A 267306-nucleotide genomic window follows, 5' to 3' on the forward strand; every position below is an offset into this window, starting at 1 on the left:
TTACCAGGGAATAGGATTGGAATGTTGTATTTTGTGTTTGGTTGGTTGCAGAAAATATATTACCGTATTTGGTTAAAAGAATAAAAGATTATTGGAATGTATATTGACCAAATTGTCCTTATTATATATTTAGTTTTTTAACAGTTAAAAATTTTATTATTTTATTTAAAAAATTTAAATTCATAAAATTTATATAATTGTTTTACAAATTAAAAATATAATAAGGTTTAATGAAAGGGTAAAATTTATTTTACCCCTGAACTTCATATAAATTTTAATTATAGATTTTTTTTGTAAATCTAAATAGTTTTAAAGATAAATTTGTAATTTAACCTTCGTAGAATTTTATTATTTAATGACAGAATAATGATTTTTTGTAAGAAAAAAATTAAGGCATTTAGTCCAAAACGCCGGTAATCCAATATACCTAAGAAAATGGAGGAAATGACATTCCCGGTAATATACCCAAAAAATATACTATGATAATGTAAGATTAACGGGAATGACATTCCGACCAACCAAACGGGAAATGTGGATTCCATTCCCATAAGAATCTCACATTCCCCCAACCAAACACACCCTTAGAGGATGTTGGTTCAAGAATTGTGGGATTCCCATGGGATGGGAATCCCAATTCCCATGTTTGGTTGGCGGGAATCTCATTCCCGGTAATTTTTTTATTACAAATAGTAGATTTTTTGGAGTATATTACCGGAAATGTTATTACCTCCCTTCACTTAGGTATTGTAACATTACCTGCGTTTTGGACTAAATGCCCTTAAATTTTTATTTTTTTTTCAAAAATATCATTCTTCTGTCATTGAATAATAAAAATTATACGAAGGTAAATTACAAATTTATCCTTATTAAATTATTATAGATTTACAAAAAAAAAGTCTATAATTAAAATTTTATATGAAGTTCAGGAGTTAAAAAAATTACCCTTTCATTAAACTTTTTTTATATTTTTAATTTTGTAAAAAAATTATATAATATTATGAATTTAATTTTTTAAAGAAAATATATAAATTTTATAATTTTTAATATTATACAAATATAATAAGGACAATTTGGTCAAATACATTCTAATAATCTTTTATTCCTTTAACCAAATACGGTAATCTTACATTCCTGCTAAACCAATCAAACACAAAATACAACATTCCTAGTAATCCATTCCCTGGTAATCTTTTATTCCCACTGATAATCTTACATTCGTGAACCAAACACACCCTTAAGGTATATTTCTATTATCGTTTAGTGCGTTTCCTTTGGCGTTGGATAATAATTTTATTAAATTTAAAATTAAAATTTATAAATAAAGGGAACTTCTTATCTATATATTTTTATCAATAATATTCAAATTCAAATATTTATTATTCCGTCTAAAAGATATTGAACTGAAATGAGTAGGGATATTCCTTTTATAATTTTTAATATTATACAAATATATAAGGACAATTTGGTCAAATATACATTCTAATAATCTTTTATTCCTTTAACCAAATACGGTAATCTTACTTCCTGCTAAACCAATCAAACACAAAATACAACATTCCAGTAATCCTATTCTCTGGTAATCTTTTATTCTCACTGATAATCTTACATTCCGTGAACCAAACGCACTCTTAAGTGATTTTTTTGTTTATAACTGATTTAATTTATTGCCAATTGTATTATAAATATTAAAAAATAATTAAAAACACATAATAGTGGATTACATAATGAATCGAATAATAATACATGAAAACTGTGGAATCATAGGATTACTGTCTGCAATGACTGCGACATGTCGGACATAGGAGACCATGTGACATCAATTTTTACACAAGTAATGTAATTCTCAAGCAACTATAAAACTATACTTAAATGGGATTACTCCATTTATAGTACCTTCCAAACTTTGAAGTTCAATTTAGTCCTTTAATCTTTTGACTAAACTATATAATTGCATTTTAGCCCTTCTAGATTTTACTAATTCAATTTAAATCATTTTAATATAACTGTTTTAGTTTTGATCCCAAAATTTCATAATATTATCTCAAACCTTAAAATTTCCGACTTCACCCTGTGAAGCTTTCTTTTACAAATTAGCCCTGATTTGAGGTATCTTGTTGGTTTTGTAATAAATTCTAAAATTGCAGATGAAAGGACAAAATTAACATCGAACATCGACCACATCTAACGAAAAATATAGTCCCCTACCTCTCATACTTTACTTTAGTGGTTTAAATATCATTTTTGTTATTCATTTTAGTCTAATTTTATGAGGGTTAATGTACCTTTTGACCATTGCCTTTGTCGTTGAATGGAAATTTAGCCCCCTCGCCCTTTTTAGATGAAATTTAGCCCGTAACCAATTTGACAAAAGTGTAAACTTTGAGGGCTTCTTCCAACTTGAATTCTGCTCGACTCGATTACAACCAATGGTCACAAATCCAGCTCGACTTTTATAACGGAAAAGACTTAAACTCTTGTCGGATCCAACACATGGAAATTGATAATCACAAATGATTCATAGTAAACATCAATTAAACTTTCTTAATCTCAAGTTTGAGTTTCAGTAATAACAACAAAGGTATGGACAGGTAAGGTTGAAATGATGATTCAACTATAAAAGTGTGATTATTAGTTAAAATATTGAATGCTGGAGTGATATTTCCACTGTTCAAACCAAAACCAAGTATGAAACAAAGAGGCATTCAGTCGATTCACTCAGATCGGTTCGGACTCGTATGTCGAAAATGACTGAACCCTCATCATCTGAAACTTTGAAGATCAAAGCAAGGTCCTATTTGGGTGCAAATAGAGTAGCCAAACCTTGATCCACAGTTATTGTAACTTATTGTAGGTCATAAGAGTTTTTTGATCACCCATGTATGTTCCATTTCCCCTCGCGATGACTTCACCGTCTGAGTCTATGATCCCTTCCTTCGTTGGATCATCGACTCGAGCACCAGGCTCCAACAAGAATGCCTTCACCTGTAGTTGTAGTCATAGAAAGGAACGTGGATGGACTTGTTACTATAGCGATGAAATACAACCATTATCTCTGCTACCTTCTGTAGAAGAAAGTTGTATGACCAAACCAGTTTAATTGTTATCGTTGGGAACTCACCTTAATGTAAGTAATGTGTGGCGATTTGATGTAATTCCCATCGTTCATATTTGACATTAATGACAGCAAGGCTAATTTTGGCACATCCTTAAGCATAATCAAGTCCAAATATCCATCCGAAAACTGCAGGTTGTAACCAAAAAAAGGAACAGAAAGGGAAAAATGAGAAACACAAATCAATCTGAAATGTTGGAACTTATATTGTAATTAAACATAACAGAAATAAATTGCATAAAACTTGGCATGGCTGCAATAGCTTTATACAAATCAAAAAGTGGTAGAGGAGAGAAGGTTCCGACGGATCTGGCTCTGCACATTCTATATAATAGATATTCCTGAATTTGAAACCTTAGAGCTTTCTAAAACCAGGAAAGAAACAAGAAAATAAGGTTTCTCCGGATCAGAGGGCTTCTACATGTAATCGGGCAGCTAGAAGTTTCATATGCTGTACATTATAGAAAACTGAAAATTCAATAGCTTTGTGTTGCGTAGTATGCTAATGTATACTCCGTAAAGAAGGTTCGCATAAGGCAGAGCAAAAGAAACTCAGCTGTATCTTTTCTTTAGATTTTCTTATCAATCCAGAGGCATTTGGAGAAACTGAAATGAACTATTAGAATATCTACAGATAATCTAATAAATTACTACATTAAGTGGTGAGTGCAAAATAAACCTTTGCATCGGGTGCAGCCATGATATCTTCGCCACCCCACGGAACATTATGGAGCCAGATTGAAACAAATGGTCCCTAATAGTCCTCCAACGCATGTTCTCCAACTTAACACCAGACCCAAGGTAGCCGTGCTGTTCAGTTTTCAAAGACAACTCTTGAGTTTGGCTTTCTTCTGGTAGATTCACCATGATAACTCGTGGGCTCCCCATAGTCTTCAAAGCCAGGAGCAGGCACAAAACTAATACGTCCATTGTAGTGCCTCAAACAGAATACACGTTGAACAGCCTATACAGAAACACAGACTAATCCCATTACGAAATCTCAATCATATAAGGATCCATACAAATTATGCCCTAATTGTGGTGCAAAAGCTATGGCGTAGGTGCAGAACAATAAACCAGATAACATGAAGGGGACATACATAGAAATCAATACGGGCACTCCCCATCCACCTATATTTTTCAGATTCAATATCTATATCTGCTATCAGACCTGAAATAAAAGAAAATCCATGTAAAAAACTGCAATATTTTTAAAGAAAATCCATACATCATCAAACTTATTGCGAAGAAAACAGATCCACATGGAAGGTAGAGAATAAATACACTCCAAACATACAATCTAAAGTGGACGAATTTACATACCCCATGCAAGCATCAAGACACTAAAAAATCTTGTCTTCCCTTGTGAAATAGTAGCTACATCAAGCGAGCGTTTATAACCTGCAAGGAGTAAAATGTTAAGCCAAGAACTTCTTTACTCAAATACTGTTGAGCTAATCTCAATGAAATCATAGACATCCTTGTTAACCTCGAATAACAGTGAGAATGGCGTTAGAAGCACTGCACGGTTCGCCAGCTGCATGCAGCAAAGACTTAACCATGCCATTTCCAGTTCCTACAGCCACAACATTTACTATCAGATCAACACTGCGAAAAAAGTCATTGCCTCAAGTGTAATTAAGCAGGGAAAGAAAATCAAAACAATCTGCAATCCTAATGAGGAGCCAACGAATACTTAAAGCAACAAATTGAGTATTAGTATCCCGATACAAGACAATCAAAATATACAGACAAGCAAATATCTTATATGTGCCAATACATTAAACCTGCAAATCATTGGAAGAAGGGCCTACAAATTGTAAATTCCATAGGTCTTGGTTCAACCAGCATCATAAATATTAAGGGTTCCAAAAATCAAGAAATTCAAAACTCAACCAAAAGATGAATTTACATTCACAAATAATATGTTTAAGAAATCTTAATTTATACTAACATGATGATACAGAGAAAACGAACCTGCAGGGATCAATCCAATAGGCATCTTTATTGCAGCACTCCAATCTTCTCTTTCAAGAAGTCCATTCACCACCTACTAAAAAGTTGCAATAAATGCTGAGATAAATAAAATCAAAGCCACAAAAGTTCACAATAATGCAAATATTCAAACATGATAATTCAAAACTAACCTCAACAAGAATTCCATCTCCACTAACACACACAATACCATCATATTTTGATAAATCCATGGTTTTGGCAACTTCTTTTGCATGTAGTTGATGCTTAGTTTCTGAGAAATTCATGTGGTTGTCAAAATCAATATACAGCGAACCTATATTGCTCGCACTCGAGTCCAATAACATAACAGTGAACTACAATTTGCTAGATTCAATAATGAAGTTGAAAGGGGGGGAAATACATGGAACCCGAACCTATGAGAGTGATATGGATGTCAGCATCTTCAAGGTACGGTTTTACATCTTCTGAGAAAATTTTAGTGGCGGATTTCTTCCCTCCAAATGGGTTAACAAATATTAATAGTCTCTTTGGCCGTCCTGTATTGAAATTTTTAAATAAAAATTTATGAACAACGATTACAATTAACAAATTTGAAGGAAAAACAAAAAAGCTTTGTTTTCTATACCTAGAGAATCAATGTAATCACGAAGTTTCTGAGACCAGAGTGTGAGGGAATCTTGTGATTGAGGCTCAAACACGAAGCTCTGTCTAACCAAATCTCCGCTGCTCCCGAAACAGCAGATTCTGTCTCTCTTCTCCACGACGGTCTTCAGCCGGATCCTCGAACCTTCCAAAGCGAATCCGATAACCTCCTTCTCCACCGTCAAGCACTGTTGACGTTGACCTTTGAACAGGAGCTTGCCATCGCCGGTGAACGTGAGCGGAACTGAGGCTCCGTCGAACAGGACTAGGTCCGATAGTATAGGGTGGAGGTTATCGGGCTGACCGCTTTGATCCATAGAATTGACCGGTTTGAAAAAAGTTTGGCGTTATTGCAGGACTGGTTGCTGCCTGCTATTTGTAAGAAGGGAGGATGGTGGCGGCGGCTTTTTGGCTCCGGTTTGAAATGGTGAACCGGTTTAATACGCCGTCCTTTGTTTGCCTCGCTTTTTACGTCAAAGTTTGTTTTGGTCGTTTCTTTTCCTTCTGATTTGTAGTTGTATTAAACCCGCTCTCACGCGCTACTCAATTCTTTGCGATATAATATTTCATCTCTCTATTTGAATCAATAATTCAAATTAGATTACAACCGAGTTTAAAGTCATGTTTTTATATTAATACCTTAAAACTGTTTTTATCTATTTAAAATGTAAAATTCCGTTATCAACCCTCCTTATCTGTCTAAATTGTTAAATTAAATCATTTTTAAGTCTATATGTTATTTTTAAAAATTCTGTTCGAGTCAAACATTTAAACATTGTATTAGGTTGAAATTTTGTTAAATATTTAACAGAGTTTATATTTAAGTCATTATGTAATTTCAAAACAATTAATAGGTAAACTACCTTAAAATTACTTACAAAATATATCGAATCTGGAAAAAGAGTAAACACTTAGCCACAACCCACAAGTTGGACTAAGAATTTATTAAAATTATACCAAAACTTTTTTTAAAAGGGGGAAAAGTTTTGTATAAATAGTATGGTTCAAATACAAAACGAGAAAAAAAAGTATCGTTAAAAAATCTCTCTAATCTTAGATAGAGAAAAAAGAGTGTGTCATGTTATGTCGAAATAATAATATAAACAATTACAATCACAAATCTGTATAAATCCCGAGAACGTCTCACGTGCGGCAGCCTTAATATACAGCTAAGGAAATGCGTTACTGATTTTGTTATTACTTTTTTTTAACAAAACTGGTAAAAAGTTACTAACATTATTATTTCTAACGATTTTGTTATTATTGGACGTTTTACCGATTTTATTAACATATCCGGTAAAGTACCTAAAATATTATTTTTTTTCTACCGGTTTTGTTATTATTGGACATTTTACCGGAAATGTTAAAAAATATTAATGTTTTAGACAGAAATAATAATGTTTTATATAATTTTTTATTGAAAAACAATAATAAAACTTGTAACGTTTTTTCTTAGTTGTATGTACAAATTCCCTATAAAACCCAATGATCAGAGTGAAATTTCCACTAACCCGCCCACTACAATGAGTAAAACAAGACAGCTCAAGAAAATCACTGCAGCAAGTCCACCCACCTCAACTTCCAACCCCGCTGCCATAAACAGACCAAGCAGCTCACGAGAGCTGCTGCACCATGGACGAAAAGGAATGCATCTAGACTAAAACTCACCATAGCTGCAACAAGCGGTGCCCAGAACAACTCCAAGACAGCAGCCCCGTTAACCACACGGACCAAAACAGAGAGCCAGTAACACCCTGCGCCTACTGCAAAGCTTGGCAGCAACGAAACACCCCAAGCAGCTCACTAAAAGCCCCAAAATGTAAACAATCTACAGCAAAGCACACGTGCTATCCAGAGCAAGGAAACCATACATCTAACAGAACCATCCACCAAAACAACTACCTGGATCAGTAAGCAAGCCAAAACGAATAACCCAAACATTCAAGCATCAACAGACAGCCACAACCGAGCAACAGCTACAATATTATACCCAGAATAAAACTCAACTGAATAGAGGCCCAGGGAACTGGATTCCCCGCAAAACCATCCACACCACAACGAGCCAGGACACACGCTGCAAATACAAAACTAACACACTAACAAACAAACCAGTAAAGGCGGACAGCGCAAGAAAAACAAAACCTGCAGCTACATATTGCCAATAGCATTCCGAACCCTGCAAAAATCAAGCACCAAGGGGGTGGAGAGGGGCCATTTGCATTTACACCAAAAACCTATACTTAATAAGGCCATATCAAATAACTGTGCATCATTGTAACATTTATTGTTGAAGACCATCTCATTTCTACCGAGCCAAATAGACCACAACAGACCAAAGAGAGCCATGAGCCAAATGGGTTTAGCAGCAGCCTTGATTTTCATGTCGTACCAACTCAATACCAAGCCTAAGGCCGCTTAATTCGTGTTGAATTTTGAGTTTAAATACATAATAAATCTTTATATTTTTTTAAATATTCTAATAGTTTGACCCCTGTCAATATTTAGTTCTGGATTCGTCCCTGACTATGACTACATAATTAATATTTTTGTAACAGTCTCAAGTTTAAATAACTGCATCCGTAAGTATGTAAAAATCTTGAGTTTAAATAATTGTATTTGTATAATATATTGTTAATGATTTAAAAAAATTAAAACTCAAAAGTTATATAAACTAAATTAACAAAATTAGAATACAATTACAAATCTTCAACTTATACATAGTAAAAAAACCTAATATGAAAATAACATGATTTAACTGTTTTAAAAAGGGATAAATCAACTTTTTTATCTTTAAAATTTACAATTTCTCTCAATTTAGTACATAAACTTTGCTTTGGTCTATATTAATATATGAACTTGATATTTTTCCATTTTAATATTTTTTTATGGCGTAGTACTCTCAAATTATAGTACACTCATAATGTCACATCATTAAAATGACTGAAAATAAATTTAAAATCTAATTTCAATGATCAATATGGACCAAAATATTCAGGGATTAAAATTGAAAAAGTTGTCAAAGTTTAGGGACTATTTTTTTATCCTTTTTAAAAAGTATGAACAAATAGACGAAATGTATATATAAAAAGAAAAAGAAAAGGAGCGTGGAGCGTGGCAGAGATGATGAGAGGACTACGAAACTATTGCACGGCCCTAAGATGCGCGGAGTGTTGAGCTGTGCGAATCTCCTTGCGTTAAACCTAACTTTACTTGGATCTTTGTTAATGACATTTGTAGGGTTCCCACGCTCCATTAAAGCACGTGTTCACGACAGTCTTTGAAAATTGGTCAACCCTCAATTCTATTTTTTTTGGAAAATATCCAATATTTTATTGAGTAGTTCATGGTTTGGAACTGAAAATTATGCCACAATAATTGATTTAAGGTTACGGTCCAATAATATAAAATAGCGTAAATTACACCGGTAGTCCCTGATGTACTCTTTTTTTAGTTTAACCAACGAAAAATATCTAAATATTTTTATTAATCCTTAATTTAAAGACACTGACTTGATTTTTCTTTGTCCTTCAATAGTTACGTACATTCCTTCCACATAAAAGTCGAGACATCCAAAATACCAACAAAAACCCCTATACAAGAAGAAGAAGAATTTTTAGGTAAATTACCTATTTAGTTATCAAATACCGAATAAAATATTTTATGAGTTTCATCATTAATATTTTATTTTACTGTCAATCAAGTTATTTGTAGTTAATGGGTTAACATAATTATAAAATGATTGTTTTCAAATTTGTAGATTTAGAGGGTCAAATTTATTTATTTAGAATTATGATCAAATTGATAAAAATATATAAATAATAAGGATTGAATATAATTATATAAATTTAAAAACTACCATATCAATAATTATTAATCAATTAACGGCTGACGATTTGATTAACACCAAAATAAAGTATTAGTAACCTAATTGAAATTTTTTTTATTTGATGGTCAGAATAAAATCAACTTTACAATTCAATGACTAAATATGCAGTTTACCCTACATTTTCATGGGTTAAAACGCTCTGTCCTTTCTCGTTAATGTCATCGAATTGTGTAATAGACTCATCATCTTTAAACATAAAACAAACTTTCGTTTAATCTCTATACTATAATTATGTATATATTTTTTTATTGTTTTATTTTGAAATTTGGTCATGATCCAAATAATAATAGTTAAATTTTATTATTAGTCATTTTATATAGTTAATTCTTATTATCTAATTTTATCACTTTTAGTCCTTATAATTTAATCACATTGTCCTTATATTGTTTGGTTTTATGATATACATTTTAAAATTTTAAAAGTATAAAGATTAAAATGAATCAAATTAAAGTAGAAGACTAAATCCATAGCTTATCATATTATAACTAATGATAAAATTTGACCAACAATTATCCATGGAAAAGCCAGTTAACCCTACTACTAAGAGGTGTACGTTAAAGATAATGCATGAATAATTGTGTAGTCGCCCATTGAAAATTTAAAGTTATCATATTTTACATTTTTTCTACATACTTTCTATTGAAAATTTGTTTATGACTCTCTTTGAAATTTATAAATTTGTCCCTTTTTAAAATTTTAAAAATTTACCTCTTAACATCAAATTCTACGTCCGTCTAAATAATAATATTGGAATTAATTCATTAATTAAAAAGTCAAACTAAGGTTTGGATTACTTTAATAGATTTAATGCGTATATTAATTCTATATAATTTGATTCTCTTATTTTAATAATCTTATTAAATAATTTAAATTATTAACTATTTTTATTCAAGTATTGTGGAAATACTTAATAGTATCAATTTTCATTAGAGTGTTTTTGTGTACGTGATATTCAAATCAAATTTTGTCTAAAACGAAGAAATATATATATAACATGTGTCGAGGACACATGTTGACATAAATACGATATTTTTTAAACTAATTTGGAGTAATTATAATGTAATATATGTTTAAAATAAGTATCAATAATTTGATAATTAACGTTAAAAAACTTTTGTAAACAACGTGTTCGAATCTCCTTGCCTCTAAAAATAACAATTATTCTCTTAACTACTGAAATCATTTAATTGGTATAAATTCTTCGTCTTTAAACATATATTTGATTTAAAATAATTAATATACACATATAATTATTTATTGTAATTTGTGTTAACATATGTTTTGGACCGTATACGGTCACCAGGATCTATCAGCCGCAAATTCAATGAATCGACCTTTACTGTAAAAAAGACGAGGAATTGATTAAACACGAGCACACAAACAAACCAATCCAAAGAAGGAAAATTCTCACCCATTTCCACGAAGCTTCTTTCTTCACAAAAATCCAAACTTTCTTTTCAAATATCTTTAACCTTTTGCTTTTGTTTCATTTCATCTTCCTTATACGAAACAAAGGGAAGAAAACAGATACACAGAGAGGAAATTTGATTCCTTTTTTAGTTGGATAAATAAAATGGAGTGTGCTTCTTGGAAGTGACAGAGATAAAAAAAATTGTTTTTTGGGGGAATGAAAAGTTCTATGTACGAGTTTTGATTTCAGGGTTTTGATTTTTTTTTTTTTGCTTTTCTCGGCAACCAAACAGGTTGAGTTTGGAAATAATGCAAACGAGGTACGTGGAAGGGTCGAAAAGTATGGCGTCGAGAGAGAAGAGATGTTTGGATTCCCCGAGTTCTGGAGATGAAGGACCTGATAGGAAACGTCCAGCTCTTGCTAGGTGTATTTTTCTCTCTTTATTCTACTCTCTACATCATATATATACGTACAATATGTGTATACATTATATGTTTGTGTATATGTCTCTGTGTGTATACATATCACTTCAACAATATTATGCCAACAAGATGAACTGTGGCATGGATGTTGGTGCAGTTGGACTCGTACTGATGACCCCAGCACGAGTCTGCACGACAGGACTCAGGAAGATGATGAGTCAGCTGACGGGTCATGACTCAGAAGACTGAAAAAAGAAAAACCCTTTTTTACTGGCTCTTCAGTAGTCTTATATGTACAGATCCCATGATATCGACTACTGATAGACATGCATGATGAATACTTTTTGACCCGAGAAGTTTGTTTTTCTCGTGTTAACGTTAAAGCTTTGAATGTTGGTGTGTGCAGTGTGATTGTTGAAGCTTTAAAGGTGGATAGTCTGCAGAAACTGTGTTCATCATTGGAGCCAATTCTTCGTAGAGTTGTAAGATTCTGATTTTTTTTTATTTGAAGCTCTTTACTTAGTTCATTTTCTCATTTCAAGGGTATTATCGTTACCTGTACTGTTTAGACTCTTTATTATCGTAATATTTATATTTGAAACTTGAATTTGAATTCAATAACATAAGTTATTATGGTCTATATAAACTCATAAACGCTCTTCTGGTCTCTGCAATATGACACACAGGTCAGTGAAGAAGTGGAACGTGCTCTAGCAAAACTAAGCCCTGCCAAGCTTAATCCTAAGTATGAACTTCACTTTTACCATTGCTTTAAAATATTGTTTCTTTAACGTAATAATATGATCTATCATGACAAAATCTTAAATTTAAGCAAACTGAAAGGATCAAAACTGTAATTTGACCTTTGGATTTTTTTTTCTAAATTTTTTTCATTGTTGTTATTATAACACTAACGCCAGCATGCAGGCCTTCTTCTTCCCCTAAACGGATAAAAGGCCATGATGGGAGAAATCTGCAGCTGCAATTTAAATCAAGGTTGTCCCTCCCTCTATTTACAGGAGGGAAAGTGGAAGGAGAACAAGGTGGTGCTATCCACGTTGTCTTGATTGATGCAAACACCGGCCATGTTGTCACTTGTGGACCAGAGTCCTCGGCCAAACTCGATGTCGTCGTCCTCGAGGGCGATTTCAACAACGAAGACGACGATAACTGGACTCAAGAAGAATTCGACAGCCATGTCGTGAAGGAGCGTGAAGGGAAAAGGCCGCTACTAACCGGTGATCTGCAGGTATGATATTAGACTATCGAGTCTTTCTTGTGTATGATTTATTCTATGTCGATCTTGTATTAATTATATTTTTCCGATTACAAATTCTAACAGGTGATTCTGAAGGATGGTATGGGAACACTGGGAGAGTTTACTTTCACCGATAACTCGAGCTGGATAAGGAGCAGGAAATTCAGACTCGGGCTAAAGGTTGCTTCGGATTCTTGCGAAGGCATCCGTGTTCGCGAAGCGAAAACGGACGCCTTCACAGTCAAGGACCACCGAGGAGAATGTAAGTTCTTTGAAGTTATTTGATGATGATAATAGGCTTAACTTTTGGTTACTTGAGAGCCACTGAATCATTTGCCCTTTTTAGTATACAAGAAACATTATCCACCAGCACTACATGATGAAGTGTGGAGATTGGAGAAGATCGGCAAAGATGGGTCATTTCACAAGAGGCTTAACAAAGCTGGGATTTTCACAGTTGAAGATTTTCTAAGACTTGTGGTTAGGGATTCACAGAGACTGAGAAATGTAAGAATTTCGATTCTACCTCTAGTCCTTACAGTATACGTAAATTGTAAATTTAGTCATTGTACTCTAACCCGAAGGGTCAAATGTTACTATTTGGATTAGGATCGAATCGAAATTATGTTTTGTTCTTTCTATGGCATGTATATGTGTTTTTTTTACACATTTCTTGTAGATTCTTGGGAGTGGAATGTCTAACAAGATGTGGGATGTTTTGTTGGAGCATGCAAGGACTTGTGTTCTAAGTGGGAAACTCTTTGTTTATTACCCTGATTGTGTGAGGAATGTTGGCATAGTGTTCAACAATATCCATGAGTTGAGTGGCCTAATTGCAAATGGACAATACTATGCAGCCGATTCGCTTTCGGACAATCAGAAGGTAAAAAGAACTTTAACTCGATCCGCTTAACCCGAACACGAATTCAATCCATCCCCAATTCAGTTATAAAAAGTCGACAACCGAAACTCAGATTGACCCAAACTTCCAATGGTTATGCTTCTGCAGGTTTATGTGGATGCCTTGGTAAAGAAGGCTTATGAAAATTGGATGCATGTTATTGAGTATGATGGTAAATCTCTACAAGGCAGTAACGAAGACGATAATGGAGGTGCTTCACAAGATAATGTTCCGATGGATCTGCAAGGTTATCCGAGTTCAATTGAACAGCACCAGGTTCCCCCGAGCCTGTCGGTTCCAGTTCCTTCGGAGTATCCTCCCATAGATTCCGGTCTAAATGTCGGAGGTATGATTATGTCCAAATTGATAACATCGTTCATTAAAGTGATAATGTGCATTTCTTTTACTGTGTTTATCTCTTTAGATTATGAAGCTCCCATGGTACATCTCAATGCCCAGACTCAGTTAAATGATAATGAGCTAGCTCATGGTCCATCTCAGTCATCCATGCCGAGTTTCCACGGAGTCGCCACGTCTAACATTCCGACATACAAGCCACCGGCTCTAGATGATTTCTTGTCGGAGGAGGAGATCGGAATGAGAAGTAACGAGATGGTCGAAAATGAGGAAATGCAGCATCTGCTACGTATCTTTAACTTGGGAAACCCTGGCCATGCTACATTCAATCCGTCTGAAGATGGTTATCCTTATGCATCGACACACATGCCGAACTCATATGTGAATTACGGTTTCAACAGCGATGCTTCGAGTTCGTCGGGGAAAGCCGTGGTGGGGTGGCTGAAGCTCAAAGCAGCCCTTAGATGGGGCATTTTCACTCGGCAAAAGGTGGCCGAAAGGCGGGCGCACCTCGTCGAGTTGGATGATCCGTAGGCAAAGCTGGTTGGATATGATGTTAGAATCATGCTTCAGTTCCTCGCATCTCAGGTCCGAGAATGCACGAAAACTCGTTCGTTCAAGCTCGATTCATTTTTATGGTTAGGAGTCATCGTAACAAAACTGCCACAACATTTCTCGGTACAGTAATCACCACCATAGCTAGTGTTTTTAGGTGGCGTCTTAGCAGAGGAGACGTGAAATGTAGTAATAGATGTATTTCTATTCCGTTTAAATGTAACATAAAAAAGTGCCGTATTCTGGAGAAGGTCCTTGTACTATATATTTTTATGGATTTAGTCCCTTTATTGAAGCATTTATTTTCCATCTTAAGACCAATTTTCTGACACATCATCGTGGTGTTATCAAATTATTTGATAAAATTAATCCAAAAAGTTAAAAGATTAAATAATAATAGAGGTACCAAATCCTGTGAAAACACATAATATAGGGACGTTCATTACAATTTGCCCTTAAAAAGTAAACGATAAAGTAATTATTAGTCCTTAAATTTAGTAACTTTTTTCAATTTAGTCCTTAAACTTAAAACTTTTATCATTTTGATGATGTGGTCTTTTGAATTGTCATGTGTCACAATGTTAGATTGACACCACTGAAATGACAAAAAATGAGAAGCGCTACCGAGTTTAGGGACTAAAATGGACATACAATAATTCATTGCCCAAATTACAAAGTATGGCATAAACATATTGGAGATGTGTTTTAATTTTAGGGTAGAACGTTTTCTCGGTGTTATAATAATGGCACATGGGAGGAATCTGATTGAATTGTCAGTTTCAGGGGCTTGCAAAAGAAATAATGTATTTTATGTATGTGCAATGCATTATTATCATATATGCTGGATATCATATCAGATCGTATGGTCCCTGCACGAATATATTAGGATCTGCCAGTTTCTCTGTTCCATTCCTCGCTCTCTGCTTTTTCCATTAAATAACACTGGAGGAGAGAACGACTCTCCTTGTCCTGTGGGTTGAACCCTGCCAAATCCAACATGTGGATTACATAACTTCACGTTCTTCCTAAAATATCCTCCGTCTTCCTTTACATTAGAGGAGGATAATGACTTGTCTAAATATCCTCTATTTTTTCTTAAAAATCATCCTTAATGTTACATTTTATTTCTATCCTATGTTTTGATTATTAAATTATTTTTTTCTTAAAATCATACTTAATATTATATTTTATTTCTATTTTAATATCTTATCATTAAATTTGACCATTTACTTAACAAAAATGATAATGTAATATTATATAATAATAATTTTAGTCCCAAAACTTGCACATTCTATTAAATTTATCACAATTCTAAACAATTCAATAAATCCTCGATATTTAAAAAAATATTATTAAATCATATCAAATTAAAATGAGAACCGAACTAATAAGATTTTTAAATATTAAAGATTTATTAAATTATATCCAATTAAGATCAATTCGATAGAATATATAAATTTTGAGACTAAAACTATTATTACACCGTGTCACATCACAATTTCTATTTAGTCAATAATCAAACTTAACAACATGATAACAAAATAAAACAAAACGTAACATTAAGAATGATTTTGGAAAAAAAAACAATTAGGTGATCAAAACAAAAATATAAATTTTAATCTTTAAATATATTAATAAATACATTACTCCGACTCGACATCATAGAGAGATTAAATTGATTAAAAAAATTACATGCATAATACATATAATGATATTGATAAAATCTACAGTTAAACTATTAAAATATCCTTTTACACTGCTATAAATACATCCCTCCCTTAAATGAGTTTTACACCCTAATCTGAAAATCAACATAATATAGTTTAACAAACAATACAACAGTTAGAGAGGGACCGGTCATTCAGTATCTGAAACATCATCTTCATCTTCATCCAGTATGTAGACCAAGGCACGCTTCCTTGCAGCAAAAACACAAGCTACACCTCTCGATGCTGTTACAGTAAATTCGAATATAAAAGACGAGAAGATACGAGCAGGATATATATATATGATATAGTACAATCCAACCGGGTTGAGATATAGGACGGTAGTAGGATGTGTTAATTCGAAAACTTACCACTAACTGCCAGAGGAGCAACTACGGAGTGTGAGATATTTCGAACCTTTTCATTCTCCAGTTGTAGGTGCATAATCGAGTCCTATACATGCACATAGATATAGTTTCCGACAAGTACTTCAGCATCGGAACTTAAACTAAAATCGATATGCTCTAGCATAAATGACAAGAACAACGGTTGTTATCGATGAAAGAGACGGTGATGAATACGAGATAATGAAGAAGGTAAGTAGGGTAAAGTTTTTTAGTTCATAAAGTTAAGACTGAGGTTATCAAAACATGTAAAGGCTACAAATCTATCTGAGTTCGCAATGTTATTGAATTCATTTGAATAGTCGGGTAACTAATAACCGAGTTCGCATGCATGTAAAAATATGTAGTAATTTCATAGTGATATCGAGCAGCAGAAACAATCGAATTGCAGGTCGTACAAAGTGTGGTACAATCTGCCAAAATAAACAATTTACCTTTAGCTGATCTAGGTTCCAGGTGTTTACACAACTGGATCTTGGAATGGACACAAATGGGAGTTCATTAGCTTGGACGATCATCATACAAGATTCTCCAGAGCTTTCGGAAGCATCAGCAGTTTCATTCAATAGCAAAACGATTTGACCATCCTGTAATTGGAAATTTAATTAAAAAAGGGGAATCAAGTTAGAAACATCCCAAAAAGACTCGTGATAAAAACGCGAAGGTTGAATAATTGAAAAAGATAGTTTAACAGGAAAAACGAATTTCAGTGACAGAGAGAGGTTCTAAACTAAAAGGTAATTTTCACCTTATATAACGCTAGATCCACACAGTGATAACCATCAGGAACCGACAACAAAATAGCTTCCAAAGACGCAGATTCCTCAATACGATTGCTCAAACTATGCATGAATCCTCTTGATATACCTATACAATTAATGATATTTGAGGAAGAGTCACCATGGATTTGGAAAGAAATATAATCGATAAACCCGTGTTCAGGAGTCTGATAAGATGAGATAGCAGTGGAGGCACCCTACAGAGAAAAAGAGAAAACGTCACAATGCGGACGAATAAGTATTCCAAAAGATATGAAAACCAGACTGGTACCGACATTAAGGATAACAATATGAAATGTATAGCATTTGCAACATATATAGAAAACAATAAATGTACGACCACAATTAGAGATTCTAAGAGGACAAAAGGGCGGGCAGAGAATACCTTGTAGTACGTTACAGACATGGGGATCATGAAAGATACAGATGCAGGTGAAGATGGTAGAGCAAACAGTGGTAGCACATCCTTACAAACCATCTTCCTTGAAATTGTAGTAAAAGGCATCAGGAAAGCCTCCTTGAAACTGAAATTGCACAACCATTGATAATGCAAATTACAGTTTGAAGTATAATCAAAACTCAAAAGGCAATACATATGGAATGAAGATGGAAGGATAAATTAATGCATGCCTCTAACAATGATAAAATCTCTGAACAATTGAAGACATCGACCATGGAAAGCAAAAGGAAAGGATACCTAGACTCCATCTGTTTAAATTCTTCAGCTAATGTCCTCCTTAGATATTCACAATCAGAAAATCCTCCAAAATGAACCAATTCTCTAACTCTTTGCACTGCTTCCCTGGAGGATAGAAAGCAGCAAAATCTTTTATGGATAAACAATGACACTGATGCATAAAAAAAATCTATCAGATAAATAGTAATTTAACAGAGGTGCATGCCAGATGTAGATACAGTTAAATTCACACTAACACTCGTTGAAGGAGAATTATTCTCTGTAGGCAGCTTGAAAAGTACAAAATTAAAGTTATTTTTTGATAAGAAAATTAAAGTTATTTTTTTTCATGTTAAAGCCTAAATCAGCGGATTCGGCATCATTACAATTGTATCTATAAAAGGAGTCTTTTTTCCCTGTAGGTAAAGGTGTGTGTTCTGACACTATAGTTTGTGAACAGATAGATGCATGATATATGAATAGTCACGCTCTGTGACACATTATGTGTATGCTTAATCAACAAGCAATATGCATTAATCTTGTTTGATGACAGACCAAAGTAACATAAATTGAAATGCACCATTAGACCCTATGATGGTTGACAAGATAACTTACATTTCAGTTTCGATATCAACTTCAGACAGCTCCAGAAAGGGCTTGACAGGATCTTGATCATATAAGAACTTCAAGAATATAACAAGAAGTTCGCTGTCAAAAGCAAAATGTGAGGCTACAAAATTAAAGATAACCAAGAGTGGCAAATAGAAAGATATTGGAGAAACAAACCTGTTATAGGGTAGAAGCTGATCACTTGGCTCTTGCATAAGTAGCTTTATGCACTTTAGCAACCAATTAAAGAAGTTTGAAAACTGAAACAAAGACTGATATAAGAACTCAAACAGAGGAGACGAAAGAAAATAGACCATTTTCATTCCGTTCAGTGTGTGGCAGGTGAGGGGATTGAGAATGAAGGAAGAAAGACCAAAAGAACTTCAAATATTAAGGTTTACCACCTGCTGTACCACAGAGGAAAGCACCCTCATAAATCTCTCAACTTGTGCTAGTAATATTCCAGATTTTTCTGTTGCATTATTGATAAGAGTCTCGTCGAGGCCAATACCCTGAAAACGAGTGCGCCATCTAGAAAGACCTCTAAGTTCTCCCATCCTGAAACAAATAATTTCTGCAGCAGGCTGGAAAATGTATATTTATTTTCAGCTGGATCACATCAGGATAAGCACTCAGAGTAGAACATTTTTTTTTTGAAAAGTAAATGGGGCCTCATTGTAAAATAGATCATCACAGTGAAACATAGTATATACACAGTACAACAAAATGCTACACTCATGGTTTAGTAAAGGTACATGTACAACAAGGGGACATTATGTTTAGCGAAATATTTTTTAACAAATCCGTGCCCTAAAGAGTGACCATCTAAACTAATAGTAATTCAACAAAATCACTAATATTCATTAAATTAGGAATGTAGACAGCAAAACCCCTGAATTAAGCATTTAATCAGAGGGGCTATAAACAAATAGTTTGGGCAAAAAAATGGTAGCTAGAAATAAGAATTCATATGCAAATAACAATGCCACACTCTTAGTTGAAAGCTTGACTTTCATTTATGCACCTCATGAAATCCACCTAATAACAATAATATGTTCCATGTTATGATTTAAAATTAGCAAGTAAAAGATTCTTCTGCAAAGTAAATATTGTGTGAACTGCAGAGAAAAGTTCAACCAAGCACCTGAAGATGATCAAGGACAACATGCTGTAGCTCTTTTCCAGCACCACAAACGACCTTTGACACACGCTTAACTCCCTATTAGTAAGAAATCCATTGTATAAATTTTGCAAGCTAATTTCCTTAGGAGAAGGAGAGAAATGATCAGATAATGCATAGTTACCAATTCACCCAGAGAGTTAACTAGAAACTGATGAACTGGCGGACTAGTCCGGGCACCACCTAGGAGGCTCAGAAACTCCTCTTGGGGTGATGAGTCCAGCCCTACATGCATGTGATAGAAAAAAAACATATGGATATGCGGCAGAAATGGAAAATTAAAATTTTTAGTACTCCAATCAGAAAGTTACCATGGTCAATTATTAACCTAGACAGAGAATCAAACTTCTCATGAAAAGTGTGCATGGCATCTTTCCACTGCTTAGACATTACTGATAATGATGTGCGAATAACTTCAATTAAATCCTCAATGTTAGAAGCTTGTTGGGCAACTTGATGGAGTTCATTTTTCCTTCAATAAGAAAGCAGGTCATGAAAAGGATCAAGGAATAAAGAATGTTCATGATTTATCAAATTCAGATAAAAGACTGGTGACTGTTAAAACTGTGAGCAAATACTACTAAATTCCATTGAAAATAGCTTAACTGAAGATAATCTATCTCTGCAAAACGTGATACCTACAAATATACAAATATACAAACAAACTGCAGGTATTCCCAGGTTCTCCAGAAGTTACCTCTTCCAAAAGATAGAAGTATCAAGCAGTAAGCAATGAAAACCATGCATATCCAGCTGTCTCTCAGCTGATTCAACCTCATCATGATTAAGTTCTCCAGAACACATTACTATCAGATGACAAAGGTCTTTTGACAATGCAACCTAATAAAAAAATAGGAATGCCAGATAAGTCTACTACATCTTGACCTGTAAACAAAGCACCAAGCACTGAAATAAACTGAATAGGTTTTACTTTCGTATGGGAAATATTCTTTTACTATAAGTTAGAATGAATTACCCAGTTGCATGATCTTTCAACCAGAAAACCACTTCCTTACAAGTTGTCCAGTTTATAGGCATAAAAGAATAGTAAAAAAAGAGAGTAAAGTCTAAGATGTGCATACCTTGGAAATTGAAGCATTTGAAAGTCTGTATGTAGTTGGCTCAGTTGCAAAGGGAATAGGAATAGACAAATTGTGTATGTTCTGGTAAATAATTTCAAGTACAAAATAGTTCAGATTAGAAGAAACAAATAGAGGTGATTATGTTCTGCGTTAAATGTAAAGATAAGCAAAATATAATTTGTGCATGAAAAAATATGTCTATCTCTGAACCATGAATAATAATCCAGGATGCCTAGTATTTTAGGAGAGAAATACAAGTGATTTTGCAATGTCCATGAAAATATAAGTAAAATGACAGAAGGGTATCAATTTGATGTATCAAAGCCATAAAATAAACTCCTGTCAATAATGTAAATCAGCTAATCAATACAATCCAGAAAGTAATTTTCAAGATCGAAAAGTAGCTTACTATTTTCCCTATCGGAAATATTCCAAATATACTAAAGCATATGCTTCCATCTTTGTCACCGCTACATAAAATGTTAAACCGTTGGTATGAGGAATTTGAAAGCTCACGGAATGAATCTTCACTATCATCCATGAAGCCGGTATCCCCGGGTACCAATCCAGGCATCCGAGGAACTCTTGGAGCAGGAGGGAAGAAACGAGAAGTTCGGTCCTCATATGTTGAATTGTTAACAGAATCATCCTATCACAAAAGCCGTTTGAGACTTATCAGGAAGTTAAAATGTCAAATATTTCTATGAACCCAAAGAAAGATAAAAAACTTGACAGATGAAGAAAAGTTTATCTTGTGCAAGATATTTAAAAGTCGTGATTTTAAAATATAATTAGATATTTCAACCCAGAAGACAAAGACATACTTTAATCACTTGTCCATCCTCCTCCCAGTTAAGGGACACGACAGCAACAATATGAGACTTTAAGCTTCTCAACAGCTTTCCATTCTGCAAGAGATACAAAATATCAGTTAGATGAACAGATTTTGTTGTATAACCATGTGTAACAACAATCTAACCTCAAGAAGATGCCAAACATAGATGAGAATTAAGAACAAATTTGATGATTATGATTATCCCCAATGAAGAGGGAGAAACCAAAACAAGCAAGAGAACCTAAAATTTGACTAAATAATTTAAAGACAAACTCACTTCAACATCATGCAATGAAATTGTGCCATCCTCGAGCCCGACTGCTATTGCTTTACCATCCGGACACCAACATAAGGATGTAATGCACCTTCCTGTAAAGCAACAAATCAATAAATATAATTATAGAAACAAACGAAGCACTTGAGTCAAATACAAAAGATTATAAAAAATAAAACAAATATTGATTTTAAAAAATAATTTCCATGAATTACCAGGAAAAATTGTCCAGAGTCTTTGCCAGTTGAAGCGATGCAGCAAAATCTTGGAGTCCTCAGTAACCATAGCCAGCAAATCTTTCTCCGGATTCCATTCCGCAAATTTAATCTAATCAACAAAAAGTAATTGGAAAAGAAAAATAAGGACACGCGTAATCATGGATATTTAGATAAGATCGAATTAAAAAATTTAAAAAAGAGAGACGAAAATGAAATAGTAAAAAGTGATGGAAATAAACCTGAGAGGCAACTGGTTTGTCGAATTGAAGTTGAAAGGGAAGCACGCGTGGCGGTTCATCGGTTTCCATTGCTTAAAAAACAATCTTAAGGCAGCTTTTCCGATTAAATTTTCTCCAGTGGGTTTAGGATCACTACGAAGAAGACACTAACAATGAGAAAAAAGCGGCTTGGGGTTTAAGGGTTTTTAGTTGATTTTGTTTAGGGAGGGAAAAAAGAGAAAATAAAGAAGAAATAGCTTAAAAAGTTCAAAAATAAAATAGCGACGTTGCGGGGAATCGAACCCGGGTTCAAAATTGATTTCTAATCCTTGGTCTATAACTAATGTTGACAGTGTGTTGGTTGGGCCTGTTTTTCAGCTGATCTAACCTGACCCAATTAATATATCTTTTTTATCTCGATTTTATTCAATTTAAATTTAGAAAAATTTTATCCCATTTAAAATTTGACTTAAGTTTTAAGATTAAAAACTTAAAAAAATAAAACAATAAAATTTAAAAATATTATAAGTGAATTTGTTTTTGAAGAATGCATGTACTGAAAAATATTTTAGAATCTATATCATTTATGACAGTACGTGTAAAATTTGTTATGAGAAAATGACAAATATTAAAAAAAGTATAACTTATTATATAAATTGGAGGAAAATTATATGGAATTCGTTTATACTCATGATAAATTTCAATTATTTATTATTTATTATAATGAGTTTCACGTATATGATAACAAATTGTATAGATTTCAAATTAATACTCAAACATTTACATTTCTTCATTTTTTCTCCCCTGGATTATTTGACCAATGAAGTTTATAAAGAGGAGTATTTTATAAATTATCTTTTTCTATTGTTCTTCTAGTTCTCTAGAGTTTTGTTTTGATTAATTCAAATTGATTCATATCTCTCACTCGATTTTAGTGGATGAGTCTTTCTGCAAGAATTTTTTACAAAAAAAAAATATTACTATACTATATAAGGTTTGACCGAAAATTTTTATCTTAAACTCGAATCTAAAATCGACCCAATCTTTTACAAAATTCGACCCACCTCAATCTGAAATCAACTTTTTAGGGTAAATTACACAAATGATCACTAATGTTTGAGTAAGTTTTCATTCACCCCAATGAAGTTTCAAAAGTAACAAATTGGCCACTGACATTATTGATTTATAACAAATCGATCATTGACATTATTGATTTTTAACAAATCGATCACTCGTTGTTAACGATTGTTGCTACAGTAACATAATGCGGGCGTAGTACGTTAAACAAACTGACTTAGCATGTTTGACCATGTGGGACACCCTTTGACTCTTATCTTCTTCTTCTTTGCTGATGTATCTCTTGGTTCTTTCATTGTTGAAATGATGATTGTTTTTTATTTATTTTGTACTGATTTTTTATGCTCCTACCGCATCGATGGCTCTCGTAACAGCATGTTTCACTTGCATGGACTCCAACGTCTCAACCTCGCTCCCAATAATTTCTACGGTGCTATCCCATCAGAGTTATTTACTCAATTGGTGAGTTTAACTCATCTTAATCTCTCTTTTTCTAACTTCTTTGGTCAAATCCCAAGTCAAATCAGTCTCCTGTCGAGTTCGGTTTCACTTGATCTTTCCTCTTATTCTTTTTCCAACTTAACATTTATGGCTGAGGTTTTGACATGCTTGCAACAAATTTAACCAAATTAAGATACCTTATGCTTGATTGTGTAGATATTTTGACGTTGCAATCACTTCCATTCTGAACTCAACTTCATCACTACAACATTTGAGCTTCACCATATGTGAATTACATGGGGAATTTCCATCTCAAGCTTTTCAGCTTCCAAACCTCAAACTTATTAGGTTTCAGTCTCAAAGGTTATCTCCCTAAGACAAACTGGAGTCGTTCGACCTTTCTTATTGTGGTGGTTTTAGAGGGTTGATTCCATCACCATTCATAAATCTCACTCGAATTGCTTCCATACATTTATCTGAAAATTTGTTTGAAGGAAAGATTCCAGATGTTTTTGGAAACCTTATCAAATTAACTTCCTTGAGAATTTTTCGCTGCAATTTGAGTGGTCCACTTCCAATAACCATGTTCAACCTCCCAAAAATTATCACTATGGATTTGTCACATAATCACTTGGAAGTTCCCTTTCCAAATCATGTTAGTGGTTGGCTGTTTACTCTGCCATCTCTGCTAGATTTAGACCTCGGTCATAACAAACTAGCCGGTCCCATAAACCAAATTCAGATACCTAGTTCTGTCCAACATGTTCATATGAGTTCTAATGACTTTCATGGTCCACTACCCCATTCTATTTTTTATTTTGTCAATCTTACTTCACTTCGTTTGTCACTTGAATGGTGTCATCGAGTCAGATATGCTTTCGAAACTCACTACTCTTCAGTTTCTTAATCTTTCCAAAAATAGTTTGCTATCATTAAGCACAAGCGGTAATGATGTGAACCATTCCTTCCCCCGTCTTGCAACTGTGTTGTTATCCTCTTGTAGCGCAAGTCGGTACCCGAATTTCTTTAGAACCTCGAAGTTAGAGGTTTTAGATCTTTCCAAGAACATGATTTCTGGTGGAATTTCTAAATGGGGGGCTCAAGGGTGGGAAGCACTGCAAGTGTTGAACCTTTCTCATAACTCTCTCACCACTTTGGAGCAATTTCCATGAAAAAAAAAGGGAACTTCTCGACCTTCGTTCCAATTTGCTTGAAGGGTCAATTCTATCAACTTGCTCGAATCTTCAAATTCCAGATATACGACAGTTGAGTGGGTTGTTAATTTCATATAATAAATTGACAGGAATTATCTCTTCTTCTGTTTGCAATTTGACTGTACTTCTAATTTTGGACCTGTCCAAAAGTAGTTTGAGTGGAACTATTCTGGAATGCCTTGGGAATTTCAGTTATAATCTCCGGTTGATAGATTTACATATGAGCAATTTGAATGCAAAGAAAAAAAGAAGAAGAAGAACGGTCGGTCAAAGAGTGTCCTGCATGGTCAAACATGCTAAGTCAGGTGGTTTAATGTGCCACCCAATTTGTTGTTTTTGAAATTTATGTAGGAAAAACGAAAAATTACACAAACATTAATGACCATTTGTATACTTTACCCTTTTTTACTGGCCCGGGTTTAGTTTCTGTTTTGTGCGTGTTTCTCTAAAAGAATTTTCTTTGGGTTTTGAGATCTAAGGAGTGTAAGAAGCTGTTTTTAGATTTTATTCCCTTTATGGATTCAGTTTCCGAGTGAAAACTACAGTCTGAGTCACTTTACCCTGAGTTCAATTCAGATTATTAAAAGAGTTTCGGAGTTTTCTAGTTATGGAATTCAGTTCGTACAGGTTATGCCGTCGTTCGTCACTGAAGTTGGACCACGTTACTATGGACGAAGAAGAAGATTTAGGGTTTGGGTTCGTTAGATACTCACACGGATTGGGGAGGAAAAGGGTTGGATCTTTTCCTCTCGATACTTCGACCGCATTAAAAAGGCAATGCAGTGAAAGAACGATGATGATTGATGATTATAATCGAAAAGCAGCCATTGAATCGCTTCCACAAGATGTTCTCGTAAGCACTGAAACCCCCCCCCCCCCCAAAGTTTCTATTTATGGAATCTGGTTGGTGATTGGGATAAATTTTTTACCCCTTTTTGTTTCTGTTTTTTTTTTCAGATTAGGGTTATTTGTGGTGTGGATTATGATGATTTGAAGCAACTGTTTAATGTGTCTAAATCAATCAGAGAAGCTGTGAGTACATTAATGCATGGTTTAATTCTGATTATACACAAAATTCTTGCTTGATTTTGATTTTTGACAATGTTTTGCAGACTGTGATTGCAAAGAAGTTGCATTTTGCCTATAGCACACCAACAAAGGTGAAGGCTTTTAGAACATTGCTCGATTCGGAATTCGACGGCGTCGAAGCTCCAAATGCACCAATGCAATGGCGGACTCACAGGTCAATTGACAAGAAGAAACTGGCTGATATATCAATATCATTGTTTGCTTGACACATACACATACAAAAGGGTAAATAGCATGTCTGGTGTATGTACACGTTAGATTCCTCAGATTCATATGATAGAAAGTGTTTGGAAGATGAGAATAAAACAAGCAAAGGGGTGACCTTTGATCAGCTCTTTCTGTATAGTGAAGTTACAAAAGAAGATGCAGATTCCATTGATTGATGCGTGTTTTTCCAGGCATGGTTTTGTGGAATCTATTTGATCTTTAAGCGTAAGATAATTTGTCTTCTCCTAAATTTTGGGTCGTAACTCCAAAAACCTGTCTTCCTGTTTTACCTTCCAATTCAGTCTGATCCCCATGGACCAATTTAAATCATGTCAGAACCCACTGAATCAACGAAGAACCTAAGCCTAGTCTAAACGAAGCAATATGAGCCCAAGCCTACTTGTATGTTGGTTTCAAAGAACAGAATAGAACATAGATGATACAATATAGGTTAATACAAGCATTGATCAAGCAAGCAACAATGAAAGCACACATGTATGAACATCACAAATATGTAAGTGTGTCTTGTATGGAAGCTTGCATTGGTCACATAAAGTAATTATCAAAAATCCCTTTGTGATCAACGATATTTTGATTTTTGACCTTATCAATAACGGAATATTTCACTAAAAAGGGTGAGAAGAGAAAGTAACTCAAGGCTGCAAATTCATATTTTGTTTTCCACTTTCAATCATAACCCTGCATTATTTTTTCTTTCAAGTCAAGCCAGGTAGACCCTAAACTTTAGTAGGAGATAGAGTTAGGTTCCTGAGATTTGATACTAAAAAGAAAGCAGATATGAATAATAAATTAATAATATTCAATCCGAAGGGCCATTATGCATTTAAATGAACTTGTAATCTCTAAGAATATATAAGAGTAACGATATCAATCGAACTAACACTCAATCAGTTCAAGATCAAAATTTTAGAAATAACAACACGAAGAGAAAGTTGATCAAAATAAAAAGGTGGGTTTGATAAGTATTTTCCACCAAGTGTGGTTTTCTCCAAGGCAATGCTTTTGGGAATACCTTACTTTTTAACACATACCACGTGCATGGTAAGCAAAAGAAATGGATGGGGTATTTATCAGGAGAGACACCCACGCCTACTGGTGGTGCTGCTGGTCCAGGTCCAGTTAACTAATGCTTAAAGGCTCTTTTTCAATTTATAGATGTGCAAGGCAAGGGAACAGATGCTAAAGGCAACAGCTTGGACCATCCCACTCCTTTGTGGTTGCCCAGTCTCATTCTCAATATTTGGTAAAAGCATTATAGTGCAAAGTGTATTCTTATTTTCCGCATAAATTTATGTATTTTTATTGTTTTGCAATTATTTTCTTACCATTATCCGTAATATAATTTAATTTCCCTTTCAGATAAAGGAAAAAAGATTAAGAAAAACAAACCATGACGGGAAATGAAAAGCAAAGATGACCAAGAAGGTGAATGAATGAGGGAGAAAAGGAAGAAATAATTGTGGGAATGTATCACAGTCCCCACAAAACCAATATGTTCAACAATTGTTTTGATATATTGCTTCAACTTCTATTAATTTATTAATTTTCTTTTGTTATTGATGTTTTTCATTTTATAATTTATGTTAAAATTTTATGTTTTATTAATAATATTATTTATAGAGTTTGAATTTATATTTAAAAAAATGTATTGTATATTATCATTGCAACAAAAAATTATTAATAATTCATCGATGAATCAAACCATATTTTGATTTTTTTTTATGAATATAGGTTACAATTATAATTACAACTAATGCATCCATATTGATATAGTCTGAATTAATTAATACATTGCATAAATGATTTACAATTGTAGTTAATGTATTTATATTAATCAACATCAATCATTAAAAACAATTTGATAGTTGAAATATATCTAATTTTACTAAAATTATTATTTTAATGTATTCACAAATGTCAGGGTTTGAACTTTAAACCCATAATTTTATTTAAGAAATCTAATACTTCATCCAATTATAACAACTGATTATTGATTAACATAATTTTTAAATAGATTCACATATATAATGAGACTTAAATTAAAATAAACTTATATAATAATTTTATGATATTTATGCATGATAAACCTCACTTTAACACTAAAGATCCAAAGGCCTCGACTAAATCATTGAACACCAATAAATAATCAACCAAATCTTTCAAATTTAATGCGTGTTTATACAAGACAAAGAGGACATGGTATTAAACTCATGTTTAATATCTTAAATCATATCATTAATCATCTTTTTAATAATGATATTAAAAGATCTTTTGTCCGATTACTACAAAATAATGATTGTAATCTTATTATAAAATTTAATGATCAAAATGATCATTTAAATATGATTCAATGACTTTTGGTGAATTTTACCCAATATATAATGGGTTAATGGAACAATGGTCATCTCGGTAATTGCACATTCCCACCAATACTTTCCTTATATTCCCATCCCATGCCTTATTTTCACGCGCACTCTTCACAAAGAATTTACACTTTTAAACCTCCTCCCCCATTGAATTTTCTATAATTTTTCATTTTTATGGAAGAATTTGAGAATGTTAATCCTTGGGGTTGTATGAAATCGATTGAAATCGTCACTACAATGGTTTCTCCATCAAAAACAATCACCAACAATCCACTTTTCTCTTGCATCATCACTCTTTCCATTTTGATTCTTCTTTATTTTCCCCATAGATTTTCCCTCCTTTTCTCTCCGGTCCTCGTTTTGACAGTTTCCCTCTTGCTTTCCCTCCTTCGTCTCGGCGCATCACAGAGAATCCAAACGGGAAAAATAGAAAAAGGAAGCGTGGCGAGAGTCGAAGAGCTTGAAGAAGAAGAAGAAGAAGAAGAAGAAGCACCGGTGGAGCTCAAATGGGCAACATGTAAAAACGACCCAGACCTTATAATGCAGAGCTTCGAAGAAACGTTCGTCGAATGGGACGTGAGAGCTCCTTTAGAAGTTATATACGAAGAAGGAGAAGAAGAGGGGAAGGATCCGAATTTGAATTTGGATCAGACCCGTGGCATCGAGAGGTACCCGTCGTTGTCGCTTTACGACCCGGAATCGGATTCGGATAGCTCATCGGAGGAGGAAATGGATTTTCCGGCGATCGGAAAATGGAATTCGTCGGAGAAGATGGGTTATCGATGGGAAGAGGAAGATAAAGAAGGGTTGATTGAGATAGAACTCAATAAGAGAGATGTTGATTTTCATGGAGAAGATGATAATTTGATAGAAATTGATATTTATTGAAGAGTTTAACTATTGCTAATGTTGCATTAATCAAAAGGATTAAGCTTCTTTATTGGATTTTGGTGTACGATAATCACATAAAGTTTGAAGATATGTGAAATCGAACCAGTTTTGAAAGATGTGGGATTTTTTTCCGATGATTACCGTTTTGTGTAATATCGTTGTTAAAGTACAATTAGTCCCTAAACCCCAGAGTTTTGATTGGGTAATGAGACGACATCAACAGACTATTTATGTGCTTTTCTTTTTCCTGCCTTTCTTGTATACGTCTTCAAAGTCTATCTAAGGAAACGATCAAAATTCTAAAATACAACTTATTAAAAATAGTAAAGATTAAAGGTTGAACGAAATCGAAAATATTATTAAAAACACAATATTTTAGGTTGGATATAACTTGAAATATTACCTCTTTATAATATTTTTAGTTGCAATATAAAATGTTATATTCTTTCTAATATTTTCGATTGACAACTGAAAATGTTATATTTTTCATTATAACATTTTCGGTTGTAAGCTCTAAACTCCTTACAATGTAAAATTTCGGTTACAAGAGAAAATGTTATAAATTTATACAAGTTTTTTAGGTTGGACATGATTGTTTCAGATTGAAAATCATCTTAAATTAATCTTAATTTTAGGTTATATCACATAACTATTGAAGAAATCATGAACATTGAGATGATAAAAGAAGTGACATGAATTATATAATGTAAAATTTGAACATCAATGTTTGTTTGAATAATTAATTTATTTTTATTTTCTAAGAATTTTGTTTCTTAACATTTTATTTTAAAATAAATTAATTTATATTTAAATAAAATTCGTTAATTAACTAACTATCGATATTTTTTTTGATCATGTGGATACGATTAGATTGCAATATTAAGGTGTCATATTTATGTGTGAAAAAATGATAATATTATACGTAACGCAAATAAAAAGAAAATATATGTTTTTTAAAATAATGATGTGGTATGTCACGTTAATTTAATCTGTTGATTTGATGTTATATGAAAAAAATATAATATTTATGTTAAGATATAGATATTGATTGTGAGTTTTAAATTTTATGCTATCATTTTTCAAACCTCGTCTTTAAAATTTATTATCTTAAACCTTAAATATAGGTAAACTTTTATTATTGTGGACTACCATTTATTATCAGTGTCGCCCATGTAACCATGCTGCTCCCTTTTTCCTCTCCCTCAGACCTTTAGCCGGTGTCACGGGCACTGATGGAGGCGTGAGGAGGCATGATTTTACAGACGAAGGTGAAGGGGCAATCAAGGCGAGGCTCAACAAAGGGTGGTGAAGAACACTGCTCAGATTTCAGTTGGTATCAAAGGTATCGACGAGGGCATGCGAAGACCTAATTTTACAGATAACGTTGAAGGTGTTGTTAAAACGAGGCTCGATATATGTCAGTGAGGTTATTAGGGTTTTTGAATCAGTTGTTAGACATTCAACGACACACAAAAGACGATTCAAAATTTTGTAGGCAACATCAAAAAATTGACGAAGTTTAAGGTTTAGAGTAATAAATTTAAAAGAATGAATTTGAAATTTGATTTAGAGTTTTAGAACCCTCAATATACATATATTTGTTGTTCCGATTTTTAAGATTTTGTCATGATTAATCTAGATCGACTCGTGTTGTACATCTAATTTTAGTGGGTGAATCTACTAATGAATGATTACTAAGCTCGAGTTCAATTCTACCTATTCTGCTTAATTTGTATTATTCACAATATAAAAATTTAAATTTATAATTTTTAAAAAAAATTAATGTCTAATTTCTCTAAATCAATTTATTGTTGATATATTTTTTGAAAACTAAAATATTCATTGTGAATAATAACAACTAATCTCAGTACCACAACTGCTCTTCGAATATACAAACGACTGACCCATAATACAATATGTGGCCCAATTGAAATTTCATCAACGGGCCTAATAAAAGTACGGCCGAGTTTTGACTAGCTCTCTGAACCAAGCCGTGGTAATATACAAAAATCTTGTCACACGTGTGGCCTTTAGCCTGCTTCCCAATTTTTTGCATGACGTACGACGAATACTAACTGCCAAACAGAAACGATTCCCATTTTCTCTCCTTCGCCAACTCTTTGTTTCCATTACTGCTGCTGATCTAAGGAGCTAAGAAAATGAGAAGCTTCAATTTCTTCGGTAGATTTTATAGCTCTTTCCATGACTACCCTTCTCTTTCCAAAATCATCGCCGTCTGTACAGTCAGGTGCTATGCTGTGCTCAAATCATTTCTACTAATCTGTTGTTTTTTTTATTTAAATTAATTTATTCATTTCTATTAGGTGAGACGAGACAGATCTTGAGCTACATAAGATCAACTTAGTGAAAGCTCGATAAATACTCAATTCGAGCTTAACTCGAGTTCTTAACAAATCGAAACGAATTACTTGATATTTGACTCGAAAAGTTCACGAGCAACTCGAAAAAATAATATATTATTTTTAAAAAAAATATATATATTATTAATAATAATAACATTTATGTGTTGATTTTAAAAAATTGTAGTATAATATTTTCATATACTTAAGGTTCAGGTTCGAGTTTGAGTTTCATCCGAGTTAAGTTTAAGATTTTTTTTATTTTGAGTTTTTTCGAGCTTCAATTCATGATTTCGAATTTAAAAATTTTAGGTTCACGAATTTTAAAATTTTCGAATCAAATTGAACTCAATAATACTCTAACTCGACTGAACTCGTTTACACCCCTATTGATGTGTTTATTATTTTGTTCCTTTCTTTCAATTTACTATTTCTCGTCATTGTCTCGTATAAAATATCTAAGACCACACAACGAAACGTTGGTGATGGTGGATGCATCATGCACTTCTTCGCTGTCTTGCTTGTAAAACATATATCATCCCATGCTTTGTATGCCTTCATGATATAGCTGTCTTTTCTTCTTCTTTCGTTTTGGGTTTTGTTTTAAATCATTATCTTCTTCTTCTTCTTCTTCTCTCATTAATCATGTATCCTACTTCCATGGAATCTTTACAGCTTACTGGTTTGCTTACTTTGTCAGAGAATAACTCGAAAACTGAAACTTTGCAACTGCAAAATGGATAGAATAACAACTTGATCATCTAGGGACCAAAACTTACATCTATTTTATTTACTCTCCGTGTGCTGTAAACATTCGTGGTCAAACACAAAGCACAAGGACTCCATTTGAAGCTTTTAACCCCATTTTTAATATTGAACCGGGTCGAATCAAGCTAGGTTGTTTCTATGAGAAAAGGTTAACGTACATCATAAGTTACTTAGCTATATCAAAATGATCTTTTCAGCCATCTAATTTTTAATTTTTATAAATGATCATTATACTTTTTAAATCATTACAAAATGATCCATGAAACATTATATGTGTGTGTCAGATCGAATCGAACCGAAAGGAATGTAGATTTTTATCTTACAACCATATTGAATTATGGGTCAAGTTAAACCATTCAAAATTCAAATCAAATTGTATTATAAATGAAGGGATAAACCTATATTCATCCCTTATACGGACACCGAAGGTTTCATTGGCAACTTGCCATTAAATATGAAATAGGTATCCTTTGTTGGCCTGTTGTTTTTGTTTGTCACCTTAAAAACAGGTGGACTAGCACAGAGAATCATATAAATTAATAGCATTGACGAGGACATGCACATTAATAATTAAATTAATTATTATAGTAATTATGTTAATAATTAATAAACCAGCAAAGCATTATCATGGTGGAAGAATGAGTTGCGTGGAAGAATGAGTTGCGGCGCAAATGGATGTCGTTTGTAAATTGCAGAATCTGGACGTTATCATTAACGTATTTTAATTTATGTAGTAATACTAATAATAATAACTTATTTTTTTAATATTGAAAAAAACAAAGAAAAGATTAATTTTATCATACATCCTAAAATTATGATTTAAATTTTAAATTGATTATTAAATTTTCAAAATACTATAACTAAATTCTTAAAACATCAATATCATATCAATTAAATCATTCTGTCAAATTAACTCGATCCAGCAGGAGTATATATAAAGCACTTAGATAAAATTTCAAACACATATACCCGTGTAATAGCTAGTCACGTATGTAAAATTTGATCAACATTTTTAAATATGCTTCAAGTCATATTCTAACTGGTATTTAACATCCAAACAAATGATCATGTTGATGGAAACCCTTGATTAATATGATATCAATACTTTAATAACTCAATTAAATACTCATCAAGTGAGCTTAATAGTAAAGGAAATGTTGTTTTTCCTATACATACTGACTTTGAGTAGCTGTATCTGCAAGACGTGTGTTATTAATATATTAAGAAAGTTCTGAACAAATAATACTTTATAATCCTATCATATTGTTAAAAAAATAAACTCAATTAAATATTTCAAAATATAAGAATTATTTTAAAACCTAATAACATGATTTAGGAACATAAAATGAAATAAACTTAAAAATAATAAAAAGTTGCAAAGAAATCCAGAAGGGATGGCAACGAATATATCATAATCTTATTTGTCTATTGTATGGAATCGGCCGTTGGTTGCTCTTTAGACTTTTATTACAAAAGAAACAATTTTTTCTTATTTTCACACTGTTAAATGAATAAATAAAAATTAATAATGATAATGAAAGCTGAGTAGCAAGAAAGACTTGAAGACTTAAAAAATAAAAGATAAAGTAATAATTGAAAATAAAAATAAATGAAGGTATGGTGTTGACAATTGAAAAAGACATATGAAAAAGGCTAAGGTTTGTGTTATCTGTCTGGCTCCTGCGTTCAGCCCATATTTTATTGGGAGACAATTCAATTAAACCCCATTTCCAATTTAGCCCTTTATTTATTATTATTGTTTACGAATGCTTTGGTTGACTTTATTTTTATTTTGGTCCAATTGAATTATGAGATGGTATTAAATTATGGTATAGTTGTTGACTTTGGAAGTAGATATTTTGCATTTGGAGCTCTCTTTTTTCTATCGTTCTTGTCCATGTGCTTTGAATGGATTAAGAAATACTTCATGTATTTTTTTAAAAATTTTATATGTTTTAATGTTTATTAAATCTTATTTTATATATTTTATATTTTATAAAATTTTTAAAAATTAATATTATTAAGATAAAATTATGCGTCTCTCTCACAAATATATTCTTATGATAAACCTGTTTGACAATTTTAGTATCTTTTTACAGCGAGATATTGGGAATGCGGTTCGCAGTTTCTGCGTTGTGGGCCAAAATCCCTGCACTGCATACCATCGTCACCACCACTATGCAATCTTTATCCCATGAGAAACGGAGATTGCATTCACCCTTCCCTATTTTGTTCACCTTGGAATTCAACGCATTTAGTGAAGTTGCGATTTGTTTTTATTACATTAAATTTATATATTAAATGTAATTTTCTAATTATATCTAAAAACTACATATATCTTTGATTTAAATTATCCATCAATTAAAATTTTATATAAAAAATGATAATCAAACGAATCTTTAATTAAAAAGACATGATCAAAAGAGCCCTTATTTGATGTTTCAAGTAACTCCGTGATTTATTTAATCACAAATTATTAATAAAATTCAGTTTGGTTAATGATTTAAATTAAATGTTTATTTAATTTTTTGGTACAATTAAAAGGACTGTTTTATATAAAAACCTTTAAACTGGAATCCCACGTATAAAATACGTGTGAATGGAAAGCAAGTAGGAATAGTATCCGAAATCCAAACTATGCATGTGTGAAACGGAGTAGTATATGGTCACTCGGGTCCCAGGCAGCCTCCTAAGGTCCCCCCCCCCCCAATTCGCACGAGTTGACTCACCATTTTTACTAAAAACAAAATCCATCATATTCGTATACAACTAATATGCATTTGAGTCAAACATGTTGGGAAGCAATTTGAGGTATGAAATGGCAATAATCTAATAGTATTATAAAAATTTATGTGTATTTTAAGAAAATAATTTGCATAGTACTATTATATTAGTAATATATTAATTTATCATAGATGTTAAGAAATTAAGAAGATATGAAAAAGAATCAAAATATTTCTTAAATCATAATATTTTGCCTACTCGTATTCGATAATAACACCATACGTGTTGGATTTCATCTTTTATTTTTATTTTAATAATTTTATTTGTTAATCTAAATAATCTCGATTAAATGCTAAATACATTTCATATTTTTCATGTATAAGTGGTATTTAATTTATTATATAAAGAATAAATTTGAGGATAAATATTAATGATAATATAAAGAAATTGAAGAATTGACGAGAATAAAGTATTTGTAAAGAGTTACATTCAAAAGATCAAATTGAATAAAACATAAAGTTTAGGGATTAAATTACAAAAAGAGAAAATTTATTTTTTAAAAAAAATTAAGTTACAAAAAGAGAAAATTATTAATTAAAGATCAAACTATATCGTTTTAATTTTTAGTTGTTTTGGTTATTCAAACTCAAAATTCGAACTAAAAATTTAAATTTACTTAAATAACTTAAAATTAAAAATAAAATAACATTTTAATCGAATTGCATTTTGTTCTCCCTTTATACGTTAAAATCTGGGGCGATACTACATCCAAGTAGCGATCCTCCCCCCCCCCCTCCTCCAAAATAAAATTTTAGTTTGATCCCCTAAAAGTTGTCAGTTTGTAAACTAGTATAGTGACTGCAAAAATTATAATTCAGTTCTAGCTCATTCTAAAGAAGTTGTTGGCTTTCCCCTAGTTGGAAGAGTATTTTCATTTTAACTAACTAATGATATTATAAGAGTAGAAGATTAAATTATGCCAATTAAAATAAAGTACGATGATAAAACTCCAAATTTTGAACATAGTAAAAGGACTAAAACCAGAATTTGACCTCTAAATTAAAACCTTGATTTAGAAACCTTTTCGGATTCACATGAAGCTCAAATGAAACTATTAGTAATTCATGGGAATTGTTTACTATGTTTACAAATATAATATAAATTAGACCGTTGGGGAAATATTTTCTTTTTATTTGTTTAAATCCTACGTATTAAGAAAATTAACTAATTTAAACTTACTGATTAATAATGAAGAAATATATATTTTATGACAGCTCAAGTCTACCCCTTAAGAAAAAAAATGAAACAATATGAATCTTTATTTTTTCTCTCTATATAAACAACTAACATTCTGTTCCAATACCTCCATCTTCTTCCTCTTTTGTTCGTTTCTCAGCAATTGAAGTAGACAGTAAGATCGAAAATGCCGGCCGTGGGAGGAATCGGTCCGGGTACCGGCAAGGAGTACCCGGGTAACCTCACCCCATACGTCATGGTAACGTGTATAGTAGCGGCCATGGGAGGTTTGATTTTCGGTTATGATATCGGTATCTCAGGTAACATAATCAATAAATCAGACGACGATGCATAGAATTATACACTGTCAGTTCGATATTAACTTTTTATATATATATATATAGGCGGTGTGACGACAATGACTCCGTTTTTAAAAAGGTTTTTCCGAAGTGTTTGGGAGAAGAAGGAAGCCGATAAATCGAAGAATCAGTATTGCCAATACGACAGCCAAACGCTGACGATGTTCACGTCGTCGCTGTATTTGGCTGCTCTGTTGTCTTCCATTGTAGCCTCCACTGTCACCCGTAAGCTGGGGAGGAAACTGTCGATGCTCTTCGGCGGTTTGCTCTTCTTCGCCGGAGCTCTCATTAACGGCTTTGCTAAAGCCGTTTGGATGTTGATCGTCGGCCGGATATTGCTCGGTTTCGGTATAGGATTCGCCAATCAGGTAAATCATTTCATATGCTGACAAGCAAGTTTGCTCCAAACTCTCTGCTGGTTTTTTGTGTCTAATTATGCTTTGACTTCCTATGCTCTTTAGATATTTGAATTTTAGTCCTTCTGCTTGTAACTATGGGAATTTAGTGTCTTTATTTGTCTGATTTAAAAATTAGAGTTCGATTGATAACATTGTTAACCGGATTTTGTTAAATTTGAATGAGTTATCAAATATTTGACTATTAAAATATCATATTTAAATTTAATAGTAGTGGTCTGCTCACCCATATGAGTTGTTTCAGTTGATCAACTACTCATTAGCACCTTGATAAAAATCAAGATTCGTATCTCTTTAGCAACCCTCAAATGGCATAAACAAACAGCGTAATCAATCGGGCTTTAGGTATCAAACTAGACAAATGGATGGATTAAATTCTTGAAATTAGAAAGTAAAGAGACTAAATTTTAAAAGGTCAAAAGTACAATGACTGAAAGTAGAATTAAACCATGTTTACTAATTTTCTTTAAGCTTGCATTACTTTAGATCTCTATAACTTAGAAGTCAGCAACAAGTCATCGTGTCTGTAGAAGTATAATAAATCATTCAATGTTTATGTTTTAATAACTCTTTAGTTAATTTAGCGAGTTAAAACGTTGAATTTTGTAATCTACGTCTTATATTTTAATATTACAAATGAAAAAATTGAATTGAAAGTTCATCTCACAATAATTTTATATAATATTCCATATAAATTAATCAAATAATAAATTAAATTCTAATATTTATAAAAAAATAATTATATTTTCACTATCATTACTACAGCATACTTTTCTTGGTCAGACATGGGTTGTTTTTCTTTGCGTGACAGTTCTTTCGGCTAAAGTTTACGCCTTGATGATACGGGCGTTGAATAAAAAAACAATAATTGGAATAAAATTGTCGTTGTTTTCTACAGACTACAAGCATGACATTGATGTGTTTTACAATGAAACCTATTTCTGTTTTATTTAATGCAATTTGCACATTAGCAACTTGACAAAGCCAAGTGGTCCCTGAGAAGGACTTTCTTTTAGCTTTGCTTCCCTCCTCAATTATTAATTCTTATTAATATATTTTTTAATAAGTAATTACCTCACACATTTTAAAATATATTTCAAATTGAATATTGAAAATATCAAATTATATCAATTAGTTTTTTTTCGTCTGCTTGTCTACTCCCTTGATGGTAAAACGTCAGCTCAAATGTGGAGTATATTGTTAACATGTATACATGATGAGTTAAACAAATGGTTGTTCTAAATTTTATTAATAAACAAGGAAGGAATTAGAAAATCTTATTAAGAACGAATGAAAGTAATATTCAAATTTTAAAGGTTTTAAATTGAAATTTAAACATTTATTAAATATAGATTGTTCATGCATTATGTATTTTTAATTTGATTCACATGATTTCAAATCGGTTGCATTTCTTATTTAAATTGACATTTAGCGTCTAGTTTGACGTTTAGGCTAAGGGAAAGATTTAAATTCTGGGACTAATTTAGAATTAGAGAAATAGTTCAGTGACAAATGATACATTAACCCTTTGTTTATTTCAAAATTTGACATTTTTCTTGGGTTAATTATTACAGTCTGTGCCACTCTACCTCTCGGAAATGGCCCCATACAGATTCAGAGGAGCATTGAACATAGGCTTCCAATTGTCAATCACAGTCGGTATTCTCATCGCCAACGTGCTGAATTACTTCTTCGCCAAGATCAAAGGCGGCTGGGGGTGGCGCCTGAGCTTGGGCGGCGCAATGGTTCCCGCCTTAATCATCACCGTCGGCTCTTTAGTCCTCCCCGACACCCCGAACTCGATGATCGAACGTGGCCAAACCGAGGAAGCCAAAGCCAAGCTCAAGAGAATCCGTGGTGTCGACGACGTCGAAGAGGAATTTAGGGACCTCGTCGCTGCCAGCGAAACATCGAAGCTCATCGAGCATCCATGGAGGAACTTGTTGCAGAGGAAGTACAGGCCACATATAACGATGGCGATCCTCATTCCCTTCTTTCAACAACTGACTGGCATCAATGTGATTATGTTTTACGCTCCTGTTTTATTCAGCACCATCGGTTTCAAAGACGATTCCGCCCTCATGTCCGCCGTGATTACCGGTGTTGTTAACGTTGGTGCCACGGTTGTTTCAATCTATGGGGTTGATAAGTGGGGAAGGAGATTCCTTTTCCTTGAGGGTGGTGTTCAAATGTTGATCTGCCAGGTACTTGAAAGATTTCGTTTAACAATTCATTGGTCAGGTTCAATTCAGGTTTAGATTATTTTAAATTTAAAACGTAGACATATTTTATCATATAACTAGATTGAATTTGAATTTCTGATAGATCGAGGGGTCAGAGTTAAAACCTCACTATTGATGCTAAAATGCTCTTTGTTGTTTTTTCAGGCTGTTGTGGCAGCATGCATTGGTGCTAAGTTTGGAATCAACGGGAACCCTGGTGAGTTACCCAAATGGTATGCCATTGTTGTGGTGCTTTTCATCTGCATTTACGTGGCTGGATTCGCCTGGTCATGGGGACCGCTAGGATGGTTAGTCCCTAGTGAAATCTTCCCATTGGAAATCCGATCAGCCGCACAAAGCATCAACGTCTCTGTCAACATGCTCTTCACATTCGCGGTGGCTCAAGTGTTCTTAACCATGCTCTGCCACTTGAAATTTGGACTCTTCCTTTTCTTCGCTTTCTTCGTGCTAATAATGTCTGTATTTGTGTACTACTTCTTGCCGGAGACAAAGGGCATCCCGATCGAAGAGATGAGTCGAGTATGGAAGTCGCATTGGTATTGGTCCCGATTCGTTGAGGACCTCGATTACCCTAATGGAGGTATGGAGATGGGCAAAGGAGGGCAGGGTGTAAAGGATGTGTAAATCCCCTTGGATTTAAATTATCTTTTGTTGTAGCACATACTATTGATTTTCAATGTTGTTTCAGCCTTTTATTGAAGTATAAACAGATCAAAGATGAAACTGAAAATGAAGTGTTCATTTACCTTCACAAAAATAAAAGAAGCAAATATTGTTTTTGTTGGTTCTATTTTTCTCGGATCAATCCAATTTTACTCACTCTTAACTGAGAGTCTATAAAGCACTTCACCTTACATGACAAGATTCGAGGGGTAGAGGCAAAGAGACAATTACATAAAATTTCAATGACATGATAAACCAGTTTTCGGTCTAAACCGAGTCTAATTTTTCAACCTGTTGTCGAGCAAGGTATCTTTCTCGTCGCTCTTTCTACAGAACAGAAATCGACAGTCATGAGCATTGCGTGTGCCACAGAGGTAAAACATCAGCAAGCAAAATTTTCATCAGATGCTTACGAGAAACAGAAACTTACCCATTCATCTATGACAAGTCCTTCCCCAATAATCCTTGGACCTGCATCCTCTCGAGGCTTTCTGCCGGCCTCGAGAGCAACATCAGCTTCTGCTAACTGGTGGTTCAGTTTTTCTAGAGCCTTCATAAAAGCAAAGCAAAGTGTAAGCAAAGGCACATATAGCTGGATAAGATAGGATGGTGCTAACAGTACTTACCGGACCTGGGCGCAGAGGATCGAGAAAAACGACTTGTAATATTTGCTCTATTACCACTTGATCCTTCAGATCATGGAACTGAAAAAACCCGGAACCTAAGCACAATATAATATGAAGAATAATGTATATGGAAAAGCTAGTTCTATATTGACATTATAATATGAAGCACAACATGTCATTATGAAATTAGCTCAGTTAAACATCTAAATGCATCAATGGAATATGATGCACCAGCTCAGATACAAGAGAGAAGATGGAAATCACGAGTCATGTAATAAACACATAGTTTTATAGGAGATGGTCGACGCACCAGCTCGGATATGTAGTCCATTGGACCCTTCACCTTGAGACTCAAGATTTTGAACTTAACCTTGTTCTTCTCATCCATTGGTTTTTCATTGTTCTCCGGAGGCTCCACAAACTTGAAGACTAGTAGATAAATTCAGAACACGAAACAGATTTCATAAGAATCTTTACGAAAATATGAAGAACGTTCAAGAAACAAACCAGAAAGCATAAGACTGCGAAGAAACGATTACCTGTTGCTACGATGCTCTCACCAGGGGCAAGAAAGGCGCCCGGTGGGTGTAACACCCCCAACCCGTATCCGACCCGGATCCGATGTGTCACATTGACTTTTCAAAACTCTGTTCTTTACAAATCCGTAAAATCTTAAATTCGTCATTTAAGAAAATAAGTACTTTACATTAATAAATACAATCAAATTGTTTTACAAAACCGATCAGAGCATATTCAATTTAAATCTTGTAACTACATGCCAACTAAATTCTATATAACAAAATACATATATTCAATATGTTTCTGATCTGATCATTGTAAGGGAGATGCTAACTTGTCTTGTTCCTCTTTACTTCTATTCTCGCTTTCTAAACCTACGTGTAAAACATTCACACGCTAAGTCGATGACTTAGTAAGACATGTAAATACATATATAAACGAACAAATGTATGCACGTATCATGCAAACTAACATCATACCTAAACCATCATTAACCTGCTTATCCTTACTTATTTTATCATCACTAATTCCTTTCTATCAAATGAGCATATACTTGACATAAACATATTTATATAACTTCTTAATCACCACCATGCATGAATAATTATTATTACCATATCATGCTCAAACATAACATCTCATATCACCAATCTTATTCATATTATCATATGATCCTGAAATTATCATTTGCACATATCATATAACACATATATCATTTCACAAGGAATACACATATTATCATAGCAAATTATTTATATTTAAAGCCCATGTACACATCTGAGAACTTAATGTATGTGAGTACATAGAGGTTGTGCACATATGCTGTCACCACAGCTCGTATAATTATCACTAGGGGCGCGTAGAATTTGTCCTAAAGGACCACTATGTCCCGAAGGACCACATAGAACACATATGTCCCGAAGGACCACATAGAACACATATGTCCCGAAGGACCTCGTAGAACACATATGTCCCGAAGGACCACGTAGAACACATATGTCCCGAAGGACCGCGTAGAACCATCGACTCTTGGCATGCCAACTATACCCGTATCTCTTATAACACATAACATGAGCATTATTATTTATTTTATCACACTTTCACATTTTCATATCATATACACATATAAGCTCATGGTTTCTTATCACATATATCATGTAAAACTCACTTGGAGTCTCATAACTTCTTATCACCTATCTAATATCACATGTCACATTGCTTATATCTTGTTCTCATATCTTCTCATGAACATATGAACACATAGATACTCATCACATAACTCATACCTCCTTTTTCACATATTTCATTAGTTTAGTATCTCATAAATTATATCATATTATCACGCAGTCACATATATCACCTAACATATATAGTTCATATCTTTTCATTTATCTTATATTTTATCCATTTATATTCATATAAATCACATACATGTAATACATACAAGGCATATTCACTCAGATATGTATTCACACATATCACATATAGAAATACACTTACCTTTATCACATGACTCATGTAACTTTTCATGCATATTCATTTAAAACATGTCACATAATGCATATGTTATAATACTCTGATCATGTTTCATAATATAAAATGAATCATGTATCAAGGTATTAAATCTAGACTTATCACAAGTCTAGAACTGAATATACTACTCTAATCATGCTATGCATATTCACTCACCTAGATTTCTTTGTCTTTCACTCGATCGATCTTACTTCCCAAATGTTCCGGAACTTGTTTAGGCTCAGTATCTACATAAATATGATTTCCAAGACGATTATCAGAAGCCTAAACCTTATAATTCAATGCTAATAAATTAAACTAATTTAATGAACCATAATTCATTTTTGAATTAAGTTTTTATTTTGAATTTTAAGCACCCATCATTTTTATTTTCTTATTTATTTATAAAAATTAATATAATTTCACTTCTTGTGAATTCCATCTTGTTAATTAATATTATAAAATTTATTTTTGGAGGTATCGAGACTTTTCGGTTAGAAATCTAAAAAGCTTTAGGTTCTAAAATAAAAAGGTTACTTATTTGTTAATTAAGCCATATATATACAAGATTAGGACATTATACGAGGCCGATGATTTTAAATCAGGAGAAGCTCCAAACGGGAGAAAATCCAGCAGCCCAGTCCAATATCACAATGTCCATTTCAAGCCCACGCCGCCCAATGCCCCACACGTGTGCCATGTCTTTGTGTACACCTCAGCAACAGCCACTGAAATCTCCCTTCCACTCAATACTCACCACCTAATCACAATTTCCCCGCCATTAATTCTCACTTCAATAACCACCACGATTCCCTCCATGGATCTTCATCTCCTCCGATCTTCTCCCGCCGTCCGATTCTTCCCCCGCCGCCCTTCCCCGCCGCCTCTCCGCAGACGGTTCTTCGCAGTTAGGTCTCTCGCTTTCTCTTGGAAGTTTTAATTTTTTTACTTCTTTAGTTGACTGATAGTATTTATTTATTTTATCCATTTCGCAAAATATGTCAGCTCGAGTCTTTCTTTTCGATACCTAGCGAGAAAGCTAAGTATCGCAAAGAAATTGAAGCGGCGGTGGAGGTCGTGGAGAGAGCTTGTAGTCTTTGCATCGATGTGAGTTTAAAATTTGAATATCTCGATTCCTATTCTTTTTCCATTGTTTGATTCAATCGTTTGCAGCGTGTTCTAATTCATTTCTTTAATCGTTTTTATTTATTTATTATATTTGAGTTATATATTTTTGTGATTGCAGGTGCAAAGGTCTCTGTTCTCTGATAAAGGAGGGATTCTGGAAAAGAATGACCAAACTCCAGTCACAGTGGCAGATTTTGGAGTTCAAGCTCTTGTTAGTTTAGGTTCTTTTTCCCCCGTTAATTTTGCTTTATTGAACATATTTCACTTTACTTTTGGAATTGAATTTGGCATATTGTGATCAGCTTTCTCTATTGTGGCATTCACCTTTAGAGTTAGCCTTTCCGTTTTCATTCTAATTTTCAGAAAAATATATATGATTTAGCAAGACATCCAAGACAATTGAAAAATAAAATGGTGTTTATTGTTGGATTAACAATGTAAGAAAGTTCATCTGATTAGATAATTGAAAGTATGCCTGTGTTGATTCTTTCCTTTTCACCTTAGAGTTGGGCAGATTGTTCCCTTCAATTCCATTGGTGGCAGAAGAGGACTCGGGTTATATACGTTCCAAAAATCTGGTGGATCCTATAGTAAGTGCAGTATGTGATAAAACGAGCTTCAAGGAGAAATCATTTCACATGCTGATGTGCTGGAAGCGATTGATAGAGGGGTAAAGAATGCCTTTGGAACAAAACCCGCCACTTATTGGGTAATGCCTTGGCTATCTACATAAGCTTGTCCGTAAACTACAGTTTTGACTTTTGTTGTTTAAAAATAAGATTTTCCAGGTACTGGATATGCACTTTTTGACATGGTTATGTCCCCAAACCTTATGCAGATACTGGATCCAATTGATGGCACAAGAGGGTTTGTAAAAGGAAGCAAGGCATTATATGTGGTATGTATGTTTCTGTTCAATAAAAATTTTCTTTTGAAATATTCTCTTAATGCCATGGAACACATTGTAAACTTATTCCGTCTAGCTCTGGGGAAAATACTGTCGTATTGTTATTGACTTCTTGGCCTGAATTTACTTGACAAATTTTACTGAGATTGGACAGGATTCAAGATAATTAACAATATTCTGTTACGCATGAATGATGCATTACATTCAGATGAAACATATGGTAGTGTATGCTTAAAAATTCTAAAAGATATAGTTCTATACATACAAGTTGAATCTTAAGTCAAATTTTACATTTCTGGTTTTGTCTCTCCCACCCACCCAAGCAATAGAAACGACTTTTAATAGTTTTTTTTTTTTGTGATTGCAAATGTGTAAGTAGGGATTGGCATGGGTCGGGTTTTTGGTCCACCCGACCCGAGAACAAGGAGTCATCCACCCGAGACCCGACCCGACCAAAACAAGTTCTCACCCGACTCAAACCCGACCCGATATATAATTTAAAAACACGACCCGACCCGAAATAATAATAATAATTATTTTTATTCAATAAAAACAGTGACTTAATAGAAAAAAATAATATATATAGAGGGGTATTATTGTAATTATTCCTAAATATATAAGGTAAAATTATATATATTTTCGGGTCAGGTTGGGTCGGATATTTTTCACCATAAATCCGAACCCGATTTTTTTAAAAAAATCCGACCCGATCAGGTCGGGTCGGGTCGGAACCCGTCGGGTTTGGGTCCCATGCCCATCCATATGTGTAAGCCTTGTTCTTGTTGTTAAGTGAATGAGTTGAGCTTTTTAGTGGTTTTTGCTGCCATTTAACACAATCTGGCTGTCACCTGTTGGGCTGAGGGCATATTCTGAATTTTCAGGTAGGTTTATCTCTTGTAGTTGAAGGAAAGATCTTGTTAGGTGTCATGGGCTTCCCTAACTGGGTCGTAGATACTTCCTACAGGTCCACCAATAATGTCCAAGGTTACCCAAATAGTTCTGGATTGGGGATCATTATGGGGATCATTATGGCTGCTCATGTTGGCTGTGGAACTTGGACAAAGAGGTTAAGGTGTATGCTTGATAGCTCAAAAATTTCGTCTGATTGGACCAGATGCTTTGTTGATGGTTGTGGCTTGGTACAGAAAGCCCACTTCTGCACTCCAGAAAGTCAACCATGGGAGTCATTGCCACTATCAGTTTTCTACAAAGCAACAATCGACAACGATGATGATATTGGGGATAAGGGAATTTGTCTTATACCTAGATGTTGCGGAAGGTTTGTTGGCTTTCTATCTTAATGTTTTTCTACTCGTATGTTTTCTCCATGGAGCTTTCACTGAATTGCATGGTATCTAAAGCACAATGCTCTTTTTGTTTTTTTTTCAATTTGTTCTTTTCATGAGTGAGACTTTTAACATTTATGATTTATATGTTGACGATGTGTGCATGATGTACATCTCTGCTTGTATGCAGTTTATGCAAGTACTTAATGGTGGCTTCAGGTTGGACATCTGTTTTCATTCTTCGATATGAAACAGTGGCCAAGGTATAATCTTTGTTTATATTAAATTGAACACAGAAATTCAGTAGCAATAGTTAACTTACCTTTTCTTTTACATTATAGGCTTGGGATCATGCTTCTGGTATGATATGTGTACATGAAGCTGGAGGAAAGGTACATTTGATACACCCATAGGGTATAATCTTTATAGGACAGAAAAAACGGCATCGTTTACTGATAAAAAGGCTTTGAGTTTGATATCCTTGTTTTGTTTACAGACCATGTCTTTCATTTGTCCTAGCCTACCTTATTCTTGGTTAAATCTTGTTTTTGTCCAGTTCCCTGTATCTTGCATCACCGTCTTCTGAATTTGCTAACATAGTGCCATGAATTGACATTGTTAATTCAGGTGACAGATTGGGAAGGAAGTGAACTTGATCTTGCAGCCGATTGAGATAAACGGAGAATCATATACCCTGCAGGTGGGGTTCTTGTGACTAATGGCAACATTCATCATAAGATAGTGGAGATGATATTTTACAGTTCAACAGTTGTTTAACAGTGAATTACGGTGCAGTATGGGACTATGTGCATTCATATTCATTTATTGAATTCGTTGATATGTTCGTTTTTATTTTATTAGAAAATAATAATGAAATTACATGAAAATTAAAAGTTAAAAGTAAATGTTGAATCTGTCAAACCAATGGCTCTTCTAGTAAATTTAGGTTCTCATTCGGACTTTAATTGGAAAAGAATAGTCTGGCTTGGTATTGCTCCGATTAAAGTCGAGGCATTCGTATGGATGGTTCTTCATCGGCAGGTACCGGTCAAAACCGAGTTAGTGAGAAGAGGGGTTATTCTGAATTCAGATAATTCTTGCCGTTTTTGCCTTCTGGTTCCAGAAACGGTGGAACACCTTTTTCTCTTGTTATGAGTTGTGGAAGATCTAGAATTATTATGCATTTCGAGATGGTTCAACAGTGTTTAATCAGGATCCCCTTGTAGTGTTGACTTCATGGCATACTTCTTGGGATGGCTCTTCACGATTCGGGATATGATACGGGATCTCATACCTTTTGCTATAATTTTGACGATTTAGATTTTTAGAAATGAGATAATATTCAGGGAGAAAACGTTTGACTCCATCCAAATTATTTTTCTGGTAAAACACCTAATCGGTTGGTGGTTCAAAGCAAAAGTCCTGGATTCCTCTGCTTCGTTGGATGATATCATTTGTAATCCTATGGTGGAGGGTGGTTGTGTACTAAGAAAAAGGGCGTCTGATAAATCTTCCTTGGTGCCTTCTCCCTGCCGGTTGTCTTATATTCAACGTTGATGGGGCTTTGAACAGCAATGTGAAATCTGGTGGCATTGGGGGACTGCTATGAGAAGACGTAGGTAGGCATCTTCGGTCCTTTCCGATTCCATTTGGTGCTGGATCCCCAACTTTGGCTGTGACTCTTGCTATTGATCATGTGATTGAGGTCTTTGTAAAGTCTCCTTTGGCTAAAAGGTATAAATTAATTCTTGAATGTGATTGCCATCATGCTGTGGGTCGGGTCCTTAACCCCTCTACATCACCCATTATTTCCAGAAATTTGGTATAGGAAATATCGTCAAAATCTTTTCGCGCTTGTATTTCGATAAGGCTCATTCTTAGGGTGTGTAATATAGAAGCAGATGCCCTTGCTAAGGAGCCTACTTCAACGACCCTTTTTTGGTTGGTTAAAACCAGGTTCTCATTCCGGTTACACATAAGATGTGTCTTGAATAGCCTATACCTCTTCCGGTTTGATTGTGCTGCTGGGATTTCTTGGTCAAGAGTTTCAGATGGTTGTTACTGCTAGCGTTTTCCTGTACAATGTTTGGGTTGACAAATTAACAAATTATTAGGTGAGATTTGTTATAAAAATTAACCATTAGAGACAATTAAATCTGTAAAAATAAAAAAGTTAAACTTACTAAAAGATAAAATAAAATATATAGAAATATTTTTTTTAAGTGATCTATATATCGGAAACAAGTTGAGGCATGTCGCTACACAATTTCCTTAAGATAGATTTTATATCACTCTTTAGTAATTGAGATCTTTGGTCTTCTATTTTTCAATATACAACTAGTTAATTAGCTACAATAGCACAACTATAAAATTCACGAACTATCCATTGTCTTTGCCTATCACCAGAAAAATAGAGAAAGTGAAAAAAAGAATATTCAATTAATTTGAAGTTCTTCAATTCTAAGATGTGTTTGAATTTTTAAGGTGTTTGAAGTTTTTTATTTTTTATTTTGAGATGTGTTTAACCTTAAATAGAGGGCTCAAAAGTGATTTCTCAAAATATATATATATTAATATTAAAATTTAAATAGATAGATATCTTTTAATATTCAAATTTAAATAAATAATAGTATCTTTTAACCTGAGATATTCAAAAGATATAGATACCTTTTAATATTCAAACTTGAAGAGAAAATAATATCTTTTAATTTAAATATTTAAAAGAATATAATTATATTTCAATATTCAAAATTAAATAGATAACAAATATAATTTTAATTTTAAATATTCAAAAAAAAAAATTTCCTGCTAATATTCAAATCGAAAGAATAAATATATTTTAATTTAGAATATGATGAATTTAACATAATTATTAAATTCATCAGTTAATTCACTCATTTATCCAACAGGATTCACTGTTTAGGTGTTATTAGAGGTAGCGTGTGGTGATTGTACTATTTGATTAGGCTAAGGTTTTTGCTACCATGTAGGAAGAATGTTTCGAGCCTTGAATTAAATAAAATGTTTGGGTATTCTTTTCCTTCATTCACGATCTGATATCGATTCTCGATTTGTGTTGATAAAAATACCAACGAAGGTTTTTAATGAGATCCTTTATTTCCTTATAAAAAGAAAAGAAAAGTGATCCACAATGACCCTTTATGATCCCATAGATTTTGACTTTCCAAAGTTTATCCAACTGAAATTTGAAAAGCAACATTCTCCTTGATTTTAGCATTTGTTATCCTTTCCTTGTTCACGCTAACGACTTCAGCAAGAGTTCTGGTTTCACCTGTTAAGTAGTCAAGTGAATCATTCACAGATAAAAGCATTGATCAGAGACGAGAAGAAAAGGAAAAGGGCAGAAAGATGCAGGGGCGGACCAAAAGCAGATTCCAAGTACCAGAAGCTTTGGCAATGGAAGTCCTCTTGAAGCTCCCGGTAAAATCCCTCGCTCGCTTCAACTGCGTCTGTAAGTCTTGGTGGTCTTCTTTTCGAACCCTTCATTTCACTTCCAAACATTATCATAACAGCCTTGAAAGCAGCAACTTAATCTCCTCTTCCAACGCTGTAATAGTGTCATCCCTTATTTCACTCACCTCTCGACCGGAAAAGATGAGAAGTCTTTAGTAAAACATGACATTCGATTACCCTTTTTTGAGAACGGTGTCGATTGTCCTCAGGTTTATGGTCCTTGTAATGGATTGTTGTGTTTATATGATCATGGTGATGGTAAGGCTGCCCTTTGGAACCCATCAACCAGGGAGTTTAAATCCTTCCCCAATCTTCAGCCCGACGCCCTCCTTTTCCAGGTTACACTGGCTTTAAGTGTGTTGGTTTCGGGTATGATTCTGAAACCGATGACTACAAGATCATTCAGTTTGTTACTCTTGTTTATATTGATGAAGAATCCGATTCTTCACCTGTGTATCGGTCCCAAGTGGAGTTGTATTCACTCAAAACCGATTCCTGGAAGGAAGTTGCATCGGTTCCTAATGCTTGTCCATTCAGTAATTACTTGGGCAATAACTGCGTAGATGGAGTTTGTTCTTGGGAAGCAATGATGGAGTATCATAGAGATAACCTTATTCTTTCATTCGACATGGTGAGTGAGAAGTTTTCGACTTCACCTTTACCAGAACTTGATGGGGCTTTAACAAATTACAAGCTTGAACTACTGGAGTTGAATGGATCACTGGGTGTTGTTGTATACCCGAGGTTTGGAACTGAGAAATCATTTGATTTATGGGCTATGGATGGAGGTTGGACAAAGCAGTTGAGTGTTGAATCTATCCCTGGAGTGGAAGAGCCTATGGGGTTCTGGAAAAATGGTGAAATGTTCATTGGAGGATCGGATCATGAGCTGCTCCTGTTTGAACCATACACTCGAGAGGTTAAGAAACTTGGGGTTAAAGCTTATCCGGATGCAATGTGCCATTGCCTTATTGCTTATGTTGAGAGTTTGGTTCCGATCAATGGAAAATCGGAGCACGCGGAACATATAATACGTCGCCCATCTCTAGATACATGAATATGAAGAGGGATTGCGAAATAGAACAAAAGGGGAAAGATTTTATGAGATTTTGGTTTTTTCCATTGCTATCATATAATTGGGATTGTAGTTTACAACGCAGTTTCGTTTGCATTTAGATGTTGCTGGTACTTCCACCTGCTCTTACATTTCAATCTGGTTGCTGATTGGCATTTGGTTGCATGGCATTCAATTGCCACACCTAAACTGATGTTGAAGATCACAATAATTCTCAATCTTCTTTGTTGCCTTCCTGATTATATCTTTATAGGTCACTGAGACATAATAGTAACAATAATAATGATAATAATGAAGTATAGTATCTTTGAGAAATGCAACATTTTCTTGTCATTCAATTGTTTAATCACAAATAATGTGATTACATGCAGTTTGTACAACAAATATCATTTTAGATTTTTATAAAAAAAAATAAATTCACTCCAAAATTGGATCATTAAGATTTTTTTTTTTTGTTTCGTCCTTTTAAATGTTTAATGTTGAGTGCTTTAAATTTTTACTATTCGATTTTTTTCTTCTATTTTTAAATGAAACTCAAAGAAAGAGATGTTGTTCCTAGTCTCCGGGTACACCTTCCCAATATTGAAATATTCAAATGGAAGCTTCGATTGTTGATGACCCACCAAAGTAAAAAATGGATTTTTTTCTGGATTGTTTTTATTGTTCTTTTGTTGTTATGGATGGTTATTGTCGTCACCGTTTTTCGTCCGAAACGTAAAAAATAGATGTATGACACGAATTTCGAGGAATATTGATTTTTAAAATTAAATTAATGTAGAAAAGACTGGAGTTGTCATCGACATTTTGATTAGGTAGGTCAAATACCCAGAAAACGGTTTTTAAACGAATTTTAGAAAAATCATTTAAAGACGAAATTTGGTCTGCGTTTAACCAGAAATTTATTTTTAAAGATTCGGGAGTCGGTTAAGCGTGGGGAAGGGTAAACACCCCAGAGCAACCAACATTGGTACCTCTCGATTATATGTAGTCGGAAATGATGAAATTTTACAAATTTGAACTCGAAATTTAAATTACGATCCTTTTCATTTCTATGATTTTTTAGACCGAGTGAATTCATTTTTAAAATATTTGACTCGATGAAAGATTTAATTCACTCGATTTTATTTAAAAAAATATATCCTCTTGCTACGTGAATTAACAAAAATTAAAAATCCAATTATGTTGGACGTAATTTCGCTAACTCATTATGCAATACAATATTGCCTTGTAATATTGTGGGAAACAAGTAATCAAATGCATGATCATGAATGCAACTATAATAAATGTAATGTGCAAAACAAATGAAAGAACCATGTAACATGAAAAATAAATAATAAATGATAAAATATAATTTTTATTCGAATAACCCTTAGAATGACACTCCAGATTTTTAGAGGTTTTTCATAGGTTAGTCGAATAATTAACGAAAATCTCACGTCATTTTAAAACATAAAAATGGAAATAACGAAATGAGGACATTAATTTTAAAATAGAATAAATTAAATTGAAATTGTTGACCAAGCGATGATATCAGAAGCCCTAACCCTTGAAACGACGTAGTTTTGATCGAGCTATATAACCCTCCTTTCCTCATTTTTTTACTTTTTCTTTTCTTTCTTCTTTCCTTTCTTTCTCTCCCTCTCCTTACTCTATCTTCTCTCTGTAGAACCCGACGAAGGGTATCACCGGCCGTCACATCGCCATCATCTCTGGTGGCCGTTCGGGCCCAAAATTTTCAACTTGACTCCCCTCTTTGCGGTGGTCACAGATCTACCCTCGGTTTCACGAGAATCGGCCCCCAGCTCTATGAAATAAGTCGAGAACCTCTCAGCTTCCAATGCTCCAATCTCCTCCGTCCACCGTTAGATCGGACCGATTTCAACATATGTTGCTCCTCTTCACCTCACGCTTCTCCTCACCGTTGGGATCTGCCATCTAAAGACTATATATGTTACCGTCGACGGTAAAATTTTTTATTCTCTATTTTTATTTTTTTGTTCGAACTCTCCCCTTTTTTCCCATCTCTTTTTTTTTTGGTTATTGCATGTGGTTTTAAATCCATGGTGGCTGGTTTGTTGAGGCAAAAGTGGCAGATGCATTGCCGGCTAGTGAGAGTTGTTGGAAAAGGTATGGTCAGTTGGTGGGAGTTGGTTTAGGTTGATTGGATTGTTTGAAATTTTTTATTATTATGATTGATTTTTTTTTGTTTGGTGAAATAGGAGATTGGTGATCGATGGCGACATGAAAGGGGCTTAGGCTTAGGGTTAGCTAGTTTAGAGTTTGGGTTGAGTTTGTAATTTGATTTGGGCTCGAGTTGTTGGATTGTTTGTAAATAAGTTTTGGTTGTATAATAATAATAATAATAATATATCCCGAAAAAATGGTGATTACATTTATTGTTTTTGGTTTGTGGAATGAGGGGTCAAAAGTATTAGAGGTGATGGTATTGATGGATAATTATCCAGGTTTAACGGTGAAGGAATGAAGGTGAGTGTAGATTTGAGAATGAAGCAATGGTGGGTGAACTCGATTGATCGATGATTGGTTATGATGATAGACAACAAAACATGGAAGGAATATAACATACAATAGAGGAGATGATTAGTTAAAAGCGGTAATAAAAAAACCTAATCAAATGAAAAATATAAAAAAAATTAATAAGATATAAGTGGGTTTCTACATGACTTAAATATTGATAAAATAAATTATGTCATCGCGTGATTACAAAATTATAAGGCAGAGTAACAAAAAATATCATCTTTAAAGTTAAGTGATAAAATTTAAAAAAAAATAAAGTTGAATAATCAAAACAAAAATTAACTTAAAATTAAATTGTGACAAAGCATAATTTACCTAGGAATCGACTTATGATTCGTCCCAAGGGGCTACTGGCCCCTTACTTTTTTTTCTATTATTAAAAATTTATATAAGCAAATATTAAATTATAGTTCGTAATTTTAATTTATTTTGATTTTGTTTTGGTTTGTGTCCCTCATTTTTTATGATTAATTATACTTTATTCCTCTTGAATTAGATTTCTGATTTTGTTCATGAATTTACCCGTAAGAAATTTTGAGCAGAATGTGAAAATTTTATAGTACTCGTTTGGGTGACAATTGTAGAGTTATATCATCTTCTTTGTTTCTGAGATTGTGGAACGATCCAAATGAGTGGAGAAAATGAGAAAGGGAAGGGATACACTGTGCAATATTTCTTCTCATAACACATGCTTAGTTTTAAATATTCTTGACAAATGTAGGTGATGTATGCTTTGTAGTACACACACCGGAAGTAGATGCAATTAGGCCGGCAGCCGGGGTAATTGGCGGAGGCAACCGCGAAAGTGCAACGAGTTCCCAAGAACAACGAGTTCTCGCCTAACGAAAAGATCTTGTCCCACCTCCTTGTGTGCATATCTAGTTTGAAAATATCGAATTCGACCGTTATGTTGTCACTTGCCAAGCAAAGATTCCCGCCCAAATCGAATAGATTTTTCTTCCGGTGGCGATGAGCCGGAGATAGTGGTGGGAATATGACGGCTTTTGAAAGAGTCCCACGTAAATCTTCGTACGATAGTATCTCACCGGTGCTTTGACAAGCGTAGATACTACCCTTGAAGTAAATGGCGTCGTCTACTCCGCTAATATCCTCGATCGGTGTCCATTCTTGATCACCGGGCTTCGCAAAAGCTAACGAGCAAAGTTCCGAATAAATCGCGAGAACTATACAATCGGAGTCGGAATCTTCGGGGGTTGAAGATAATATTAGTTTCTCCAACAAGTACGGGTTCAACGGACGTAATGAAGGAAGGGGACGGATGGCTTTCGACAAAGGATTAAACAGTTGAATTTCGAGGTCAGGGCCACATGTTACCAGCCAACCAAAAGGACTACCCCAACATCTTCTTCCCTGTATCTCCGGTAAATCAAGCTCCACCAATATTTCTTCTCTCGAGATGTCGTAAAAGCAACATTTGTCACCCGTCTTTGTTAGCAATAAACAGGGAGGGAAGTTGAGTTTTTGATCCATTAGAGAAGTTTGCCATGACCGGCAGACTGCGGTCATACGAATACGATCCCGAACCGAGTGAACCATGTCTGCAACGCATGTTAAAAGATCACCTGGAAGATTAGCCCAATCTGGGGCATTAGCCTCTAATTCCTTTCCCAACATCATGATAAAAATGAAATTTACATTTTGGTAACCCAATATAACATGTTCATATAAAAAGAGTTAACAGAAACAAGAAACCAGAAAATGGTTTCAAATTAGCCAATAAAAGAACCATACCTGGAACATCCTTAACCGATCCTAACCAGATTAGGCCATTCAGTCATCCAAACCGTGACTTCCCATAACGTGTGCAACCATGTCGTCATGGGGAAAGGGGTCGGAATGACTGTAGATTACGATGAACAGTTGTAATCTCGCAACCACGGCGAAGGTAATTTATAGAATTTAATTTTAAAATTAACAAAAAAAATTGAAATGTATTTAATCTAAATTTTGATGAGGAAAAAGTTTAATTTGATCAATATTTAAAGTGGCTAAAAACTAATATTAATATAATTTAAAATATTAGGAAGCAAGAGCCTCTTCCATGTCCTTAATACATCCGACCCTGCAAATATACTTAGCATTACCATTTATTAAATGTTTGCTGGCAAATTATTTATATGGTCTAATATCATTTCTATTTAATAATCAAATAAGTTTCTGTACAAAAGATCTAATCGGGTTGAATCAAATATCATTAGTTTCTCTGTTCACAAAATTTGTACTCAAAAAGTTATTTAAAGGACGTCTAGGGACTAATTAAAATAGAGACTGGGGCTCTAGTTCCTTTCAAAATTTATTATCTAATGATATTTTACGTTTTTATTAATTCAAATTTAAATAAAATTAAGTTTTATTCATTAAAATTTTAAAATTAAATATGTTATTGATCTCTATTATTTTAAATTTAAATGATAAATATCTTTTATATTTGATCTTAATTTCAATCATAAAACATCAAAAAAAATTTGTATATGATCTATTAACCAATTAGTTTAGATTGGATTTTACAGAAGTTCATTGGGGGAGTTACTCTTCCAACTTAATTTATTCCATTCACAAACGTCAGAGTTTAAATATCTTATCTTACTTAAAAGATTTAACGTGTAATCGTAATAGACTAAGTGATTGTGGGTTAAAACATCAAACTCTTTAATGAAGGTGATAGACGTTGGTAGCATATAATATATGTTATGAGAGTGTAAATAAGCATCCCCTTTTATTGGCCGCCGAGTATTTGCCGTGGCGTGGGGTTTAGTGGTTGTTCATAAATGAAGTCCGTGAAACGGATGCAAAACGGCAGACCATGAATTCATTTAAGAAGCCCTAAGATATATTGTCATTTGCCAACCACAAGCACAAGCACCCAACATAAATATGATAATTTAAAATTTTTTGGAAGATGACCGTCCTTACCGATCTCACTTTTGATCCATATAGAATTTATAGAATTTAATTTTTTATATTTTTTTACTTTTAATATAATTTTTAAAAATTATTATCTTATTATAAAATGTGTGTGTACTTACTTATAAATCTATACTAACAAATGTATGTCCAGTAGAAAAATCTAACCAAATTAAAACTGATATGATTCAAACGAATCCACTCTCAGAACGTCTTCAGCTCGTGAATCTGAGTGCACTCGTGTATGATATATCACGCATTAATGCCGCAAAGAAGACAAAACAATTGATTGCATGTGATATATTTAAATCTTAAAAACATTTTCATCGAATATTAAAAGAAATAGTATTGTATAAATCAAACATTTTAGTTTATTTTTAACATATGCATCAAATTTTGAAAATGTTAGTATCTATTATACGAACGTATATATTAAACAATTTTCAATTTTAATATTATATATATTATTAGTTTTATTTAACTTGTCAAATCAAAACTATTTGTGTATTAAAACGTCCACATATACTTAGAATTGATCAACGTATTCTAATTTCATCATTGTTCTTGAGAAAGTTCTCGACCTCTTACCAATGACTTGCTTAATTATTCTTCAAATGCGTCATTAAATTAATTGTAAATAATTAACAAATGTTTATTTAAATAATGAAAACCTTGATGTTATTTAAATAACAATATGACTTGATTTTAAATTTAATTAGAATTTTGTTACCCACGAATCCTAGAAAATTATAAAATAAAAAAATGATAAGAGAAAATTGGATAGGAGGTAACTAAACAATACTACTCATTTTAAATCAATCCCTAAACTTTAAACATTGTTTATCAATCCCCAAACTATGACATTAATTCTAAATCGGTCTCCAAACTTTAAAACTTCCTATATCGGTCCTCAAACTACTGGTATCATTCAATTTTGATACTTCTATTAAAATGTTGTCAACTCTACTAGCTGAAAAGGATTAATCTATTTGACTATTTTGAAGGTCCCAAGAATTGAACCGTGACTTAAAAAAAATTCAAGACCCACAAAAGATAGATTTTTTTTAAATATCACGGGTTTAATTTCCATGACCTTTTGAAAGTATAATAATTTTTAGGTCACATATTCAAATCGGACCTTTAAAAACTAATAAAATTAATGACACGTTAACAAGATGATCAAAATAGAATGATACTTATAGTTTGAGTGTAACACCCCAATTTAGGGGCTAAAATTAATAAATTATAAAGTGGTGGATTTAATTGGTATTTGGAAGAAATTTGGGGATTAAATTGTCAGATTTCAAAGATGACAGACCATTTTAAGAAATGCATGAAGTTTAGTGGCTAAAGTCATGATTTAACCAATTTTTATATATGTTGAATTATAAGTTCCCCCGTGCGCAGGTTCAGCGGAAAATTTTTCAGTTTTCCTCTCCCGTTCTCCCTACTTCGAACTCCGATCTACTCGCCGTCCGACCTCCGATCGACGAGCCGAAACCACCATCGTGTTCGTTGTCAACCGAGGAACAAAACCCCTCAAACCTTTCGTCGTGAATCATCTCCGTTCGTCGTTAATTTCAGTCGGAAGTATCGTCGGTAATAACTCGGTTTTAGTTGGTTTTTCATCGATTCACAACGATCGGGTCATCCGTTTACGACACCTCCCGCACCATCGTGTTCCTTGTGCCGTTCCGAGTCCACCGGTGTCCTCCCTTTTCTCCGGCGGCAGCGGCGCGTGTGGAGGTGAAGCGGTTAAAGTTTCCGATTTGTTGAAATCGAGCTCTCCGCCGTTCAAAATTGTGAACCGAGTTTTGTAAGTATCTCGAAATCGCTCAAAATAATTTTTAGAAATTTTTCCGGGATTTTATCACTGTTCACGCGCCCCCACGCGCCGCCACTGCGCGTGGGGAAGGGAAAAGTGACCGGTTTGACCGGTTTTGAAACTGTTTTGACCGGTTTGACCGGTCACAACCCGACCCGACCCGTTGACCCGACCCGACCCGTTTACCCAACCCGTTTACCCGACCCGACCCATTGACCCGACCCGTTGACCCGTTGACCGTTGACCCGTTGACCGTTGACCGGAGTTGACCACTGTTGACCAAAACTTTGACCGGCTTTGATCGGGCATTAAACGACCTTTGACTTCGACCGAGTATACCTATCCTGACATTTTTCGACGTTCCAAATCCGATTCCGCTGTCCGTTTTTCGAAATTCGAACCCGAAGGTCTCGAAATTTCCGGTCAAACCCGTTGACTTTGATTTTGACCGAAAATTCCAAATTTCCGAAAAGTCATATTTTATGCTTTCGACGTCTTGAATCCGAATCCGAAGTCCGTTTCGCCAAATTCGAACCCGGTAAGCCGTCTTTCACTGATTTATCACACGATTCGATCCGTTTATTGTAATTAAGCTCCGTTTCTGATATAATTTATGTTGATATGTATCTGAGGAATTATTGGAAGTTGAATTGAAGATCAAAGGCATTCGAATGGAATTTTTATGGTCGATCGATATTGCACGAAAATCGAGGTAATACTTTACTACCTCTTTATGCTTTATAGAACATGTTGGTATTGGTAAATGCATGAATGAAAATGTTTGGTCTCATATGTGTAATTAATGAAGTTCTACACTCGATCTGAATACGGTAAAAAGGTTCAGTAATTGATTATGGTTCAGATGACTTTTATAAGAAATTAAGGGATTGCTAGAATTAAATTACAAGTTATGTGCTTAGTGGTAAAGAAATCAACCTGGATCTGTAACTTGTAATTTATTTCATCAAAGGTTAAATGTTAAAGGCATTTGGATGTGAATTTATAAAAATACTCCGGTAGGGTAAAATTACGAAAATACCCTTGTGTTATAAAAAGACAAGATTGGAATATGGAAGTTAGATAAGAGGATTTTACAGACATATTGATCTGATAAAAATATTGATGTGCATAAGAAATGATAGTTATACGTAGACATTATGGATAACCGGTTTTTAACCCCAAGAGGGTTTATGCAAGATACTAGAAGTGTGTTAAGGGAATTATTTCAAGATCAGAGATTGTTCAAGAAAGCAATTAATCATAGGATCTTTAAATTATATTATTTTCGTTAAGAGCTAATATCGAACTTATCTGGTTAAGAAATTACGGAAATGCCCTTAAGAGGTAGAATAGTCTGAGATGACTCTGAATGAGAAAATACTTAGAGGATTCGTACTTAACTCGATTAAGTACGGATTTAATTGTTAAGATCCCGACTTAGTGCAGGAAAATTTATGATATTCCGTTTGTAAAATCTGAGAAGGCACTTGACCCGAAAATATCTGAGAAATGAGTAAATACCTGAAGAATAATTTATCGGGGGTATTCTGCTGTCAGAATTATTCGAAAGGACTGAAACAAATAATGATATTGAATTAATAATAAGACCGAATGGAGGAAAAATATTGAAATACCGTGGATCTGTAAAATGACAAAAATACCCCTGTAATGGAAATGACTCAAGAATGTCACCAAGCTCAGGAATGATTGAATATCCTCGAGCTCTGAAATGAATGGAATAAAACTGAACATCAAAATTACCAAAATACCCTTATGGCCTAAATTTAGTAAATGTCTTGGATTAATTAAGGAATCCAAGTAAGCATAGGTATTGGACTACCTTTAAAGGTAATGGGAAATAATTTAAGTGAGTAGATCAACCCTAAAGCTATGTTAATACCTGAATGGCATAGATATTACTGGAATATGTGTTCGTCTTCTCAAGTTTGGCTCGATGACAAATTTTGGAAGTATTCAGTTCAGCTAAGATCTAGATCGTATTCAGTACTAAGAATTGGACGTTTGTTCGACAAATCAACCACAAAGACCAAATTGAATGGAATGGAAGTACAACATGTATCTGAAATTCAGGAACGTTTAAATTATTCGGGAAAATCCCGAAGTAACTGGATTGGACTTGAATGTTAATGAACTAAGTAACCTCAATGACTGAGGATTAAGTAAGAGATTGGAATAAGTTTGGAAACTCGGATGAACTTATATGATATATCATCCCTATGGATTTTGAACCACAAATCAAGTACGTCAGCATTTCATGGTATAGTTGAAACATGGAAATAAAATAAAGACCATTAGAATATTTGCTTGTCTCCTTAAGATCTATTCAGTGATGACTCAGATGATGATTTATGGATAAGAATATTTGGTATTAAAGAGTAAATACCCTGAAAGGTTAATGAATTGACAAGTTGGTAAGTATTGGTTCTAGAAGCTATTCATCTGGAGTTATTCGATATTCGGATTAATCATCATAGATTATAAAGATTCTGAATACCTTCAAATTTCGTAGAGCTTCAGAAAAGTGTTCGAATAAGATGATCCCGATGAATCATATCCTGAATAACCGATGATTTTGTCAGTTAACAAATTCTTCTAATAGTGATTCTAATTTCCGGCATTCTATTGGTAAACTGAAGATTTGCGTTTCTCTGCCCGATAAGATTATCCTGTATCTCTAAATAATATCTGGAAACTCTAGTGTGTTCCCTACTTATATGAATATTTATCTGATTTCTGATTTGAATTCTGTTTAAACATCTGATCTGAAATCTGTTCTGATTCCTAACCTGGATTCTGTTATGATATCTGATCTGAATTATGTTTTGATTTTTGATATCTCCGTTTACCAACGGAGAAATGTTTTAAATGGGGGGTATTGTTGAAGGAAGAAGTTCCGCAGGTTCCTCGGCTTTGTGCTCAGGGCCTTACATGTTGTGTTGGGTTGGGTGTATGGTTCTGGGGAACCTACACATTATGTTGTGTTGGGATGGAGGTATATATATATGTTTTAAAAAGATCTGAAAAGTTACATGGTTTTTGGGAATACACTAGAAAACCTATTCTGATATCCTGAACCTAGACATCCGAAATATTTCCATCTGGAATGAATACTATTTGTTACTACCTGAAATATCCGTAGAATCTCTGCTCAGTATAAAGATCTGTAAATGTCTGAATCGATAAGGAAAAATATGTTTATTTGTATCTGCACGTTCTTCAGCATCATCTGGTAGTTCTGTATTACTGAGCTTTCCAAAGCTCACTCTATTACTCACATTTTCAGGTTAAAAGAATTGTACCAGAGCATCTATCGACTTCAGTAAGGGAGTTCTTCCGGCGTTGTTGCAGAGTATGGTACATGTGATTAGGGAGCATGTAATTGTATTTTGATTTATATACGAGTCTGAAAATCTGTTTTATTTTTAAATAGCGACAAATGATTTTATAAGTTTGCATGTTCTGATAAAAAAAAGTTTTAAATTTTCCGCTATTTTTACAGTGGGTCGCTCCGGTGGCCCTAATGTGACACCCCGGATCGGATAGGGCTACCCTTATCGGTCTGTGGGGGTTACATTTAGTGGTATCAGAGCTATGGTTTGAGTCAAAATTTTCAAGTTAGACCGGCCGGTCGAATGTCAAAATATGTCTGATCAATACATGCCCCTAGACTGCAATCGTACCTCTCTGAGCTGGAACTCCAGGGCTGAGCCCCTATCTGTAATGAACAAACTGAAGTTTCTATCTGTTAAGGCTATACTTGTACAAAAAGGAATACCAGTAACATCTGTCTTAACGCAGTAAAGTACCTTAGCCATGTGAGAGTTATTCATCTGAGAAATTCTGACTCGACTCCAGAAATAAAATTGAGATATGTTGCTGCTCTACGAACCTATTCACGTAACCAAGGCTGAATTGATTTCACAAGGATAAAGTTGTTTTAATTATTTACTTGGACTGAGGGAGAATTCTGAAGAGATTGATTACTCGAGAAAATTTTCGTTCAGATTCTTTTATTGAAATGAGGAAAAGTTCTGATAAGAATGTATACTCAACTGATTAAGGATTAGTGAAGGATCTGTGTTTCTATAAAAGCTACATGAAAGATATGAAAGAACTGATGGAAGTTTCATTTCTACAATTATGTGACATTAATGAATTTCGAGGACGAAATTCTTTTAAGGAGGGGAGAATTGTAACACCCCAATTTAGGGGCTAAAATTAATAAATTATAAAGTGGTGGATTTAATTGGTATTGGAAGAAATTTGGGGATTAAATTGTCAGATTTCAAAGATGACAGACCATTTTAAGAAATGCATGAAGTTTAGTGGCTAAAGTCATGATTTAACCAATTTTTATATATGTTGAATTATAAGTTCCCCGTGCGCAGGTTCAGCGGAAAATTTTTCAGTTTTCCTCTCCCGTTCTCCCTACTTCGAACTCCGATCTACTCGCCGTCCGACCTCCGATCGACGAGCCGAAACCACCATCGTGTTCGTTGTCAACCGAGGAACAAAACCCCTCAAACCTTTCGTCGTGAATCATCTCCGTTCGTCGTTAATTTCAGTCGGAAGTATCGTCGGTAATAACTCGGTTTTAGTTGGTTTTTCATCGATTCACAACGATCGGGTCATCCGTTTACGACACCTCCCGCACCATCGTGTTCCTTGTGCCGTTCCGAGTCCACCGGTGTCCTCCCTTTTCTCCGGCGGCAGCGGCGCGTGTGGAGGTGAAGCGGTTAAAGTTTCCGATTTGTTGAAATCGAGCTCTCCGCCGTTCAAAATTGTGAACCGAGCTTTGTAAGTATCTCGAAATCGCTCAAAATAATTTTTAGAAATTTTTCCGGGATTTTATCACTGTTCACGCGCCCCCACGCGCCGCCACTGCGCGTGGGGAAGGGAAAAGTGACCGGTTTGACCGGTTTTGAAACTGTTTGACCGGTTTGACCGGTCACAACCCGACCCGACCCGTTGACCCGACCCGACCCGTTTACCCAACCCGTTTACCCGACCCGACCCATTGACCCGACCCGTTGACCCGTTGACCGTTGACCCGTTGACCGTTGACCGGAGTTGACCACTGTTGACCAAAACTTTGACCGGCTTTGATCGGGCATTAAACGACCTTTGACTTCGACCGAGTATACCTATCCTGACATTTTTCGACGTTCCAAATCCGATTCCGCTGTCCGTTTTTCGAAATTCGAACCCGAAGGTCTCGAAATTTCCGGTCAAACCCGTTGACTTTGATTTTGACCGAAAATTCCAAATTTCCGAAAAGTCATATTTATGCTTTCGACGTCTTGAATCCGAATCCGAAGTCCGTTTCGCCAAATTCGAACCCGGTAAGCCGTCTTTCACTGATTTATCACACGATTCGATCCGTTTATTGTAATTAAGCTCCGTTTCTGATATAATTTATGTTGATATGTATCTGAGGAATTATTGGAAGTTGAATTGAAGATCAAAGGCATTCGAATGGAATTTTTATGGTCGATCGATATTGCACGAAAATCGAGGTAATACTTTACTACCTCTTTATGCTTTATAGAACATGTTGGTATTGGTAAATGCATGAATGAAAATGTTTGGTCTCATATGTGTAATTAATGAAGTTCTACACTCGATCTGAATACGGTAAAAAGGTTCAGTAATTGATTATGGTTCAGATGACTTTTATAAGAAATTAAGGGATTGCTAGAATTAAATTACAAGTTATGTGCTTAGTGGTAAAGAAATCAACCTGGATCTGTAACTTGTAATTTATTTCATCAAAGGTTAAATGTTAAAGGCATTTGGATGTGAATTTATAAAAATACTCCGGTAGGGTAAAATTACGAAAATACCCTTGTGTTATAAAAGACAAGATTGGAATATGGAAGTTAGATAAGAGGATTTTACAGACATATTGATCTGATAAAAATATTGATGTGCATAAGAAATGATAGTTATACGTAGACATTATGGATAACCGGTTTTTAACCCCAAGAGGGTTTATGCAAGATACTAGAAGTGTGTTAAGGGAATTATTTCAAGATCAGAGATTGTTCAAGAAAGCAATTAATCATAGGATCTTTAAATTATATTATTTTCGTTAAGAGCTAATATCGAACTTATCTGGTTAAGAAATTACGGAAATGCCCTTAAGAGGTAGAATAGTCTGAGATGACTCTGAATGAGAAAATACTTAGAGGATTCGTACTTAACTCGATTAAGTACGGATTTAATTGTTAAGATCCCGACTTAGTGCAGGAAAATTTATGATATTCCGTTTGTAAAATCTGAGAAGGCACTTGACCCGAAAATATCTGAGAAATGAGTAAATACCTGAAGAATAATTTATCGGGGGTATTCTGCTGTCAGAATTATTCGAAAGGACTGAAACAAATAATGATATTGAATTAATAATAAGACCGAATGGAGGAAAAATATTGAAATACCGTGGATCTGTAAAATGACAAAAATACCCCTGTAATGGAAATGACTCAAGAATGTCACCAAGCTCAGGAATGATTGAATATCCTCGAGCTCTGAAATGAATGGAATAAAACTGAACATCAAAATTACCAAAATACCCTTATGGCCTAAATTTAGTAAATGTCTTGGATTAATTAAGGAATCCAAGTAAGCATAGGTATTGGACTACCTTTAAAGGTAATGGGAAATAATTTAAGTGAGTAGATCAACCCTAAAGCTATGTTAATACCTGAATGGCATAGATATTACTGGAATATGTGTTCGTCTTCTCAAGTTTGGCTCGATGACAAATTTTGGAAGTATTCAGTTCAGCTAAGATCTAGATCGTATTCAGTACTAAGAATTGGACGTTTGTTCGACAAATCAACCACAAAGACCAAATTGAATGGAATGGAAGTACAACATGTATCTGAAATTCAGGAACGTTTAAATTATTCGGGAAAATCCCGAAGTAACTGGATTGGACTTGAATGTTAAATGAACTAAGTAACCTCAATGACTGAGGATTAAGTAAGAGATTGGAATAAGTTTGGAAACTCGGATGAACTTATATGATATATCATCCCTATGGATTTTGAACCACAAATCAAGTACGTCAGCATTTCATGGTATAGTTGAAACATGGAAATAAAATAAAGACCATTAGAATATTTGCTTGTCTCCTTAAGATCTATTCAGTGATGACTCAGATGATGATTTATGGATAAGAATATTTGGTATTAAAGAGTAAATACCCTGAAAGGTTAATGAATGACAAGTTGGTAAGTATTGGTTCTAGAAGCTATTCATCTGGAGTTATTCGATATTCGGATTAATCATCATAGATTATAAAGATTCTGAATACCTTCAAATTTCGTAGAGCTTCAGAAAAGTGTTCGAATAAGATGATCCCGATGAATCATATCCTGAATAACCGATGATTTTGTCAGTTAACAAATTCTTCTAATAGTGATTCTAATTTCCGGCATTCTATTGGTAAACTGAAGATTTGCGTTTCTCTGCCCGATAAGATTATCCTGTATCTCTAAATAATATCTGGAAACTCTAGTGTGTTCCCTACTTATATGAATATTTTATCTGATTTCTGATTTGAATTCTGTTTAAACATCTGATCTGAAATCTGTTCTGATTCCTAACCTGGATTCTGTTATGATATCTGATCTGAATTATGTTTGATTTTTGATATCTCCGTTTACCAACGGAGAAATGTTTTAAATGGGGGGTATTGTTGAAGGAAGAAGTTCCGCAGGTTCCTCGGCTTTGTGCTCAGGGCCTTACATGTTGTGTTGGGTTGGGTGTATGGTTCTGGGGAACCTACACATTATGTTGTGTTGGGATGGAGGTATATATATATATGTTTTAAAAAGATCTGAAAAGTTACATGGTTTTTGGGAATACACTAGAAAACCTATTCTGATATCCTGAACCTAGACATCCGAAATATTTCCATCTGGAATGAATACTATTTGTTACTACCTGAAATATCCGTAGAATCTCTGCTCAGTATAAAGATCTGTAAATGTCTGAATCGATAAGGAAAAATATGTTTATTTGTATCTGCACGTTCTTCAGCATCATCTGGTAGTTCTGTATTACTGAGCTTTCCAAAGCTCACTCTATTACTCACATTTTCAGGTTAAAAGAATTGTACCAGAGCATCTATCGACTTCAGTAAGGGAGTTCTTCCGGCGTTGTTGCAGAGTATGGTACATGTGATTAGGGAGCATGTAATTGTATTTTGATTTATATACGAGTCTGAAAATCTATTTTATTTTTAAATAGCGACAAATGATTTTATAAGTTTGCATGTTCTGATAAAAAAAAGTTTTAAATTTTCCGCTATTTTTACAGTGGGTCGCTCCGGTGGCCCTAATGTGACACCCCGGATCGGATAGGGCTACCCTTATCGGTCTGTGGGGGTTACATTGAGGATTGGTATGAAAAGTTTTAAATTATATGGACCAACTTAAAATGGGTATCATAGTTGAGGACCTCCAATACATTTAACTCTAATAATAATTATAAATAATAACCATTAAAATTGCATGCATGCCACATGCACAGAAAATATAATATCCAGAAATGCAAATACTGCAATTGCATTGGATCACGTATCTAAAAATAGTAATTTTTGAAGCAAATGAACAGCTCACACGACAAAAGAACTAAATTAACATTAATTAAAGGATTAGCATATAATCCACCATAGTCAAAGCATGGAGAAGAACACGTACGCACTCCTTTTAGAAAACCCATGCACAAGCAAACCCTATATTTCGGACAAGTAATTACCCTATTAAGCATATTATATTACAAGTTATGTAAGCATATAATAATAATATCTTTTAAATTGAACTCGTGTAAATCTCCATGAATGGTAATATATCCATAAATAATTCGTTATATTGACATTAGTGTCTCCATGGCCGAAAGCATGGAGACATAAACCCGTGATTATGACTGTATTTTATGTTAATATTCACTTCGGATTAGGGTTTAAAATTATCTTCATTTGGTCGTACGAGTTTCTTTGTTTAAAAAAATATAAAATAAAGTGAGAAAGTCTAGCAAGGAAGTAATTTATAATTAAATTATGATAATTAAAGTTATATTTCTATTAAGCGAAATTATCATGTTTACGTGTAAAGTCATGACGTGGCGGCCTTATGATGGGTAGATACCAGCTGATTTCACTTACAAATCAATCGTCTATGATTTCAACACGAATAAACTCGAGATCATTAGGGTTCATACACGAGATATAGTCATTCATGTAAATGCAATTATAAATTTATTTTAATTGGTTTTTTAACACCCGTAAGTTATTTTTAAAAAAAAAAAGAAAAAAAGAAAATCAAACAATGACGTCAAAATTCTTCATTAAAAAAGTTGTATTTTTCTTTAATATCTTTCTCTTGAACGTACTTTGACATATTCAAATGCTAAAAATAACACCACTATACAAAATAGGTTAATATATGATTTTGCCATAAGAATCCACAAAGTCTCTGCTCATAGGCTATTTCAGAAGCAAAACCACCCTTTTCAAACTAATAATTGCTTCCGTCGATTTTTTTTCCAAGCCAATGAAGTTCTTGACATTTGATTTGATGCAGTAAAAAGCATCAAAATTCAAACGTGAAAAAGGTCAAGGATGGACCCAAAAAAATATTGAGGCAGTTGTGTTATTAAAACATTTAAATTCTTATATAATTTCGACATTTTTATATTTTCTATGAATGATTTGATTTTGTATTTTTTTAATTATTAATATAACCTTTTAAAAATTCATATCATTGACATGAAACCTTAAATCAATCTCTAATGATGATTTTAACTGTATATTATGTAAAAAATTCGATCGCATAGGATAAAGGTAACGTGCTTCAGAGTTATTTTTCAATTTCTTACAAAAGTGAACAATTCTAATGATGAGAAAGGTTCCATGACCATTAATACCAGAGTATGTGTAGAAAGAAAACTTGGGGCATATTCACACAAAAATCAAACTTGCTTCTATGCATATAATAAATGTTACATATATGTTTCGGCAAACACCTCCATTATTGACGTCCTCAAATTGACAGCTTCCACAAGCATTTATTATTTTAGTAATAATAAAATTAAGTAATACAAATATTTTAAAAGGAAATTGATTGGATTGCCCTCATGTGGTGGGAAGAGAATTGGTCTAGTAAGCCAGTTTCAATGGGCAAAACAGTCATGTCGAGTCGCAACTCAAATGATCCTTAGCTTTCACTTGAATCAAATCCTGTGAAGCCAAAATCTATGTGAAAAATGCACAACAAATGAAGAAAAGTGGACACGTGGATGTTGTAGGTTGGTGACAGCTAATATAGTTCCAGAAAGTAAGGAGTGAGACACTCTCCCTACACCAGGGAAAACGATGGGCAAAGATAATCACAATGGATTATCTTCCCTTAATTGAGATTTATTAAGGGAATAATAATTATAAATGGAGGATATTGGGTCAATTTTTTATAACAAGTAGGGGCAAATTCAAGAATTTTACTTGTGGGTCGAGATGAAATGATAAAATTTAATTTGAGAGTCAAAGTTAAAAACGTTACCCAAAGATTAAGGGACTGAAATTTAGTAGGGCCAAACATGTAAAGTTTAACAGAGACTAAAAGTTATCCAATGATAGAGAATTTTGATTAGGGGTTGAGATGAAATAATAAATTTTAGAAGGGTCAAATATGAAAATTTTCATTAAACCCGGTCATATAAAAGTAAAAGAACAAAGTTATGTTAATACCAAACTAAAATATATGGACCAAATATAAAATTTAAGTATAGTAAAAGAAGCAAATTCAAAATTTAACCTTTTTATTCCAAAGGAGGACACTTGCCATATTAATAAACAGAGGACGGTACCCAATATTTTTGACTTGAATTTTGGCCTCTTCCCACTTGGCTTATTTATACAAGTACGTCCCCATACGGACCCTACATCCCTTTGCTGCGCTTCATTTCCTCTTTCAATCATCTCTCAGAGCTAATCAAGCTGTGTTTATACCATGGGAAGAGCACCTTGCTGTGAGAAAAATGGGCTCAAAAAAGGGCCATGGACACCTGAAGAAGATCAGAAACTGATCGATTACATTCAGAAACACGGCTATGGAAATTGGAGAACATTGCCAAAGAACGCTGGTAAGCTCTCTCTCTCTCTATACATTCGATGTTGGTTAAAGGAGTTAAGGACCTTTTGATTAATTGTTAAAATTATAGGGCTTCAAAGGTGTGGAAAGAGTTGTCGTCTTCGATGGACTAATTACTTGAGACCTGATATCAAGAGAGGCAGATTCTCTTTCAAGGAGGAAGAGACAATAATTCAGCTCCACAGTGTATTGGGAAATAAGTAAGTTTCAGTTTCAGTCGTCCATCGTCCAGATTTTATCTAAAATATATCTGTATTAATGTTTTTGTATATATATATGTAGGTGGTCAGTCATAGCTGCTCGGTTACCCGGAAGAACAGACAACGAGATAAAGAACTACTGGAACACACACATTCGGAAGAGGCTCCTCCGAATGGGGATTGATCCGGTGACGCATAGTCCCCGGCTCGATCTTCTAGACCTTTCCTCGATCTTAAGTTCATCTCGGATGAACATGTCGAGGTTGATCGGAGCTCAATCCCTTATTAACCCTGAGATTCTAAGGCTTGCAAGATCTCTCATGTCATCTCAACGTGAAACCCAAAACCAAAATCCAGATTTTGTTTATCAAGATATTGAAGAAAATCAAATCCAAAACCAATATAATCCGCCATTGATGCAAGTCCAAGGGATCCCAGCAGCTTGCACCTCGTTGAATACTCCTCCTTGTGGTAGCATTCCATTTTCTAACAACGAAGCACCATTGATGATGAACCCTTACCTGGACCAGTTCCCACCAAACGTTTCCGATTTCAGTGACTGGCAGCAAGGCAATGCCATGGCTCAATATTTGACTGAAGATTACGTGCCTTTTCCTGCAAATTATAACTATTACGGCTCCGACCCGAGCTTCAGCTTTGCGTCAGTTCTATCAACGCCTTCTTCGAGTCCAACGTACATCAACAGTAGCAGCACCGAAGACGAAAGAGAAAGCTATAGCAGTAACATTTACAAGTTCAGTCAAATTCCAGATATTTTAGATGTTAACGAATTCATGTAATTTAGCAACAAAAAAAATGAACAATCAGAACTCACAAAAGAAGGGTTTTTTGGATTCAGTGCTGGGTTGTTGTTGATAATTAATTTGTTACACTGTTCTTCAATATTTCTGTTTTAGGAAGCAATTTCCTCTCACTTCTTTTAATATGAAATTAATCTTTTTATCACATTGAAAAGTTTCCATTATTGATATGTCCCTACATTTTTTTGCCATCGTCACTTTTCACCTATATCCTATCATATCTCACTTAGATTAGTCATCTTATCATATATATATATATATAATATTCAAATCATGTCAAGTATAATGACAAGAAACTAAAATGAACAATAATGAAGCAAATCATACATAAGGATGAAGGTGCTGGCTTTGTTCACAAGAGTTTGGCACTTATAATAAATGAAACCTAACATCTTTTCGCTCCCTCCTTAATGTGGTGCCATCTTTGCCTATAACAATAAATGTTTTAATTATTTTCAAAAAAAAAAGAAATGTTTTAATTCGGACTTGTTATATCAGTTAATTTAATTGAATAAGATATTAAATATTTTAAGATTTTAATGTTATGAATAAAAGAAATAAGCTTAAGAGATCACTTTTATAATAAATTTTCATAGCATTCAATCTGAATTAATAGTCAACTAATTATATAAAAAAACATTACTATATTCTATATATGATGAGAGTCAAAGCTTTTGGTTTCAAAGATACCGACAGATTTCCGGCCATGAGGAAGTTCGGAGGTTGTGAATCTGACACGTGTGTTCTCCACCTGTCAGGGTTTTTGTCTTTTCAGGTAATGTAATAAGAGTAGGTAATCTTGCATGGGGGATTATGGTAATGGGCGGGGTTTGACCTAAATAATAAACTATAAAAAAGAAGAAGGGCACGTGTCGACCAATCGCGTAAGGACTCGAGTGGCGGATCACCCATTAAAAAACATGGCGGGCTCTTGTTGTGTCCTTTATTATATGCCTTTGAGGGACACGTGGACTCAATCAAGCATGGGGTTTTGACTTTTTTGAGCCCTTTAAAACTTTACCGGTTGACCGGGTAAAAACATTAACGTGTCTTCCTGCAGATTTTGAGAGCAACCCTAGCTTTGACTTTTCTAATCATTAACATATAATTCCTTACTACTTTGTCTTCATGCAAAAAAAGAAAAAAACATTTAATCATTCTTAATCAATAATATTTTATGCTAATCTATTATTAACACATTTTGCAAAAGAAATGCAAACTTGTTAGCTTATTTATTGGGACGGTTAGGGTTACATATGTAAGCAGTTATATTATTATTTTAAAATAAAATTTCAATAGTATAAAATTAGATACCATCAATAAAAAATATGGTAAAAATATATAAATTATGCGGGGATTTAAAATTTTCAAGTGATACACCTATAATTTAATTAATTTTTAATTATTGTTCATCTTAAAGTTAAACAACTTAACATCTCTATATATGTCCATGACATGACCCATGTCTCGTGACCTGGATCAAGCTGTGACACTAATAACAAAAGATCAATGTGTGGATTTCAAGTTTTAGTCGACATTAAATTAAAACTCTAACATCATATGTGATTAAGAAATTTACCTAGTATCTTATACTTACATCAGATTAATAAAAAAAAATTACCTAGTATATGTCGTTCTTCATCTATATACGGCTCTTAGGTAAGATGAGAACCTAGCACTTAAATTTTGAACATTTGTTCTTGTTTCTTGTTCTGTTTTTGCCGCATGAAACTCGTGTACGGATCAACATCTCATCGTATATTTGCATGAAACGAGTTCCTTTACTTCGCCTTTGTAATTACATTGATTCTTACATGTGTAGAAACAAGATACTATTGATATTGGCGGATGCAATAAGCTTCTACTGAATAAGTGTATTCTTATTATTTTGAAAAAATAATTAAAGTTAATTTATTAAAAAATAAAAAAAGTACAAATTCATTAATTTTAAAAAAAATAATATTAAAATTTTATACATTTATTTTTAAATTTTCGAATCCGTGTAACACACCCTTTCACTTTCGTCTCTTCATATTTTGGCAATAATGGATCAAGCTGTGCTTGGACCATGGATAGACGACAAGCTTTGTTTAGACTTTATAATTTGAAAATTTTGAAAAAAAAACATTGCTGACCAAGAAAAATTTGAAAAACATTTCGTTCTCTTTTTATAAAGATAAAGACGTGAAAAAGGTATAGAAAACTATTTTAGTAAATACTTTATAATAAATAAATAGATAAATTACAAAGTCGCTGGACGATATATTTGTACAAACCCAAATTTTAATCATCTAATTGATATGATTCTACTGGCTTAAAATTATGGAAGAAATTTGTTTTTTTTTAATTTTATTTGGGAATAACTATTTTTAATCATACAAATATACTATGTTTTTACATGTTTTTAATTATTATATGAATTAAAATCATTGAATGGAATCAACAATAAAAAATATAAAAATAAATTATTTTTAATTTAAAAGTTTTAATTTCAATTATTAAATTTAATTAAAAGTTGTACGAGATGCTAACTTTTATATATTTATAATCGCCGTTTATAAGCAGAGCAACTTCCCAATATTAGAAGTTTCTTTAACCATTTACCGATTCTCTATGTCAAACTCCATGTAAGATATACGTAATTTACACGTCAAAATTTGGTATATTATTTATAGGTCAAATTTTATCATTAGTCCCTATCCTATGAACAAGTAGTGGATTTAGTCACTTTATCTCTTGTCGTTGCATTCCTGTGATGCATATGTAATCCATTGTGGATAACATTAAAGGAGATCAGTGGCGTATCCACCGTTAGTCTAGAGTAGGCACGTGTTCACTTTAAATTTTGAATTTTCTTCGATTAATTATTTATTTTATTGATTGCGCCCACACTGAAATTCTATTTATGTTCATTCATACAAAAAATTTATGTTATTAATGCATTTGTGCTCATCCTCAAAATTATTTATGAATTCGCTGTTGAATGAGATCATTAGAGCCTAAAGGTGTCAAGTAATGTAGAAAATTTTTGAGTTGATAAAGGCAAGGTTAAGGCTCGCTGTTGACAATGAGCCGACCAGTGCCTGAGAAAATGACACCCCTCTCCCATTTATCGACCGTCCAAAGAAATTATGTTCCTTCAAACATTTTGAAAAAAATAACTTCTACACTCGAAAGTAGGTTCCTGTATTATATGCCTTTGGGGTCTCATTCATGTGTTTTTTTTAATAATTGCAAGGAAAATGTGCAGAAATTTGGGTTTTGAGAACCAAAAGTCTTGCTGACAATGATTTATTCCAATTTGGAACATGAAAGGAAAAAAAATACCGATAATTGCTAATTTCAAAAGGAAAAAAATCTATTTCTACTTAAGTTTAAACCGATGGAAACTTAAGATGTTATTAGAAGAAAAATTTTAGGAGTCTCTCTTATTCTTCATGTACCTTTTTCCCTATTTACAATATGTATCTGAATATAAAATTAGACTTTAATTTTTAAAACCGGAGTTCGGTTTGATTCGATTAATTTTACGAGTCCATTTAAAAATCTAGTTGTTCTTCTGTCTCTATCGTCGCTAAGGTCACGAGTAGAAAGGGAATGAAGTTGAGCTCAAAAAAGTACTTCAAAATTTGATGATAATCAGCAGAGAATCATCCATGAAAAGATACATTCAACAACGTCTACTTCAGCTGCCTGCACACGTTAGCCTCTTCAAAAGTACACTCCTTTTCTCTATATCCTATGTCCAGGTTCATCCCTCTACTCTTTTCAGCTTTTTTTTTTTCTCTTTTATTTAAAGTTTTTCTATTCTGGGTCTGTGTTTATTGGGGGTTTTGTTTCTATAGGAGATTGTGTTTTTCTTTTCAAGTGAAATGAGATGTTGAGTTGAATGAAATATAGTAAGAAACCTTCTTACCTTCATGTTGAATGAAATTGACAATCGGGGTTCTGAATACTTCACCTTTTTGTGTTAAGATTAGAATTGGTTCAAAGGTTTTGAGAATTTTCATGGTAATGGATGAGTGAGTGCACACATAGACTATCGCACCGACAGAACTGCCCGAGCCCAAATGCTTTTATCGAGGTGATTTAGGAATGTTAGGAGTTATGAAAAATGCTTTGTTATCTTCTTCTACTTATTTTCCCATTTAGTCTACCTGATGCTCTCTTTATCTATCGGTTTGTCATTTTAGATAAATGCATTAATGATCAGTCATCAATATTTCCAAGTTAGAAAATGTTTATCGTCTAAAACCATGTTTCAGCAGGAAGTAGAAGAAGCATTCACTTTCTGGGTGGGGTACTCCAGAGGGTGATTTAGTCCATCCAGCTGAATGCATGCAAGAACTGTGATGGTCCACAACTTTGGTTCTTGAGGTATCATCTTCTTTCTTTGTTTTGCCTGAATCCAAATTTCATGATGAACCGTTTACCAACCATTTGAGATTTCTAATATGACTTTTGTCCCGCTTATGCTTATTTACCTGCCAGAAGTAACTAAGCTTGTCTTTATGTTCACTCGTGTTTTATGCATTGTGCTTTCTGGAATGAAACAGCTTAAATGGATGTTTTCGTAGTCATCAGATTGAATCTGACGGACTACTTTACAAGTTAAGAATGGGGATTTATTCCCATCTCAGGATTGTTACTCAGCCGACTGGGCAAAGGAAACTTGATCCAGGATATAATCTAATGCACACGCTACAAATCTCTTTCCTACACAATCGATGGGCTGATGGCTTCATAGCGTTTTCTCAAGTACGGTTAGCAAAACGCATCCTCGCAAGGGTCTTTAGGATCATGTATTTCTGTTTCTAGAAAAAGGGAAAAAAACATTTTTGATCAAGCTGAGACCCTAGAATATACCGGTCAGGCAACGTAAGAGAGTAATAAAACATAAAAAACTATTCTTTAAATTCATTGTAGTATAATATCAAGTCTCTCTATAGGTACAATGCAAGAAAACAAAGGAAGTCTTACATGGTAGATCAGTTAATTGTGTAAAGACACTGAATTCCATGGTTTGCCACTTATATTTACATCACATGAACGACAGATTTGTGAGCAAATGGAGAAATTAACTGTGGTTATATATATTCAATAAAAAACCTAAACCAGTATGAATGATTTTTTCCATCCTACACATTTACAAAGCTCAATTGCAGAAAACTGGCCTAGTTTCATATAATTCAACTTCCATGGACAATAGGGGTAGAAAGAGAGAATGGACAATTGCATTAAAACCCCTGCATAAACATGTTGCCAGCAGCAATAGCAATAGACTGAGAATCCCTTGCATAAACATGTCATTGTTCTTAAATCCTCAACTACTCACTGAGCTCACAACTGGACCTAAACACGAGAAGGAGACATTATGTTTATAAGCTGAAATTTTTGTGGAAGATTGATGAATATCATGCTATCTGCAGATAAAAGACTATTAATCCGAAAGCAACTTACTCTGCACATATAACCTCGCGGATTTCTTTTATTGCTGCACTAATTCTATGCAGGGCCATCTTCTCAACCTAAGTTTATAGAAAAGGAGAATTGTATTCACATCAATACAGAAAATGAACACTGTTAACTGGAGTTGTATTTTAAAATTTTACCTTGAACTTCTTTACTTTGGCTCTGTGATTGTCCGGAAGCAGACGAAGTTCATTGATCAACTGGATGCACTTGGTCATATTTTCCGGTGAAACAAAGTCCAAACCACATTAACGCACGACTACATGTTATCAGGGGAAAAAAAGAACCTTAATAGCCATAAAATCGAAACCAAGTGAAGAAACATATGAAAATTTGCGCATAACATAATCCGGTAAGTTCTGCAACGATTATTCAAGACCAAAGATATAGTCGTATAGATTACCTTCACGTTCCTAATCTGGTATGGACAGCCAGCTGGAATTATAACGGCTTCTCCAACATGTTGTTCAAAAGTCCAGGGTTCAATTTCTAGAAGCAGTATCAGGTGGGAAGAAACTTCAGTATGTTCATCTTTAATTATAAAAAGAGTTAATAAAACCAAGTAAACTCACCATACTCAGCCTTCAGCCTTCTTTTGTGACCTGCGTCGAGAAAGAAATTCTGATCGAGGATTGGATGAACCACCTGCAGCAGGAGTGTTAAAACAATCAGCGTTGTGTCCTTTCTGTTAGCACATTTTCAAGTCTCGTGTCTGGTCTTACATGCTTTCGAAAGCCACATGTGTGACCAAACTCATTCGAGTACTTTTAAGGTATTCCATAAGCTTTGGAACATCCTGCCTGCGGAAGACATCCCATTCTGCACCACACGATTTGATTTCCTGATTTTCTAATGCTTCTGATCTGCGGATGGTGTTGGATGGAAGTAGTGCAGCTTCAGAATTTGAATTACAGTCCGAATCAGAATCAGCGTCAGAGCTGTCTTCCTTATCACGTGCTTCATGCACGGCGAAGGTGATCGAGAAACTTTTGGTATTGTGTTATGAGAATACATTTCTTTACTGATTGTACCATTCAATTCTACCTCTTCCATGTTTTCATCATGAGACAGACATTTCCCTTAACTTCAGTAGCCATCTTTTGATCAAGATTAGTCTTAGCAAACTTCTTTTGGTCTTGAAGCTGTTTCCTTTTCATCAACTTTCTTATTTTATTAAGTTGCTTCATGGAAACAGGAGCATCTGTAGCATGTGCTAAAACATTAACCTGTAATGGAACGAGGGATAAAAGAAATATAAAGAAACCGTTCATTAGCGGATATCAAAGAGCAAGGGATAAAATACGCGTAATACCAAGTTTACAGGATGAAATGACCAAGATTGACATACCGTATCACATAAACTGTAACATAATTTTGTCACAGAATTGGCCTGTACAAGTTCCTCGCCACTGCAATATGAGATAGAGACAGATGGGCCTAGGTCAGGCTTTGTGAATTGTTGTGGCAACCTTGCAGCAATGTTCAAAACACCACTTGCAGGATCCATGTAATCTGGAAGTGGTAAAGAACGAATGAGTTCAGTATAATGATCTGGAAGTTGTTCTTGAAATGTACGAGAAGAAAGCCAGCCCTGCAGTTTCAGCTTCTCATCAAACATGCTAGATTGTGCCAGCTTCCTTAATGATCCCAAAAACGACTGCTCAATACCAATTTCAACCTGCCATATATGAGGAAAAATGTTTATAACCTACATAATGAAAACAGCTCAAATAAAAACACTCGTGATTAAAAAACAGTTTATCACAGGATCAAGCAGATGGACATGGAAGTTTAAATGCACTTTCATGAACTAAAGGGGACAAATACTCCAAAAATTGCAATTTGATATGAAAATGTAATTTTTAGAAAGCTAACCTCGAACCAGTCCAAGTGAGCTGTATCTTTACTTAATTCTTCGTTCTCAGCTTTGGCTAGACTATTCTTAAGATATGAGCAAAACAAGAATAATGGATCCCAACTTAAAGCAGTAGTCTGAAGAACATTCCGAACTATTACGGGATGGCCTTTACCCCAATGCTTCTGGAAGTGCTCCATGTTATCACCATGAATGTGCAAGTTGGTGGGGTAAAATAGGAAGTTATCGTTTGAATTCTCTCTCTTGGAAGCCTCCTGCAACTGTTTCACCCCTTTGGCTTCATAATCAATTGCAGGACATTGGGAGCAGCATGAAAAAGTATCGACTGCTTCTGGCAATTCATAGCTACCAACTATTTCTTCAGCGCTTACTTCCAGCTCTTTGAACCAACATAATGGCAAAATACATCTCAGATCAAGAAGGCCGTCACCACAACCACCAAACTCTCTGGGTGGGCATGATATAGGAACACTGCCATCAGGAGCTTTCCGACTAGGCAATGATACAGAAGAATCAGTATGCCTACCCTCAGAAGTCTGCCTGGTTGTTCTTACAGATTTCCGATCCGAAAGGCAAACACCAGGCAAACAAGTTTTCCTTCTCTTTGGGCATTTGCAGTTAAGTTCTTTAATACTTCCAACTAAATTCCCTTGAAAGATGTCCCGACAACAACTTAAGCAGAGGCTATATGAACACTTTGGGCAGCTTCTATGGAAATCCAGTATGAAAGTCGTGCAATTATCGCTGCTCCAGAAGTAATATCATCACCAAAGTGCAACCAAGAACAAACTACATATTTTTTATTTAACACATTTAAACAGCAAAGAGCATACCAACAATATTCCTTATTGCCACAAAATTCAGCTTGCTGTACCTGAATATCGCACAGTTTTTTACCTGACACACAAGAAGACATCACAACCTCTTCCTCTGATTATATAAAATGCTTTAATAAGAAAAATTCAAGAAGCATCATTGTAACTACCTTGTATTTTGCCTCCACATCGATCTCGACACTCTGGTCTTGGTTTATTCTCTTAAAAACAGGAAGAAGCATGCAATAATGAAAATCTAGCACCTTGTCCACTATGTTTTTGTCCCTAAGAAACTCCTGAAACATGTTTTTGTTTGTAATTAGGCAAAACATCAGATATTGGTGTGGATAAATGCAAGCACTGCATAAAAAATGAGGTGTTTCAGATGATATCAGACCTTACATTCAGTCTCTCTATGCTGATTCACTGAACAAACCTTGCAGCGACAAGTTCCACAACACACTGGACAAGCTATATGAACTTCATCTCGCTTAGAAAAATATCTGCATGCAATTTAACAACATAATAGTTAATCAACATCCATGTTTTAACTCCAACTCCAAGCAAATGGTTCAAGTCCAACAATAAAAGCTACATTCAAACTATATAGATGATACAAGGACTAAATACACAAGCTAGAATGGGAATGTATTCTCCAAAAACACTAGTTCAAACAGAACTCAAAAAGGGTAAAGATCACGCACTGTTTGTCAATAAACAAACATATATGATATATCTACTTTACAATCACAATTCAAACAGAACTAAAAAGCGTAAAAGATCACTCACTGTTCTTTATGCAATCCAAGCAAAAGAACTGCTCTTTACAACTGGAACACTTTATCAAATTAGAAGCACCGCCCTTTCTACACAAATGGCACCTTATTCTTTTCCCTTTCCTCAAATTTGCCCCAATCTTCTTACATGGAAGACCTCATTAGGGGAGGGGATACCCCACAATTAAAAAGAACCAGAAGAAATTAACTTAAAAAAAGCAAACTGAAACCAAATATGTATACCTGCAATGTACCAACAGGTAATGGCTGAATGTTCTTAGACCTAAACCGCCTTCCAGTCAATGCAACAGTACTAGTTTCAGTTTCTCCTACTTTAACATTAATACAAGAACCCGAACCCAAACATGAACCTGCATTATCAAAATGTGGACTTGAAGAAGAAATAGCCATTAACCCATTAGGCAATTCTCTCATCAAGTCAGCTATTTCTTCTTCTTCATCATCACCATCAAAATCACTACATTCACTTTCTTTTCGTTTCTTCTTATTCTTTTCAGCTACTCTTTTCAAAACCATTCTTAAAAGCTCCAATGGCAAATTCCCTCTTTTCAGCTTCATCTTACGAACAGCTTCGTCCAACGACTCAGGTTCCCCTCCAATCACACGCTTTCGCTTCATTGGCCTCGCTAATTTCAGCAACTTTGCCCTAATTTCGAGCTTGTTCTTCTCAAAGGCCTTCTTTATCCTCTTTTTCCGTTGCATCTTCATGGATTCGGGCACTTTCTGTTTCTTCTGCCGGATAGAGCCTTGGACATAGTGAAGCTCGCAAAGCTTTTTCCCTTCCATTACTCGTCGCTTGCACCGCCATTGTCTCCCGTCGGTTCTATTGCACCGGAGATGGTCCGGTGTAACACCTTCTTCCTCCATTCCCTCTGTTGGCTGATTTTCCAGTAAAAATCGAATCTTTTCCCGGAAAATAATGGGATTCTCGAGAAGAAAAAAACAGGGAAACGATCTGGGTTAAGAGTAGAAAGAGGAGAAAGCTGGTTTTTGGAAGGGTTAAGGGTTTATTGGGAGTAGTGGAGTGAAAGAGTGAAAAGGAAAGCGGCAGATACTGTAATTTTGAGGAAATATAAAGTCCTGTTTGGTCCGGGAAGCTTTCCAAATGGTGCAAGGAGAGGAAGCTTTGATCGGGAAGCTTGACAGTTTGAGACAATTAAGGGGGAGACTATTTTCGGGTTTTTCTCAAAAATTGCAACTTTTTTTTCAATTTTTATTTTTAGTAATAAGCATTAAGTGAGATATTTATTGCAGATACTGAAACGTTTCTTTTAGGTTTTGTTTGAACATTTCTGGTATTTTTTTGTGTGATATCATATTAAGAAATCATATGAATGTTGCAGAATTTGAGTATGCACCAGTTGATTATGGCCATTGCCAACTGCAGTAAGCAGTTTGAATCTGCAACATTGTAGTAAGCATTTTGTGCAATGCAGTATGCCGAGTGTCTATCTAATATCGATAAATATCGAACATTTTTCCACTCGACTTGACAAAAGTAGTTAATGCTGCTGCAAAATCTACATCATATTGTATCATAGATGTCCTTATCTGAGAGAGCATTGCAATCAGATAATTGTTTCGTACAATTCTTTTTCAATCTCATTCTACATCAGATCATGAAGCAGGAAGCAACCATTCGTTTCGTAAAGCCGAGAAATCAGAATTTTCGTGGTCGGATTTGAAAATAACTTGTGGTCAATCCGATCAGCTTTGTGTTCTTATTTAAACATAGCAGCATTATGACTCCCATCCTATAGACTTGGCCCCTGTATCATGGTTTTTTGTACCAAGTAGTGATCAACAGCATGAAAACATAGCAGGATTTGGTCGAGTGCAGTGCTGGCATATTCGTCTAAAAAATAACCGACGCTGCACTATACGATGTTTCTTTCATCTGGAATCTCTAAATGGTTGCTTCAGCTGCAGTAGATCAAGGCAATTTGGATGGACTATCCACTCAACAATATAGGCACATGAACAGAAGAGGAGCCTAAGTTACATACAAGTTGCAGGACACTTAAACTTCAAATTTGATTACCTGCAAAACTGCTGGACACTGCAGCGTCTCCGTTTGACATGTTGGTTCAGTCGAGAAGCTTCAGGTTGTAGGAGAATCTTATTGCATTAAATCCCAGCAAGACGAGGATACAAGGAAATTCAAAGGGCAAACGATTTACTGCAAAAGACCATGATTACGGTGACCAAGTAGTAGTAGTAACCATTTGAATACGAATTGAGCAGCATACATGCAAATTGAAAGCCCAACGGGCACCTTTCTCTTGCTTTCAAAATACTATGGCTTAAAGACCACGTGCATAAGGCTAAAAGCCCAAAGGACCAAATAGGTTACCAGGCTCATAAATAAGGAACACCATAATTCTCTATTCGTTTTGAAAAATAAATTTAATTTTAAATTTTAATTTAAATAAGTTAATTTTTTGAATTATTTGAAACAAGTTTGAATTTATACAGTTTGATGAAAAATTAAAGCGAAGTCATTTAAAATCATATATATATAAAGACATGAAACTAAAAAGAATTAGTATTGTATTTAAATAAAATTCTAAATAATTTAAAGAAGGATTTCAAGAGAATTTATTCTTATAATTATTGATTTATGACTGATTAATTTAAATCAAATATCATAAACATCTATTATGAGATTTTTGCTATTAAAGATGGAACTAAAATCAAATATTAAGAGGGATTAACTTTTTAATTTTAAAAGAATAGACTCATTAAGTATTAATTAAAAAATCTAATTTTATTTAAAATTAAATTATTATAATATAAAAAAATAAAATTACCGGGGAGGATAATAACACAAATCTCATCCACGTAAAGTTTCCATGAGGATAATAACATAAATGTACGTAACATCTGACATCGTAATTTAATCATACTTGTGCGTATACGAATCATTTATGTCTTATTCCACCATGGATTTTCCTCTTTTTTTCCTTGGCGGCAACAAGAATGCCCCCACCTCCATGTTTTGTTCAAATTCCAGGCACCTGTGAGTAAAAACTTGATTTTGTTTTGGGGATGGGAAATTTCCAAGAATCTGAGACTGCTGTGTTGCAGTAGTGGTGGGGTCTGTATATCGCTTTTGCTTCACAGGATTCTCAACGTTGTGGTGAATTCTTGATGACGATGACGAGGTGGATCGACGTCGTTTCCTTGTCAAACTTTAAATTCTTTTGGCGACGAAAGAGCTCTAGTGGCGTCTCTATCATATATATCAGACATGGGAGCCTCTGCACTTGTACGCAAACATTGTCATTTATCACAAACACGTGAGTCCCGTGTAGGGTATATATATATATATATATATATTGCTTATTCCCTTCCCGGCTTGCCCATCTCAAACGGGTGGCTCAGTCGTCGGAACTGCTACCGAAGTTAACCACAATTGACCATTTGATCTATTCTCTCACGTATGACTCAGATTGGGCGTATATAATTCGTTTGAGGACATGCATTGTATCACTCATTGAAAGGGTTAGGGACGTTAATCACATATCGAGATGTGTAAAAAGGATGAAGTTTATAAACGGTTGCATTATACATCCTATTTAATATATTTTCTAAGAAATGAGCGATAGCGATATTAATCCACATCAGAAAGAAAAATGTCACACCTTGGAGAGATCTTGAAGTTTATAAGCAACAATGTTACACGTTCTATTAGATATATCTTTTGGGAAGAGGATAATCGCTCCCAATAATTGTAAAAATTATAAAATTATCATTAAATTTATTATATTGTTATAAAATCATCATTGTGATGTTATAAGAAATTGTAAAAGTTTGGTACATTTAATGACAATTTTGTAATACTTCAATAAATTTAATGGCCATTTTATAACTTTTGAAAGTTTAGTGACTAAAATAATAATTAAAGCATAGTTTAACGATCTCTAATGTACTTTACCCATTATTCAACAAAGACGAAATCCTTTTACAGTCCCTGTTAAAAAGCAACTGGAAAAGCAAATGTAACCCACAACTTTGCTGGCTGTTTTTTATTATTTTTCTTTCCCAAGGGCAATGGGCAACGGCAGCAGGGACCAACCAACACACATATAAGTTAAACAGGCTTGCAGCTGCTAAATACTCAGAACAAAAGATTCAGACTTGAAGACTCCCTCAACTTCTTCTTTTTCAGCACAGAAAGCGAAGTTTCTCTTTGTTTCCCATCATTATCAATTTCACTCTTCTTCCTCAACATTTTTGAAAAGAAAAAAAACTTTGACCAAAGCAAGAGTTTTTTTTATCATGGAGTGCTTTGATCTTGAAGACCCTTTCACTAGCTTGAAACACCACCACCAATCTGATACAATCTCAGCTGTTTTCTCTTCAGAATCTGATCACATGCCTTACTTCAACTACTTACAGTGTTTGAAAACCAGTGATTTCCATGCTTCTTTCAGACAGGAAGCCGTTTCTCTTATTCTCCAGGTACCCTTTGTCTGATCATCCATGGAGTAAGTTCCGTTCTTGTTTTTGTTGTTTGAGCTTTGTTTTGTTTTTGGTCAGGCTCGGTATTCTTGCAACCTTGACCCTTACACTCCATATTTAGCTGTTACTTACATGGATCGGTTCGTTTCGAGACAAGATATCCCTGTAAGTACTTCATAGTTAATGGATTTTACTGTCCTGTTTTGGAACATTTTAATTGATTGGATTTGAACTTTTGCAGCAAAGTAATCCATGGGTTTTGAGGCTAATTGCGATTGCTTGCGTTTCTTTGGCTGCAAAGATGAAAGACATTCATTTTTGTTACTCTAATTTCCAGGTAAAAGAACATATCTTTATTCTTTTATGGCGTTGGCATTGTTTTGTTTACCCTTCACTCAATGAACACGCAGAGGGAAGAAGGGTTCGCCTTCGATGCCTCAGTGATACAACGAATGGAGCTTTTGATTCTCGATGCGTTGGATTGGCGAATGAGATCGATAACGCCCTTCTCATTTATCGGTTTCTTTGTATCTTCGTTCGAACTGAAAGATCCACCATTGACACAAGCATTGAAAGGCAGAGCTGTAGATATAATCCTCCAAGCTCATAATGGTAACATATGAATAATTTCTTTCATGTAATTTTACGATAAATCTGCATAAACCGATGTTGAAAACTCTGTTTTTCGGGTACAGAAATCAAAATGTTGGAGTTCAAACCATCAACCATTGCAGCATCAGCTCTTCTTGTGGCAACTCACGAGCTATTCCCATTGCAGTTTCCATCGTTTGAAACATCGGTTTTGTCCTGTGAATATTTGAATAAAGTAGGCGATTTCTAACTCAATACCTTACTTAAAGCATAGCTTTTTACTTACTCGACATAGTGGATGAATGTGCTGTAATTTTGCAGGAGAATGTGTTAAAATGCTTTAATGCGATGCTAGAGTGCGAATGGATTGTCCATACGGTGTCGAGCTCGAGTACGAGAACCCCTGTAAGTGTTTTGGACCGCTACTGCACCAAATCGGAAACCGGGAGTACCACAAGCACCATGGCTGCTGCCATTGCAACAGTGCCTGAAAAGAAAGACAGCAAGCGTGGTGGTAAATTGATTGGTTTTTGCAGTGAAAGTAAAAGGGTGAAGATTTCCCAGATTCAACCATGTGGATAAAAAGTTTTCACCATGATTCCACAACCTACGAAATCACCAAGACCCTCTTTTTTCACCGTTTTCTTTGACAGTTTGACTAAAAACTGAAAAATTAAAAATTTTGAGGACGAGAGAAAATTAGATAATCCATTTTGTTTGATGGGTTTTCTTTCTTTTTAAATGTAAACAAGGGGGCAGCTGTTGAACAACGATCATGAACAACAAACATGGCTTCAAATGTTTAAAACAGTGTTACTTGCTGTGTTTATGTCGTGTTGTTTTGTTCAGATAGGGAATAGAGCAATGCTTCATTCAATAAGATATTAAAACATCTTTATTTAGAATCCCAGACATTACATAAAGACATCAAATTTATTATCACTCTAGACATATAAATCGAGACGGGAAAGAAGGTACTCTCTGTATGAGAAATTACAAAGAACTAGTGGGGGATATGAGAGAGAAGTGTCAGACTGAGGCAACGTTTAAGGCACGTTGATGTCTTAAAAGATTTTGGCATCTTTGTCGAGAAACCAACACAATTTTATATGCTTGGAAGCACCCAAATGGGGAAAGAAATAGCTATGTCTTTATATTTTGGGGTTATTTAGGAATTGAGAAGCTCAAGACAGTTAAAGGTTCTTAGAAATTTTGTTCTCTTTGAATGCCCATCCACCTCTAAAGACTTTGATTGATGAGCTCGTGACACCAGTTGTAAAATGTCAGAACTTTGATCCAAAGATCCAACCCCAAATCTCATGAGCAGCTTTTTAGTCTCTGTATAAAGTTGTTTCTGCCATTTCTGTACCTATGAGTTCTCTTTCACAGAGTTTTGGATTTGTATTTTTCTATGAAGATTACATTTTTCATCACCTATTTCGATTTCATGACTAATGATTAAGTTGAATGAAATCATTCACTCATGATCTATCAACAACTTAGCATAAATTCAATATCAAACTTTGCCTATATGGGTTGGTTTAGTTGGTTGAGACTCATTAATACAATGACAAATGACAAGCACTAGGACCCCAGTCTCACCGGTAACCACATTTTGCGGACGATATGGGGCTGGTGGAATGCCCCTGACCCTGAATTGGGATAGCCTCCCCTTACCTAAACTTTCACAAATAGGGAAAGAAGAATAATGGAGCTTCAGTTTTTATTGCTATAAAGGCGTGCACGAGCATACACACATGGAAATTAAGAGCTAACATCCATTCAATGTCAATGCCAAAGTCTACAACAATGCACAATATCATCTATCAACATTCAATCAAATGTGTGTGGAAGGCAATAACCTAGAAATTAGAGATTGAAAAGAGATTAGTTGAGCCAAACATCATTGTAGGAATTACCCTCATATATGCTGGAATGGAACCATACCTGGCTACTGAAAACAATGAACCAATGGCCTATTATTATGCTTTGAAGTTGTCCAATGAACCAATGGATCCCTTAATGTTTGGCTTTTCTTCAATTTCAACCAGAGGATTCGAGCTCGATGAAGGTAAACTGTCGGTAGAAATCGCACTATAGCTTTCCAGAATTGATGGTCTTGGAATATTGTCAGTAGGATTCGATCTGGATGAACTATTTTGGTTTGTTTCATCACTGGATGGCTCTGAAGGTTCGCTCTCTGGCAATGCATTCAGGTCGTACTTAAAACGTTTTCTCAAGTGAGCATGCCAATGGTTTTTAATCTCATTATCAGTTCTTCCGGGCAACCTTGATGCGATCGCTGACCATCTGCAAAATTTGCCATATATCTTCTTTCAATGGAGGAAAATCCAACAATATCTGTCTCAGAAAAACAAGTATGTTTACCATTGCTTTTGACTGTCCAAAAACAATGCTAAAACAAAGACCCTTGGCCCTCCAAAATGCTTCTAGAAACTACTTACGGAATCAAGAAACTGGCTGCCTAATGCTTACAAAACACTTTTTCAACCGCACTTTTCAAAAACACTTTCCGACTCCAAGAGCAATCCAGATTCAAAGGGTGTATTTAGCATTGCTTTTAGCTTTTCAAAACACTTTTTGATGGCAAAAGCAATGCTAAAAAGGGCTTTTGCCCTCCGAAATTTATCTTCCATCATAAGTAACTACTCAAACTCTTTTACAATCATATAATTTCTCGAAGTCTCGAACTTTCAAATTCCAGGTGTGTTTAGCATTGTTTTTCAGCGTCCAAAAGCAATTTCTGAAAGCAACAGCAATGTTAAATAAATGGCTTTTGCCCTGCAAAATACTTTTAGAAATTGCCTTCGGAACCAAGAAATTTGGAACCGGTTGCCAGATACTTCACAATAACATTTTCCAATATCTAGCACTGCTTTTGGCTTTTCAAAAACACTTTTCGATCTCAAAACACAAAATACTTTTAGGAAGTGCTTTTGGAGTCAAACCGAGAAACTAGCTGCCATGTGCTTTAGAAAAACAATTTTTAACCGCACTTTTCAATCACAACACCGATATGTATCTCTAAAACTACCAATTATGAACAATCATAACTATTTCCACACGAAACATTTGATCAAGAGCAATCCAGAGTATATTTAGCATTGCTTTTGGCTTTTCAAAATAACTTTTCGACCGCAAAACAATGCTAAACAAAGGTTTTACCCGACAAAGTGCGTTCAAAGTGCGTTCGGAGTCGAAAAGAGAAACTAGCCGCTATGTGCTCTAGAAAAAAAAAACACTTTTCAATCGCAAACTGATACTACAGAATTCCCTATAACTCTAAAACTACTTATTATGAACAATTGTAACTATTTCCACAAGGAACATTTGATTTGTAGGTTCATGTATCAATCCCTCTCTCTCAAAATCCTAAAATCCCCACATCTTCCTTTCAAATTCCAAAGATCTTAATACAAATTTTAGCTCCAAAAACCATTCATAAGTTGCAGAAACTTACCTGTTCCCAAGCTTTTCATGTAAATCAATTATTGTTTGCTCTTCTTCCTTTGTGAAATTCCCATGCTTAATTCCAGGTCTTAAGTAATTCACCCAACGAAGCCTGCAACTCTTCCCTGACCTTTGCAATCCTACAGAGTAAACAAAATACATAATTTTTTTTTTTGTAAAATCACAAATAAATAAATAAATCCAAAGGGTGTTGCTTCTTAGCTTAATCCACCTGCTGGTTTAGCCATCTCTGCCCAGTTCCAAATCCCATATCTCTTAATATAAGCAGTCAATTTCCGGTCTTCTTCAGGACTCCATGCCCCTTTTCTCAAAGCTCTAGTCTTTTCAACAGGCTTAGCCATATCTCTGCAAACAAAAGTTAAAAAAGAAACCCAGATTTTGGCTGCTGGAGTTGCCTACATGAAAGAGAAAAATAAAGAGTCAAATCAAGCAGAAAGTACAAAATTAGGATCAGCAGCGTAAGGTTTTAAACTTTATCTTGCCTTTTTTGTTTCAATACGATAATGAATTCGGTAATGGTGTGTTTGTTGAAGAAAACCTCATTGAAAGCATCGATTTTTTTGGTTAAAAAAACGGAGTATTTTTTTTAAAGGGTAATGACAAAAGACACATTCTGGTCCATTATTTTGCATGTCAAAGGGGGGTCTGACATAGGGGTTAGGTAAGTGAGGTTGATGGCGTTACCAATTCATACTTGAAAACTGGTTGCATAAATAAATAAATAAATTCGTGGCATATTCAGTAACGTTTTCTTGTGAAGGAATAGTTTTCATGGAGTTTCTTGACAGTTAAGTTGACGGTTCCTGTTAACTGGATGGTTCTGGGAAGATGCACGGTGTCTTGGTGCGTCAGAAACAGAAACACATGTTTTTCTATTTTCTTTTTCTTTTTAGAATTTTTGGGAATAGGAAAATAAATAATTTTCTAAATTAAAGAAAATATACTGTCTTAGCTAGGAATGACGTCATTAATAACAATGTTCAAAGTTATCATAAATAAAATATGGGTAAACTGCAAGTTTAGTATCTAAACTATTACTTTTGTTTCGTTTTGGTCATCTAACTATATTATTTCAAATTCATACATAACATTACGTTTTAGTTTCATTTTGATCATCTACTGTTAAAAAATTAATAGAACTACTGATATGATATTTTTTTCAATAATGATGTCTCATTACCTTACGGTAACAAGTCAACATCGACATTATTTTTTAACGACAGGTGGCCAAAATGAAATCAAATCTAAACATTAGGTATGATTTTGAGAAAAATAATAGTTGAGTGACCAAAACGAAATAAAAGTGATAGTTGAGGGTACTAAACGTATAGTTTACCCAAAATATTAATATTGAGATTTAAATTTTAAATCAGATAAATTATCTATTTAGTCATCCACTTTTTGTTGTATTTTTGTTTTGGTCATTTAATTATTTTTTACAACATACTCAAAGTTTGTGTCATTTTTATTTTGATCATACAATATTGGGTTTATCGTTAATTTAACAAAGATGATGATGTGATATAATAAAATAATATTTTTAATCCCACAATCTATACATTCTATTAAATTGAACCTAATTTAAATAATATTAAATTTGTGGCGCCTAATTCTTATTATTCGATCAATATATCAAATACCAAAAGAGAATGAAATCTATGAAATAGTAGGTGATAGAACCCAACTCCCATCAGCCCAAATCAAAAGTTCAAGCTTCCAACCTAACTGTTAATGTTGTGATATTTTGATAAAATGTCATTAAAAAATAACAAAAATCTACGCTAAAGGCTGACGTGGACCAATAAAAAAATTCAAAGACTAAGTTGAACAAAAAAAACATCAAGTTGAAGGATTAAAAAGTAGTTTTATCCCTTTAGAACAGCTTTAGAACATTCAAAGAGTACCCATATTAGGCCATCAAGGAATTTAGATAGTCGGCACAAGCTTATACATTATTTCAAAGAAATAATAAAAATGAAGTCTTGAATAGAACAGCTCTGTTTCCAACCTGGTTCTTTCATTACAAAAGAATACAATTTTAGAAACATCAAATGCATTCTTGGTGTTTACGGATTTCCCGAATCATACAAGTTTTACCTGGGGAAATTAAGAACTAGATGGGAAGTTTTCCTTTCATGCACATGGAAGCACCATCCCTGCAGGTTTCTATGGTCCGAGCTGAAAGTCCTTTGTTCTTCAACCTGCTTGTTTCACGTGTCTCCGTCAAAGAATGAACTTTCAGGGATGTTTCTAATCCTCTGATGTAGCCGATAACCAACGAGATCGTCGAATCCGCAACAGCTTCTCTCGTGTTCAAACTTTGTTGCAGCGCTCCGGCATCTTGATTGATATAGGAGGAAAACGGTGCAGCTCAAAGAATGCTTTGCTCCCTTCACCATTGCTTCCTATACATATATCACCATGACCGTGCCATGTACCGTCTTTGACATTATTCATCTCTAATGTTCTGGACTCCTGCTCCATGTCCGAAACAAGTGAAGCTAGTCAGATTTGAATTCGTTTAGTTGATAGTATCAACAGTCAAAACGAAAAAACAAAAGTTTCCCACAAAGTTCGGCAAGGATGAGAACCTGGGATAATGTACAGCAAGGGCAGATAAGATGGTAGATGCAATCATCCAATAAGTTCTCATTACCCTGCAAACAAACAATTCCCAACAATGTAAGATTTTAGTAAAATTACAACAAGAGTGTAAGATGCTGTGCTGGGAATGAGAGGTTAAAAATGCAGATAACGATCCGAATTCGCATCGGGAAATCTCAACGATGAATCGTGTAGTTGAAACTCGGGATAGGAAGTCTTGTTCATAACAAGAAAAGATCAATCAAACACAACCTTTTACCTACGAGTACATGAGATGATATCGATGAATAAAAGTTCAGTTCTCACCATAATATTGAATTTCTTTTGATTTGCATACGGAAGAACCCTGAATACGCTCCGAGAGATACGGCGAATGCAACCGCCGAATACAGGAAGCAGTTCCGGTCGGTGACGATGAAGGCAAGGAAGTTGAGGAGCACACACCAGCAGCAAGAATAAAATGAACAGTTCCCTGCAACAGCACATTAAGATTTCAGAATATATTGAAGTACAACACCATTGGAAATGTTGCAAAATCCTCGAACTTGTGGGTTATTTGATGATTATGTCTGAGAACTACCCATTTCCAGGCATGGTGTTTTGAATAAGAAAGTGGAAAAATAAGAACCTTTTACCTGGAGAAAACAATCACCCAGACTAGCCCTCCTCATGTTCTTCCCAAATCTGTAGCAGGGGCAACTGCAACATTGGAACACACATTTTCACAAACATGATACGATCAATAAAACTAAGAATCAATCGAGAGAGAGAGCTGACCAGACAGATTGAAGAGCGACACGGTGATCCTCCAAGACATCGAAAACAACTTCACCTTCCCACATCCTGAAAAGGCCACCAAAGTCGCCGTTTTCTTGATCTAAACAATCCAGGGGGCCTTCAAGTTCCCTCCATTTGCCTTGGGTTTGCGAAGCCACCGTGGAACATAGCGTGTCGACTGTCGAAATCCAACGCCATTCTCTCTAACAGCCTCTCTTCTTCTTCTTCTTCTTTGTTTCCAGTTACAACTATCTTCTCTTGCTTGTCTAATCCCGCCATTAAAACCCAAACCACGAAATTTCACAAAGCTTACCCTCACCCTTTCTTACTTAATTCTGCTTTATCTTAACGGTAAGGACAACCGCCTTCTTAACTTGCGTTCGCTTTCATTATTTATAGTAATTGTTTGGTCTAATTTGAATTCCATCTCTCCAGTTTATGAAAACTGAGAAACTAGTCCCTTTATTTTAATTACTAAGAATTTAGTTCTAAAGCGAAATTGAGAAGTCAATCCATATAACTGTAGAATGATCAGATGACATCGGTTCGATTCCATCGAATTTTCTAAATTTTTCGAAGCATTCATTTTTTTTGGATAAATACATAATTTTATATCCAAAAGAAAACAAATATCCCTTTACAGAAGTTTAATTATCCCTGTACAAATAAACATCCCTAATAAAGTAAGAGAGTAATTCATAATTAGACCATACGGAGGCCGATAATATATGTCATAAACAAGACAGCTATTGCCAGTTGGGATCCAGATTGTTTGGGGTTTAAGATTGTAATATGCTAATAATTGCTATAAGATACCTCCCCCCCTAATAATTTCACACATTGTTGATTAGGACAGATATTATAAGTCACGCGGCGGCGGAGATGTGAAACTGAAGCAAGCGGCGGCGGCCGCGACATACTGGCAAGACAATGTTAATGGAGTTACCCCACATGCGTTAAACGTTGTTATCATTCTGCTGTAATTTGAGTTTGCCAAATGAAAATTATAGGTAACTGTTAAGCAACTTCCTCTTAAATTGAAAAACAAATGGCTGCCACTTATTAGTGTCGAGGTGACTAAAATTAAATCCGATTCATAAAAATATAATAAAATTTTAAATTATAAATTAAATTGTTCGAGTTATTAGAGCTTCAAACCAATTCGAATAGCATATTTTTCATCCGGCATAAATCAATGGGCAACGAGGATTACGGCTTATAGGGTTGTTAAATTCCGGTAATAGCACGAGACTAGCTTGCTTAATAATAATCCATGAAAAATCGGCTAAGCTTCTTACTCACCATAGCTAGGTTGCTTTCGGATTGTTTGTTATGCCCTCCAGCAGCGACGGGAAGAGTTCAAACACTGTCTGATCGTATACGTTATTCCCCTTGATGATGTTCATGAAAGCAAAATAAAATGTCACCTCATTGCCGGCTTTAATGTGGAGACGTTCGAATCCTAGAAGATTGTGAAACAATGTCTCGGAGTCGTGATCGATAATAATGCGGGGTAGCTTCAGACTACCGAAAATCACACTCCTTATGAATGGAGCATCTTTGAGGCTTCTGGTTTCGCTCAACTCAAACCGGATTCCCAACTCTTTAAGAACCGTTCATGAATGTAGAGTTTCGTTATTTTGAATTTCTTCGATTGCTATAGTAACCGGTCGACGATGACCATCGTTTCCATCTGGTCCCTTGAAAACGAGGATCTTCCGACAAACATCCAATACATGCACGCATTTTTCTAGGTTCGAGACTGATCTAGTTGGAGAGGGAAAGAAAAAAGGGTATACGAGACTCATGATCACGAAGTCTTCACCCTGCATCAACAGTTAAACATTTCGTAAAGGATTGAAATTAAAATGCATATGAGAGCAACAAAACATAAGAATTAACCTCGGAATTATTGCTCTGAACTGCAACCAGCTTACCAAGTACAGCCATTGGCAATTGGTTTTCTAGCATCAGCAAATCACGCCTGATTATAGATTATAATGATCGCTTTCGGTTGTGGCTGAAGATCGGATCATCATCGGGTAGTTCAGTTCTAACAGTACTTCGGAACACTTCCAGCATGAAGACCCCATGGACGATCATCAGCTGCAAAAACTTGCTACTGTCATTTTTCCATGATGAATCAAGATCCTCATAGGAATCTATTAAATCTTCCAGCACTCGAGCCACGGGGTACACGAATGCTTCAAGTGGCTTGTTTGATCTGTTCAGGAAATGAACGAGTGCTCGTTGCTTGTGCTCCTCCATTGGTTTCAGATGATCTTCCCCATGATGATATGGTCCGATGGATACTATCTGAGGCGTCTAGGGTCGTTGCTTCTCGTTTCCGCCTATGATGCAACAAGGCACCTTATAGATAGACACTTTCTTCCTGGAAAAGCTGAATCAATACCAACCATTTCAGGCCTCTGATTGACATCTGCAATCCAATTCTGAATTTCCATAGCCAAGGGAAAAAGGGAAGGGAAATAATAAAATGAAAAAAAAAAACTCAGAATTTGCAGAAATAGATTTGGTATCTTCCTAACATGTAGAGTAACCCTTAAAAATGTCACCCTTAACACTTTATTCTTTGCTTGTGCTTTGCATCCAGAGCAGGGCTTTAAATATTCGCCACTGATGAATTAAGTAATGAATAAGTTGGGCAACGAGGATTACGGCTTGACTGCATTGGGTTTCGACTCTGAACTTGTTCTTGTCTTTCATTTATTTTTTCTTTTTCTAGTTAGCAATTAATTAATGAGTGAATATGATTGTTGTAGTCTTTTAATAACCATTCTCAGGTTCAACAAACACCATTTTCTGGGGGAAGAATTATAAAGAAATGACAAGAACTCGATGGGAACAAGTTGAGCAAGCAAATAAAAATGACATGGCAAATACTATTTTAGAAAATTACAATAAAATTGAACACTTTCATACCAGAAAAACAGAACAATATGTTGTTAAAGATAATGAATTCAACATGCATAAAGCAAGATGAAGCTTGTTTCACTTTTCTTTGGCACAAGCCAAACCAGTAGGGGGAAAAAAAGGAACTTATGTCTTAGCTGCAGGTCTCACAAGCCCCAAGCCACTACCACTTCCCAAATGCTTGAAATCAGTGGCTTCAAGATGATCCCCATGGCCAGCAAAGCCAGTCCCACCTTTTGCTAAGGTAATCAAATTCCTCTCTTTGCATGGCTTGTCACAGACCAAACAAACTTTGTCGATGGCCACGAACCTGTCAGCGCATTTCTTGCAAAAGACATGCCCACAGGAGCTAAGGGCTACCAGTGATAATGTGTTAGTCAGAGTGACCTTGCAGCTTGGACAAATATAAGTTTTATCAAGATCAGATTTCTTTTTTTCACTTTCATCTTCAGTGAAGTGGATAGGGAAAAGGGTCTTCAGCTTGAGTTTTTCTTTTCCCTCTGGACAGATTGTACTGGTGGAAGGAGCATCGACTTTAGGTGGTGCTTCTGGAGTGGCAGAGGGAAGCCAAAAAGCTTTCATCGTACGGAGTGCTTCCTCTTCAAAAGAAGTGGCCTTCACACTGTTCGCCCCATGGAACCCATTCTTGTCTCTGCTATGGTTTTTGTCATTGTATTGGGGTAAGGCGCCATGGTTTTGCTGATCAAATGCATCAAGCTCTCGTGCTTTCTCCAACATTAACCTCTCCTCCTCCTCTTCCTTCTCTTGTTTCTGCTGAGCAGCATGGGCAGCAAGTTTCCTGGAAAAGGGAAGGAAAAGATGCTTTCTGTTATCGACCCCTTAAAAGGCATTTTTATGCTGATTCTGAGCACAGCAGTTTAGATTTTTATCATCAAAAGAAAATTAGCATAGAACCTTATTGCTTAAAAATTTCCTGCATCACTTGAAAGAATTTTTTTTTCACATTGGAGACTACCGATTTATATTGCTAAATAGACAAATAAAAACATGTTACTGACCGTTAAAATTCACAAAAGATGACACATTTAAATCACACTTCAATAGAAAAGGGGAAAAGTAGCAAGGATGATCTACAACTAGTTATCCCTATGATACTAACTATCTTCTATGTTGTTTTGTTTCTTACAATATCAATTCTACCAAAGAAACACAGAAATGGGGGTCATCAAACTAGTTATCGGGCTCAATTAAATTAAACAGGACACTTACTGAAGCAACATCCTAAAATTTCTAGCCACCACTCATCAGCCATCTTCGTAAATGCAAGTCCACCTATATGATCCACTATAATACCGAGAAAATCACGTTCTTAGGCTTTGTTGAGAAATAACCCCTCAACAAAGAAAAAATCAAAATACCGTAAGGCATCTCTTTTTATTAAGTTGAATCAAGTCATTAACAAGCATTCTGGACAAAAAATAGAGTAAAATAAAAAATCAATGAATCATTTAGACAAACAAACAAGGGTTCTGGGCTAAAAAGGGATACCTTTGGATGTCCTTTTTCTGGGCTAAAAGGCATTCAAGAATGCATTCTTTGCAAAATACATGACCTTTTTGGCAAGACATGGGATCGATGAAAGGCTTCAAGCAAAGACAGCAAGCATCGAAAGGCTTGATCGAGTCTTTCCCCAATCTCTCCTTTTGAGTCCCGTACCCTAGCTTCCTCTTCTCATCGTACGTGAAGAAGGCTAAATCGTTGTTGTTCTTCGAGTGTCTTTGTGGCATTTTGGGTTAATCTGAATTGGATGGGCAAAACCCTAACCCTAATTGAATTCAACTGTAATTTGGTAGAGAAAAATAAGTAGAAATTACGAGAGCTGAGAAATTCAGAAATCAGATCGGATTTAAAAGAGGAACTAAACCTACACTTTGTTATTGAATTCTTTTATTGAAACCAAAACGGTGAGCATTGACGCATAAATTGAATTAGGATAAACTACGCTTAATGTCACCTAACTTTATGTTGTCTATCGATTTTATCACATAACTTTTATGTTTTAATTTAATACTGAGAGTTTGTTTAACATTCCATGCAAATATTGTTGTCATTAAATCAACAACAGCGTGATGATGTGACAGCTTCTTTTTTTGTAAATTTATAGTTTGTATATTGATTTTGTTATTAAATTTTAGTTTGCATATTAATTTGGCCATTATCAATTAAATTAGTATTGTTACTGATCAACTATCACTCGTTATCGATCATCATTTACGACAGTATTTGTATCAAAATATTTACATTTCACTTCTCTTTCTTTTTTTCATTGCATTGATTTGCACGAAAGTCACTCGAAACCAATAAAAATATATCTAAAGGTTTGGCAATTTAATGCTCTGATCTCATGTAATGATCATCCGATAAGACTAATTTCAAGGTATGTTGTTTGTTTTCTCAAAAGAATACTTCTTAATATTTAAATTTTCGAACAAACACCTTCAAAACATCTATTTTATAAAGTGATATTGTGTTCGAATTTAAAGAGTAAAATTTCATGTTAATAAATTTGTGAAGTAGATGAATATCTAAAAAATATATTAATTATTGTTCATAATTTTAGTGTGACGCGACTCAAGAAAATAATATTGTATCTCGTCTCGATGGTTTTGAATGGAAATGATGAAAGGATTACATTTCAGTAACTAAAGCTTCTTTCAACAATGTTGTTGGGTTCTTCATCAAAGCAGGGCTCAACCTAAACATCAAAGTGCAAAATTCCATCTCATGCAACCCACCATCTCCATTCAAATCCACTTCGCGCACCATGCAAACCAGTTCATCATCTCCCATACCTTGCAACCCAAGCAATGCCAAGTTCTTCTTCAACCTCTCGCTAGTGATCATCCCTTTCTTCCCATCCATCAGCTAACGAAACCCATAGCAAAGCTCCTTCATGAACCCTTCTGCGCCTGGCTTCTCCGCCATTGCAGGGGGGGGGGAAACCCTCGAACACAATCTCATCTCGAATAACAAAGGCAAAAGAAGGAAAATAACCCTAGAAAATGCTTCCAGTGGCATGCAGTATAAATTTCTAGTCAGGCTTCGTTTTGAAAATGTTCTCTTTCCTCGAAGTTGCATGGGCGAGGTACCAATTGGTGACGTACTAAACAGAATCCGAGGTTACAAGAAAGATGTGTTCTAAATGATGCCCGAAGAATATGGAAAACAATCAAAGATGTCTCATATGTGACTTGTCTGTTCATTCTTTGTCCATTTTGTTGTTTGTTCTTTCCTCTCTGTCTTTTTCCTAAATTTGCATTTTTCCATTAAAACATACAAACAACTGAAATTCTAAAACAAGTCATCCCAATATTAGCACTTTAAAAAAAATCTAAAAACCAATAGAATAATTTAGTTTTTTCTATGTATTTTCTATTAAAAATATGTCTTTACCATCATGAAATTTTATAATTTCATTCCCTATTAGAATTTTATAAATTCGTTTTCCTAGCATAAAATTTTATGTTCGTCCCCGAAAACACGTAACAAATAATATTTATCGTGGTTCGATTTTGTCTATATTTAGAAATGAGAAACAATAATTTATTATAAATGTGCATATAATGAAGAATACAAATACATGGAAGTCTCTGTATCTCACAATTAATCTGGTATATATTTCTTAATATCCCCTACAAAACTCATCTATGTAACATACACCCTAATAGTTGCAAAGATCACAAAATTACTATATTTCTCCAAAATAATTCATATTACATTTCTCCAAAATAATTCTCTCTTATAATTCGAAAGGTTAAGACATTTTAAATTTAAATGGTTAAATACTTGGTCTTTGAAAAACCTAAATTCATAAGAATTCTTACATAAATAATCTTAATTATCAAGTAATCTTCAACCAATAAAACTAAAATAGAATTTAATTTAATTATAAATTTAACAATCTCTACTGACATAAATTTCATTCGGACATTAATTTTGAATAAAATCCAACTTTATTATTATTAGTTACAATTTAGATGACAGAGACATCACCACCAAAATTTGAATTGTTCCACAATAAATTATTTTATTATATTAGGGAAAAGATAATAAAGAGATTTTTTATTCCAGCATTTCATCACCGGCAAATTAGGTGGCAAAACATGCCCTAAACCAAGAACAACACAACACTCTCTTCTTTTGAATGCAAACGATTAATTAAAAAATTACATTTCACTAACTAAAGCTTCTTCCAACAATGTTCTTGAGCTCTTCATCAGAGCAGGACTCAATCTAAACATCAAGGTGCAAAACTCCATCTCATCCAACCCACCATCTCCATTCAAATCACCTTCGCTCACCATGCAAACCAGTTCATCATCGCTCATACCTTGCAACCCAAGCAATGCCAAGTTTTTCTTCAAGCTCTCGACGGTGATCATCCCTTTCTGCCCATCCATCAAAAAACGAAACCCATTGCACAGCTCCTTCATGAACCCTTCTGCGCCTAGTTTATCCACCATTGCAGGGAAAAAATCCTCGAACACAATCTCATCTCCCGCTGCCATTTGAAAAAATACCCTAAAAGTATTTCAAATGGCATGCAAATTGCAATGTGAGAGTAGAGAAAGGGTCGCGTAGATATTGGGGTTTTATAACTTTACGTAAGCAGAAATATGGGAGGAACAAAGGAAGGATTGTCGACGACAACGAATGTAAAGTTAAGATGAAGTTGTTCGGGAAGATGAAGGCCGGCTTTGTGTTCTCTTTCCTCGAAGTTGCATGGGGGCGGTACCATTTGGGGACGCAGTTTTTATTCTTTCGACATAAGAGACGATGTTTTGGATTTATACGTGTAATTGCGTGCTTGGAACACGAAACCTAGTTTGTCTAGTTTTGAGCCACCAGCAGTTTAGTTATAGAATCGCAGTTTGCACTTCAGGGTCACGAGATTGTGCCTTTCCATTGATGTTGCTAGGTATAAAGCTTGGTCCAATTTTTATTCTGGTCCTTGTACTATGTTAAAATTTAATCTTCATACTTTAATTTGATGTAACTTGAGCAGTTACTGTAGAGTATGCATACGTTGTCAATTGATTTAAAAAGTTCTGAATAAATATTACCTTGTAATCATATTATACTATTAGAAAAACTTGAGCATCATACTTTTACAAGTTAGTTGCTACTTTCTAATGATACCATAACTTAATGACAAAGTTGAGGTCATTATAACTTTGAGATCCTAAGTTTAAGTATCAGTACTATACGTAAATAGTAAATATGGGTTCTCAATTCAGATTTTATTTTGATTTAAGATCATCATATATATAATAATGTAGAGATTTATTCTGGTCACATTTCAATTCTATTCATGACTATATAGATATATTGATTGCAATTATAATTTCGTTTTTCAATTATATTGATTAATTCTGATTATAGTTATATAAGTGTATTGATTATAATTATATCATGAAAGAAAATATTATTAGTTGGACTATGTTGTTTCATTAGAATTTAAAAAAAACCCTTAAATATTCAGTTAACATTTAAGGTTTTTAGAAAGAAAAAAAATGATGTTAACGCTTTAATAAGAATAGGTAACGACGATAACAATTTCTCTTATAAATAGGAGGACCAAGTTACGTATCAAATTAAAGCGTGAGGATTAAATTTTAATATAATAGAAGGACTGGAATCAGAATTTGACCTATAACGTTTTTGTTTTTCTGAAAATATGCAACTTCGAATGAGTTAGATGTGTCGCTTTCCTTCCGGCTCTTCCAAATTGATATACACACTACATGCAAAGCACTATTGCCGAAGTATGCACCATGGGAGTAGAATACTCGAAAATATCTTTTCAAATAATGTTGGACCACACACCTTCCTAATTGTGTTTATTTTTATACGCTTTAGAGATAATTAATTGTTTTTTTACTAACATATTTTTTTTTCAATATTTTTGTCCCGTCTTCCTATTTCGCTTACATTTTTATTTAATCGACGATGACACCAATATTAATATTGATTGCTGACCATCGGTGATTATGTTTTTTTTCTTCATACTGTCGTTTATTTTTCCTTTTCTATTTTGAGTTTTTTTCAATTTTAAATAGGAATCTATTTTATTATGACATCATTTTCTCAGCTCTTGTGCCACGTTCTTTATGGCTTTTGGTACGTTTTTTGTATACCTCTGCGGTCGTGTTGGTGCTCGCAAAAAAAATATCATAATATTTGTTTTCTGATTGGTTTTTCAGTGGTCATGTATTCTTAGATCTCCTCTTGGTAAAAGATTATTTACCGATATAATTAGAATTGTGTAGTAAAATAGTCTGCCAAATTAATTATTTCGCTCACCACTCCTTTATTACTTCGTAAAACTTATCGTTCAATTGGCGGATCCAAAAATTTAAGAATGAGAGTTCAAAATTTTAAATTTTTTTCTTAAAAATAACGAGTACGCAAAAATTGTAATTTTTTCTTAACACATTAAGCTAAATTTAACCAATTTTCCAAAATAATAGGGATGCACTTGGCCCCTATGCGGGCTTAGTGCATCCGCCACTGGTTCAATAGAGACTATAAATTTTATGAAGGTTACTGAATTCTTTTGTTGTTAGACATAATCTTGGAAGGTTTTTATTTTTATTCGTATCTTTGGGTTTAAATTTTTTGTTTCATGTATGAGTTTTTTTTACTATTACCCCTGTTTTTCTCAATGTTTTGGGTGCAAAATAATTTTAATTTATTTTATTACTTTTATTAATGAAATCCAGTTGTGGTTGTTTAAAAAAATTATTGGGTTGGTCAACATATTATTATCCTCCTCCACGTTATTATATATTATTATTATTCGAACTGATAATATGCAGTTTTCAAATTAATTTTATCATGATTAGTTTTAATTTAAATTTATTTTGATAAATCGGTTTAAGCTTGATTAATGAGTTAATTTATTTATTTTGATATGTTTTGACTATGGTTTTTAAAATGAGAAAATAACCTCAGTGACAAAAAATCCCATATAATATACGATTTTAACCAACTTTTTCCGGATTTGCCAAAATGACCAACAAAATCGCAATGCGATCGCTAATTCGCAACGCGATCTCCATTATCGCAAATACGCGTTGCATTTTCGCAATGCGATAGTTGAAAATCGCGTTGCGATGGTCTACAGTATCGTTGCGATTTTCCCAATTCGCAATGCGAATAAGTAAATCGCAACGCGAATTGGGAAATTCGCAATGCGAATAAGTAAATCGCAACGCGAATTGAGAAAATCGCAATGCGATACTGACTATCGCAATGCGATAATAAAAAATCGCAACGAGATACTTACTTTCGCAACGCGATACTGACTTTCGCAACGCGATAATACATAATCGCAATGCGATTTTCAAAGCGCCATTAGTATCCTGGCCAAGTATTTTATTTTTAAATTCCAAACATGAATATAAATATATTGGAACACTGAACTGTCCACAGTATATCCCGTAATCGCAACTCATAACCTAAAACCTAAAATCACAACTCAGTCCCATCTCCATCTCTCACTCTCTCACCCATCTCCGACGAAATCCGTCCCCATCTCCGGCGAAATCCGTCTATCTAAATCTCTCAGAGCCACCCTAACAATCAGAAATGGAAAATCAACCAAATCAACCAACGAGGGTTAGTTTTTTTAATTATTTTCTTTTTGAAATTTTTGCATTATTATTAGGTTTTTCATATTGAAATTGATGATAGGTTTACTGGTAATTTCAATAATAGATTAACCATTTCACTTAGATTGCTTATTAAATCAACCAAGAATCGCAACGCGAAATGCAAATCGCAACGCGATTTTAGTTTCGCGTTGCGATTCTCTCGTTGCGATAGTCATTTTCGTGTTGCGATTTTCATTTTCAGAAACTATTCTTCTTCTGCAAATTGAAACTTGAATGAATTGCATTACTTCAACCAAAAAACAAAGACAAATACGAAATTCACAGTGTTGCATATTTAAGTTTGAAGAATAAACTACTACTATTTATGTTTATTATTGTTTTTGGTATATCTTCACAGTGTAGTTTTTGGTATATCTAATTTAGTATGTTTATTGTTTTTGTAGAACTTTTATTCGGCTCAATTGACCTTGAGAAATAAAGTCAGCCTGGCCAAAACAATTGCGTCGAAGCTTTCACCTGCACAAAGAAAAATGTTTGAGGATACATGCTTCGGGCCATGGCTGAAAGTACAACATCCCGGTGGAGATGCGATGTTGACACACCTGTTTCTTCAAACCATGACTAGAGATTTACCATAGACTATACAACGTCGTGATGAAGAGATATGGTTTGATTTTCCACCGACGTATACGTGTTTTGGGCGGGAGGAGTTTTGCTTAATCACCGGTCTACGCTTCGGACACGATGATGTAGGTCGGTACACTAGACACATTACCCGCCCATCATGGCTATCCCGGGTTTTTCCTGAGCTGGAGAGGCCGAGTCTACACGTAGAAGACCTGACAGATTTTTGAATAATAAAGATGGTTTTACTCGGATGGATGACGTCGACGTTGTCGAGTATGCCTTCTAATTCTTTGCATGCCGGTTTTTTAGGCAGAGAGGCCAGGCAACCTATTCCAAATGATCTAATCAAATTGGTAGAAGACCTAAATGCGTGGAACCTGTTTCCGTGGGGCTCGTATTTATGGAAAGCTACATGGAATAAGTTATCGTCTGCCTTGGATGATCGAAAAAGTTTGCATGGCGATGGTTCCAAATACACTTTGACAGGCTTTATTTGGGCCTTTAAGGTAAGAATTTTTATATAATGTTTCCAAAATTATAAGTAATATTTAACAATTACTAATGTTTGTTATTATATTGTTTGTAGATTTGGATATTTGAGGCCTTTCCCGCCATGAAGACATATGCAATAAAAACTTCAAATAATATTCCCAGGGCTATTTCCTGGAAGAGGAAACGAACCTTGCAATGGGAAGATTTACTACGGTATACGACAATAAATAATGTAAGTTAACATAAATACTACCATATGTTTATAAACAAGTTATTACTAGTACACATTTAACTTTGTTTAAGCTTTTATATTGTTAGGAGGCCAACACTCCTCTACAGAGGCTGACACCCACGGAAGCTGAGCTTGCCACTGATTGGTGGCAAGCTAGTAAGCGTTTTTTTGATGGAACGGTTGATGAGCAGCCTCCACTTCGGGAGCCATCACCTCGCCCAGAGCTATCACCTCACCTAGAGCCATCATCTGATCGACCCGGCTATACACCTCCACAACGACAGCCATCACCTATTCTTTCACATCATCGAGCCTCTTCTCCACCATCACCGCAAGATAGGCGACCGGCAAAGATGTCACGACGTTTATCTCCCTGTTCTCCACCTCCACCTCAACGGGATGAGTTAGGGGAGTTACGTGATGAGGTCAATGCCTTGCGTGAGGAGGTCGGTACTTTACGCAAAGACGATGGTGCATGGCGTGTTGAGGTGTCTACATTACGCGGTGAGGTAGCCGCTCTACGTGAGATGGTAGCATCGTTGCAGAATGAGGTTCATACTCTACGCAACAAGGTAAGTTTAAGATTTTTCATACTCGTAATTCATTCGGTTGCTGCCAATCTATTTTTGTTAGTATTTGTTTTTGGTTTTGTTTTTGTCTTTTGGTTGAAGTAATGCAATCCATTCAAGTTTCAATTTGCAGAAGAATAATAGTTTACTTTCGCAACACGAAAATGACTATCGCAACGCGGAAATGGCTATCGCAATGCGAAATGAAAATCGCAACGACAAAATCGCAACGCGAAATGAAATCGCAACGACAAAATCGCAACGCGAAATGAAAATCGCAATGCGATTTGTGTTTCGCGTTGCGATTTTGTCGTTGCGATTTCATTTCGCGTTGCGATTTTGTCGTTGCGATTTCATTTCGCGTTGCGATTTTGTCGTTGCGATTTTCATTTCGCATTGCGATAGCCATTTCCGCGTTGCGATAGTCATTTCGCGTTGCGATTTTAAGTTTCGTGTTGCGAAAGTAAACTATTCTTCTTCTGGAATGTTTATATATGTTGTCCTTTTAAATGTTTATAAGTGCTTACTTCTGGAATGTTATCTGAGCATTTTGTGAACTATGATAGAATAATGATTTAGGTGAATACAATGCTAGTTTGAAACATATTTGTCTTTGTTTAATATCATGTCTGTTTATTTACTGATTTATGTATTAATTTTTTTTAGCGGCCCGATAAGGTGGATGCTTTACGTCGGGTTTTCCTTGCACGACGGAGTTCACGCATCAGACGGCGTGGACGTGCTATTACGTCTCCGTTCACCCCAATGGTGTGAAGACTCCGCAAGAAGAAGCCCGACTCACCGGTCATCCCTCAAGAGTCCCCTCCAATCGTTCAAGAGGCCCCTATTCTCCCTCAAGATTCCCCCCCCACCGTTCAAGAGGCCACTGTCATCGTTGAAGAGGTCCCTCCCACCATTCCAGAGCCCGATTCACATGGGGTAATATATCGAAGTATTGAGAAACCCCCACCAGTTCCGGACATGATGGATGAGAGTTGGCTCTCGTATGAGTTACCGGCTAGTACCCTTCCGGTATCTGAAGTGGAGAGGAGACAACTACCGGAAACAATTGTGGATAATACCCTTTGGGCTAAGACCGCAGTTGATTTTTATCTACATGAGCGGAGCCAAGGGTGTTACACTGACATCAACAAACTCAACGATGAAATGTTTTGTTGCTTGATCGGTCTTGGTGGGGTGTGCTATTAGGGGTTGAAGACAGTGGCTATTTGGATGGGGAGGTAAGACTATATTTGTCTTATATATGATTTTGATTAATTGTTTTTAAAAATTAATGTAATTCACTAATATATGTATTTTTTTGTAAAACAGCATATCGATGCATGGGTGTTACGTCTACTAATAATAAGGAAGCTTAGGAAAAATAAAAAATTCGCTATATACAATAATGCCGACGGCTTTTCACGCAGTTCACTTGAAGAATCAACGAGATGAATCATTTTTGTTGGGCAATGGACAAGCTAAACTTTATCCTGCATGGTGGGAGGTCGATACGGTTAGTGTTTATTTTTTAAATTTTTTAAAGGTGTTAATAAATAATAAGTGCGCAAATAAATGAATTATTACTTATGATCGCAGGTGTTTATCCCTGTTTTGGAACGTCGTCACTGGCTTCTCGTCCAACTTCAGCTCCCATCCCTGAAGATAATAGTGTATGACAGCATGATCAATTACATATCACTGTCTGATTTGAGAGATATTTTCAAGGGATGGAGCTCTCATTTGGCTAAATTCTTGGATGGGATTAAGTATTGGAGTCATTCTGGACACAAGAAGCCAAAGAAGTTCAATGTCACAGTTGTCAGAGACGAGACCGCGCCACAGCAATCACCGGGAGCCAGAGGGGATTGTGGTCCTCTCGTATGCCTTTGCTTGGCGCGTTTGACGACGGGAAACACATAGTTTTTACCTCCCACCGATAGAGATAGAGCTGCAGTAGGCTTGTGGTTTCGGCATTATATGGCTAGAGCAATATATTCGAGACGTTGCCTACCTGCATCCGCGTTATGAAAGTGTCCACTGTTAATTGGTAAGTCAAATGCAAGTTTTGTTAACATATATACTCCTTTTGGTTTTAAAATGTTTGGTTAAGTACCTAGAATTCAATAATTTGCTGTTTGTAGGTTTTAGATGTATAGGAAGTCTTGTTTGAGCAAATGTTTGGTTTCTGCAGGTTAATCCTTAAGTGAGCTGCGTGAAATGGATGTACGGGGTCACAAAGTTGTTGATTCTTGATTCAATAATTGATGAAGAAATAAGAATTATTATTATTTTTTGATTGTTTAATTGATTTGTAAAAGATGATTTGTAAATGTTGATTTGTTTAATTGATGTGTACATAATTTGTGTTGAAATGTAATAGTTGATTTGTTGATTTTCAATCTGCTTTATGTTGAAGGCAAAACAGACTATCGCAACGCGAAATGGCTATCGCAACGAGAAAATCGCAATGCGATTTTCATTTCGCATTGCGATTTTCTCGTTGCGATAACCATTTTCGCATTGCGATAGTCAAATGAATGTCTAATAAGTGATGACAACTGAACATCATAGCAATGTTCAAACTCAAGTTACTAATATATGCCTAACTGAAAATGTTAAAAGTGCACATAAAATACACATAATGCAAGTTTGTTAACATATATACTCCTTTTGGTTTGAAAATGTTTGGTTAAGTACCTAGAATTCAATAATTTGTTGTTTGTAGGTTTTAGATGTGTAGGAAGTCTTGTTTGAGCAAATGTTTGGTTTCTGCAGGTTAATCCTTAAGTGAGCTGTGTGAAATAGATGTACGGGGTCACAAAGTTGTTGATTCATTGATTCAATAATTGATGAAGAAATAAGAATTATTATTATTTTTGATTGTTTAATTGATTTGTAAAAGATGATTTGTAAATGTTGATTTGTTTAATTGATGTGTACATAATTTGTGTGTAATAGTTGATTTGTTGATTTTCAATCTGCTTTATGTTGAAGGCAAAACAGACTATCGCAACGCGAAATGGCTATCGCAACGAGAAAATCGCAATGCGATTTTCGTTTCGCATTGCGATTTTCTCGTTGCGATAACCATTTTCGCATTGCGATAGTCAAATGAATGTCTAATAAGTGATGACAACTGAACAGATCATAGCAATGTTCAAACTCAAGTTACTAATACATGCCTAACTGAAAATGTTAAAAGTGCACACATAAAATACACATAATGCAAGTTTTGTTAACATATATACTCCTTTTGGTTTGAAAATATTTGGTTAAGTACCTAGAATTCAATAATAATTGTTAAAAGTTTATGCATGTTAATCCTCGTTGCCTTTTTCATTTCGCATTGCGATTCTATCGTTGCGATTTGCAGTTCGCATTGCGATGGTCAAATGATGGCCTTTCGCAACGAGATAATACAGAATCGCAATGCGAGTTTCAAAGTTCGCAACATGTTTTAGTTTCGCAAGCCAAATTTTTGTGTATGTATATATCGCAGCAGCAACAACTCAACCTAAATCCCTAAATCGCAACTCATTCCATCTCCATCTATCACTCTCTCCGGCGACATCCGTTCCAATATCCAACGACATCCTTCCCCATCCGGCAACAGGTCTTAGTTTCGCATCTCGTTTGTTTAGTTACAACCATGAAATCATCTAATATTGATCATGTTTGGATAGATTTGTGTTTTGGAGGGTCATGGGAGAATGTTCATGGTGTTTTACAATATATGCCTTTACCCATGAATCTTCAACTAAAACTGTCATTAAAGAAGTTAACTTATGAAACCCTAATGTTACGTGTTTCAAAAAAATTGAATTTAGAGCCCCTAAGTGTATTTAGGCTATCTTATCAGAGAAATGGTAAAGTTTATTTGTTAACCGACAATGAAGATGTTGAACGATTCATTGCTTACATTAATGTTTCAAGTGATGATGTTACATTGTATGTTGTTGAACCTAGAAGTAGTATTGTTGGGTCAGTAGCGGGTAGTAATCAACTAAGTGGGTCTCAAAACCCACAGCCTTTCTCTAATCCAAATCCAAATCAACTTTCAGCACCAAATTCCGGTTTTCGTATTGACCAATTAGACGATGATGAGCCAAGAGAAAAAATTGTGAGTACTAGTCAGTATTCGAAATTTGATCTTGGTCAATACCCGGACTTTGATATTGGTCAATACACGAATTTTGATGATGTTTCAGAAGAAGAAACAGACCCTGCGTGTAATGATTTTGATATTGGTCAATACCCGAATTTTGATGATGAAACACCCGTTGTCGAGGAAGATGTTGTTGATGATAATGAGGAGGAAGTTACGACTGTGAATGAACATGTTTAACATCCATTCTGTAATTCATATAATCCCGAAGAAGAAAAAGAAGAAGAAAAAGTCCCCGAAGAAAAGAAAATGCCACGGGAGTATAACTGGAATATGCCAGAATTACTTCAGTTACCGGAAGAAGAGTTGGCAAAGAAAGCAGTTGATTGTTACACAAAAGTTATTCGTAACAAGAAAGATGATTGTTTTGATACAAAGGAAGACTTGAAGATAGCTTTGTATACGAAATGTGTGGAAGATGGCTATCAACTAAAAGTTAACAAATCAAGCAAAGATCGTTTCGAAACAAGGTGTATGGTTGAAAAAAACTGTACGTGGCGTATGATTGCAAAGAGGATAAAAGATTGCGCAATGTTTCAAGTTAGGACCTTTATGATAAACAACATGTTCAAGAACCCAAGTTTTTCCTCACCATAGACAGGCAAACAAAAAAGTGTTGGGTGGGTTTTCTGGCTGAGTTAATGTTTTTGAATGGCAGGGTATATCGGGGACATGAAATTATGACTGACATGAATGCTCGGTTCAAGATTAGTATATCATATTCTCAAGCTTAGAGAGCCAAATGTTATGCCTTGGAATTGTTGAGGGGGTCGCCAGAAGCATCGTTTGCCCAACTGCCGGCTTATTGTCATAATTTAAAGCTGAAAAATACTGGGTCGGTAACTCATATCAAACAGATAGAGATGGACGCTTTGAGTTGTTGTTTATCGCCATTGGTGCTGCGGTTAGTAAATCAATATATTCTGTTGACTCATTTCTGTTAGTTACATGCATTTAAAATTTAAATGATTATATTTCTTGTGTATATTATTTTGTAGATTCGTTCGTTTATTACTTGCATGCGCCCAGTTATTATAGTTGACGGAGCACATTTGAAAGGTCGATACCTTGGAGTAAACTTATTAGCAGTAGCCATGGATGCTAACAATGGGATATTGCCAATAGCTTACGGGGTTGGCAAATCTGAAACCTCCGATTCATGGACATGGTTTATGGGGCATCTTAGGGATTACATAGGTCCTATTAGCAATCTGACAATCATATCCGATAGGGCAAACTCAATTGACAATGCTGTTAGAAGGTGTTTCCCAGATGCTTTTCATGGACTTTGTGGTGTTCATTTGTATAGAAATCTAAAATCAAGGTCTGCTGGTATAAAAAAGCACAAATGGACATACTGGAAGGCTGTAAAGGCTTATCGGGAAGTGGATTTCAATAAGCATATAAACTGTTTAAGACGTGTTTTGCCTCAGTGTGCTCAAACAATAGAAGATGTCGGGTTTGAAAGATTGTCAAGAGTACATCAACTTGGAGCAAGATATGGTTTCATGACGTCTAATAGTGCAGAATCAATTAACGCTCTAAGTCGTCATTCCCGGAAATTACCCATTACTATGTTAATGGAGTTTTTTCGAGCCTCTATTCAACAGTGGTACTACAAGAAAAGAAACCATGCAGGTATTATTTCTTTGAATTTACAGGAACATTGGGATATATTTTACTAAGTATTATTTATTTAAATTTACAGGAACATTGGAACATCGTGTTACACCATGGACTGAAAAAAAGATAACGAAACGTGTTGTGAAGTCAACGTCATGGAGAGTTGAACCATGTTCAAACACTTTGTTTGAAGTACTGGATAATAACTTAAATGGGCTTGTCGATCTAAATGCAAGGACGTGTAGTTGTAGAAATGGCAAACATCTGGTTATCCATGCGGCCATGTATAAAAGTTGCTCTTCATCTAAACCAAGATGATTCAAGCACATACGCTATGGATTGCTACACTACAGAAGTATATCGACAGACTTATGCCGAGATTGTCTACCCTATTTCACATCCTTCTGAGTGGGACATACCAGATGACTTACAAACAGTTTTGCCACCAACCATGGACAGAAGGCTACCTGGCCGACCAAAAAGTCACGATCGTATACCGTCTAAGGGTGAAGAGAAGAAGAGATCGACATGTAGTCGGTGCAAGGAAAGTGGTCATACAAGGTTGACATGTGGATCACCAGTGCCATCACAATCATCTTTTCCTCTACCAAAATATGGATCATCATCAAAATCCAAAGCTCATATGGTGTCAAGAAAAAGGCAATCAAAATCGCAATCATCTTTAAAATCCCAATCACAACTGGCTTCACCTTTTGGGTCTGTTAACTTAGGTGATTTTAAATGCAAACGTTGTATTATGTAGATTTTGTGTGAATTGTTAACATTTTCAGTTAGGCATGTATTAGTAACTTGAGTTTGAAAATTGCTATGATCTGTTCCAGTTGTTATCACTTAATAGGCAATCATCTTAATGTCCATCGCAACGCGGAAATTACTATCGCAATGCGAAATGAAAATCGCAACGAGAGAATCGCAATGCGAAATGAAAATCGCAACGAGGGAATCGCAATGCGAAATGAAAATCGCAACGCGAATTTAATTTCGCGTTGCGATTTTCATTTTCGCGTTGCGATTCTCTCGTTGCGATTTTCATTTCGCATTGCGATAGTACTTTTTGCCTTCAACATAATGCATATTGAAATCAACAAAATCAACCATTACATTTCAATCAATTAAACAAGCACAATAAGAATTATGTTAACATCAATTAAACAAATCAACTTTTACAAATCACCTTTTACAAATCAATTAAACAATAAAAAATAAGCAATAATTATTAGAGAAAATAACACTTCTACTATTGAATCAACTTTTGCAGCCATACATCATTTTCACGCAGCTCACTTCTGAGATAACCTGCATAAACCAAACATTTGCTCAAACAACACTTTCTACACATCTAAAACCTACAAACAACAAATTATTGAATTCTAGGTACTTAACCAAACATTTTCAAACCACAAGCCTATAAACATACCAATTGTTTATGGACATTTTTATAACGCGGATGCAGGTAGGCAGCGTCTCGTATATATCGATCTAGCCATATAATGTCGAAACCACAAGCCTACTGCAGCTCTATCTATATCGGTGGGAGGTAGATACTTTATACTTCCTGTGATCAAACGGTCCAACGCCAAGCATACGAGAGGACCACAATCCCCTCTGGGTCCTTTCGTTTGTTGTGGTGCGGTCTCGTCTCTGCTAACTGTAATATTGAGCTTCTTTGGCTTCTTGTTTCCAGAACGAGTCCAATAATTTATCGCATCCAAGTATTTAGCCAAATAAGAGCTCCATCCCTTAATAATATCTCTTAAATCAGCCAATGATATGTAATTTATCATGCTGTTATATACTATTGCCTTAAGGGATGGGATCTGAAGCTCGACGAGAAGCCAATGGTTACGTTCCAAAACAGGGATAAACACCTACAATCATAAGTAATAATTCATTCATTTGCGCACTTATTTATGAATACCTTTAAACTCAATCTAAAATAAACACTAACCTTATCGACCTCCCACCATGCAGGATAAAGTTTAGCTTGTCCATTGCCCAACGCAAATGATTCATCTCGTTGATTCTTCAAGTGAACTGCGTTAAAAGCCGTCGGCATTATTGTATACCGTGTATTTCTTTTATTTTCCTTAAGTTTCCTAATTATTAGTAGACGTGACACCCACGCATCGATATGCTGTTTACAAAAAAATACATATATTAGTGAATTACATTAATTTTTAAACAAATTAATCAAATGAAAATATAAGAAAATATAAGACTTACCCCTCCATCGAAATAGCCATTGTCTTCGACCCCTAATAATACGCCCCACCAAGACCGATCAAGCAACAAATAGATATCATCATTGAGCTTGCATATGTCAGTGAAACACCCCTGGCTTCGCTCGTGTAGATAAAAATCAACTGCGGTCTTAGCCCAAAGGGTGTTATCCAGAATTGTGTCCGGTAGTTGTTTCCTCTCCTCTTCAGATACCGGTATGGTACTGGCCGGTAACTCATACGAGAGCCAACTTGAATCCATCATGTCCGGCACGTCAGAGGGTTTCTCAAGAATCCTACATATGACGCCATGTGAATCGGGCTCTTGAATGGTGGGAGGGACCTCTTCAACGATGACAGTGGCCTCTTGAACGGTGGGAGGGGACTCTCGAGGAATGATAGGGGCCTCTCAACGATAGGAGTGGACTCTTGATGGATGATAGGCGAGTCGGGCTTCTTCTTGCGGTGTCTTCGCACTATTGGGGTATACGGAGACTTAATAGCACGTGCACGCCGTCTGATGCGTGAACTCTGTCGTGCAAGAAAAACCCGACGTAAAGCATCCACCTTATCGGTCCGCTAAATAAAAATACAAATATCAGTAAATAAACAGACATGATATTTAAACAGTGAAAACAAAGATAAATATATTTCAAACTTTCAACCACAAGACAAAACAAAGACAAATACTAACTTCACAGTGTTAAAGTAAAAAGTTTAGTAGTTTTGGCAGCAACCGAATAAATTTACCAAGCAATCTAAGTGAAATGGTTAATTTAAGTGAAATTACGAGTAAATTTATCATCAAGTTAAATATGGAAAATCTTAAACTTACCTCGTTGCGTAGAGTATGAACCTCATTCTGCAACGATACTACCATCTCACGTAGAGCGGCAACCTTACCACGTAAAGTAGACACCTCCACACGCCATGCACCATCGTTATCGCGTAGAGTACCGATCTCCTCACGCAAGGCATTGACCTCATCACGTAACTCCCTTGACTCATCCCGTGGAGGTGGAGAACAGGGAGATAGAAGTCGTGGCATCTTTGTCGGTCGCCTATCATGAGGTGATGGTGGAGAAGAGACTCGATGATGTGACGGGATAGGTGATGGCTCTCGTTGTAGAGGTGTATAGTCGGGTCGATCAGGTGATGGCTCTGGGTGAGGTGATGGCTCTCGAAGTGGAGGAAGTGGAGGCTGCTCATCATTCGTGCCATCAAAAAAACGCTGACTAGCTTGCCACCAATCAGTGGCAAGCTCAGCCTCCGTGGGTGTCAGTCTCATTAATGGAGTGTTGGCCTCCTAATAATATAAAAACTAAAACAAAGTTAAACGTCTACTATTAATAACTTGTTTATATAGATAGTATTTGTGTTAACTTACATTATTTATTGTCGCATATGGTATTAAGTCTTCCCAATCCAACATACGTTTCCTCTTCCAGGAAATAGCCCTAGGAATATCATCTGAGGATTTTAATGCATATGTCCGCATGCTGGGGAAAGCCTCGAATATCCAAATCTACAAACAATATAATAACAAACATTAGTAATTGTTAAATAATTAATTATAATTTTGAAAACATTATATAGAAATTCTTACCTTAAAGGCCCAAACAAAGCCTGACAAAGTGTATTTCGACCCATCGCCCCGCAAACTTTTGCGGTCATCAAAGGCAGACGACAACTTAGTCCAGGTAGCTTTCCATATATACGAACCCCACGGAAACAGATTCCATGCATTTAGGTCCTCTACCAATAATATTAGCTCCTGAGGAATAGGTTGTCTGGCCTCTCTGCCTAGAAAGCCGGCATACAAAAGTAGTAGAAGGCATACTCGGACAACATCGACGTCATTCATCCGAGTAAAACCATCTTTCTTATTAAACAATTTCTTCATGTCGTCGACGTGTAAGTTCGGCTTCTCTATTGACTCATCAGGAAAAACCCTGGATAACCATGATGGGCGGGTGATATGACGAGTGTACGGCCTACATCATCGTGTCCGAATCGTAGACCAGTGATTAAGCAGAACTCCTTCCGCCCAAAACAAGTATACGCCGGTGGAAAATGAAACCATATCTCTTCCTCACCACGTTGTATACTGTCAGGTAGATCGCTAGTCATGGTCTGAAGCCACAAATGGGTCAAACTAGCATCTCCACCGGATGATGTACTCTCAGCCATGGCCCGAAGCAGGTTTCTTCAAACAATTTTCTTTGTGCAGGTGAAAGCTTCGAAGCAATTGTAGTGGCTAGGCTAACTTTATTCCTTAATGTCAATGAAGCCGAAAAAAATTTCTACAAAAAAACAATAAACATACCAAGTTAGATATACCAAAAATTACACTGTCAAGATATACCAAAAACAAAACAATAAACATAGTAGTTTATTCTTGAAACTAAAATTTGCAACACTGTTTTGTCTTTTGGTTGAAATGAAAATCGCAACGAGATAATGAGAATTGCAACGCGGAAATGACTATCGCAATGAGAGAATCGCAACGCGAAATGACTATCGCGACGAGAGAATCGCAACGCGAAATGAAAATCGCAACGCGAAATGAAAATCGCAATGCGATTTTGGTTTCGCGTTGCGATTTTTATTTCGCGTTGCGATAGTTATTTCCGCTTTGCGATTTTCATTCTCGAAACTATTCTTCTTCTGCATTACTTCAACCAAAGACAAACAAAGACAAATACTAACTTCACAGGCTAAACAGTTTAGCAGTATTGGCAGCAATCGAATGAATTTAATAAGAAATCTAAGTGAAATGGTTAATCTATTATTGAAATTACCAGTAAACTTATCATCAATCTCAATATGAAAAACCTAAAATAATGCAAAAATTTCAAAATAAAAAAAAAAAAAACTAACCCTCGGAGGTTGATTTTCCATTTCTGAATGATTGTGAGGGATTTTTGACTGTGAATGGTTGTGAGGGATTTCGCCGGCGATGGGGACGGAAATCTTCGGAGATGGGGACGGATTTCGCCGTAGAGAGTGAAAGATGGAGATGGGACTGAGTGTTGTGTGTTTGGGTTTGAGGTTATGAGTTGCGTGCGATTACTGTGGACGGTTCATTTTCCGATTTATTAAGAAAAAATACGTGTTTGGAATTTGAAAAAAAAAATACGCGTTAATACGAATGGCGCTAAGTAAATCGCGTTGCGAAAGTCAGTATCGCGTTGCGAAAGTAAGTATCTCGTTGCGATTTTTTATTATCGCATTGCGATAGTCAGTATCGCATTGCGATTTTCCCAATTCGCGTTGCGATTTACTTATTCGCATTGCGAATTTCCCAATTCGCGTTGCGATTTACTTATTCGCATTGCGAATTGGGAAAATCGCAACGATACTGTAGACCATCGCAACGCGATTTTCAACTATCGCATTGCGAAAATGCAACGCGTATTTGCGATAATGGAGATCGCGTTGCGAATTAGCGATCGCATTGCGATTTTGTTGGTCATTTTGGCAAATCCGGAAAAAGTTGGTTAAAATCGTATATTATATGGGATTTTTGGTCACTGAGGTTATTTTCTCTTTTAAAATTTGGAAGTTGGAAAGAAAATAACCAAACATTGTATTTGGTGTTAATTAAGTGATGGGATGGCAGAAAATGATCATCCCGCTCAGTTGGTAGAGCACAAGGTTTTTAACTTTGAGATCGTGGAATCAAGTCCTACGGAAGGTATTTTATAATTCGGAGATCTCTTACGGAAACTGCTCTCAACCTGGTGTTGGGGCAGTCTACTATCTTACCTCCCCCTTACCCCATACATATGAAAAAAAAGGGAATGGGTCATGACTCTTGGGTTATTGGATAATTGAGTAATGGGCTTATGAAATGTAATCGGCTTTGCAATCTGTTACAACAAGGAGTCTTTTATTGCCATTTAGTCCAACAAGTTCAAATCTTGATTAATTTATCGGGCTAAATTATATCTTTATAATTACTAAATTAATTTTATAAATCTTTAATAATTGAAAAAATCAAAATAATATTGTTTTAATATTTAGTTAAATAATTTGATTTTTGATGATCTAATCCCTAGTTCTTTTGTTTCTTTAATTACTTTCATTATAAGTCTATTTCTTCTGTCCAATTTAAACCAAATATTCTTAAACCATAGTAAAATACTTATGTAGCTTCAATATCTCTTTTTGACAACAAATTTTCTGTTTTTGTAATCTAATCCCTCAACTTTATATGATTTTTTTTATTTCTTCCGTTCCTCTTTCATCTTAAGTTCATGTTTGACTAAATTTAAACCACATATTCATCTCTTAAAATATTATTGTAACTTTAGTTTTCCTTGCCGCAACAAATTGCCCTTTTTAAAATATTAGTGTCTTAATTTTGTATTTTATTTTATTTAGTCCTTCGACGGTAACTATTTGCAAATTAATTATTTCTTTCATCAATTTTTCGACTTCTTTTATACTCCCTTCAATACTTCATAATTAAAATATTTTCTTTTAGAAAAATAACGTTATAAATATATAATATACTCTAAGTTGAATTTCATAAATTTATCTCGAATTAAAAATCAAATAAAATTTGCATGATACGATGATACTTGTAAATTGGACTAACTCAGTTTTTTTTATTTGGTTTGAATATGCATTGTTAACCTTTATGTTTGTGTGTGTATATATATATATATATATTGCTACCAAAACCCACTATGTTTGTGTGCATTTCCTTGACAATTATTCTATGCATGAATCTTGTGACTAGGACTCCACTTCAAAACAACAATTGACCAGTCCATATAATACAACTCTAAATTATCCGATTGCTTAATTAGTTATCAATATCTCATACTAATCTTGTTTAATATCTAACTAAACCTCTTTCTCTTTTTGTAAAACCTAAGCCACAGATTCCCTTCCATGGAGCCTACCATTCCATATAGTCCCATATGGTGACTATGGCCCCATGGTTGATGGCTCCTTTTACATTATCAAATGATTTGGGGTCTAATTGCAGGCCGTCCATTTTGAACTACTTCATCCTCCACCCACCTACGAACCCCGCAGATCAACCAACTTGTCTATCCTTTTGATTTTTAATTTTCTTTTGATGAATCACGCTTGTATTTGATTTTTTAATTGATTAATTCAGATTAAATATTATATAGGCTCATATAATAAATACTCTCTCAATTCAATTGTTTCATTCACAATATTAAAATTTAAATCTATGATTTTGTTTAAAGGACTTAGTGATTTATCCCACCAAATTAACTGGTCGTTGATATAATAATTTTAATTAGTGAAATGAGACATTAAATCTCTTAAGTAATATATATGGTTATATCAAAACTTTTTACATAAAAATAATAAATACTAACCCTTGTTTCAACTTATTCTTATCTCCTTCATTTTTGTTGTTTTCTTTTTAATTATTGAAAGCAGTTTGTTCTCAACTAATATAAAAGATTTAGATTCAATTTCACCGTATCCGGTCTTTGACGACAAAGTTTGAACATAAGATTAAAATAGTGATATATCTATTAAATATCTTTAAATTTTAAAATATTATATCAATTTACTCATGAACTTAAATATTAAATATCAACCCAAATTCAATATAAAATATATTTAAAACACATAATTCAAATTTTAAATCATCATTTTAGTCTTCTTTATTGGCCACATACCTAACTGTACATCCTTTCCGATTCGTTGTTTAATGGTTTCTTTGGTCAAAGCTCAAAACTTTAAAAACTTAAAAATGCCAAAAGTTATTTCTCACGTGTGATACAGTGGTAAGCAGAATTTAAGTTTCCATTGTTTTTGGGCCACCCTTTGAATCTTCTTCTCTGAAATCCTTCCCATATTTCCAGCTTCTCAATAATCTCTGCATTTCTCAAGAGATTATGCTATGGAAATTAATAACAAAATCCCACTTTCTGCATTTTTTGTTTCATTGATCTTTCTCCTGTGTTCTTTAGCTCAATTTTGCTATTCAGCTGACACTATCACACAAGGACAAACGGTAGCCGATGGTGTCACGTTGACGTCGGAGGACGAGACTTTCGAACTGGGATTCTTCAGTCCAGAAAACTCAACATTCAGATTTTTCGGGATCTGGTACAAGATTGATGTGAAAGCAGTTGTCTGGGTTGCTAACAGAAACAGTCCAATATCCGACAGGAATGGTGTTTTCAGAATCGGTGTTGATGGTAACCTTGTTGTTTTAAACGGAAACAACAGTTTGGTCTGGTCGTCGAATGTTACAGGTTTATCAAACAACACTGCTGTAATTCTAAGAGACACAGGCAATCTTGTTCTATCAAACAATGAAAGCATCGGTGATACCAGTAGGGCTCATTGGCAGAGCTTCGACGAGCCAACCGATACATTCCTGCCCGGTATGCGAGTACCGGTGAATTCCGTGATTGGAGAGTTTCGTGTTTTCCGATCGTGGAAATCACCGAGTGATCCTTCACTCGGAAACTACACCATGGGTGTTGATTCAAGCGGAGGACCACAGATTATAATATGGGATCGTATGGCGAGGCGTTGGCGAAGTGGACAGTGGAATTCAGTGATTTTTACAGGTATTCCCAACATGAGTAACCTTGCTAGTTTCTTGTACGGGTTCAAGCTTTCTCAGCCTGATGAAATAGGACACAATATTTCACGTATGATCCGTCGAACCCTTCTGATTTGTTGCGGTTTCGGCTGAGTTGGGACGGAAGGGAAGAGCAGTTGAGGTGGGATGACGATGGGAAAACATGGACGATGCTGCAAACACAGCCTGACCCTGCTAACGTATGTGACCTTTATAATCATTGTGGGAATCACGCTGTATGTGACAACTTGAAATCTCCGAAATGCAGTTGTTTAGACGGGTTTAGGCCAAGCGTTCCGAATCAGTGGAGTCGAGGGAATTGGTCGGGAGGTTGTGAACGGAGAGTCCAACTGCAGTGCCAGAGGAATAATGGTACTAATACTACCGCAAGGCAAGATGGTGAACCGGATGGATTTAAGGGAACAAGGCGTGTGAAGTTACCTGATTCATCGAGCTTGTTGTTGTCTGCGATGAACATGGATGCTTGTAAGTCAAGTTGCTTGGGGAATTGTTCGTGTACTGCCTATGCGTTTGTTTCTGGAATCGGATGCATGATATGGGGAGGAGACTTGGTTGATCTTCATCGTTTCGACCAAGCCGGAACTTTACAGTTCTTCTACCGCGTCCATAATTCCGAATTAGGTACGCTGCATCCATGATTTCGAATAGTTTCTCTTTAGGCTTCTAGTGAACTGCATCATATTAGTTGACTAAATAGCTGAAATAGTTCATTTTTATATAAACTCTTCCGCATTCCACTGCATAATTCGACATAAGACATCTTGTACGAACTTCCCTGATAGATTAACACCGTTCTTTTTCTCTTCAATCGTAGAAGGAGGTCGGAAGTTATCTGACACCGGAATAATTATAATCTCTGTGTTGGGGGCATGCCTCGTGGTGGTATCTATATGGTTACTATGGAGACACAAGAAGAAAGTTAAACGTTTGCCAGTAGTTTCATCGGTCCCATGTTGCAAGGAGGATGTAGCAGTTTTTAACGAGTCCAAGAACAAGGATTTTTCGGCAGATCTATCGGGACCAACCGACATACTTCTCGATGGGAGTCAAGTTAATGGACCGGAGCTAACAATTGTTACCTTTGGTAGCGTGGCAGCTGCAACAAAGAACTTCAGTGAAGCAAACAAGCTTGGGAAGGGTGGTTTTGGTACTGTATACAAGGTGAATTTCTTTAGCTAATTACAGAATTCTAATGTGTAATGTTATAATTAGCTATTGGATTGACGGAAATATTGTTTACCGTTTACGTTTATCGACAGGGAGAGCTGCCTGGAGGCCAAGAAATTGCGGTAAAGAGGCTTTCGGGAACATCGGGCCAAGGGCTAGAGGAGTTTAAGAATGAGATTATCTTGATTGCTAAACTGCAACATAGGAATCTTGTTAGACTATTAGGCTGCTCCTTTGAAGGGAAGAAAATGTTGATTTATGAGTACTTGCCTAACAAAAGCTTGGACTACTTTCTTTTTGGTATGTTCTGCATTATGATCAGAATTGTATTAGTTTTTGTACTGAAACTTGTAATTTACTGATAAACTTTCATGGCAGATGAATCCAAGCGAGCATTGCTCGATTGGGGAACCCGGTTCAGCATTATCGAAGGCATTGCAAGAGGACTACTTTACCTCCATCGAGATTCGAGACTTAGAATCATTCATAGAGACTTGAAAGCCAGCAACATTTTGTTGGATGCAGAGATGAATCCGAAGATTTCAGATTTTGGCATGGCCAGGATCTTCGGGGTAACCAGAATGAAGCAAATACGGTTCGAGTAGTCGGAACATAGTAAGCAAAAACGCTACATGTTTGTACATGTTATGTTACAAACAATGCCAATAGCTTGAAAGAACTAATCCTTTGGCCTTCTGATCTTAAAATTGCTGTGGATATATGTCCCCTGAATATGCAATGGAAGGACTATTTTCGGTCAAGTCCGATGTGTACAGTTTTGGAGTATTGTTGCTAGAAATCATTAGCGGCCGGCGAAATACTAGCTTCCGTTCATCTGATTACACGAGTCTTATCGCATATGTAAGTACAAATGCGAGCACCATTTACATCTAAGCAATCGGATTTCATTACCGAATTCCGCAATACTAATATCGATTTTTTTATTGAACTTGATTTTTCAAGGCGTGGAGTCTTTGGAACGAAGATAAAGCAATGGAGCTCGTCGATCCTTCAATTCGGGATTCATGTTTGACGAACGAAGCATTGAGATGCATACACATAGGGTTGTTGTCTGTGCAGGACTCGGCGATGCAGAGACCGACGATGGCCGCCGTGGTGTTGATGCTGGAGAGCGAAGCCCCGATGCCGCCGATGCCGAAACAGCCCACTTATACCTCCATGAGAAGCTTGGTAAATGCAGATTATAGTATGGATGTTCATGAAACTGCTTCTGCATCATCCAAAGATATCACAGTGACAATTATAGATGGAAGATAGGTTTTTTATTTGTTTTGTTCATTTGCATGGTTTTGATATGTTGATAAATTATACACATTCTTTACAGTATTCGAAAGGATATACAAACTTCAATGAGATTGAATTGTAATTATGATTTTTTTTCCGTTTCAATTAGAATTTAGTCCTCATACTTTACAAAACAGAAAAAATAGTCCAATTGTTGGTAGACATATGACATTGGCCCCTCTTTTATGCTTAAAATAGTCCAATTGTAGTTATGGTAAGTATGATATCAAGTTACTAGTTTATTATATCAATGATTATAGAAAAATATTTTAATTATGTGTTTAGTTTGTGAAATTTATAATAATTTTAAATATTTTTTTAATAAAATTAACGAATCTATTTATATAAAAAAATGATTAAATTATATGAATTAGATCGATATTAGATATTTATATATAAAAAGAATTTGGACTTTCATATAGTTGACTTTAAATGGCAACCACTTGTAACGCAGTAACGTAGGGTTCGGGAGGGAGCCCTTACTGCCGTTACTCACAAATTACCTTCTTCTCCACTAAACTTTATCTTTCTCTCTCTGCTCAATTGAGAAAACAAAGTTCCTTCCTTTCTCTCTCTCTCTCCACAGCTTCCAAAAACCTCATAAACCCTCGTTTTTTTCTCGAAACTCTAAGAAGGAAAGACGTGTCTTTTAACCGAGTTGGAAACGAGATGGCAACTCAGTTCCCTGACGATTTCAAGTGTCCAATATCTCTTGAGATAATGTCCGACCCGGTTATCCTTCCATCGGGTCACACCTTCGACCGAGTATCAATCCAACGGTGGCTAGAGGCTGGTCATCGGACTTGTCCGATTACCAAACTTCCCTTGCCTGAACACCCTTGTCTCATCCCGAACCATGCCCTTCGCTCCTTAATTTCCAACTATACCCTCGTCGATCCGTCAAAGTCACAGCCTTGCCCTCAGCCTCAAACCCTCGTTTCTGCTCTGACCTCTCCTTCATCCCCTCTGGAAACCAAGCTTAACTTGCTCACACAGCTCGCTAGACTCACCAAACATGACTCGGCACTTCGCCGTAAGCTAACCGAGTGGGGAGCAACCCCTGCGGTTCTCAGGTGCGTCGACTCGGATGATTCGAATTTACAGGAAAAGGCGCTCTCTTTACTCCTTAATCTCAGCCTAGACGATGATAACAAAGTGGGTTTAGTCGCCGAAGGCGCGATTAACCGGGTCGTCAAGGTCTTGCGTCTCGGGTCACCCGATTGCAGAGCGATAGCAGCAACGAGTATAACGAGTTTAGCCGTTGTGGAAGTCAATAAAGCAACGATTGGGGCGTACCCGGATGCGATTCAGGCATTGGTTTGGCTTCTGATTTCAGGGAAAGGAAGGGAAAAGAAAGAGGCAGCAACTGCTCTCTATGCAATTTGTTCATTTGCTGTTAACAGAAGGAGAGCTATCGATTGCGGGGTTGTGCCGATACTGATCGGATTATTGGATTCTGGCTTGGAAAGGGCAATTGAAGTGTTGGGAGTATTGGTGAAATGTAAAGAAGGGAGAGAGGAGATGATGAAGGTTAATGGGTGTGTTAAGGTTTTGGTTCAAGTTTTAAGGAATGGGAGTTCTAGGGGAATTCAATACGGATTGTTTACATTGAATTGTTTGTGTAATTGTTGCGAAAGGCTTTGTTTCGAAGCGATGAACGAAGGGGTTTTGGAGATTTGCATGGGGTTAATAGAGGAAGAGAACGAGAAGACAAGGCGATACACTTCGAGTTTGGTTCAGACACTGAGAGACAATCATGCTATCGGATGAATCGAAAAAACTTTTGGTGCTGGGTGAGTTGTTGTTGTTGTTCAGTTCACAGTTTGATTGTACAATAGGAAACACAGATTAGATTTTTGTATCCATGTATATCTGAAATAAAGGGGGAAAACATGGTTGAACAGGAGGTTTTGTTGGTTCTCCCTCACAAATTTTTGTTACTTCAGTCATAATTGTCTATTGATATAGAAATTTTCTTATTGATTCATGCATGTCTGCCTTGTTTCCGATCTCCTGCCGATTCCGAAACTTAACAAGGAATTGGAAACTACACTAAAAGCATGGAACTTTAGCAATTGGTATACTTTGATAAGCTGCCGTAGTGTTTATTTGCCAATTTGCAGGTTGCAACCATTTGAATGAGACTTGATACATTTTTCACCTGTCTGCTAATGTCTGATGTTGGTTACCTAATATGCATGCCTAAGTGGTCCATCACGATTTCTTGTTAAGCATATGAAGAAAAGCATATCTTGCCTTGATTTAGACTTCAGAGTGCATAAATAGAAACGGATTATTATAGGAACAAACTAGGAATGCTGAGTGAGCAAAACTTAGTAATATTTTTAGATAGACTGATCCCATTGGTATGGTGTTAGTCTTTCTGCCTATCTATATATGAAGCTTGTTTGTTCGAGCAGCTTGGTACCGTCTTCAAGGGTACACGGTAGCTTTGTTTGTTTATACCACACGTTCTAACGTGGCCGGGTTATTGTCAAATCTTCCATCGGCTGCTCGAACAAATCGGCTTCTCATATGAATATGCAGAGAGACTATGATTACACCAATTGGATATGGCTCTATGGTAACTTGGTCAGGTTCGTGTCTAGTGAAAGAAGCAAAGTTTGTGCATTTACTTTTTGCAATCCATATTTTACTATATCTTTTTTCGTTGAATCTTTATATTATTATAAAAAAGAGAAGTGGCCTTTGTCGGTCCAATCCAACAAGCAGTACATTTATGTTTAATATTCATTCTTTTTCTGTTATTTGATGGCGACATAGCGCCCCAAAGAAACAAACAAAATCATGCAACAAAGTGAGTTTTGCCTTGCGTAAAGGCAGCACTAGAGAGGGCGCAAATCCTGGTTGCTTGTTTTCCCTTTTTGGCTTAATCAACAGTTAAATGTTAAAATTATATATGTCACGTCACACGCCTTTTTAGGAGTGCTATCTCCACTTTGTCTTTGTTCTACGTTGTACATGATCTTGAATGAATTGAAGGACCTGATTGAAAAAAAGAAATTTATATGAATTTTATCTAAAAGAGAATATATGTTATCTGTGAACACAAGTTAAGTGACAAAATGCGTGTATCAGTCTTGTATTTAATCATTCATTAAGTATGTATTAAAAGATTATATTTAAAAATTTAAAAAAAAATCAAATTATTTATTAAAAGTCAAAATAACATTACTTTAATTTTTAATTATTTGGGCTTCACAAATTCAAATTCGACCCAAAATTTAATTTCATCTCTTGTCATTCGGTTGGTATTTTGGGCCTAATAAGTAACCGATGATCAAGCAGTGGCTTGTATTTATAATTTAGCCTTTAGGCCTTGGAAGAAGTGTTTTAGGGTTGAAGTTGGAATCCTCTCACCGAAAGCCTTACTCCCGATTCATAGGCCTACAAATCTTTTACTTGTTCGATTGAATAATAAGTGAAATGACATTATTAAATATTTGGTTCGGTTGATATTAATCTCGGGATGGTGGTTCCTTGAATAGTCCTATCTCTTATTAAAATGTAACTTTTAGTTGATTAAACTATATAATAATTCGTTTTCAATATTTAATAACTCAATCATGAAGCTGTGTGGATTGAAACCTAATCTTGAATCATAAGGAAACACTGAAGTTATGGGCCTGGAAAAGAAGAGAAAGATTGAGCAGATAAAAAGAAATAGTAAAGAATGGGCAAAAGATAAAGTGGGTTAGGGGCAGCTAATGTTTTTAATCATCTATAACGTGCATTATGGAATTTGGGGTACATCAGCTCCACAAAAGGTGTACTTAAACATCATCTCTTTTGATCGTGGAGGCACTTTTATGCCATGGGTATACATTTTAGAAAAAAAATATTAAAATTATAAAATTTAAGGAGTATTAGATTAGATCATAAAATTTAAGGGTATTGATTATAGAAATTAAAATTATAAAAGATATGATCATTGTTCAACACCTGCCCTATCCATCCCATACCAACCACCCAAAAGCAAGCTGAATTATAGTCATGATTATGGAGCAGAAGGTTGTAGCAAGCTCTTAGACGTTTGGTTTCCCTCTCCCGCACTGCAAGCAAATGCTAACAGTTGGGTTATGATGAAATAGGGAAGGGCCATCCTCTGCAAAAAAATAAAATAACATGTGGATCAAAGCAATAAAGCCATATGTCCCATACTCTATTATAGACAAATTACACTGATGAAAGGACTTGATTGATATATTATTAATATTTCATGGATTCAATCAGAACATTTAAATTTTAAAATCAATTTATAATCCGAACCTTGGGATATTTGAAGAAATTAACCCTTTTAATTTTTATATATACTTACTATTAAGGCATCTATGAGTATCTCCCCCAATAAACCATGGAACTTCATTACAAGGGGATTATGGGAGTTTTCTAAATTTGAAACCGGTCGTCTGAAGACACATTTTAATCAAAAGAAGTGCAAAACAAGTGAAATACAATGATGAAGCTCACCGGCCCCAACAAAAAAGGAACAAAGAGGACATGCAAAGTAGAGCAATGTAGAAGAATGGAAGACAAGCAAATAACAACAACATTAATGCTAAAGTACTTGTAATTATGGGATATTGCAATAATGGGTATTAGGCGTATACACATGCGTAAACTGGATGAAAATTGAAGGCGTGAGTAGGGATGGACACGGGGATATGCTGATTTTTTTTACTGTTTTGATCTCGACTTAAAAATTAATAATTTTATTCTATTTCAATCTCAACTCATCTCAGTATTTTATTCGTCATTAATTCACCTAGAGTTTTGGAGTAACAATTTATCTCTAATATCGGAAGATTGAACTTTTTAAAATTTTCATTTAACAAGATAAGAAGATAATTGGAATATATAGAATAGAGATTTCATATCTTAGACTCGACTTTACATTGACCTTGACTATGTTGCGGAAGACGGCTATCGGATAGAGTAAATCGCAACTGATAATTTGAGAAAATAAAAATGAAGATAAAAAGAGACACAAAATTTACGTAGAAAACCCCTAAATAATATAGGGTAAAAACCACGGGCAACGGTAGAAGAATTTCACTATGAGAAAATAGGAATTACAACCTCTCTCGATCTACCAAGGAAAAAACAATGATAATTCTCTCTTGATAAAAAGAGAAAACAACTCTCAAGAAACTCTCTAAATTCTCTCTAGTATTGGAAGAAGCTAGAATGCTTTGGGATGGTTTTGAAGCTAAATGAGTTAGGGTATTTATAGTTGAAACTTAAGGACTAATTTGTAAATACCCTAATTACAATGAATAAATTTGGTAATTTACCCTTTACCAAATTCAACAAATCATCTACTTTTTGACAAATTCTATTAGGTGGATTTTGCTTTCAATTTTCGGTGCCTACCCTTTGAATTTTCAACAATCTCTCACTTGAAGATTTGATTGAAATAACCATATCTTCACACCATTCTTTCTACCTTGTACCTTCATGTTGCTTACGTCTCTGACATATCACACGAGGATCGACACCAAGTAAATTTATTAGCGTTGATCGCCTTTGTCATGAAATCTGCTATGTTGTCTTTGGTATGGATCTTCTGCATATCCACTGTTCCTTCTTCCACCTTTTCACGAATGAAGTGGTACTGAACTCGTATGTGTTTTGTCCTTGAATGAAATGTTGGATTCCTTGCTAAATGCAAGGCACTTTGGCTGTCACAAAAAAGAGAAACATGCTCTTGATTGTGTCCAAGCTCCTCCAATAACATCTTCAACCAAATTGCTTCTTTACTGGCTTGTGTAGCTGCTATATATTCTGCCTCTGTTGTGGATGTAGCCACAACTGACTGCTTTTTTTAAACCCAGCTTACAACTCCACCAGCAACTTTGAACACATATCATGTAGTAGATTTGCTTTTATCCAAATCCCATGCATAGTCAGAATCTACATATCCATTGATTAATAAGTTTGATCCACCGTAACATAATGCAACATTTGAGGTCCCTTTGATGTATCTCAGGATCCTCTTTACTGTATTACAATGCTCTATGCCTGGATTCGCCATGTACCGACTAACCACTCCCACTGCTTGTGCAATGTCTGGTCTTGTGCATATCATAGCGAACATTAAACTTCCCACTACTGATGCATACGGTACTCGAGACATCTCCATCCTCTCTTCTTCACTGCTAGGAATCATACTGGAGGATAACTTTAAGTTAATAGGAAGAGGGGTAGAAATTGGCTTACAATCTTGCATGTTGAATCGTGACAAGATCTTCTTCAAGTAATTCTTTTGTGAAAGCCAAATCTTCCTATTACTTCTGTCTCGGTGAATTTGCATCCCTAGAATCTTGTTTGCTGATCCCAAGTCTTTCATTTCAAATTCCCTAGCCAGTTGTGCCTTCAATTCTTCAATATGATCTTTGTTGGGTCCTGCAACCAACATGTCATCTACATACAACAACAATATAACAAAATCGTTATCACCAGACCTCTTGAAATAAGCACAAGGGTCTGCGTTAAGTCTGTTGTATCCAAGGCACATAATGAAGGAATCAAATCTCTTATACCAACACCTCGGCGCATGCTTTAGACCGTACAGAGATTTGTTCAACCTGCAAACCAAGTTCTTCTTTTCTTCTCTTCAAAACCTTCAGGCTGGAGCATATAAATCTCTTCTTCAAGATTTCCATGAAGAAAAGCTGTTTGAACATCTAGCTGCTCTAGATGTAAATTCAATGTAGCACACATTGTCAAAACTACACGAACTGTTGTTAGTCGAACCACAGGAGAAAATATTTCATTGAAATCAATACCTTCTTTTGAGCATATCCTTTGACCACCAGTCTTGCACGATACCTCTCAACTTGATCGTCACCATTTCGCTTAATTTTGAAGACCCATTTGTTACCAATTGGCTTCCTTCCTTGTGGTAGTGGCACAAGGTCCCATGTATTATTTTTATGAAGGACTTCAATTTCTTCTTGCATCGCCATCATCCACAATGAAGCATCTGAGTTGTTTATTGCCTCCTGGTATGTTGATGGCTCATCGTCCTCTGTTAAAAGGCAGTATGCAATATTACCTTCTATAACATTATCTGAGTGTCAATTGGGATGTCTTCTCACACGATCTGATTGATAAGTTGTTGGAGTTTCTGAACTCTCTGGTTCTTGTTCATCATGTGCTGGTTCTGCTTCAGAATAATCTCCTTGTTCAACCTCCTTTTCCGCATGTATCTGTGTAGTCTCTGACTTTTCAGCGCTATCATCATCTTCTTTTCTTTGTAGTTTATCTTCTACAAAGATAACATCCCTGCTGATGATCACTTTGCGGGCAGTGGGATCCCACAAGCGATACCCCTTTACACCATCAGCATACCCCAAGAATTTGCATTTCCTGGATTTTGGATCCAACTTTGAAATTTCTTGGGCATTGTACATCACGTACACAATACTTCCAATACATGGAGGTTTGAATAATCAACTGGTTTACCAGTCCACATCTCCATTGGTGTCTTCAGCTCTATTGCAGTTGATGGAGCTCGATTCACCAAATAACAGGCGGTATTGACTGCTTCTGCCCAGAATGATTTTTCTAGGCCTGCGTCCCTCAACATTGCTCTTGTTCTTTCTAACAATATTCTGTTCATCCGCTCTGCCTCCATTTTGTTGAGGAGTGTTCGCTACTGTGAACTGTCTTTTGATGCATTTTTCTTGCAAAAGTCATCAAATTCTTCGCTTGTGTATTCTCCTCCATTATCTGTTCTGAAACACTTGATCTTATTTCCAGAATCAAGTTCCACCCGCGCTTTGAAGTTTTTGAAAGTTGAAAACACGTCTGACTTCTTCTTAATAGGGTACACCTAACATCTCCTGGAGTAGTCATCAATAAATGAGACAAAGTATTTTGCTCCGCCTAGGGATGTAACTGGTGCTTGCCATACGTCAGAGTGAACCAATTCTAGAACACTTTTGTCTCTAGAATTTGATGTGTTGAATTTCAACCGGTGCTGCTTACTTGTTATGCAATGCTCACACAAAGTAAGTGATACATTCGTTAAGCCTGGAAGTAGCTTTTGCTCCACAAGGACTTTCATTCCTTGTTCTGACATGTGTCCAAGTTTCTGATGCCATAGCATTGCAGAATCTGAACTACATGAGGCAACAGAGGCTTCTGCTTCTAGCAAAGTCTCTCCCTTCAGCATGTACAAGTTTGCTGCTATCTTTTCGCCTTTCAGCACCACAAGCGCTCCACGGAACACCTTCATGATTCATTTCCGTGTTTCAATCTTGCTAGCATTATTATCCAACAATCCGTAGGATAATAAATTTTTCTTCAGGCCTTTCACGTGCCGCACATCTCGAACAACTTTAATTGTTCCATCATACATCTTCAATTTGATGGTTCCCACACCAATGATCTCTAAGGCATGATCATTGCAACTATACACAGATCCTCCTGAGACAGGTTCATAATGATGGAACCATTCTCTTCTTGAGGTCATGTGATATGTTGCTCCCGAATCAATGAGCCATATATATGCAAATCGTTTTCTACCTTCCACGGTGGTTGACGCTTCACAGCATAGAGCATCTCCATCATCTGAAGTGTTTACGGTATTGCCTTGTGGATTGGAGTTTTTATTTAGACTCCAACAATCCTTCTTCAAATGACCCTTCTTTCTACAGTTGTAACACTTTAAATTCTTCTTGCTCCTCGACTTCGATCTACCATGTTTGTGACTGCTGCTTTGGCCACGTTCTGTTGATCTCCCTCTCATCGTTGTCATCGTTGTCAACGCTTCTGCTTGTTGTAGATTTACTTGTCTGTTTTCCTTGTTCTTGCGCCGATTTTCTTCTTGTAGAACAGCAGCTGCAACATCATCAAAGATTAGACTAGTGACATTACTGTTTGTCAAGTTGATGATGAGTTGATCATACGAATCCGGTAGACTTTGAAGTAGAAGTTCAGCACGTTCTTTTCTCTTATTTTACAACTTAAGGATGTAAGCTGAGAAAATAAAGTATTCAGTGTATTTAAGTGCTCCGTCACTGAAGTAGATTCTGGCATACGGAGAGTGTACAATTTTCTCTTAAGGAAAATTTTATTGTACATCGATGTGGCCTCGTACAATTTGGTGAGATGGTCCCATATCTCCTTAGCTGTCTTCTTCTCCTCGATGCTTGACAATACTTTATCTGCTAATGCTAGATGAAAGTTTGCCATAGCATTCCCGTCCATTTCGATCCATTTGTTGTCATCTGTGAAATCCACCGGCCTTTCACTGATAGCTGCTAGACAACCGTCTTTCCTCAGGATGGCCTTCATCTTCAATTTCCACAATGATAAATTTCTCCCATTGAATTTTTCAATATCAAATTTCATTGCCATAGCTTCTTTTACGGATAGCTCCCACTATTTCACTATCGTGAATAGTTCTCTGGAACCTTCAAAGAATGGGTAATAACTTCTTATTTTCTTATGTTGGAGGATCCACCTTTTGGTGGCAACCACAAAGACAATAAGCAGATATTACACACTCTAATCTAGCTCTGATACCAATTGTTGCGGAAGACGGCTATCGGATAAAGTAAATCGCAACTGATAATTTGAGAAAATAAAAATGAAGATAAAAAGAGACACAAAATTTACGTGAAAACCCCCTAAATAATATAGGGTAAAAACCACAGGCAACAGTAGAAGAATTTCACTATGAGAAAATAGGAATTACAACCTCTCTCGATCTACCAAGGAAAAAACAATGATAATTCTCTCTTGATAAAAAAGAGAAAACAACTCTCAAGAAACTCTCTAAATTCTCTAGTATTGGAAGAAAGCTAGAATGCTTTGGGATGGTTTTGAAGCTAAATGAGTTAGGGTATTTATAGTTGAAACTTAAGAACTAATTTGCAAATACCCTAAATTACAATGACTAAATTTGGTAATTTACCCTTTACCAAAATTCAACAAAATCATCTACTTTTTGACAATTTCTATTAGGTGGATTTTACTTTCAATTTTCGGTGCCTACCCTTTGAATTTTCAACAGACTATCTCTTTTATAAAACACACCTCGCCCTGAATTATAATTTTAAAAAGATGACCCTATAATTGAGTTGATATAAAATCTATCCGGGTTCGAATAATTTTATCACCTTCAGAGTAAAGAGAGTTGATATTAATAAGAAAGGTTAAAACATATTTCAAGTTGTTGTACTCTTTATATAACTAAATTGTAGTCATGTTTAAAAATAATTTGTTAACACTATTAATATTTTACTAAACTCATCGATGTGATGTTCTGAATTAAGAAACCAACTTGATAGCTACGTAACAAAAGAATAACGTTTTTTAAAATACCAGTTCTAGATTCGTCTACATTGCAGACAACATTAAGAATTTCAAAACCATGTAGCGAGACAAAAAGAATATGTGTTTATGATGAAGGCGGGCGGAGCCATCATAACAACAGCACTCACGTATTACCCCAAACACTGTCCTACTTTGACTTTGACAATTTCAATTTGGAAATTAAATAAATATTTCCATTAATATAACTTTTAAATTATCTCATTCCGGGACTGAATATCCACAAATCTCAACCATTGATATTTTATGCCAAGATCCTTTTTGATTCAGTGTGGAGAGTATCTCATGTATGAATCATCTCGTTTAAACAACTTTACAAAAAGTTATACAAGTATTCGTGTTGGGGGAGTATACTTGCACATAACTCTCAATAATTGGTATGGTGTGTCCAAGTTATTTTATTGGATGTGAAAAGAGTCATTTAGACAATTCACTTGTTTAAATAATACTACATAAAGTCATAAAAGTTAAATTAATTTCGTGATGAAATTCCAACCTATGTAATGAATCATATCATATTTTTATTAGACAGCTCGATACGACTTGATTAAGCGAGATTATAGGTTCAAAAGTCAAAGATTAGTCATTTTAGTTGTTTTCTCATTCTTAATTCAAGTTCAACATAGTTTATGATAATAATTCTTATAAAAATTTGTGACACAAATTTCGTTAGATTCAATCTAAAAAATTTGCGATGCAATTCACTTGATAAAAAACAAATTGAAAGAAAAACAAGGATATATAGTAGATGTAGTGACCCTCGTGGTATAATTTAATTAAACTATGATTTATATGTACTTACAACTATATATGTATAGTTAAGATTTTAATGTTTGATGCAATTTTGTGAAATTCCCTTATATTTATCATCGATATTTTTTATGAACATTTTTCATATTTAAGATTTTTTGATCTCGTATCTTTTGTTTCTTTTTTGACAAATGGTTTCTTTGTTATAATTGCATATGCATTATATTATTCAAACCCATTTTTTCATAAAAAGTGTGCTTGACAAAAGATAAATCCAAAAACGTCACTATAAATAAATGGGCTTCCTTCATCTGCTTAAAACACAACATTTTCATTAACCCCAAAAAAAACTTTCAAGAGCTAGCCAAGAGACAAGATGGTTGCCAAAGTCTACATTGTGTAAGAATTCTAATCCTGCGTCTTTGGGTTTACTCTGGTTTGAATCCAAACTGGAATATGGATCTGTTGCTATGTTTCTGGTCTTGCTCTGTTTTTTTTTTCTTGCATTTTTCTCTTCTGCTTTTAGCCTTTAAATCATCAAGTTTCATTCTTGTTTATTCCCCTGATGAATCATCAGATTTGGGTTCTGGGGATTGTTTGTTTAGCTATTGAGTTGTTTAAATTTGTTTGCATTAATGATTTAGTTTATACTTTCTCTTCTCAGTTAAATGGCTATTTTTGCAGTTACTATTCCTTGTATGGACATGTTGAGAAGCTTGCCCAAGAGATTAAGAAAGGAGCTGACTCCGTTGAGGGAGTAGAAGCCAAAATTTGGCAGGTTTGATTATCTCCCCTATATCTTAAAGCGTTTAATTCATTTCGGATTCGGATCATTCGAAATTCGAGTCATTTTCGTAATTAAATCTTATATAATATTGGCAATTGGGCACAATGACAGGTACGGGAGACACTACCAGAGGAAGTTCTCGGAAAAATGCATGCACCACCAAAGACCGATGCTCCCATCATTACCCCGGAAGACCTCGCCGAGGCCGATGGTGTGCTTTTCGGCTTTCCGACTAGATTCGGTATGATGCCTGCCCAGTTCAAGGCCTTTCTGGACTCAACCGGTGGTCTATGGAGAACACAAGCCCTTGCCGGCAAACCAGCCGGGCTTTTCTACAGCACCAGCGCCCAAGGAAGTGGACAAGAGACTACTGCGTGAGTAAATTTGCACCATTTTTTTACTGTTTGAAAAGCATCAAATTTAGTAACTTTTGAATCATTTCTAATTGGGAACATGTTCTTTTGGGCAGCCTAACTGCAATCACGCAACTTGTTCACCATGGTATGGTTTTTGTGCCCATTGGATATACCTTTGGTGCTGGTATGTTTGAGATGGAGCAAGTGAAGGGTGGAAGCCCTTACGGTGCCGGAACTTTGGCCGGGGATGGCTCGAGACAGCCAACTGAGCTCGAGCTAGCACAGGCTTTCCACCAGGGGAAGTATTTTGCCGCCTTTGCAAAGAAGCTCAAGGGATCAGCTTGATGATCAACTTGTTCACACGTATTTGTTTTATCATTTTCATTTTGCTTGTTTGAGATCTGGATCTCCATAGAATAAATTATATGCTTGGTTGGGGATGGATTTGTTATCACACACCTACATTGTTTCTTCAAGAGTAAATCAGTGGATTTGTTATCTCGATCGTTATACGTAAATTTTTACAACATATCAAAAAAATTTAAGCTTCGAGTTGAAATTTTGACTATTAACACCGAAAGGTTGCAATAAATAATCTTACTTAATAATTTATACAATAACAATTATAAAAGGGTTGCAACAACATCAAAGACGTAATAAATATTCCTAACTCACTTAGTTATACGAGGAACTACAAACTTATGCTTTCAACTAAAAATTAATACAAAAAATATAATCGTGTCAAAATTAACTTCGAATCTCAACAAGTTTTACATTAACACCAATACCGAAAGTGAAAGATAAAACAACAAAATCTCAATATCGAGGAAAAATAAATTTTTAACTTAAGAACATATTCTCTAACTACACGAAATACCTTAAGAATATTAATCAACAACAAATGTAAACCAGTGTAAGCAATGTTGAAGCATTTATGTAGAAAATAACTTAGTCTTTTCACAGGGATAAAATGGTCATAAGTATCAATTTTATTCACAACTGTATAATCATGAACGATGTAACACACTACGATACCAATCACTAATGATGTCTTTATTTTTCGTTATCTATATCATTAGCCTCATTAAAATTTTAGAAGGTCTAACTTCTTTTTTATGTCTATTCCAATAGTATAACACTATGATAAAATAATTTTATCTTTAATGTTATTGATCTTCGTGGTGAATTGAACTCTTTTCTTCTTTATTTTTTTTCCTACTTTTCAAATTTGTTACGACCATAGATTTTCATGTTCTTAATTCTTTGTTCAACCTAAAATTCTTTTTTAGCCTTTGAACCAACAATTGTTCCACTTAAAATTATTGAATCATGAAAAACATTAAATTAAATATTTTTTTAATATCTTTTCATCATAACAAAAGAGCCTTTAAAATTCTCATTACTCCACCTTCGTTGGAGTACTTGTAAACTTTTGAATCAATAGTATTAAACGAAATCAAATTCTTTTACAAATTAAAAACTGCGTCTCAAAATCCTAAATATTTAAATAATTTTATCAAACATCTTAATCTTGATGATGTTGATATTAAACATTCTTATATGATGTAGATTTGCGGTTTCATGGGGCTTCACTATTCAATGTTGTTGGTGAGAATCTTTGGCGTTTGATTTGAGAGAAAATTATGTTCTTCGTATTTGTAAAAGTTTAGATGTTTGATTTGGTGGGATGGGTGGTTGTGGGGTGGTACTGGTTAGGCAACCGGGCTTTCATACGACGGTTTCAATTCATCGGAGAGGCCACCGTAAGCTGGCGAATCAAGCAATGACAGTGAACGGCAGTTAAGGGACCAAATTAGACATGAAATTACTGTTGAAGGATCTAGTTGGTGTTTTAGCGGCCCTCAAGTCAAAGGCCATTGGTACCAATTCTAGATTGCAGACAAAGAGACAATTTCAAACAAAAGCTCACCATGTGAAAACCTTATCTTAGCAGCCAAAAAAGAATAAATATATGTATGTAGAACATGAGCAACCGGCTGGAACCATCATGGCAACGGCACTCACGTATTAGGGAAAAGAACACTGACCCTGTCATACCCATTAATAGTTTGATAATTTTTAAATTTCTCCATAAAGATGACCATGACTTGGTAACATCTTCATATCTTATATTTTACAAAGGGTTAGCTATGACTTTTAAAACGACCCATCTCCAGATTTAATAATTAAAATTCTCATGAATCTTTTCTACATAAAGAGTTATAGGCGATCCATACATTTTAGAAAATAATATAAAAATCACATAATTTTATTTTAATTTTGGTTACAAATAAGTTTAGGACAAGGGTGATTCTCCCGGTCCAAGGCCAAAATATACTTAATACCCAATTGGGATTTACATAAGAATTTACAGATTACCTACTAAGAATGACGATAGTAAGATTCGAACTTATACCAACCCTAGATGAGACAAAGTTTTAATTTCGGTCATTATGAGATTCAACCTCATATTTTAAAACATATACAATACTGTTTTGGACAACTAGATACTACTCGTGTCAGATTATGAGTTTAAAAGTCAAAAGATTAGTATTTTAGTCATTTTCCCATTCTTCATTCAAGTTCAACAAATTTAAAATTCCAACCAACTGACTATGATTTCTAGAACCAAACATTATATATATATATATATATATAAGTTTAATAATATTAATTGTGATCCTAATTTGATTGAAAAAGATAGTTGTGAGAATAATTTAATAAAAAATAAATTAAAAGAAAAATATGATTTGTGATAGATGTGACGGTTCTTACGGTACAATTTAATTAATTAAATTGTATGTATTCGTGCAAATTATATAATTGGAGTTCTAGAATTTGATAAACCTTTATCATCGATATAATCAAATTACTCTTCTTTATATATGATATTTTTTGTTTAAATTATTTTTATATGAATCGATCATTTCTAATCGTATTTCTTTATCCGTAACAACTCTAAAATCTATACATTAAATCTAAATATGATGCGTCAACTCTAATAAAATAGTTATTATGCCCACATACAATGGATCTGACATCTTGTTTATAAAATAGCAGAAGATTCCTTGTTATTTACATAAAATAATGTTCATATTTGTATTTATATCTTTATGATTTATAATATTATTTAAACCAATTTCCCCTGAATTTCTCTAAAAAGAGGGCTTGACAAAAGAAAATACCAAAATATCTTTTCGTAGAACGTCACTATAAATACAGGGGCTTCCTTCCCTTGTTCTCTACACATCTGCTTAAATCACCATTCCCATTAACCCAAAGAAAACAGAGCTATCCAAGAGACAAGATGGTTGCCAAAGTCTACATTGTGTAAGAATTCAAGCCTTGTTTTTTGATCTGCTTTGAATCCAAAACGGAATCTGTATCTGTTGCTTTGTTTCTGCTCATGCTCTGTTTCTTCTTCTTCTTGCATTTAGCTATCAAACTCATCAAGTTTCGTTCTTGTTTCTTGTTCCCTAATGAATCATCTGATTTGGGTTCTGGGATTTATTTGTTTAGTTATTGACTTCTTTAATTTGTTTGCATTGATGGTTTAGTTTATACTTTCTCTTCTCTGTTATATGGAAAACTGTTGCATTGTCAACCAAAAGTTTACTGACTGGCTATTTTTGCAGTTACTATTCCTTGTATGGACATGTTGAGAAGCTTGCCCAAGAGATTAAGAAAGGAGCTGATTCCGTTGAGGGAGTAGAAGCCAAACTTTGGCAGGTTCGATTATCTTCGGTTAATTCTAGATTTAAATCATTTTGAAATCGAGTCATTTTAATATTTGTTGGAAATTTTACAGTGGCAAGTATAATGTGGGCTATCTTTTATAAATGTTGAACCTAATATTGGCAATTGGGCACTATGACAGGTACGGGAGACACTACCAGAGGAAGTTCTCGGAAAAATGCATGCACCACCAAAGACCGATGCCCCCATCATCACACCTGACGAGCTTGCCGAGGCCGATGGTGTGCTTTTCGGCTTTCCGACTAGATTCGGTATGATGCCTGCTCAGTTCAAAGCCTTCTTGGACTCAACTGGTGGTCTATGGAGAACACAAGCCCTTGCCGGCAAACCAGCCGGGCTTTTCTACAGCACCAGCGCCCAAGGAAGTGGACAAGAGACTACTGCGTGAGTAAATTTACACCATTTTGGCTATTTGAAAAGTATCAAAATTAGCTACTTTTGAATCATTTCTAAACGGGAACATTTTTTTTTGGACAGCTTAACTGCAATCACTCAACTTGTTCACCATGGTATGGTTTTTGTGCCCATTGGTTATACATTTGGTGCCGGTATGTTCGAGATGGAGCAAGTGAAGGGTGGAAGCCCTTACGGTGCCGGAACTTTGGCCGGGGATGGTTCGAGACAGCCGACTGAGCTCGAGCTAGCACAGGCTTTCCATCAGGGGAAGTATTTTGCTGGCTTTGCAAAGAAGCTCAAGGGATCAGCTTAATGATATTTCCCTCATCAAATTACTATATTTTCGGCTTTATAAACATGTTTTTTTTTGTTTGTTTTACCATTTTCATTTACTTGTTTGAGAGTTCGGTCTCAATAGAATAAATAAATTATATGCTTGATTGGCGATGGATTTGTAATCACAAACCTATATTGTTTCTTTAAGAGTAAATCAGTGGATTTATTTTCTCGATTGTTATACGCAAAATTTTAGAAACTATTATAATTTTTCAAACTTTTTCAAGTTCGGAGCTCAAGTTTTTACTATCAACATTGTTATATCAATGGAAATTACAAGAGGTTTGCGATAACATCTAAGGCTTAATAAATAATTATAATTCACATTATCTATTTATATGAGTAATTATAAATTTCTACTTTCAATTTAAAATCAATATAAGAAATATAATCATGTTAAAAATGAATTTCAAATATCAAACTCTAACAAATTCCACATTAGCATGAATATTGAAGGTGAAAGATAAGATGATAAAATCTCAATCTTGACGAAAAATAAATTTTCTAGTTTGAGAACATATTCTCTACTTGTTTCATAAAATACCTCAAGGTTATTAATTAACAAAGAATGTCAATAAGTTCCAAGCAATCTTCATGCTTGATTGTACAAAGTAACTTAGTATTTACATCGATAAAATTATCATAAATATTAATATTTCTCACAATTGTATCACCATGAACAATATCACACTATAATATAATATCGATTATCGATGATATTTTTATCTTTATTTTTAGTTACCCATATCATTAGTCTCATTGAATTTTGCAACTTCTCTTCCATGCTCATCCCCTACATTATAACACTGAGGAACAAATCTATCATTGGTGTTATTGATTATTATGCTGAACTGGACTCTCTTCTTCTTCTCAAATCCTCTGTTTGTAGAACTGAACTCTCTTCCACATTTTAAATCTGTTACGCCCATTGATTTTCAGTTTGGTAATAGTGTGTTCAACATGAAATCCTTTTTTAGTTTCTAACAAAGAACATAAACCAATAGTTATATCGTCTAAAACTGAATCATGTATAAAATAAAATTTGCCAGTTTTTCTTGCTATTTCATCATAGCAAGAGAGTCTTTAAAATTCTCGTAGCTCTACCTTCATCGGAGTACTTGTACGCTTTTGAATCAAGAGTATTAAATGAAATTAGATTCTTTCTCTTGCTCAAGATCGACTGTTTTTGGAACATGAGGGGTTTAATTTCCCCCTCCAAATAGGCGACCGCGTTGAGTAGGATGCGATGGCTAAATGTATATGTCTTATGTCTTCTCGAGACAAGGGTGAAGGAGTGTATGGCTCCAGATATCGTTAGTACTCAGTTTATTGCGTGGTGTTTTTCTTCTAACTACTCATGCATTGGAAATGGAGGAATCTGGGTGTTGTGGAAAGATCATATTCATTTCGATGATTGTCATGTCATGGATCAAGTGGTCTCTTGGTAGGGCAGTTTTCAGGGTAGCAAGTTTGTTCTCATGGGTGTTTGTAGCAGCAATGATGAGTGGTTAAGTGATCTCTTTGGCGTGACCTTTGGAAAATTGGTGATTCCATTGACTCCTCACCTTAGATTGTTGGGAATTTCAACGTTTTGGTTTCTGCATCAGAAAGCTCGGGGTATATTGGTGAGAATCAGGTTAGTGGTGTACGGCACAATCACAAGGATCATGGTGGAACGACTAGCTATATTTTCCTAGTATGGTCTCTCCTAGTCAAACGACTTTTGTAAAGGGGAGAAGTATAGTGGATAACACGCTTTTAGTGCAGGAGATGGTTGTTGATTATGCTCGAAAGTCTTTATCTCCTCGATGTTCCCTCAAGATGGATTTCGATAGCCTTAGTTGGGATTTTATATTGGTTGTTTTGGATGCTATGGGGCTGCTTGCGAAATTTAGGAGATGGATCAAGCTTTGTTTGACTACACCCAGGTTCTCAATTTCATTTAATGGTAGTCTCGTGGGTTATTTTCGGGGTGCTAGGGGAGTTAGACAAGGGGATCTCCTTTCCATATATCTATTCATACTAGTTATGAATGTTCTCTCTCAAATGTTGGATTTGACGGCTCATAGTGGTGTGTTTAGTTTTCACCCGAAATGTATGTGAATTGGCTTAACGTACTTATGCTTCGCGAATGATTTGCTTATCTTTTCCGAGGGCAGCTTTGACTCTATTGTTGGGATCCAATGTGTTCTTGATTGATTCTATGTGATTTCTGCTCATTGTATTGCGAGAAGTATTCTTGATTGAGTATCGTTTTGGTAGATACTCTCCTTTGCTGTAGCAGCTTGCTACTTTTCCTTTGGATATATATACACAAATTATCCACACACAAAAAAGAAATTAGATTCTTTTACAAACGTGGAATATATCTCGTAATTCTAAATATTTAAAAAATTCTATCAAATATCTTAATCTTAATTGTCCTAATATCAACATCTTTACATAAAATATTATTCTCCATAAATACAACACTTGTAGAGCTTTGTTATTTAATGTTGTTGGTGTAAAAACTAAATTGAATATATTGGAATTTGATTTGAGAAAAAGAATGTTGGTTTTCGTATTTCTATAGGTTTAGAGGTTTGATTTGGTGAGATGGGTGTTAGTACGGTGGTTGTGGGGTGGTACGGATTTGGTCATCGGGCTTTAATACGACGGTTTCAATTCGTCGGAAGGACCATCGGGAGCAGGCGAATCGAGTAATGACTGTGAGCGGTAAATTAGACATGAAACGATTGTTGAAGTACTTAATTAGCAGCCCTCAAGTCAAAGGCCATTGGTACCAATTCTAGATTGCAGACAAAACTAAGGCACACCATGTGAGATCCTCTCGCTCATACGTTATAAATTTAGCAGCCAAAAAAGAACACACAAAATAATATCTATATGTATGTTCGTATAACATGAGCAGCCGGCCGGAACCATCATGACCCTGTAATAACCACGAATAATAGTTTGACTGATCATTTTAAATTGGAAATTTCTCCGTAAAGATGACCATGACTTAGTAACATCTTCACATTCTACATTTTACGAAGGGTGAGCTATGACTTTTAAATGATCCCATCTCCAGATTTAATAATTAAAATTTTCAATAATCGATCATAATTTTTATCACATACAAATAATGTCCTATGAATAATTAAACTTCATTCGAGATAAGATTTAAATTTATATCCTAAAACATAAACATATACAATACTATTTGGACAACTACACACAACTCAGATCTAGTTTGGTTATGGGAGTAAAAGTCAAAAGATTAGTGTTTTAGCCATTTTCTCATTATTTATTCAAGTTTAACAAGTTGAAATTTCAAGCAACTGTCTATTATTTCTAGAATCAAATATATATTTATATATTATATATAAGTTTAATGATATTGATTGTGATCTGAATTTTACTAAGGTTCTTTGGTTCGTGTGCATCAACTCTAATTAGGGATGGACTGAAAGGGGGCGGGTGAGGGCAGTTATCCCTTGAAAATTTAAAATTACCATATTTTAGATTATTTCTATATTTTTCTATTGAAAATATGTTTCCGTCTCCTGAAATTTTATAAGTTCATCATCATCTAAAATTTTAAATGTTTATCCTTATATGAAATTTTACGTTTGTCTAAAAATTCTTAACTGTTTTCTCTCCCTTCTTCGATAGCTGGTCTATCGTTATTGAGAAACCTTAGGTAGTTTTGAGCCTTTCTTATGGTTCTTTCAATTTTTTAGTTGGGTGTGGCTTTTATGGCCTTGGTTGATTGGAGGAAGTTGTTTTATGGTATGGAAGAGCAATCTTTGGATCCCCCCAAAATCTAGCGAGGGCTCTGTCACTATAAGCCCTCCTTAGGGTGTGTTTGAGGAAGGGGTATCTGAATGGCGTTATTCACTGGTGGGACATTTTATTAGCTCAACTCCAAATTTTGGTGCTATGTAGAAGATTGTGGAGATGTTGTGGAGGAAATCTTCGATGGTGAATGTAAGCCTTGTTAGTTCCAAACTTTATGTGTTCTCTATTGGTAATGTTACTGCTAGGGATTGGGTTCTTGAAAACAGGCCATGGCATATCCAACATAAGCCACCGGTCTTGTAGAAATGGGAGCCTAATCTTTCTAGGTTGGATTTTGACTTGGTAAGGATTCCAATTTGGGGTTTATTTGGAGTTATATTAGAAAAAAGGTTTCAGCTATATTGACAATGCTTTAGGAAATCCTTTGTATATGGATTCTATAACTGCATCCGATGAGCTATTGGAGTTCGCTAAAATCTGTGTGGAGGTGAAGGTTGGTGTTCGTGTTCCCTGATCAATTTATGTAAAGATGTGGGATGGTACTTTGGTTTCGGTTAAGGTTGTTATACCTTGGTTTCCTCTATGTTACTCTAAATGCAAGTATTTTGGTCACTCAGACAAAACTTGTGTGAAAAGAGACAAGTGGGATAGAATGAGTGACGCCTAAGAAGGTGCAGTCTATGAAATCTGCTAGTGTTGATCATGAGGGAGATGGTTCTTCAAAGGAGCTGGTTCCTTGTTTGGGTAATCAGGGGTGGATGAAGGAGGTTTTGCCTATTTTAGGGGTTTCTGGTGATATGGGTAAGGTGATCAGTGATGGTTGCTCTAGGGAGGATGTTAGTGGCATTGGTGCTGTTGTTGGTGCATTTACACCACTTGATGCTCAATCCCATAGGAAAACGGGAAAGGGAAAAAATTGATAAGGGATGAGATGGTTTTGTAGGGTCTTCAAACAAGTTTGAAGTGCTTTTAAGATTGTGTTCAGGTGAGAAAGCCTAGATTGGCTTGCAATGAGTGGCTAACATTCTACAAGAAATGAAATCTAAGAAGAAATATCATTTGGAGAATATTAGAAAGTTTGGCTTGGATGCTGGTGGTTCTGGTGGAGGTATGGTTTATGCTGTTTCACCATGTCTATAGTGTTTTGGAATGTTAGGGAGGTATGAAGGAAAGGCTTGGATTTATCTGTGATTTTTCTGAGAATCAATCCATTTTTATCCAGAGCAGGTTGGGGGGAAAGGATGGGTTATTACTGTAGTGTATGGCTACAATGATGGTTTGAGAAGAAAGGCTCTTTGGCAGCAACTTCATGGGATTGAGTCTTTGGTTGGAAATCGGGCTTGGTTGGTAAGGGGTTAATGTTAGTGACAGGGTCACTGAAAGTTCAAACTGGGAGGTGATTGGTTCTGGTAGTACTTATGATATGAAAGATTTGCTTAACTGTATGGGTGATTTAGGGCTTTGGATCATTAATTGTATGGGTGATTTAAGGCTTTTGGATCACTCTTTCTCGAGACCTCTTTTCACCTGGTCGAACAAGCAGGATGTTTCTTTTCTTGCTCGAAAACTAAATAGGGTCTTGGTGAATGTTGATTGGTATACTATGTTTCATAACTCTCAGGTGTAGTTTTTGGCACCTAGAGTCTCTGATCATTACTTAACAGTTGTTTGGATTGATAGGGAGAGCGTGGATTCTAAGCCTAAGCTCTTTAAAATCTTTAACTTCTGGGCTCTCCATCCAGAGTTTAAAGATATGGTTGAGAGATCTTGGACTGAGCCTACCCATGGGGATCTTAAGGTTATGTTTTTTTTTCAAATTAAAAAGGCTGAAGCCTTAGCTTCGAGAGCTTAACAAGAAGTATTTTGCTGACATTTCTACGAGGGTTACTGGGAAAAGAGATCAATTTGAGAAACAACAGATTATTGGCTTGTCTGCTCCTAATTTGGGAGATGTTGCATTTGAGAATCAATTGTATTTGGAGCTAGTTGAATTGGAGAAAGCTGGGGAACTTTTTTACAAACAAAAGGCTAAGGTAGATTGGCTGCAAGAGGGATAAATGCACTAAATTCTTCCATTCTAAGGTTGTTATGAAGAGGAAGAAAAATACCATTAGTGTCTTGCAGGATGAGAGTGGTAATAAGTTGGACACTTTTGATGGCATGTCAACTAAAATGGTTAAGTTTTTTACCAATCAGATTGGTGTTGTTGATGGTAATGTCAAGGGATGCAATGTGGAGGTTTTAAGGGAGTTGCTTAATTTATCCCTTTCCTCTAAGGCTAGTAATGGCCTGATGCAGGAAGTCTCTAATGAGGAAATCAAGGCTGCCATTTCTGGACAGGGAAGGGACAAAACTTCGGGACCAGATGATTATACTGCTAGTTTTTTCAAACCTGCTTGGGAAATTGTTGGTGTTGATTTCATTGATGCAGTAAGGCATTTATTCTATTCTTCAACTCTTTTGCTTGCTTTTAATGCCACTGCTATTATGCTTGTGCCTAAGGTGCCAAATCCTTTATTGGCTAAAGACTTCAGGCTTATTTCCTGTTGTTTTGTTGTTTATAAAGCTATAAATAGGATTCTAGTTGCTAGGTTAGCTCGTTTATTCCTTGCATGATTGCTCCTAATCAATCTGCATTTATGAAAGGAATGAATATTGTTGATAATACTCTCCTAGCACAGGAAATTGTTAGGGGTTATAATTAAGGGACCCTTTCCCCAAGGCGTGCCAATAAAGTAAACTTGTATAAGGCATTTGATACGATTGACTAGAATTTATCTTGCATATTTTGGATGCTTTGGGATTCCTAAGCAGTTTAGATCTTGGATATACTTGCATTAATGGTTTCAGATTCTCTATTGCTTTAATTGTTTATTGGTTGGTTTTTTCAAAGGTCAGAGGGGTGTCAGGCAGAGGGATCCTCTCTCCCCTTACCTATTTGTGTTAGATATGAATTTCATTTCTTGCATACTCAATGAGACTGTGGTGCAGAAGGTGTTTCAGTTCCATCCAAAGTGTAAAAGAGTGAAGCTCACACATCTGTGTTTTACAGCTGATCTTCTCATCTTCTGCAAAGGATCTATTGATTTTGTTGGTTGTTAAAAGTGAGCTAGAAGTGTTTTATGATTTTTCTGGTTTGAAGATTAATGTTGCTAAGTCTGAATTGTATACTTCTGGTATTCTTGAGGATCAATTGGTGCTTATTTAGGAAGCAACTGGGTTTAGGATGGGAGCACTGCATGTTCGATATTTGGGTGTTCCACTAGTCACTTACAAGTTGACAAAAAAAGATTGTGTTGTGCTAGTGGACAAGATTAAGGCCTAGCTTGGTGGTTGGGATACTAGGTGGTTGAGTTATGATGGTCGACTGTAGTTTATTGGGGTTGTTCTCTTTATTGTTGTAAACAACTGGTGCATTCAACTTATTCTCCCATGTGGTGTGATTAAAAGGATAGAGTAGTTGTGTGCTCGATTCTTTTAGAAAGGAAGAGATGCCTCAGCCAAGGGAGCCAGGGTTAAATGGGAAAACATCTACTTTCCCAAATCTTAAGGTGGCCTAGGTATGAAGTGTTGGAACAAGGCTTGCATCCTTACTCTTTTTAAAAGCATTGAGGTTGGTGAGGTGTAACGTACCAAACATCAGGTTAGTGACCAAATTGTGAGATTTTAGAATTCAGTGACTAAATTAGATAAATTGAAAAGTTTAGGATTTTAATTGAAAAAAGTTTTTGTTGGATGATTATCAAAAGAAGGAGGATTAAAGGGCAAATGTGTCATTTCAAGCAAAGAAAATAATTTAAAATTTATTGTGGTTATTTTATAACCACGTGGAACATATTTGGGGAAAACAAAAGTTTCCAGATATCTCTTCAACCTTCTTCTTCTCCAGCCGTGAAGCTCCATAAGCTAAGGTGAGTTGGCTTTCATTTGGTTAATCCTTGAAACTCAAAGAGTTGTAAGTTATGGATGATTAAATGTAAGAGGTGTATAAGTGAAATTATGAATAAGAGTACATAAATGAATTTAGAAGTTGGATTTAACTTGTCATAAGTTTGAATAAGAAGTAAAAAGTGTTAGAATGATTTTGGATTATGTTGAAAATTAATAAGATTCTTAGTTTCAAGAATTTGAATGAGATATGGAAGATAATAAGGTATTGGAATGATAGAAGATAGTTAAAGTGCTTATAGTTGGGTTTAGTGGCAATAAGGGAATTAAAAATAGAAGAATTAAGTATAGAGTTGGTGATTTTCGGGTGTAAGAAATCTGTTCTGGGTGGGTAGTATCGGTACTCGATGAATAAGTATCGATACTACTAAGCTATTGTAGGCTATAATATCGTGTAGGTATCGATATTGCATGAAAAATATCGATACCATAAGAACATTTTAGATAACATCTTCATGAGGTATCGATACCGAAAGGGGTAGTATCGATACCATGGGTATCAATACCAGAAGGCAGGTATCGATATTATTTTTGGACCTGAAAAATCAAATCTAATTTTGGTATCGATACTCAAGTATGGTATCGGTACCATTATAAAGGAAGTATCGGTATTGTACCTTGAATACCGATACTACTTAATATGGAAGTATCGGTACTATACCTCGGGTAACAATACTACTTAATAAGGAAAATGTGAATAATGTGCATTAAATGGTTTAAGTTATTAAGATTGAGTTATATGTTTAGGATTTTGATGATTGTTTTGGAAATCATATTTATGTAGATACCGAGCATAAACGAGTTTCGGAACAATTGATAAGTAAGATCGATCGAGGGAAAGACAAATAAATATAGGAGATTGCATATTTATAAAATGATTATGATATGATATGGAAATTAGACTTGTGATAAGTCTAGTTCCAACACAGGTAATACATTATTACATTACATGATACTATATCTTACATAAACTTCTATGATATGCATTATATGACAATGATCTATGTGAATATGTATGAGAAGTTTATATAAGCGATGCGATAAAAGGTAAGAAATTATGTCTATAGGATATAAATTATGTGAATTTTGAAAAGCTCATGTAATGTAGATGAGAGCTATAGGTATAATTGGCATGCCAAGATTCGAGGGTCTACGTGGTCCTTCGGGACATATGTAATCCTTTGGAACATATATGTGGTCTTTTGAGACACATATTTGGTCCTTTAGAATATGTATATGGTTCTTAAGGAGATTTCTATGTGGTCTTTATGGACATTTTATATGGCACTTCAGTGCATTTCTACGCGGAACTTCGGTACAATTCTACGTGGCACTTCGGTGCATTTATACGAGTTGTGGTGACAACATTTATGTACAACCTCAATGCACTCACATACCTTAAGTTCTCGGTATTGTATCATGGGTTAATGGAAGATATAATATGAAATAACATTAAATACTCTGATAAATTACTATGTGTGAAATGTATGATTAAGTAGTTTGCATTGAATGAATATATGATTGCATGTTATCATACTTCATTATATTATTATTATTTTGTGCCTCACTAAGTTGATGACTTAGTGTTGTGAGTGTTTCACACGTAGGATCTAAGAAGTTGGACGAGCAAGGGTAGACAGCTGGGATAGCATCACTTTTGCATATATCAGATCAGAAGCAAATTAAACAGTAGGTTATTTTGTTATGAAAATCAATGTTGGCATGTAATCAAAAGTTTAAGTTGTATATGCTCTGATTATTTTGTGAACTTTTGTATAAACTTATGTATAATATTGGATTTCTTAATATACGTTTAAATGTTTTATTATTTTGTATAATTATATTGTTTTGAAAAGTCAATGTGACATCTCGGACTCGTATCCGGATCGAGTACGAGTTGGAGGTGTTACATGAGGATTCATTGTGGTCTGCTTGGGTGCCCAGGTATGTTGTTAAGGGTGTTGATATTTGGCATATAGAGTGCAAGCCTAGTTTTAGCTGGGACTTGAGGAAAGTTTTGAAGAGAAGAGATGAAGCTCGATCTCTTATTGTTGGTTGCACTGATTGGAGACCAAGGGGGTTATGGGAGGAAATAAGGGACAAGGTTGTCTGGCATAGGGAGCTTTGGTTCTCTGTGAATGTTCCAAAGCATGCTGTGATCACCTGGATGGCAATCCTTGATAGGCTGCCCACTGCGCGTATGGGAATGACGGTTGATGGTATTTGCAAGCTTTCTGGTGGAGCTCAATAGTCGAGAAACCACATTTTCTTTGCGTGTTCTTTCTCCGAGGTGATCTGGGAAAAGGTTCTTCGACTTTGCAGGATTCACAGGCCTGTTAGAAGCTGGAGCGAAGAGCTAGACTGGGCAGTTAATTGTTTGAAAAGGAAATCGTTAATTGTATATATTCTAAAAGTGGCTTGGTGTGCATACGTGTATAGCATATGGGAAGAAAGAAACTATAGATTTTTTAGAGGAACCGATAGATGTACAGGTGGGATTATTGAATGTATTAAAGAGGTTGTAAGGGTGAAAGTACAGGGTAAGGAAATTAGGAGGGATGCAGTTAATCAACTGCTTTGTATAGCTTAGGGCATTTAGGCCTTTGATTATATATGTGTGTAGCAGAACGTTTGGCTGCTTCCTGGGTAATAATAGCAAGCTTATCTTAAAGAAATGAAGAAGAAGAAGAAGAAATTGTGTCTGTCCACAACTCTAATAGTTATTATGGATCTAAATTTTTAGAAAATAAAATTGAAATCTTGTTTATAAAATAGTAGAAGATTCCTTGTTATTGACATAAAATAATGTTCATATTTGTAATTATATCTTTATGATTTATAATATTATTTAAACCAATTTCCTATGAATTTTTCTAAAAAGAGGCCTTGACAAAAGAAAATACCAAAATATCTTTTCGTAGAACGTCATTATAAATACAGGGGCTTCCTTCGCTTGTTCTCTACACATCTGCTTAAAACACCATTCCTATTAACCCAAAGAAAAGAGAGCTACCCGAGAGACAAAATGGTTGCCAAAGTCTACATTGTGTAAGAATTCAAGTCTTGTTTTTTTTATCTGTTTTGAATCCAAAATGGAATCTGTATCTGTTGCTACGTTTCTGCTCATGCTCTGTTTTTTCTTCTTCTTGCATTTAGCTATCAAACTCATCAAGTTTCGTTCTTGTTGTTGTTCCCTAATGAATCATCTAATTTGGGTTCTGGGGATTGTTTTTTAGCTATTGAGTTCTTAATTTGTTTGCATTGATGGTTTAGTTTATACCTTCTCGTATCTTTTATATGGAAAACTGTTCATTATCAATCAAAAGTTTACTAAAAGGCTATTATTACAGTTATTATTCCTTGTATGGACATGTTGAGAAATTGGCCCAAGAGATTAAGAAAGGAGCCGACTCTGTCGAGGGAGTAGAAGCCAAAATTTGGCAGGTTCGATTATCTTCTCTAAGTTTCCAGTTTGAATCAGTCATTTTAATAATTTATTGGAAACTTTACAATGGCAAGTATAATGTGGGCTATCTTATATAAGTGTTGAACCTAATATTGGCAATTGGGCACTATGACAGGTACGGGAGACACTACCAGAGGAAGTTCTCGGAAAAATGCATGCACCACCAAAGACCGATGCCCCCATCATTACGCCAGACGAGCTCGCTGAGGCCGATGGTGTGCTTTTTGGCTTTCCGACTAGATTCGGTATGAAGCCTGCCCAGTTCAAAGCCTTCTTGGACTCAACTGGTGGTCAATGGAGAACACAAGCCCTTGCCGGCAAACCAGCTGGGCTTTTCTACAGCACCAGCGCCCAAGGAAGTGGACAAGAGACTACTGCGCGAGTAAATTTGCACCATTTTGACTATTTCAAATGTATCAAAATTAGCTACTTTTTAATCATTTCTAAATGGGAACATATTTTTTTTGGGCAGCCTAACTGCAATCACAACTTGTTCACCATGGTATGATTTTTGTGCCCATTGGTTATACATTTGGTGCTGGTATGTTCGAGATGGAGCAAGTGAAGGGTGGAAGCCCTTACGGTACCGGAACTTTGGCCGGGGATGGCTCGAGACAGCCAACTGAGCTCGAGCTAGCACGGGCTTTCCACCAAGGGAAGTATTTTGCTGGCTTTGCAAAGAAGCTCAAGGGAACAGCCTGATGATATTTCACTCATCAAATTACTATATTTCAGCTTATAAACATGGGTTTGTTTGTTTTTATCATTTTACTTGTTGGAGATTTCCGTCTCCATAGAATAAAATATGTACATGGTTGAGGATAGATTTATTATCACAAACTTACATTGTTTCTACAAGAGTAAATCAATGAATTTGTTGTCTCAATTATTATACGTAAAAAGTATGGGAATTCGAGTTTTTACTACTAATATTGATATACCAATGGAAAGCACAAGACCTGAAAGGTCCTAACATCCTACTTGCATGCCTGTCTCCATTACAAAACACTCCTTGTTTACTTCACCATCAAAGAGTCTGAGAACCCAACCTCATGTTTGTCCCGCAAGAGATCCAAAGACCCTTTTTCAATGGGGGAAGAAGAAACTTGTAAAAGAAGATAACAAATGTTCGAGTTTTCCTTTGATTAGGCAAATAAGAAAAAGGTGATATATTGATCATCATCATATACTTTATTAACATCTAAAATATGATGCTTTGATGCTTTTTCCTTTAGGGTGTGTTTGGTTGGGGGAATGTGAGATTCCCATGGGAATGGAATCCACATTCCCCGTTTGGTTGGTCGGGAATATCATTCCCGGTAATCTTACATTATCAATAGTGGATTTTTGGGGTATATTACCGGGAATGTCATTACCTCTATTTCCTTATGTATTGTTGGATTACCGGCGTTTTGGACTAAAATGCCCTTAAACAAATTTTCTTTAAAAAATATCCTTATTATGTCATTGAATAATAAAACTTCTACGAAAGTTAAATTACAAATTTATCCTTAAACTATTTTAGATTTACAAAAAAAATCTATAATTAAAATTTTATATGAAATTCAGGGGTTAAAATAAAACTTTACCCTTTTATTAAACCTTTTTATATTTTCAATTTTGTAAAAAAATTATATAAAATTTATGAATTTAAATTTTTTAAAGAAAATATATAAATATTTTCCAACTTGTTAAAAAACAAATATATAATAAGGACAATTTGGTCAAATATACATTCCAATAATCTTTTATTCCTTTAACCAAACACGATAATCTTACATTCTTGCTAAACCAACCAAACACAAAATACAACATTCTAGTAATCATATTCCCTGGTAATCTTTTATTCTCACTGGTAATCTTTTATTCCCACTGATAATCTTATATTCCGTGAACCAAACGCAATTACGGTATTCTATTTGATGTTCCTGTCTTTGTGTTTTAGATTAATAGTTTAGATTTTTTTATGTAATTATTTGCTTTTTAATTAAAAAATGAGAATTTCATGATTAGTCACTTGTCACATGCTATTCTTCAATATTAAGCTTCCTTGGATGCTTCACATGTTATAATAACCCCTTTAATATGTTCTCTATGATATTTATTATTATTTCTCTTTGACATTGCCTAATAAACTTGCATCATATCTTGTGATTAGATATAGGAACCAGTTGAAAGCAACAATTTGAGGGGAAATTGCTTTCTAGTGGATTTGACAGATTGAGAGGAACGTTAAATGATCGTATTTTAAAAAAAAAATAAATTATATAAAATAAAATTTCTTTTATATCTTTTTATTAACAATTAAATTTCATATCCTTTGACATTTCATACTTTAAATTTTCAATTATATTGCGACATAAAATCTTGTGATATGTCATTTCTAATTAGTCAGACAAAGTTAATGAAATTGAAAGTTTTACAAAATTGCCCTAAAAACACAGAAATTTCTTTTTATATTTATATTCTCTAATATTGAATACTACATATTTTATTCAGCTTAACTGAATATGATGGAAAAAGAAATTCTCCAGTTTGCCCCATGTCTTTATTAACTCTAATATCAATTGATTTATCTGATTAAACCAGGATGCATGATTTTACGTACAATAACTATTTAACTTAATTTGATAATCAAAACAAAGCAGTCACTTATGCAATTAGGAAATCACATTTACAGCAATATTTCATATTTTAAAAATGAAATTCTCAATAGAGTATCGTTACTATTGCCTTATGCTTTCTTCCATTGATGTAGGGACAAAGTTGATGAAATTCCACATTACAGCTGACGATATATTATGCTCAAAAACAGTGGAGCTATAGTAAATAATATTAAAAAAACAATAATTAAACTTAAGAAGTGATTCCACAGATAATATGTTGTATGTTTTTTTAAGTTATTTAAGTTTGCACAATATTATTTATAAAGTGTATAAATTTATCAAAAATTAAAGTAAAATATATATTATGAATATATCGATAATGATAAATAATCTTCATCAACTCGATTAATTTAATTTCTTTCTTTTTTTTCATCAAAATAAAGAAATCCATATAAATTTGACGATTATGGTGATAAAAGAATTGTTGTTTATTTCTTGAGATCTTGAATTTGAGCATCATGATTGTCGAAGATTTAAACATTTAATTTCAAATGATTAAGAATTATCTTTAAAAATATATTATATTGTATTTGTTCAATATTAAAAAAAAACGAAAATAATGGAGAAGCCCTAAAAGTAGGAACAGTGGGGCGCCGTCTGCCCACTACTTCATTCCAAACAATATTTATAATAAAAAGAAAACAAAAAGCTGAAGTCCCCATGAAACGAGCTCCACTCATTCCTAGTCTTCAATACCAACAAAATTCAAATATAATAATAAGCGCTTTATTCATTGTTGATGATGACAAAATGGGTGACCTACAGATACATGTATTCAACAGGAACAAAAGAGGCTCTTCTAACCCCCACTTCTGCTAACTTCAGCTACTAACGTCAACAAACAACAACATGTATAATTCAATATACTACTAAAAACTTAAAGTTCATGTTGTTTTTCGCTGAATTTAGCACTTGTTCCTGTTGCTAATCACCTCCAAACTATAATTAACATGTAAAAAAACTTGGATTATTGAAAGAAAAAAACCTATGGTTATCTTCCTTTTTTTTTTTTTTGAAGAGTTGGGTTCCTAATCATTTGCTAGCCATACATTCTATCATTCCTGCTTTGTACCAGCTGATCATCTGCTTTTGTTTCTGCCCTTTCTCTTTTTTTTATGTCCGGAGATAATTTACCCGAAAGTTGCACCGAACGTCGGAGTCCAAAAATCAACCGGGGTCTCAGTGGCGACTGGGAATGTGCTCGAGACAGGCACTAAACAAAGCCCCCGGCTTCTTAAGTCTTTCAACTTATCACTACTCTGCAAGACAATAAACACAATTAGTTCATTATTAATTGTATTAGTATTAATTGGTACTTATTAGCAGCCTGAAAAAAGATGAGCATTTATCATCAAAGTCTTTTTCTTTTTCTAATACCTGTTGTTGCATGGGAGCTGCTGCTTGTTTCATATATGGAGTAGTTAATACCTGAAGTCACGTAAAAAATACATCATGCGTGTAACAACTCGGATCGTATTAATTGTGAGAAGTAGGTAGAGGAATATACATTGACTTGATCATGGAGTATTTTGATGTATTCAATGGCTTCATGTAGAACTGATGCAGTATCCGTCTGCAATAAAAAAGGGTAAAAGAATTCAGATTAACCCAAGTGAAGATATATGAAAGTAAAGCTTTCAATTATGTACACTTTGAATATATCAAAAGGTCAAAAAAATTCCAAAAATTTACCTTTCCGAAAGGTGAAACCAATTGCTGGAGGGCAGTGATTCGGTCCCCTAGCTTCTCTTTCCTAACCTGATCATGAAATATTACTGTATATTATTATCAATTTCTTTGAATAAGTTATCACTAGCTTTAAACTAGGACAAATGTATACATTAGATACCTTAAAAGTTGGTAATGGCGATGGGGTTTCAAGTCTTGGTCTTTTCAATGGAGTTTCGGTACAACTTCCTTTCTTCATCACTGACCCCGAATTTTTCCGATTCCGAATTCCGTCGATGTTAGTCTGTAAATACCGATTCATGTCATCCAGGATAACCCTAGCTATGTATATAATGCATGAACAGTAAGAAGTTGCAGAGGGTAATTAGGTTTACCTCTGTCGTCAGGCTGAGGCAATTAGGTTTCTCTTCGAAAGGCGGCGACGGTGAAAAGCCGGGTTTAACGTCGTTTATGCCGGTCGCAGTTGCAGAGGGGTTCCAAAAGGATGTGTTGTTGGAAAACTGCAAGTTACCTGCAGGCTGCTTTGTCAATGGCGGCGACCTTATGGAAGGAGCGCCGTAAGCAGCGGTGGAAGACATGTAGTTGATGGACTGGTTGTTGAAAAGTGATTGTTGTTGGGGTACTTGAGGATCAGCTTCGAACAGAGTTTGTATCAGTGTTGATGGACAGTCATATGAGGCTGATAATCCTTGGCAACTGTTAATGGAAGAATCTTCACCGGAACTCAACCTTGAACCGATAAAATAAGAATTCAACTTCAGCAACGACAGGTTCATGTTTAATCATCATAAAGACATCAAATCAATTTAACTTACAGCAAATACTTGTTCCAGTCCGATGTTGTGGACGATGAAAAGCCGAAACCCATCATTTGTAAGGTGGAATCAATCAAAACACTGCTGCCGCCATTTTGATCAGAACCCGCCTGCAGCTGATCTGGCTTATGATGGAAAACTGAAACGTTAGTCCTCGCCTTGATTTCCGCCGGATCGGTGCCCCATCCGAAGCTTCCGATGTCAGCAATCCCCGTCGTATACAGCGGAGAATTACACCCTGTAAACATGGTTTTCGTCGGATTCCACCATGTTTCTCCACAAATCCCTGCATAAAATTCTTCTGCCATGGTCGGAATTGTTCTTGGCTTGGGTGGGAGCTCTTTCCTTGAGAGATGAACCTTATTTATATATGTAATGGAATTACAGGTGTAGTAGAGATGTATGTAATTTACATATATGGACAAATAGGAGAGAATATTTTTATATATGCATCTAGAATTTATTTTAATTAAAAATATTTAATAAATTAAAATAAAATAATAGCATATTAGCACAGATTGTGACAACTTTTTTGTATATATAAAAGTTTTTTTGTGTAGGTTGATCGATGAAGATATTGTTAATTTAATCTGACGGTCACGTCAGTGTTTTTGACTTAATGATTTGTTTAATCGGATGATTGATACTTGGTTGAATATAAAATTGAAGGGGAAAAAATGTTTTCCTATTCCTGAAATTTATGGACCGGAATTTGACCCAAAAAGAATTTTATATGAATATGAATGTTTTACACCATTTTCTTTCTCTATATTTTATGAATATGAATATATGTAAGAATATGAAAATGTGGATTCTTTTGATATATATTTTGGTCTTTTACTTGTAAATTTTGTCTCATTTTAAGGTTGAATTATCATCGTTCTTCCTATTAGTAGTTATTTAATTCTTTTGATGATTTATTCCAATTTTAAATTCTTAAGTTAATTTTTTTATCTCAATATATATTTTCAATCACTTTAAATATTTCATGTCTAAATTGTTATAATATCAATCAGCTATTAAAATATTATTATATATTTTAGTATTTTTAATGGTGAAACTTTTGTCAACATTGATAGTGCTTATTCTTCACCGTCGACGTTAGTATTATTTATATCATTATTTTCTTGGATTATTTGGTTAATTTTTTGAATTATCTCTTTGTATGATCTTATTTATTAGGGATGATAATCTCACTTGAATTTGATAGGTTACGAATCGTTTAAAATCGATTAGATCAATTTTTTCAGTTATGATTCAAGTTGAGTTTTGTAAAGGGTGAGATCGAATCAATATGATTTAGGATAAAAAGTCTTCGACCTGACCTTAGGTAAAAGTATAATTTCTTATATATATTTAGTGATAATTACTGTATTACTTTTTCTCTATAATTTTTTCCAATTACGTATATATTTTATTAAGTAAAAATAAATTGATATTATTTTTTGTTGAGTATCTTATACAACTTTTTATTATAAAATTTAATTTAGATTTCAGTTTGAATAAGATCTCTCTAAATTCGAGTGAAATTCATGTGGAGAGAATAACTTTCTCGGATTGAATCAGATTAACTAAAAACTTAATATTTGACCCATGCAAATTGATGGATTAAAGTGAAAGCATGTCATAAAATATTAGAGACTGAATGTATATAATAGTAAAATAAGTAGGAATTTAAAAATTACAATATAAATATGATTTTTGTTGTGAATATTTAATTATGTGGATGTCTATTTTATTTATAAAATATTTTTTGATAAATTTTATTATTAGCATTTTAATATTCGTTAGGTGCTCGAACACCAGTGATTTCGGTGGTAAATGAATTGTTGTTATTCTTTGAGGTTCTGGGTTCGAGCACTATAAATGTTAGGAGTACGAACGTTCAATTTCAAATAGTTAACAATTATTTTTGAACATATACTACCATGTACTTACTCAGATTAATCAAAATAAATAAATAAATAATATCCGTTAGGTTTAAATTTCTATATGATATCTATTCATTATACTTATAAATATAGAATTCAAAGAAAATATTGTACCCAACTCATATTGAGATAAAATATAATTATTTCTCCTTATTCTCGTATCCTTTTTCTTCTTTCATCTTATTGCTTCGTTCTTTCTTGTTTTCAATAATTTTCATATTTTTATACTTTATTATTAAAAAATAAATCTATAAATAGAAGTGTTTTATGAAGAATAGAAAAGCAAAAATGGAATTGATTTCACAAAGGCGGATTGCCAAACAACTAAAACGCCGCCTAATATCGTTTTTCTTTTCAAATAAAGAAATTTTGTCAAAATATGGAAAGTCAACTAATTAAAGTAAACGCTTATTTTTATTTTTTATAAATGTAAGTTTTTTAAAAAAAAATAAAAAATAAATATTAAATAAAAATAATTTTTAAGAATATAAACTAACATTACAAGTAATTGGTCCAATTATTATAATTTTTATTAAAATTACAATAAAGATAAACAAATTAATGATTGATTGGATGTATTTTTAGTGAAAACTAACCCTCATTTTAATTTTTTTATTGAAAATTTTAACTATTTTGTAATATTAGTTACCAAAGGTAGGGTGAGTAAAACTCGATTCAATTTGACTCGTAATTTCATAAATTTGACTAAAAATTTTAATAAAGTTTGAGTTATAAATAAGACTCAAGTAACTTATAAAACTTAAAATTTTTAGTTATCAGTAGATTGATTTTCAAGTTCGAGTTGAGTTTCTTAGCTCTGCATGATATAAATGATTACAAAAGTTGTTTAAATTGAAATCAATTGCACCATTATAAAATGAGACTCGGCAATTCAATTAACTCAAAATTTTTTATTTGACTTAACTCAATTCGATCTAATACTCGTACCTAATCAAACATATTGAAAAATATATAGTAATATATTATATAATTTGCGGCCTAATATTGACCAAATGCTACAGGGCAATTGTTAATTTCAGTCGGTCAATATATTACTTATGTTAGGGATGCCTATTGTAGTATTGTTATAAAATTGTATTAAACATTTAAAAATATAAAATTATAAAATTAGATTATTAATAAAAATATTTAAATTATATAATAGTTTAAAACTTTTAGAGATACATCTACATGATTAGTCCATCCATTATATATACTTAACACTTAATTTAGAATATTAAAAAAACAAACTTAATGACTAAAAGATCAATTAAATCGAAGAGGGGAAAGAATTATACGTCATGCTTATATAGGATAATATGACTAATGACGAGGAAAGCTCGAGTCAACGTAGGGCCCAGAAGGCTCGAGCGCGTGCGAGGACATACGTGGGACCGTGTTTGGCGTGTTCAGACCAGAGTCAAAGTACGAGTCAGACAGGTTGTAGGTGAGAGGGATGGTTTAATTTTTTTAAGTCATTGGTACTTTTAAAATTATTGCCATTAAATCAATATATGATTTTTTCAGTTTAATTACTTTAAGTCCTTTTAATTGTTAAATCAATAAAATTAAACCTTAAAAGTTATACAACTTATCCTTTTATAATTTAATCTAAATTCCATCCCCGATTAAAATTCGAGTATTGTGTGCTGATTTTTTACAACCTTTTTGAAAAGAGGTGAGTGTAGAGATTAGATAGGTTAATAATGAGGTTGAAAATCTTGAACCATCTCTGGTTAGGACACGGCATGAAGGTCACTTTCCATTGATGCCAAGTCCATTGGATTTATCTCACTTGTCGTCCTCTTCTCGAGGAATGTTCGCCCTAATTCATACGCCCCATTTGCCCTATGGGGACCCTATTGCTCGTGTCATGTTCTATGACTTCTCTTACCAATTACCATTTTCAAAAGGATCCGATCCGAGTTGTTGGAGGCTACTCCTCATTAAATTATTAGTTGACAATGCATATAGTTGTTCTATTTTAAGATGACAATAACCGATAAACCATCAATTTATTTCCTAATTGACTCATTAACAACTCGTGCGAATCATACATATAAATATAAATTAATATTAGTCGAAACATACGAAAGCACATAAAAATTTTGATCAGAATATAATATTGTAAGATTCATAATTTAAAGTTTAAAATTTAGAGTCTATATTTTATTGATAAATAGATATGTTATATTAAAAAATAATTAATAATTTAGAATCATATTAATATAAACTATTTAATTTATAAGTGAAATTGTAAAAATTATGATATTATTTTTATGAATAATTACATAAAATTATATTTAGTAGAAAATTATTAAGCAAGCTTTCTACATTTTTTGTCTGTAAGCTTTCTACAATGGATACTATTGTCATGTATATCATGATAAAACATGGTAGTGAGATCTTCCTCCTCGCAACAATTTTCAAGTGCACATACTAATTCAATACACGTATGTATACGTAGAAACATACTATACAGTGATGTAATGATGAGATAACCATGAGGTATAAAAATGACAAGGATAAAGGACAAATGAATATGTATACGTGTATTTATATAGTCGGGATGGAATTGTAGCCTCACGTTCACGTAGGGCAACCAGAACACGTGCCAAAGAGCCCACAAATAAAGCAAACTAAATGACGTAAAGAAGCAAAACACTATTAACAAATATGAACAAAGAATATAAACAAACGGAAGAGATACGAGGCCATGGTTGACCTCGAGAGATTTAGGGTTCGTTTGAGTTTACGAGTTTTCAAAACCCTAAAAATCAAAAGGGCCCCATACATATTTGTGGTTTCAACGTATGGCGGTGTCTCTTTGGGTGTGGTCTAACCCCAAAGTCGGTGAAAGTCGCACCATAAAAACAAAAAGCCAAACTTTCCTTCATTTTTGAACGATGCATTACATTTTTATTTATGTAATTATTCATAATTGATCCATTAATCGATTAATTTAAATTATTTAAATATTATAAATAGTATTTATAATAAAAAGTATTAACGGGACTTATTAATTAAATCCCATCAATCATCATTATTCTCATTTTAAAAAGTATGAACGGGACTTAACTAATTATTAAAGCATGCCTGCTCGTGTTTTAACATACTTAAACTAGTATTTAGTAGAAGTGGTTAAACATCAATATTAATATATACTTTATATATATTCGTGGAATTTAATATTTTATATATTCCGATTCTTCATTGTAATAAATATCAAATATAAGGTTTTAGTTTGTGAAAATGGGTTTCATGTCGAGTATTGAATTGCTCTTCTCCGAATATTAGTAGAAGTGGTTATAATTTCGTGATTTATTCTCATATTTAAAAATCTATTAATTTTATTATTATTATTAATCTGAATATCTACGAATGTGAGATTGCATCAAGGTTGTACTCGTTGTCAACTAATCTCATCATAAATTTTGATACATAATTACTTTGTAAGGTTGCAAGTCAAGTTCGTTCAACCATATATTTAATTATTATTAATTTATAAAAAGTTTTTATCAGTAATTTCTTACTATTTTATAGTAGAATACAAGTGCCCAACTGTTTTTTTATCCTGAATCTTACATACCAATTACCACTACCACTTAATCATGAAGATAATGGGTAAATTATATACCACTACTCGATTTCTTTTTTCAATTTCCATTTGGTGCAAATGAGGCCTAAGTAAGTTTCAGGAAACTCCCAATCGATCCTTTCTCATTGGTGGCTCCATAATTTTTCAATAACTTTAACCAAATGGTATATTAAATTTCATTTTTCTTTCTTTGCTCAAATGGTAATTAAATGAAATATATTTTATAGTCGAACACTCATTTTTTTAATGAAAATATTAATCATCGTATATTATGAATTCATCAATTTTTTTAAAGAAATATAGTTTTGAATGTGTTCACACGTGTATGCATTGGATGAGTGGAGCTGTAGGGTGGGGCTTAATCTTTTACATTCTCTGAATTTAAGAAACTGGTAGGGAAAGCCCCACAACACGATATCATTATTACACTTTAGAGAAACAATTGGCAGATGGGTCAATTTCAATTTAATTGATCATAGGACTTTGAATTGCAATGGACTCTAATTAATAACGTAAACTTGTGGTAAGGAATCATTAAAGACTTTTTGCAGTAGTCCATTTGAATATGAACATATTTTAGAAAATGTTAGTCAAAGGTCACATTGAATTTATTTTTTTAAAATTACAAGAGCCTCGTATACATTTCCGCCTATAAAAAATAATAACAAAACAAGATTGAAAATCAGTTTAAAACAAACAATACCTGACTTAACTGCTAATCCTTTTAAGGGTCAACGTATAGCTTTCCTCCGAAAACAACCTTCCAAGTGACTCACAAAGAGGAGAAGGTTAAACTGCTCCTTGTAAAATTAGGTATGTGATATGTATACGGTCAAATTATGATATTGCTCCTTCTATTATACTCAAATATGAGATTTAATCATTGTATATATTAAAAAATCTTTTACTTCTATCATCCCATATGTTAGTCTAACTAGCTAGCATCTTTAATTATTTGATTAATTATAGATGTACATTCTTTTTCTTAAAAAAGTATTTTTTTTAATAAGGAATCTATGGTAGCGTGATGGATTTTAATTATTTAAACTAGTCAATAACATTATAGACAAAAAGAATTAAATCATGTCGAATTAAAATATAAAAACTAAATTCCAAATTTAACAATAAGAAAGGGGCCAAAACCAAATGATATTGACCTTTATTGCAAGATTATAAAAGTCAAATAATATTTTTTTAATGTTTATCCACGTAAAAACATACTAGTTTTGTTGAAATGAGTTAATATAATGTTAGATTTATAATTAAATAATTTCAGTTTGTGTGACCATACATTAAACAACGTGTTTGTTTGGATGTAAATGAACCTAAACTTTGGTAAGCAGAGATAAAATATTAATACTATTGTTTGTCAATGCAAATTAAGCATTCATAGTTTAGACTTAATTACCTTATACAAATCGGTTTATATATTTTTTTTTAAAATTATGAGTTAATTGTATCATATCACTCATCTATGACCCTTATTCTAAATTGGTCTTCAAACTTTTGAATATTTGAATTTCATCCCCAAATCATGACTAATTTTAAAGTAATCCTAAACATTTTGAAGTTTCCAATTTTATCTCCAAGCTATGAACCTCATTTTAAATTAACCCCAAACTTCTGAATCTTCTAATTTCATCTTCAAATTCATCCAAATATGTAATTAGTTTCAACCATAGTTTAACCTATTTTTTGCAAACATATAATAATATAGTTTGGCGTAACATTTTATTAACAAGAGATTTGATTAGCATAAACAGATAGTTTAGGATGAAATTAAAATGTTCAAAACTTTGGGGACTATTTTATAATGAAAATCGCAGATTAGAGATGACATTAGAACATTCAAAAGTTTAAGGACTAATTTAGAATGAGATTCATAGATTGGTAATGAAATTACAACATTCAAAGGTTTAAAAACTATTTTGAATTAAAGATCGTAATTTATATACATGTGATGTAATTAATTCAAATATTATTTGTACATTCGCTTGATCATTATCGAATAAGAAAATTTAGAAAATATAATAGTAATATTTTCATAGGTTTTCACCCTTAGACGTAGATTTTCATACAAGCATTTCTCCTTCACCTTAATGAAAAAAAGTCACATATATTTCCTTTTAGATTAAAATATTATCCAAGCCCTTACACTTATTGCATGTTTGGATTTAGTCCTCTACTTTTCAAATTTAAAAATAAAAGATCAATTGCTAACACCATTAAAATTGTTCTACTAAATTCATTGATTGGACAATAAAAAATACTAACCTGAAAATCGTGTAACTATAAAAACAGTATTGTAATGAACCTAAATTTTAAAAATAAATTTAACGATGTTAACGATTGGGCTTGGATTTCTAAATATGAAAAATAGAGAGATTAAAATTCTAAAAATAAAAGTATGAGGGATATATTCCAAATGGGTGAATAGTATAAGAACTTAAAACAAATTTAACCTTTCTTTTATGATTATGGGCATTATAAGAAAAAATAATTTATAAAATATAAATAATGGCCCAAACATAACGGGCTATAAGTTAGATGGAGGGTTGAGTCCAAGGATTTGATTGGCCTACGTGTCAAAAAAATTATGATATAATATTAAATAAAAATGTATTTACATTTTGTTGTTTCAATAATTAAAAAATATATATTCAATTAATTGAAATATTTAATGAAGTGTAAATACATTCTAATTTGATATCATATTTTTTTATTAGAGATCATTATCATTTATTAATTTAATATAAATAATCCTATATAATAATTTCTCGTTAAGTGATTATGATCATTCAAAGTCATCTTACCTGTATCACCAAATATTTTCTCCATTAATTAAGCATGATTTATTTCCTTATTTATCACTTTGTTCATTAACGCGCCAACCAATTAATTACTATAATTTCAAAATAATTACATGCATTTGAGTCAATGATTTACTAAAAATTAGTACTAGTAGATAATTATGGGATAGTAAAAAGTTGTTAAACTTAACCTCATAATTTTCAGGCTGCAGCACACCAATAAATTATGTACTTCTTCAACACACTTCTTCATATTCTACTCCCAAAACAATGTCTATGAAAACCTTAACACCTGTTTTTGTATTCACTACTCTCGTCCTTCTCCCTTTAACAGCCACTACCACTACCATACAAGATCTCCTTAGGAGCCGAGGGTTGCCGGTAGGTATTTTTCCGGACAATGTTAAGTCATACCGACTCAATCGTGACGGTCGTCTAGAAGTGCGGTTGGAAAGTTCTTGCATGGCGGAGTTCGACGGGAGAGTGTACTTTGATCGTGTAGTAACGGCCAACCTTAGTTACGGTGGCCTCGTGGGGCTCGAAGGACTGTCACAGGAAGAGTTGTTTTTGTGGTTGCCTGTTAGATGTATCATTGCCAATGATCCTTCTCCTGGGATTATCTTGTTTGATATTGGTGTTGCTCATAATCAACTCTCCCAGTCTCTCTTTGAAGTCCCTCCTTCTTGCATGCCTCAAGGTATTCTTAATTTTTATGTCTAAATCGTATTAGATCCTTAAATAAAATCCCAACACTTATTTATTTGACTTAATGATTTTGGTTCTCTATGATGTTTATTGATTCTCATGATATAATTGGGTTTGCTTATAATGATTATAATTAAATGTTCTTTATTGCTGTTAAATGCAGAAGTTATGATAGAGAAGTTTGATAGGAAGGAGGGATTTGATTTCCAGAAGTGAAGATTTCATTGTTTAGAAAGAGAGATTTGGTTTCTAGATCATATTGTAAATATGATGTAAAAATAATGATGATTTAATAACTATTTTTTATGGAAATAAATTAGTATTATACTAATCATCTTGGATTAATTAAAATCAGTTGATATCTAAAATAGAATCACTAATGATTATATTATAAATCAATCAAACTTCAACAAATGTTTCCTTTAATGCTTCTGATCATCTCTAACAACAGCTCCTCCGTCTGTTCAATCATTAGAGCATCCACAAATTTTCCCTGAAAATCAATGAAAGAAAACAACATGTTTCAATAATCAGTTGTCCAGAGATCGAATTCGGAATTCAGAACTTACATGTACGCATGATGAAAAAAGCATTGCTCCTTTGAAAGTGGTGACACTGGTCTCACTGAGCTCAAAGCCAAGATAATCCATGGTTTCTATCAGTTTAGTGAAGCAACCCCTTTTTTTCTGTAGGATAATCTTGATCAAAAGCATGTTCCCATCAATGTTGGTTACCTTAACTTGTTCCTTTATCCCACATTTCGCCATTTCATCAGCAGCAACAGCTTCCATTTCAATTTGCTTTCCACCTTCTTCAGATGATGCTTCCATGTCAAGTAGCTCCTCACTGAGATCATCTGAGGTTTTCTGCAACTCTTGGATGTAACTAATTGCATCTTCGATTATGGTTGCTTTGTTCATCTACAAACACGAATGGTGAAACGAAGTTAAAACAATGTGATATTATTAGATTGAAAAAAAAATTGAGATATGAGTTTTCGGGTAGTTGCATTTGTGATGATTGGGACGAGAGAACGCAGAGCTAACAGTCTATCACTGAGTTTCTTCCTCCTCTTTCGCTCGGCGTGGAGGTTCTTTGATACGAAGTTGTCGTCGTTATTTCCGTGCCTTCTCCTTCCCGGTCTTCCTCTGCTAGGCCTCATGGATAGTTCATTTAACTCGGAACCCAAGAATTCCATATCCATGGAAGCTGATATTAAAAAAAATTGCAGAGGGGGGAGAGAGAACCAGCAAAACTATAGCTGGGAACTGTTATATATAAACATGATTGTCACAAGGGCATCGTTTTAAGAGGGAGAATCTTGGCAGTTATGTTTGCTTGTTGGAGGCAACAATGAAAAGAATAAAAAATTAAACATGAACTCTCATATTTTTGGAGAGTGTTACTTTCATGTCTTTAGGCAGTTAGTTAGCAGTTACTATTGTTGACTGGAAAGTACAAAATGTGTGAGGCATTTGGTTGGGTTCAACTTGGAAGTTTGAAAGTACAGATTATCATGCTCTAACTCAAGCAAAGATGCGCAATGCCATGGCATGCCAAAGTTGTGTACTTTATGTCAAGTGGCTTTAATGTGCCATGCATGAGCATATCTTATGTTTTGTAATCAATGAAAGTGGCAAAAAGAAGCAATTTCTAACCCCCTGCATGCATGTCTTGACACAGGCATTTTTGTATCTAACCTCAAAAGTGAAGCTTTGATAATCAAAAGGACTACAAATGAAAAAAGAAGAAGTTAAACTTGTGGGTTCATATGGAAAATATTTAGGGACCAATTTGAGAAACAATACCAAGTTTAGGGAGTAAACGTTGCTTTATCCTAAAAAAGTGTGTTTAATGCCACTTGAAATCCCGAGTCCTAACCTTTGAACCAAAATTTGTGCATCCTTCGAGAAAGAAATGAGCCAAGCAAAGGGAGCCACATCTATGCGCCGCATGGTCGGCCTCTTTAACACTTCTATCTCTTCAGCTACCAATGCCACCGCCACCTCCGCCGCCGCCGTAAAATCCTCCAAATCCAAAGTCGACCCACGCAAGTTCAAAAAGCTTGCCGACAGATTCAAGAAATCTTTGAATCCCGCAAATTCCGCAGCTACTCCAAAAAAGCTTACTCCGTCACTGTTCAACGCCTCGCGTCAGCAAAACATTTATAGTTGATCGATGACATCCTCCAACACCAAAAGAAGTACCAAGATATCTCCCAGGAAGGCTTCGTTATCCGCCTCATGATGCTTACGGGAAAGCTGGCATGTCCGAACATGCGCATAAACTGTTCGATGAAATGCCTGAAATCAACTGCCAACGTACGGTGAACTCTCTTAACGCCCTTTTGTCGGCGTATCTCCATTCGGAGAAGTTCGATAACGTCGGGAATTTCCTAGAAGAGTTACCGGAAAAGATAAGAATCGAGCCGGATTTGATTTCTTATAACACAATTATTAAGGCCTATTGTGAGATGGGTTCTATGGATTCAGCTGTCTCAATGATTGATACATTGGAGAAGAAAGGATTAGAGCCTGATATTAGAACGTTTAACACTCTCTTGATGGGTTCTTTTCCAGGGGTCGAATTACCGCTGGAGAGGAAATTTGGGAATTGATGGAAAAGAAGAATGTTGTCCCTGATACTAGGACTTACAATACAAGTTAAGAGGATTGGTCATGAGAGAAAGATATCGGAAGCTGTTGAGTTATGGGACGAAATGAAGAGCAAAGGAGTCAAACCCGAATTAATAGCTACAATGCTTTGATTACAGGGTATTGTAATGCTGGGAATTTAGAGCAAGTGATGAAGTGGTATGGTGAACTGAAGAAAAGTGTTCTACCCGATCGGGTTACTTACATTACAGTTCTTTCGTTCTTTAGTAAGAAGAATGAATTTGAAATGGCAACTGAGATTTGCAAGGAGGCTATAGATCGACGTATAATATATGGGGCTGCATTGGTAGATAAATTAGTTAAAGAGTCGAGGATCGAAGAAGCTATACAATTCGTGGAGTCGGGCTTATCGCGATCTGCTTTGAGGCTGAAATTCCCACGACCCTGAATGAGACTGTAAAGAGATATACTTCACTCATTTGTTCATGTTACATGCTTCTTAGGTCATTGCAGCAGACACCCTCAAGTTATGATCTAGATTTCTAAACTGGTTCAAACCTTCAATACTATGATTGTTTGAGGATCACTTGGTGTAATTAATCTATGATTGTTCCATCTAGTTTATCTTATTTTCAATAGGGTTTGGGCTTCATATTGGACATGTTTAATAAATAACCCTGTGAATAGCTTGGATATCAGTTTGAGTTTGACCCATATCTACATGGCTTTTTTATCACATTATTAGAATCGAAATAAAAGTGAAATAAGATATGATAATCGAAGATTTATCGAATCAAATCATTAAGAATAATAAATTAAATACATAATCGTATTTGGACCATTATTTTTAAATATTAATATTAAAATCTTGAATTGTGATTTTAATTTTTCAAATTAAGTATACAAATATTTTAAAGACGGTAGCTCTCTCGTTTTTGAAGATGAGATGTTAAAAAATTAATAAATGTTTAGTTTGAAGGTCATAACCTTAATAAATAATTTTGTACATTAATCTTAATTTTTAACCAGATTATTATCAATGAGAAATTAATTATTTGAATGTCTACACATATTTGACTCAAACTCTATATTATAATTGAAGCTTGATCAACTTTAATCATATTAAACCTTAATTTAAACTAATTCTTTTACAATAATAAATGACATATAATTATTACTTATTATATATGTCACGAGCATATAATCAAACACAACTTACAATGGATAATTTAAACAAACAAATTTTATTTATTCAATATAAAATTTGTCAAGTGATCTTAAAGACAAAAGGGAAGGTTTTTTTTAGAGATCTTGAATTCAAGTAGTTACGTCTGCAAAATGTATGTTATTAATTAATTAAGAAAAATCCGAACAAATATTACATCTTAATCATTGTATAGTGCTCAAAAAATGATAGCACTGTGCGTATAACATCCTATAAATAAAAATTTTTTAATATAATCTACTTAAATATATATTAATTATCAATTGTCAGTCATTGATGACATTAAAAGAACGTGACGCACATAATAGTACACATATAACTTCCTACCAAGGACAAAAAATACTTAACTTCTTATACACATTAAAAGAACGTGATGCACATAATATTACACATATTAATCAATTACAGTGCACCTGCTCTCGTTTCGGTATGGTACAATGAATGTTTCATACAATGTGGTCCATCTAGATTTAAAGCATTTCAAGTGAAATGCTTGACTTTTTATAATAAATGGAAAGAGTGGTGTTCAAAATTTTGAGATAATATTTTAATAATAAAAATTATAAATTTTGAATATAATTCATAAATGTAACAATAATTATAAATTCTGAATATAAATGGTAAAATAAATATAGAATATAAATCGTAAATTAACCTAAGAACTTAATTAACGTTCGTCATGGAGTAACATAAGAAACTCGCCATGGCGTAGACTTGTCCTTATGATATTCATAATTAAAATTTTGAGATTAAAACAATTGTTCGTTAAATATTAAAAAAAGGGATTTTTAATATTATGACGTCAACAGTTTTATTTAGCTTACGTCAATCTTTTATGTTTCAATTAACCATCCGAAGACACGTTTCTCATATGTGGTAGTTAAAGAGTTGATTACGTACAGCTTTCCTTAACGAGCAGACTAGGTGTTCAATAAGTTGACCAGTTTGTGAACTGGTCATAGATGAAAAAAAGAAAAAAGACGTGGCTTAAATATAATCATAGGTGGAATTATTTTTTTTTTGTTAAAATCATTAGTCACTTTCTAGTTGAAGTGAACATATTTTGACCACAACTAGTAAGGACATCATCGTATTTCACGTGTGTCAGTAGCATGGGCCTAAGCCCCGATATTAAATAGGCACATGAACATGCAGTTTAGAAATCAACCTAAATCACTCATCTTCTTCCTCACAAGTGATACAACAAGTGACCGTCTCCATGGATTTCAGTAGCCAATTGCAGACGGATCAGCAGCTTCAACGTTCTGATGTGACCCAACAAAGGCGATCTGCAAATTATAAGCCCAACATTTGGAAATATGATCTCTTACAATCCCTTCGAAGCCGATATGATGTGAGATTCATTCCATTCCATTCAAATCCTTTCTTTCTCTCTCTATATGAGACCTGATTCTTTCGTATCAAGTAACTTTTTTTAGTTTTGAATCTTTTTAGGATTGTTAGGGTTTTACAAATAGACCGTCGTGATTAACAATATAAAATAAAATGATTTTAAAAAATGTAAAACTAAACACATAGTGTAAGTGTGTGTGTATATATATATATAATCCATTTCTAGCATTCAAGATAAGTACAATCATAAATACATGTTTGACAATCGGTGACGGATTTTGATATTAGTGGAGTTGATGAGTTTTATTTATTAATTAAACCTTATTTGAAATATTTTTAGTCAAGTTTATTTTAAAAAATTTGAGTTGAGTAGAATCCAATACATTTGTTCGAGTTAAATTAAAAAATTAAATAGATCAAATTAAAACTTTATTGATAATCTAAATAAATTTTATGTCAAAGCACATCAATTAGAGAGCATATGTGTAAAATCTTATTTCAAAGAAAAATAAGAAAAAAATTAAAATTTAATATGATAAACTAGATTTGATAATTTACTTGTTTAATGTTTAAACTTAGTAAAATTTAATTAACTCAAGAATAAATTAATCTATGACTTAATTTATTTTGAGAATAATTTAGAAATTTTAACGTAATGATACATACATCTTTATCGTTTTTATAAAGGTGTAATTTTTCTATTTTATAATAAATATTTTATAAACTTATGGATTTATAATTTTTTTAAAAAAATTTGATGATTATTTTGATTTTTTAAAGAGACAAATTTGTTTATTTTTAAATAATGACCGAATAGGTACCGAGAAAATCAGGTCAATAATGTAAGAAGAATAATTAATTATAAAAATAAGGTATATTCAAATTTATTTTGAGGTCTATACCATTTACTATAATGTTCGTGGATCTCGCCATGCCTATGTGATCAGTTTCATAAAATATATTAAAAAATAGAACTCGTCATATGATATAGAACAAAATTATATGAAACTTGTCACGCCACTGTAACGAGTTCTATTTTTAATATATTTTATAAAACTCATCACACCCACGTGACGTGTTTCACGTGCACTGTAACAAATGATCTAAATCCTAAAATAATTCATAACCACCCCTATTTTTCAAAAAATAAGTTACCTCGTATATCATTTCCTTACTTTTACCAATAGGTATATAGATCAATTTATTAGTCTGTTTCCCGAATATTCGAATTATAAAAGTTTAATTCCAGCCAAATTCGAAAAAACCGAATAACTCATTACCTTTAATATAAAAAAATTAATCTGAATAACTGAAAATTTGATATCAGCCGTTCTAATATTTTGGCAGGGGGTGGAGTACAAGTTAAGGGCTGAGAAGTTAAGAGAGGAAGTGAAGGCAATGTTTGTGGAAACTCACGAAGAGTTAGCCAAGTTGGAGCTGATTGACATTATCACAAAACTAGGTCTCGGGGACCTGTTTCCACATGAAACTCAGAGAGCTTTAGAAGCTGTACTATCTTCCAACAAGAAGACCAAAAATGGTGAAGAAGATCTCTATATAATTGCGTTACGCTTCAAGCTCCTCAGGCTGCATGGCTACGATGTTTCACAAGGCATGTGTATACCCAGTATCTTTTTTAATGCTTTGAAATGATGTTTTCTATGATCTAACTGTCATGAATATGCTCAGATGTGTTCAAGGGTGCATTTTCAATAACTAAATGCACTGAGATCAAGGGATTGCTTGAGCTTTACGAAGCTTCGTTTCTAGCTTTCGAAGATGAAAACGTATGGATGAAGCTAAAACTTTCTCAAGGGAAGCTCTTATGAACATTTATTCACACTGGATACAAACACAGCCGAGGAAGTTGCTCATGCTTTGGAGCTTTCGACACACTGGAGAGTACAGTGGTTTGACGTCAAATGGCGTATTGCTGTGTACGAGAACAACGAAAACGTAGACAAACGGTTACTTGAATTGGCTAAACTTAACTTCAACAGCGTCCAAGCCACGCTTCAGAAGGACCTAAGGGAAATTTCCAGGTAAAACACTGCTGTTTTCAATCTCATGACACATGCGTGCAAATGGAACTAATATATTACATATTGCAGATGGTGGAGGAACCTTGGGATAATGGAACATCTGAACTTCACAAGGGATCGATTAGCAGAAAGTTTCTTCTGTGCAGTTGGACTTGCTTATGAACCTCAATATAGTTGTTTCAGAAAATGCCTCACTAAGATCACCACCATGATATTGATAATAGATGATGTTTATGATGTTTATGGTTCCTTACAAGAGCTAGAACAATTCACAGAAGCTGTTGATAGGTGAAATACATACATACATACATGCATACATACATTTCATGTTTGTAAAACATGTCTCTTACGCAAATCATCTTAAATTCAGGTGGGATTCAAGCAAAATTCAGAAGCTGCCGGAGTGTATGAAGATATGCTTCCAAGCTCTACACGATATCACCAATGAAATTGCTTATGACATTCAAGAGCTGAACGGTTGGAATGTTCAAGCAATACTTCATCTGAGGAAAGCGGTAGTGTATCAAAAATCAATGCCATTTTTGTGTGATTTGGATCTTAAATTGGATCATGTTTTTCTCAGTGGACAGGATTCTGTAAAGCATTATTTGTGGAAGCAAAGTGGTATAATGAAGGATACAGTCCTTCCCTCGAAGAGTACCTGAGCAATGCATTGGTTTCATCAGGAGGCACTGTGATTTCTGTCCACTCAATGCTTTCCTTGGGGACTGATGAAATGATTGATTTGTTGGGAAAAAGTGAAGATCTTGTCTACAATATTTCCATCATAACACGACTTTGCAACGACTTGGGAACTTCAACGGTAATTTCAAAACGTTTTAATTATCGTTTTGAAGAACTTAATTGATACGGGATTGATATTTTTGACAGACGGAGAAAGAGAGAGGGGATGCTCCATCGTCTATCCTTTGCTACATGAGAGAAATGAACGTCTCAGAGAAAGAAGCTGAGGGACATATTAAGAAGATGATAAGCAAGACATGGATGAAAATAAACCGGCAATGTTTGAGGAGTCGATCACCTGATTTGCTGGTGCCGAGTTCGTTTGTGAAGGTGACGGTTAACGTTGCGCGCATGGTGCATTGCCTCTATCAATTTGGCGATGGATTCGGCGTTCAAGACCAACAGACTCGAAGCCATATCCTCTCTGTTCTGATCGAGCCTTTCCATCTTGATTGCCCTTAATCATAACGAAGAGAAGAAGAAAAAGGGACAAAAATGAACTTTGCTATGCACGTGCTTCACAACGTTCATGAGGAAATTCTAGTTCTGTCGTCTGTTTCTATATTTATTTGTTGTCTTTTGTCTTACGATAAGCGTAGCAACGGCAGTAATTTTGACGTTGGTTCTTAAAAGATGTGATTGTGACATAAATAATATCGTACGTATGAAAGTGTTTTTTCGAGCATCACAAATTACTTTTAAAATTTAATATAAAAATAAATGTTTAAATTATGTATCTAAAAAAAATTAGTTTTAAAAAAAATTATTAAAAATAAATGTCTAACATATTTTTTGTTATATTTTTAGGTGTCTATTATTATATTTTTTTATTTCATGTTTTTTAAATAAAATATTATTTAAAGGAAAACTTAATTTGTTTATAAGAAAAACCCAAAGTTTTTTAAAATTATAAAATAAGTCCAAAAACCTCAAAATCTATAATTTCACTCATTTTCAGTAGCCGTCGGCCGGCCATTTCTGATCACCATCTTCGTCGCCGCAATGCCATCTCTGTTGGGACTTCAACAAAAGCGACGGTGAGGTTCACGATCGTTGGGATCGGTCCTAGTCGTCGAAAATAGTGGCTGACGGTTGGGTTGGGTTTTCACTGAAGTTTCCTCCACGGCGAACGATAGCATTACTCGACGAGGGGACAATTGGGCTTTTCTCGACGTGAGATGACACTCTCACTGGTGGAAGCGGTGACGATCACGGTTGGTCGGAGAAGGGTTCGACGGTGAGGGATAACGAACGGTTTCTTACTGTTTTGTGATGATCGACGATCGATTTGAGTGATTGCTGGTCGAGGGTGGGGTCGTGAGATGCCGGAGAAACTGTTGGTGGCGGCGATTTACGCCACCAACGAACCTCCATTGCCTTCGTGGTTGCTCTATTTTGGGGAAGGAGGAAGAGAAAAGGGAGAAGGGGACTGAAGATTTTTTCAATTTTTTGATTATTTTTTTAAATTTTTAAAATATGATTTTAATTTTTTAATTTTAAATAAAATTGTCAAAATTATACTAACATGACATATGTCTTTTAATGACCAAATTTAATGGCGGCTATGACACAGGTACCTAAAGTAATTACGGTTGTAACGTTAAGCACATATTTCTAACGAAAATTTCTTATACATTAAAATGTTTTTCAAGATATTTATTTTTATAATAAGTATTTTTTAAATAATTATTAATCATATAAATCGCGAGTGTCCTAAGTATTTTTTCAATAACGATCATATAATAAGCACATGTTTGTATAGTAGAGAAAACATAGAGTAAGAGGCAACCCCCTCCTCTTCTCCATTCTTCTATATTTCTTTTTCTCATTTTACCTATCCTTTCCTGTTATATTTCCAATATATATATTTTGCAAGTATAGATTTTTTAATTCATAAGATCCTTTTTATTAGATCTGATAACCCTTTGGATCTGCTAGTGAGACCTTGATTTTTTAATATCGAATTTTATTAGTACAGAACTGTTAGGCCTGCCGATCGTTCAGTTTATGATAGAGCTACATTGTGGGGAAACCCGGTAGGGCGGCCTGATCATCTTGCACGGCCGAATTCGTCACCTGCAACTAGGCATTTTGATGATAAAACTCCATTTCTTACCAGTTCAGTTCATATTGGTCGTTATTTTGATGAGGATGAAAGGAAGCCCTTAGATGGGGGTTTTGCCCCTCGTAGAACTATTACTGATGAGAGTTTAGGGGTTCCAGCTAGTCATCTGGAGATGAAGCCGGAGTCTGTTTATGCAGGGAGGGTTTCGGGTCAATATGTGTTAGCTCCTGTAGCTCCAATGTCGAGTGGTTCGCGGAATCTCTACTCTACTCGAGTGTCTGAGGCTGCTGTGATTGGCCTGAGTTCTCAGAGTTCTGGGGGTAACCATAGGCAGGCTTCTTCTGGGTTGTATCCTAATGCATGGGCAGCTAGGAAGGTGATGACTGTGAGTGTTGCTAGTGGTGAACAAAGCGCTGTCTCAAAGTTGGCTAATGCTAGTGCTATTGGCAAGGTTTCCTCAGGTCGATGGCAGTCAAAGCAATCTGTTCTGTATCAGAAAGATGTTGATGTTAAACACTCGGAAACAGAAAATGGCTTGCATCTCCAGGGTTATGATGATAAGACATACATCAGAATGATTGCTGTGGTTGGGAGGGAGTATTCTGATGTGATGTTGGCAAGGCAGGTTGAAAGGGGACTGAACATTAAAGATGGAGTTCAGGTTAGTAGAAAGGCGTTACCAGACTACGAGACGAGCCATTTTCCTAACTATTCGGAAGTTAAAGAAAATAAATCAGTAACTTACAGTGAAGGAACTCAATCAATTCGTGCAGATGGCAAATTTGGCAGTTCTAAGTCGCCTGTTGATGTATCTGAGCGGCCGAAGTTGAAGTTACTTCCTCGCACCAAGCCATTGGATAATCTAGAATCGTCTGTTGTTGATGCTAAACAGGTATCTGATGTGATGCTATTGTATTGAAGCTTGCATTCATTTTGTTCTCTCCTAATTTTTATAATATCCTTGTAATAGGAGCAGCAGTGGTCAATTGATTCTGTTATTGGTCATGGTGGAATTGGTAATGATTCATATGGACATGTGAATATTTCAAAACCTGGTTCAGCTGGCAGTGAGAATGGGAACCAGACAGTGGAGCGTCCTAAACTGAATTTCAAGCCTTGTTCACAGCCCACTGAAGAATTGAAGGGTAACATTGAGAAGGAAAGGTCAGCTTGTGTCTAGATTTAAAATTATTGTTACTATGTATGAGTATGTTATAGATGTGTATTTCTCTTATCATAGTTATTGATAATTTACTGAGGGCGAGGGACAGAATTATTAAGATATGTGAGTGACAAAAGTTATGCATTGGAAGTGTCCTATCAACTTCTGCAGTCTTGTTAGATGGATGAGGGTGTTTTGTTTTGTTTATTTTCTGGAAAAATTGTCACTTTATGTTAGTATTTAATAGCTAAGTGTTACTGATGCAGAAGTGTGTTGTTTGGTGGTGCTCGTCCACGAGAACTGGTGAGTATCTCTCCTGTCTGCTTACTGCATTGTTTTAATGATTTTTTTTTCATCACTATCTTTTTGATGTCAACATAGTTTGATTTATTATTATAGCTTCACACTTATTATTATTATTTTGTTTTTCTAATAGTACCTGAAGTATTGTGGTCTGTTTCTCAGGTTCTGAAGGAGCGAGGGATTGATGACAACAGTCATGAGCCGGGCCAATGTCCTGATAGGTAGTCATTTCTTGTATTTCGTACTGTTATATGACATTTTGGCTCTTTTCTTTCTTATTTGGTCTGTTAACTAATTGGCTAGAAACTTAATGTACCATGTCTTCATCAATCGTTATTGTTATGTGAAGGGTCAAACATAATGTTCTAAGGATTGAAAAGGTTGCTGAGCAAGCAGCTCCTCGCCATGGTGAAAGAGTTGGGAATCCTGTTGATCAGGGAGCTGGATGAAAATCTGAGAGGAAACCATATCTGAGAGGAACCATGGCGTTCACAAAGAAAGAGTTGATATGCAGAGGAGGAATTGGCGTAATGAAAACCGGCATAATGACAGGGAAACCGAAAGACGGCAGCAGAAGAGACAGCCTTCACCTAAAACCTGGCGTAAACCTGCCCAAATAGAGCCTAAACTAGTCTCTCCTGAAGCTGCTGGTGTGCGCTATGGAAAAGCAGCATCAGCATTGGAGCTTTCTCAAGCCTTTTCCAAACCATTCTCGGATCAGAAAATAGATGATCGACATGTTGGACAAAGGGTTCTTCCCGGCCATGCCCAATGCCTTTTCTCGACTGATGGGTCCAACTCCAAGGCCTCAGATAAATGGCTACTAAATTTGAGAGGGTTGTTACCTTAACCGGAGTCCATTGTGTCACCAGTAACTACCTAAATGGTTTTAGGATGTCATTGGTTGTAGTTATGCTGCATGACTTCACGATTTCATGCAGTTGATTTCTTTTTTTTCATTTAAAAGAAAATTTTAGATCAACTGGCACTCCAAATCAATTGCAATGCCCTTTCATTTTTTCAAGTAATTCCAAATTTTTGCTACTTTTATTTCAATGCTCGTCTAACCAGGCTGAAATAGATGTATGCTTAAGCACCTAAGGATAATGTTAGTAACGTGAAAACATACCAAGCTTGTCAGATTTTTGGTACTGAATCCTAAGGGTACAAATTTGCAAAATCAAGCTTGTCTTTGTTAATTAAGAGGTACCAAGTTTGTGAAGTTTTCAAAAAAGCCCTCTCTCCTTTCTCACTAGCCAATCCTCTGGTATCTGCTTACAAATCTCGTCTCTTATGCTCAATTGTCCATTGACCAACCAAAAGCATACCAGTTTCAGCTGAAGCTTATTCATACAAGCAACTTTTCTACATTTCTTACTTTCCCTTCTCTCTGCATCATTCTTCCTGTCCTTTATTCTCCTCGTTTGGCACAAACCCCAAAAGTTTCCCCTATTTGAACACAGCACCTTTCTTTTTGTCTATGCTCCACAAACCTCCTTTTACTCTTGTGGGGTTCTCAGTTTTTACTTTTGTTTTTTCAAGACAATGCCACTCTGTTCTCCTGTGATCTTGAATTGGACGTCAATGGTGAAACTGAAAAAGTTTCATGGTAGACAAGTTAAATAGTGTTACTGTTTAGTGCTTACCATTCAATCCTTTATTTTTCTTGTTTCTTGTGGAGGATTTAAGGATATTGACTACTCTAGTTTGTACTCTCTTTTTATGCCTTATTTTCTGATTCTTCTGGTTTCAGTAATCTATTCCTTTCACCAAGGATCTTGGTCCCCCCACTAGATTACATAAGAAACAGGACCACTCTTAAATTTATTGTAGATAGCAACTCTCAACACAATTGCCTAAGAATGCAAGATTCTTTCATTTTCTCTATAGGTTTGTTTGATACTATTTGACACACTTATACTTTCATATTTTTTTTGTTGAGTTGGTAACTGCTTTGCCTTTTGGTGTAAAGCGAACTGAAATATCATACAATGTTTCTTCTTTTCATTAACCATGCAGAGGACTCTTGCATCCTTCTCTGGTGATTCAGCAAATTTGTTAGGTGATTTGATGGATGACACAAAGAACCTGAAAGTGGTACTTCATGACTTTCAAGAGGGAGATAAGGTTTTTGAGCTAGTGGCAAGGTTTTGGTTTAACAAGGGAAGAACTGAGATAACTCCCACCGATGTAGTCCTACTAAATTTAGCTGTGCAATATATAGAGATGGAGAGTGATGATGGCCCCAGGGCTTGCTTGTTAAACCAAACAAGAAAGTCTCTGGATGGTGTTGGTCTCTGGACCTGGTATGAGCTACTTGTAGCTTTGAAAGAGTGCCAAGATTTACTTTCTGCTTCGAATTCTTCGTCGATACTTGATAAGGTCCTCAGTTGTGTTGTAGAAAGGCTTGGCTCTCTGGTTGTTGCAAGCCCTTATGCATCGTCTTTAGAGAATTCCAGTTTGAGGATCAGAAACAGTTTGCCTCAAATATCTTGGTGGTTTGAGGATCTTCTGTTTTTGAACATTGATTTGATTTATAAGTTAATAAGAACGATGATAAGCCGGAATATCGATCATGATACGGTTAGTAAGTTCCTCTTATGTTATCGAAGGTCGAGATTTCTTAGTGCCAGCCTAACTGAAAAGTGCAAAATCATAGAGGTTACAATCAACCTGCTCTCTTTGCTTAATAAGAGCTCCCTTCCTTTCAAGCTCTTATTCGGTATATTTCGAGTCGCTTCAAGCTTGAAAATTAGCAGACATTGCAAGTCCATTTTGGAAAATCTTATTGGCTTGCAACTGGATCAAGCAACTATAGATTTTCTGCTACTCCCATCCCCACACAGGAGAGATTATGTGTATGATGTGAATCTGGTTATGAGGCTGGTGAAAACATTTTGCAAAGAAGGAAGTTGTTTCATGTCCGCCATGCGATTAAAAAGAGTTGCTAGCTTGGTCGACTCGTTCCTTGTGGAAGTGGCTGCAGATTCCCACCTGAACCCTTCCAAGTTTGCAGCATTAGTCATGGTGCTCCCAGATGGTGCAAGAGAATCCCATGATAGGCTTTTTCAAGCCATAGACATTTATCTAGAGGTATTGCTAACCCTGAATCACTTTAGATTTATAAAATTTTAGGCAGATGCTATTCTATTTTGATTGCTTATGTTGGAATGAGATTTGTTCTTAGTTACTAAGATCGTTAATAATCCGAAAACTGGAATTACTTGACTGATGGAATTTCTGAACAGGTTCATGATGGACTATGTGAGGCAAAGAAAATGAGAATCTGCTCTGCACTTAATTATGCAAAGCTCTCAACAGATGCACTGAGACACTTAGCTCGGAACTCGAAATTCCCTTCAAGAATAGCAATACAAGTTTACATTAATCAACAGTCCAAGCTTGAAAGCTTGTTCGATGGGCAAAACCACCTCGACAGTGACACCTTTACCGGTCCAATCTTTGGGAAGGAAAGTGTGGACGAGAAGGCGAGTTCCGATCAAATCCTTTTGTATGCAAAAAGAATCAACCTTGACAGTAAAGCTGATCAACTCGATGTTAAGCTGCAAGGAATGCAACGCAGGGTAACAGAACTGGAGAATACCGTGGATAATGCAGACTCAGATAGGAAATGTTCCAAGAACAAGATTATCCAGTCTTGGGAATAAAGCTAGATTCTTACCAAAACTGTGTTCTTGAAAGATGGTTAATATTTGTAAAGGATGAACCCAACTAATGTAAATGCAATATTCTTTTGTTTGATATTTTATTATTCTATTTATTTAATTTTTTAATTTAAATTAAATTTATAAAACTTTAATTCAAAATTTATAAAGAAATGATTCTGATCTATAATTTTCTTCATTCAAGATGAATCAACAATTTAAAAATAAATTAGAAATTTGTGAAGAAAGATTCTAGGAGTATTTTCATAAATATAAAAATATTAATCTTTTTCATAATTTTTAAAAGATAATTAATTTACTATAATATCAATAATTAAAGATGAATCAACAAAAATGAAACAATAACTAAAATCAAATAAATATTTTTTAAAAAAAATAATGACTAAAATAATTATAAGATCAAAATCAGGAGATAGAATTTATAATTTAATTTATTGTAATATTTTATAATTTAAAGTTGAAGAATAATGCCATCAATTATTTTTGCAAGACACCTTTCCCCTGTATATAAGTACATGGACTTGCAATATTTTGGCTTCATCTCTCCGCGGAAAATCTACCCAGAAATTGTAATAAGAACCCAAAGAGAAAAAGAATAGCATAGGCAGAAACATTCTTTCTATTTTGATTTTTTTGAATTAAAGAACGGAGATGTTGTGGAAGATCGGATTTAGAGGGACTACTTGGGAGGTTGATGCTTCACATTGCCAAGGATGTTCTTCTCTCTTCACTTTCATCAATCGCAAGGTTTTACTTTTGATCCCTTCTTTATTCTCTCTAATTCAATACCCATTTATCAAAATATGTAGTTTTTCTTTCATGGTTACAATTATGCTTGAAATTTCATTATTTTAGTTTACTGCAAGTATTTCTGGATATATAGAATTGACTGTATTTTGATAATTGGAATTTGAGATTCTTTGCTGGTTACTTAGTGAAGGAAGATGTATGATTTATTTTGTGATTGTTATTCCTATTGTTATTGATGGTCTTTACACTGAATTATCAGCATCACTGCCGAAGGTGTGGGCGCATATTTTGCAATAGTTGCTCTCAGCAGAGAATGGTTTTGCATGGACATGGTGATTCGTCCGTTCGCGTTTGCGATCCTTGTAAAAAGCTCGAAGAGGCTGCTCGATTCGAGTTGCGACATGGAAGCAAAAGTAGAACTGGGAGAGGTATAATTTCTTTTTTGGTCATCACATAAGTGTTTTCATGGTTCGTTTCTTTGTGACTTATCACTACAGAATACCTTTAATATTGAACCGTTAAGTGGTTTTGAGCAGGTAGTTTGAAACCAGCTGTAAAAGATGAGGATGACGTTTTGAAGAGGATTGTAGTGGCTGACGGAAAGGAATCATCTTCATCGGGAGTAACTTCAAACAATGAAAGGACTTCGGGTGTTCAAATGGAATTAGGGGTGCTATGCGTTCCGATGTGCAAGTAGTTGCCAGTCATGATAGGGGAAGAGAAATGCATGAAAGTCAGTCTGTTGATCAGTGTATGCAGAATGATATGGCGTCAATCAGTCCCGAGACATTGCGCCGGCAACGCAAGCATTGGAAGAAAGAAGGAATCATACGGTTCTTAAAGAAGGGAAATCTGAGGAAGCTCTTAGAGCCTTTAAGAGAGGGAAGGAGCTAGAGAGGCAGGCTGGATTTTTGGAGACGACTATAAGAAAAAACAATTAAAAAAGTTTGCAATCCGGCAACATGTCCAGGATCCTCAATAAAGAAATCCCTGAAGAATCCGGCAGAAAAAACAAGGTCCATAATCCGGTGGGTAGGGATAAGGATGACCTAGCTGCTGAACTCAGGGAATTGGGATGGTCTGATATGGATTTACATGAGGATAATAAAAAGTCCAAAAAATTGAGTTTGGATGGTGAAATTTCTTCTCTTCTTGGAGAAATTCCGAATAAGATTAATAATGGCCATGGCACGGACAAGACCCAGGTTGTTGCCATTAAGAAAAAGGATCTTTTGCTGAAGCGTGAAGGGAAGCTTGCAGAAGCGAAGGAAGAATTGAAGAGAGCTAAAGTCTTAGAGAAGCAAGTCAAGCAACTCGAAGAACAAGAACTGTTGGTTGGCGCTGAAGATTCTGATGATGAGCTATCTGCAATAATCCGCAGTATGGACAACGATAAACAAGATGAAATTTTAATTCAGAATGAGCATATGCAAAGCCTTGACTTTGATTACGTTTCAGGAGCTGCTGAAGATCTTGGTATTGATAGTAATCTTGAAGTAACTGATCAGGATATGGAGGATCCAGAAATAGCTGCTACTCTGAAATCACTAGGTTGGACTGAAGATTCTAATCCTATTGAAGACGATATGGCGCAATCTGCTCCCGTCAAAAGGGAGGCACTGCTAAATGAAATTCTTTCACTAAAGAGAGAAGCTCTTAGTCAAAAGCAGGCAGGTAATGTTGCGGAGGCAATGGCTCAGTTAAAGAAGGCAAAAGTACTTGAGAAAGACCTTGAAAGTTTCGATTCTCAGCCAGAGAATTCAACAGCTAATGAAAATGATAATGCTATGAAAGGTGTGAATCTGAAACTTGCATCGAAGAGTAAATTGATTATTCAGAAAGAGCTTCTGAGTTTGAAGAAGAAAGCCCTTGCTTTGAGAAGGGAAGTAAGCTTGGATGAAGCAGATTATAAATTTCAGAAGGGAAGGATTCTCGAGCAGCAGCTTGAAGAAATGGAGAAAGCTGCACATGTGACTAATTGCAGTAAGGGGAAGGATTTGAAACACGAGCATCCTAATGTATCAGAAAGTCTGCCTGTTGAAGAAGACATTACAGATCAAGACATGCATGATCCAACGTACCTTTCAATCTTAAGAAACGTGCTAAACAAAAAGATTCTGAGCAAATTATTGAAACTTCTTCTATTCATGCCCCTTCTAAAATCCAAGCTAAGGCGTCAAGGAGAACTAAAGCTGAAATACAGAGGGAGCTATTAGGCTTGAAAAGGAAAGCTCTTTCTCTGAGGCGTCAAGGAAATATTGATGAGGCAGAGGAAGAGCTGGAAACAGAAAAAGCGTTAGAGGCTGAGATGACAGAGATAGAGGCACCAAAGAAAGTGGGTGAATCGATATTTCCAAAAGAAAAAGTCACTTCTCCCGCCCGTAAAGGATCTACAGAAGAAGAAGAGGAGGAGAATGTTACAGAGGATTATATGACTGATCCTGCTATGCTCTCGATGCTAAAGAATTTGGGTTGGAAAGATGAAGAAGTTCAACCTGTAACTATGAAAGAAGAGGACTCTAAAAATCTTTCCCGTGAGTCTTTATGTTCTGGCCATCCATCCAGCAATCGACCCTCTTCAGGAATTCAACTTTCACCGCCAAGAAGGGGAAATCGAAAGAGAACTTCTGGGTTTGAAAAGAAATGCTCTTTCTCTTCGACGAAATGGGCAAGTTGAAGAGGCTGAGGAGTTGTTGCAGAGGGCAAAGGTACTAGAAGCTGAAATTGCAGAACTGGAAGCTTCAAAATGTGAGCTTGTGCATGACTCATCCAAGGACAGTAAATCTAGGAACTTTGAATCATTTGCTAACCACGAGAGGCTGAGGAATTGGAAAAATGAAGTGATAGTAAAGAAAAGGCCAGTTGCAGGGGTGGTGGGACCAAGTGAAACATTTCTGCAAGCATCAATGGCTTTCGGAAGAGTGGAAGTGATACAGATAATTCAACTATGAGGAATTCCGACGTGTTATTTTCTCAACCTCCACTCCACTAGCAGAAAACCAACCCTCGGTGGAAAAATGGGATCCTGTAGGTGTAGCGAGACTTCTAGGTGGTCAGGGAAAAGTTGGCAACTATCAAGTTCGCCCCTTCATCTAACCATTCTGCAAGCGTAGTGGATCTTTTGGCTGGCGATGACCTGACAAGTTCACAGATACCCGATGTTCAATTGCCTTCGCTAGAAAATTTTACTACCAAGGATGAAGATACCACTGGAAAAAGTAGAGTGGTTAATGGAAAGCAAAAGGCATATTTGTTTGATGTGAGTTCAGTTCAGGGATTTACTTCTCAGAACAGCCAAGATTTTCTAAGGCATGCAGTGTTGTCTCGCAAGAAGAAGGCACTTGCTTTGAAGAGAGAAGGAAAAATGGCTGAGGCTCGGGAAGAACTCCTACAGGCAAAGCTGTTGGAGAAGAGTACGGTAGAAGATGGCACTCCAAAATTTGGTGCCCGTGATGCCTCAACATCTACATCCACCCTTCGCTCTGATACAGCAAAAGAGGGTACATCAGCTTTGGCTACAAAACCACTGTCTGGGCGTGATCGCTTCAAGTTGCAACAGGAATCCCTCAGTCATAAACGCAAGGCTTTGAAGCTGCGAAGAGAAGGTCGAATGCAAGAAGCAGAAGCTGCATTCGAATTAGCTAAGTCTCTTGAAGCCCAGTTGGAAGAGTTGGGTGCTCATGATTCACCTAGGTCTTCTAGCATTGGGGCAGAACCAGTAGATGATGTAGTTGTTGAAGATCTTCTCGATCCTCAACTTTTGTCTGCCCTGAAAGCAATTGGATTGGATGATCCTAATGTTTTGGCTCATCGCCCAGAAAGATCAGAGCTCGTAAAACCGAGTGCTGCCAAAAGTGAAAATGTTGACCCAGAGAGAATCCAATTAGAAGAGCGGATTAAGGCAGAAAAGGTTAAGGCAGTAAACTTGAAAAGGTCAGGCAAACAAACCGAGGCTTTGGATGCATTTCGGAGGCCCAAAATGCTGGTAAAAAAGCTGAGTTCCTTGTCTTCTTAAAGATAAATCATATCTGGATTGAGGTACATAGTATTTGAGGTCACCATGTGAAATAACTTGAAAGAAAATAGTTCAGATGTAGTATTTGAGGTCACCATGTGAAATACCTTGAAAGAAAAATAGTTCAGATGATTGATTATCGTCTCCCACGCATGCTGAATCTTCACCATAGATTCTTCGATGAAAAATGTATCTTTATATGTTGCAGGTCGTTTGTTACAAAGAATGAGCATGTTCAAGAAAAGAGATTCAAGGTTTAAAATCATTTGCGCCTGATTACCTACAAACATGCATACTTAGTCCAGAAATCAAATACCTTTGCATTACCAGATATTATCCTGATTTGGTAATCCACAACAATGTGAAATGATGCAAAATACAGATGAAAAGCATGAGCCCCCGAATTGGAACTTGAGGGTTCAGATAGATCTGGACGTGGATAGGGGGTTTGGAGTGTCTTCATTACGGTGTAATTTCCGATTCATGTTTCACCCACCGGACCTCGTGTACTAATTGAACGTTTAGGGTCTACAGTTTTTAAGTGGATATAGTTACACATAACAGGCTGTTCCTCCGGTTGTGCACCATGACATCAAATCGTCAAATATATTGTTGGATGGCTCCATGAAAGCCAGAGTACTTCATCAGTTTTCTGCTACTACATTTTCCCCGTCTCTTAGGCTTAAGTCCCTGTTTTCCACGTTAGGCTTAAAATAATATATCAAGTTTTTATTTTTTGAAAAATTTAAATTACTAATAATATTAACGTTTATATGTTGAATCGAGTTCGAATTTGAGCTTCAATTGAGTTAAGTTTAAAAATGCTTCAAGTTCAAGTTTTTTTCAGCTAGAGTTTGAGCTTCAATCAAGATAAGTCCGAGAATATTTCGAGTTTAAGTTTTTTCGAGCTCGAGTTGAGCTTCAAGTTTTGTTTTTGAGTTTGAGTTGAACTTGACAATTTAAATTCGTGAGTTTTCGAATCAAATCGAGCTCAACAATAACTTTAACTCGACTCGGTTCGTTTACAACCCTAATCCGAAGCTTAAGGTTACGATGTACGTGTGCTTCACACATGCACTAGTATCTATCATCTTTTTCCTTGGATAAATTCAAAACGTATTCATCAGTTAAAAAGAAGCTATAACACTTTGCATGCATCGATCAATGTCTCTCAAAATCTACTTCTTTTGTCATCCATGGAAGGAATATGAATTTAAAAAGAAGGAAAGAATAAAGAAAACAAATAATTTATGAACAAAAAAGAAGCAACCTTTAATCCAAAACTGTAATCTTTTATTCGTATTCTCATCATTAAGAATGCAACTTGGCCTTATAAAGGGGAACTTCCCTTTCACCGACAGATAATCCGCAAGCCGTACTCATTGGTGTTCCATGCTAGATTAGCATGGTAAAACATGGCATTTTATGAGATTTTAATTTATTTGGCTTTGGACATTACTGCAGGGGTACTTGGCATTGAGGCGAGAAAGCAATCCGATGTATGTTGTGGGAGTTATAGTGTAACTAAAGAGAATTGCAGCATCCTTGTTCTTCTTTCTTGATGATGTATGTTTTTTTTTAACAGGCGGAGTGTAGGCGGGAGGCGCTGGACGTTGATCTCTGTGGTTTTGTAGGTTTCCTGCTAGGACTTGCGGAATCAGTACTTCTTGTTCTTGCCCAACTTAGTGTCAACTGTTACGCCGGTTGCGTTTGCATTTTCACAAAGCAAGACTTAAACAAAGCATCCCCTAAGAAACAATTGGCGGCGGCATCCCACATTTTCTCTTGGTATGCCTCTTCTTATATTCTTTACTCGAGTACGAGTGAGTGTCGAATATAAATACATAAATTCTTACAGGATAATATTAGCAGTTGGGTTGACAATGCTGATCATAGGGATGGAGTATGCATCCCTCGTGTCCAATCCTTTTTTCACCGTTGGAGGAATTCTATGTTTCGCTCATGCTTATTATGTATTAGCCATCGCAGCTGCTAGAGAAGATTAAGCAAGTGGACCTCCATACCCTCTAGAAACATATTTTAGGGGGGGATAGAATAGAAATTTAAAAGGACCTTTACGAATCATATGTTCAGCCCAATCAGCAGTACTAACATAAACATCATGCTGGTGAGCCATGTCAATCACTTGTTTCACAAAATGGTGAGGCTTTTCGGGTGTGTCGTCTTCCTAGAAGTTCTTCCATCTATAATACGACGACATTTTTGTCACTCTGTTTTTTTTTAAGTTTATGGGAAAAGAAATGAAAGAATTCCCAAGATTTTATCATCAAATTGTAAATGTATTCTGCTGCAAATTTATTTTTAAAATAGAGGAAGAAAAATATGAAGAAAAAAAAAGGAGAGAAGATAAATGGATTGAACAAAGATGGAGATGTTTCCAACCACACTCACATCATTCCAACATTTTCACTAAAAAAGGATTTGAAAACACAATAATATGAAATATTACAACTGTCAAACATTAATATAAAAGAAACACTGAACTTAAGACAGATTTAAAAACAGCTAATAGACATCATTACAGTTGATATACAAAATGTAATTGATTTTAAATATCAAACTCAATGCATTAACACCAGAGCATTTGTAGGTTGGTTCTTAATTGGATTTGATAAAATGATGACTGTAATCTCTATGTGAAGTTTATAGATGGTTCTAGAGAAATGTTTCTTTCATGATCGAGACCCACCGAACACCTATACTTTTCGTAATGTGTTGTCCCACGTGTAATATCATGTATTGTCCCACCTGTACCATTTGCACTGGTATTTACCATCTTGTTCGTATTCATCAGTTAAAAAGAACTCGAAATTTCGGTACCATTAGCCGTTGAAAACATAATTCAAGACCCTATAACACATCGCTTGCATCCATCGGTGTCTCTCAAAATCTACTTTTCTTGTCATCCATGAAAGGAATATGAATCTAAGAAGGAAGACATTGATGTATGAGCAAAAAAGAAGCAGCCTTTAATCCAAAACTGTCATCTTTTATTCGTATTCTCCTCTTCATCAAGAACGCAACTTGCCCTTATAAAGGGGGCCTTCCCTTTCACCCACATATATCTGCAAACCATATTCATCGGTGTTCCATGCTAGATTATTATGGTAGAACATGGCGTTGTATGAGTTTTTGGCTTGTTTGTTGATCCTGGTTTTGGACACTACTGCAGGTATACTCGGCATTGCGGCTGGAAATCAAACAGATGTACGTTAAAATATTATAAGTTCGACCTTTAACATAAAATCTTAAATCCATCTCTTATTGTATATGTTTTTTTTAACAGGAGTGTTCGGGTGAGCAGGATGACATTGATCTATGTGGTTTAGTAGCTTTCCTGCTAGGATTTGCAGCATCAGTACTTCTTCTCCTTGCCCAAATTTGTGGGAACTGTTTCGCTGGTTGCATTTGCATTTGCACAGAGGATGACTTAAACAAAGCATCTGCCAAGAAACGATTGGCAGCGGCTTCCCACATTTTCTCATGGTATGCCTTTTCTTACGTTCTTCGATTCGAGTACGAGTATCGGATATAAATATGTATCCGATACGAATATGATTAGTTTTTTTTAAAGAAGTTTTCGTACACATAAAGAGGTGTCGTATGAACAGGATAATATTAGCAGTTGGATTGACAATGCTGATCGAAGGGATGGCGAATGCAGCCAGCAAATGCTGCGAACCCAAACCCTTTCTCACTGTTGGAGGAATTCTATGTTTGGCTCATGGACTCTTCACCGTCGCTTATTATGTATCAGCCACCGCAGCTGCTGGAGATGATCGAGCAAGTGGACCTCGATACCCTCTAGAAACATATTTTACAGGGGGCTAGAATAGAATTTTAATTTCTTAGGGGTTAAAGTGCAATTTTATTGTTATATTAATTTCTAGAGTTAATTGCAACATACATCCTTAAACTATGACTCTTATTTTAAATTACTCCCTAAACTTTTAAACATTTTAATTTCATCCCTAAATTATGACTCTCATTCTAAATTGGTCCCTAAACTTTTGAACATTCCAAACTTATCCTCAAACTATGACTCTTACTCTAAATTAGTCCCCAAACTTTTGAACATTCCATTGATAACCCCCTAAATCATTCAAAACTTCAAAGTTGAAATTAGAATATTTAAAAGTCTGGAGATCAATATAGAATGAGAGTTATAGTTTGGGAATGAATTTGATATGTTCAAAAGTTTAAGGATTAATTTAAAATGAGCAATATAATTTGAAGATCAATATAATATAGGGACATATGATGAAATTAACTCTAATTTATAATTTCAGCAATTTTAAAAAGACTGAAGGGAAAGTCTTTCATTTTAATAAAATAAAATAGTTTACATAACTTAATTTTTTTCTGGAACCATTACATATTAAAATAAAAAAAGTTATTCTATACACTACTTCTATTAGTGGAGTTAAAAAATTTAAAAACATGATTGAATGAATGACATATAGATTTTATTTTATTTTTAACATAAGCAGAAACTATTAATTTTATTAAGAAAAAATATTTTAAATTACAGAGACTATTTATAATTAGTATAATAAACTAAATGCATAATTAAGATATTTTTTTAATAATTAACATAATAAATTAGTCACTTAAGATCATATAAAGCCCACACAAGGAAAATATGAAAAATTGATCCAAACAAACTCGAACAATGGATAAATACGAATAGATCTGACGGCTACGACAAACGAACAACAAAAAATGATTAAATTATTAAATGTCCACCAACAAACGTAAATCAAAGTCAAACATCGTGAGAAAACTATTGTGAACGCAGACTGCATATTCAAATCGAATTCGATGATTCAAAACAAAGAAGAATAACGAAATAACAAATGAGTGACATCTTGATCAGTCGCGACAACGTCAAATCTAACCCTGAGAAAAATAAACAACAAGAACAGTCAAACGACCGAAAAAGAAAACAAATAAAGAAGTACTATAAAGACAAAGAAAACCGTGTCATTAAGACAATTTATTAGAAACAAAAAAAAAAGTAAAGATGTAAGATAAGAAAATAAAGAAATGTCGACAATGGTAATTAACACTAAGGTTGATGTCGTCATATTTCAATAATTAAAGTATCGCACAAACCGAACAAACTCGATGGTAAAAGAATTGTTATTCTTTGAGGTTCTAGGTTCAAACACCAAGATTGTCAAAAGTGTGAGCATTTAATGTCAAATGATTGAGAGGTTATTCGAAAACGTTTTCATAGTAAAAAGAATCTGGAATTTGGGTATCATTAGCTGTTGAAAAACTTATAAGACCTTAAACTACATCTTAGGCATTGTTCAATGTTTCTAAAAATCTACTTTTCTTTTCATCCACGGAAGGAATATGAATTTTAAAAAAGAGAAAGGAAAAGAGAAAATGTATGAGCAAAAAGAAGCTTTTATCCAAAACTATCAGCTTACAGCCAATCACTTTCGTATTTGTGACTAATCTGCATGCCTGTTCCCTACTTTATTCGTTTTCTCCTCTTCATTAACAATGCAACTTGCCCTTATAAAGGGAACCTGGCCTATCACCGACAAATATCAGCAACCATATTCATTGGTGTTCCGTGCTAGATTATTATGGTAAACATGGCAAAAAAACGTAGGTTTCTGATTTTTTTGCTCATCATGGCTTTGAACATTACGGCTGGGGTACTCGGCACTGAGGCCGAAATAGCTGAAAACAAGGTATTTTTTTAATAATCGAATGATTACAAAATAATATCTATTCAGATTTTTATTAACCTTTTGACAATGCACACATTCTATTGACACATGAGGCATCTAGAGGGAATTGTATCCTTTGTCTTTTCTTATTGATGGTACATGGTTTTTGTTAACCAGGTGAAGCATTTGAGGATGTGGATTTTCAAGTGTAGGGACCCCAGTTTCCAAGCTTACTAGCTAGGACTTGCCGCATTAGTGCTTCTTGGCCTCGCCCATGTTGTTGGGAACTTGCTCGGTGGTTGCGTTTGCATTAGGACAAAGGACGACCTGCACAAAGCATCTGCCAACAAGCAATTAGCCGTATGTTCCCTCGTTTTCTCATGGTATGTCTCTTCCTATTAGGGTCTTTCTATATTCTCATTTTTCATACTTCACTGCCCATCAACATGCTACTACCATTTTAGATATGTAGGTCTTGTTACATCAACGACAAATATTAATAGTTAAAGTGAAACAATGATCGACTTCCCTTAAATTAGTTTGCTGACACAAAACAGGATAATATTAGCAGTTGGGTTCACAATGCTGATCATAGGGACACTGTCAAACTCAAAGTCAAGGAAATCATGCGGCTTTTCCCTTCATCGTCTTTTCTCCATCGGAGTAATTCTATGTTTTGTTCATGGACTTTTCACCGTCTCTTACTATGTATCAGCCACCGCCACAGCCCGAGAAGATCGAACAAATGGATCTCGATCCGCCTCTGCCAGTGCCTAATTTTCCTTTTCCTACTTCTCCAAGCTTTGTAACAAAGCCAATACAACATTCTTTTTTCAATTATCTGTATTGATATTTTGGATATAACCATGTTAATGGGTGTTATTGAAGTGTTTCGGGTGAGTAAAGTACTTGCACAAATTATTCCCTCTGGATTGCATATGATAAAACTGAAAACGTGCCTCTAAAAACGATGAACAATGCTTACATCAAAATACAACAAATTCTCTTCAGCCAAGCATGGCAAATTGGCAATAACATCGTTCAAAGTTGATGCAGTCTCAGCACAGTACTTTTCTGCTTATGGTGTGCTATTGATCTTGGCTGCATGGTCAAGCTATACCAAAACCGGAAAAAATTATATATTCTGTGTTTTAGCACAGATAATTCTTTCATTTCAAAGCTCAAATAGAAATACAAGTCTACAGAGTTGATTTTTCAACAAGGTAGTTTGAATCCCATATAACTGCCTGATATGTAGTCATCCCAAACATCAAGAACTCCGAAGCTAGTCATCAGAACGGCGCTCAGAGCCATCACGATACCGACTGAGAACACGATCAGGGATGCTCTCCCGAACTCCTTTATGGATTTTTGTACCACAAGTAATCCGAGAAGCGACGCGACGAAACATATTAACGAAAATACGAGTGCAGTGCCGATTTGCTCCATGCCCAACAATAAGTACTGGAATGCAGACATTGTGGATGAGAAGAAAACCATGAAGGAACAGGTAGCTGCTGTTACCTGCATTAAATGACAAAATTCATTGCTTTATGAACTTGTACTAGTAAGCAATATATATTGTTCTCGGTTGCAGAAAGTGACGATATTTTACCTCGGGGGCTACCCCAACTTGAAGAAGAAGTGGACTTATAATCATTCCACCTCCAATTCCAAAAACTCCACCCAAGCCTCCGGCCATTAGAGCCATTAATGGGAAATAAGCTTGTTGACCCCCCTTCCCTGGTATGTGACGCGCTCTTTGTGATAAAGGATCCCTGCAGTAAAACCTATGGCAAGTGGAATTTCTAACAATGAGAGAGCCCAATATCCTAGTCCACAAGGCTTCATTGGCATGATACCCTGCATGTTTCTTAACCAGTCACAAACTATTGAAACAACTGAAGCATGCACATTGGGACAAATGGGTACCTGTCCATAGCTATTGCCACGAAGGAGATAAACGATAAAGAACGAAAACCAGACGGTAACTAAGATCACAAGCTTCTTCCATGGAAATCCTGAATTTTCTTTTCCTTCCATGCCCACCAGAGGTTCTTCTAGATCATTAATATCAGCCCCAGTTTCCAGTTTCTCACTTTCCTTGTGTTTCTCCAATTCCATTTTCCAATACCTGACCCCGTTCCTGCAAGTCTTGAGAGTAGACCAAACAAGGAAAACAACAAACAAAATGGTGATCAACCATTCTGGGAACACGTGATTGCAAACTACTCCTACATTTGCACCTAACAACATGCAAGGCTCCGACAAAAGTGCTAAGTCGTAGTCGACCAACGCCTTACGCTGACGCCCGAGCTCGTCACTTTCGGTACGCAAATTGTACATAACGTTTGCAATTGAACCACCGGTGACCATGAAAGCCGAGAAACTCGAGGCTGTTTTGAGGTCTAGACCTGCCACGATTGTTAAAATGGGGATAAATAACCCTCCACCGCCGATACCTCCAGCGCTGGATACGATGGCGGCTATGAAGCAACACACTGATGCTAGCACGGTTGGGGTTGATAGTTTCAGTTGGCTTCCCTGGAATTTTATCAGATGAGATTTCCATTGGAGGGTTTTGTTGATGAAGCTGTGGATTGTGAGATTATTAAAAATGGGTTGTTGCTGTTGTTGTGTTGCTTGAGATTGGGTGATTTGGCTGATGAAGAAGATGAAAATGGGAAAAGTTAGAGAAACCCATCTTAGCAAAATCTGAATCTTCATTTTTGCCGGCAGTTATTTGGTGGCGATGATATGCCCTTAGTCAAAAGTATAGTTATGATGCTAAATATAAAATATATATAGAATTTTTTTCATATGATATTGTGAATCGTATTTTAATTTTTATGCTTTTAAAATAAGGAAGAATATCCATCTAAATTAGGAAAAAATAGTAATTCAGATTTTTATTGTTGAGAAAAGTAAAATATTGTTTAATTAAGTTTAATTTGTAAAAATAATAATTATTTTAACAGTTAAAAAATGATCATTTGCTTGATTTTATAATGCGTAATGATTTTTTTATGAGACAGGGTGAATAATAAACTGCCATGCAAAAACAAAAGACATATGGGAAGAAATAAGGGAGCATAGTGTCAAGGTTCCATGGTAGAATATACTCTGGTTTCCTCTCCATATTCCCAAACATAGCATGATTTCTTGGATGATTCTTCTTGATCGTCTTTCTATTCGTGATAGACTTTGCAAAATGGGAATAACTACTGATCGATTATGTATCCTATGTAATGAGGAACTCGAATTCGGAAATCACTTGTTCTTTGACTGTACTTATGCTTCTTCGATCTGGAACTCTATCATGAATCTTGCCAATATACGTGACACTCACAGGACATGGGATTCAAGGATGAAATGGGCTGCTCAAAAATAGAAGGAGAAATCCTTACTTTCCATCATCCTTAGAATAGTTTGGAACGCTTTTAACTACTTGATTTGGGAGGAAAGAAATAGAAGGATATTCAAAGGTGGCTCAAGAACAACATACCAAGTCTTTAATTCTGTCAAAGAATTTGTTTGAATTGAGCTTAGTGATAAAGATATCAATTGAATTGATAATGTAAATTCTAATCTTTGTAGCTATTGGGGTATTGATTAACCTATTTTTTGTTGTAAATAGAGATATTTTCTCCCTCTAGATATCGGGTTGTATGTTGAACATTTTTCTTGGATAATAAAAACATACTTATCCAAAAAAATAAACTGCCATGCAAAACAGTACGTATAAACATAAACCAACAAGAGTGGTAGCCAGGAAAGTAGGAAAAAGGCACAATTAGGAAGACATATCAGTATCCAGCAAACGAAGAGCGAAAAGAGGTGGGCTACCTGTGAGTTAGAAAAAATATTTTGGAATACTAAACTTAAAAATTATATAGAAAATAAAAATTTATGTGGTGAAATTGAATTTTAAAATTTTTATTGTTAAATATTTTTTTTAAAATGAGGTTAATTTTTTTAAAGGGTGTCAAAATATTTCTAAAAGAGGTGTCATTTTTGTTCTTTTATATTATATATATATATATATATATATATATATATATATATATATATATATATATATATATATATATATATTTTTTTTTATGGACAAAAAATTGTAAAAACTTTTAGGGTGTCAATTGACACCCTCAAGTAGGGACCGAAATGCAATATATGTTATAATATAAATATTATTAGTTCTCTTTTTTTCATACTATGTTTTTATTTTTATTTTTCGTGAATTATTTTTTAATTTTGAATAAGAATTTATGTATTTGTGTCATGTTTTTCTCAACTCTTGTGCCACGTATTTTCTATGCTCTTGTGATACTATCTTTATATTTTTTGGTACGTTTTTCGTATACTTTTGATATTGATTGTCATTTTCAAGAGAATATTTCATTTTTCTTTATATTTGTTCAATATTTTTATTTTTGTAGGAAATTTTTGGTGACTATTGTACCTTTTTTTTCTATGCTTGAATTCATTGTAATTGTGATTTCTGCCATTATTTTTATTAATGAAATTTAGTTGACATTGTTTAAAAAAGTAAAATATATTATAAGGATATATGGTAAGACCCTAATTCCAATTAAAGAGCTTTTTTATTTCTATGGACGAAATATTGTTGAAGAGTTGAATACATATATGATTATTACTATTAACGAAATATTATTATTACCCATTAATACTTTGATTGATTTAAACCAAACAAACGAGGTAAATGATCATCCGAGAACTGCAATCCAATGATTTCTATTGTTTATCGTTCAACAAACCTAGAAAGTAGTCATTGGAATGTACTTCAGAAGTAAGAAAATAACACTGCTGGGGTAACGGTTGTACGGGAGGAGGAGTGGGAGGAGAAGGCAACGATGTTGCACTGCTGTAGATTGAAAAGTAGGGTGTTCAATGGGAGAAACGGTGAAAGGAAATGTACTGAAGGCAGTGTAAATATCGATTTTGCTACAATTGAAATAAATTTATATTTAAGAGGTCAAAATGAGTTTGATAAAAAAATTGAAACTCGTAAATCAATATTAACATTGACAATAACCGATGATGGTCAATATAATGGACGGAATTTGGGCAGAAAAAGAGGAAGAAAAAGAGAAAAATAGAAAAAGAGGAAAAGTTAAAATAAAATGAGAAATTGAATTTTATATAATCTAATACTATATTGATTTGGTATGGTATGTCATGTCATGACATCATTAACTATTAAACGAAATATTAACCAAAACATTAATAATTTGAAAGTTGATTAATTAAATTAAAATTTTTAAATTTTAAAAATCAAAATAAGAATTAGAATAAAATTGAGTAGTGAAACTTATAATTTATCCTTTTGTAACACCTTAATTCGTTTCGACCCGAAGTTCGAAAAAGCAAGGTGTTGCACGAAATCACCCAAGTGACTAATCATTTTTTAAACCACTTATCATATTTAACATCCAAATCATAGTTAAAAACATAAGTAAATCAAGTTTTACAAACGAGGAGCTCCTAAATACATCGTCTCAAAACAATAATAATAATGTATATCAAAATAGAGTTACAACTTGAATACATATAAGGTTAATGACTAGTACATGCCTACTAAAATATACTCAAGACGTACTCTGATGCTTCAAACGATATGGAAATACGAACTCGGTGATAATCTCCTTAAGCGTCCACCTAAGAACCTGTGCATGGAAACACATTTTGAATGTTGAGCTCACAAGCTCAATGTCACACAAATAACTCTATCATACTATATGCATTCATCATATTGGCATGCTAGCAGGTATAGTCATAAATACACAAGAACATCAACATATAATTATGGGTATGCATCATGGTGCAGTGTAGGATCACACAACATCTGAAACTTACACCTCTCTAGCCTACCAAAGGTACCCTAGATAAGACCCGAGTCACATTGCATCAGAATCTTAATATAGAAAGGTCCTCATTGCCCATTACCTAGGGTGAGATCTGGGGTCACACAACATCGAAAACGTACACCAGTTAGTCTACTCCTCAAGAGTACTCGAGATGTCTCTGGATCACACAACATCAGAGCTACGACCAACTAGCAATTTAAGTGTCTTGGCACTTACTTGGATATATCAAAATATTTTTATAACAAACAAGACGATCGTTTATGCACACAAGTAACTCATGTGTCCTAATTATTTCCTGAGCGTCTAACAAAGGCATAAGTTTTATGGCATATTATCTTATAATGTGTTTATGCCTTTCACACAAATTATCCAAAGTTTCCACTGGTAAGCATTATTGAGAGGATTTGGCGATCCCAGACCCCTTCCCAAGTCCTTAACTAAAACGAGGCTTCTTGTCCATTTCAGTCCAATGATCTTGATATTAAACCCCTCTAGTATGGATACTAACCCTAGCGTATCGGTACTCACCCTTAGTACCAATACCATTTTTACATTCGATGTTTTACAAACGCCCTAAAGTATCGATACCCTCATGCGAGAATATCGATACTTCCCTCTTAAGATATCAATACTACCCCTGAATATCGGTACTGAATTTACATTCGATATTTGAAAAATTAAATCTTTTTTATGATATCACTACTATCCCGAGTACCGATACCAGATTTGGTTATTGGAATTTGATTCTTAACAATGTTATCAATACCATATCCTCAGTATCAATATCCAAAAAATAATATTGATACTCTATGAATAAAGTATCAATACTACCGGTCAAAAATCCTTTATTTTGACTATCTAAAGAACAATATTGATATTGTTCATCCATTATTGATACTCAAACTCATAAATACCATGTTTTCCTCGAAAATATTACACCTACTCATCCCCAACGTCCTCCTAAAACCCTCAAATGTTACTTAAAACTTATGAGAAAATAATGGGATCATATAGTGTTTTTTCATGCATGAATAACTTAAAAATCCATCTAAAGTCATGTTCACACAAAATGTATTTATATGCTTTCATGCATTCATACAAGTAAAGCAAACACATAAGACGATCTACAGGCAGTACAGAAGAGTTAGAAGTGTGTTACCTTACTCCTAAGTTATTGGTAAACAATCACAACCAAACACAAGCTTCTCTTTACCATTGTTTTGGAGCTTTCTCCCACTTCTTTTACTTATCATAGAACAAGAAATAAATTACTAACTTCCCTAGGAACTTAAGAAGAAATTAAGAAGACTTCCTAAGGTTCAAATTCAACCCAAACGAGTCAGTTTCACCAAGGTTTTTAAAACTCCACTAAACCCCAACCATATCTACCATGGCCAAAACTTGAAAAAGATAGTTTGAATGAAAGCTCATGGAGTGATGATTACTCTTCTTACCTTGAATTACGTTATGATGCATCCATTAACTCATATTACCGAGGGTCTAATTAAGTGATGGATGCGTCATTGATAGACCATGGCGTTGATTGACTGGTATATTGATCAAATCCAAGCCCCTTGTATGGCATCCTCCCATCTGTTCTACCGTGAAGGACATGCTGGCTTTTCAGGCACTGCCAGTGTGATAGAGTAACTATTAAGCAAGAGAACAACGGTAGCCATCGTCGGCCTGTCGGCCGGATCTTCTTGAACACATAATAATCCGAGTTGAACGCATCTGACAACTTCGTTTCTGGAGTAATTATCCCTCAGTTTCAAGCCTGCATTGGTTCATCAAAGATTCAATAGGTTCTCAGTAAGGGTATTTGAACAAACAGGGCCAGAAGAATTATACTCACGTAGCTAATGAGGTCTTCAGCAGCTTCTTTGATAGAAGTTACTGTTCCTTTGGCCACTTATGATTTCTAGAACTAAAACACCAAAACTGTACACATCCGATTCCCCAGAAAACTGACCCTGCATTGCATATTCTTGAGACATATAGCCGTTGTTTCGAACCAGTAAAGATGTTAGATCAATGGAGGTGTTTGGCCATTCAACGATTAGGCTGCAATATGAAGATAAGTCATGACTTACTAGGTTCCAACAACTCTTCTAGTGGTTCCTTGAGTTTGAACGACTCCGAAAATCCTTGCCATGCCGAAATCCCATATTTTGGGGTTCATGTCTCCGTCTAACAACACATTGCTGGCCTTAAGATCACGGTGGATGAATTTAAGCCGAGAATCCTGGTGCAGATAAAGAATTCCGCGAGCAATCCCACCGATGATCTTGTATCGCCTCGACCAGTCCAGTTGTCCTTGTTTTGCAGGATATAAAACGAAATAAGCATTTGTGTATTACTAGAGCAGCCTTTAAAACCAGTTCAAATCAGGGTCTTGCGAAGTTTGTGAAAAGATACCGAAAACAAAGTAGTCCAGGCTCTTGTTGGGCACATATTCATATACTAATACTGGTATCTTTTCTTCTCCTTCCAAGCAAAATCCCAATAGTCTCACCAGATTTCTATGTTGAAGCTTAGCTACCAATACGACTTCGTTTTTAAATTCCTCTGCTCCTTATCCTGAACCTCTTGATAACCTTTTAACGGCTATCTCTTGTTTGTTAGGAAGAATACCCTGAGAATATAAAAACCAGTAACGTGGAGTTGAATCGAGTTTTAAAATTTTTGGATCATTTTGAGTTTAAATTGTTTAGGTTTGAGGCTCGACTTTTCAGGTTGAGTCATTATTGATTTAGATCAAATCATATTATTTGTTCATATCAATTTAGGTTCAGTTTAGTTTCGAATTCAGATCAATTACAATTTGGATTAATGGATTCATGATGTTAGGTTCGAGTTAGAACACAAAGGAAGTAAACAGTACCTTGTAAACCACACCAAAACCACCTTTTCCTAATTATCACAATCCATGCTCGACAAATCCGGTGTACACTGGCCGAGGGTGTACAGATTTAGAGCACTTCAAAAATTGGTCTCTTCCTTTCGAGTCACAAACATTTTAGCACCCGGCGGTGATGCGTTCGCGGCCTCGGTTGCTGTTTCATTCATCACCGCTTGCAATTGCCGATTGAAACGGTCCAGGTCGGTGACATTTTGAGTGTTGGCCAAGGCAAATGTAGGAGCTTCAGCCACACGGGAAAATATATTTTGATTCGAGTACCGTAGGAGGCATCGTCGTACCAAACCACCGCCGTTATTTCAACGGCACAACGTTGAGAAATGTCATCGACGGAAAAGGTGACACACGCTCGGCAGACGGTTGAAGATAAAACCCTACGGGCCGTACACCTTGTCAGCACCACCGCCCGAGGTTGTGTTGTAGAAACCATTTCCACGGCTGCCATTAGACGACAGCTAAGACAATAAACTATCGCGGTTGGATCGGTAGGTGCTGTTTAAGGGGAAAGTGGTGGTGTTGGGACAAACGTGGTAGAGATAGGCTGCTGAGCTTCAGTTGCAGGGCTGAGCAAGGAAATGACTGTTATTAACAACAGGGTGATCAAGGCTGTGAAGATACCCATTTTTTTCACTTACCAAGAAAAAAAGTATATTTCTTTCAGCTTGGAATATCATGAACAAGTGAAAATTATGAGTTTATATGGGTGGTTTGTGATCGCCATTGAAGAAGGTTAGTTCATCCTTACTAAGAAAAATCTAAGTCAATTGATTTTTAAATCTGCAATGAATGGATGGGACGGATGTGAAACATAATTTCCAATGTGGCAGGTGACTACGTCAAGCACTCCATCGACTTAGATTACCCTAAACATGACATGTATGTAACTGAAAAAAAATATTAACAAATATTACAAAGAGTTTTTATCAAAACTAAAATAAACCGATGAAATATTATATATAAAAGAAACTATTAAAATCTAATAAAAAACGTGAGAAAATAATATAAATAAATAAATATTTTTGTCACGATGAAAGATAAATATTATCAATACTAACATAAGAATACAAATAACAATGATTATACATTAACTGATTTAAGAATTCATCAACAAAATTTTCAAATATAAATCAACTAGAGAGTTTATCAAAACTAAAATAAACCGATGAGGGATTATAAAAGGAAAAGATTAAATTTAATCAAATAATTTGAGAAAATAATATATATTAATAAATATTTTTATCGAGGTGAAACATAAATATTAGCTATATTGATATACAAATGCATTTAAAACTAATGATATGTTGACAAAATGATTTATGACGATTCAATTGTGATATATCTTTAGCGATCATAAATATTTATTAATACAAGAGAATTGATTTACGGATTCTTTAACAAAATAACTAAATAAACATCAATTAGAAGTAATAAAAAAGAAAAAATATATAAAAATAGAGAAAACTGCTAGGCAAAAAGCATTATCTATTCTTTTTAAAAAGAAAAAATAATCCGAAAATTCAAATATACTAAAATTTTTTAATATATTGAAAAAGAAAAAAAAAAGAGATAATATGGTTGGCTAAACTCCAACACGCCACCTTTTTGGGCAAACAGAAGAAAAAGGGGTAAAGTAAGCGAATGATCTCTCAATTATATAGTGTTGTTTTATTGAGTTTTTGGACTATTAAAAGCTATAAAATAGTCTTTCAATTATAGAGTATCGTTTTGTTGAGTCTCCCAACTATTAAAAGTTATAAAATGATCACATGTCTATTCATATGTTCCAAACTCATCATTTTAAGTTAAAAATTAACAGAAATATGAGTTATACATTAATATATTGACTGAAATATGTTAAAATATTATCTTAGAATCTCAAACAACTATCATATCTCAGTCAACATGTTAACTTCCAGTTCAGATGATCATCAATTTTTTATCTAAAAATAGAAGTTTGGAGGAACATATGAATAGTCGAGTGACAATTTTTTGTAACTTTCAATAGTCGAGAAACTCAATTAAATAACGTTATATATATAGTCAACTAACCATTTTATAATTTTTAATAATCGATACTTACCAAAACAATATCCTATAATCGAGAAATCATTTGTGTACTTTATCCGAGAAAAAAATAGGAAGATAATCACCATCACGTTTGCTGGAAGAAATATGTGCAGAATTTAAGACATTTGAATAATGTGGTTTAGTTTCCATGGTGACCTTTTAACGCATAGCCAACCTAACTGCCTTAATTGGATTATGGCGTGCATTACTGTACGAGTTTTAATTTCTAGATATATACTTTTCTAAAAAAATTATATATATATATTATTCTTTGAAATTTAATTGGTTTATTTTATTATAAAATGATTTTTCAATAAAACCTAAATTCTGTGTTGAATTTTTGTGACAGAGAAATTATGGTTTCCAACATAAGTTTGCTAAACTGATCGAATTTGCTTTTGTTATACAAATCCGAAAGAGTAATTAAATTTTTATATTTTATTGTTAGAATTTATGGTTTATATTTTATTTAATTTGGTTTTAAAAAATTGCAGTACAACCTGTTTGATAAAAAAACAAAATTAAAAGAAAAAAATGAAGATTTATATTTAGAAACTCTCATTAGTTTTTTTTATTAAAAACATGAATTTATATTGATATTAGGGTTATTGATTAAGTCTTAGAAACCGATTTTTTTATAATGAATTTTTGCTTATTTCCTGTGATTTTATATTCTTTTAGTGCTTTTCAAAGTAAACAAATTGGTCTCATTTGTATTTTTTGATCGTTATTCTTTATATAACTCGTAACATTTATAAAATATATATCGATGTAAATTCAAAATTTCTTTACTTATTAAGGTTAATATTCAGAAATTGATTAAAAGTTGTTCAGATGCATTGCATTTATTGGATTTTGGTTGGCCAGAATGCTTAAAACAAGGATCAATCAACGAGGCGAGAAATTTGAAACAGTGACCTCATTAACCGAGCAGGCTCCATCATTTGAAATTGGTTCTGAAACCACACGTCCAACCGAAAATGCAGGTTCAGTTGGATTAGGAAGTGTGATAGTACCATCGCTTGCCAACATGTAAATCACAGATGACATGGTTGGCCTATCTGCTGGATCTTCTTGCACGCACAATAACGCAATATGAATGCATTTAAGCACCTCGGAAGCCACACACGACGGAACAAGTAGCTGATCTATTAACTCCATTCCGTCACCTTTGGACCATAGCTTCCATGCCTACAATTTCAGAGCTTAAACTTATAACAACAGCTTGCATATTTTATCTGTGTATAGTTTGAAGACAGAATTGAAGATGAAAAACATACAAAAATCAGCAGGCTTTCTCCAGTTTCTGAAAGATGAAAAGTGTTGTTCTTTTTTCCGCTGATTATCTCTAGCAGAAGGACTCCGAAACTGAAAACATCGGATTTGATCGAAAAGAGTCCTTGCATTGCGTATTCGGGTGCCATGTATCCGCTGTTTTGGTTCATAAGAAACAATGAGATTATAAGAAAGATTAAAAAAATTCAGATTATAAACATATGTGGACTTACTATGTTCCAACTACTCTATTGGTATTTGCTTCGTTTTTATCTTCAAAAATTCTTGCCATGCCGAAATCTGAAATCTTGGGATTCATTTCATGATCAAGCAGAACATTGCTTGCTTTAAGGTCTCTGTGTATAATTCTAAGACGAGAATCTTCATGTAGATACATGATACCTCGAGCAATTCCTTTAATAATGTTGAATCGTTTCTGCCAATCTAATTGCACAGCAAAGTTGGAATCTGATATAAATGTGAGAAAACAAATGAATACATGTACATTATTTCTTTTACTTGTTAGGGTGTTGAATTAGTTAAAGGTTCAAGGATCAAACCGAAGAGGAAGACGTCCAAGCTTTTGTTGGCCATGAATTCATACACAAGCAGCTTTTCATTCTTCTCCAAGCAACACCCCAAGAGCCTCACAAGATTTCTATGTTGTAATCTAGCGATTAACATCACTTCATTCTGGAACTCGACGATCCCTTGACCTGAAGTTCGTGACAGCCTTTTAACTGCAATTACTTTACCATCTGGTAGTATCCCCTGGCAGAATTCATTCATGTATGTAACATATGAAAATTCAAATGCAAATTGCAAAATTCACATAGATCAATTATAAAATTACCTTGTAGACAGGACCAAATCCACCCTCGCCTAGTCTGTTTTCGTGAGAAAAGTAATTTGTCGCTGCAAGTAAGATATCCAGTTGAATAGAAGGAAACTCTTGAGATCTCTCCCCCATTTTCTCCACTGAAAGTTTCCCTTGAGTACTCATTGGGAATTCTTCCCTCTACCATGTCAAGAAACTGACCTCCTTGGCTATTTTCTGTATCCTCTAATGAAATCAAACTGTGATCGGCCAAAGACTATTAATTGATTTGTAATGTTTGTCAGATAAGTTACTCCATTGCTTACCTCGATTGTTTCTCCTCCTCCAGATGATGAAACCAGAGAGAGAAATCACAAGTAACGCAAACGTAGCTGATAAAGTTGCAACGAGTACCCGAGTCCGGTTTGATTCGCTTTGAGTCTCTTCTGCTGATTAAATAAGGAGAGAATCAGATATTCTCCATCCAGTTCATCGTAATTTACTAAAGATTCATATTTGTCTATCTTTAACTTGATTAATTTTGTTGCGGAAGACGGCTATCGGATAGAGCAAAATCGCAACTATTAATTTGAGAAAATAAAAATGAAGATAAAAGAAGACACAAATTTTACGTGAAAAACTCTTAAAAACCACGGGCAACAGTAGAAGAATTTACTATGAGAAAATAGGAATTACAACTTCTCTCGATCTACCAAGGAGAAAACAATGATAATTCTCTCTTGATAAAAGGGAGAAAACAACTCTCAAGAAACTCTCTAAATTCTTTAGTATTGGAAGAAAGCTAGAATGCTTTGGGATGGTTTTGAAGCTAAATGAGCTAGGGCATTTATAGTTGAAGCTTAAGGACTAATTTGTAAATACCCTATATTACAATGACCAAATGTGATTATCCCATTGTCCAAAATTCAACTAAAAATCGGTGGAAAGTTTTTTTCAACTTTCGGTGGATTTGTTTTCAACATTCGGTGGAAGTTTTTTTTTGACTTTTAACAATCTCCCACTTGAAGATTTGATTGGAACAATCATATCTTCACACCATTCTTTATACCTTGTCCCTTCATGTTGCTTATGTCTCTTACAGGCCACAGGAGGATCGACACTAGGTAAATTTATCAACATTGATCGCCTTCGTCATGAAATCTGCTATGTTGTCTTTGGTATGGATCTTCTGCATATCTACCATCCCTTCTTCCACCTTTTCACGAATGAAATGGTATTGAGCCCGTATGTGCTTTGTCCTTGAATGAAATACTGGATTCCTTGCTAGATGCAAGGCGCTTTGACTGTCACAAAACAGAGAGACATACTCTTGATTATGCCCAAGCTCCTCCAATAGCATCTTCAACCAAATTGCTTCTTTATTGGCTTGTGTAGCTGCTACATATTCTACTTCTGTTGTGGATGTAGCCACAACTGACTGTAATTTTGAAACCCAGCTTACAGCTCCACCAGCAACTTTGAACACATATCCTATAGTAGATTTGTTTTTATCCAAATCCCCTGCATAGTCAGAATCAACATACCCATTGATAAGTAAATTTGATCCTCCGTAACATAATGCAACATTTGAGGTCCCTTTGATGTATCTCAGGATCCTCTTTACTTTATTCCAATTCTCTTTGCCTGGATTCGCCATGTACCGACTAACCACTCCCACTGCTTGTGCAATGTCTGGTCTTGTGCATATCATATAGAACATTAAACTTCCCACTGCTGATGCATACGGTACTCAAGACATCTCTATCCCCTTTTCTTCACTGCTAGGACTCATACTGGAGGATAATTTTAAGTTAATAGGAAGAGGGGTAGAAATTGGCTTACAATCTTGCATACTGAATCGTGACAAGATATTCTTCAAGTAATTCTTTTGTGAAAGTCAAATCTTCTTATTACTTCTGTCTTGATGAATTTGCATCCCTAGAATCTTGTTTGCTGATCCCAAGTCCATTTCAAATTCTCTAGCCAGTTGTGCCTTCAATTCTTCAATATGATATTTGTTGGGTCCTACAACCAACATGTCATTCACATACAACAGCAATACAACAAAATCATTATCACCAGACCTCTTGAAATAAGCACAAGGGTCTGCATTAAGTATGTTGTATCCAAAGCACATAATGAAAGAATCAAATCTCTTATACCAACATCTCGGCGCCTACTTTAGACCGTACAGAGATTTGTTCAACCTGCAAACCAAGTTCTTCTTTTCTTTTTCTTCAAAACCTTCAGGTTGGAGCATGTAAATTTCTTCTTCAAGATTTCCATGAAGAAAAGTTGTTTTAACATCTAGTTGCTCTACATATAAATTCAATGTAGTACACATTGCCAAGACTACTCGAACTGTTGTTAGTCGAACCACAGGAGAAAATATTTCATTGAAATCAATACCTTCTTTTTGAGCATATCCTTTGACCACCAGTCTTGCACGATACCTCTCCACTTGATCATCACAATTTCGCTTGATTTTGAAGACCCATTTGTTACCAATTGGCTTCCTTCCTTGTGGTAGTGGCACAAGGTCTCATGTATTATTTTTATGAAGGACTTCAATTTCTTCTTGCATCGCCATCATCCACAGTGAAGCATATGAGCTATTTATTACCTCCTCGTATGTTTATGGCTCACCGTCCTCTGTTAAAAGACAGTATGCAATATTTCCTTCTATAACATAATCTGAGTGCCAATTGGGACGTCTTCTCACACGATCTGATTGACGAGTTGTTGGAGCTTCAGAACTCTTTGGTTCTTGTTCATCATGTGCTGGTTTTGCTTCAGAAGAATCTCCTTGTTCAAACTCCTTTTCCACATGTATCTGCGTAGTCTCTGACTTTTCAGCGCTATCATCGTATTCTTTTCTTTGTAGTTTATCTTCTACAAAGATAACATCCCTGCTGATGATCACTTTGCGGGCAGTGGGATCCCACAAGTGATACCCCTTTACACCATCAGCATACCCCAAGAATTTGCATTTCCTGGATTTTGGATCCAACTTTGAAATTTCTTGGGAGTTGTACATCACGTACACAATACTTCCAAATACATGGAGGTTTGAATAATCAACTGGTTTACTAGTCCACATCTCTATTAGTGTCTTCATCTCTATTGCAGTTGATGGAGCTCGATTCACCAAATAACAGGCGGTATTGACTGCTTCTGCCCAAAATGATTTTTCTAGGCCTGCATCCCTCAACATTGCTCTTGTTTTTTTAACAAGGTTCTGTTCATCCGCTCTGCCACTCCATTTTGTTGAGGAGTGTTCGCCACTGTGAACTGTCTTTTGATACCTTCTTTCCTGCAAAAGTCATCAAATTCTTCGCTTGTGTATTCTCCTCTATTATCTGTTCTGAAACACTTGATCTTATTTCCAGAATCAAGTTCCACCCACGCTTTTAAGTTTTTGAAAGTTGAAAACACGTCTGACTTCTTTTTAATAGGGTACACCCAACATCTCCTAGAGTAGTCATCAATAAATGAGACAAAATATTTTGCTCCGCCTAGGGATGTAACTGGTGCTTTCCATAAGTCAGAGTGAACCAATTCTAGAACATTTTTGCCTCTAGATTTTGATGTGTTGAATTTCAACCGGTGCTGCTTACTTGTTATGCAATGCTCACACAAAGGCAGTGATACCTTTGTTAAGCCTGGAAGTAGCTTTTGCTCCACAAGGACTTTCATTCCTTGTTCTGACATGTGTCCAAGTTTCTGATGCCATAATATTGCAGAATCTGAATTACATGAGGCAACAGAGGCTTCTGCTTCTAGCTCAGTCTCTCCCTTCAGCATGTATAAGATTGTTGCTATCTTTTCGCCTTTCAGCACCACAAGCGCTCCACGGAACACCTTCATGATTCCTTTCCATGTTTCAATTTTGCTTGTATTATTATCCAACAATCCGTAGGATAATAATTTTTTCTTCAGGCCTTTCACGTGTCGCACATCTCGAACAACTTTAATTGTTCAGCATGTATAAGTTTGTTGCTATCTTTTCGCCTTTCAGCACCACAAGCGCTCCACGGAACACCTTCATGATTCATTTCCATGTTTCAATTTTGCTTGCATTATTAACCAACAATCCGTAAGATAATAAATTTTTCTTCAGGCCTTTCACGTGCCGCACATCTCGAACAACTTTAATTGTTCCATCATACATCTTCAATTTGATGGTTCCCACGCCAACGATCTCTAAGGCATAATCATTGTAATTATACACAGATCCTCTTGAGACATGTTCATAATGATGGAACCATTCTCTTCTTGAGGTCATGTGATATGTTGCTCCCGAATCAATGATCCATATATCTGTAAATCTTTTTCTGCCTTCCATGGTGGTTGACGCTTCACAACATAGAGCATCTCCATCATCTGAAGTGTTTGCGGTATTGCCTTGTGGGTTGGAGTTTTTATTTAGACTCCAACAATCCTTCTTCAAGTGACCATTCTTTCTACAGTTGTAGCACTTTAAATTCTTATTGCTTCTTGACTTCGATCTACCATGTTTGTGACTGCTGCTTTGGCCACGTTCTGTTGATCTCCCTCTCATCGTTGTCAACGCTTCTGCTTGTTGCAGATTTACTTATCTATCTTCCTTGTTCTTGCGCCGATTTTCTTCTTGTAGAACAACAGCTGCAACGTCATCGAAGACTAGACTGATGACATTACTGTTTGTCAAGTTGATGATGAGTTGATCATACGAATCAAGTAGACTTTGAAGTAGAAGTTCAGCACGTTCTTGTTCTCCTATTATACATCTTAAGGATGTAAGCTGAGAAAATAAAGTGTTTAGCGTGTTTAACTAGCGTGTTTAACTGCTCCGTCACTGAAATAGATTGTGGCATCCGGAGAGTGTACGATTTCCTCTTAAGGAAAATTTTATTGTGCAGCGATGTGACCTCATACAGTTTGGTGAGATGATCCTATATCTCTTTAGCTGTCTTCTTCTCCTCGATGCTTGACAATACTTTATCTGCTAATGCTAGATGAAAGTTTGTCATAACATTCTCGTCCATTTCGATCCATTTGTTGTCATTTGTGAAATCCACCATCCTTTCACTAATAGCTGCTAGACAACCGTCTTTTCTCAGGATGACTTTCATCTTCAATTTCCACAATGAGAAATTTCTCCCATTGAATTTTTCAATATCAAATTTCATTGTCATAGCTTCTTTTACGGATAGCTCTCACTATTTCACTATCATGAATAGTTCTCTGAAACCTTCAAAGAATGAGTAATAACTTCTTACTTTCTTATGTTGGAGGATCCACCTTTTGGTGGTAACCACAAAGACAATAAACAGATATTACACACTCTAATCTGGCTCTGATACCAATTTTTGCGGAAGACGGCTATCGGATAGAGCAAAATCGCAACTGATAATTTGAGAAAATAAAAATGAAAATAAAAGAAGACACAAACTTTACGTGAAAAACCCCTAAATAATATAGGGTAAAAACCACGGGCAACGGTAGAAGAATTTCACTATGAGAAAATAGGAATTATAACTTCTCTCGATCTACTAAGGAGAAAACAATGATAATTCTTTCTTGATAAAAAAGAGAAAACAACTCTCAAGAAACTCTCTAAATTCTCTAGTATTGGAAGAAAACTAGAATGTTTTGGGATGGTTTTGAAGTTAAATGAGCTAGAGCATTTATAGTTGAAGCTTAAGGACTAATTTATAAATACCCTAAATTACAATGACCAAATGTGATTATCCCATTGTCCAAAATTCAACTAAAAATCGGTGGAAAGTTTTTTTAACTTTCGGTGGATTTGTTTTCAACATTCGGTGGAAACTTTTTTTTTTACTTTTAACAAATTTACTAAATATTTAAAAACAGAATGTGAAAGAATCTTATTTTCCTTTTTCATGAACTATACAATTATAAAAAAGGAAAGAACCAAAATTTATCAATGAACAGTGAGGATAAACCTGGTGTTCGAGGAGGTGGAGCTGCAACTGGTGTTTGATGATAGAACAAGTAAATTTCATATCTGACGTTGCAGCTAGGACTCAGCACTCTTCCTCCTTGACTTCCGGTTGGAAGATTTCCTCTTGCGAATTGCAGACATCTACCGCAATCCGTGCCTGATAAGTCCGGTGTACACTGCTGAAGGATGTACAGTTTCTGATTACTCGAAATTTGGGTATCATTAGCAGCAAATTTTTTAGCACCTGGTGGTTCATTTTCCGCCTGGATTGCCATACTATTCATAGAAACCAGCACCAAAGCCGCCACTAACTCGCTGAAATAGTCTTGATCAGTTATATTTTGCGAGTTAAACAATAAAACTGCAGGTTCTTCAGCCAATACAGAGAATATATTTTGATTCGAGTATCGTAGGAGGCACTCGTCGTACCAGACCACAGCCGTTGTTTCAACAGGACAACGTCGAGATATATCGGTGGCGGCAAATTCGACGCACTGTTGGCAGACGCTGGTAGAAAGATCCCCGCGACAGAGGAAAAGGCCGTATACCATGGCAGGGCTCCTGCCTGATGTAGTGTTATAGAAACCATCTCCACTGGAGCCGTTAGAAGACAGTGATGATAATAAGCTATCGCGATTGACCTGGTAGGCGCTGTTTAAGGAGAAAGTGCTGGTGTTTGGACATACGTGGTAGCGATAAGTAGTCTGCTGAGCTTCAGTTGTACGGCTAAGCAAGGAAAGGACTATCACTAACAGGTTTACTGAAACTGTAGAAATATGCATAGTTCTTTTCATATAATATATAAAAAAGTGATCACCTTCTTTGATCGTGAATCCTCAAACAAGATAAACCAGCTATGTAATTCTTGATAGGGTGGTTTTAGAAGGGGCAACAGTTTTCGCCATTGCAGAAGACTCGTTGATCCTTAAAAAAATCTCAGTCAAGCCATTTAATTTTCTACAAGGAAGAAGACTTGGCCACACAATGAGTGGATGGGAACAAATACAATACTATTCAATGTTGCAGTTGGCTACGTAAACAGACAACTGCCAATCAATTTCGTTGGAAAAAATGCGTAGAATTTAAGACATTTTGAATAACGTGTGTTATTTTCTTGCATACGCAGACTGCCATCGTTCTCATTTGACTTGGCATGCGTACAAAATTTCCAGATATATGCTGCTCTTTGAAAGTTTTTTCCCCCTAAAAGGATAACCTTTGATAACTGTCTAAATAGCTGAAAATTATTTTGTAAATGAACAAATTCGTATGGAATACCTGAATTGGCATAATAAAATTGTGCAACACTACACCCTTTCAATGTTTTTAAATGTTTGTAGTAAACAGACATTAATGCTATGCATGAATATTGCGTTGTCATTTTTAAGATGTGTAATGTAACAATATATAAATTGAGTTTTGACGTCACATGACAGTATATGTATGAATGATTTATAGTAACCTTAATATTTTTTTTAATAATTCTTATCTAAGAGGAAGGGAAGAAGAATATTGGTTTCAATGAGTATTAAACTCACAATTTAGGGGGAAATGGGATGTAAATTAAATTTTTTTAATTATCTACTTTAGAGATTGTTGATAATAAATTTAATATTAATATTTAAATTATGAGAATCATAATATTAATTATAAATACTTTATGATAATATAAGGTAAATGATGACAAATTAAGAATATAATATTTTATAATTTAAGTTATGATTATAAGTATAAGATTGTATCAGGTTGAGATGTCATATGATTGCATGTGTTTGAATAAGTTAAAGTAATCACATCTAAATTATGAAAAAAAGTGCATCAATTAATGATATTTAAAAATAAACCTTATAACAAATCTAAAGTAATAACATTGTTTTTATTTGTTAATTGCATTAATTTAACTATCAAACTCATTGAACTTTATCAATATTCCCTTTTGACCAATAAAAATCTCCATCGATCGTTAGTGTTGACCATTCATGTGTGTTGACTAGGGTTATAAATGAGATGAGACCTATCGTGAACTATTCGTTAGAATCTCGAAAATATAAAATATTAATATTTTATTTTAAAAAAATAAATTATTAATAATATTAACATTTAAGTATTGATTTTTTTTTTAAAATACAGTAAGATTTTCATGTATTTAAAGTTTAGATTCAAGTTTGAGGTTGAGGCTTCAATCGAGTTAAATTTAAGATTTTTTTTTCATTTCGAGCCTTTTCGAGCTGCTCACGAGCTTCAGTTCAGGATTTCGAGTTCGATTCGAGCTTGAAAATTTTAAGTTCGCGAGTTTTCGAGTCAAGTCGAACTCTATTTTAGAGTTTTCGAGTCGAGTCGAGCTCGACTCGGCTCGTTTACACTCCCAGTGTTGACATACATAAAAGTGATTACATGACGTACATGCTTAATTAAATTTTGGGTAAACTACAGAGTTTGTCACTTTTATTTAATTTTTTAAATGTATAGTCACTGAAACATTAACTTTCGTTAGTTTGATGATGTGATACATTAGTAAAAAGGTTTAATTTTTTACTTTAACCACTTAACTTTAGATAGAATACTAATAATGAACATTTTTGTAAACCCAAAACAATTTAGGGACAAAATTTTAATTTACCCATTTTTTAATATGCTTTCTTCCCCAACTCCATCTTCTTGAGCCGCACACCTCCATCGTCTCTGTATAAAGATGAAACATGCCAAGGAATGTAAGTTCGAATGTAAGTTCAAATATAGTCTTAAATAAGAAACATGCTTTGTGTAACCCCTTAGACTCGACCTGGACGTTATGATCGAATCTTGGAGATCACAACAATTCATATTGTTAGAAATCATGAAAATTTCAAATAACATGCAATGTCAGAAAACCAACATAAAACCATAACAGAAATATAGTCTATAAAATAAAGTATAATCTGAGATTAAAGTTCAAAATAAAAAAAGATGCAATATATCCCAAAGTCCAAAATATAATAAAAATAGTATTAACAAATAAGGAAAATGGGAACATAATCTGAAAACGTTCATACGGTATCTAAAAAATATTGTTACTAGTTGATCCTTCAATTATCAATCGTAAAAGTCTAAGGGATCTTAAAAGACATAAACTATAAAGTAAGTTATAGAGCTCAGTGTGTCCTTTAAGTGCAACAAATTATAAACAGTTCGGCTATGTCAAATAATGCAAAATAAAACCTAAACAACAGCTATCCAGTATATCATTATCAATATAATGCCAAAATAGAAAATTCATGCAACTTTACCTTCCACTGTAGGTAAAACAGAATGGGGTCGTTACCCTTCAAAAAAGGTACCTAAATTAGAATACATAATATCATAATGGGGATATAGCCCTCCGTAGAGGATCCCAGTCAAAATCAGAATGAGGATAGCGCCCTCCATAGAGTATCCCAAAACAGAATCAAAAATCATAATAGGGATATAGCCCTCCGAAGAGGATCCCAAACAGAAACAGGACGGGGATTTAATCCCATGGAGAATCAGGACAACAATATAATTCCATACAGAATCATGTGTGCATCAATAAACAGCTCTAAAATGATACAACCGCAATCAGAAATCAGACATATTCCAAATCATCATAATCAAAATACAATCATGCTTATAATTAACATCATCTTGTACTACAACATAAATTTATTAAAGGTGTCATTCAAGTAAAGGGGACACACCTATAGCAGCTAAGCCTTACGTTTTTTACGATCAATAGTACTAGGTCCTGAGGAACGGTGACCTAAAAATAACACATCACCCTATGAGTATAAAATCATATATCTAAACATAAATTGACCATTAAATCATTTAACAACACTTACACAAATCTCGAGACGAATGTCCGAAACTGAACTGAATTGAGTGAGGACGATCGAGACATATCAGAGAGTAATGCAGAGACTCGAGCTTACCTTCAGAACATAATAACAAGAAGTGAGTTAAAATCCCCATAATTTACGTAACATAATTAATATTTTAAGCAATAAATTATGCAAAACGAGACTTTTAGGTCAGAATTTGGCAAAACATAACTAGGTCATACGGAATGGTGACCTAAAAATAACACATCAGCCTATGTGTATAAAACCATATATCTAAACATAAATGGACCATTAAATCATTTAACAACACTTATGTGAATCTCGAGACGAATGTCCGGAACTAAACTGAACTGAGCGAGGATGATCGGGATCTATCAGAGAGTGATACGGAGACTCGAGCTCACCTTCAGAATATAATAACAAGAAGTGAGTCCAAAACCTAATAATTTACTTAACATAATTAATAATTTAAGCAATAAATTATGCAAAATGAGACTTTTGGGGTTAGAATTTGGCAAAACAGGCTGCAGAAACGGACTCAGGACGTCGAAAACATAATGGTAGGGGTCTACGAAAAAGTCAACGAAAAAGTCAATAGTCAACTGTCAACAATCAACGGGTCAAATGGTCAACTTATTGTCATTGTTTTCTCCTTGTTAGATCGAGAGAATTGTCATTGTTTTCTCTTTGTTAGATCGAGAGAATTGTCATTGCTTTCTCCCAATACTAGAGAATTTAGAGAGTTTCTTGAGAATTGTTTTCTCCTTTTTATCAATAGATAATTGTCATTGTTTTCTCTTTGTTAGATTGAGAGAAGTTGTAATTCCTATTTTCTCATAGTGAAATTCTTCTACCGTTGCCCGTGGTTTTTACCTTATATTATTTAAGGGTTTTCCACGTAAAATTTGTGTCTTCTTTATCTTCATTTTTATTTTCTCAAATTATCAGTTGCGATTTTTCTCTATCCGGTAGCCGTATTCCGTAACAATTGGTATCAAGAGCCAGATTAGAGTGTGTAATATCTACTTATTGTCTTTTGTTTGCACCAAAAGGTGGATCCTCCAACATAAGAAAGTAAGAAGGTATTTCCCATTCTTTGAAGGATCCAAAGAACTATTCACGATAGTGAAATAGTAGGAGCTATCCGTAATAGAAGTTATGGCAACGAAATTTGATATTGAAAAGTTCAATGGGAGAAATTTCTCATTATGGAAATTGAAAATGAAGGTCATCCTAAGGAAAGACGGTTGTCTAGCAATTATCAGTGAAAGGCCGGTAGATTTCACATATGACAACAAATGGATCGAAATGGACGGGAATGCTATGAAAAACTTTCATCTAGCATTAGTAGATGAAGTATTGTCAAGCATCGAGGAGAAGAAGACAACTAAGGAGATATGTAATCATCTCACCAAACTGAACGAGGCCACATCGTTGCACAATAAAATTTTCCTTAAGAGGAAATTTTCTCTATCCGATAGTTGTATTCCGCAACAATTGGTATCAAGAGCCAGATTAAAGTGTGTAATATCTACTTATTGTCTTTTATTTGCACCAAAAAGTGGATCCTCTAACATAAGAAAGTAATAAGGTATTTCCCATTCTTTGAAGGATCCAAAGAACTATTCACGATAGTGAAATAGTGGGAGCTATCCGTAATAGAAGTTATGGCAACGAAATTTGATATTGAAAAGTTCAATGGGAGAAATTTCTCATTGTGGAAATTGAAAATGAAGGTCATCCTAAGGAAAGACGGTTGTCTAGCAATTATCAGTGAAAGGTCGGTAGATTTCACATATGACAACAAATGGATCGAAATAGACGGGAATGTTATGAAAAACTTTCATCTAGCATTAGTAGATGAAGTATTGTCAAGCATCGAGGAGAAAAAGACAACTAAGGAGATATGTGATCATCTCACCAAACTGAACGAGGCCACATCGTTGCACAATAAAATTTTTCTTAAGAGGAAATTTTCTCTATCCGATAGTTGTATTCCGCAACAATTGGTATCAAGAGCCATATTAGAGTGTGTAATATCTACTTATTGTCTTTTGTTTGCACCAAAAAGTGGATCCTCCAACATAAGAAAGTAAGAAGGTATTTCCCATTCTTTGAAGGATCCAAAGAACTATTCACGATAGTGAAATAGTGGGAGCTATCCGTAATAGAAGTTATGGCAACGAAATTTGATATTGAAAAGTTCAATGGGAGAAATTTCTCATTGTGGAAATTGAAAATGAAGGTCATCCTAAGGAAAGACGGTTGTCTATCAATTATCAGTGAAAGGCCGGTAGATTTCACATATGACAACAAATGGATCGAAATGGACAGGAATGCTATGAAAAACTTTCATCTAGCATTAGTAGATGAAGTATTGTCAAGCATCAAGGAGAATAAGACAACTAAGGAGATATGTGATCATCTCACCAAACTGAACGAGACCACATCGTTGCACAATAAAATTTTCCTTAAGAGGAAATTGTACACTCTCCAGATGCCCGAATCTACTTCAGTTACGGAGCACTTAAACACACTGAACACTTTATTTTCTCAGCTTACATCCTTAAGATATACAATAGGAGAACAAGAACGTGTTGAACTTCTACTTCAAAGTCTACCTGATTAGTATGATCAGCTGATCATCAACTTGACAAACAATAATGTCACCAGTCTAGTCTTCGATGACGTTGCAATTGTTATTCTATAAGAAGAAAATTGGCGCAAGAATAAGGAAGACATGCAAATAATTTTGCAACAAGCAGAAGCGTTGACAACGATGAGAGGGAGATTAACAGAACGTGGACAAAGCAGCAGTCACGAACATGGTAGATCAAAGTCGAGAAGCAAGAAGAATTTAAAGTGCTACAACTATGGAAAGAAGGGTCACTTGAAGAATGCAATACTACAAACACTTCAGATGATGGAGATGTTCTATGTTGTGAAGCGTCAACAACCTAATATGGATCAAATGCTACAGGACAATTGTTAATTTCAGTCGGTCAATATATATGACTTATGTTATGGATGCCTATTGTAGTATTGTTATAAAATTATATTAAATATTTAAAAATATAAAATTATGAAATTAAATTATTAATAAAAAATATTTAAATTATATAATAATTTAAAACTTTTAGAGATACATCTACATGATTAGTCCATCCATTGTATATATACTTAACACTTAATTTAGAATATTAAAAAAATAAGCTAAATGACTAAAAGATCAATTAAATCGAAGATGGGAAAGAATTTGACGTCAATGAAGTGGAAAACACGAGTCAACGTAGGGTCCATAAGGCTCGAGCGCGTGCGAGGACACAGGTGGGACCGTGGGACCGTGTTTGGCGCGTTTGGACCAGAGTGAAAGTACGAGTCAGACAGGTTGTAGGTGAGAGGGATGGTTTAATTCTACTTTAAGTCATTGATACTTTTAAAATTATTGCCATTAAATCAATATATATATATATATATATTTTCAGTTTAATTACTTTTAAGTCCTTTTAATTGTTAAATCAATAAAATTAAACCTTAAATCCATTAAATTTTTATAATTAATTAATTTTTAGTAACACTTTTCATTTAAAAAGTTATACAACTTATCCGTTTATAATTTAATCTCAATTTCATCCCCGATTAAAATTCGAGTATTGTGTGCTAGTTTTTTACAACCCTTTTGAAAAGAAGTGAGTGTAGAGATTAGATAGGTTAATAATAAGGTTGAAAATCTTGAACCATATCTGGTTAGGACACGGCATGAAGGTCACTTTCCATTGATGCAAAATCCATTGGATTTATCTCACTTGTCGTGGTCTTATCGAGGAATGTTCGCCCTAATTCATACGCCCCATTTGCCCTGTGGGGACCCTATTGCTCGTGTCATGTTCTATGACTTCTCTTACCAATTACCATTTTCAAAAGGATCCGATCCGAGTTGTTGGAGGCTACTCCTCATTATAATTATTAGTTGACAATGCATATAGTTGTTCTATTTTAAGATAACAATAACCGATAGACCATCAATTTATTTCCTAATTGACTCATTATACATATAAGTATAAATTAATATTAGTCGAAACATACGAAAGCACATAAATTTTTTTATCAGAATATAATATTGTAAGATTCATAATTTAAAGTTTAAAATTTAGAGTCTAAATTAAACATGAACTCTCATATTTTTGGAGAGTGTTACTTTCATGTCTTTAGGCAGTTAGTTAGCAGTTACTATTGTTGACTGGAAAGTACAAAATGTGTGAGGCATTTGGTTGGGTTCAACTTGGAAGTTTGAAAGTACAGATTATCATGCTCTAACTCAAACAAAGATGCGCAATGCCATGGCATGCCAAAGTTGTGTACTTTATGTCAAGTGGCTTTAATGTGCCATGCATGAGCATATCTTATGTCTTGTAATCAATGAAAGTGGCAAAAAGAAGCAATTTTCTAACCCCCTGCATGCATGTCTTGACACAGGCATTTTTGTATCTAACCTCAAAAGTGAAGCTTTGATAATCAAAAGGACTACAAATGAAAAAAGAAGAAGTTAAACTTGTGGGTTCATGTGGAAAATATTTAGGGACCAATTTGAGAAACAATACCAAGTTTAGGGAGTAAACGTTGCTTTATCCTAAAAAAGTGTGTTTAATGCCACTTGAAATCCCAAGTCCTAACCTTTGAACCAAAATTTGTGCATCCTTCGAGACAGAAATGAGCCAAGCAAAGGGAGCCACTTCTATGCGCCGCCTGGTCGGCCTCTTTAATACCTCTATCTCTTCAGCTACCAATCCCACCGCCACCTCCGCCGCCGCCTTAAACTCCTCCAAATCCAAAGTCGACCCACGCAAGTTGAAAAAGCTTGCCGATAGATTCAAGAAATCTTCTGAATCCCGCAAATTCCGCAGCTACTCCAAAAAAGCTTACTCCGTCACTGTTCAACGCCTCGCGTCAGCAAAACAGTTCTCGTTGATCGATGACATCCTCCAACACCAAAAGAAGTACCAAGATATCTCCCAGGAAGGCTTCGTTATCTGCCTCATGGTGCTGTAGGGGAAAGCTGGCATGTCCGAACATGCGCATAAACTGTTCGATGAAATGCCTGAAATCAACTGCCAACGTACGGTGAACTCTCTTAACGCCCGTTTGTCGGCGTATCTCCATTCGGAGAAGTTCGATAACGTCGGGAAGTTGCTAGAAGAGTTACCCGAAAAGATAAGAATCGAGCCGGATTTGATTTCTTATAACACAGTTATTAAGGCCTATTGTGAGATGGGTTCTATGGATTCAGCTGTCTCAATGATTGATACATTGGAGAAGAAAGGATTAGAGCCTGTTATTAGAACGTTTAACACTCTGCTTGATGGGTTATTTTCCAGGGGTCGAATTGCCGCTGGAGAGGAAATTTGGGAATTGATGGAAAAGAAGAATGTTGTCCCTGATACTAGGACTTACAATACCAAGTTAAGAGGATTGGGTCATGAGAGAAAGATATCGGAAGCTGTTGAGTTATGGGACGAAATGAAGAGCAAAGGAGTCGAACCCGATATTCATAGCTACAATGCTTTGATTACAGGGTATTGTAATGCTGGGAATTTAGAGCAAGTGTTGAAGTGGTATGGTGAACTGAAGAAAAGTGTTTTACCCGATCTGGTTACTTACATTACAGTTCTTTCGTTCTTTAGTAAGAAGAATGAATTTGAAATGGCAACTGAGATTTGCAAGGAGGCTATAGATCGACGTATAAAATCTGGGACTGCATTGGTAGATAAATTAGTTAAAGAGTCGAGGATCGAAGAAGCTATACAATTCGTGGAGTCGGGCTTATCCCGATCTGCTTTGAGGCTGAAATTCCCTCGACCTTGAATGAGACTGTAAAGAGATATACTTCACTCATTTGTTCATGTTACATGCTTCTTAGGTCATTGCAGCAGACACCCTCAAGTTATGATCTAGAGTTCTAAACTGGTTCAAACCTTCAAAACTATGATTGTTTGAGGATCACTTGTAATTAATCTATGATTGTTCCATCCAGTTTATCTTATTTTCAATCGGGTTTGGGCTTCATATTGGACATGTTTAATAAATAACCCTGTGAATAGGTTGGATATCAGTTTGAGTTTGACCCATATCTACATGGCTCTGTTTTGAAAGTCGAAGTTGGATATGAGTTAATATTACTGATGATAACGACAACCACCACGGCAATAATAACTTTATTTTTATCAAACTACGACCAATAGTTTAAACAAATAAGTTTTAATTATTCAAGAAGAAGAGAAACTAGTATCATACTTTCATCACATTATTAGAATCGAAATAAAAGTGAAATAAAAATATGATAATCTAAGATTTATCGAATCAAATAACCAAGAATAATAAATTAAATACATAATCGTATTTGGACCATTATTTATATAAAATTTTAAATATTAATATTGAAATCTTAAATCTTGTGATTTTAATTTTTCAAATTAGTATACAAATATTTTAAAGACGGTAACTCTCTCATTTTTGAAGATGAGTTGTTAAAAAAAATCAACAAATGTTTAGTTTGAAGGTCATAACCTTAATAAATAACTTTGTACATTAATCTTAATTTTTAACCTGATCATTATCAATGAGAAATTAATTATTTGAATATCTACACATATTCGACTCAAACTCTATATTATAATTGAAGCTTGATTAACTTTAATCATATTAAATCACCTTAATTTAAACTAATTCTTTTACAATAATAAATGACATATAATTATTGTTGCGGAAGACGGCTATCGGATAGAGCAAAATCGTAACTGATAATTTGAGAAAATAAAAATGAAGATAAAAAGAGACACAAAATTTACGTGGAAAACCCCTAAATAAAATAGGGTAAAAACCACGGGCAACGGTAGAAGAATTTCACTATGAGAAAATAGGAATTACAACATCTCTCGATCTACCAAGGAGAAAACAATGATAATTCTCTCTCGATAAAAAGAAGAAAACAACTCTCAAGAAACTCTCTAAATTCTCTCTAGTATTGGAAGAAAGCTAGAATGCTTTGGGATAGTTTTGAAGCTAAATAAGCTAGGGTATTTATAGTTGAATCATAAGGACTAATTTATAAATATCCTAAAGTCTAGGAGGCTAAAAGTGTAATTTTATCCTTGCAAAGTTTTCCACAATTGCTGGCTACTTTTTTGGTGCCATTAATTGTGCATTTTCGGTGCCCCCAAGTTTGACAATTAACTTGGACTTTCAACAATTATTACTTATTATATATATGTCACGAGCATATAATCAAACACAAATTACAATGGATAATTTAAACAAACAAATTTTATTTATTTAATATAAAATTTGTCAAGTGATCTTAAAGATAAAAGGGAAGTTTTTTTTAGAGATCTTGAATTCAAGTAGTTACGTCTGCAAAATGTATGTTATCAATTAATTAAGAAAATTCCGAATAAATATTACATTTTAATCATTATTAACTGTTCAAATAATAATAATAATGCAGATAGTATTGTGCGTATAGCATCTATAAATAAAAATAGTTTAATATAATGTACTTAAATATATATTAATTATCAATTGTCAGTCATTGATGACATTAAAAGAACGTGATGCACATAATATTACACATATAACTTCCTACCAAGGACAAAAAATACTTAACTTCTTATACACATAATATTACACATTAAAAGAATGTGATGCACATAATATTACACATATTAATCAATTACTGTGCACCTGCTCTCGTTTCGGTATGGTACAATGAATGTTTCATACAATGTGGTCCATCTAGATTTAAAGCATTTCAAGTGAAATGCTTGACTTTTTATAATAAATGGAAAGAGTGGTGTTCAAAATTTTGAGATAATATTTTAATAATAAAAATTATAAATTTTGAATATAATTCATAAATGTAACAATAATTATAAATTCTGAATATAAATGGTAAAATAAATATAGAATATAAATCGTAAATTAACCTAAGAACTTAATTAACGTTCGTCATGGAGTAACATAAGAAACTCGCCATGGCGTAGACTTGTCCTTATGATATTCATAATTAAAATATTTTAAAAATTTGAGATTAAAACAATTGTTCGTTAAATATTAAAAAAGGGGATTTTTAATATTATGACGTCAACAGTTTTATTTAGCTTACGTCAATCTTTTATGTTTCAATTAACCAAAGAAAAAAAAATCCGAAGACACGTTTCTCATATGTGGTAGTTAAAGAGTTGATTATGTATTGCTTTCCTTAACGAGCAGACTAGGTGTTCAATGAATTGACCAGTTTGTGAGCTGGTCATAGGTTCAAAAAAAAAAAAAAAGACGTGGCTTAAATATAATCATAGGTGGAATTATTTTTTTGTTAAAATCATTAGTCACTTTCTAGTTGTAGTGAACATATTTTTGACCACAACTAGGAAGGACATCATCGTATTTCACGTGTGTTAGTAGCATGGGCCTAAGCCCCAATATTAAATAGGCACATGAACATGCAGTTTAGAAATCAACCTAAATCACTCATCTTCTTCCTCACAACAAGTGATCGTCTCCATGGATTTGAGTAGCCAATTGCAGACGGATCAGCAGCTTCAACGTTCTGATGTGACCCAACAAAGGCGATCTGCAAATTATAAGCCCAACATTTGGAAATATGATCTCTTACAATCCCTTCGAAGCCGATATGATGTGAGATTCATTCTATTTCATTCAAATCCTCTCTTTCTCTCTCTCTATAGGAGGCTTGATTCTTTCATATCAAGTAACTTTTTTAAGTTTTGAATCTTTTTAGGATTGTTAGGGTTTTGCAAATAGACTGTTGTGATTAACAATATAAAATAAAATGATTTAAAAAATGTAAAACTAAACACATAGTGTAAGTGTGTGTATATATATATATATATATATATATATATTCCATTTCTAGCATTCAAGATAACTACAATCATAAATACATGTTTGACAATCGGTGACGGATTTTGATATTAGTGGAGTTGATGAGTTTTATTTATTAATTAAATCTTATTTGAAATATTTTTAGTTAAGTTTATTTTAAAAAATTTGAGTTGAGTAGAATCCAATACATTTGTTCGAGTTAAATTAAAAAAATTAAATAGATCAAATTAAAACTTTATTGATAATCTAAATAAATTTTATGTCAAAGCACATCAATTAGAGAGCATATGTGTAAAATCTTATTTCAAAGAAAAATGAGAAAAAAATTAAAATTTAATATGATAAACTAGATTTGATAATTTACTTGTTTAATGTTTAAACTTAGTAAAATTTAATTAACTCAAGAATAAATTAATCTATGACTTAATTTATTTTGAGAATAATTTAGAAATTTTAACGTAATGATACATACATCTTTATCGTTTTTATAAAGGTGTGATTTTTCTATTTTATAATAAATATTTTATAAACTTATGGATTTATAATTCTTTTTTTAAAAATTTGATGATTATTTTGATTTTTTAAAGAGACAAATTTGTTTATTTTTAAATAATGACCAAATAGGTACTGAGAAAATCAGGTCAATAATGTAAGCAGAATAATTAATTATAAAAATAAGGTATATTCAAATTTATTTTGAGGTCTATACCATTTACTATAATGTTCGTGGATCTCGCCATGCCTATGTGATCAGTTTCATAAAATATATTAAAAAATAGAACTCGTCATATGATATAGAACAAAATTATATGAAACTTGTCACGCCCCTATAACGAGTTCTATTTTTAATATATTTTATAAAACTCATCACACCCACGTGACGTGTTTCACGTGCACTGTAACAAATGATATAAATCCTAAAATAATTCTTAACCACCCCTATTTTTCAAAAAAGAAGTTACCTCGTATATCATTTCCTTACTTTTACCAATAGGTATATAGATCAATTTATTAGTCTGTTTCTCGAATATTCGAATTATAAAAGTTTAATTCCAGCCAAATTCGAAAAATTAATTCGAAAAAACCGAATAACTCATTACCTTTAATATAAAAAAATTAATCTGAATAACTGAAAATTTGATATCAGCCGTTCTAATATTTTGGCAGGGGGTGGAGTACAAGTTAAGGGCTGAGAAGTTAAGAGAGGAAGTGAAGGCAATGTTTGTGGAAACTCACGAAGAGTTAGCCAAGTTGGAGCTGATTGACATTATCACAAAACTAGGTCTCGGGGACCTGTTTCCACATGAAACTCAGAGAGCTTTAGAAGCTGTACTATCTTCCAACAAGAAGACCAAAAATGGTGAAGAAGATCTCTATATAATTGCGTTACGCTTCAAGCTCCTCAGGCTGCATGGCTACGATGTTTCACAAGGCATGTGTATACCCAGTATCTTTTTTAATGCTTTGAAATGATGTTTTCTATGATCTAACTGTCATGAATATGCTCAGATGTGTTCAAGGGTGCATTTTCAATAACTAAATGCACTGAGATCAAGGGATTGCTTGAGCTTTACGAAGCTTCGTTTCTAGCTTTCGAAGATGAAAACGTATTGGATGAAGCTAAAACTTTCTCAAGGGAAGCTCTTATGAACATTTATTCAACACTGGATACAAACACAGCCGAGGAAGTTGCTCATGCTTTGGAGCTTTCGACACACTGGAGAGTACAGTGGTTTGACGTCAAATGGCGTATTGCTGTGTACGAGAACAACGAAAACGTAGACAAACGGTTACTTGAATTGGCTAAACTTAACTTCAACAGCGTCCAAGCCACGCTTCAGAAGGACCTAAGGGAAATTTCCAGGTAAAACACTGCTGTTTTCAATCTCATGACACATGCGTGCAAATGGAACTAATATATTACATATTTCAGATGGTGGAGGAACCTTGGGATAATGGAACATCTGAACTTCACAAGGGATCGATTAGCAGAAAGTTTCTTCTGTGCAGTTGGACTTGCTTATGAACCTCAATATAGTTGTTTCAGAAAATGCCTCACTAAGATCACCACCATGATATTGATAATAGATGATGTTTATGATGTTTATGGTTCCTTACAAGAGCTAGAACAATTCACAGAAGCTGTTGATAGGTGAAATACATACATACATTTCATGTTTGTAAAACATGTCTCTTACGCAAATCATCTTAAATTCAGGTGGGATTCAAGCAAAATTCAGAAGCTGCCGGAGTGTATGAAGATATGCTTCCAAGCTCTACACGATATCACCAATGAAATTGCTTATGACATTCAAGAGCTGAACGGTTGGAATGTTCAAGCAATACTTCATCTGAGGAAAGCGGTAGTGTATCAAAAATCAATGCCATTTTTGTGTGATTTGGATCTTAAATTGGATCATGTTTTTCTCAGTGGACAGGATTCTGTAAAGCATTATTTGTGGAAGCAAAGTGGTATAATGAAGGATACAGTCCTTCCCTCGAAGAGTACCTGAGCAATGCATTGGTTTCATCAGGAGGCACTGTGATTTCTGTCCACTCAATGCTTTCCTTGGGGACTGATGAAATGATTGATTTGTTGGGAAAAAGTGAAGATCTTGTCTACAATATTTCCATCATAACACGACTTTGCAACGACTTGGGAACTTCAACGGTAATTTCAAAACGTTTTAATTATCGTTTTGAAGAACTTAATTGATACGGGATTGATATTTTTGACAGACGGAGAAAGAGAGAGGGGATGCTCCATCGTCTATCCTTTGCTACATGAGAGAAATGAACGTCTCAGAGAAAGAAGCTGAGGGACATATTAAGAAGATGATAAGCAAGACGTGGATGAAAATAAACCGGCAATGTTTGAGGAGTCGATCACCTGATTTGCTGGTGCCGAGTTCGTTTGTGAAGGTGACGGTTAACGTTGCGCGCATGGTGCATTGCCTCTATCAATTTGGCGATGGATTCGGCGTTCAAGACCAACAGACTCGAAGCCATATCCTCTCTGTTCTGATCGAGCCTTTCCATCTTGATTGCCCTTAATCATAACGAAGAGAAGAAGAAAAAGGGACAAAAATGAACTTTGCTATGCACGTGCTTCACAACGTTCATGAGGAAATTCTAGTTCTGTCGTCTGTTTCTATATTTATTTGTTGTCTTTTGTCTTACGATAAGCGTAGCAACGGCAGTAATTTTGACGTTGGTTCTTAAAAGATGTGATTGTGACATAAATAATATCGTACGTATGAAAGTGTTTTTTCGAGCATCACAAATTACTTTTAAAACTTAATATAAAAATAAGTGTTTAAATTATGTATCTAAAAAAAATTTTAGTTTTAAAAAAATTATTAAAAATAAGTGTCTAACATATTTTTTGTTATATTTTTAGGTGTCTATTATTATATTTTTTTTATTTCATGTTTTTTTAAATAAAATATTATTTAAAAAAAACTTAATTTGTTTATAAGAAAAACCCAAAGTTTTTTAAAATTATAAAATAAGTCCAAAAACCTCAAAATCTATAATTTCACTCATTTTCAGTAGCCGTCGACCGGCCATTTCTGATCACCATCTTCGTCGCCACAATGCCATCTCTGTTGGGACTTCAACAAAAGCGACGGTGAGGTTCACGATCGTTGGGATTGGTCCTAGTCGTCGAAAATAGTGGCTGACGGTTGGGTTGGGTTTTCACTGAAGTTTCCTCCACGGCAAACGATAGCATTACTCGACGAGGGGACAATTGGGCTTTTCTCGACGTGAGATGACACTCTCACTAGTGGAAGCGGTGACGATCACGGTTGGTCGGAGAAGGGTTCGACGGTGAGGGATAACGAACGGTTTCTTACTGTTTTGTGATGATCGACGATCGATTTGAGTGATTGCTGGTCGAGGGTGGGGTCGTGAGATGCCGGAGAAACTGTTGGTGGCGGCGATTTACGCCACCAACGAACCTCCATTGCCTTCGTGGTTGCTCTATTTTGGGGAAGGAGGAAGAGAAAAGGGAGAAGGGGGCTGAAGATTTTTTCAATTTTTTGATTATTTTTTCAATTTTTAAAGTATAATTTTAATTTTTTAATTTTAAATAAAATTGTCAAAATTATACTAACATGACACATGTCTTTTAATGACCAAATTTAATGGCGGCTATGACACAGGTACCTAAAGTAATTACGGTTGTAACGTTAAGCACATATTTCTAACGAAAATTTCTTATACATTAAAATGTTTTTCAAGATATTTATTTTTATAATAAGTATTTTTTAAATAATTATTAATCATATAAATCGCGAGTGTCCTAAGTATTTTTTCAATAACGATCAAATTACTAAATTTATTACTTTTTTTTATTAATTTAGAGTGATTATAATATAATTTTTAACTAAAAGATTCTTAATTATTTGACAATAAACAATTAAACACTAATATATATATTATATTTAAAATTAAAATCTCTAAAAATAACAATATTCTTTTAACTATTAAAATTATTTATTTCGTACAATTACGAATCTATTGAATAATAATAGATGAAAAAATATCTTCTTTTTAATTCCAAAGTAACTATTTCACATTGGTCATAAGATTTGTCCCAAAACAATACAGGCTTTGGTTCACCTCAAAGTTCCATTCTTTAAACTCGTAATTTAATTGCTCAAGCCATGGTTTGATGCCTAATAAGTGACTGATCCAAGAAGAAAGAAGCAACCGCGTACAACCAAAGAACATACCCGAAAGGGAGAGAGAGACATTTGCCTGTGTTGTTTGTATAGTAGAGAAAACATAGAGTAAGAGGCAACCCTCCTCTTCTCCATTCTTCTATATTTCTTTTTCTCATTTACCTATCCTTTCCTGTTATTTCCAATATATATTTTGCAAGTATAGATTTTTTAATTCATAAGATCCTTTTTATTAGATCTGATAACCCTTTGGATCTGCTAGTGAGACCTTGATTTTTTAATATCGAATTTTATTAGTACAGAACTGTTAGGCCTGCCGATCGTTCAGTTTATGATAGAGCTACATTGTGGGGAAACCCGGTAGGGCGGCCTGATCATCTTGCACGGCCGAATTCGTCACCTGCAACTAGGCATTTTGATGATAAAACTCCATTTCTTACCAGTTCAGTTCATATTGGTCGTTATTTTGATGAGGATGAAAGGAAGCCCTTAGATGGGGGTTTTGCCCCTCGTAGAACTATTACTGATGAGAGTTTAGGGGTTCCAGCTAGTCATCTGGAGATGAAGCCGGAGTCTGTTTATGCAGGGAGGGTTTCGGGTCAATAGTGTTAGCTCCTGTAGCTCCAATGTCGAGTGGTTCGCGGAATCTCTACTCTACTCGAGTGTCTGAGGCTGCTGTGATTGGCCTGAGTTCTCAGAGTTCTGGGGGTAACCATAGGCAGGCTTCTTCTGGGTTGTATCCTAATGCATGGGCAGCTAGGAAGGTGATGACTGTGAGTGTTGCTAGTGGTGAACAAAGCGCTGTCTCAAAGTTGGCTAATGCTAGTGCTATTGACAAGGTTTCCTCAGGTCGATGGCAGTCAAAGCAATCTGTTCTGTATCAGAAAGATGTTGATGTTAAACATTCGGAAACAGAAAATGGCTTGCATCTCCAGGGTTATGATGATAAGAATACATCAGAATGATTGCTGTGGCTGGGAGGGAGTATTCTGATGTGATGTTGGCAAGGCAGGTTGAAAGGGGACTGAACATTAAAGATGGAGTTCAGGTTAGTAGAAAGGCGTTACCAGACTACGAGACGAGCCATTTTCCTAACTATTCGGAAGTTAAAGAAAATAAATCAGTAACTTACAGTGAAGGAACTCAATCAATTCGTGCAGATGGCAAATTTGGCAGTTCTAAGTCGCCTGTTGATGTATCTGAGCGGCCGAAGTTGAAGTTACTTCCTCGCACCAAGCCATTGGATAATCTAGAATCGTCTGTTGTTGATGCTAAACAGGTATCTGATGTGATGCTATTGTATTGAAGCTTGCATTCATTTTGTTCTCTCCTAATTTTTATAATATCCTTGTAATAGGAGCAGCAGTGGTCAATTGATTCTGTTATTGGTCATGGTGGAATTGGTAATGATTCATATGGACATGTGAATACTTCAAAACCTGGTTCAGCTGGCAGTGAGAATGGGAACCAGACAGTGGAGCGTCCTAAACTGAATTTCAAGCCTTGTTCACAGCCACTGAAGAATTGAAGGGTAACATTGAGAAGGAAAGGTCAGCTTGTGTCTAGATTTAAAATTATTGTTACTATGTATGAGTATGTTATAGATGTGTATTTCTTATCATAGTTATTGATAATTTACTGAGGGCGAGGGACAGAATTATTAAGATATGTGAGTGGCAAAAGTTATGCATTGGAAGTGTCCTATCAACTTCTGCAGTCTTGTTAGATGGATGAGGGTGTTTTGTTTGTTTATTTTCTGGAAAAATTGTCACTTTATGTTAGTATTTATTAGCTAAGTGTTACTGATGCAGAAGTGTGTGTTTGGTGGTGCTCGTCCACGAGAACTGGTGAGTATCTCTCCTGTCTGCTTACTGCATTGTTTTAATGATTTTTTTCATCACTATCTTTTTGATGTCAACATAGTTTGATTTATTATTATAGCTTCACACTTATTATTATTATTTTGTTTTTCTAATAGTACCTGAAGTATTGTGGTCTGTTTCTCAGGTTCTGAAGGAGCGAGGGATTGATGACAACAGTCATGAGCCGGGCCAACATCCTGATAGGTAATCATTTCTTGTATTTCGTACTGTTATATGACATTTTGGCTCTTTTTTTTATTTGGTCTGTTAACTAATTGGCTAGAAACTTAATGTACCATGTCTTCATCAATCGTTATTGTTATGTGAAGGGTCAAACATAATGTTCTAAGGATTGAAAAGGTTGCTGAGCAAGCAGCTCCTCGCCATGGTGAAAGAGTTGGGAATCCTGTTGATCAGGGAGCTGGATGAAAATCTGAGAGGAACCATATCTGAGAGGAACCATGGCGTTCACAATGACAGAGTTGATATGCAGAGGAGGAATTGGCGTAATGAAAACCAGCATAATGACAGGGAAACCGAAAGACGGCAGCAGAAGAGACAGCCTTCACCTAAAACCTGGCGTAAACCTGCCCAAATAGAGCCTAAACTAGTCTCTCCTGAAGCTGCTGGTGTGCGCTATGGAAAAGCAGCATCAGCATTGGAGCTTTCTCAAGCCTTTTCCAAACCATTCTCGGATCAGAAAATAGATGATCGACATGTTGGACAAAGGGTTCTTCCCGGCCATGCCCAAATGCCTTTTTCTCGACTGATGGGTCCAACTCCAAGGCCTCAGATAAATGGCTACTAAATTTTGAGAGGGTTGTTACCTTAACCGGAGTCCATTGTGTCACCAGTAACTACCTAAATGGTTTTAGGATGTCATTGGTTGTAGTTATGCTGCATGACTTCACGATTTCATGCAGTTGATTTCTTTTTTTTTCATTTAAAAGAAAATTTTAGATCAACTGGCACTCCAAATCAATTGCAATGCCCTCTCATTTTTTCAAGTAATTCCAAATTTTTGCTACTTTTATTTCAATGCTCGTCTAACCAGGCTGAAATAGATGTATGCTTAAGCACCTAAGGATAATGTTAGTAACGTGAAAACATACCAAGCTTGTCAGATTTTTGGTACTGAATCCTAAGGGTACAAATTTGCAAAATCAAGCTTGTCTTTGTTAATTAAGAGGTACCAAGTTTGTGAAGTTTTCAAAAAAGCCCTCTCTCCTTTCTCACTAGCCAATCCTCTGGTATCTGCTTACAAATCTCGTCTCTTATGCTCAATTGTCCATTGACCAACCAAAAGCATACCAGTTTCAGCTGAAGCTTATTCATACAAGCAACTTTTCTACATTTCTTACTTTCCCTTCTCTCTGCATCATTCTTCCTGTCCTTTATTCTCCTCGTTTGGCACAAACCCCAAAAGTTTCCCCTATTTGAACACAGCACCTTTCTTTTATCTATGCTCCACAAACCTCCTTTTACTCTTGTGGGGTTCTCAGTTTTTACTTTTGTTTTTTCAAGACAATGCTGTTCTCCTGTGATCTTGAATTGGACGTCAATGGTGAAACTGAAAAAGTTTCATGGTAGACAAGTTAAATAGTGTTACTGTTTAGTGCTTACCATTCAATCCTTTATTTTTCTTGTGGAGGATTTAAGGATATTGACTACTCTAGTTTGTACTCTTTTTTATGCCTTATTTTCTGATTCTTCTGGTTTCAGTAATCTATTCCTTTCACCAAGGATCTTGGTCCCCCCACTAGATTACATAAGAAACAGGACCACTCTTAAATTTATTGTTGATAGCAACTCTCAACACAATTGCCTAAGACTGCAAGATTCTTTCATTTTCTCTATAGGTTTGTTTGATACTATTTGACACACTTATACTTTCATATTTTTGTTGAGTTGGTAACTGCTTTGCCTTTTGGTGTAAAGCGAACTGAAATATCATACAATGTTTCTTCTTTTCATTAACCATGCAGAGGACTCTTGCATCCTTCTCTGGTGATTCAGCAAATTTGTTAGGTGATTTGATGGATGACACAAAGAACCTGAAAGTGGTACTTCATGACTTTCAAGAGGGAGATAAGGTTTTTGAGCTAGTGGCAAGGTTTTGGTTTAACAAGGGAAGAACTGAGATAACTCCCACCGATGTAGTCCTACTAAATTTAGCTGTGCAATATATAGAGATGGAGAGTGATGATGGCCCCAGGGCTTGCTTGTTAAACCAAACAAGAAAGTCTCTGGATGGTGTTGGTCTCTGGACCTGGTATGAGCTACTTGTAGCTTTGAAAGAGTGCCAAGATTTACTTTCTGCTTCGAATTCTTCGTCGATACTTGATAAGGTCCTCAGTTGTGTTGTAGAAAGGCTTGGCTCTCTGGTTGTTGCAAGCCCTTATGCATCGTCTTCAGAGAATTCCAGTTTGAGGATCAGAAACAGTTTGCCTCAAATATCTTGGTGGTTTGAGGATCTTCTGTTTTTGAACATTGATTTGATTGATAAGTTAATAAGAACGATGATAAGCCGGAATATCGATCATGATACGGTTAGTAAGTTCCTCTTATGTTATCGAAGGTCGAGATTTCTTAGTGCCAGCCTAACTGAAAAGTGCAAAATCATAGAGGTTACAATCAACCTGCTCTCTTTGCTTAATAAGAGCTCCCTTCCTTTCAAGCTCTTATTCGGTATATTTCGAGTCGCTTCAAGCTTGAAAATTAGCAGACATTGCAAGTCCATTTTGGAAAATCTTATTGGCTTGCAACTGGATCAAGCAACTATAGATTTTCTGCTACTCCCATCCCCACACAGGAGAGATTATGTGTATGATGTGAATCTGGTTCTGAGGCTGGTGAAAACATTTTGCAAAGAAGGAAGTTGTTTCATGTCCGCCATGCGATTAAAAAAAGTTGCTAGCTTGGTCGACTCGTTCCTTGTGGAAGTGGCTGCAGATTCCCACCTGAACCCTTCCAAGTTTGCAGCATTAGTCATGGTGCTCCCAGATGGTGCAAGAGAATCCCATGATAGGCTTTTTCAAGCCATAGACATTTATCTAGAGGTATTGCTAACCCTGAATCACTTTAGATTTATAAAATTTTAGGCAGATGCTATTCTATTTTGATTGCTTATGTTGGAATGAGATTTGTTCTTAGTTACTAAGATCGTTAATAATCCGAAAACTGGAATTACTTGACTGATGGAATTTCTGAACAGGTTCATGATGGACTATGTGAGGCAAAGAAAATGAGAATCTGCTCTGCACTTAATTATGCAAAGCTCTCAACAGATGCACTGAGACACTTAGCTCGGAACTCGAAATTCCCTTCAAGAATAGCAATACAAGTTTACATTAATCAACAGTCCAAGCTTGAAAGCTTGTTCGATGGGCAAAACCACCTCGACAGTGACACCTTTACCGGTCCAATCTTTGGGAAGGAAAGTGTGGACGAGAAGGCGAGTTCCGATCAAATCCTTTTGTATGCAAAAAGAATCAACCTTGACAGTAAAGCTGATCAACTCGATGTTAAGCTGCAAGGAATGCAACGCAGGGTAACAGAACTGGAGAAATACCGTGGGATAATGCAGACTCAGATAGGAAATGTTCCAAGAACAAGATTATCCAGTCTTGGGAATAAAGCTAGATTCTTACCAAAACTGTGTTCTTGAAAGATGGTTAATATTTGTAAAGGATGAACCCAACTAATGTAAATGCAATTTTCTTTTGTTTGACATTTTGTAAAGGATGATCAAGCCAGTCATTAGCCCTGTGGGAGTTTCAAAGTTTCAGCACGGTTCTCTCTTTTCCATGGAGAATGAGGATATTAAATAATGAACTAATGATCAACTTGAATAAGAGACAGCAAAATGAGGTATTAATTATTTATTGAATCTTGGTGTGTGTGTGTGAGAGAGAGAGCCATAAATGCAATGATATGGACCAATTTTGATAATGGAGTAAAGCTGTGACAGTATAATTACATGATATAAATCCAGCTAAAATATTAAAAACACAATGTATAAGTATTTTTAGTGGTAAACTAATGTCTAATTCTCTTAAAGATTTTGAGTTCAAACAATTATATTTGTATGTAAGTTATCAATAACTAATAAAGATTGTAAATAAATATTACCTTATAATCATTTTATATTATTAAAAGAAAATTAAACACATATATGAATTATTGGTATATCAAACTTATATAAATATTATAATACATATAACTCATTAAATGACATGAAAGTGTTTTTTAATTTCTTTCTATTTCATAATTTTCTCAAAATTTTAAAATTTTTAAAATTTCATCTTTGTATCACATCATAACCGAATATATTATTCTTTGACGTATTCTTTAATCGTTTTAGATATTGATAAACTTATCTTATAATATTTTATTATTCTATTTATTTAATTTTTTAATTTAAATTAAATTTATAAAACTTTAATTCAAAATTTATAAAGAAATGATTCTGATCTATAATTTTCTTCATTCAAGATGAATCAACAATTTAAAAATAAATTAGAAATTTGAGAAGAAAGATTCTAGGAGTATTTTCATAAATATAAAAATATTAATCTTTTCATAATTTTTAAAAGATAATTAATTTACTATAATTTCGATAATTAAAGATGAATCAATAAAAATGAAACAATAACTAAAATCAAATAAATATTTTTTTTAAAAAATAATGACTAAAATAATTATAAGATCAAAATCAGGAGATAGAATTTATAATTTAATTTATTGTAATATTTTATAATTTAAAGTTGAAGAATAATGCCATCAATTATTTTTGCAAGACACCTTTCCCCTGTATATAAGTACATGGACTTGCAATATTTTGGCTTCATCTCTCCGCGGAAAATCTACCCAGAAATTGTAATAAGAACCCAAAGAGAAAAAGAATAGCATAGGCAGAAACATTCTTTCTATTTTGATTTTTTTGAATTAAAGAACGGAGATGTTGTGGAAGATCGGATTTAGAGGGACTACTTGGGAGGTTGATGCTTCACATTGCCAAGGATGTTCTTCTCTCTTCACTTTCATCAATCGCAAGGTTTTACTTTTGATCCCTTCTTTATTCTCTCTAATTCAATACCCATTTATCAAAATATGTAGTTTTTCTTTCATGGTTACAATTATGCTCGAAATTTCATTATTTTAGTTTACTGCAAGTATTTCTGGATATATAGAATTGACTGTATTTTGATAATTGGAATTTGAGATTCTTTGCTGGTTACTTAGTGAAGGAAGATGTATGATTTATTTTGTGATTGTTATTCCTATTGTTATTGATGGTCTTTACACTGAATTATCAGCATCGCTGCCGAAGGTGTGGGCGCATATTTTGCAATAGTTGCTCTCAGCAGAGAATGGTTTTGCATGGACATGGTGATTCGTCCGTCCGCGTTTGCGATCCTTGTAAAAAGCTCGAAGAGGCTGCTCGATTCGAGTTGCGACATGGAAACAAAAGTAGAACTGGGAGAGGTATAATTTCTTTTTTGGTCATCACATAAGTGTTTTCATGGTTCGTTTCTTTGCGACTTATCACTACGGAATACCTTTAATATTGAACCGTTAAGTGGTTTTGAGCAGGTAGTTTGAAACCAGCTGTAAAAGACGAGGATGACGTTTTCAAGAGGATTGTAGGGGTTGACGGAAAGGAATCATCTTCATCGGGAGTAACTTCAAACAATGAAAGGACTTCGGGTGTTCAAATGGAATTAGGGGTGCTATGCGTTCCGATGTGCTAGTTGCCAGTCATGATAGGGGAAGAGAAATGCATGAAAGTCAGTCTGTTGATCAGTGTATGCAGAATGATATGGCGTCAATCAGTCCCGAGACATTGCGCCGTCAAGGCGGCAAGCATTGGAAGAAAGAAGGAATCATACGGTTCTTAAAGAAGGGAAATCTGAGGAAGCTCTTAGAGCCTTTATGAGAGGGAAGGAGCTAGAGAGGCAGGCTGGATTTTTGGAGACGACTATAAGAAAAAACAATTAAAAAAGTTTGCAATCCGGCAACATGTCCAGGATCCTCAATAAAGAAATCCCTGAAGAATCCGGCAGAACAAACAAGGTCCATAATCCGGTGGGTAGGGATAAGGATGACCTAGCTGCTGAACTCAGGGAATTGGGATGGTCTGATATGGATTTACATGAGGATAATAAAAAGTCCAAAAAATTGAGTTTGGATGGTGAAATTTCTTCTCTTCTCGGAGAAATTCCGAATAAGATTAATAATGGCCATGGCACGGACAAGACCCAGGTTGTTGACATTAAGAAAAAGGCTCTTTTGCTGAAGCGTGAAGGGAAGCTTGCAGAAGCGAAGGAAGAATTGAAGAGAGCTAAAGTCTTAGAGAAGCAACTCGAAGAACAAGAACTGTTGGTTGGCGCTGAAGATTCTGATGATGAGCTATCTGCAATAATCCGCAGTATGGACAATGATAAACAAGATGAAATTTTAATTCAGAATGAGCATATGCAAAGCCTTGACTTTGATTACGTTTCAGGAGCTGCTGAAGATCTTGGTATTGATAGTAATCTTGAAGTAACTGATCAGGATATGGAGGATCCAGAAATAGCTGCTACTCTGAAATCACTAGGTTGGACTGAAGATTCTAATCCTATTGAAGACGATATGGCGCAATCTGCTCCCGTCAAAAGGGAGGCACTGCTAAATGAAATTCTTTCACTAAAGAGAGAAGCTCTTAGTCAAAAGCAGGCAGGTAATGTTGCGGAGGCAATGGCTCAGTTAAAGAAGGCAAAAGTACTTGAGAAAGACCTTGAAAGTTTCGATTCTCAGCCAGAGAATTCAACAGCTAATGAAAATGATAATGCTATGAAAGGTGTGAATCTGAAACTTGCATCGAAGAGTAAATTGATTATTCAGAAAGAGCTAAGTCTCTAGAAGCCCAGTTGGAATAGTTGGGTGCTCATGATTCACCAAGGTCTTCTAGCATTGGGGCAGAACCAGTAGATGATGTAGTTGTTGTTGATCTTCTCGATCCTCAACTTTTGTCTGCCCTGAAAGCAATTGGATTGGATGATCCTAATGTTTTGGCTCATCGCCCAGAAAGATCAGAGCTCGTAAAACCGAGTGCTGCCAAAAGTGAAAATGTTGACCCAGAGAGAATCCAATTAGAAGAGCGGATTAAGGCAGAAAAGGTTAAGGCAGTAAACTTGAAAAGGTCAGGCAAACAAACCGAGGCTTTGGATGCATTTCGGAGGCCCAAAATGCTGGTAAAAAAGCTGAGTTCCTTGTCTTCTTAAAGATAAATCATATCTGGATTGAGGTACATAGTATTTGAGGTCACCATGTGAAATAACTTGAAAGAAAATAGTTCAGATGTAGTATTTGAGGTCACCATGTGAAATACCTTGAAAGAAAAATAGTTCAGATGATTGATTATCGTCTCCCACGCATGCTGAATCTTCACCATAGATTCTTCGATGAAAAATGTATCTTTATATGTTGCAGGTCGTTTGTTACAAAGAATGAGCATGTTCAAGAAAAGAGATTCAAGGTTTAAAATCATTTGCGCCTGATTACCTACAAACATGCATACTTAGTCCAGAAATCAAATACCTTTGCATTACCAGATATTATCCTGATTTGGTAATCCACAACAATGTGAAATGATGCAAAATACAGATGAAAAGCATGAGCCCCCGAATTGGAACTTGAGGGTTCAGATAGATCTGGACGTGGATAGGGGGTTTGGAGTGTCTTCATTACGGTGTAATTTCCGATTCATGTTTCACCCACCGGACCTCGTGTACTAATTGAACGTTTAGGGTCTACAGTTTTTAAGTGGATATAGTTACACATAACAGGCTGTTCCTCCGGTTGTGCACCATGACATCAAATCGTCAAATATATTGTTGGATGGCTCCATGAAAGCCAGAGTACTTCATCAGTTTTCTGCTACTACATTTTCCCCGTCTCTTAGGCTTAAGTCCCTGTTTTCCACGTTAGGCTTAAAATAATATATCAAGTTTTTTATTTTTTTGAAAAATTTAAATTACTAATAATGTTAACGTTTATATGTTGAATCGAGTTCGAATTTGAGCTTCAATTGAACTAAGTTTAAAAATGCTTCAAGTTCAAGTTTTTTTTCAGCTAGAGTTTAATTCAAGATAAGTCCGAGAATATTTCGAGTTTAAGTTTTTTCGAGCTCGAGTTGAGCTTCAAGTTTTGTTTTTTGAGTTTGAGTTGAACTTGACAATTTAAATTCGTGAGTTTTTGAATCAAATCGAGTTCAACAATACTTTAACTCGACTCGGTTCGTTTACAATCCTAATCCGAACCTTAAGGTTACGATGTACGTGTGCTTCACACATGCAATAGTATCTATCATCTTTTTCCTTGGATAAATTCAAAACGTATTCATCAGTTAAAAAGAAGCTATAACACTTTGCATGCATCGATCAATGTCTCTCAAAATCTACTTCTTTTGTCATCCATGGAAGGAATATGAATTTAAAAAGAAGGAAAGAATAAAGAAAACAAATAATTTATGAACAAATAAGAAGCAACCTTTAATCCAAAACTGTAATCTTTTATTCGTATTCTCATCATTAAGAATGCAACTTGGCCTTATAAAGGGGAACTTCCCTTTCACCCACAGATAATCCGCAAATCATACTCATTGGTGTTCCATGCTAGATTAGCATGGTAAAACATGGCATTTTATGAGATTTTAATTTATTTGGCTTTGGACATTACTGCAGGGGTACTTGGCATTGAGGCGAGAAAGCAATCCGATGTATGTTGTGGGAGTTATAGTGTAACTAAAGAGAATTGCAGCATCCTTGTTCTTCTTTCTTGATGATGTATGTTTTTTTTAACAGGCAGAGTGTAGGCGGGAGGCGCTGGACGTTGATCTCTGTGGTTTTGTAGGTTTCCTGCTAGGACTTGCGGAATCAGTACTTCTTGTTCTTGCCCAACTTAGTGTCAACTGTTACGCCGGTTGCGTTTGCATTTTCACAAAGCAAGACTTAAACAAAGCATCCCCTAAGAAACAATTGGCGGCGGCATCCCACATTTTCTCTTGGTATGCCTCTTCTAATATTCTTTACTCTTGTACGAGTGAGTGTCGGATATAAATACATAAATTCTTACAGGATAATATTAGCAGTTGGGTTGACAATGCTGATCATAGGGATGGAGTATGCATCCCTCGTGTCCAATCCTTTTTTCACCGTTGGAGGAATTCTATGTTTCGCTCATGCTTATTATGTATTAGCCATCGCAGCTGCTAGAGAAGATTAAGCAAGTGGACCTCCATACCCTCTAGAAACATATTTTAGGGGGGGATAGAATAGAAATTTAAATTCTTAGGGGTTAAAAGTGCAATTTTATTATTATATTAATCTATAATTTCAGAAGAAGGGAAAATTTTCCATTTTAATAAAATAAAATAACTTAGATTGAAGGACCTTTACGAATCATATGTTCAGCCCAATCAGCAGTACTAACATAAAATCATGCTGTTGAGCCATGTCAATCACTTGTTTCACAAAATGGTGAGGCTTTTCGGGTGTGTCCTCGTCTTCCTAGAAGTTCTTCCATCTATAATACGACGACATTTTTGTCACCCTCTGTTGAGCCATGTCATTACAGTTGATATACAAAATGTATTTGATTTTAAATATCAAACTCAATACATTAACACCAGAGCATTTGTAGGCTGGTTCTTAATTGGATTTGATAAAATGATGACTGTAATCTCTATGTGAAGTTTATAGATGGTTCTAGAGAAATGTTTCTTTCATGATCGAGACCCACCGAACACCTATACTTTTCGTAATGTGTTGTCCCACGTGTAATATCATGTATTGTCCCACCTGTACCATTTGCACTGGTATTTACCATCTTGTTCGTATTCATCAGTTAAAAAGAACTCGAAATTTCGGTACCATTAGCCGTTGAAAACATAATTCAAGACCCTATAACACATTGCTTGCATCCATCGGTGTCTCTCAAAATCTACTTTTCTTGTCATCCATGAAAGGAATATGAATCTAAGAAGGAAGACATTGATGTATGAGCAAAAAAGAAGCAACCTTTAATCCAAAACTGTCATCTTTTATTCGTATTCTCCTCTTCATTAAGAACGCAACTTGCCCTTATAAAGGGGGCCTTCCCTTTCACCCACATATATCTGCAAACCATATTCATCGGTGTTCCATGCTAGATTATTATGGTAGAACATGGCGTTGTATGAGTTTTTGGCTTGTTTGTTGATCCTGGTTTTGGACACTACTGCAGGTATACTCGGCATTGCGGCTGGAAATCAAACAGATGTACGTTAAAATATTATAAGTTCGACCTTTAACATAAAATCTTAAATCCATCTCTTATTGTATATGTTTTTTTTAACAGGAGTGTTCGGGTGAGCAGGATGACATTGATCTATGTGGTTTAGTAGCTTTCCTGCTAGGATTTGCAGCATCAGTACTTCTTCTCCTTGCCCAAATTTGTGGGAACTGTTTCGCTGGTTGCATTTGCATTTGCACAGAGGATGACTTAAACAAAGCATCTGCCAAGAAACGATTGGCAGCGGCTTCCCACATTTTCTCATTGTATGCCTTTTCTTACGTTCTTCGATTCGAGTACGAGTATCGGATATAAATTTGTATCCGATACGAATATGATTAGTTTTTTTTAAAGAAGTTTTCGTACACATAAAGAGGTGTCGTATGAACAAGATAATATTAGCAGTTGGATTGACAATGCTGATCGAAGGGATGGCGAATGCAGCCAGCAAATGCTGCGAACCCAAACCCTTTCTCACTGTTGGAGGAATTCTATGTTTGGCTCATGGACTCTTCACCGTCGCTTATTATCTATCAGCCACCGCAGCTGCTAGAGATGATCGAGCAAGTGGACCTCGATACCCTCTAGAAACATATTTTACAGGGGGCTAAAATGGAATTTTAATTTCTTACGGGTTAAAGTGCAATTTTATTGTTATATTAATTTCTAGAGTTAATTGCAACATACATCCTTAAACTATGACTCTTATTTTAAATTACTCCCTAAACTTTTAAATATTTTAATTTCATCCCTAAATTATGACTCTCATTCTAAATTGGTCCCTAAACTTTTGAACATTCCAAATTTATCCTCAAACTATGACTCTTACTCTAAATTAGTCCCCAAACTTTTGAACATTCCATTGATAACCCCCTAAATCGAAGTCAAACATCGTGAGAAAACTATTGTGAACGCAGACTGCATATTCAAATCGAATTCGATGATTCAAAACAAAGAAGAATAACGAGATAACAAATGAGTGACATCTTGATCAGTCGCGACAACGTCAAATCTAGCCCTGAGAAAAATAAACAACAAGAACAATCAAACGACCGAAAAAGAAAACAAATAAAGAAATACTATAAAGACAAAGAAAACCGTGTCATTAAGACAATTTATTAGAAACAAAAAAAAAGTAAAGATGTAAGATAAGAAAATAAAGAAATGTCGATAATGGTAATTAACACTAAGGTTGATGTCGTCATATTTCAATAATTAAAGTATCGCACAAACCGGACAAACTCAATGGTAAAAGAATTGTTATTCTTTGAGGTTCTAGGTTCAAACACCAAGATTATCAAGAGTGTGAGTATTTAATGTCAAATGAATGAGAGGTTATTCGAAAACGTTTTCATAGTAAAAAGAATCTGGAATTTGGGTATCATTAGCTGTTGAAAAACTTAAGCCAAGACCTTAAACTACATCTTAGGCATTGTTCAATGTTTCTAAAAATCTACTTTTCTTTTCATCCACGGAAGGAATATGAATTTTAAAAAAGAGAAAGGAAAAGAGAAAATGTATGAGCAAAAAGAAGCTTTTATCCAAAACTATCAGCTTACAGCCAATCACTTTCGTATTTGTGACTAATCTGCATGCCTGTTCCCTACTTTATTCGTTTTCTCCTCTTCATTAACAATGCAACTTGCCCTTATAAAGGGAACCTGGCCTATCACCGACAAATATCAGCAACCATATTCATTGGTGTTCCATGCTAGATTATTATGGTAAACATGGCAAGAAAACGTAGGTTTCTGATTTTTTTGCTCATCATGGCTTTGGACATTACGGCTGGGGTACTAGGCACTGAGGCCGAAATAGCTGAAAACAAGGTATTTTTTAATAATCAAGTGATTACAAAATAGTATCTATTCAGATTTTTATTAACCTTCTGACAACGCACACATTCTATTGACACATGAGGCATCTAGAGGGAATTGTATCCTTTGTCTTTTCTTTTTGATGGTACATGGTTTTTGTTAACCAGGTGAAGCATTTGAGGATGTGGATTTTCGAGTGTAGGGACCCCAGTTTCCAAGCTTACTAGCTAGGACTTGCCGCATTAGTGCTTCTTGGCCTCGCCCATGTTGTTGGGAACTTGCTCGGTTGTTGCGTTTGCATTAGGACAAAGGACGGCCTGCACAAAGCATCTGACAACAAGCAATTAGCCGTATGTTCCATCGTTTTCTCATGGTATGTCTCTTCCTATTAGGGTTTTTGTAGTGCTATATTTGTTGTGGAATTCGGGTTAATTTCCACCAATAATAATAAATTCACCTTGAAAACTATTATCTAGGTGATTAGTGTGAAAACAATTGTACTAAAAATCACACTAAGGTAGATTCCCAGGAAAGAGGAGGGGTCACAATGGTCCCTCTTAAAACCCACTTTCCTTAGACAGAACCACCAAGACAAGTAATTTCAATAGGACAATAATTAACAACAACTATACCCGACAATAGCTATTAAATAGACATTAAAAGAGAACACCAAAATTTAACGAGGTTAGGCCAAAATTTAACCTACCTCCTCGAACACTACTAAAATAATATTTCACTAATAGATGAAATATTACAAAGAGAGAAAGAGTACAAATAGCCTTTAATAGTGAATAAGGCTTATATTTGTGGGATAATAAACTAAGGAGGAGGAGGGCTCTATTTATAACAAAAGAATTTCCCCTCCTCCTTATACAAAACCAATGTGGGATATTTGCCAAAATCCAACAAATCTCCACCTTGGCAAATTCCACACACGTCTCTCAAAAAATCCAATCTTCAATAGTGTTTGCAAATTCATCTTTCAATTTGTAACAATATTGACCAAGTCTAAACAATGTTTAAACTTGATCGTAGTTACCACTTTTGTCAACATATCAACAGGATTCTCAGTGGTCCGAATCTTTTGGATTATGACTCCACCTTCTTCTAGAATCTCTCGTACAAAGTGATATCAAACATCGATATGCTTCGTCCTTGCATGGTAAACTTGGTTCTTTGCTAAATGAATAACACTCTGACTGTCACAGTGCACTTTGATGTGCTTTTGTTCCATTCCCAATTCACCAAACAACCCTTGAAGCCAAATTGCCTCCTTCACAGCCTCTGTAACTGCCATATACTCTGCCTCTGTAGTAGACAAAACTACTGTTAACTGTAAGGTGGACTTCCAACTGACTGGTGCTTTTGCAAATGTAAACACATAACCAGTAGTTGACCGACGTTTGTCCAAATCACCTGCATAGTCTGAATCACAATACCCAACTACACACTGACCATCTTGTTTGTCCTGCTGAAAGACCAAACCAACATCTACGATGTTCAGAATATACCGCAGAATCCATTTCACAGCTTCCCAATGCTCCTTTCCAGGATCATGCATATACCTGCTCACAACCCCAACTGCCTGTGAAATATCGGGTCTCGTACACACCATTGCATACATTAAGCTACCAACAACACTTGCATACGGAACCTTTGACATGTATTCACGTTCTGCATCATCATTAGGTGACATGGATGCACCGAGCTTGAAATGAGGAGCAAGAGGTGTACTAACTGGTTTTGACTTCTCATTGCCAAAACGTTTTAGTACCTTCCTCAGATATTCTTTCTGAGACAAACAAAGCCTCCCCAATTTTTTATCCCTTAATATCTCTCTGCCTAGAATCTTCTTTGCTTCACCAAGATCCTTCATCTTAAACTCCTTGTTCAATTGAGTCTTTAGTTTCACAATTTCTGTCTGACTCTTGGAAGCTATCAGCATATCATCAACATAAAGAACAAGATATATATAGGATCCATCTTGTAGCTTGCGTAAATACACACAATGATCATATTTGCTTCTTGTGTACTTCTGCCCTATCATACACTTGTCAAATCGCTTGTACCACTGCCTTGGAGATTGCTTCAATACGTATTGCGATTTTTCTAATTTGCACACCATCTCTTCTTTTTCAGCAACTTTGAATCCATCTAGCTGAGTCATGTAGATTTCCTCATCCAAGTCTCCATGTAAAAATGCAGTTTTTACATCCATCTGAACTAGTTCCAAATCCAACTGTGCTACCAAAGCCAACAAAATTCTGATGGATGAATGTTTTACAACTGGAGAAAATACTTCATTATAATCAACTCCCTCCGTTTGAGCGTAGCCTTTAGACACCAATCTTGCTTTGTAGCGGATGTTATTCTTGTCAGGAAATCCATCTTTCTTTGCATATACCCACTTGCACCCAATTGCCTTCTTTCCTTTCGGAAGACTAGCTAGTTTCCACGTCTGATTCTTTTAAAGGGATTGAATTTCTTCATTCATGGCGATCCTCCACTTTTTATGTTCTGAACTTTGGACTGCTTCATTAAAAGTGGCAGGAACGTCATCAATTGTAATTGGTGATGCAAAAGAGACCATATCAGCATAACGAGCAGGTTGTCTAATGGTCCTCTTTCCCTTTCTGAGTGCAATTGATTCATGTTGCTGTGGAGGTTCTTGGGTCTGAACCTCTTCTTCATATGACTCTTCTTCTACCATAGGAGAGTCAACATCAGTTTCTTTACTGGCTGGGTCAATTCTGCTTCCTTCAAACTCCACCTGTTTGAGAGTTCCATATGTCTGCTCCAATTTTTCTGAAGTCACCTTTCTCAACATGGTAGATTCATCAAAGGTAACATCTCTGCTGAAGATTATTTTCTTTGTTTCTGGACACCAAAGACGATAGCCTTTCACACCATAGGTGATCCCCATAAAGATCGCCTTCTTTGCTCTTGGATCCAGCTTTGACTCCTTAACATGGTAGTATGCAGTGGAATCAAACACATGTAAGGAATCATAATCTGTAGCAGGTTCTCCAAACCATTTCTCTAATGGTGTTTTACCACCAATAGCAGTCGATGGTAAGCGGTTGACAAGATGACAAGCATAGACCAAAGCCTCAGCCCAAAATTCTTTGCCTAACCTAGCATTAGACAACATACACCGAACCTTCTCCACTAATGTCTGGTTCATATGCTCTGCCACCCCATTCTGTTGTGGTGTACTTCTGACAGTGAAGTGCCTGACAATACATTCTTCTTCACAGACTTTCAGAAATGGATCATTTTTGTATTCTCTATCATTGTCTGTACGGAGACGTTTGATTTTTCTACCTGTTTGAGTCTCCACCATCTTTTTCCATTTAAGGAAAAATCCTAGCACCTCATCATTTGTCTTCATTGTATACACTCAAACTCTCCGGGAAAAATCATCAACAAAGGTGATATAATAATGTGTTCCTCCCAATGAAGTTGTCTTGGAAAGCCCCCATACATCTGAATGAACATAATCCAAAATACCTTTAGTATCATGGATTGTTGTTCCAAATTTCACCCTCGTCTTCTTCCCTTTGATGCAATACTCACAAAAAGCTAATTTGCAAGCCCAAGCACCCTTCAATAATCCTTGATCTATCATCAATTTCAAGAATTTTTCACCAACATGCCCCAAGCGTATATGCCATAACCTGGTTGCTTCTGACTCATGTTCATCAGTAGAAGCTGTCACTGCTGTTGTCCCAACAATTGTACTACCCAAAAAGTAATACACATTGTTTCTTTTCCGGATTCCCTTCATTATCACCAATGCACCAGAGATAATCCTCATAATCCCATCTTTTTCCCTCACTTCTAAACCTTTTGACTCTAAGGTTCCCACAGAGATGAGATTTCTCATTAAATCTGGTACATAATGGACACCTGTTAAGGTTCTGATTGATCCATCCTGATTCCTCAAGCGAATTGAACCAATCCTAAGTGTGTCAAGAGGGGAATTATTTGTTGTGTAGATAATTCCACCTTTTAGTTCTTTAAAATCAAAGAACCATTCTCTATTGGGGGTCATATTGTGGCTACAAGCTGAATCTAACAGCCATGAACTGGAACAACTGGTTGATGGCGTAGCAGCGAATGCGAAATCTAAATCTGCATCATCATACTCGACCACATTTGATTCTGAGACAACCTTTCCCCTTTCAGGTTTGCCTTTGTTCTTTAGCCTGGGACATTCTTTCTTCCAGTGCCTTTTTTCTCGACAAAAGGCACATTCATTTTTGCTCAATCTGGACTTTGACTTCGATCTCCCTCTCCTTACTTTATTCTGACTCTTCGAACGGCCTCTAACAACAAGAGCTTTTGCTTCGACACTTGTGTTTTCTTTTTTGTCTTTCTTTCTCAATTCATAACTATACAAGGCAGCAGTTACTTCACTGAGAGACACGTCAACTTTCCCATGAAGTAGAGTAGTTTTAAGATACTCAAACTCATCAGAAAGTGATCCCATCAACATCAGAGCCAGATCTTCATCTTCAAAAGTCACGTCCATATTCATCAGATCAGTCACCAGCTGATTATAGGTAGTAATGTGATCATTCATAGTGGTACCTGGTACATAGTTGAAGCGGAACAATCTCTTTTTCATTTGTTCTGACTGCTTTTATTCAAAATTTTATCCTTCAATGCTTTCCACAATTTACTTGCAGAAGTCTCCTTAGAAAATGCATACTTCTGCTCTCTAGAAAGACACGATCGAATAGTACCACATGCCAATCTATTGATCCTCTTCCATTCTTTCTCCTCAACATCATCTGGTTTCTCTCCTTCAATAGCAGTGTCTAGACCCTGTTGAAATAGGGCATCTAGAACCTCACTTTGCCACATGCCGAAATGACCGGTGCTATCAAAAAATCTCCACTGCAAATCTAACATTTGTCACAGCTGTTGATGACGATGTGGATGTTTTTTGTTGCGTCTGTCATTTCTCTAGAAATTCTATTTAATAGCTGTCAATGCGGAATGCCAATTATCCCAAGGAAATTTTTTCTGATGTGAAAGATCAGCCTAAGCCACAACCACAAAGCATACTAAAATAAACCAAGAGCTCTGATACCAATTGTTGTGGAATTCGGGTTAATTTCCACTAATAATAACAAATTCACCTTGAAAACTATTATCTAGATGACTAGTGTGAAAAAAATTGTACTAAAAATCACACCAAGGTAGATTCTCAGGAAAGAGGAGGGGTCACAATGGTACCTCTTAAAACCCACTTTCTTTAGACAGAACTACCAATACAAGTAATTTTAATAGGACAATAATTAACAACAATTATACCCGACAATAACTATTAAATAGACATTAAAAGAGAACACCAAAATTTAACGAGGTTAGGCCAAAATTTTACCTACCTCCTCAAACACTACTAAAATAATATTTCACTACTAGAGGAAATATTACAAAGAGAGAAAAAGTACAAATAACCTTTAATAGTGAATAAGGCTTATATTTGTGGGATGATAAACTAAGGAGGAGGAGGACTCTATTTATAACAAAAGAATTTCCCCTCCTCCTTATACAAAACCAATGTGGGATATTTACCAAAAACCAACAATATTCTCATTTTTCATATTTCACTGCCCATCAACATGCTACTACCATTTTAGATATGTAGGACTTGTTACATCAATGACAAATATTAATAGTTAAAGTGAAACAATGATCGACTTCCCTTAAATTAGTTTGCTGACACAAAACAGGATAATATTAGCAGTTGTGTTCACAATGCTGATCATAGGGACACTGTCAAACTCAAAGTCAAGGAAATCATGCGGCTTTTCCCTTCATCGTCTTTTCTCCATCGGAGTAATTCTATGTTTTGTTCATGGACTTTTCACCGTCTCTTACTATGTATCAGCCACCGCCACAGCCCGAGAAGATCGAACAAATGGATCTCGATCCGCCGCTGCCAGTGCCTAATTTGCCTTTTCCTACTTCTCCAAGCTTTGTAACAAAGCCAATACAACATTCTTTTTTCAATTATCTGTATTGATATTTTGGATATAACCATGTTAATGGGTGTTATTGAAGTGTTTCGGGTGAGCAAAGTACTTGCACAAATTATTCCCTCTGGATTGCATATGATAAAACTGAAAACGTGCCTCTAAAAACGATGAACAATGCTTACATCAAAATACAACAAATTCTCTTCAGCCAAGCATGGCAATAACATCGTTCAAAGTTGATGCAGTCTCAGCACAGTACTTCTCTGCTTATGGTGTGCTATTGATCTTGGCTGCATGGTCAAGCTATACCAAAAGCGGAAAAAATTATATATTCTGTGTTTTAGTACAGATAATTCTTTCATTTCAAAGCTCAAATAGAAATACAAGTCTACAGAGTTGATTTTTCAACAAGGTAGTTTGAATCCCATATAACTGCCTGATATGTAGTCATCCCAAACATCAAGACCTCCGAAGCTAGTCATCAGAACGGCGCTCAGAGCCATCACGATACCGACTGAGAACACGATCAGGGATGCTCTCCCGAACTCCTTTATGGATTTTTGTACCACAAGTAATCCGAGAAGCGACGCGACGAAACATATTAACGAAAATACGAGTGCAGTGCCGATTTGCTCCATGCCCAACAATAAGTACTGGAATGCAGACATTGTGGATGAGAAGAAAACCATGAAGGAACAGGTAGCTGCTGTTACCTGCATTAAATGACAAAATTCATTGCTTTATGAACTTGTACTAGTAAGCAATATATATTGTTTTCGGTTGCAGAAAGTGACGATATTTTACCTCAGGGGCTACCCCAACTTGAAGAAGAAGTGGACTTATAATCATTCCACCTCCAATTCCAAAAACTCCACCCAAGCCTCCGGCCATTAGAGCCATTAATGGGAAAATAAGCTTGTTGACCCCCCTTCCCTGGTATGTGACGCGCTCTTTGTGATAAAGGATCCCTGCAGTAAAACCTATGGCAAGTGGAATTTGTAACAATGAGAGAGCCCAATATCCTAGTCCACAAGGCTTCATTGGCATGATACCCTGCATGTTTCTTAACCAGTCACAAACTATTGAAACAACTGAAGCATGCACATTGGGACAAATGGGTACCTGTCCATAGCTATTGCCACGAAGGAGATAAACGATAAAGAACGAAAACCAGACGGTAACTAAGATCAGAAGCTTCTTCCATGGAAATCCTGAATTTTCTTTTCCTTCCATGCCCACCAGAGGTTCTTCTAGATCATTAATATCAGCCCCAGTTTCCAGTTTCTCACTTTCCTTGTGTTTCTCCAATTCCATTTTCCAATACCTGACCCCGTTCCTGCAAGTCTTGAGAGTAGACCAAACAAGGAAAACAACAAACAAAATGGTGATCAACCATTCTGGGAACACGTGATTGCAAACTACTCCTACATTTGCACCTAACAACATGCAAGGCTCCGACAAAAGTGCTAAGTCGTAGTCGACCAACGCCTTACGCTGACGCCCGAGCTCGTCACTTTCGGTACGCAAATTGTACATAACGTTTGCAATTGAACCACCGGTGACCATGAAAGCCGAGAAACTCGAGGCTGTTTTGAGGTCTAGACCTGCCACGATTGTTAAAATGGGGATAAATAACCCTCCACCTCCGATACCTCCAGCGCTGGATACGATGGCGGCTATGAAGCAACACACTGATGCTAGTAAGGTTGGGGTTGATAGTTTCAGTTGGCTTCCCTGGAATTTTATCAGATGAGATTTCCATTGGAGGGTTTTGTTGATGAAGCTGTGGATTGTGAGATTATTAAAAATGGGTTGTTGCTGTTGTTGTGTTGCTTGAGATTGGGTGATTTGGCTGATGAAGAAGATGAAAATGGGAAAGGTTAGAGAAAACCATCTTAGCAAAATCTGAATCTTCATTTTTACCGGCAGTTATTTGGTGGCGATGATATGCCCTTAGTCAAAAGAATAGTTATGATGCTAAATATAAAATATATATAGAATTTTTTTCATATGGTATTGTGAATCGTATTTTAATTTTTTATACTTTTAAAATAAGGAAGAATATCCATCTAAATTAGGAAAAAAAATAGTATTTCAGATTTTTATAGTTGAGAAAAGTAAAATATTATTTAATTAAGTTAATTTTGTAAAAATAATAATTATTTTAACAGTTAAAAAATGATCATTTGCTTGATTTTATAATGCGTAATGATTTTTTTATGAGACAGGGTGAATAATAAACTGCCATGCAAAAACAAAAGACATATGGGAAGAAATAAGGGAGCATAGAGTCAAGGTTCCATGGCAGAATATACTCTGGTTTCCTTTCCATATTCCCAAACATAGCATGATTTCTTAGATGATTCTTCTTGATCATCTTTTTACTCGTGACAGATTTTGCAGAATGAAAATAACTACTGATCGATTATGTATCCTATGTAATGAGGAACTCAAATTCAGAAATCACTTGTTCTTTGACTGTACTTATGCTTATTCGATCTGGAACTCTATCATGAATCTTGCCAATATACGTGACACTCACAAGACATGGGTTTCAAGGATGGAATGAGCTGCTCAAAAATGGAAGGGGAAATCCTTACTTTCCATCATCTTTAGAATAGTTTGGAACGCTTTTAACTACTTGATTTGGGAGGAAAGAAATAGAAGGATATTCAAAGGTGGCTCAAGAACAACAGACCAAGTCCTTAATTCTGTCAAAGAATTTGTTTGAATTCAGCTTAGTGATAAAGATATCAATAGAATTGATAATGTAAATTTTAATCTTTGTAGCTATTGGGGTATTGACTAACCTATTTGTTGTAAATAGGGATATTTTCTCCCTCTAGAAATCGGGTTGTATGTTGAACATTCTTCTTGGATAATAAAAACTTACTTATCTAAAAAAATAAACTGCCATGCAAAACAGTACGTATAAACATAAACCAACAAGAGTGGTAGCCAGGAAAGTAGGAAAAAGGCACAATTAGGAAGACAGATCAGTATCCAGCAAACGAAGAGCGAAAAGAGGTGGGCTAGCTGTGAGTTAGAAAAAATATTTTGGAATACTAAACTTAAAAATTATATAGAAAATAAAATTTATGTGGTGAAATTGAATTTTAAATTTTTTAAAGGGTTTCAAAATTTTAAAATTATATAGAAAAAATATTTTTTTTAAATATGAGGTTAATTTTTTTAAAGGGTGTCAAAATATTTCTAGAAGAGGTGTCATTTTTATTCTTTTATTATATATATATATAATTTTTATGGGCAAAAAAATTGTAAAAACTTTTAGGGTGTCAATTGACACCCTCAAGTAGAGACCGAAATGCAATATATGTTATGATATAAAGATTATTAGTTCTCTTTTTTCATACTATGTTTTTATTTTTTTTCGTGAATTGTTTTTCAATTTTGAATAAGAATTTATGTATTTGTGTCATGTTTTTCTCAGCTATTGTGCCACGTATTTTTTATGCTATTGTGATATGATTTTTATGTTTTTTGGTACTTTTTTCGTATACTTTTGATATTGATTGTCATTTTCAAGAGAATATTTCATTTTTCTTTATATTTGTTCAATTTTTTTATTTTTGTAGGAAATTTTTGGTGACTATTGTACCTTTTTTTCTATGCTTGAATTCATTGTAATTGTGATTTCTGCCATTATTTTTATTAATGAAATTTAGTTGCCATTGTTTAAAAAAGTAAAATATATTATAAGGATATATGGTAAGACCCTAATTCCAATTAAAGAGCTTTTTTATTTCTATGGACGAAATATTGTTGAAGAGTTGAATACATATATGATTATTACTATTAACGAAATATTATTATTACCCATTAATACTTTGATTGATTTAAACCAAACAAACGAGGTAAATGATCATCCGAGAACTGCAATCCAATGATTTCTATTGTTTATCGTTCAACAAACCTAGAAAGTAGTCATTGGAATGTACTTCAGAAGTAAGAAAATAACACTGCTGGGGTAACGGTTGTACGGGAGGAGGAGTGGGAGGAGAAGGCAACGATGTTGCACTGCTGTAGATTGAAAAGTAGGGTGTTCAATGGGAGAAACGGTGAAAGGAAATGTACTGAAGGCAGTGTAAATATCGATTTTGCTACAATTGAAATAAATTTATATTTAAGAGGTCAAAATGAGTTTGATAAAAAAAATTTGAAACTCGTAAATCAATATTATCATTGACAATAACCGATGATGGTCAATATAATGGACGAAACTTAGGTAGAAAAAGAGGAAGAAAAATAAATAAAAAGAAAAAAGAAAAAGAGGAATGTCAACACACCTTTTTCGTCCTACTAGGATTCAAACTCTCAAAAATAGGATAGAATTCTGCTAGGATTCAACTCCTAAAATAGGATAGAATTTTGCTATGTTTTAAACTCTTAAAGATAGGATCCACAAGCACTATAAATAGCCATTGTAGCTCACTATTGTAACACACGATTGACACACGATTTACACACAAAACACAGAGAAAAGCACGGAAAATACAATGGCAAAGTTGTTGTAAACGATTCGAAAAGGAAATAAAAGGTAGCATCTTTTTTTACATTGGTTCGTTCATTTCTCGCATGTGCACGTTATTTTTCTTGAGATTTGGTTCGAATAACCCAAAACGTGGGTTGCGCCGATGACTAAAAAGGGGTGGGATTTCGAAGTTTCGAACCTAGATCCACCCCCGAGGCGTGTTCATTTTTTTAAAATATTTAATTCTCCCCCCTAAATCATTTTTTCCTACTTTATTATTCTTGTTATATATGCATATTACTTTCTATTAATTTTATTATATATGTATATATGTTTTTTTATTAGTGTTATTATATATATATATATATATATATATTTATATATTTCCTATTTTACATGTATATATACTTATATTACTTTTGATTTCTTTTTTTATTATTATTATTTTACTTATATATATGCTTTTACTTTTTTATATATTTTACTCATTTATTTATCTATTTTTTATATTTATCCTATATTTTATGTTTTTATATTCTTTTACTTGTTTTATTTATTTATTTACATTATCATTTTATTTTTATTTAGTTGTTTGCTATGCATATATTAGTGTTATTGTTTTTTTATTTTATATATTCTATTCATTTTATATTTACTTTATTTCTTTCTTAATCTCCTTATTTTATTTGTTTTACTTTTTTATCATTTATTCATCTCCTCTAACCCATATTTTGACTTTTAAAGGGTATATTTGTAAATCCGTAAAAGGTAAATAATTTTGGATCATTATTTTATCTTTTAATTTAACTTGTTATTTTTCTTAATTAAGACAACTGGAAATTACGTAGTACCGAAAGGGCGGTTCAAGGGTGCTAATCCTTCCTTGACCGTAACCGACTCCCGAGCCCGACATATTTCTGGTAAGACGCAGATCAGGTAAGAAATAGGGTATCCGATCAACCCATTTATCTTTAAATAAATGATCGGTGGCGACTCCAATCCACATTTTTCAAGTCGAAGCCCAATTCCGGGGCCCAACCGAAAGACGGTTGCGACAGCTTGGCGACTCCGCTGGGGACTTTCAAGTGAGTCAGGCTAAGGTAATTTTCAGTTTTCTTTTTAACGAAAAGGGTAAGTTTAAATTTTAAGGTAACATTTCGATCCTTATTGCTTACTTTTGATTATTTTCGAGTAAATAGTTGGACTAATCGTTTTTTCATGATTTCAGCCTTTAAAGTTTTCTTTTTTTCATCTAAAGGCTTTATACCCGAGCTCCGAACCCGTTTTAAGTGGGGGTGAAAGCGACGCCTTCGTGTGAATTTATTCATCGTATGGGCCTAGCAAGTAACCTTCGGGATTCATATACCTTATGCCTTCGTGTGAATTTATTCTCCGTATGGGCATAAGGGAATGTGTCCTCTCGAGTTTAACTTAGTCCACACAAGCCTGTGATGGGTTTAGGACTAAGGGTCTGGTAAGCCCAAGGGGGCACCAGCAAGGAGAACTCGGGTACCTGTTTTTTAGAACCTAAACCGGGAGACGATGGAGAATTAGAGCCCACCCCAAAACCTTATTCCAAACCTTAGGCTGCTTTGATTTTATTTCATGCCTTACTTTCTGTTCAAAGCATGCGAACTAGACAAATATGCGGTTAGGATTTGTTTGAGATTAGCATTCGGGATAGAGATCATGTCCGGGTAGGAATAATAAGCATGTGGGGTAGATATCATGTGGGGTAGGACTTTCATTTTTATGATCTTTTTTTATTATTTTTTTCACATCACTAACTCTTTTCATCATTCTTTTATTTTATTTTATTTTCATCACTTGCATCATAAAAGAGGTCATTGATCCACTAAAACGTGTTTGTTAAAACTCGAATAATCTGAATCCATGGACAAAGGTGTTGTAATACAAGAGATTAAAAACCCCGAGGTACGACTATGGTCCGAGAAGACTCAGAAGGAAAATGGAGATAGTCTTCAAGGAAGCTATGTGTCAGAGCTTGTTAGCTACGCCTCTATCAGTTTAAAACAGAATAATGTGCAAGAACTTCGAGACATATGAGATAGTTGGAAGAATGATCGGAAACAGAAGTTCAATCAGCGGTATGGTGACATTGCACTTTTGCTTCATGTTAAGACCAATGAGCCCTTAATCAGAGTCTTGGTTCAATTTTGGAACCTGGGATACAGTTGTTTCACTTTTAACCAGGAGGACATGGTACCTACCATCGAGGAGTATACTACACTATTGCACTGTGAAAGCATTAAACTGGAGCGAGCCTACATCAAACACATCAAGAGTCAGCCTTTCAAGAACGAACTGGCTAAGATTGCAGGAGTTGATGAAAAATGGGTGATTGACCGACTCCGAAACAAAGGTAACGGGTAAGACTATAGACCTTTTTGCACTAGGTTTGTATGGCTTGACCATCTTTCCGAAGGTTTTAGGATGCATTGACGCAGCCGTGGTGGAACTGTTTGAGCAACTTCCGAAACGAGTCAACCCATCACCGACCATCTCAGCCGAGACCTTTTGGTCTCTCAACCATTGCCGAAGAGCTGGCGGAGGTAGATTCATTGGATGTGTTCAGTTCCTTCAAGTCTAGATTCACATCCACTTCTAGAAGACTAATGGGGTTGCCTACTGTAGATTTAACACTACGTATTCACCTTTGAGAGAGTTCATCACCATGACAGGATATGAAGGCGCTTCAAAAGAGAAATGGATGAAAGTCTTCACTCATCTACAGGACCGGGATATTACCTGGAGAGCCCCCTGGTTGTTCCTCAGTGATGTTATTTTCAAGTGTGGGAATTCTGACACTATGACCCTATTTGGACTTTGAGGTGCTGTTGGGTATACTCCGTTGTTGGCACTTAGACAGTATGGGGCACATCAGTTTGTCCCAGCAACATATGGATTATCTATATCAGAGTTTATGTATCACGGTGACAGTTATAAGAAGATGATCAAAGAAGCAGTCGAGTCATGGAAGAAAGTATCTCGGATGGATGTCTAGAAGATTTAGTCCGAACATACCTTTTATTGTTTTTATGTCTCTTACAAGATAAAACATTTTTGTCTGAATAAGGATTATTTATGATAATGGACACTTTTCTGGATCAATGCCTCGAACATTTCATGCATTCTTGCATTTTGCATTTTCGCCTTTTTGCATTTTCATCTACATTTTAAGCATTTTCACAAACATGAAATTAAGTCGTGAAGGGCTCGATGAAGCGAATTTAACCACATGGAAGCAAGATTGTAACAGTAGGAGCCTGATCAGCTGATTGTAGGACAAAGCTTGCCAGGATGATCTAAGAAAAGAATCCCCATATCCTAAGGGCCACGATGTTGAAGCTGCTAGCTGTTACCACGTAAGAAGCCCCAAACATTCCTCTGAAACCTGTAAGGCGCTTGCCGAAGAAGGGGCATGGCATATACCATTTGCACTTAGAGGATTGTTTTGTTTGAACACGTCTTTGATCTTTCGCTTAAGCTGTTAAATGATTGAATTTATGCTACTTTCTAAGGTAGAGCAATTGAACAAATTTTAATCTTTAGTTCTTCGAATATTAAATGAATTAAGGATTCTTTTAATTCTTCAAGAATTATAGATTTTTGACATATGACAAGATTATACCTTTCTTATCATGTCTCAAACCCCAAAATAAAATACCTTGATCATTACCAAAAAGACCAAATTTTGACATACCTTCCCTTTGAAATTCTTGAACATTGTCTTTATCTTTTTGATACACCCATACCTTTCTTTGAGTCAAATAAAGTCACACCATTGTCTTTTTAGACTCACAATTGACATTTTAATACCCAAGGCATTGAGTTGTTCATTTGAACATGAGCATTCTTCTAAGACACAATTTGGGGCATCTCGCCGGGAGCCTGAACATTGAGATATGTTGGGAGCAAGGAGCAAAAAAAAACCATTCATACGAAATAATTCTATCACACATTAACTACACTGTTTTCATGTGAATGAAATTAATCCTGAAAATATATCCCCCTGGGGATACCTCTTCTATGAGGACTTCCATGTATGAAATGAGGAACGGCTTTCTTTCTTTATCCCTTTACAACAGGAGAAAATATATATCCCTTGTGTCCCCTTTTGAGCCTATAGTATTTTTCTTCTGATTCAACCCTAACCAAGGATCACCCTCCACACTGGGGGGCAATGTGGAAGAAATCTGCTCACATGAGTGAAGACATCAATCAAAATGAGACACCAAAAGGTGGACCAAATGGCAAGTGCGAAGATCCAATCAAGAACAAAAAAGAAAAAGAAGCAAAAAAGCAAAAAAAAAAAAACAAAGAAAAAGAGAAACAAGAACAAAAGGAAAAAAGAGCAAAAATCAAAAAGAAAAAGGGACAAAAAGCACATGCAAAGATTCCCTAAAGACAAATGGCACATCAAGCTTCAAACTATGAGATTGATCAAGCACAATCATTCTCGAATCTCTGAATCACTTCACTCGAAGATCATGGAACATCCAGAGAAAATCCAGAGAAACACATATGAGCAGATCCAAATTGAGCAAGACAGGATTGAAGGCATCAGAATGAATTGATCCTTGGTTCAACACCCTGAAACACTTGTTTGGGCCTATTTATCCTTTTATTTCATAACCATGAGCCTTGGCCTACATTACGTGCCTTAAAAGTCCCTTCTAATCATACATGGATTTCTAAACAGAAGAGACTATCTCCAGATTTCATCCCGCCCATCAGGATTAATCTTTGTTTGCAAAAAAACAATGTAATTAATGTATGGTAGAGAAAAATAAAAAAGGGGGGTTCAAGACGTAAATCCTGAATAACGTCTTGAAACCAAAGGAGGATTCGAGTTGAAAACCTGAAAAGGCGGCTCGAATATAAAAATTGTGCAACTGAGGCGATCACACAAATTCCTTGATAAGGCATCGCACAATCCGAGTGTGACAACGAAGGTTGGGAGTCAGAGAACACTTCCAGTAGAGAAGCATGCAAGCTACCCCATCAATCCTTTGAGCATCAAATACCAAACCTTTGAGCATCAAATGCCAAACCTTTGACCAAAACACAATGACCTGAGACTTTTTATCCTTTCCTTACTTGACCATCTCTGAAAGATAGCTTTGATCATGACACTTGTCAAATAGCTATAATTTATTGAAGGATTAACATTGTAATTAATTCTTTGATATCCAATGAACTCTAGTTTTATGATTCGTCTCAATTGTAAAACCGTGAAAGGGGCAATATTTTTAAAACTTGGGATTAAACATTTTTTGAAACTCTTTTAATTGATATTAAAAGAGAAAGAAAAACATTTTTTTTGAAACAATACAGTCTCTCTAGAGTGGATCTTGGTAAATGACATGTGACTCTTAGACACAAAATTCATGCTCAGAATCAATGCTGAAGCAAGAAATGAGGAACATTTGGGGCATCTTTGAAGATTCAACATCAAATATTGGGGCATTTTTGGATATTGGGGCATCTTTGGGGATTCAACATCCTAATGCAAATTATCAGACCTTTTTCAGGATATAAAACATAACCAATTCATGTTACATGCATCTTATGCATACATTTTATAACATCATATTTGTCATTTTTTCCCACATACACAATTTTTGCAGCTTTTAGAGTCAAGTTTCGACTTCAAGACGAAGGATACTCGATTCAAAAGCACCTTTACAAATTGATATCGGTTGCTTAGCTCAGCAGCAAGAAACTACACTTTAACCAACTCGACAGATAGAAAGATCGACATTCATTTTCAGATTCGACATTTCCAATATAAATTCTATCTCGCTTGAGACAGTCTCATTTAATGCAGATGATTATCTCACTTGAGATTGCTTTTTTAAAACAGACTTTGTCTCACTTGGGACTGTTTTACTCGAAAGAAGATTTATTTCACTCATGATTGTTTTTCTTAAATCAAGATTTGTCTCGCTTGAGACCGTTTTCACTAGAAGAGTTTTGTCTCTCTTGAGACAGTTTCCCTTGAAACAAATTTCGTCTCCCTTGAGATAGTTTCTCTTGAAACATAAACATTGAAAACATTTCCCTTGAAATAAATTTTCGTCTCTCTTGAGATAATTTCCCTTGAAACAAAATTTTGTCTCTATTGAGACCGTTTCTCATGAAACAACAGATATCTTTGAGATCGTTTCCCTTGAAACAAATTCTATCTCTTTCAAGACAACTTCTTTTGAAGCATCATCTGAACCGTTACACTCAGCTCAGGCACATACTTGAGATGGTCGAGAAGCATTTCTCAAATCAAAAATAGAATGTGCACATCAGATTTGAACATTTGAAGAATTCAAGATCAGGGATCAAAATTTGAAGATTCAAGAATCAAGATTCCAGACAGGCAACTGGAGATCGAGATTTCTCTCCAGAGCCCCAAGATAACATATGTTGCATATACATTTTAGGCACACCTAAGAGCATTGCATACATAGCATCACATATATGCATAACTTTTTCAGGTTTTAGCTAGAGTCAATTTCAACTTCGCGACGAAGGATATTGAACTCAAAGCGACACAATTTGCTCGAGAGTGGATTTCAACTTCACGACGAATGATACCTAGCTCGAAGCCAAACTTCACAATAAAGGGGTATCCACGGTTTCAACTTCACGGCGAAGGGAATTGTGTCCACCCACAACATAAAATACTTGGATTTCAACTTAACGACAAAGGATATTTAAGTCAAGGTTCAACTTCACAACGAAGGGGCCATCCGCGATTTCAAATCCACGACGGAGGATATTGTGGCACTCGAGACAACGCAAGTTCAACTTCACAACGAAGGGACGGCTGGTTGTCAACAAACAACTTCTCAATTTCAGAGCCAATTTCAACTTCACAACGAAGGATATTGGACTCCAGACAACGCAAGTTCAACTTCACGACGAAGGGACCGCTGCTTGTCAACAACAAATTCTCAATTTCAGAGCCAATTTCAACTTCACAACGAAGGATATTGGACTTCAGACAACGCAAGTTCAACTTCACGACGAAGGGACCGCTGCTTGTCAACAACAACTTCCCAATCTCAGAGCCAATTTCAACTTCACAACGAAGGATATTGGACTCCAGACAATGCAAGTTCAACTTCACGACGAAGGGACCGCTGCTTGTCAACAACAACTTCCCAATCTCAGAGCCAATTTCAACTTCACAGCGAAGGATATTGAACTCGAGACAACACAAGTTCAACTTCACAACGAAGGGACGGCTGGTTGTCAACAATAATTTCCCAGTTTCAGGGCCAATTTCAACTTCACAGCGAAGGATATTGGACCCAAGACAGCACAAGCTCAACTTCACAGCGAAGGGGCGGCTGACTGTCGACAAGCAATTTCGGAGCCAATCTCAACTTCACAGCGAAGGATATTGGACTCGAGACAACACAAGTTCAACTTCACAACGAAGGGACGGCTGGTTGTCAACAAACAATTTCCCAGTTTCAGGGCCAATTTCAACTTCACAGCGAAGGATATTGGACCCAAGACAGCACAAGCTCAACTTCACAGCGAAGGGACGGCTGACTGTCGACAAGCAATTTCGGAGCCAATCTCAACTTCACAGCGAAGGATATTGGACTCGAGACAACACAAGTTCAACTTCACAGCGAAGGGACGGCTGGTTGTCAACAAACAATTTCCCAATTCCAGAGCCAATTTCAACTCCACGACGGAGGATATCGTGCTACCCGAGACAACACAAGTTCAACATCACAACGAAGGGACGGTTGGTTGTCAACGAAAAACTTTTCAGTTTCATCCGCGATTTCAACTCTACGACGGAGGATATCGTGCCACTCGAGACAACACAAGTTCAACTTCACAACGAAGGGACGGCTGGTTGTCAACAAACATTTTTCAAATTTCAGAGCCAATTTCAACTTCGTAGCGAAGGATATTAGACTCGAGACAACACAAGTTCAACTTCACAACGAAGGGACGGCTGATTGTCAACAAGATTTCGTTCAGTGTCAATTTCATCTTCACAGCGAAGGATATTAGACTCGAGACAGCACAAGCTCAACTTCACAGCAAAGGGGCGACTGACTGTCAACAAACAATTTCCCAGTTCCAGAACCAATTTCAACTTCACAGCGGAGGATATTGGACTCGGAACAATATTTGGATTTCAACTTCATGGCGAAGGATATCCAATTCTCAGGCTCAACTTCACGACGAAGGGGCCCTGTACGATTCCAATTTCACAAACAGATTGACCCAACTTCACGACGAATGAGTCATCTGTAACGCATCAACACCGAAGTCTTCAGGTCAAGTTTCACCTTCACGACGAAGTATCTTGATCCAGAAGACGATTCAAAGGCCACTCGCCAAAAGCTTTGAGTTCGATTCCAACTTCACGACGAATGATATAGTGCTCAGAAGCTTCCATATGAACTCGACTTCACGACGGAGGAGTCATCCGTAACTCAATTCGACAGGGAGTTATTGAAACATCAGAGTCAATTTTCAACTCCACCGAACGAAAAGTGTGTCTTTCAATCTTTGCCCTATCCCCGTTACACGACTATGGGCAAAGAGGGGCAGCTGTCAACACACCTTTTTCGTCCTACTAGGATTCAAACTCTCAAAAATAGGATAGAATTCTGCTAGGATTCAACTCCTAAAATAGGATAGAATTTTGCTATGTTTTAAACTCCTAAAGATAGGATCCACAAGCACTATAAATAGCCATTGTAGCTCACTATTGTAACACACGATTGACACACGATTTACACACAAAACACAGAGAAAAGCACGGAAAATACAAAGGCAAAGTTGTTGTAAACGATTCGAAAAGGAAATAAAAGGTAGCATCTTTTTTTACATTGGTTCGTTCATTTCTCGCATGTGCACGTTATTTTTCTTGAGATTTGGTTCGAATAACCCAAAACGTGGGTTGCGCCGATGACTAAAAAGGGGTGGGATTTCGAAGTTTCGAACCTAGATCCACCCCCGAGGCGTGTTCATTTTTTTAAAATATTTAATTCTCCCCCCTAAATCTCCTACTTTATTATTCTTGTTATATATGCATATTACTTTCTATTAATTTTATTATATATGTATATATGTTTTTTTATTAGTGTTATTATATATATATATATATATTTATATATTTCCTATTTTACATGTATATATACTTATATTACTTTTGATTTTCTTTTTTTATTATTATTATTTTACTTATATATATATGCTTTTACTTTTTTATATATTTTACTCATTTATTTATCTATTTTTTATATTTATCCTATATTTTATGTTTTTATATTCTTTTACTTGTTTTATTTATTTATTTACATTATCATTTTATTTTTATTTAGTTGTTTGCTATGCATATATTAGTGTTATTGTTTTTTTATTTTATATATTCTATTCATTTTATATTTACTTTATTTCTTTCTTAATCTCCTTATTTTATTTGTTTTACTTTATTTATCATTTATTCATCTCATCTAACCCATATTTTGACTTTTAAAGGGTATATTTGTAAATCCGTCAAAGGTAAATAATTTTGGATCATTATTTTATCTTTTAATTTAACTTGTTATTTTTCTTAATTAAGACAACTGGAAATTACGTAGTACCGAAAGGGCGGTTCAAGGGTGCTTGTTGAAACATTTTAATATTTCGATATAACAAATTAAGTTAAATGAATTTTAAGATTTTCCAAATGATTTTCTAAGTATATTCGATATAACTATTCGAATATCAAAACATTACTCCAAATATTTCAAAAATCATTTTTGATCCTTACTTAAGTGTAAAATTAAGTTTTAATCATAAAACAATTTCAAAATATTTTATAAAGTATTTCGAACCAATTCAAAGCCAAAAATTCCAGATTACTCAGAGGGAACCGATTCCCCCCCATAGGAGGAACCGATTCCCCCCTGAATGGTTTGGCTCCGAGATTTCCAGAATGCTCGGAGGGAACCGATTCCCCCCCAAGGGGGTACCGATTCCCCCTTGTTCAACGGTCGAAATATTTGAATTTTACACTTAGGGAACCGATTCCCTATGAGAGGGAACCGATTCCCCCCACTGTCCAAGCTGTTTTATTAAATGTTTTCACACTAAAACGGCTATAATATCTTCTCTAATTATCCCCAACGTTCAGAAGTGATCCAAGGTGTATTTAAGCAAGCTTAGAAGCCATTGATCAAAAAGAAGAAACATCAAGCAACTAGAATCAAGAGAGAATCAAAGAGAAAGCATCAAACCTCAAGTTTGAGCATTTCAAGCCCATTTTCATTCAATATTCATTTTGCTTTCAAGAACACTTTTTGTGCTCAATTGTATTCATCTTTGAGTGTTCTTTTCTTTGTTCTAGAATTGTGCAAACATCTTACCTTGTGAGGTTTTCTTGTAAGTTTGCAAATTTGTAATCTTCTCTTTGAGAAAAGAGTGTTCTCAAGAGTTGGGGTATACTCTTGAGGAAATTGTAAGGTTATCTCTTTGGCCTCAAAAGAAAGAACAAATTAGTGAATTTGTTGGAAAATCCTTAGTGTGGATAGCTAAGGTAGTGGACGTAGACTTTGTTTGAGAAAGTCGAACCACTGTAAATCGCTGTGCAATTGCTTTCAATTTTCTGCAAAAGCTTCCACAAAATTTTTATTGCCAATTCACCCCCCTCTTGGCCAATTTCGTCATTCGATTAACTCAACAATTGGCATCAGAGCCTAACTCATTTGAAGGTTTAATCGCCTCTTGAGTCGATCCGGGAAGAGTTACATCGATTACAAAGTCATCAATGGCCTCCACTTCAAACTTCGACTCCGGTCTTGATTCGATGCCCGTCAACAAGCCTCCTTTCTTCAATGGAGCTAACTATGCCTATTGGAAGAATAGAATGATGTACTTCATTCAAGCAAGTGACATGGGAGCATGGAATGCTGTAGAAGAAGGATACATCAAACCTCTCACTCATCCAAGGTTGTGGAGTGAAGGAGAGACAAGAATGTTCCAGCTCAACTCCAAAGCCATCCATATTATTTTTTGTGCTCTTGGACCAGATGAATACGGAAGAGTTTCATCGTGTACAACCGCCAAAGAAATATGGGACAAACTTCAAGTCACACATGAAGGTACAGATGAGGTAAAGAAATCAAAATTAGTATTCTAACGCATAGCTATGAAAATTTCAGGATGAAACCAAATGAAGACATCAAAGCTATGACGGATAGATTTTCAACGATTGTCAATGGTCTCAAATCATATGGAGAGATCATCTCAAATGAAAAGCTTGTGAGGAAGTTAGTCTACTCCCTCCCAAAATCATGGCAATCAAAGAAGACGGCAATCATCGAGTCTAAGGACCTATCGTCTTTAACTCTTGAAGAACTTATCGGTTCACTCCTCACTCATGAGATGATGCTTGAAGATGAGGTGGACCTTGATAAAGTTGAAGAGACACCAAAGGAGAAGGAGAAGAAGAAAAACATTGGAGTTGCTCTCAAATCCACAAAAGATGAGAGTGATTCTAATGATGATGATGACGAGGAAATGGCATTGTTTGCCAAACGGTTCAGAAAAATGATGAGACCTTACCAAGGAAGAAAATTCAAACGAAACGAAGGCCTCAAAAATGAATCAAAAGAGAAGGACCCAATCATTTGCTATGAATGCAAAAAGCCGGGGCATGTCAAATATGATTGCCCACAATTGAAGAAAAAGGGTCAATCAAAGAATAAGCACAAGGCTCATGTGGCTACATGGAGCGATGAAGAAGGTTCCGATGAAGAGGAACAAGAAGTAGCAAACTTGTGCTTGATGGCATTCGGGGAAGATTATAAGGTAACCTCTAACTCATCTGATTTTGATGATTTATCTTATGATGAGCTATTAGAGGAATATAATGGGTTGGCTTCGGATTATGAGAAATTATTTTTAAAATATAAAAATGATGTTTCAAAATTGAAAAATGAAAATAAACTCATATCCAAAACCAACAATGATCTTGAAAGTAAAAGTAAAGATTTGCAAATCAAACTAGAAGAGTTTGAAAAGAAAAATTTAGATTTGCAAAATTTACTTTCAAAGGTCAATGATGATCATCAAAAGAAAATTGATGATCTTAAAATCTCTTTTGAAAAAGTTGGAACAAAACATTTTGAAAAGGAGAAAATTCAAAATCCAACTTTGTTAGAAAAGATTTTAGAAACTACAATCATAGAAATCCTCAACGAACCTTAAATGGTAAAATATTTAGAAGTATATGGGTTCCTAAAGGACTCATTACTACTAAAGATAAAGATATCCTACAAAAATGGATACCTAAGGGAACTAGGATTTTGGAAACTAATGAATATGGACCCAAAAGAATTTGGGTACCAAAAATCAAAAATTAATCTATGTTTGTAGGGAAAGGAGCATTGCTACAAGGCACGGGAACAAATTCAAACTCATGGTACCTTGATAGTGGATGCTCAAGACATATGACCGGAGACAAAAGCCGGTTCATTGAGCTTAACGCCAAAAATGGAGGAGAAGTGACTTTTGGAGACAATTCAAAAGGTCACATTGAAGGTATTGGTACAATAGGTAATACCTCTTCCATACAAATTAAAAATGTTTTATATGTGAATGGATTAAAGCATAATCTATTGAGTATTAGTCAATTATGCGATAAAGGATTCAATGTCTTATTTGAAATTAATGGTTGTAAAGTCATTGACATTGCATCTAATCGGATTATGCTTGTTGGTCATAGAATAGGAAACATTTACATGGTGCATTTAGATTCTATTGATATGACTAATTTATGCCTAGTTGCTAAGGATGAGCATGATAGTTGGTTATGGCATAGGAGACTAGGTCATGCTAGTATGAGTGTTTTGCAACGGCTAATTCAAGGTGATTTAGTTCGAGGGTTGCCTAAGCTTAAATTTGATAATGATAAAATCTGTGATGCTTGTGCTAAAGGAAAACAAAAACGAGTTTCTTTTAAATCTATTAATGATGTATCAACTAGTAGAGTATTACAATTGATCCATTTAGATCTTTTTGGGCCAACTAGAACTACTAGCTTGGGTGGAAACAATATGCATTTGTCTTGGTAGATGACTATTCTAGATACACTTGGGTTCTATTCTTAAGTACTAAAGATGAAGCATTAGAAAATTTCATCACATTTTCAAAAATAATCCAAAATGAAAAAGGTTACTCTATCACTAGTGTTAGAAGTGATCATGGAACTGAATTTGAGAATCTTGGATTTATTGAGTTTTGTAATTCTAATGGTATTAGCCACAATTTTTCAGCACCTAGAACCCCTCAACAAAATGGAGTTGTTGAGAGGAAAATCGAACTTTAGAAGAAATGGCTAGAACCATGCTTTGTGAAAATAATTTGCCAAAATATTTTTGGGCGGAAGCCACAAATACCGCTTGTTATGTTATAAATCGAGTAATGATTAGGCCAATTTTAAAGAAAACTCCATATGAAATTCTCAAAAATAAAAAGCCTAACATTAGCTATTTTCATCCTTTTGGATGTAAATGTTTTGTTTTAAACACGGTAAAGAAAATCTTGGTAAATTTGATGCTAAAAGTGATGAAGGAATTTTTCTGGGTTATTCCTTAAACTCTAAAGCTTATCGTGTATTTAATAAAAGAACTTTAGTTGTAGAAGAGTCTATACATGTTGTTTTCGATGATAATCCCCTTCCGAGGAAGGATTCTTCTGTTAATGATGATGTAGGTATTGTACAAGCAATGACGTTAGATATGACGTTGGAGAATCATCATCAAAGGAAGAAACAAAAGATGAGGAAACTCATGATCCCCTCGAGAATCCAACCATTGAAGAAAGGGAAGTATCTTTTCCAAGAGAGTACAACTATGTCAAAGATGGTGAAATTATAGGTGATCCATCAAAAGGGGTAACTACTCGTTCTTCTCTTAGAAATATCTGTAATTATGTTGCATTTATTTCATGCATAGAGCCTAAGAACATCAAAGAAGCATTAAAAGATGAACATTGGATTATGGCTATGCAAGAAGAATTAAATCAATTTGAGAGAAGTAAAGTATGGACATTAGTTGAAAGGCCTAGTGATAAATCTACTGTAGGTACTAGATGGGTTTTTAGAAATAAACTTGATGAAAGTGGTAATATAGTGAGGAACAAGGCTAGACTTGTTGCTCAAGGCTATACTCAAGAAGAAGGCATAGACTATGATGAAACATACGCTCCCGTAGCTAGGATGGAAGCAATTAGAATGTTATTAGCATTTGCATGTTTCAATGAATTTAAATTATATCAAATGGATGTTAAAAGTGCATTTTTAATGGTTTTATAAAAGAAGAAGTGTACGTGGAACAACCTCCAGGTTTTGAAGATTCAAATTTTCCGGATCATGTTTTAAAATTGACAAAGCTCTTTATGGTTTAAAACAAGCTCCTAGAGCTTGGTATGAAAGATTGTCAAATTTTTAATTGAAAAAGATTTTTTAAAAGGAAAGGTTGACACTACATTGTTTTTAAAAAGAAAAGGTAAAGATTTATTAGTAGTTCAAATTTATGTTGATGATATAATATTTGGTTCTACTAATGATGTTCTTTGCCAAGAATTTTCTAAGCTAATGCAAAGTGAGTTTGAGATGAGCATGATGGGGGAGCTCTCATTTTTCTTGGGACTCCAAATCAAGCAAAGAAAAGATGGCATCTTCATTAATCAAGCTAAGTACGTCAAAGATATGCTCAAGAAGTTTGGACTGGAAAATGGGAAACCTCATAACACTCCAATGAGCTCTTCAACAAAGCTTGACTTAGATGAAGGAGGTAAATGTGTAGATGTTAAATTATATAGGTCAATGATTGGCTCTTTGCTTTATCTAACTGCAAGTAGACCGGACATTATGTTTAGTGTTTGCTTATGTGCTAGATTTCAATCATGTCCTAAGGAATCACATTTACTAGCTGTTAAGAGAATCTTTAGATACCTTAAGGACACTCCTAGTTTAGGACTTTGGTATCCTAGAGACTCTAGTTTTAGCTTGCATGCTTTTTCTGATGCGGATTATGGAGGATGCAAATTAGATAGGAAAAGCACCTCCGGTACTTGCCAATTCCTTGGAAATATGCTGATTTCTTGGTTTTCAAAGAAACAAAATTGTGTTGCATTATCTACCACTGAAGCGGAATACATTTCAGCCGGTAGTTGCTGTGCACAAGTTTTATGGATGAAACAACAACTTTTTGATTATGGAATTGAAGTAGGTACTATTCCTATCAAGTGTGACAATACTAGTGCTATTTGTCTCACTAAAAATCCCATCCAACACTCTAGAACTAAGCACATTGAAATAAGACATCACTTCATTAGAGACCATGTCACTAAGGAAGATGTAGTTCTAGAATTTGTTGATACTTTGCACCAATTAGCGGATATCTTTACAAACCCTTAGACAAGGAAAGATTTTGGACACTTAGGAGAGAATTAGGTTTGACCAATCTATCTTCACTTAGTGTTTAAAATAATTTTAGCACTTTTAATAAATCTTGAAAAATGCTTATATTTTTTGATTGCATTCTTGCTATTAGTTAGGGGGAGTTTGTGATTCTTAATGAAAATTAATTTTATGTTCAAAAATCAATTAAAGATTAATTTAATTATTTGAACATAATTAAAGTTTGATATATGAGTTGCCAATACCACTAGAAAGATTAATTTAGCATTTTGTGCTTAAAAATTCGGATTTTAGCATTTTTGTGCAGAGGGAATCGATCCCCCCCTGAGGGAACCGATTCCCCCTTTGAAGGGGAACCGATTCCCCCACAGGGGAATCGATACCCCCCTGGGGTTCTGCTAAAATCGGGCAGAATAACCTAAACTCTCCAAAAAAACCCTCTTCCTCTCTCTCTCTCCGCCGTTCTCACTCTCTAAACCCCTCAAATCTCCATTTTTGCCTCAAATCAACGATAATAATCGGATTTTGCTTCATAAATCATCTTCCAAACCTGTTGGAATCATTAAAATAGTGCAAACAACATCTAAATCCCCTCAATCTTCATATTTCAAGGTAAATTTTTCTAAACTCTTTATTTCATTACTTTTGAACATAGGATTAGTTTCAATTAGTTCTAGGTTGAAATAGTGATCGGGCATTGGTTATTTAGTGATTAGAAACTAGATGTTACAACTAATTTCATCAAAAACACAAGAATTTTTCAAATTTTTTAAAATTTTCGAAATAAAAAAAAATGTTATTTTTCAAATTATTGTGTTTTGATCAAATTATATTGTTATTATAAAAAAACTATACATATATTGTTTCTCATTTTTCAAAAACTTTGCCCATTAGGATTGTTTTAGAGAATCTTGAAATATTGAGGACTCATTTGAGTTTTGGGATTAATTGAATTGCATACACTTGTTTTAAAATTGCAGGTTATTATATCTATTCCGATTTTCTTCACCATGTCAAATCCTAAACGTCCTAGGTCTTCATCTAGTCGTTCTAGTCGTCAACCAAATCCACCTCAAAATCCTCCTTCTATTCCAATTTCTAATCTCAATCCCACTGATCCTAACTTGACTATCCAAAATTCGTGTTTCAATCATCCTGGGTCTAGAAATCACCGATATTGGTATTATCAGTATTTCGATTCTTACAAAATCCGGGAAGAACGTATTCCTTCTCGTCAAGCTATGTTAGCTATCAATTTTAAATATCTTCCCATTTTACAAGAATGGAAATTTGATAAACTATTTGATCTTGAACCCATCGTTTACCATCAACTTGTTCGTATATTCTACTCTAATGCCGTATGTGTTAAAAACCAAGCTGAAACCGAAACCATAGGAATTCGTTCCTACCTTCTAGGACAATTCTTATATATTGACCCGGCATATATAGCCAATACTTTTGGATTAGATAATGATGGTATTTCGAATGAAAAACAAATCTTAGGTTCTCGTTATAAAAGAAGGGATAGTGCGAGTGTCTTAGACCTACATGAGCGTTTTCTTCATCTAATGATTTCTTGGTGGTTTCGACCATCCGGAGGTCGTTATTCTACTCTTAGAGCTTTGGATCTTTGGTGGTTACATTGTTTTGAAAACCGTATTAAAATTAACCTACCTCAGATTATTTTTGCTGAAATTGTTGAAACCGTAAATCTTGTTCCTAACAAGAAACACTGTTCATCTCTAGTTTACGGTTGCTTTTTGAGTAATCTGTTTTCCAAAGCTGGGCTTAGAGTCGGTCTAGATGCCGTTTTTCCTCTTAAGAAACAAATAAATCTTCTTTCCTTAACGAGAGCGGGATGGGTAAAGGACAAAGAAACCGGTGAATGGGTTCGTTCTTCTACTCCGGGAGCTAGTTCTTCACAAGCTCCACCCGAAGCTGACGAAGATCCCGAGTTTGAACAATTAATGAGGGATATTGATGAAGTTGAAGAAGAACCTGATCAGCCCGAAGAGCAGCCCGAGGAGCAAGCACAACAAACGCATCAAATGCCTCCATATTTTCAATCCTTTATGGAGACATTCGATTACCGATACGCTACCATGGACTCGCG

At 35.0% G+C, this 267306-nt stretch overlaps 28 protein-coding genes and 13 pseudogenes across 35 annotated transcripts; 27 read left to right on the forward strand and 14 right to left on the reverse strand.

The window, feature by feature from the left end:
* Positions 1 to 2612: 2612 nt before the first annotated feature.
* Positions 2613 to 6093, reverse strand: LOC120190763 (annotated as a pseudogene).
* A 5109-nt stretch (positions 6094 to 11202) lies between these two features.
* Positions 11203 to 14554, forward strand: LOC120190768 (calmodulin-binding protein 60 D-like). The gene is made up of 9 exons (XM_039193825.1): positions 11203 to 11452; positions 11857 to 11932; positions 12137 to 12195; positions 12378 to 12699; positions 12793 to 12970; positions 13055 to 13215; positions 13388 to 13591; positions 13718 to 13955; positions 14034 to 14554. The coding sequence occupies exons 1-9, from the start codon at positions 11337 to 11339 to the stop codon at positions 14498 to 14500; spliced, it is 1821 nt and encodes a 606-aa protein (XP_039049756.1). The 5' UTR covers positions 11203 to 11336; the 3' UTR covers positions 14501 to 14554.
* Positions 14555 to 16337: 1783 nt separating this feature from the next.
* On the reverse strand, positions 16338 to 22665 carry LOC120190777 (anaphase-promoting complex subunit 4-like). The gene is made up of 19 exons (XM_039193836.1): positions 22524 to 22665; positions 22282 to 22393; positions 22070 to 22161; positions 21782 to 21865; positions 21367 to 21606; positions 20958 to 21038; positions 20573 to 20715; positions 20187 to 20347; positions 20000 to 20100; positions 19840 to 19914; positions 19100 to 19279; positions 18873 to 18955; positions 18702 to 18794; positions 18108 to 18212; positions 17796 to 17934; positions 17380 to 17607; positions 17066 to 17218; positions 16599 to 16680; positions 16338 to 16473 (listed from the first exon to the last, which is right to left on the reverse strand). The coding sequence occupies exons 1-19, from the start codon at positions 22590 to 22592 to the stop codon at positions 16379 to 16381; spliced, it is 2316 nt and encodes a 771-aa protein (XP_039049767.1). The 5' UTR covers positions 22593 to 22665; the 3' UTR covers positions 16338 to 16378.
* A 3011-nt stretch (positions 22666 to 25676) lies between these two features.
* LOC120190812 (F-box protein SKIP27-like) lies at positions 25677 to 26624 on the forward strand. Its single transcript, XM_039193854.1, has 3 exons — positions 25677 to 26087; positions 26192 to 26266; positions 26347 to 26624. Exons 1-3 carry the CDS (start codon positions 25842 to 25844, stop codon positions 26527 to 26529), a joined length of 504 nt encoding a protein of 167 aa, XP_039049785.1. The 5' UTR covers positions 25677 to 25841; the 3' UTR covers positions 26530 to 26624.
* A 2530-nt stretch (positions 26625 to 29154) lies between these two features.
* Positions 29155 to 29805, forward strand: LOC120190339. The gene has a single exon (XM_039193435.1). It carries the CDS (start codon positions 29155 to 29157, stop codon positions 29803 to 29805), a length of 651 nt encoding a protein of 216 aa, XP_039049366.1.
* A 7243-nt stretch (positions 29806 to 37048) lies between these two features.
* On the forward strand, positions 37049 to 40622 carry LOC120190788 (sugar carrier protein C). Its single transcript, XM_039193844.1, has 4 exons — positions 37049 to 37216; positions 37301 to 37623; positions 39246 to 39875; positions 40059 to 40622. Exons 1-4 carry the CDS (start codon positions 37084 to 37086, stop codon positions 40536 to 40538), a joined length of 1566 nt encoding a protein of 521 aa, XP_039049775.1. The 5' UTR covers positions 37049 to 37083; the 3' UTR covers positions 40539 to 40622.
* A 193-nt stretch (positions 40623 to 40815) lies between these two features.
* On the reverse strand, positions 40816 to 41783 carry LOC120190824 (vesicle-associated protein 4-2-like). Its single transcript, XM_039193860.1, has 5 exons — positions 41743 to 41783; positions 41514 to 41632; positions 41204 to 41281; positions 41008 to 41127; positions 40816 to 40904 (listed from the first exon to the last, which is right to left on the reverse strand). The coding sequence occupies exons 2-5, from the start codon at positions 41589 to 41591 to the stop codon at positions 40845 to 40847; spliced, it is 336 nt and encodes a 111-aa protein (XP_039049791.1). The 5' UTR covers positions 41592 to 41632; positions 41743 to 41783; the 3' UTR covers positions 40816 to 40844.
* Positions 41784 to 43986: 2203 nt separating this feature from the next.
* LOC120190796 lies at positions 43987 to 50551 on the forward strand (annotated as a pseudogene).
* Positions 50552 to 69006: 18455 nt separating this feature from the next.
* Positions 69007 to 96287, reverse strand: LOC120190852 (E3 ubiquitin-protein ligase CSU1-like). Of its 3 annotated transcripts, XM_039193901.1 has the most exons (4): positions 95922 to 96287; positions 94523 to 95211; positions 91488 to 91493; positions 69007 to 69027 (listed from the first exon to the last, which is right to left on the reverse strand). In XM_039193901.1, the coding sequence occupies exons 1-2, from the start codon at positions 96158 to 96160 to the stop codon at positions 94539 to 94541; spliced, it is 912 nt and encodes a 303-aa protein (XP_039049832.1). In that variant the 5' UTR covers positions 96161 to 96287; the 3' UTR covers positions 69007 to 69027; positions 91488 to 91493; positions 94523 to 94538. The 3 variants fall into 3 exon arrangements, with proteins under 3 accessions (XP_039049832.1, XP_039049839.1, XP_039049826.1); XM_039193908.1 differs by lacking the exons at positions 69007 to 69027; positions 91488 to 91493 and adding an exon at positions 93252 to 93273 and having other exon boundaries at positions 94539 to 95211; XM_039193895.1 differs by lacking the exons at positions 69007 to 69027; positions 91488 to 91493 and having other exon boundaries at positions 94443 to 95211.
* On the forward strand, positions 69389 to 70577 carry LOC120190834 (transcription factor MYB102-like). The gene is made up of 3 exons (XM_039193871.1): positions 69389 to 69561; positions 69640 to 69769; positions 69852 to 70577. The coding sequence occupies exons 1-3, from the start codon at positions 69429 to 69431 to the stop codon at positions 70567 to 70569; spliced, it is 981 nt and encodes a 326-aa protein (XP_039049802.1). The 5' UTR covers positions 69389 to 69428; the 3' UTR covers positions 70570 to 70577.
* On the reverse strand, positions 75639 to 80709 carry LOC120190912 (annotated as a pseudogene).
* LOC120190842 (putative cyclin-D6-1) lies at positions 83786 to 85188 on the forward strand. The gene is made up of 6 exons (XM_039193883.1): positions 83786 to 84014; positions 84093 to 84179; positions 84256 to 84351; positions 84425 to 84626; positions 84710 to 84840; positions 84927 to 85188. The coding sequence occupies exons 1-6, from the start codon at positions 83832 to 83834 to the stop codon at positions 85185 to 85187; spliced, it is 960 nt and encodes a 319-aa protein (XP_039049814.1). The 5' UTR covers positions 83786 to 83831; the 3' UTR covers position 85188.
* LOC120190873 (transcription factor MYB14-like) lies at positions 84650 to 88665 on the reverse strand. Of its 4 annotated transcripts, XM_039193925.1 has the most exons (5): positions 88580 to 88665; positions 88309 to 88492; positions 88087 to 88216; positions 86575 to 86915; positions 86367 to 86502 (listed from the first exon to the last, which is right to left on the reverse strand). In XM_039193925.1, exons 2-4 carry the CDS (start codon positions 88436 to 88438, stop codon positions 86588 to 86590), a joined length of 588 nt encoding a protein of 195 aa, XP_039049856.1. In that variant the 5' UTR covers positions 88439 to 88492; positions 88580 to 88665; the 3' UTR covers positions 86367 to 86502; positions 86575 to 86587. The 4 variants fall into 4 exon arrangements, 3 of the variants coding, with proteins under 3 accessions (XP_039049861.1, XP_039049856.1, XP_039049849.1); XR_005522650.1 differs by lacking the exons at positions 86367 to 86502; positions 88580 to 88665 and adding an exon at positions 84650 to 85092 and having other exon boundaries at positions 86525 to 86915; positions 88309 to 88564; XM_039193930.1 differs by lacking the exons at positions 86367 to 86502; positions 88580 to 88665 and adding an exon at positions 84650 to 85092 and having other exon boundaries at positions 86553 to 86915; positions 88309 to 88564.
* Positions 90395 to 92396, reverse strand: LOC120190347 (annotated as a pseudogene).
* LOC120190359 lies at positions 92786 to 94298 on the reverse strand (annotated as a pseudogene).
* Positions 96288 to 98566: 2279 nt separating the features above from the next.
* LOC120190902 (calcium-binding protein KRP1-like) lies at positions 98567 to 98985 on the reverse strand. The gene has a single exon (XM_039193938.1). It carries the CDS (start codon positions 98939 to 98941, stop codon positions 98600 to 98602), a length of 342 nt encoding a protein of 113 aa, XP_039049869.1. The 5' UTR covers positions 98942 to 98985; the 3' UTR covers positions 98567 to 98599.
* Positions 98986 to 117871: 18886 nt separating this feature from the next.
* Positions 117872 to 121188, forward strand: LOC120190923 (annotated as a pseudogene).
* Positions 121189 to 121587: 399 nt separating this feature from the next.
* Positions 121588 to 122862, forward strand: LOC120190930 (U-box domain-containing protein 8-like). The gene has a single exon (XM_039193946.1). The coding sequence runs from the start codon at positions 121752 to 121754 to the stop codon at positions 122850 to 122852; it is 1101 nt and encodes a 366-aa protein (XP_039049877.1). The 5' UTR covers positions 121588 to 121751; the 3' UTR covers positions 122853 to 122862.
* Positions 122863 to 132573: 9711 nt separating this feature from the next.
* Positions 132574 to 133796, forward strand: LOC120190958 (probable NAD(P)H dehydrogenase (quinone) FQR1-like 1). The gene is made up of 4 exons (XM_039193966.1): positions 132574 to 132596; positions 132882 to 132975; positions 133096 to 133358; positions 133454 to 133796. Exons 1-4 carry the CDS (start codon positions 132574 to 132576, stop codon positions 133683 to 133685), a joined length of 612 nt encoding a protein of 203 aa, XP_039049897.1. The 3' UTR covers positions 133686 to 133796.
* Positions 133797 to 136647: 2851 nt separating this feature from the next.
* On the forward strand, positions 136648 to 137874 carry LOC120190950 (probable NAD(P)H dehydrogenase (quinone) FQR1-like 1). Its single transcript, XM_039193961.1, has 4 exons — positions 136648 to 136670; positions 136976 to 137069; positions 137218 to 137480; positions 137574 to 137874. Exons 1-4 carry the CDS (start codon positions 136648 to 136650, stop codon positions 137803 to 137805), a joined length of 612 nt encoding a protein of 203 aa, XP_039049892.1. The 3' UTR covers positions 137806 to 137874.
* A 10696-nt stretch (positions 137875 to 148570) lies between these two features.
* LOC120190967 (probable NAD(P)H dehydrogenase (quinone) FQR1-like 1) lies at positions 148571 to 149824 on the forward strand. Of its 2 annotated transcripts, none has more exons than XM_039193982.1 (4): positions 148571 to 148607; positions 148910 to 149003; positions 149141 to 149420; positions 149513 to 149824. In XM_039193982.1, the coding sequence occupies exons 1-4, from the start codon at positions 148585 to 148587 to the stop codon at positions 149725 to 149727; spliced, it is 612 nt and encodes a 203-aa protein (XP_039049913.1). In that variant the 5' UTR covers positions 148571 to 148584; the 3' UTR covers positions 149728 to 149824. The 2 variants fall into 2 exon arrangements, with proteins under 2 accessions (XP_039049913.1, XP_039049906.1); XM_039193975.1 differs by having other exon boundaries at positions 149141 to 149403; positions 149498 to 149817.
* A 2568-nt stretch (positions 149825 to 152392) lies between these two features.
* On the reverse strand, positions 152393 to 154608 carry LOC120190940 (transcription factor bHLH112-like). The gene is made up of 9 exons (XM_039193951.1): positions 154372 to 154608; positions 154196 to 154269; positions 153851 to 154109; positions 153755 to 153802; positions 153541 to 153663; positions 153384 to 153449; positions 153199 to 153264; positions 153069 to 153119; positions 152393 to 152950 (listed from the first exon to the last, which is right to left on the reverse strand). Exons 1-9 carry the CDS (start codon positions 154501 to 154503, stop codon positions 152822 to 152824), a joined length of 948 nt encoding a protein of 315 aa, XP_039049882.1. The 5' UTR covers positions 154504 to 154608; the 3' UTR covers positions 152393 to 152821.
* Positions 154609 to 162804: 8196 nt separating this feature from the next.
* On the forward strand, positions 162805 to 163455 carry LOC120190370. The gene is made up of 2 exons (XM_039193457.1): positions 162805 to 163231; positions 163403 to 163455. Exons 1-2 carry the CDS (start codon positions 162805 to 162807, stop codon positions 163453 to 163455), a joined length of 480 nt encoding a protein of 159 aa, XP_039049388.1.
* Positions 163456 to 163645: 190 nt separating this feature from the next.
* LOC120190378 (transcription factor DYT1-like) lies at positions 163646 to 164443 on the reverse strand. Its single transcript, XM_039193467.1, has 3 exons — positions 164249 to 164443; positions 163809 to 164159; positions 163646 to 163732 (listed from the first exon to the last, which is right to left on the reverse strand). The coding sequence occupies exons 1-3, from the start codon at positions 164441 to 164443 to the stop codon at positions 163646 to 163648; spliced, it is 633 nt and encodes a 210-aa protein (XP_039049398.1).
* Positions 164444 to 165145: 702 nt separating this feature from the next.
* On the forward strand, positions 165146 to 166425 carry LOC120190718 (annotated as a pseudogene).
* Positions 166426 to 168259: 1834 nt separating this feature from the next.
* LOC120190981 lies at positions 168260 to 171723 on the forward strand (annotated as a pseudogene).
* A 1441-nt stretch (positions 171724 to 173164) lies between these two features.
* On the forward strand, positions 173165 to 175768 carry LOC120191110. The gene is given in 6 exon segments (XM_039194109.1): positions 173165 to 174175; positions 174254 to 174447; positions 174712 to 174748; positions 174911 to 174969; positions 175098 to 175212; positions 175215 to 175768. Coding segments are annotated over 6 exon segments (1509 nt in total). The 5' UTR covers positions 173165 to 173455; the 3' UTR covers positions 175599 to 175768.
* Positions 175769 to 176307: 539 nt separating this feature from the next.
* Positions 176308 to 183200, forward strand: LOC120190387. The gene is given in 11 exon segments (XM_039193478.1): positions 176308 to 177841; positions 177997 to 178403; positions 179079 to 179181; positions 179444 to 179612; positions 179721 to 179854; positions 179964 to 180082; positions 180155 to 181284; positions 181287 to 181788; positions 181790 to 182121; positions 182123 to 182251; positions 182292 to 183200. Coding segments are annotated over 11 exon segments (5013 nt in total). The 5' UTR covers positions 176308 to 176761; the 3' UTR covers position 183200.
* Positions 178991 to 180464, forward strand: LOC120191090 (vacuolar protein sorting-associated protein 27-like). The gene is made up of 3 exons (XM_039194095.1): positions 178991 to 179181; positions 179444 to 179612; positions 179721 to 180464. The coding sequence occupies exons 1-3, from the start codon at positions 179086 to 179088 to the stop codon at positions 179879 to 179881; spliced, it is 426 nt and encodes a 141-aa protein (XP_039050026.1). The 5' UTR covers positions 178991 to 179085; the 3' UTR covers positions 179882 to 180464.
* A 5629-nt stretch (positions 183201 to 188829) lies between the features above and the next one.
* LOC120190398 lies at positions 188830 to 189684 on the forward strand (annotated as a pseudogene).
* Positions 189685 to 190101: 417 nt separating this feature from the next.
* On the reverse strand, positions 190102 to 191658 carry LOC120191047 (annotated as a pseudogene).
* An 8962-nt stretch (positions 191659 to 200620) lies between these two features.
* LOC120190991 lies at positions 200621 to 208658 on the reverse strand (annotated as a pseudogene).
* Positions 208659 to 216373: 7715 nt separating this feature from the next.
* On the forward strand, positions 216374 to 217638 carry LOC120191054 (annotated as a pseudogene).
* A 2553-nt stretch (positions 217639 to 220191) lies between these two features.
* On the forward strand, positions 220192 to 223663 carry LOC120191020 (alpha-farnesene synthase-like). Its single transcript, XM_039194028.1, has 7 exons — positions 220192 to 220354; positions 221729 to 221993; positions 222071 to 222425; positions 222495 to 222713; positions 222780 to 222924; positions 222993 to 223232; positions 223301 to 223663. Exons 1-7 carry the CDS (start codon positions 220220 to 220222, stop codon positions 223613 to 223615), a joined length of 1674 nt encoding a protein of 557 aa, XP_039049959.1. The 5' UTR covers positions 220192 to 220219; the 3' UTR covers positions 223616 to 223663.
* A 1856-nt stretch (positions 223664 to 225519) lies between these two features.
* Positions 225520 to 226792, forward strand: LOC120191073. 2 transcript variants are annotated; one of them, XM_039194085.1, is made up of 2 exons: positions 225520 to 226528; positions 226613 to 226792. In XM_039194085.1, the coding sequence occupies exons 1-2, from the start codon at positions 226211 to 226213 to the stop codon at positions 226775 to 226777; spliced, it is 483 nt and encodes a 160-aa protein (XP_039050016.1). In that variant the 5' UTR covers positions 225520 to 226210; the 3' UTR covers positions 226778 to 226792. The 2 variants fall into 2 exon arrangements, with proteins under 2 accessions (XP_039050016.1, XP_039050010.1); XM_039194079.1 differs by having other exon boundaries at positions 225521 to 226528; positions 226607 to 226792.
* Positions 226793 to 227039: 247 nt separating this feature from the next.
* Positions 227040 to 228126, forward strand: LOC120191063. Its single transcript, XM_039194071.1, is given in 4 exon segments — positions 227040 to 227096; positions 227257 to 227315; positions 227441 to 227552; positions 227554 to 228126. Coding segments are annotated over 4 exon segments (579 nt in total). The 5' UTR covers positions 227040 to 227054; the 3' UTR covers positions 227920 to 228126.
* A 903-nt stretch (positions 228127 to 229029) lies between these two features.
* LOC120191030 (BTB/POZ domain-containing protein At3g22104-like) lies at positions 229030 to 230790 on the forward strand. The gene is made up of 2 exons (XM_039194034.1): positions 229030 to 230170; positions 230326 to 230790. The coding sequence occupies exons 1-2, from the start codon at positions 229091 to 229093 to the stop codon at positions 230776 to 230778; spliced, it is 1533 nt and encodes a 510-aa protein (XP_039049965.1). The 5' UTR covers positions 229030 to 229090; the 3' UTR covers positions 230779 to 230790.
* Positions 230791 to 232461: 1671 nt separating this feature from the next.
* Positions 232462 to 234380, forward strand: LOC120191099. Its single transcript, XM_039194100.1, has 2 exons — positions 232462 to 232598; positions 232707 to 234380. The coding sequence occupies exon 2, from the start codon at positions 233133 to 233135 to the stop codon at positions 234015 to 234017; it is 885 nt and encodes a 294-aa protein (XP_039050031.1). The 5' UTR covers positions 232462 to 232598; positions 232707 to 233132; the 3' UTR covers positions 234018 to 234380.
* A 2942-nt stretch (positions 234381 to 237322) lies between these two features.
* On the forward strand, positions 237323 to 238039 carry LOC120190408. Its single transcript, XM_039193489.1, has 3 exons — positions 237323 to 237415; positions 237495 to 237694; positions 237805 to 238039. The coding sequence occupies exons 1-3, from the start codon at positions 237323 to 237325 to the stop codon at positions 238037 to 238039; spliced, it is 528 nt and encodes a 175-aa protein (XP_039049420.1).
* A 1119-nt stretch (positions 238040 to 239158) lies between these two features.
* Positions 239159 to 245209, forward strand: LOC120190415 (annotated as a pseudogene).
* A 430-nt stretch (positions 245210 to 245639) lies between these two features.
* LOC120191042 (sulfite exporter TauE/SafE family protein 5-like) lies at positions 245640 to 247152 on the reverse strand. The gene is made up of 3 exons (XM_039194043.1): positions 246358 to 247152; positions 246040 to 246288; positions 245640 to 245948 (listed from the first exon to the last, which is right to left on the reverse strand). Exons 1-3 carry the CDS (start codon positions 247150 to 247152, stop codon positions 245640 to 245642), a joined length of 1353 nt encoding a protein of 450 aa, XP_039049974.1.
* Positions 247153 to 267306: the final 20154 nt, after the last annotated feature.

The sequence above is a fragment of the Hibiscus syriacus genome, unplaced genomic scaffold (assembly GCF_006381635.1).
Source record: "Hibiscus syriacus cultivar Baekdansim isolate YM2019G1 unplaced genomic scaffold, ASM638163v2 tig00004111_pilon, whole genome shotgun sequence".
NCBI classification, from domain to species: Eukaryota; Viridiplantae; Streptophyta; class Magnoliopsida; order Malvales; family Malvaceae; genus Hibiscus; species Hibiscus syriacus.

Excerpts from the sequence above, each read along its gene's own strand:
- LOC120190768 (XM_039193825.1), top strand. The coding sequence starts at position 11,337 with ATGCAAACGAGGTACGTGGAAGGGTCGAAAAGTATGGCGTCGAGAGAG. Across the intron at positions 12,971-13,054 it reads CAAGGACCACCGAGGAGAAT|TATACAAGAAACATTATCCA; the intron begins GTAAGTTCTTTG and ends TGCCCTTTTTAG. Across the intron at positions 13,592-13,717 it reads CGCTTTCGGACAATCAGAAG|GTTTATGTGGATGCCTTGGT; the intron begins GTAAAAAGAACT and ends ATGCTTCTGCAG.
- LOC120190777 (XM_039193836.1), bottom strand. The coding sequence starts at position 22,592 with ATGGAAACCGATGAACCGCCACGCGTGCTTCCCTTTCAACTTCAATTC. Across the intron at positions 20,101-20,186 it reads TAGGTTAATAATTGACCATG|GGCTGGACTCATCACCCCAA; the intron begins GTAACTTTCTGA and ends ACATGCATGTAG. Across the intron at positions 18,213-18,701 it reads GTTGATATCGAAACTGAAAT|GGAAGCAGTGCAAAGAGTTA; the intron begins GTAAGTTATCTT and ends TCTATCCTCCAG.
- LOC120190812 (XM_039193854.1), top strand. The coding sequence starts at position 25,842 with ATGGAATTCAGTTCGTACAGGTTATGCCGTCGTTCGTCACTGAAGTTG. Across the intron at positions 26,088-26,191 it reads CGCTTCCACAAGATGTTCTC|ATTAGGGTTATTTGTGGTGT; the intron begins GTAAGCACTGAA and ends TTTTTTTTTCAG. Across the intron at positions 26,267-26,346 it reads CTAAATCAATCAGAGAAGCT|ACTGTGATTGCAAAGAAGTT; the intron begins GTGAGTACATTA and ends AATGTTTTGCAG.
- LOC120190339 (XM_039193435.1), top strand. The coding sequence starts at position 29,155 with ATGGTTTCTCCATCAAAAACAATCACCAACAATCCACTTTTCTCTTGC.
- LOC120190788 (XM_039193844.1), top strand. The coding sequence starts at position 37,084 with ATGCCGGCCGTGGGAGGAATCGGTCCGGGTACCGGCAAGGAGTACCCG. Across the intron at positions 37,217-37,300 it reads TTATGATATCGGTATCTCAG|GCGGTGTGACGACAATGACT; the intron begins GTAACATAATCA and ends ATATATATATAG. Across the intron at positions 39,876-40,058 it reads TTCAAATGTTGATCTGCCAG|GCTGTTGTGGCAGCATGCAT; the intron begins GTACTTGAAAGA and ends TTGTTTTTTCAG.
- LOC120190824 (XM_039193860.1), bottom strand. The coding sequence starts at position 41,591 with ATGGATGAGAAGAACAAGGTTAAGTTCAAAATCTTGAGTCTCAAGGTG. Across the intron at positions 41,128-41,203 it reads ATCCTCTGCGCCCAGGTCCG|GCTCTAGAAAAACTGAACCA; the intron begins GTAAGTACTGTT and ends GCTTTTATGAAG. Across the intron at positions 40,905-41,007 it reads GACTTGTCATAGATGAATGG|AAAGAGCGACGAGAAAGATA; the intron begins GTAAGTTTCTGT and ends TCTGTTCTGTAG.
- LOC120190834 (XM_039193871.1), top strand. The coding sequence starts at position 69,429 with ATGGGAAGAGCACCTTGCTGTGAGAAAAATGGGCTCAAAAAAGGGCCA. Across the intron at positions 69,562-69,639 it reads AACATTGCCAAAGAACGCTG|GGCTTCAAAGGTGTGGAAAG; the intron begins GTAAGCTCTCTC and ends TTAAAATTATAG. Across the intron at positions 69,770-69,851 it reads CACAGTGTATTGGGAAATAA|GTGGTCAGTCATAGCTGCTC; the intron begins GTAAGTTTCAGT and ends ATATATATGTAG.
- LOC120190842 (XM_039193883.1), top strand. The coding sequence starts at position 83,832 with ATGGAGTGCTTTGATCTTGAAGACCCTTTCACTAGCTTGAAACACCAC. Across the intron at positions 84,015-84,092 it reads CCGTTTCTCTTATTCTCCAG|GCTCGGTATTCTTGCAACCT; the intron begins GTACCCTTTGTC and ends GTTTTTGGTCAG. Across the intron at positions 84,627-84,709 it reads AATCCTCCAAGCTCATAATG|AAATCAAAATGTTGGAGTTC; the intron begins GTAACATATGAA and ends TTTCGGGTACAG.
- LOC120190873 (XM_039193930.1), bottom strand. The coding sequence starts at position 88,438 with ATGGCTAAGCCTGTTGAAAAGACTAGAGCTTTGAGAAAAGGGGCATGG. Across the intron at positions 88,217-88,308 it reads AGAGATGGCTAAACCAGCAG|GATTGCAAAGGTCAGGGAAG; the intron begins GTGGATTAAGCT and ends TTTACTCTGTAG. Across the intron at positions 86,916-88,086 it reads CATGAAAAGCTTGGGAACAG|ATGGTCAGCGATCGCATCAA; the intron begins GTAAGTTTCTGC and ends CAAATTTTGCAG.
- LOC120190852 (XM_039193901.1), bottom strand. The coding sequence starts at position 96,160 with ATGCCACAAAGACACTCGAAGAACAACAACGATTTAGCCTTCTTCACG. Across the intron at positions 95,212-95,921 it reads CAGAAAAAGGACATCCAAAG|GAAACTTGCTGCCCATGCTG; the intron begins GTATCCCTTTTT and ends TCCCTTTTCCAG.
- LOC120190902 (XM_039193938.1), bottom strand. The coding sequence starts at position 98,941 with ATGGCAGCGGGAGATGAGATTGTGTTCGAGGATTTTTTCCCTGCAATG.
- LOC120190930 (XM_039193946.1), top strand. The coding sequence starts at position 121,752 with ATGGCAACTCAGTTCCCTGACGATTTCAAGTGTCCAATATCTCTTGAG.
- LOC120190958 (XM_039193966.1), top strand. The coding sequence starts at position 132,574 with ATGGTTGCCAAAGTCTACATTGT. Across the intron at positions 132,976-133,095 it reads TAGAAGCCAAAATTTGGCAG|GTACGGGAGACACTACCAGA; the intron begins GTTTGATTATCT and ends GCACAATGACAG. Across the intron at positions 133,359-133,453 it reads AGTGGACAAGAGACTACTGC|CCTAACTGCAATCACGCAAC; the intron begins GTGAGTAAATTT and ends TCTTTTGGGCAG.
- LOC120190950 (XM_039193961.1), top strand. The coding sequence starts at position 136,648 with ATGGTTGCCAAAGTCTACATTGT. Across the intron at positions 137,070-137,217 it reads TAGAAGCCAAACTTTGGCAG|GTACGGGAGACACTACCAGA; the intron begins GTTCGATTATCT and ends GCACTATGACAG. Across the intron at positions 137,481-137,573 it reads AGTGGACAAGAGACTACTGC|CTTAACTGCAATCACTCAAC; the intron begins GTGAGTAAATTT and ends TTTTTTGGACAG.
- LOC120190967 (XM_039193982.1), top strand. The coding sequence starts at position 148,585 with ATGGTTGCCAAAGTCTACATTGT. Across the intron at positions 149,004-149,140 it reads TAGAAGCCAAAATTTGGCAG|GTACGGGAGACACTACCAGA; the intron begins GTTCGATTATCT and ends GCACTATGACAG. Across the intron at positions 149,421-149,512 it reads TGCGCGAGTAAATTTGCACC|AACTTGTTCACCATGGTATG; the intron begins ATTTTGACTATT and ends AACTGCAATCAC.
- LOC120190940 (XM_039193951.1), bottom strand. The coding sequence starts at position 154,503 with ATGGCAGAAGAATTTTATGCAGGGATTTGTGGAGAAACATGGTGGAAT. Across the intron at positions 153,664-153,754 it reads GCCTCAGCCTGACGACAGAG|ACTAACATCGACGGAATTCG; the intron begins GTAAACCTAATT and ends CGGTATTTACAG. Across the intron at positions 153,265-153,383 it reads TGGTTTCACCTTTCGGAAAG|ACGGATACTGCATCAGTTCT; the intron begins GTAAATTTTTGG and ends TTTTTATTGCAG.
- LOC120190370 (XM_039193457.1), top strand. The coding sequence starts at position 162,805 with ATGTCTATGAAAACCTTAACACCTGTTTTTGTATTCACTACTCTCGTC. Across the intron at positions 163,232-163,402 it reads TCCTTCTTGCATGCCTCAAG|AAGTTATGATAGAGAAGTTT; the intron begins GTATTCTTAATT and ends TGTTAAATGCAG.
- LOC120190378 (XM_039193467.1), bottom strand. The coding sequence starts at position 164,443 with ATGGATATGGAATTCTTGGGTTCCGAGTTAAATGAACTATCCATGAGG. Across the intron at positions 164,160-164,248 it reads TCGTCCCAATCATCACAAAT|ATGAACAAAGCAACCATAAT; the intron begins GCAACTACCCGA and ends TCGTGTTTGTAG. Across the intron at positions 163,733-163,808 it reads TTTTTTCATCATGCGTACAT|GGAAAATTTGTGGATGCTCT; the intron begins GTAAGTTCTGAA and ends ATTGATTTTCAG.
- LOC120191090 (XM_039194095.1), top strand. The coding sequence starts at position 179,086 with ATGTTGTGGAAGATCGGATTTAGAGGGACTACTTGGGAGGTTGATGCT. Across the intron at positions 179,182-179,443 it reads TCACTTTCATCAATCGCAAG|CATCACTGCCGAAGGTGTGG; the intron begins GTTTTACTTTTG and ends CTGAATTATCAG. Across the intron at positions 179,613-179,720 it reads CAAAAGTAGAACTGGGAGAG|GTAGTTTGAAACCAGCTGTA; the intron begins GTATAATTTCTT and ends GGTTTTGAGCAG.
- LOC120191020 (XM_039194028.1), top strand. The coding sequence starts at position 220,220 with ATGGATTTGAGTAGCCAATTGCAGACGGATCAGCAGCTTCAACGTTCT. Across the intron at positions 220,355-221,728 it reads CCCTTCGAAGCCGATATGAT|GGGGTGGAGTACAAGTTAAG; the intron begins GTGAGATTCATT and ends ATATTTTGGCAG. Across the intron at positions 222,925-222,992 it reads TACTTCATCTGAGGAAAGCG|TGGACAGGATTCTGTAAAGC; the intron begins GTAGTGTATCAA and ends TGTTTTTCTCAG.
- LOC120191073 (XM_039194079.1), top strand. The coding sequence starts at position 226,211 with ATGATTGCTGTGGCTGGGAGGGAGTATTCTGATGTGATGTTGGCAAGG. Across the intron at positions 226,529-226,606 it reads CTGTTGTTGATGCTAAACAG|GAGCAGCAGTGGTCAATTGA; the intron begins GTATCTGATGTG and ends TCCTTGTAATAG.
- LOC120191030 (XM_039194034.1), top strand. The coding sequence starts at position 229,091 with ATGCAGAGGACTCTTGCATCCTTCTCTGGTGATTCAGCAAATTTGTTA. Across the intron at positions 230,171-230,325 it reads CCATAGACATTTATCTAGAG|GTTCATGATGGACTATGTGA; the intron begins GTATTGCTAACC and ends ATTTCTGAACAG.
- LOC120191099 (XM_039194100.1), top strand. The coding sequence starts at position 233,133 with ATGTCCAGGATCCTCAATAAAGAAATCCCTGAAGAATCCGGCAGAACA.
- LOC120190408 (XM_039193489.1), top strand. The coding sequence starts at position 237,323 with ATGGCGTTGTATGAGTTTTTGGCTTGTTTGTTGATCCTGGTTTTGGAC. Across the intron at positions 237,416-237,494 it reads CGGCTGGAAATCAAACAGAT|GAGTGTTCGGGTGAGCAGGA; the intron begins GTACGTTAAAAT and ends TTTTTTTAACAG. Across the intron at positions 237,695-237,804 it reads GCTTCCCACATTTTCTCATT|GTGTCGTATGAACAAGATAA; the intron begins GTATGCCTTTTC and ends ACACATAAAGAG.
- LOC120191042 (XM_039194043.1), bottom strand. The coding sequence starts at position 247,152 with ATGAAGATTCAGATTTTGCTAAGATGGTTTTCTCTAACCTTTCCCATT. Across the intron at positions 246,289-246,357 it reads GTGGCAATAGCTATGGACAG|GGTATCATGCCAATGAAGCC; the intron begins GTACCCATTTGT and ends AGAAACATGCAG. Across the intron at positions 245,949-246,039 it reads AAGTTGGGGTAGCCCCTGAG|GTAACAGCAGCTACCTGTTC; the intron begins GTAAAATATCGT and ends CATTTAATGCAG.